The sequence below is a fragment of the Carassius auratus genome, chromosome 35 (assembly GCF_003368295.1).
Source record: "Carassius auratus strain Wakin chromosome 35, ASM336829v1, whole genome shotgun sequence".
Taxonomy (NCBI): domain Eukaryota; kingdom Metazoa; phylum Chordata; class Actinopteri; order Cypriniformes; family Cyprinidae; genus Carassius; species Carassius auratus.
The window spans coordinates 16,944,182-17,160,289 of NC_039277.1; the positions used below are offsets into that span (position 1 = coordinate 16,944,182).

The following is a 216,108-nucleotide window of genomic DNA, read 5'->3' on the forward strand; positions in this document are numbered from 1 at the left end:
AAGCCGACATAGAAGCCTCTGCGAACGCAAGGTTCACAAGAAAATAGTTGGTCACAGTCCTCATGCGCTTATGCGCTAAAATGATCCAAATAACAGTGATATTTCCAACAACTGACACCAGAACTATACAGCAGTACGCCATGGCCCACAGAACTATCTGCCACACCGGCTGAACGAACTGGTTCGACAACACGTCCGTGTCATTGACCAAAGAACCGTTAGTCCCGTGGCCGCTCGAGTTTTGCGAAGTGTTGTATAGAGGATCCATGATCAATAAATCATCAGAGAAAAAGCATTCCAGCGAACAAGCAAAATGTATTTGCTTTGTTGCTCTAAAGTTGAGTTTGAAAAAAAAAAAGAGGTCCAAATGAGCAAGCGAAATGCCAGGGTTCTTGTCTTAGGGTCTTCAGAATGCACGGCAGGGTGAATAGCGAGCGCGTACTTGGCGCGCTTCACCAAAATCGCGTGTGCGCGCACTTACGAACAAGGGTTGACACAGTGCGCTGCATCTTTCCAGTCACGCGCCTGTGAACACGCGCATCCTTCTTACTGGCACTTGTCATTGTTTGACTTTCAAACGTGTTTGAGAAGAAAAGGAGTTACTTGCATGTAATTATGCATAATTAATTGTTATAATAATAGTAAGTACATGGATCTTAAAATGAAGTCTTACCCAAAACTAAGGCATTCTTCAATTACATTGGATAAAATAATTAACATTTTGAAGATGGAGGGGAGTGAAATGTAATCTATGTGGATTGTAATTATTAAAAAATATATATTAAGAAATATTTCAAGTGTTTCTTCGTGGTTTCTTTCTCGTATTTGCATAATAAGCAAGACACTAAACTAAACTCGAGCTGATTTTTTGTTTATGTTTTTTTGACAGCAATTTCTCACTTTCTCTTTTTTTTTTTTTTTTTTTTTTTGTTGTTGTGGAAAGGTCATTAATCATCATCTGAAAAATGTTGACAAAAAAATTAGGACATAAATGAACGTTTTCTTCCAGACAAAAATGTAGGAGCACTACAAATGAATTAGTTTCAATTCATCACCATGCATAGCTGCTTTGCAAAGACAAAGTTCAATTAGTAAATGGCCTATTTTCAAGTGACCTCTGCACATGCCAATAAATATGCTTTTCACTGACCTATGCAAATTTAGAGGTCATTTAATTCTCCAAGAGGGTGAAGCATTCTTTTCTTTTGACTTTATTCATTGTTTTCCTACACTTAAACTTATCTTCGTAGGCTTCAGCACATTGCAAATGAAATATGCAGTCAAACACACAGGGTTTTCCTGAGGTTAAGATTTACTTGGCAGCAGAGGGAACATAGGGCTATTATATTACTGAGTGCAGAATAAAAGCAATTGGCCATAATTCCATGCTCTACTGTCAAACTATCTTTTTTGGTCTGAAACATATCGTTCCTTCATTCTGCTACCATAACTGCATTTCACTAAAGTAATGTTCTTTATAACAATTTTTGAGAGTCTAAATGGTTTTATTATTAAGAAAGTGGCCCAAAAGTATAACAGCAGAAGTGAAACCAATGTTGTCTATGACACAAATAGTTATATTACACTGGGACTGTTGTTGGTGGCACCCAGGATGATGCTTTACAGTTCTGTTATCAGATCAAAACAAGAACATATGCCGTGCTGTCAGAAGCGTTCAGGGATCTTTTGAAATGGTCAGATGGTGTTATGACTGGGTGAATGATCTTGACCAGATCAGCAGTGAGGTTTTAGCCATTGATTTGTTTTGTTTTGGTCCCACTCTGTGCACCTGTCCAGTCCCTCCCTGGTGGCGGCAAGTGTCCAGCCGAATGTGAGCGATCGGAATTGACAGCAGGGAAATGGAAATTCAATTTCACACGTCACCTGCTGCTCGCTAGAATGTAATCCACTAGAATGATGGAAGAGGATGAGAAGTATCTTAATTACCAAACGTGAGACACTTCTTCTTGCAGTATACAGTGTTTTTTGATAATGCTGTAGTCTTAGAATTAAAACCTGAATCTACAAGAATACATAAATATTTTGGTCTGGAAACTGCTTGGCCCTGACGTAAATGAAGGGTAATTGAGTTTCAAAGAGGCTGCTTTGGAGAAAACTCATTCACATGGTAGAATTTCCTCGAAGGCACGCAACGAATAGAAAAGCGATGCATGTTGAGGAATTGTTGTCCTTCAGAGAGAGAATGATAATCAATAAAGTCCATACCATCCTGTATCATTAAACTGTAGAATGCATTCATTTTCCTCTTAAAATTCAGTCATAAGTCTTGTTCCATGTGTAAAAACTTATTGCATGAAATTGAATTAAATGCTATTAATTAATCATATTTTATAATAAAAATCTGTCTTGTATTTTCTCTACAGATCTACTTCACGGAACTTACCACAGAAATATCAAGTCAAGTCACCTTTAATTTTATGGTGCTTTACTGTTTCAAAGCTGCTTCACAGAATTATACAAGAAAATAACAGAATCAATGATATTCACAAATGATACAAATCCATATTCTTCTTTAAGGAAGCTCTAAAAAGACCATGCTATCATTATTTAACTCCGAGTCAGTTCAGTGTCGATTCATTTGCAGTTGATGTTGCCAAATTGATCAATTATGAACAAAGTGAATTCACGCTATAAAGCAGAAGACAATATTGACATTATTCAGTTCAAGAACTGTTTTTATCTGATGGTGCCACTGCTTTCAAATCAAAACGACTAAATATTAATTATTTTTTAAACCCCAACCAAGCAAGCCAAAGGCAAAAGTGGCAAGGAACCATCAGGTGACAGTAATGGAGAGAGAAAAAGAGATGCTTGATCAAAGACGTGAGTTTCATAAAAACAATACCTAATATACATGCATACAAATCTTGTTTGGGTCGAGAAAGAAAGGATCCGAACATCATAAATTTCAATCACATGAATGGCCATGTCAAGAGCTCAGCTGCTGGATTTATTTAGCAAAATGATTTATTCATTCATTTTTAGGATGATCTCTGATGAGCCCATGACAAGCGAGGGCGACGTGTGACACAGCAGGACCAGGTGAGCGTTTAAAAGGATGCCATGCACACGTGATCTTCAGAAATGAAATGTCAATTCCAATTTCATTCAGAAATTGGATGTACATGCTCCATATGAGGGTTCACACCAATTCAATTGGATTTGAAGCGTGATCTCTTGGAGAGTGGAGCAATGCAATCATCTCTGTTTTCGGTGAGTGAACAAACCGATACAATTACCAGCATTCTTCCCATAAACAGTGCACACACAATAAATAATATAAAAAAGAGATCAGTGATAGGCTGTTCTCTGGGGTTTCTTTAACTTAGTTGCAGAAACATATAGTGTGTTTTATTTATTTATTTTGCCATGGTCTAAGCAAAAGTATTTTAATAGCGTCTTCATAATTGCCCGCTAAACAGCTGACAATCAGAGATTTGCCAGGAAATCATTAACAGCAACAAGTTGTCATTTGATTCCTAATTAAACGTTAATGAGTAAGTGCAGTGTACAAGCAGCTCTCAACACTTGCTAGGAGGAGAAGCAGGGAACTTTTATGATGAACGAGATGTAAATTAGACTCTGGTAATTATGGTGTTCAGTCAGCCATGGTTTTGTTGACTTATTCATTTCAGCAATCATTTCTAGAAATGTGGAAAGAGGAGCAAAACGGAACTGAAATGACTTTTTGATAGGCTTCAAAAGTATGATTATCATTTATGAAATGTTTAATTCTTTTAATTTTACACAAAAGCAAATATATTGCACTGTTTCTTGACACTTTTAGGGGATCTGAATCATTTCTATGAATGTTCCCTTGTTCTTTTAATGAAGCCACATTGAAAATCTGGAACTCAACAATCTGGTTTTAGGATTTTGAAAAGTTTAAAGCAAAGAAATTGTGTGATGTCAAAGAAAGAAGAGATACACTAGCATTTAAAATATTATGAATTAAATACTTTTGTTCAGCAAGGACTTGTGAAATGAAATGACAGTTTATAATTTACAAATGATTTTTTTTTTTCAAAAACAATACTGTTCTTTTGAACTTTCTATTAATCATAGAATCTTGAGAAAATGAATCACAGTTTCCACCAAAATATTAAAGCTGAAGTAGCAGGTAACTTTTGTAAAAATGTATTTGTTAAACCTGTCATTATGTCCTGACAGTAGAATATGAGACAGATAATCTGTGAAAAAATCAAGCTCCTCTGGCTCCTCCCAGTGTCCTATTGCCATTTGCAGAAATACATCCGCTCCAGGTAAGAAACAACCAATCAGAGCTGCGGTCCGTAACTTTGTTTGTGTTCAAGATTTACAAAATGTATATAATAAGCGAGTACACCATGAATCCATTTTCCAAACCGCGTTTTTAGCTTGTCCTGAATCACTAGGGTGCACCTATAATAAGTGTTTATATTCGGACTATTTTAGATTGCTTCGGGGGTACCGCGCGGCCTTTGTGATTCTTCATAGACATAAACAGAGTGAAGTAGTTCCGGCTACGATGTTCTTCCGCAAGACGCAAGCAGTTCTGTTTATTAACCGCTAGAGCGTCAAAAGTTCCCTACCGCAGCTTTAAGCAGCACTACTGTTTTTAAAATTGATAAATAATAAAAAAATGTTTCTTGAGTGGCAAATCTGCGTATTAGAATGATTTCTGAAGATCATGTGACTCTGAAGACTGGAGGAATGATGCTGAAAACTCAGCTGCGCAGCACAGAAATAAATTACATTTTAAAACATATTTGAATAGAAAATAATTATTTGAAATTATAATAATATTCAGACTACTTTTCAATTGCACTGTAGTATTTGAAGGTCAAAAGTAAATTAGTGACATTAATCATGTTGCTTTTTGTATACGTGCTCTTTGGAACATTCTCAAATATAATTTCTAATGAAAACATAATTGTATTAAATTTCAATGCAAATATGCAAAAAAGATGCATTTTGATTAGTGCTCTCAAACTTTTGGACCCCATAGATGTTGCACTTCCATCGAGGGTTCATTACAGAACCTCCTAAACAGATCCTGCTTTCTTTCAGTTCACTGATCGTGGATCAAATTAGAGGTCCAGAGACATAGAGATGGCTGATTTAATGTGCCAACAAGATTTCACAACAACTTTTCAACCTACCCTTGGCTTGCTGGTGAAAATGATAAGTATGCCATCCATCTCCTCAGTTTGACCTGCAGACAGCAGAGTTGTGAGCATGCATGTGTGTTGACAGAATAAGAATCCCCCCGAAGTATCTCTAGTGTGTTCACAGACGCCATTGAAAGAGCCAAACGCTCATTATCCCGTACTCATCATGCGGTGCATCTGACTCTGGCTTAAGTTCACCTCTAAATCCCTGATTATTATGTCTCAAGTGAGAGGATTTTATGGAGACTTCCTTCTCTGAAGAAGCGTAGAACTAGCCCACATCCATTTGGATGAGAAGTCTTATCCTCTGCTTATCCGCAAGGACATCGCAGGCTTACAAGTTTTTAATTTATTATGATCCGTCAGAGTGAAAAGTTTGTGTACAGCACAGCAAGAACACAAGCCTTCCATCTTCACCGAGCATGTCTGCTTCAATCTCCATCTTAATTATGCGAAGAACCATTGAAGATTATCATGCATCACTATTACTATCCCTCATACTTGAACAACAGTGATTTATTTTGCTAAAGTGACAACAGAGAAAACATTCAGAAATAACACATTTAAAACTTAATGGTGATGTTAGCAAAACATTCGTGGAGCATATTTTGTTAGCTGAGGAAGCATCACACTTTAGATCATTTTAAATCTAGTTATTTATATGTAAATATCTGCAGCATTAGGATGTCGATCATATGTCAAGTTTATATTATAGGGAACATATGCTCTAGAGTTTGCTTGTGGTTCATTAGTAATATTCATTCATTAAACTCCTTTCATCATATGAAATATTCATTAGTATATGGATTTTTTGCTGTTGTTGTAATGAAATGAAGCATTATGTTGATCATTATATTTGCATTTTACGCCCATTTAACAGATGTTTTTATTCAAAGTCATTTACACATGAAAAATGCAACATATTTTTAAATGAAAATTTTTTTTTTAGCCTACGTTTCAGAGCTGAAGTGTGATGTTTTCTACACAGCCTCACATCAGTTTACTACAAACACAACAGAGAACACGACCAGAAAACAATATCACGATACACGATCATCTGTCTGTGATATTATGATCTGAAGAAAAACTGGAATTGCAGTCAGGTGTGTTTGTGGTGCCATCTCGTGGATAATTTACACTCTCAGCTGTGCTCCTTGTTTAAAAATGTACTTGAAACATTATGCAAACAGCAAATTGCTACATAAAAAGTAATTTTATGACAGACCTTTTTTATATATATTTTTTAACCTATTTTAAATCTATTTCAAAATCTATTTATTGTCAAATCATTTGCAGTGGCCCCAAAAGGTTTACTTTTAAATATAATATAAATATATATATATTTATTTATCTTGTTTTTTGTTGTTGTTTTAATAATAACTCATGTATTTATTAAATATCGGTTTATTTCATTAATTTAGTTTTTTTTATCAAAGATCTCACTTGCGCAATCATCCTTTTCTAGCAAAACATTTTACAAAGAGAAGTTTTAAATGAATTTTAAGTGATAAAACATTAGGTATAATGTTCAGTATTAATGAGAAAAAGTATTGACATTTTATGGTTTTGACATTAGTGTAGTTCTATCCAGATGCCACTTGGTTTGACTATTACCATTTTGATTTGAATTTGCTTTCATTTTCGTATTTTTTCTAATTTTTGTTTAGTTAAATTGTTTATTTTATCTAATAGTCATATTTTATTTAACTTCAGCTTTATTTCAGTTAACAAAAGTGTTTTTAATAGTTTTAGTTTGAGTGGTTGTGAGCACTGTGCCAGACTGCTGCTTCTGAATGTAGGAATCGATCGATTCTGTGACATAAGAGAGCTGTGTGTGTGTGTGTGTGTGTGTGTGTGTAATTGGGTTTTCCTTTCACACCAGTGACAGAGACATTGATCTAATGAAGCTGAAGGTCCAGGTGCCACACCGCGCGGGGTTCTTTCAGGTCCTCTTACGGTCACTGATGCTGAGACACTGAGACGTATCCCAAGAGAATGCTGGAGGAATTAAAAACAATGCCAGCCATAACTATCAAAAACAAATAACTCATGAGCACTTATTAGTTGTGTTGATGTGATATAATCTGCAAAGTGCTTTTCTTACTTTAATTAAGCTAAAATAAAAATATGCAAAGCCTTCATTATGTTGATAGATATCCCCATGCATCCCCAGCTGAATAATCACGGTGTATAAATACATTTCTTCTGTATTACAAGTTTTCAAATTTAAATATGAAAATTATGCATTATGTAATTAAATATGCATGAATTTACCTATTATCTAGAACAGAAATCTGAACCTTGGGTAAAGTTTGGTTCAAGTTTTTTTGTCGAGATTTTTTGCTTTAGGGAATTTTTGGATTCCTTTTTTATCACTCCATAAACCATAACATATCATGTTTTTAGAAAAGGAATATCTTGTATAAATTAGATTAATTTAGGTATGCCACAATTCTCAATCTGGTGTCGAATTATTTGGTATGGCATCCACGGTTCACTACGTGCTTGTGTTTTTTCCTTTAGTGTCTTGCCTTAATAATAGTCTTTTATTCTGCCTTTTTTCCTGTCAGGATGGACCATGACTGGCAGCAGGAGAAGTGGTCACCGCAGCTGACACAATGAGGATGAGGATGGTAAGAGGATCTTGGCAGATGTACCTGACCTACAATACACTTTTTGATAAAGAAACGGGAGAGTATAAAGTGTCACACCACCATGGACTCTGTTTGTGTTTTGCTCTGTGTCCAGGTTCAGGTTTGTCTCGTTATCGTCACTATTTATGTTCTGTTCTCCTTGGTCTCATCTCTGTGTAGCTGTTTTTGGATTGCCTGTACCCCTGCTGGCTTTACCCTCTCTGGATTATTAAAGATTATGTTTATTGATCGTCTTCGTGGTTGTTTACACAGCTAGTCATGACATAAAAGGTTAATAATAAGCTAAAAAGTATTTCATTATTTACTGTTGGAATGTTTTTCCATGTACACTTATGTTAATAATATAATTTTTTTCCCCAATGTTAATATATCACAGGAACACATATAACAAAAAAGCATTTATATGTAACACGTATTACATGTAAATAAAAATAAAAGTATAATATACTTTAAATATATTTTTAAATCAGGGTTATTATAGGCGACTACAAACTAATTTCATCAAAAATGTCATTATCATAAAATAAAATATTATATAAAATTTCAGCACCATTTCTCAGTGTAACTTGATGTGCTAAAATACTTAAAAGTGAAATAAAATGAACAAATAAAAAAAACATTTAACAAAAACAATAATTGTATCTCAATTATATTAAAATAACACAAATTTAAATACAATTACTTATCTAAACTTTACTTGTTTATTTATACATGTATAACTTTAATTATCTCATAAACACTATAAAATTGAAACTCACCTATTTATATTCTTGTTTTTAGAGTCCGTCTATATAGATCTCAATAGATTAGTTACAAAATACAGTGATATTTAGTATCACTGAGATTCTGTTGGTTATTTTCTAACCCTTGTGTTGTACTGAACATCCTCTATTGGTGTTCTCATTTAAATGACTAACTTTTTGAAAAGTTTCTTGTGAATCTCTCCTTATGCTATATAATCATGTAATCGTGAATTTGATATTTTTGTCAACTTCTTTTCTTTCAAGTAGCACAGCAGGTTTTGTATTTCTCTCGTTGATATAAGCTTATGCATCTTTGGAGTTCTGGAGTGATCATTTTGGTAATGTTCACTCAAAAACTGAGGTGCATAACCTTGGATCAATGAGGCCTACGATCAGTTAGTTCCATAAAGAAATACAAAACCTGTGAAAGAAAACAAGCTGATAAACGGTTGAATCAAAGATTTGATCATTAATGTGATTCCAGTGCGTGAGCTATAAATAAACCGGTGCATTGTAACCTACTCTGCATTCTACAACCACACGTATTTGTGACCGTTACTTTAGGATTAAAAGGATTAGTATAGGGTCCAATTCACACCAATAACTTGTTGCTTATTGGCATGTCTATTATTTACATATTGGCTGTTTATTAGTGCTTATAAAGTACATATAATGCATGACATCAATAATCCTACATAATACCCTAAACTTAACAATTACCTTATAAAACTATTAATAAGCAGCAAATAAGGAGTTAATTGAGGCAAAAGTCATAGTTAATGGTTAGTTTATAGTGAGAATTGGACCCTAAAATAAAGTGTGACCAAAACCCACATGCTAACAATCATGAAGAAAAGAGTAATTCTTTGTAAGATGGTCATGAATGGACTCACAAGCACCGACCTGCGCCATTAAACATCAGAGTTCATGCACATGACATTAGATTGTGAACAGGTTTTACACTGGAGCTTCTGTAAATTGACTTTAGACTATAGTGTCAATGAATTTGATTAAAGCCCTACAGGTCTGCTGATGTTAGATGTTGATTCTGGCATCGTGCATCAGATTAGAATAAGCCACTGTCACATGGTTATTCTAAATTAATCTACCAAACAAATTCTTTTGAAACGTTTTGGGATATCAGCCTGCTTTACGAAGAGATTTATGCATATTTCAGCTAAGATATTTGTCTTCGAAAGAAGATTGTTAAGATAGCCTACTTATCTTTAAACAATAATGTTGATTTGAATCTGACTTCATATGTCACGTTATCGGCTGATGCATGAATCAAGCTGAATTCAGAGCATTCTCAGATCTGAAAGCTCTGGCTTTTGAGATCAGATTCTCGTTTTGATGAGATACATGAATGATGATAGGATAGTTGAAGGCGTCGGGATCCGTACATCTTAATGTCATATTCAGGTTTAATTTCAAGCCGGTCAGCACAGGGTCAGTTTAGCCTGAGCCTCAGGCAAAACATAACACCCAGACTTATACTGTACGTCATACAGTCTAATAGGCTTCTGTTTAAAATGCAGAGAATCAAACCCGTTTGCTCAGGAGGTGTTCAGCTACCGGCTACTATTATTGACCTCTTTTGCATGGACAGTTTTTATTTGCTTACTTTTTCATTCTTAATTGCTTGCAATGTTGCTTGTTGGATGAAAGCATCTGCAGTTTCTTTTCAAAGTTATATGGTTTTGCCATTGCAGTTTATACAACAGGTGAAAAACCTTTAATTTGTACAGTAAATATGAAATTCTAAATATGTATAGAACTATTATAATATCTTAATGATACTAAAATAGCACTGCAGCCTTGATGAGCATAACAGACTTCATTCAAAAACACCAAAATATCTTACCAACCCAAAACTGTAGAATGGTAGTTTACATAGATAACAAGGTCTCTTTTGAGTAAGCATGTATCTAGAAATGCCCTAGCAACTTTCAATTCAATTCAATTCAAGTTTATTTGTATAGCGCTTTTTACAAAACAAATCGTTACAAAGCAACTTTACAGAAAATTATGTTTCTACAATATTTAGTAGTAGCTAGTAGTTTGTGCACATTTGACAGGATTTTAGAAAAACTAAAAAATAATAATAATACAAGACGTAGTCAGCTAGACGATGAACTATCAATATTATTAATTAAGTTATTATATGATTAAGTCACACATTTAGGAATAATTGTTAGTTCTGTTTGTTCATTCAGGGTTAGCATCATCTGAGGTCCTCTGAGGGTCAGCATCATCTCTTCTCAGGTGTTCTGGATCCAGACTGGAGCTTGTGTAAATCCTAGTTACCACGGGATGTGAATCCCGTGGCAAAACATAGAAACAAAATACAGACATCATTAGCATAGCTGCTGATCCAACAAAGTAAAATTAGTTTAACCCAAGCTAATGAATAAAAATGCACCTTTGATCAGATGCAACTACACTCACAATTAAAAAGATACATTATTCGAATGCTTGGCGAAAGAGATGTGTTTTTAATCTAGATTTAAACAGAGAGAGTGTGTCTGAACCCCGAACATTATCAGGAAGGCTATTCCAGAGTTTGGGAGCCAAATGTGAGAAGGCTCTACCTCCTTTAGTGGACTTTGCTATCCTAGGAACTACCAAAAGTCCAGCGTTTTGTGACCTTAGGGTGCGTGATGGGTTGTAACATGGTAGAAGGCTAGTTAGGTACGCTGGAGCTAAACCATTTAGGGCCTTATAGGTAAGTAATGATAATTTGTAACTGATGCGGAACTTAATAGGTAGCCAGTGCAGAGACTGTAAAATTGGGGTAATATGATCATATTTTCTTGACCTCGTAAGGACTCTCGCTGCTGCATTTTGGACGACCTGTAGCTTGTTTATTGAAGAAGCAGGACAACCACCTAGAAGTGCATTACAATAGTCCAGTCTAGAGGTCATGAATGCATGAACTAGCTTTTCTGCATCAGAAACAGATAACATGTTTCGTAGCTTGGCAATGTTTCTAAGATGGAAGAATGCAATTTTTGTAACATTGGAAATATGATTTTCAAAAGACAAATTGCTGTCTAATATAACACCCAGATTTCTGACTGTAGAGGAAGTTACAGTACATCCGTCTAGTTGCAGATTGTAATCTACAAGATTCTGTGTAGTGTTTTTTGGTCCAATAATTAATATCTCCGTCTTATCCGAATTTAATTGGAGAAAATTCTTTGTCATCCAATCTTTTACATTTTTAACACAATCTGTTAGCTTAGATAATTGGGAAGTTTCATCTGGTCTCGTTGATATATATAGCTGAGTATCATCAGCATAACAGTGGAAGCTAATTCCGTATTTTCTAATAATATTACCAAGGGGCAACATGTATATTGAAAATAGAAGGGGACCTAGGACGGATCCTTGTGGCACTCCATATTTTACTGATGATAAATGAGATGACTCCCCATTTAAGTAAACAAAATGGTAGCGATCGGACAGGTAGGATCTAAACCATCTTAGAGCCTGCCCTTGAATACCTGTATAGTTTTGTAATCGATCTATGAGTATGTCATGATCTATGGTGTCGAACGCAGCACTAAGATCAAGTAAGACTAGAAATGAGATGCAGCCTTGGTCTGACGCAAGGAGCAGGTCATTTGTAATTTTAACAAGTGCAGTTTCTGTGCTATGGTGGGGCCTAAAACCTGACTGAAATTCTTCATACAGATCATTTTTATGCAGGAAGGTGCTCAATTGAGCAGACACAACTTTTTCTAAAATTTTAGACATAAATGGAAGATTTGAAATAGGCCTATAATTTGCCAGTACACTAGGATCTAGTTTTGGTTTCTTAATAAGAGGCTTGATAACCGCCAGCTTGAATGGTTTTGGGACGTGTCCTAAAGATAACGACGAGTTTATGATATTGAGAAGCGGTTCTTCGGCTACAGGTAACAGCTCTTTCAGTAATTTAGTGGGTACAGGATCTAATAAACATGTTGTTGGTTTAGATACAGTGATAAGTTTATTTAGCTCCTCCTGTCCTATGGTTGTAAAGCACTGCAGTTTATGTTTGGGTGCGATGGATGAAACTGAAGTGTTAGATGCTGTAGAATCTACATTCGCTATTGTATTTCTAATGTTATCTATTTTATCAGTGAAGAAATTCATAAAGTCATTACTATTTAACGTTGGTGGAATATTTGAATCAGGTGGCATCTGGTAATTTGTTAACTTAGCCACTGTGTTAAATAAAAACCTTGGATTGTTTTGGTTATTTTCAATGAGTTTGTGTATATGCTCTGCCCTAGCAGTTTTTAGAGCCTGTCTATAGCTGGACATACTGTTTTTCCATGCAATTCTAAAAACTTCTAAGTTAGTTTTTCTCCATTTGCGTTCAAGACTACGAGTTAATTTCTTGAGAGAGTGAGTATTACTGTTATACCATGGTACAGTACGTTTTTCTCTAACTTTTTTCAATTTGATTGGGGCAACAGCTTCTAATGTATTAGAGAAAATAGTGCCCATGTTGTCAGTAATTTTGTCTAATTCATGTGTATTTTTGGGTACAAATAGCAGTTGAGATAGATCAGGCAGGTTATTTGCGAATCTGTCTTTGGTGGCTGGAACAATAGTTCTGCCCAGACGGTATCGCTGCGACATATAGTTAATATCAGTTATACGCAGCATGCACGATACGAGGAAATGGTCTGTAATATCATCACTTTGAGGTACAATATCTATAGCAGTAAGATCGATTCCATGCGATATAATTAAATCTAGTGTATGATTAAAACGATGAGTGGGCCCGGTGACATTTTGCTTGACTCCAAAGGAGTTTATTAGGTCAGTAAACGCAAGTCCTAATGTATCATTTGTATTATCAACGTGAATATTAAAATCTCCCATGATTAGCGCCTTATCAACTGTAACTAGAAGGTCTGAGAGGAAATCTGCAAATTCTTTTAGGAATTCTGTATACGGCCCTGGTGGTCTATACACAGTAGCCAGAGCAAGAGATACATTAGATTTCTTTTGCATGTCTGACAGAGTAACATTTAGCATTAGTATTTCAAAAGAGTTAAACCTGTATCCTGTTTTCTGGGTAACATTGAGAATATCACTATATATTGTTGCAACACCCCCGCCACGACCAGTCTGACGGGGCTCATGCTTATAACAGTAGTTTGGTGGAGTAGACTCATTTAGACCAAAATAATCATTTGGTTTTAGCCAGGTTTCAGTCAAGCAGAGTAAATCAAAACTATTATCTGTGATCATTTCATTTACAATAACTGCTTTTGGTGTGAGTGATCTAATATTTATGAGCCCAAACTTTAAAAATTGTTTTTGTTCATTTACTTTACATTTTTCTGGTTTAATTACGATAAGATTTTTTCTAGATCCTACATTATATTTATATTTATATTTTGACCTCACTATTCTGGGAACAGACACAGTCTTAATAGGTTTTACAGCACAAGTACTTTTATCATTTAAGCGGGTGGAACAAAACTCATCATAATGGTTATTTGAGAATTGACAACCACACAGAACAGCCTAGCAACTGAATAGCAAGAGGTTAAGAAACATCCACATCAACCTAACCTTCTGACATCAAGTTTCTAAATTGAAAAATCTATTTTTTTATTCATAGTATAGTAAAGAGAATACATGAGATGATGTGGAAAATGAAGGAGAGGTCGAATCAGGAACACTTCCCTCACTGTAAACTTACTTCTGATGCTTGTTTTGTTTAGTTGCATTGCTCACATATTATATATATGTTACGAATATTACTCTTGCATTTTAAGGTAAATGTATGTATTTGTAGTAGCTTAAGTGTGTGTGTGTGTGTGTGTGTGTGTTTGTGTGGGTGTGGGTGTGTGTGTGTGTGGGTGTGTGTGTGACAGTGTCTCCTGCTGCAGAGAGACTACTCCACATCCTCAGAGAGGAAGATGAGCCCACACCCACCCTCTTCACCGAGATGGACACATCGCAGCACGAGGGTGGAGAGATGGAGTGGAAAGAGTCAGTCAGGTGAGACACACACAAACACACACACGCACACTGACGCTCTTGTGACATTATTTAACCCTCTGGAGTCTAATGGTATTTTTGGGGCCTGGAGAAGTTTTATGAACTTCTTTTTCTTAAGTTTCTACTTTGCTCTTTTGCCTGTCCTGCCATCTTGATCATGTCACATGTTCTCTGTGTCTGATCTCGGGTCTACCAAGCCCAAGTCCTCGCTCTGGGTCTAGTTTCCATCGCTCCACTGAGGACCTGCGAGCTTGCGGTGCCTTCTGTGTCTTCCCCCTTCCATAGATTTATCTTTTTTTTTTTTTTTTGTGCAGTACCTTTTAAAAAAACATGATTGCATAAAAATCCCTTTGTTAGCAAAATATGGACTTTTCCAAAACTTCTCAAGCACACGTGACATTTAGGAGTAAAATGTGCCACATTAATTTTATAATCATAAAATTATCATCTGAATATGATAATGAATATGATAATGAATATGACAGTGATTTGTGATTGATTTATTGTTATATTTAGCTTTGCCTTTGACAGTGAAATCACATCAACCAGAAATTACATCAATAAACTATTTTAATTGTGAATTATATTTAATTTTTTATAGTTTTCATTTTTATTTTCATTTTAGTTTTAAGTCATACTAATTGGGTAATGTGCTTTTTAGTATCTTTGAAGTATTTCTATTTTTCATTTCCATCTTAGTTTTAGTAATTTTAGTACTTCAGATTTAAGTTATTTTAAGCTATTTTAGTTTTAAGCATTTGTTTTTATCATCTACTTTATATTTTGTTGTTTTTATGCCTCTATTTCTATTGATTTACTTGTGTTAGTTTTAGTTAACAATAACAAAACTGATTAAACTGTTATCAGTTATTCATCTGTGCTTTTCAGATCTTTCTCAGTGCTGCAGTATGAATGATATTTCCGTCACGCTCGGCGCCGACCAGGTACGACATTTTCCATTAGCTTTCCTGACATTTTTTCAACATGAACATATTTAAATGCACTGAAAATTTATTTATTGATTAGCAAAGATTAAGCAAGATGATTTTAGAAACAAAAGCACTGGGGGTCTTATTTGTGTGTGTTATGTGACAAATTTATGCAGGGTAATATTTCATATAAGTCACTCGATTGCTGCCAGTAGTTGTTTGTGTCTGTAATGTTTTCTTTATTTTAATGTGAGGCAATAATGAAAAGCAAAATATGAAATACACAGTAAAGCACTTCGTTTTGCCAGAGTATTTTGAGGCCACTGTAGGACTTTATTGTTTGTGAAGGGTTGCTGGTGCCACAGCTCTCGGCTTGCTAGAGTTCAAAGTGAGCCAATTCTGAGTCCAATAAGTTTTTTCTGCTTAATGTTACAGCCTTGGCTCACTTTCATCTGTTCACTATCCTCGACAGGCTTCATTTATGCCTTACAGAAGCATGTGGCAAAATCAAGTGGCATTTGTTTTCATTTTTCATGCTAATCAATTCGAGTTCAGTTATTTATGAGGAATTGACTTCATGCATCCACTAAAAATCAGGTGCTCCGGGTAGTTAAGTTATTGCAAGAATGTGAAATTAGTTCTAAGCTTTTAAGTGAGAATTAAGTGTCCAAATAATTTTTTGTCATTTAGATTGATTTTGGACAGATTATTGTTCAAATATGTTTTTTGAAACTGCAGCAAATGTTTTAACAAGAGGCAAAACAGGGTCAGAACATAAGAAAAGAGCTTGTTTATTCATTGCAGAAAGTGAATTGACTCTGAAAGTGGCATTAAAAGATTAAAAGCTGATTTTGACCATAAGCACAGACCAGTCCATATGCACATGTTCTTTGAGGCCACCGTTGCCAAACAGCTGTTTTCATTGGATCACGTGGGTGCGTTTGCATGCTCAGTCTTTCTGCTGTGATTGCATAATTTTACTGATCTGCCATTAGAAAAAATGAGGTGCTTTCCATTTCCGTCACATGCAGGCACTTCAGACATTGAAAACATTGTAGACACTGAAAATGGATCTTATACTGATACTGGAACACAAACTCTTTCCAACATGGCATTTTCATGACCTACACATCTCAGCACTTCAGACCATGTGGACTAATTAAACCCATTCATGCATGATCCCTAAATGTATTGTTATTCCACCCACCGGCTGAAGAATAAGTTCATGAAGAAGATCCCCAGAGATGCCGAAGCGTCTAACTTCCTGATTGGAGAGGTGGATTTTCTAGAAAAAACGTTCGTGGCCTTCGTACGTCTGTCTCAAGCTGCAACACTAGGAGGTCTTACTGAAGTCCCTGTGCCTACAAGGTCATCATCCCAAAACAGTGCATATGTTTATTGGCTGTTTAAATAGTTTCAGGACACAGTCTGGCAAAACAACACTTGTTCGATTAATTCATTCACAGCAAATTTTGATTGCACAAGAAGTTATATTCTACATAAAAAAAAAATAATAATGGTTACACTTTATTTCGATAGTCCACTTTAGACATTGTACTGACTCTAAGTAGCCATTTTTTATTAATATCTTTGATTAATTTTACAGAAAAAGAAAGAATACATTTTAAATGTGCATTTGCATTTAAGTTTTAATCAAAGACTATGTGGGTTTTCCAGGTTTCTCTTTGTGCTGCTCAGTCCTGATGGCAAAACCAAATCCTACAATGAGATCGGTCGCGCCATGGCTACACTCATGGTTGACGATGTCAGAGAAAATCTCAGCAGTTCTGAATCTTGAAATTAAGTATCATCACAGATTTTGCAAATCTCTCTGTATCTGTCACCATATTTAGCTGTTCAGTGACGTGGCCTATAAAGCCAGAGTGTCACGCTGCCAGTCTTTGTTTTCCTGGGTGTTCCCTAGTGAGCTCACTTCCCCTTAGGCACTTCACCATAGGCACTTTAATTCCGCTAGTCTGGTTGTGTCTTCACAGTAATTGCACTCCAATTAGAATCGCACAGGTGTTGACAATACTCTGTAATTAGTTTCCCTATATAGAGCTGTCTTTCTCTGTTGTCATCATGGAGTCCTTACCCTATGTGTCTCATGCTCTCGTTCCCCCGAGACTTCCTCTACGTTCTCATTCTTCCGAGTTCCCCGTTTCATCCGGTTCCCTCTTTTGGTTACGTTTGTCTCTCATGACTGTTTATTTTTGTAGTTACCCCTCTGTTTAAATAAAAACCCTTACCTGCATTTGGATCTACCCTCTCTTTGTGTTTTCCCAAACCCAACCGTGACAGAAGGACTCCATCATGCCTAGATCCAGCGGTGTGAGATTTCGAATCGGTTCCCCAGCCACCATGGAGGAACGGAGGGGGAGATTCCGGAACTTAACCACCCTTCATCAAGAGGGAAGGGAGGTGGGTGGCCTGGCGCAATTGTTTTGGACTTTGGCAGTCGGGTTAGGTTACAATGATGCAGCACTAAAGGATTGGTTTAATAATTGCCTGGATGATCCTTTACCTCAATGGGAGATGAAGGGGTTAGAGATCCTGGACTTTTGGGGGTTTACCAATTACCTGCACCATCGTGCTCAGTGGGATGCAACAACCACACCAGAGTTTCCAGACAAGGCTGCCAGCTCAGCTCCACAACCCAAGATGGCCACCAGCCCAGCCCCACAGCCCAAGATGGCCGCCAGCCTAGCGCCACAGCGCAAGATGGCCGCCAGCCCAGCACCACAGCACAAGATGGCCGACTCAACGCCACCGACTCTCCATCGTAGAGGGCGGAGGAGGAGACAGGCAGCTACTGTTCCTCAGGACCCGGAGAACGTTCCCGAGCGGGCGGCTGCCGTCCATGAGGCCATTCCCGATGCGGTGCCCGCTAATGTTCCGGAGGCCGAGGCGGTGCCCGATGCAGTCTCCGAGGCGGTGCCCGATGCAGTCTCCGAGGCGGTGCCCGATGCAGTTCCCGAGGCGGTGCCCGATGCTGTTTCCGAGGCCGAGGCTGTTCCCGAGGCGGTGTCCGATGCAGTTCCCGAGGCGGTGCCCGATGCAGTTCCCGAGGCGGTGCCCGATGCAGTTCCCGAGGCGGTGCCCGATGCTGTTCCCGAGGCGGTGCTCGATACTGTTCCCGAGGCGGTGCCCGATGCTGTTCCCGAGGCGGTGCCCGATGCTGTTCCCGAGGCGGTGCCCGATGCTGTTTCCGAGGCCGAGGCTGTTCCCGAGAAGGTGCTCGATGCTGTTCGAGAGGCCGAGGCAATGCCCGATGCTGTTCCCGATGTGGTGCCCGCTGCGGTTCTGGAGGCCGAGGCGGTACCCGCTGCTGTTCCGGAGGCCGAGGCGGTGGCCGAGGCCGTTTCCGATGCGGTTCCCGTTGCTGTTCTGGAGGCCGAGGCGGTGCCCGCTGCTGTTCCGGAGGCCGAGGCGGTGGTCGAAGCCGTTCCCGATGCGGTCCCCGTTGCTGTTCCGGAGGCCGGGGCGGTGGCCGAGGTCGTTCCCGATGCGGTGCCCGCTGCTGCTCCGGAGGCCGAGGCTGTTCCCGAGGCGGTGCCTGATGCAGTTCCCGAGGCGGTGCCCGATGCAGTTCCCGAGGCGGTGCCCGATGCTGTTCCCGAGGCGGTGCCCGATGCAGTTTCCGAGGCGGTGCCCGAGGCAGTTCCCGAGGCGGTGCCCGAGGCAGTTCCCGAGGCGGTGCCCGATGCAGTTCCCGAGGCGGTGCCCGAGGCAGTTCCCGAGGCGGTGCCCGATGCAGTTCCCGAGGCGGTGCCCGATGCTGTTCCCGAGGCGGTGCTCGATGCAGTTCCCGAGGCGGTGCCCGATGCTGTTCCCGAGGCGGTGCCCGATGCAGTTCCCGAGGCGGTGCCCGATGCAGTTCCCGAGGCGGTGCCCGATACAGTTCCCGAGGCGGTGCCCGATGCTGTTCCCGAGGCGGTGCCCGATGCTGTTCCCGAGGCGGTGCTCGATGCTGTTCCCGAGGCGGTGCTCGATGCTGTTCCCGAGGCGGTGCTCGATGTTGTTCCCGAGGCGGTGCCCGATGCAGTTCCCGATGCGGTTCCCGATGCAGTTCCCGAGGCGGTGCCCGATGCAGTTCCCGAGGCGGTGCCCGATGCAGTTCCCGAGGCGGTGCTCGATGTTGTTCCCGAGGCGGTGCCCGATGCAGTTCCCGAGGCGGTGCCCGATGCAGTTCCCGAGGCGGTGCCCGATGCAGTTCCCGAGGCGGTGCCCGATGCAGTTCCCGAGGCGGTGCTCGAGGCTGTTCCCGAGGCGGTGCCCGAGGCTGTTCCCGAGGCGGTGCCCGATGCGGTGCCCGATGCAGTTCCCGAGGCGGTGCCCGATGCTGTTCCCGAGGCGGTGCCCGATACAGTTCCCGAGGCGGTGCCCGAGGCTGTTCCAGAGGCGGTGCCCGATACAGTTCCCGAGGCGGTGACCACAAGGCCGTGGTGGTCTTCTACTCCGCCCTGGGGGACTCTGGCGGTGACCACGAGGACGTGGTGGTCGTCCGCTCCACCCTGGGGGACTCGGGCGGTGACCACGAGGACGTGGTGGTCGTCCGCTCCGCTCTGGGGGACTCCGGCGGTGACCATGAGGACGTGGTGGTCTTCTGCTCCGCCCTGGTGGACTCCGGCCTCGACCACAAAGACGTGGTGTTCTTCCGCTCCGCCCTGGAGGGCTTTGACTTTGACCACAAGGCCGTGGTGGTCTTCCGCTCCGCCCTGGCGGACTCCGGCCTCGACCACAAAGATGTGGTGGTCATCTGCTCCGTCCTGGTGGACGCCTCAACATGCCCTTCATGGACTTATGTTTTGTGTTTTTTGAGTTCTGTTTCTGTCTGTTCCTTTTAGTTTAGTCTGGCCCTCCTTCCCTCCCCCTGAGCCTCCACCTGTCCGCCTCCCTCCTGGACTCCTTGTTTTGTGTTGCACCTTTCCATTCCTCCTGGTTGCTCCTGTCCCTGTTTTCTGTCCCTCCGTCCCTCCCCCTGGTCCGCCGCCGTTCCACCTCCCTCCTGCCTCTTTTTCTGTTGGGGTTTTCCTGGGTTTAGGTGGAGCATCTGGTAGCTGCTCCGTAGGGAGGGGTTAATGTCACGCTGCCAGTCTTTGTTTTCCTGGGTGTTCCCTAGTGAGCTCACTTCCCCTTAGGCACTTCACCATAGGCACTTTAATTCCGCTAGTCTGGTTGTGTCTTCACAGTAATTGCACTCCAATTAGAATCGCACAGGTGTTGACAATACTCTGTAATTAGTTTCCCTATATAGAGCTGTCTTTCTCTGTTGTCATCATGGAGTCCTTACCCTATGTGTCTCATGCTCTCGTTCCCCCGAGACTTCCTCTACGTTCTCATTCTTCCGAGTTCCCCGTTTCATCCGGTTCCCTCTTTTGGTTACGTTTGTCTCTCATGACTGTTTATTTTTGTAGTTACCCCTCTGTTTAAATAAAAACCCTTACCTGCATTTGGATCTACCCTCTCTTTGTGTTTTCCCAAACCCAACCGTGACACAGAGATCGTGAGGACTTGATTGCTGGGATTGATGAGTTTTTGGATGAGGTGATCGTTCTTCCTCCTGGAGAATGGGACCCCAAGATCCGCATCGAACCCCCGAAGAAACTGCCTTCCGCAGAGATGAGGTATTGGTATTGATTCAGTCATATTGAATATTGCCTTTCAAATGATGTAGCACATAGCACAAATTATTTCTGTTTTTTATTTAGTTTTTTTCTCGTGCAGGAAGTCTGTTTTCTCTCTGAATGAGCTGGGGCATCCGAATGGGAATGCAGGAGGAGGTGCAGCGTCTGCAGAAGAAGAGGACCTGCCAGCTCCTCATGAACTAGGAGAGGAGCTGAAATTCACTGGCTGGTAGCATCCACCAGACCTGCTCAACTTCTAGTTACAGAGTTGACACAATGTCTAATACTCTTTCTATTTGTGTAGATTTTGTGGAGGACTGTGGCTGAACATTAAACGTAAAGTGCCCTGGTTTCTCAGTGACTTCTATGAGGGCTTCCACATCCAGTCCATCTCTGCGGTGCTCTTCATTTACCTGGGCTGCATCACCAATGCAATCACCTTTGGAGGACTGCTGGGGGACGCAACCGACAACTACCAAGTAATTAACCTTAGAGCCACAAATGTTTTCCATGGGCGATGCTTACATCTACAGAGCTGATATAAGACCAATATTCTGTTATATTCTACATGATGCTCAAAACAGCCAAATATGAAGGAGTTAAATGGACTGGCCAAAACACTGTTCTATTATTATTTTATATCATTTCAGAGTAAAAATTTTAAAAGGTTATCATAACAAGTAATTTTATAAGATATAAAATTAAAAGGAATTATTTAGAAATAAAGTTGAAGTTGTGTGATATAAAAATCATGTTGTGATGCATAAAAGGTTTTTTGTTTTTCTCTCTGTCTGAGATGGAAACATATGGACAGTGTTGGGCAGTAACGCGTTATTAGTTACGCGTTACTGTAACGCAGTTCCATTTGACAGTAACTAATACTGTAACGCATTACTTTTTAAATAAATTAACTCCGTTACCTTGCCATATGGTGCATTGTCCATTACTTTTTTTTAAATTAATTAATTTTGACTGAAGTGCAACCTAACCTGTTTGCAGCAGCGATGCATTGTATGATAGGTGGATGTCAACCACTGTAAACACGAAGACGCACGGTGGGCATATTTCCGTTTATTCAAGTATGTGTGTCAGTCAATGCGAGAGCAACTGGAGTTTTTCAAAGTGGAAATATGCTCATTATTTCACTTAGTTGATCATAAAGACAAAAACCTTTTATGTTTTATGTAATGTAAGCTGTGTCTTTCTGGTTCAAATGTCCTATCCTAGCCCACGAATTTCCAATCCATGCGCTCAGATTTTGTAAACCGTACCCTCGGTTTTTGAATCTACTCGCGAATTCATAATCTGCACGCACACTTTCCCAATCTTTTCCCATGGATTTGTAAACTGTAGCCTACTTACGGATTCATGCAGCAAGCTTCGTGTTAACATACAGTTTTAATGAATATTATCATGTGGAATGGGTCTACAGCAGCGTGTCTTAAGTGATTCTCTGTATGTTTTTCTCACACAGGTGAAACATTGTTCTAACTGTAATGAGAAGGGAATAATTGGAATTAGGTGTTAATGCACACGCCCCTTAATTTGAATGAATTGTTGTGGCTTGATTAAATTAAAGTGTACAGCTGATGTAGGAGGAGATGAGGATTATTTAAGGATGGGTTGAGCACTAGTCGAGAGAGATTCCGCGAGCTCTCACTGATGGGGAAACGCTAGACGGCCGCTCGGGATAATTAGTATCTCCGGCGGTGAAGATAGGCAGTCAGTGGTGGGTAAATGTGTTAGACAGCTAGGGACATGACTTTGGGCTAGGAGAGCTCGTGACCGATGTAACTTTGAGATAATACCGAGATTCGAGAAGCTGATTAGGTGGACTCATAAACTGATAATTGAAGATTTCCTGTGTATCCTCCTCACTTGATGTGAGCTCGTCCGCTTTGTATGTGGGCCAATTTAGGCAAACAAGGGGTAATCTGTTTTATGAGCGAATGCTATATTTTAACAAGTAATAAAGAATCGTGTATAAACTGCCATCTGATTGTGCGGGTCTCTGCCTTCCTTGTCCTTTTGTGCGGTTGTTACACTGGTGGCAGCGGTGGGATTTAATCCCTAACGATAATAAAACAGCCGTACAATGGAGGGCAGAGATAGGCACAGGGATGTGTCAGTGGCTACCCCATCTACCTCAGCAATCGTAACGGAACCGTCGCCTTTAGCCCCAGCTGCATCATCAAACGTGTCTATGGCGCGTCCAGTGTTTATGCTGGAGACCTTTACCGGTACGGGTCGAGAATGGTCTGATTGGAAGGAACAGTTTGAGATGGCAGCTGTGGTAAATAATTGGAATGACGGAATCAAATTGAAGTTTATGTCACTCTTATTATCGGGGCGAGCTCGAGATATCTATAGTGGTCTTTCGGTGGAGGCCAAGCACAGTTATGTTTTATTGAAAGATGCTTTAGGTAAATGTTTTGAACCATGTGAAACCGCAGAATGGAATCGCGTTAGTTTTTCATCACGCAAGCGCATGCCGAACGAGACTTTACGTGAGTTTGGTAATGCGCTGCGGAGGTTGGTGACGAAGGCGTATTCTTCAGTAGGTGCAGATACACAGGATTTATTGGCTAGAGATCACTTTATTGCACATGTGGGAAATGGGGAGACTCGTATTCGATTACGTAGTATTAAACCTATTACTTTAGAAGAAGCCATTAATATTGCCAGTGAATTCGAACTTATTCAGGGATTAGAACAATGTACGATTACCCCTGATGCGCGAGTTCGTGGTCTTCATATTCCTGCAGCAGAAAGTAAGGTAGATTCTCTGACGGAGGTGGTGGATGCGCTTCGTAAGGAAGTTCAGACTTTGCAAAAATCTGTACAACAACTTTGTGAGGCAGTTCCCACACTTTTAAAGAATAGCACTGTTGAACCGTCAACTTTAAGTGCGGTTGGGAAACGACAGGTGCAACCTGTTGGAGGCGGTTGTTGGGAGTGTGGTTGTAATCGCCATATTAGGAGAGACTGCCCTTATCTGCAGGGAAACGAGAGGGGGCAGGCATCATAGGCCGAATGCCTGCCCCAAAGCAAGATCATTTTTTTCAGTTGGCCTCATCAGTTCAAGGCAATCCTGGGATTTACCTTGCTGCTAAATTAGGTGGGTGTGACGTTAAGCTTCTGGTCGATACAGGTGCTCAAGTCTCAGTAATACCGAAACAGAGGTGGCTTACTATTACGAATGGTGGGGCTCATCTTGAACATCATGAGGGCGTGGTTAGAGTGGCCAATGGGGGGAGGATGCCGATTTTGGGTCGCTGGCAAACCGTATGCCAATTTGATTCACTAACTGTCATCACAGAGTTTCTTGTGGCAGATTTGGAGCCTCAGGAGATTTTGTTGGGCTCTGATTTTTTGCTAAAATATGGCGTTATTATTAATCTTGATCAAAAGAGCTGTCGGTTAATGGGGAAACAGATTCCCCTCTTGTTTGGCAATAATAATGGTATGCAGCCCTGTGATGTGATTGTGCATGTTGATACACCTGTTCCACCTCGTAGTGAAGTCTTGATTACAGGGGCAGTGGAGGGGGTATCTGATAGTTTGCAGGGCATGTTAGAACCGTCTTCCTCCCTTTATAACCATTGTGACCTTTTGGTGGCAAGGGTAGTGTGTCGAGTAGAGCAGGGTATTCTGCCCATTCGTGTAATTAATGTCACTGATGACACCCATATTTTAAAGCGTGGGATGAAAGTGGGTAAGTTATTTTTTGATGTGGTGGTAGAGGGAGGAGACGTGGCTATGGGTAAGAGTCCTGCATTCTCTGTGGATACGCTTATGGATCAGTTGAAATTACACGAAAAAGGCTTTGGGAAGGCCGAAACGCGGGCAGTGCATGAGTTATTGTGCAAGAATTTGTCAGTTTTTAGTGTGAGTGATACAGATTTAGGGCGGACGCAATTAATAACGCATCAGATCGAGACGGGGGATGCCAAACCTATTAAATTGCCTCCGCGCCGTGTTCCCCTTCATCTGCAAGATGAGGTGATGGAACATATTAAGGGCATGCAGGCAAATGGAATTGTACAGCCGTCGTGTAGCCCGTGGGGCGCGCCTGTGGTCCCTGTACGAAAGAAAGACGGGACGGGATTTTGCGTGGATTATAGGCGGTTGAATGATGTGACCCGGAAGGATGCATATCCCCTACCGCGTATTGATGATGCATTGGACAGCCTTGCCCATGCACAGTGGTTTTCCACTCTTGACCTGGCCAGTGGATACTGGCAGGTCGAGGTGGACCCTATAGATAGGCATAAAACCGCTTTTGTAACACGACAGGGGCTATTTGAATTCAATGATTTAAGTTTCGGTTTGTGCAACGCACCGAGTACATTTCAGCGCCTTATGGACTTGGTGTTAGCGGATTTACAGTGGACTACTTGCCTTGTTTATTTAGATGATATTATTGTTTTTGGGAGAACATTTGGGGAACATCTGCAACGGCTGGATGAGGTCCTTGGTAAATTACGGCATGCGAATCTGAAGGTTAAACCCTCTAAATGTACATTGTTTGCCACTCAGGTTCGTTATTTGGGGCACGTCCATCTGCTGATGGAATCTGAGCAGACCCAGATAAAATAGATGCGGTGAGACAATGGCCTGTACCGAAAAATCAAACTGAAGTTCGGAGCTTTGTGGGGTTGGCATCTTATTATCGGCGATTTATAGAGGGGTTTGCTGAAATTGCGCGACCGTTACATCATCTCACAGAGAAAGGTCGGAAATTCAAATGGGATGGGGAGTGCCAGCAGGCGTTTTTACAGCTTAAAACAGCCCTTGTGACAACTCCAGTTCTCGCGTATCCCGACCCGCACAAGGCATTCATTTTAGACACTGATGCGAGTGACGTTGGCATCGGTGCAGTTTTGTCACAAGAGGTTGATGGCTTGGAGCGGGTTGTGGCGTATGCTAGTCGAGCTTTAACGAAACAGGAACGCAGGTATGCCACCACTAAAAAGGAGTTGCTCAGTTTGGTGGTATTTACTAAATATTTCAAGCATTATTTGCTTGGGAAAGAATTTATATTGCGTACTGACCATAGCTCCCTAAGGTGGCTTCATAATTTTCAGGGGCTTGAAGGACAACTGGCCAGATGGGTGGAACAGCTGGCCAGTTTTCAATATAAGATTGTGCACCGCCCCGGGAAAAAGCATGTTAATGCGGATGCGCTTTCACGCTTGCCATCATTTGGTGCCAAGTGTGAAAATTTTTCAGATCCACGTCAGGAGGTTACTGCTTCTGTGTGTGCTGTATGTGCAACGGTCCCTTCGGAGATTGAGGATGAGTTGGTGGAGGCGCAGAAGAAGGATGCTGTTTTACAGCTTGTAGAACAGCTGTGGTCGCGGGGGGAGGAGGGCCGTGCTGAAGCACAGACAAAGGTGGAAGTGAGAGGGTTTTTGCCCGTTTGGGATCAGTTGGAGTTTGAGCAAGGGCGATTAGTGCGTAAACCGCCGCTTAATACAGATGCTGCATTAAAAAGTCAGGTGGTCCTTCCGAAGGTGATGGTTCCAGAGGTTTTGAAAATGTTGCATAATTCTGCTACGAGTGGTCATCTAGGAGTGCAAAAATTACAGGCGAAAGTAAAGGATCGGTTCTATTGGCCTGGGTGGTTTGAAGATGTAAGGAAGTGGTGTAGGGAATGTACGGAATGTGCATCTCGTAAATTTGCAGCATTGAACGCTCGTGCCCCGTTGCAGCCCTCTTTTGTCTCTCAGCCTTTTGAACGTGTAGCGTTAGACATCTTGGGGCCTTTGCCTTTAACGGGAGAGAAGAATAAGTATATCCTAGTAATTGGGGATTATTTCTCAAAGTGGACCGAAGCGGTTGCACTTCCAAATCAAGAAGCAGCGTCCATAGCTAAAGTTTTGGTACAAGAGTGGGTGTGTAGATTTGGGGTCCCGCGCAGTATTCACTCGGATCAAGGTCGAAACTTTGAATCGAAGTTATTTACCGAGTTGTGTGGGTTGCTGCAGATGCATAAAACAAGAACTACAGCTTATCATCCACAGTCGAATGGGATGGTGGAGCGGTTTAACCGTACTTTACTTTCTATGCTGTCTTTGTTTGTGGATAGTAATCAGCAGAATTGGGACACGCTCCTGCCATACGTTATGATGGCTTATAGGAGCAGTATACATGCTACTACAGGGTTTTCACCATATAAGGTCTTGTTTGGACGAGAGATTATTTTGCCTGTGGACGTTGTGTTGGGAGTGGGGGAGACGGAACATTTTGATTCGGCAAATGATTATGTGGAGAAAGTAGCTGAAAGCTTGTCTACGGTAGTGGAGGCTGTGAAAGCGCATCAACTGAAAGCATCAGGAAGGCAGAAACGATGCTTTGATTTAAAAGTGTCCCATCAGTTTTATACAGAAGGGGAATTTGTGTGGGTGAAGAATAGGGTGCGTAAGCAGGGGTTGTGTCCAAAGTTGCAAAGGCATTTTGTGGGGCCGTTTGTTGTTATTGAGCGGGTGACGGACGTTTTGTATCGAATAGCTCCAAAAGAAAAAGGGCTTGAGCGAGTTGTGCATTTTAATCGTCTTAAGCCATATGTTTTTAATTCATTTGCAGGAAGGCCGGAATTGCAGAGTGTTGAGGGGGATCGAATGTTGGCTGGGGAAAGGAGTACGCTGCATCCTGACCCTGCTCTAGTGGCCGATTCTGCACTGCATCCTGACCCTGCTCTGCCACCTGATCCTGGGCTGGACGTTATGATGCCTTCTGTTCCTACTCCGTTACCTGTCCCTACATTGGATGTGGGTGCAGCCCTTTCTGGTGATAGCTCCTGTGCGGCTGTGCCTATAGCCTGTGAGTCGCGGTCTGGGATAAAGAACGGATTGGCTGAAAGACATTCATCGCGGGCCAGGAGGGTACCGGCCAGTTTGTTGGATTATGATTTATCTGCTTAACTCGAGGACGAGTACTTTTTGCCTGGTGGGGGGTAGTGTAATGAGAAGGGAATAATTGGAATTAGGTGTTAATGCACACGCCCCTTAATTTGAATGAATTGTTGTGGCTTGATTAAATTAAAGTGTACAGCTGATGTAGGAGGAGATGAGGATTATTTAAGGATGGGTTGAGCACTAGTCGAGAGAGATTCCGCGAGCTCTCACTGATGGGGAAACGCTAGACGGCCGCTCGGGATAATTAGTATCTCCGGCGGTGAAGATAGGCAGTCAGTGGTGGGTAAATGTGTTAGACAGCTAGGGACATGACTTTGGGCTAGGAGAGCTCGTGACCGATGTAACTTTGAGATAATACCGAGATTCGAGAAGCTGATTAGGTGGACTTATAAACTGATAATTGAAGATTTCCTGTGTATCCTCCTCACTTGATGTGAGCTCGTCCGTTTTGTATGTGGGCCAATTTAGGCAAACAAGGGGTAATCTGTTTTATGAGCGAATGCTATATTTTAACAAGTAATAAAGAATCGTGTATAAACTGCCATCTGATTGTGCGGGCCTCTGCCTTCCTTGTCCTTTTGTGCGGTTGTTACATAACAATGCAGCCTGTCTCTACTGACGCCGGCTTTCAGTCAGCTCCGTAGCATGATAACATAGATTTCATTTTTAAACAGCATATATATATATATATATATATATATATATATATATATATATATATATATATATATATATATATATATATATATATATATATATATATATATATAATGTATGTATGTGTGTATATATATATATATATATATATATATATATATATATATATATATATATATATATATATATATATATATATATATATATATATATATATATATGTATGTGTGTGTGTGTGTGTGTGTGTGTGTGTTTCTCGAAATTGATTCTGAATGATTCAGATTGCTTTTAACAGTAATGCATATTTCTGAGTAACTACCACAACACTGTTGTCGTCATAACGTTCACCTTGGAGATTGAAAATGTTTCTTTTTTGAGATCCCAGCAGCCCAAATTCAGACCCAGAACAATAAAACCCACAGAAGAGGTGGGAGTTCAAAGGAGGAATCTTTATATTACCAAACTGCAGGGAGAGGAAGAGTAGATATAAGTCATGATCTGCAAGATTAACCTCAATCTGATGTGATCTGACCACCTCAGAGAAAACCAGTGTTGAGCTGCTGCAAGAACTTTTGAAGCACAGCAGATGTGGTCAAAGAGTTCTTGTGTGTTCGGAGCGGGATCGCGAATCATTTTAGTCAGCGGCAGGGGTGGTTCTAGGGTGAGTGGAGATCCGGGGCTTAGCCCAGAAAAATCCATGTAAATCCAAATATTTACCTTATTTAAAATATACAAAAACAATAAAAACAAAACCAAATTTAAAACATTTTATTTAAAGTATTGAGGAAAATACATTTGCTTTTTGCAAACAAAAATTAAGAATTGCAAAACAAATGAAACAGCGCGAAAGCAATGATTTTCCAATACATATTTTCCATGGTCATATCTATTAATTTATTTGCAATGCTGCTTTTATTTTGAGTGTCAGTCTAGTTTGAGCTTGCAATACCATTTTTCCTTTGCGCTTCACTTTTCTGCACGTTAGCTACTCTTTGTGGCACCGTTTTTGACGTGGGGGCGGAGTCAATGGACGGGGCGTGTACAACATGCCTCCATGGAAGTGACGTCATCGGCCCGAGACGCAGCTCACTGATCCAGGTCCTGTCATGATGAGCAGAGACTTTCGACTGAATCGTTTATTTTTATTCAGTAGCATTAAAACATTCATTTTTTGTTTTATTTACTTTATTAACATGTATGTGTATTAGCAGCATTTGCTCAAGTTAAAGAAGTTGTTAACATGAACATCTGCTGTTTATTTCTCTCCATGTGCACACTTTTATAGCATTATGTGTATTGGGATCGCAAATCATTTGAGTCAGTTCGGGAGTTCATAGCGGGTTCGCGATTCATTTGAATAAGTTCGGGAGTTCGTAGCGGGATCGCGAATCATTTGAGTCAATTTGGGGATCGCGATTCATTTGAATAAGTTCGGGAGTTCGTAGCGGGATCGCGAATCATTTGAGTCAATTTGGGGATCGCGAATCATTTGAATAAGTTCGGGAGTTCGTAGCGGGAATCGCGAATCATTGAGTCAATTTAGGGATCGCGAATCATTTGAGTCAGTTTGGGGATCGCAAATTATTTGAAACAGTTCGGGAGTGCGTAGCGGGATCGCGAATCATTTGAGTCATCTGACTCCAGTTTGGGAGTTGGAGCGGGATCGCGAATCATTTGAGTCAGTTTGGGAGTTCATAGCGGGATCGCGAATCATTTGAGTCAGTTTGAGGATCACGAATCATTTGAGTCAGTTCGGGAGTTCGTAGCGGGATCGAGAATCATTTGAGTCAGTTTGGGTTCGTAAATCATAGCTGTATATGGATAGGCATTTGTAACTAATTTATTAGCTAGTTATAATTACATTTTCCACGCTTGTTTAGGTGTGAAATGTGAACTTGTATTTTTTGTTTTAATGATGTGCCTTTTAACAGTATCAAGTATATTCAAAAACTAAACAAATCGTACCTAAAAAGTGCATGCATCTAGGCTAATATAAAGTTACATGATGAAGTCATACTAGTGGTGTGCATTTTGAGTGCGTTCTTTCACTGCATTATACGGTGTATTCAAATTAATTTATAAATGCATCTGAATGATCACAAAATTCAAGATATGAACCCTTTGTGCCAAAATGGTTCTTTCTTGTCATTATAGAACCTTTTTAGCATGAAAGGTTCTTTGGAGTTGAGTAAAGAACCCTATGGTTCTATATAGAACCCCAATGATCCCTTTCTTTTAACAGTTTGTTGTCATAAGCAGGGTTGGTTCTAGGGTGAGTGGAGATCCATGTATGTGACTTTTTATTTTAATAAATCAGAAAGATTTACCTAGTTTAAAATATACAAAAACAATAAAAACAAATTTAAAACATTTTATTTAAAGTTTATCCCTTGTATCCTGACACATATGCTGATGTTGTGTCTCTATCTCACTTTTTTTTTAATTTTTTTTTTTGTCTCTGTCTCTGTTTTGTAAGAATTACAGAAACTTCAGACACTTTGATCTTCTGAGATATACTAAGGACACACAGTGCATTAACATACAGACATCTGTTCTCACATCTCACTGAGAGAAAATGCAGGAAATGCCTCTCTCACATATGCAACAGTTCCTACTCATTCCATTCCTTCCCTTCACATAGCTCACTCAGAATGGTCAATAGTAGAATATAATGGTATATATTAATGCAAGTGATATTTACAGTCATGTTTGGTGTCATTTGAATTGTCTCAGTGCAACTGGTACAATGGTGTCTGTCTTACAAAAGTAGATTTAAAGATAATTCATTTCCTAAGAATTAAGAGATATTCTGTATATCTGTAATGGGAGGGAGTGCCCCTTCCTAGGGTCCTCCATGTAAATTACCTCCTGTTCCCATTGAGGTGTAAACTACCCTGGTCTGGGACCTGACCTAATGCAAATTCCAATTGTTAGTTTCTGTCTTCATCTCGGGGGATGTTTGTGTGAGGTATTTAAACGATTGCAGCAAAAGGATCAGGGCCTTCTGTAGCTGGAATGAGCCCATAGCATGAAGTGTGTCCACACACTTCATACTATGTATTTTTCTAAGAGTCAGGTATGCATCTTTTACTATTAGATTCATCTTTGAGAATTTGGTGTCTAGTATTGATTTGATATCTATGAATTGGCTATGTAATTGGCATAATCCTTACCTGACTGATAATAAATTGTTACATTTGATTTACTCTGACTGACTCTGAAACTATTTTCTCAAGGAGATTAAGTGAAGGCTATGTTTCCGCAAATCTGCGTCCAGGGTTAAGTGCATACTAAAACTCAGACTAGATGGAGCATGGGGCGCATCAGGTGAGGTTTTAGATTTCTGGCTAAACCGCTTGACTTTAGTTAAGTTGTACTCAGTTGCATTAACTATGGGGGGCTAGTAACAGTACTGGTCATAACCGCTGGTTATTGTCTCAGCTTTAATTAAGTTGTACGAAGTTATATGACTGTCGGGGGGGCTAGACAGATAGTGCTAGCAGAACCGCTGATTATTGTTTTGAGCTTTAACTAAGTTGTACATGGGTAGCTGAGGGGGACTAAATGGATTAGACATAAACCTCTGACTACTGTTGAGACTGGCGAGTTTGTGATCGTGGGGCACACGTAGAAGAACGGCCGTCGTGGGGCACCCTGAGCGACATAGATTCCTAATGAACGAGTAAAATAAAGTAAAGAGTTAAATTAGAATAATCAAATCTCAGAAGAATAACAATAATAATTAGAGACCAACAAACAACCAATTTGCCTTTCAACCTAAATTCGAGGTCATACTAAAATGGAGTCAGATTAGATAAGAAAATGGAGTCAGATTAAATAATAAAATGGAGTCAGATTTGAGCTTAACCTAAACTGAATAATTTTACGCGCTGAAAGACAGAACACGCAGGAAGCCTTCATCCAGCACCGGATACCTTCCTTGGGCCGAGTGCCTGGACCTTACAGTTTTATTTTATTTTCCAATCCTTTTATTTTCCAATCCTGACTGGTTACACTCGTCATGGTAGAACAGGGATAAGAAGCAAACATGAAGCAGTGCACTGACATACTCTTACTCTATAAAGATATACCGGTCAAAGGACTTTATCTCTGTGTTTAAAGCCAAGTATAATTATAAACGCAGGGCTCTATACACTTATATTTTTGAAGGAGGACTTACACAGCACTTACAAATTGCATAAATAATCATAAGAAGGTTAATGTATCAAATATACAATTTGGAATAGGCTACAGAAATATGAAATTATGAAAAAAAATTAGAATGGTACTTTGCCACTAGGTGGCGGCATGCCACTGCCTTAATGAGTGAGTCGGTCAGTCATTTAATCAATGGATTCGTTAGAAACGGATGATTCATTCAGAAAAAAAAGTGTGTGTGTGTGTGTGTGTGTGTCCTACAGACTGTGCTGCGCAACCGTTAACTGTTCGATGTTCAAAATGTGACGTTAAATCAGACACAATTTAAAACCGAAAAATAAATATAAAAGTTACAGATACCTGAAGTAAGCTGTTGTATCTTGGCATTCAAGTGTTTTGGCTGGGGGGTTTTACTTCCTTTTTTTTAAGAAGAAGAAGATTAATTTTGAAATATCCATTTTAATTTTCGAATAAATTGATCTAGTAAAATACTACACGCCAACAAACCGCCTGCCTCCAAAAGATCTCACTTCATTGGCTGGATCGTACAGACGCTCATCGATGGTTGGCCAGTTTACATGTCAGTTAAAAGCACTAGACTCAGTGGGCGGTTTTCGTTGGGTGTGAATGACAACGTGTACTTACTTGGGTAAATTTACAGACACTGTGGACTTGAGTCAAGAGATATTTATTTATTTATTTAAATTATAATATAAATTACTTTATTGGGAATGAAAACTCATTGATGGCATGGTGGTAATAAAAACATTCGGGGCTTTACTGAAAACATTCGGGGCTCCAGCCCCCTTAGCCCACCCCTAACGCCGCCCCTGGTCAGCGGCATCGCGAATCATTTGATTTCGGGATTTCGGAGCGGGTTCGCGAATCATTTGAGTCAGTTTGGGATCGCGAATCATTTGTATCAGTTCGGGAGTTCGGAGTGGGTTCGCGAATCATTTGAACCAGTTCGGGAATTCGGAGCGGGTTCGCGAATCATTTGAGTAATTTTGGGAGTTCGGAGTGTGAATCATTTGAGTCAGTTCGCGGGTTCGTAGCTGGTTCGCGAATTATTTGAGTCAGTTTGGAAGTTTGGAGCAGGTTAGCGAATCATTTTAGTCAGTTTGTGGTTCGCGAATCATTTAAGTCAGTTCGGGAGTTCGTAGCGGGTTCGCGAATCATTTGAGTCAGTTCGGGAGTTCGGAGCGGGATCGCGAATCATTTGAGTCAGTTTGGGAGTTCGGAGTGTGAATCATTTGAGTCAGTTCGGGATTTCGGAGCGGGTTCGCGAATCATTTGAGTCAATTTGGGGATCGTGAATCATTTGAATCAGATCGTGAGTTCGTAGCGGGTTCGCGAATCATTTGAGTCAATTCGGGAGTTAGGAGCGGGATCACGAATCATTTGAGTCAGTTTGGGAGTTCGGAGTGTGAATCATTTGAGTCAGTTCGGGATTTCGGAGCGGGTTCGCGAAATCATTTGAGTCAGTTTGGGGATCGCAAATCATTTGAATCAGATCGTGAGTTCAGAGAGGGTTAGCGAATCACGACTATATATAGGCTATATAACATTTTTAAAAGTAGGTATGGTTTATAGTAATATTAATAATATAAATCTAAATATTTTAGTCAATAATAATAAGAAGAAGAAGAATATTTTAACATTTTCTTAAAAAATTATAATCATTCATAATACCACTATTTTATTTAAATAATAATAATAATAATAATAGGAATAAGAATAACTTTTGAATTAAAAATATTATTGATAATAATCATGTTTTGCTGAAAATATATTTTAAATCTAGCCAAAATTTTGTCATATTAATTAATTTGAATCGATATTACTGTTTCTATCTGAATTTTCTTTAAGTCCCAACTTCCCAAATTTGGTGAAATTAAATTTGTATTGTACCAGAGCAAAAACTATACTTTTTGATTTATGAAATTATTTAACCATTTTTATTAGGTAACACTATTATGCCATCATAATGTCAATAATAGAATTTAATTGCATTTGATAATGCATACTATTGTAAAATTATATATTACTGAATCATACAATTGTATCGGACATTTTCAATTGTAAGTGTTTCAAGGGCAGAAAATACAATGACAATTCATTAATAGATAAAAGTATTACATATTTATACTAAATACATGAAATATATATTCATTATTACTTAAAATATGAACATGAGATCATACAATATAACAATTACATTAAAATATTCATTTAAAAGAATTCCATCTGAAAACACAAATTGCATTTGAAAAATTACATTGTATTTATGACTTCTAAAAGTCATAAGAACGTCTCAGAAAGGCTTGAAGGCATTAAACATGTTATTTCTTCAAATCTAAACTTTTTCTCATGATCATATAATAACATGATCTCAGTGTCATCCGCTGGTCACTGCTGTGCTTCCATCAGTGTTGTTGTGTCTGTGTAGCCGACGCGGCCAGATCACGGATGGATCGTTATGCCTTTTGGGAAGAACCGGTGGTGGATGTGCCTGGCCAGTTTTATACCTGCTCTTCTGGTCACCATCCTCATCTTCATGGACAGCAGATCACAGCTGTCATCATCAGCTGAAAAGAGAACAAACTAAAGGTTTTAGTGTCACACTCTGCAGCAGCACTCATTCTCACACAAGACACCCTGGCAACTGCATATAAAAAAATTTTATGTTTGTGTTTTGAAGAAAAAAAAGATAAATTTTCATTCAAGTAATGCCGCACTGCAAAAATAAAAAAATTAAAATCAGAAAGATCTTAAATATGCTTTTTTAAAATAGATTTTAATAGAAAAGCCTTGAGGACCCTTCACAATACTGGAGAGCTTGAATAGGTTATATGCATGCTGTTCAGTGTAGCACTGTTACATTTCTTCTTCCCGTTTTACCTGAGCAGAAAGGTTGTGGTTATCATCTGAACCTGTTCTGGGTGGGCATCCTCATGGCCGTCTGCTCCTTCATGGGTTTGCCGTGGTATGTAGCAGCCACAGTTATTTCCATCGCCCACATCGACTCTCTGAAGATGGAGAGCGAGTCCAGCGCTCCAGGCGAGGGTGTGCGGTAAGTCAAAACCAGACTTTTGTGTAGGATTTAGCACAAGTATTTTGTCATGTCGTTGTGAGGAGCATTATGTTTGTGTTTAATGCAGGGAACAGAGACTCACAGGCATACTGGTGTTCGTCCTCACTGGAGTCTCTGTCTTCCTCGCACCAATACTGCAGGTAATCTGAACACTTTTACTGTATTGGAATCAAATCATGCTCATACTTTGCATTCCAGAAACTATTATGTTGTGTATTTCTGCACAGTACATCCCTTGTATGGTGTGTTCCTGTATATGGGCGTCGCTTCTCTCCATGGCATTCAGGTAAATCTGTAGTTCAGATTTAGATTTAGATTCAGATTTTCCAAAAATGCTGAAAATTACTCACCCTCAGGCCTTCCAAGATTTAGATGAGTTTGTTTCTTCATCAGATTTGGAGAAATGTAGCATTGCATCACTTGCTCATCAAATGGTTCCTTTGCAGTGAATGGGTGCCGTCAGAATGAGAGTCCAAACAGCTGATAAAAACACCACAATAAACCACACCACTCCAGTCCATCAAATTATGTCTTGTAAAGCTAAACAAATCCATCATTGGGATGTTTTTAATTTCATACCATTGCTTCTGGCTAAAATATTAGTTTACTGTCCATAATATTGCTTTCTCCGGTGAAAAAGGAGTGAAATATGCACCGCGAAACCAGTTCAAAACAGCCCTAAACATAAATGTGGGTGGATTTTGATGTGAGACATGGGCTTTCTCACTGGAGGAGGCATTATTATTGTTTATGAACTCATCTTTTGGCCAGAAGCAACAGTTTAAAGTAAAAAATGTCTTAATGATGAGTTTGTTTCTTAATCATATAAACATGCAGCTTTTCACTTCACAAGAAATTAACTGATGAATGATGGTGTGGGTTACGTTTGGGTTATTGTGATGTTTTTATTAGATGTTTGGACTCTCATTCTGACGGCACCCATTCACTGCAAAGGAACCACTGGTGAGCAAGAGATGCAGTGCTACATTTCTCCAAATCTGTTCTGATGAAGAAACAAACTCATCTATAGCTTAGATGACCCAAGGGTGAGGAAACGTTCAGCAAATTATAATTTTTACTTACAGTGGTTCTCTCAAAAATAAAAATAAAATCCATCATTTACTCACCTTCATGATTCTTTTTGAAGCATAAAATGAGAATATCTGAGTTGCTAATTTCCATACAACAAAGATGGATGATGATTTAACTTCTCAAGCTCCAAAAGGCCTTAAAAGTAGTTTTGCACTATATACCAACTCTTTTTGTGAGAGAAAGAAAATAATACATAGTTGGAACTATTATATAAATATATTTCCTTTGGTAGATTTCACCAGACTTTCCTGTTTTGTTCAGTTTTGGGAGAGGATGAAGCTGTTCCTCATGCCAGCCAAGCACCAGCCTGATTTGGTCTTCCTGTGGCACGTCCCCCTGCGGCACGTGCATCTCTTCACTCTGGTGCAGATCACCTGTTTGGCCGTCCTCTGGATCCTCAAGTCCACTGTGGTCGCCATCCTTTTCCCTGTCATGGTGCGAGTTCTGCTACTCTGGGCCAATCATTAGAAATGTGTTTCAAATCAAAACTGAAGGGGTATAGAAGTAAATCTAATTAAGAAATGGATAGGTCATATTCCAAAAACTAAAATAAATGTTTAAAATATGCTTAATTTTATGAACATTTCCAAAGTGCAAAGAAAAAATTATAAAAAAAAAAATAGTAAAGATCTTAAAATAGGCTTTATTGCAAATGCAAAATATAAAAATTTTATTCTGAAAAAATTATTATGAAGATAATGTCATATACTTTTAAAAAAGTCTAAAAGATCTTAAATTGGCCTTATTTTATTTAATATTCTTTTTATTGTATTTTACATCTTAACAGTTATAAAATATGCTTTATTTTCTTAATACATAATATTTTATTTTATTTAGAAAGTAAAAAAAAAAAAAAAGTTGAAATATGCTCTTCATGAAAGAAATACCATACTGCAAAAAAAGTTAAAGATCTTAAAATAGGCTATATTTTCTCTATGCCTAATATTTATTTTACATTTATTGTTGTTTTTGTTTTTTAATGTGGGCTAAAATATAACCTGGATTTTTTTTATCAGATCCACTCGTACAGTATGTGATTCTCAGACCATAATTTGTATTTGGATATACAAATTATATACCGTTTGTTTGCCCTATTGTCATGTGACCGTTTCCTCTGTCAGATTCTGGGCCTGATGGTTGTGAGGAAGACTCTGGACCTGATCTTCTCGCAGCATGATCTGGCCTGGCTGGATGACATCCTGCTCGACAAGGACAAGAAGAAAAAGGAAGAGAAGAAGAAAGCCAAGTCAGAGGAACACAACAACGGCGATGAAGAGGTAAGAACAACCATCATTAGATGTGTGAGATGACAGAACACTAATACGCTCTTGAAGACACAGAAAATCTTGTGATGTTTGAGTGTGTAGTGATTTAATCTTTGACACTTTCTCTTTTAATGCCACAGTGTTGCTGAAAAGCACTGTATAGCACTATTTAATATGTCCCTCCTGATAACTAGAGTTGTCAAGTTGGTTGTAATGTCTCTGTTTCCTCAGTGTGTAATTTGTGGTCATTTGTAGAGTTGAATATTGTTTTGCATGTAATATTTGCAACAAAGTGCATGATTTAAATCATAATATCTCTCATTATTCATCTGATGTAAGCACATTAAGTCAAAGTACCTTGGTTTTTGGTGAGAACCAACCAACCAAGTTCATTTTGGACTCTGGGAACTTGCCCTTAGAAACCATACACTACTGTTCAGAAGTGCCTTTTTTAAGTGAGTTTAGATTTATAATGTTTTTTATTTTAATTAAAAATTTTCTATTATATATTTTTATATTTTTATTATATAGTTTTAAATTATATATTCTGTATTCTATTATAAATGTTAATTTTTTTTAAATAAGTAAATATGTAAAATACATATTATATATTTTATTTTATTTATGTATGTGTGTGTGTGTGTGTGTGTGTGTGTGTGTGTATATATATATTGTTAACAAAAAATATAAACTCCAGTTAGTGTCACATGATCCTTCAGAAATCAGTCTAATATGATTTGCTGCTCAAGAAACATTTCCTATTATTATCGATGTTGAAAAAGGTGTGCTGCTTAATTTTTTTGTGGAAACCGTAATACAGTGTTTTTTTTTTCAGGATTCTTTAATGAATAGAAAGTTCAAAAGAACATGTATCTATACTTTCTCTTCTGATCAATTTAATTCAATGTGTCCTTGCTGATTAAAAGTATTAATTTAATAAATAAATAAATAACACTTTAGTGTACATGCATGCATATTATCTGTTGCATCTGTGTCATCTTCTCCCAGTCAAACTGTCCCAAAGCCTCCCTCGCGACACTGAAGATTCCTCTGAAGCCAGGGAGTCCGTCATGTTGTCCAAACCCTCCTAATTCTGACCCCTCGGCCTAACTGTGAGTACTGGGACGTAAGCAAATGACAGTTTTATGTGGTTTAAACTTTAAACTAATCTTTACACATATATATGTTCATTTTTCTTTCTTATTCATGTCTGAGTATCACCCTTATTTTTGGGATCTGGCGAACTGAACCTGGATCTGGACAGATTGACACCCCTTACATGAACCTGAAGCATCCGGCTGATCAAACACACAAAACATGCTTGTCCTCACGCTTACGATGAGATACAATCTGAGTCACAAGCACAGCATCACTGGCCCTTTCCCAAACACACGAGGCTCACAGATGTATGATATTTTTGTGTACTTTACCAACGCAGCCAGTGACGCACGATTCCAAACCCACATTGACCATATTGTGCCTGAGTCATTCAGACCTTGGATTTTACTCAAGATCCTTAATTTAGATCTAGCTGAGCTGTGCCAGTGTGAACGACTGAGCTCATACACACAAACACACAGCAAGTGTTAAGATCAGCACATGAGATTCATGAGAAGACCTAGAAAGACTGCAATAAGAAGCGGAAGAGGTTTAAACTAAGTTTATGATTTTATTATAGCATTGTATAAATATTGGAACTGTATGATATTATGTATGGATTTCATAAAATCTTATGCATTACAAACATTAAAATATTTGTTACTAACTGAAAACATTCAATCATGTTTTGATCTTTTATATATAAATATACTGGTACAAATTATAGGTGAAATAATTCAAATGTTTAGCGGGAAGATATTCTAAGTATAATAAGCAAATTGTATGTATAGATTATATAATAAATTATGTATTAAAAACGTATTTCCTAAATCTTACTCCATGAATGGCCTCTTGACGTCGCTCACACGTCCACGCGCGTGACGTCACGTCCATTCACACGCGCTGATTTGACGGGAATTACTCGACTTCCGGCCGAGGAGCAACACAAGATACTTCCCTGCGGCGGCGGAGAGACAATAACAAAGCTATGGGAGAAATGTCCGGCTTCGAGGACAGACTGCAGTCGTACTCGTCCACACAGCTGCACGAACTGCTGGAGGACGATGGCAAGCTCCGGGAAATGGTCAGAGAGATGGAGGAGGTGAGTGAGCGCAGACGCGACAGCCATTAAACGCTCATTAAATCCCGGAAAGAGTGAGTTTGTGCTGACAGTGAGTGCAGATGAGTGACAGCTGCTCGGGCTTTCATTGCCTTGCTGCTGTGGCGTTTTGTGTTATTGTGTTGTATTCTGGGACCGAGACCTTTCACCTTTGACTACATCAGTATTGTTTTATATTGGACAGTGTTGTTGACTGAAGGAGTGACTGGATAGTGCCAGACTTCAGAATGGAGGCAGTATATGAACTGCCCTTATAAAATAAAGACAAAAAACAACTGTGATATAAAGACTTTTTAGTACGAACGACCTGCTTCTGTCAACCTCCTCTCGACTGATCAAGTTCAGCAGTTTCTTTGCTATATATATAGCAATGCTGATGATAATCAATAATATGATTATTAGTTATTAGTGTTTCGTGTAATTTTTTAAAATCCTTTACCTTTTCCCACCTCTAAAAAAGTCAAAAATGCTTTTTAGATAAAACAAATTATTATACAATTAAATTTTATTTGTTTAATTGTAAATGATTATTATAATTATTTAAAAGTAAAAATTTACATATATATATATATATGTAATTCACTTCACAATAATTCACTTGGCCATTCTTGTAATCTCTTATTAAGCAATACATATCTTAAATTATATTGTAATTATAGGTCCTTTTAGATGGTTTGATTCCCCCCCAATGTGCATGTGCTGCCTAAGTAATCTTGCTTTCTATTATTAAATAGTTAAAAAGTTCCTGGAAATAAACACTAATCATTAACTGTAAGTTTTCCATGCATCAAGAATGCACGAGTTTCCAGTCATACTGTATAACAATTTTGGTCATGTGTTTTTAAGGGGGGAAATGTAGCATCATGATGATTTGAATATTGGGGTATTTTGGAAATAAATCATTTGATCCAGGTGGCTGGAGTTTTGGCTGTGCTTTTTCTGGTTTCTGACTTCGCTGTTGTTGTCACAGATGCAGGAAATGCAGCAGAATAAAGAGCTGACGATCGCCAGTAACCGCAGCCTGGCGGAGCAAAACCTCAACCTACAGCCTGAACTGGACCATCAGAAGATCCAGCTGACCAAACGCTACTGCTGTTTACAAGATCTGCACGAGTCCTACCAGCTCCGCGGGTCCACGCTAGGTCTGATATGAACTTACCACACTTCTCAAACCATTTAACAAATGTTTGTTGGGTTTCAAATGATAAATCAATAGATCAAGTGTTGTCCGGGTTTTGGCTTTGTTTTTCTATTGTGTTCATATTTGTTTAAGGATTACTGAAAAGTAGTTTGACAAATAGTGTCTAGGCATCGTACATAATCGACCAATCGTAGCATGTGAGAAGACAGGATTTACAGAGAACTGCACACGTCAGTGTTAAAAGATTGTATTTTGTTCTGTGTATTTATCCAGTTTTCTCCATGATTTATTTTAAGAATCTTGTGTTGTCAGAGTAAATTTAGCCGAGCAGAAGTTTTGAAAGTGAGTTTATCAGGGTCAGTAGGATACAGCAGAAAGACTAGAATTACACTGATACAAAGACTGCTTCAATATTTCCAAAAGAAACTCTACACTGATGTAAACTTATCCTCATTATGTAAAACACTCTTTCTATTATTAGACCGTTATGGGTCTGCTTGATCACTATCTGGTACAGTTTTTCTATGAAAGCAATGCAAAATGCTCACAACACTGTCTCAATTGGGTCCTCTGAAGTGAATGGGTCCCGTCAGAATGAGAGTCCAAACAGCTGATAAAAACTTCACAAGTAATTCATTGGTACTCTCATTCATTGGGACTCTATTTTGACTCTCATTCTGACGGCACCCATTCACTTCAGATGATCCTTTGATGAGCAAGTGATTTAGTGTTACATTTTTTCAAGTCTACAAACTCATGTTCTTCTTGAGTGGTCGGAGAGCACATTTTCAGCTAATTTAAATTTTTGGGTGAACTGTTCCTCCATGACCCATTATTATTTGAGCAGACTCATTAATCAAAATTGGCTTAAAATGCAAAATAACTATTTCTCAGACTACTGTCCAATTAAGAGATTGCAATATTAATGTGATGGTCTTTCTAACTGCTAATGTAGCACAACTGGATGCCACTGACGAAATATTGACGTAATTTTACATATATCCATCTTTTAAACTGGATCTTTTTATCAGGAAACAGATCACTAGACACATTGTTGGCTCTTTTGCAAACCGAGGGAGCCAAGATCGAAGAAGAAACAGAGGTGACAACACTGTCCATGTTTTCAGAAATTCATAACTGATTTTTACACGACGAACAGTGTCCTAAGATTCCCCCTATGATTCGTAGAACATGGCTGATTCATTCTTGGATGGATCCGTGCCTCTGGACTGCTTCATTGATGACTACCAGAGCAAGAGGAAGCTGGCACATCTGAGGCGTGTGAAGATCGATAAACTACAGGAGATGGTGCTGAAGGGGGTTCATCTTCCTCAGGGTTCCTCTAATGATCCCTCACAACCTCAGGAGACCCATAACTTCACCGCACCTATCCAAAGGCTAGCTAATGGTTCTCCAGCTCATGTAAGACCTGCACAGATATCTCAACCATCAGCCATGCCTTACAACCCTCAGAGCATCGGTGCTCCTCTGCCAAACACGGTGCCATATTCCTGTCCATACCCACAAGCACTCCCTCAGGGACCCGGCGCTGGTCTTCCCCCGCAGGCAGGTTTCATAATGCAATGATGTTCTTCTGCCTGAGCCTTTCCACTAGAACGTGAAACGTGACGTCTTCTTTTTCTTTAGATGCACTTTGATCCTAAACAGGTTTGGGTTTCTGCAGTTCCACAGAATTAATTTCAGTTTGTTTGCATAACATAAGATGCATTAAGACGATTATGATTCAGAATCAAAAGTTTTAAGCTGAAAAGTAGTGTGTCTTCTAAACAATGGGGGAATTGCCCTTCTCATGTAAATATCCTAATTTAACTGAAAATGATATTGAGATGGATATGAAAACAGGTCCTTATGCACACATAAGACAATTTTACTGTGTACTTTTTATTTTGTGAGGAAAATAGTCACTGTAACGATAACAGACAATATTGGAATTTTGGACTTCTGGTTTAAAAACTGACCAAAGATGCACTCCACCTGTTCCATGCGCGCTCTGTTAAGTGGTTTTGAATATAGTGGCTTTGTTGGACTTCAATTGATTTCATTCTAACATGAAATGTTAAAATACTCCTGTGGCATTAACAGACCGGCCTGACAGTAAGTCTGTTATAGAAAGACTTTCTTAGTGTGAATCAGACTTTAGTAAACAGTTTAATTATCCTAAACTGAAAAAAAAACTATCCTTAAATAGCTAATATACTTAATATAATATAAATATTATATACCAGTAATTAGAATGCTGTTTACAACATTTCCGATATGTAAAGTGATCTATTTTGCACTGCATTTCTGATGAAATCTTATCTTTGCAGAGAAGTGCAGGTACTTTGATCAAAGAACTGTCATGCTGGGTTGTGACAAGTCTTGTGCACGTTTTATATGAAGGATGTTATTATGCAAGTCTGTAAAGTTAGAGTAAAGTCACTTTCTGTACACTGATGTAAGTACAGGTAAAAGAAATCAAATGTGCCTTGCAACAGAACAAACGAGTGACGTTTAATGAAGAAAGCATTTATCCACACCGTCGCTGTGCTTTGATAAATCTTTGAAGCCATCTACAACTTAGTGTTTCTGAAGACGATTAATGGTGCAGAATCCTTTTGAACGGTTTTATCTGTAGTGTGGTAACCTGTAACACTCCTTATGTAAAGTACTGTACATTGTAGCTGTCTGATAAGTGGATATTGGTGACTAGATTTTTTTTAATGCTGAATAATAAATGCCTAAAGACTAACAAAAGTGCAATGTCAGTATTTATTATTATATTCAAAACTTTTATTTATTCTTCTCCCTCTTCACCTTCTCCTTTGGGGGCGTCGACTCCCACCTCTTCGTAATCTTTCTCGAGAGCGGCTAAATCTTCACGGGCCTCTGTAAACTCGCCCTCCTCCATACCTTCTCCAACGTACCAGTGCACGAAGGCTCTCTTTGCGTACATTAGATCGAACTTGTGATCTAGACGAGCCCAGGCCTCAGCGATGGCTGTGGTGTTGCTCAACATACAGACTGCCCTTTGAACTTTGGCCAGATCGCCTCCTGGAACCACAGCTGGCGGCTGGTAGTTTATACCAACCTGATAATGGTAAAAATGCAAGGAACACACATTTTCACACCTAACAAACATCAAGCTAATATTTACAAACATTACTATTGTATGCTGTGTTGTATCATTATTCCACTCGTAATAGTTTTGCATGATGCTTTGCTTCCAATGTACAATAGAATTTAGAATAAAAACATAGGCTGACCTTGAACCCTGTGGGACACCAGTCAACAAACTGAATGGTCCTCTTGGCCTTTATGCTTCTAATGGCAGCATTGATGTCCTTTGGAACCACATCTCCACGGTACAGCATACAGCAAGCCATGTACTTCCCGTGCCGAGGGTCGCACTTCACCATCTGATTGACTGGCTCAAAGCAGGAGTTGGTGATTTCCATGATGGACAGCTGCTCGTGGTATGCCTTCTCTGCGGAGATCACCGGGGCGTATGTGACCAGGGGGAAGTGGATGCGAGGGTACGGCACCAGGTTGGTTTGGAACTCTGTCAGATCGATGTTGAGAGCTCCGTCGAATCGCAGGGAGGCGGTGATCGATGACACAATCTGCCCAATGAGGCGGTTGAGGTTGGTGTACGTGGGCCGCTCTATGTCCAGGTTGTTTTGGCAGATATCATAGATGGCCTCGTTGTCCACCATGAAAGCACAGTCTGAGTGCTCCAGGGTGGTGTGTGTGGTCAGAATAGAATTGTAGGGCTCTACCACTGCGGTGGAAACCTCAAGAAAAATCCAAAAGGTCAACAGGTTTCAGGTCTTGAATTTCGGCACGGGATTGCGCATAATTCTACTGATTCATGCAGTTTCCACGCATGTAACGTTTGAAATTCATGCAAATATTTGAATGTGAAAGACACTTGCGACAGAATTTCGGAATGTACCATTTGCACGTGCTTTTGAGTCATACAATTTTAAACATTAAAGTGCTTAATTCCGTACTTGCGCACTCTGTGCACTCACGCACATAGAGATGCATCTGAGAGCCCACGCCTTTGCGTAAATGGCTTAATACATACAAAATGCCTGTCAAAGTGCCCGTCTTGATTAGTATTCATGTAAATAGTCGATTTATTCTAAACATTGTTGGTATACAGTCTTTTACGTAAATGTTGAGACAGTTAAGAAAAAAAATTATGTGTAACAGTTTGATCCGGGCATGAGGTCTTAAAGAGAAATCAACCTAAATAAACCTATTTTAAGGTTAAATAGATTATTCTGTAAGTTAAAATAAATTCAATTCAGTGTTTGGAAGTTTCTTTTAAGTATCTTCCTCACAATATAAATATGAATCAACAACATTATATATTGTAAAACACCAATACACTGGGTGACAAAACATTTAGGTTGGGTGATTGTAGTTTAAAAATGTCTAAAAAATAATAATCCTTGGATTTGTTTGCATTTTTGCTTTTTTGATCTTTAATCAAACTAATCATAATTTGATCTTCCAGTGAAACATCTTGACTGGTGAAAAAGGTACCTGAGGTGCAGGGTAAACTGCAAACTCGAGCTTAGCTTTCTTGCCATGATCAACAGACAGCCTCTCCATCAGCAGTGAAGCAAAACCCGAACCAGTTCCACCGCCAAAACTGTGGAAGATGAGGAATCCTTGTAGTCCAGTGCACTGGTCACACTAAAAACAAAAGACACTTACTATTAATTCATCTATAAAAATGTAATTGCAATAAATGTTGTATATCAAAATAGAGAAAAATATCTCACCAGTTTGCGAACACGGTCAATTACCACATCTACTATTTCCTTGCCAGTGGTATAATGGCCTCTGGCGTAATTATTGGCAGCGTCCTCTTTCCCAGTTATCAGCTGCTCTGGGTGAAACAGCTGTCTATATGTTCCAGTTCGAACCTCATCTGAATAGGAAAAAAAGAGTAAGGTAAGGGTGCATACAAATCACAGTCCAGGGGCACCTAGATCAGACCAAAGCACACTTTAGAGTCAAGGGCTAATACAAAAGTAACACTGGGATGGTGAAAGTGGAACCGGGGCGGACTTAACCAAAAAACAAGGTAAATGGCCGCTTGGGGCCAAGGGGAATTGGGGGTCCAATCTGATATTGATAAAACATATTTGGCAAACACTAGTGTGTATTTATGTTCTGGAGAGCATTAAATGCTTACAGATCAAAACCAGCACTTTTGTCAAGTGCTGAGTTCTGCAAGCTTGCGAATCGTTACGACAATGTGTAAATACATGTAATTAAGAGATTCATTGTACAGTGCTGTCAGCTTCATTGCTTAACAGAACGTCGTGAGATTGAGCAAACTCTCAGCAAACCCTACCATATGCCTTAAGAACACTTGGAATATGGAATGAGTTGCATAGGATAATTTCATGAAATTTGAATCATTTTTGTAAAAAGATTGAAAAAGGTAACAATTCATTAAATGGACAAGTGCAAACATTTGTTTAATGTCTTCTTTTGCAATTCGAAAAAACATAATAAGGAAGCCTAAGATGGCTTTAGAACAGTATTGAGTTGACCAATTATTTACTTGAGTTGTAAACCGGTAAATAAACTATAAACTACGAGAGAGAGAGAGAGAGAGAGCAAGCGAAATGAGGGTTAGGCGTGCAGAGCACATAGTTATTGTGTTGGGGGCCCATACCTGAAATTTGCTTAGGGCCCCAAGTCCGCCCCGAAGAGGAAGGTTTCAAAAAAATTAGAGGGCTGATGATGTCAGCAGAAAACTTGATGTTAGCAATAATTTATTAAAAAAGTTGTTACACTAGCGTTAACTGTAGTATGGTATTTCGACATTTTTATAAAAGAAGTGCAGTGTAAATGCATCCTGACCAACGACGGTGGGTTCGAGGTCCACGAACACAGTTCTGGGCACACTTTTCCCGGCGCCGGTCTCGTTGAAGAAAGTCCTGAAGGACTGATCTCCGCCGGAGGTGGTCTGGTCGGTGGGCATGCGCCCGTCCGGCTGCATTCCGTGCTCCAGACAGTACAGCTCCCAGCACGCGTTACCGATCTGAACTCCAGCCTGACCCACATGAATGGAGATACACTCGCGCTAAAAAATAAAAAATAAAAGAATAAATAATTAAGACCATTTGCAACGTCAAAACGTGTATTATTTTTAGCTGCTAGTTTATTTTTTTAATTAATAATCACGATATTTATAATATAAACCTCATACATTAAAAAAAAAAAAAAAACACCGACCGTTAGTCGGCCAACCACTCTGCTAGTTCAACTTTTTCAGATACTGACAAATTTACTTACCATTTTATAGATTTAATGTTAAGATATTTAATGTTAAGGCGAGATAGATACGTAAGCCTTCGAATTTACACTGGTAATTTGATTAATTTTACTTTATATTTTCTCCTGATTTCGCCGCATAGAAAGAAAACATTGTTTGTGCCGATGATATCGTTTTTTAAATTAATTCGAAGGCTTTTATATGTTAGTGGAATCTGACCCCGCCCACCTTATCGGTTATTGGCTTATCTTCTGAAACTAATTATAATATAAATGTCAGTCACTTGTTGAAGGATTATTATTGGTCCACATGTAAAATATTTAAAATGTAATCTTAATATAATGGGAATTTATTTAAGTTATGATAAATAGAAATATTTCCCTGGTGCTTTTTTTACCAGCGCTGCCGAATTGTAGATGTGTAATATATTTATCAATTAAATATCGTGCAAAAAAAAAAAAAAAAGTGGTATGTCACAGATGTAAACAACTATCCAAGTGAATGATTGCAGAACAATATCAAGGATTTGTTGTCATGCATCGTTTCAGAATGACGTGTTTTATTTATTACTTCAGCAAACGTGTACCTTGTCTCTTCATCAGTGAAGTGAAGTGACATTCAGCCAAGTATGGTGACCCATACTCAGAGTTTTGTGCTCTGCATTTAACCCATCCGAAATGCACACACACAGAGCAGTGAAAACACACACACACACACACTGTGAGCACACACCCGGAGCAGTGGGCAGCCATTTATGCTGCGGCGCCTGGGGAGCAGTTGGGGGTTAGATGCCTAGCTCAAGGGCACCTACGTCGTGGTATTGAAGGTGGAGAAAGAGCTGTTTTTGCACTACCCCCACCCACAATTCCGTCCGGCCTGAGACTAAAACTCACAACCCTTCGATTGGGAGTCCAACCCTCTAACCATTAGGCCACGACTTCCCCAAAAAGTGAGTGACCGGAACTGATGTTAAAAGTTATATTTGGTTAAAGAGTGTTTTAAATGTGCACATTTGTATTCACTAATCTGAGAATAAAGTGCATTTAAGAAAATACACTATGTTGATGAGTTAATGTTTATTTGTAACACTAGAGGACGCACTTGCATCATATTTGACCGAGGTCGAAATGCAGTGACGGTCAATAGACACAATGACATTGATTTTACACACTTCAGTTAACAACAAAGCCACTGATGAAAAAATTCCACTGATGTATTACATTATGGCAGTTTATTGCCGTTGATTAATTTACTTTTCATTACTATCACGATGATAGTATTTATTCTACTGCTTTTATTTTATACTGAAAATGAAAAATAATTTAACAAATTGTACTCATTATTTAAGTCTTAAAATAAAGGAATTGATGTTGAAAAATGCTTAATTGTCATTAAATTACTATTTTTAAAAATCATATTAATTATAATTAAATTCATTTTTATAATTGCATAGATATAATTATTTAAAACATTTAATTATATATATATATATATATATATATATATATATATATATATATATATATATATATATATATATATATATATATATATGTGTGTGTGTGTGTGTGTGTGTGTGTGTGTGTGTGTAAAACTTTTATTTTTTTAACCATTTAATTTTGTCATGAAATATAAGGGGACACGGGGCTCGTGCTATTACATAATTTACACAAAAACGCAAATGAAGAAAAAAAAATCATGTTTAATTGTAAACCTGTTAGATGCTTACATTTATTTAAACGTATTACCACAATTGATCATAAATTATTACTATCTTATAATACCATGAGACGTTTATCTTTAAAGCCCAAACATTATGTATTTTAAAAAAGAACTCGCACGCAACTAAGTGGGCGTTGCGCAATTTTGCATTATGCAAATAAGAGGGCGGGTTTGTGGCAGCGATGACGTGACGTAAGGTCCAGCCTAGCGGAGAGAGCGCAACAAACATGGCGACAGAGCGGAGTGGACAGGGGTGTCTTCTAACTTTCATCGTGTTCCTCTGGAGCTCTGTCGGCGGGCGGACGGAGACGTCAAGCCCCGACTCCAGCAGTCAGATCCTGGGCATGCGGCTAGAGAGGAGCGGCAAAGCGGCCAGCACGACGGAGGACGGGCTCATCCAGGTAACAGAGGAGAGCAACGTCGTGCTCAGGTTTTATGGGCTGCACCTGAGCCCGGACACAGCATCCCACATCAGGTTCACAGAGTATGTGGATACGGAGGACAGTGACGAGTTAAACAGGACTTGTGAGGATTTCACCAAAGACCTGAGCATCAGCACCTTCATGAACGTGAGCAACAGAGGGACGTCAGGTCTGGTGAGTGTGTATGTGAAGCCACTGCGTAAGAGTGAACGAGAAAAGATCTACAGCCTATGTGTCAGGCAGGGTTTGGGAGACAAATGGGTCCAGCTGGGTGAAAGCGATGGAAGATTGTTAGTCATAGAGGAGAAAGAATCTTTTCTACCTCTTTGGTTCCAAATCATCCTTATTATAGGTTTGCTGATGCTGTCCGGCATGTTCAGTGGGCTCAACCTGGGGCTCATGGCATTGGATCCAATGGAGCTTCGCATTGTACAAAGCTGTGGAACTAATAAGGAAAAGAAATATGCGCGAAAAATCGAACCCATTCGAAGCAAGGGCAACTATCTGCTTTGCTCTTTATTGTTGGGTAACGTGCTGGTCAACACAACTTTAACAATCCTGCTAGATGATTTGATTGGGTCGGGGTTGGGAGCCGTAGTGGCATCTACTGTTGGCATTGTCATATTTGGTGAAATTGTGCCACAAGCTCTGTGCTCGCGCCACGGTTTGGCTGTAGGTGCCAACACCATCATGTTGACCAAATTTTTCATGCTCCTGACCTTCCCATTATCATTCCCCGTCAGTAAGCTCTTGGATTGCGTTCTTGGGCAGGAAATCGGCACCGTCTACAACCGCGAGAAGTTGTTGGAGATGCTGAGGGTCACCGAACCCTACAACGACCTGGTCAAAGAAGAACTGAACATCATACAAGGTGCACTGGAACTCCGAACCAAGACGGTTGAGAATGTGATGACGCCTCTGAGCAACTGCTTCATGATTCACATTGACACCGTGCTCGACTTTAATACCATGTCTGAGATCATGGAAAGCGGCTACACGCGGATTCCCGTGTATGATACCGAGCTCTCCAACATCGTGGATGTCCTGTACGTCAAAGACCTGGCCTTCGTTGACCCCGACGACTGCACGACGCTTAAAACGGTCACTAAGTTCTACAATCACCCGGTGCATTTCGTCTTCCACGACACTAAGCTGGATGCCATGTTGGAGGAGTTTAAGAAAGGTTAGTGGATTTGAAAATTTAAAAACAACCTGCTGTGCTCACAGGAAGCAAAGGCTGTGGCTCGTGCGGTTGTTTTCATCCTCATATTGATTCTGATGGGTGCTCAGACTCCCCCTGAGAGCCGAATCAATAACCATATGCTCCCTGTATCAACCTCCAATCAATATGAAGCTCTTCTAGAAAAGACAGAGGTATCCCATGCTGACAAAAGCACCTGATGCTCTTAAAAAATACACACCATCATCGGTCCATCGGAGTTTGCACAATTACTCTGATGTTCGACCATTTTTACCTTCAGATTTGGGGCCGTAACACCATAGAAATTTAGGGAGACGTGTTTCCCTCGATATTCAGATTAGTACTCGTTAATGTTCATCCATTAGAGATGTTTGATTGTAGATGAGTTATATGGGTGGTGTTTTAAAATGAATGGTGGTTTGAAGTTCATCCCACTGTATTGTTCCTCTCTCAATCTCTGCAGCACTACAGAGGGACAAAAGCAATGTGACAGGCACTGTATTGTCCAGAATGTCAACTCAGGACATTGCTTTTGCTGCATTTGATGATACATTTGTAGAAACTATTTAAATCCTATTCGAATTTATTTGCTTAAAACGAGCTCAACTGAGATATGAATGTATGGAAAATGAGCTTATGAGAATGCAAATAATTAAATGTGGGTGGTTTGCTAAATGCTGATCCCTCAGGAACACTGGAGTGTATTTCAGCGAGAAAATATTAGCTCTTTTCTTAAGCAGACTGCTTGTCTGATTCTTTTTGCATTATTAAATATGACTTGATCTTGCTCTAAATCCCTGTATTTAATGGGGAAAAAATGCATGATATCATTTTAGTCATTCAAAAATGTGAACATTGTGAATGTTTTTTTTTTTTAGAAGTCTAAAATTGGGCAATTTTGAAAATACACATTTTAATGCCTGACTTTGACTTGTATTTTAAATATAGTTCAAAGCTTTAGTGGGGGAAAACATGCATTAGCATATAACAAAAGAATAATAATAATTGGTTTTCGGTGTTGATCAGAACTTCTGCATTAGTCCTTCCATTTATTTTGGTTCAGATTCTAGCATTAAGTGTCGTACGATTCAATATATTATAGTTTTTGTCCTGCGGTATTGATTGTGCGGTGTTTCCAGATTCCCTTTGATTGACGTCAAAGTGTCTTTACTCCATCCTTCCCTTTTTCTTTTCTTTTTCTAATCCCAGACTGTAATTTCGCTCTCCTAAGCTCTTTGAGCTCTAAGTTTAGTAGCACTTCTGATCTGATCTGATTGACTCTTTTGGCTTTAAACATGAAGCCCTATGGTCCAGTATTGCTTAATTGGTTATGATTGATCTGGCCCCTCAGATAAAACAAGATGATGAATAATTCATGGGGTTTTCAGACTGCAGTGATTAATACAGCTCATTAATATTCATGTCCATGCAGTGCTTCCATAGGAATATGGTTTGAATTATTACCCACTCAGTGGGTTTCCTAGCCTGGTGTGAACTAAAACTTAATAACCATTAAACTGCCATTCAGTTTGCAATTACAACACTTAGAACATTTAATTCCCTTTTTTCCCAGTGTTCAATATGTTTAGTCTGAGATCTTTGGCTCTGTCCACAGGTAAATCCCACCTGGCCATCGTTCAGAAGGTGAATAATGAGGGCGAAGGAGATCCGTTCTACGAGGTCCTGGGTCTGGTCACGCTGGAGGACGTCATCGAGGAGATCATCAAATCTGAGATCCTGGACGAGTCTGATCTTTACAGTACATTTGTGATAGTTATTTTCTTGCTTGTTTTATTAGTCTAGACATGAGATTACCCATGGAAATGTAATTGATGTATTAATTGGTTCGGTTTATTGATCTAGGCTTTCCCAAAAGCATCATGATCTTAAGTAGATCTTTGAGATTATTGGTGCCAATTAGGGATGTAACGATGCATGCCGAGACAGTTGAAAATCGATAAAAAAACGGTTGAGTCGGTGGAGATGTTAAATGAATTGCGACAAGTTCTCTTAGGAGAACTTTCTTCAGAAAAGTTTAGATGGTATTTTCTTGTCATATTACCTCTGTAAATTGCATATTGAAGTATTTTCTTTGTTTACAACAGCACTGCTTTTCCATAAGCGCCATCTACTGGCAGAGAGTGAATTTGTGTTCTCATTCACCCATCTGCTGTTTTTGTTTTGTGCTAATATAATTTATACAGTGTAGCTTCACAAAGCTGAAGTCACACCATTCTGTTTCTGCTTCAATTTCATTTTGAAATATTTCATTAGTTTAAATCAACAGCTGCTCATTGGGAATGTATGCAGCATCGAATTGCCTCTAATTTCAATTGGAATGAGCAGAGGCAACGCCTTAGTTTGTTTATATGAAGTGATTTCTTTTATCTGTATTTTTGTTTATTTGATTTGAGATTTTCATTTATATGACACCTATTATATTATATGACACCTTTTCATTTATAATTTGTATTTAAAAAAAAATAGTGAGAAAATCGTATCGTGAATTGTAACGCATCACGAGTTGAATGATTCCTTATATGTCTAGTGAAACCTGACCTTATGATGCTTTTGGGAAACAAGCTGAGCATTGGTTGAGAGATGAAGAATTTTTTTTGCCTTCTAGCTGACAATAGTAACAGAAAGAAAGTGGATCCCAACAAGAACAAGAGGGACTTTTCTGCTTTCAAACATGAGAGTGAATCCAAATCCAAGATATCGCCTCAACTAATGCTAGCAGCGCATCGTTTCCTCGCTACTGGTGAGTTCATTATCACCTCTCTCTCTCTATGAGCATTTGTCATTGCAGATAACAGCTGATTTTTGTTGTTGCCCATCTTTCCACAGAGGTGAGCCTTTTCTGTCCACTCCAGATTTCGGACAAGGTCTTACTGCGAATCCTCAAGCACCCGGATGTCATTCAGGAGATTAAGTTCAATGAGAACGACAAGCGCTCGCAACAGCACTATTTATATCAGCGTGGAAAACCTGCCGACTTTTTCATCCTTATCCTTCAGGTGAGTAAATCTGACTGGTTGGCCTGCGTGGAGAATACAGCTTTGAACATCTCTCCTGCATGTGTGTGTTATTAAATATTTCGATGGGTTTGAGAATGCTGTCAGGTGCCAGTAAAAGTGCCTTTAAGTCAAAACAGAAAGTGGGCTAATTCCTTCAGCAATCAGTCACATGTTAATTGAGCTTGCTAAGGCAAACATCACTATCACGATTGCTTAAATTACTATTCCTTCTCGAGGATGTCTGTGCTAATACTTATAATAGATTCAAAAATAAATGTGTATATATCAAAGTATAAGAGAACTAAAACATGCTGTTTAAAAATAGGATGATTTATAGTTAACATTAATCGGTTATCAGTGGACAATGGATTTTTACAGCATTTATTAATCTAGGTTAATTTATACTATTATTAATTTGTTTGATCATAATACATTATCTAATGCTAATTTATACAACTAGAAATCTATTTATAAATGTATGCATTTATAAATATATAAAAAATGTTTTCGTGTATATATAGAAATTATCTTAAACCTAGATTATTAAAAAAATATTGAAGGAATGATCTGCAGTGCTGCTAGTTTGGGGATTTTGTCACCAAACTTGTGACACTGCACCACAAAACCATCTTAAGTGTCAGTTTTTCGACATTGAGATTTATACATCATCTGAAAGCTGAATAAATAATCTTTCCATTTATGTATGGTTTTGGTACAATATTTGGCCAAGATAAAATTTGAAAATCTGGAATCTGAGGGTGCAAAATAAATAAAATACTGAGAAAATCGCCTTTCAAGTTGTCCAAATGAACCTTTAGCAATGCATATTACTAATCAAAAATTAAGTTTTTATATATATACGGTAGGAAATTTACCAAACATCTTCATGGAACATGATCTTTACTCAGTATCCTAATTATTTTTGGCATAAAAGAACGATTTATAATTTATGGCTATTGCTAAATATTAACCCCAGCAACTTAAAACTGGCTTTGTGATCCGGGGTCACATTTATCAACTTTCTTATTACTGCTGTGACTTTTAATGATGATTCGTGACAAGCTATTATGGATTTATTGTTTTATTAAAAAAAACACTGCGTATCAACACCCTGATAACCATTCAGAAATCCCTGTTACTCTTGTAGTGATTTTCATTTAAAACAAACATGTCTTATTATAAAAATATAACCTTTTTAATAATGAACTGTCTGGTACTGTTTTACTGCATGCGAGAGCTTGGATGAGTTGAGAGAAGGAGAAAAGGTCAGAGCAGTTTCCTGTTTCCCAGGGCTGGTTACCCCTCACCATACATCTATCCACAAATATCTCTGTCTGCCTGGCTGTAATTGGTCAGAATTTTGAGTAGAGGATTAGATCAGTCCAAAAATAGACCAGATTTTTCTGAAGAAAACATGTTGTTTTCCTGTGAAAAACTCACAGCCATGATGACGGTGTTGTGAATGTTTTCCAGGACATTGCGATGTAGTTACTCGGTTGTTTTAAGTGGATTCTATTTATGCACATTCATTGATTTATGTTATTATGTCTTTGTTTTTGTCAAACAGTAGGGTAACTGCGAAATGTCTTTCCAGCAATGATTTTGTTAACAACGTTATTTTTTTTACAATTAGTGATTTGAACATCAGTTAAATTAATAATGAATTAAACATACGCATTACTTCTGGAAACTAATGCTAAAATACCATAGAATTTGCGCCATCTTGAGGAGTCTGAAATAGATATTGCTCCCTCAGGACAGATACTTTTTTTCAATCACGCATCCGAAACTTTCGTTATAAAAGAAATTCGGATCCTGTTCCATCTTTGCATCCGTAGCAAGCATTTTGAGAGGTTGAGAGATGTCTGACAAGTTGATCGGCTGCTTCCTGCAGCACAAAGCACTGTATTGGTCCTTGCACACTGAGGTCACGGAAATTGGTGTTCTTCTTTTTAATATGTGGCTCAAATATCGCTAGCAAAGCATCAAACAGAGCCACTGACATCCCGAGTTTAACTTTGAATTGCCCGGGACAATCTCGCAGCACCTTCACACGGAGTTGAAACTCTCCTTAGATTAGATGATGGATCCAGTATTTCTTCTTTCTTTCTTCTCTTTTTAAGGAGAGCGAGACCAACAAAATCATCCTCACTGCTCGAAGACTCCATTTTGTACGGTTTTGCTAATTTTTTAGCAACAGATTATATGCATCAGACTCAGTGTGCAAGGAAATTTTAGGATAATTAACATGAAAAAACACTTAAGGACCAGAGGGTAAAGTGGTTATCAAAGTATTGGAATACGGTTGCTAAGTGCTTTCTTACTGCCCCTCTGTAGTCATCTTTAGATGTGACTTGGGTCCATTCTTAAATTTTATTAAAATATATATTTTTTTGTGTGTGTGTGCTATCAAATCAATTAATCGCATACAAAGAAAAAGTACACACACATATTTAAGAAATATTTACGTATGTGTGAATATATATAATTTTTTTTTTTTTTTTTTTTTTTTTTTTTTTTTTATATATACACACATGTATGTACATATGTATCTATGTACATCACAATTAATCGATTTGACAGCCCTACTATTTTTTTTTTTTTTTTTTTTTTGTCTGTTTTATTGTTTGCCAAGCAAAAATTATATGTCTGATCACTTGAAGTAACAGTGCACCTCTCTGCACAGTTTGAGGCATCGTTCATATTCTTACACTGTCAGGAAAAAAAAAGGTACAAAAGCTTTAGGAGGTACCTTTACAAAAATATGTACCATTTAGATGCTAATATGCATCCTTTAGGAATAAATAGGTGACCGTTTGGCTCTTTTTCTGAGAATGCAGCATAGAATAAAATATGCAGAGGTTTAATGCTTAGTAATTTGAATGGTTGAGCATTAGTAATGCTTGCCTTAGCAAGTACCACTGGTTGCTGGTTAGCATTTTCAACCTTTTTGTAGTGGCGTATTTTGAGATTGGCAGCTCGTTGGTGCCCGTCAGCCAGACGTTTAGCTCGAAGAGGCCCTGCATCAGACAGGCCTGCCCTTCACTAATTGATCCCTCTTACATAAGAAAGGGATCCTGATCATAGCAGCTCTAATCCCACCCCCTTTCTGCCAGAAACACACACACACACACACACACACACACACAATTGAATGCACAACCAATCAAAGCTGTGCTCTGTCCATGCCCTCTTTTTCTGAAACCGTCCAATCAGAGGCGAGATTGATGGAAAGACTCTTGGATGTCTGTGCTACAGAAAGCTGATAATGCATATATAGATATTGACTCATATTTGAACTCGAAGTAGGATCAACACAATAGCGTGACCTTTAACTATAGAACTATATTTAACTATTATACTTTCCAGTCATCTGATTTGAATATTTGTGCGGCAGCTTACTAAGCATCAAGGTCAAGGTAGAACGAGCTGTGATAGGTCACCGGGCCGATGTGGCGCACAGGCCCCCGGGGATCAGTAAATCAGATTTGCTGTGTGCTCGGCGCGGGGTCAGCCAGGAGAAGGCTAACACTTTCAGAACCTCGGTGTGAGAGAGTTTATCACAGTCGTAATCATCCCCGCGGCACAATGTCATACGGAGCACAAACAGCATGTGTCAGGGAACGTTACATCACACTGGACATCAAACCGCATGTCTGCTTAAATAAATCAAACTCCTGCGGCTTATTTACAAATGCTCATTTTGCGGAATACATCTGCCTTTATTTTAAGTTTCAAAATGAGTTCAAATGTAATAGATAATCTATTATATTTATGAAATTATTAAACTGCATTTTCAAAAAGAAAAAATACCAAATTAATTATAGTATCTATAATATACAACATATATGTATTAAAAAACAACAATAATTGTGTGTTGTTTTGATTGGTTTATTTGAAAATTTCTTATGCCCTCTATTTAAATAAAAACATTAAAAAGTAAAAAGATTTTACTTATATAGAAATGGTATTAATATTTTTTTTATATTAGTGTAATCAAATTACAATTTGTTAACATCTGTTAAATAGCAAAGGACTTATCTTATCTAATTAAGATAAATATGTTTTATATTTAAATAGTTATAATTTATAAATATAATTTCTTATATTTTTTTTAACTGTTTCACTTTTATTTTACTTTTATTATTTACTTATTTATTTTTTCAGATGGTTGCAGTTATTGTTTTCAATAGCCAAAAGCCAGTTTGGCAAATTAAATACCAAATAAACATCTTGTTTATGCACACTTTCCTTCTTTCTTGTTGTTGCTTAAAGATAAAAAAATATTGGAAATCGGTATCGGAATCGGCCAGTTTGCTTGTAAAAAGTCGGTATCGGAATCGGCCATGAAAAATCATGATCGTGCATCCCTAATACATACACACACATACTTAAAAATATTTTAGATGTAATATTTTAGGACATGCATGATTATGTTGCGTCTTCTGGTTTTAGTAAATTTAGTTTTAGCTATTGATGTGTGATGATCTGTTTGAAGTACTTTTCTTATTATTATCAATGTTAAAAATAGTTTTTGCTGCTTAATATTTTTGTTGAACTGATGTATTTTTTTTTCAAGATTCTTTGATGAATATTAAGTTCGAAAGAACGTCATTTATTTGAAATGGAAATCTTTGGTAACCTTATAAATGCCTTTACTGTCACTTTGGATCAATTGAATCCATCCTTGCTATATAAAAGTATAATTTCTTTAACAAAATAGTAATTCTGAAACCAAACTTCTGACTGGTACTGTATGTAATTGTGGAGATTTGTTTAGTACTACTAGAAATAATAGTATTTCTGTCAATAATTAGTTTGGCTCTGGTTTGCTGTCGTAACAAAAAGCAGCAAAGTTGGCGAGCTTTGTTTGTGTTTGGAGTGTCTACCTGAATATAGACACCAGAGCAGAGGAGACTCCGATAGAGTGACAGGATCCGTGTGTCATGCAATCCGAGCACCGCGGATCCGGTTACCGTTTTCTGAAAATGAGAGGAAAGGTTGACTCTCTATTGGGATGGAAAACGGGGCAAATATGATGCCTGAGACCTTGGAAAATGTATGTGTATGCTCGAATGTGGTTTCAAACTACTGAAGTCCTGACCTCACAGTTTCGGTTGTGGTTTTGTGTCATTCGTCTTTAATTATGGAGACGCAACAGGTTGTTCTTCAAGGAAACCGGTTAAGATTTCAAAATAAGATGTTTTGTTTTTAAAGTTATTTAAGAACAAACCAGTGGGGGTTCTTGAGGTCTCTTGAAGGACAACACGTAAAAGCTACGTAGGTTTTATTAGCAATGTATTTATTTGATTACATTTGCATTTTATTAGGAGTTGGCAGCTCTCATTTATTCGTTTGCAAATTATTCTTGAAATATATATACAACAGTATGTTTAAGACTGGCTTTTCTAACAAATGAAACTAATTAACTCACACCTGTCTTTCAGGGTCGGGTGGAAGTTGAGGCTGGAAATGAGAATATGATGTTTGAAACGGGGCCTTTCTCTTATTATGGAGTCATGGCACTGTCTACACCATGCCTGGGTGAGTATTTTACCTCGCTTCTTTATCATAAAAGTGTGAAACAATCCCAACTAAAGAAATTGTTCATTTAAAGGGACAGTCCATCCAAAAAAAATAATTTCTGTTATTATTTACTCACCCATGTGTCAAAAACCGTATCTTTTAATGGAGGCTTGAAAGCTTCTCAGTCATTGTAACTCCATGGAAAAGAGCGACCAGCACAGTTTCAGATGAGTGAATGCTGACAGAATTTTGTAATATGTAATCGTTTTCTGAATAAGACAATGGTAACAATGACTGTTGATATGTTTGGTGCCCAGCCTTAGTTTAACTAATGGATCTTGTCAGCGCCTCTCAGTGCACTTTGTCATGATCTGTCAATGTAAGTTTAGTCTTTTGTATTGTATAATCACAATTTGGCTGCAGGACGTCTGCTGGACGAGTGTCACTAATAATGCAGTCTGATTCTGTTCTTCACCTCCAGCTGCAGTCCATTCATGTGCCAAACATCACATTTATGTGCTTAGCATGTGTCTAAATGTGTGGCTGTGTGTGCTTTGAGAAACACTGCGTAAGAGACGAGGGCATGTACTCACCATCATGTCCTTCCAAAGCTCGGATTTTCTTTCAACCTTGAAAGCTAAAAGGAGATGTTTTGCAGAATGTCCAAGCTGATTTTTCCCTACACATTGCGAATGGATGGGGATTAATTTAGTCCAAAGTCTCTTTCAAGGAAAGTCTGTTCACCCGGTGGCCATATTTGTAATGCCTCCAGATCGCTAAAACAAGACCAAGTCCTATCTAAATGTATGTGGGAATCCTGAAAACGGTCTAATGAACTCACAAATAAATTACATATTTGAAAACCGTGACATAATCTGAAATGGACTGCCCCATGAATGGTGTTTCTAATGCTTAAATAGCATTAAAAAAGCTTCTCAGGCTAGACCAGCCAATGCGTATGCACAGTTATAATGCGCTGATAACTACATATGAGCATTGGCTCAGTGGCTTGTCTAGTCTCAGGTTTTGGGAACCGGAGCTTCTAACAGCTGCTGCAGTGACGCAATTACTTTATCAATCAGTGATTGGCTCTTTCATTTAGAAGGCGGGACCATTCCACCATATTGCGCCTTGCAGTTGTTCTCATTCATAAATTATAGGAGTGAACAATCGTTGTATTTCTATAGTCTTTGTTTTATACTTGCCAAAAAAAAACACCTTAAAACTGCTTCCAGGGGCTAATTTATTTATATATTTATAAAATTATCTTCCAAATCAAATTTATGCTTGCATTCAATCAAAACATTCAAATTTGATGCACTTAGCCAAACACGAACTAACTAAATTTACATTTTTGACAAAAAACTAGCCACAACTAGTCTTGAGGCACAAAGTTAAAATGTTTGCACGTGTAATAGTTATTTGAGAGCTATGACAGAGAATCTTTCTTTGAGTAATTGAGTATTATTCCATTGAATAATATTGATTGATACAATTAAGCGCCTATAAACTAATATTTGATGTTTTTGACTTAAAACTTAGAACAACGGCTGCACGATTAATCAAATACGATTTGCCATTTGTATTTCATCAGTAAAGCTGGTTCTGTGATTAGTATTAAATCTCCATCACGTGCTTTCAGATGGAGCAGCATTTACTACACATGCTTATTGCATTATTATATACTTTATTAGACAAACTCAAAGATAAGCCATATATTGTCATAGTTGTGTGTTTTATTAGTCTCGTCGAATTAATGAAAGCAGTTAAATCTTCTGTTTGTTCAGCTGCAGCGATGCATATGTGAGTCATATTTGAAGTTTCAGCATGAGAGTGCCCTCTGGCCTTCGGATGGAGATTTACTGGTAGTGTAAGACTCTGTAGGTCTGAATTCTTCATTAATAATTACTTAATTTTTGCTGTGTTACTCAAAATTATGGTTTGGATTTAAAAGAGATATTTAGACCAAGTATATAAACCACTTTTATGGTGTTTTGATTCTTTTTGAAGCCTATTGGCAATGTGAAGACCATTTTACTTGTATGGAAAAGAGCAGCTTAGACATTCTGCAAAACGTCTATATTTGGGTTTCACTAAAGGAGGAAAGTCATACAGGTTTGGAGCGATAGCGGCAAGTTTTGGGTGAAATATAGCCTACCTTTTAACACCACCAGAATGTGTTGTACTTTCAAAGGCAAAGTTAATAGCAAAGTATTACCCCTTCAAAGAAAATATGATATCCCGTAGTGTTTTATAATGAGGGATTTGTGCTGGTGCTGAAGCAGCTCTCGGCAGGATGTTGATGCGTGGCGTGTTTAAAGAGCTTCTCTGTCTCTCCTCTCCCCCCGTCCTCCTCAGCTGTCACCCCCCCTCTTTCTCTTTCCGTGGTGTCGCCTCGTCCGCGCCGCCTTTCGCTTAAGAGGTTTTCTCTGTTCTCGCGTTTCCCAGGTAAATGCCCTGCATGCTGGGTGCTAACTCAGGGATGTAGGGGTAGCTAACAGGGGGTCAGTGTGGGACAGGAGCTAGTTTAAAATGAAAAAATAACCTTTATCATGCTATGACCTGTTGTCCAGCAAGTTCACATTTTATGTATTTATTTACAGTAATGCAAAGCCATTGTATGTAATGTAATAAAAATACATTTAAGTTCTGCATAGAATATTAATAGAAATTAGTTCCAGTCGATTAAAAATGCACATGCAAAAAAAAAAAAATAGTAGGAAATATTCAGTATTTTCCAGTTACATAGTGCTCGCGTTCATTTCAAAACAATCAAACTTGACTTAAATTAGCCACAAGAATTGCAAATATAAAATTTGACAATTGATTTCAAACTTATCACAACTTTATATGGCAGGTTTGAGTAAGTGTGAGCAAGAGATTCAAGAGCTACAGCAGACAATTTTCAGTAAATAATGCCATGCATTTATTTTATTTATTTTTTCTTCTCACACAGAATGATTGTTTGCATTCAGAGGAGCTGAAATAAAGCATATGGATATAGCACTTAACTTTTATGGTATATTCATGGTTCTTTTTAGTCCTTTCAAGTTACAAAAATCACTATAAAAGTAAAAAAACTGGCTGAAATTTTATTTGATTATATTTTATTTTAATTAGTGATTCAAAGCTCTGTTTCAAAACCTAGACACAATTTTAGGCACCGTCTTGTATTATAATCAAATACATTTTATTACTGTGTAAAATATTGATAGAAAATAGTTCCATCTTTCATCCAGTATTTGGGTGCATAAAGTATTTATTTGTTTTAGTTTTGAGTTGTTAGCTTTGTTGTGAGCGTTAGCTCAAATGCATGATGTGGCATGTGACATATGAACATTGATTTAAATGAGTGTTATTAAAATGAAAGCTTGCTGGACTGGGTGCCTCTTGAGCTCAGTCTTTGAAGAGCTCTTCTGCTCTAATACTAACACACTCACCCTGCTGCCTGTCCATCACACCTGACCCCCTGCAACTGACATACACCAACCTGAAGATTCAGTCCTGCTCCATTCTGAGTTGCCTTAGTATCAGAATATACTAGAAAACGTGCCATGAGCTCTGTGAGGACGAATGAAGACTTGTTTGTGACATCATGATGAAACGGGAGCATTATAGTTTATATTATTTTATTCACGTTATCAATCAATAAGTGTTAAATACTTGTAGTGTTATCAGCTAAACCTAAACCAATAACCTGAAAAAAAAAAAAAATATATATATATATATATATATATATATATATATATATATATATATATATATATATATATATATAAAATAGAACTTATTTTATTTACAATTTCAGATTTTTGTCTAATTCAATTTATTTTAGTAAAATTACTAAAACTGAACTAAAGTAAATTGACATTTTAAAAATTAAAACAACAAAATAACTAAGACAATTGTTTCAGAAACGCCAATATAGTCTTTTTTTTATATCTAAACTAATATATTTTAAAAAAACTTTTTTTTGTACAGTGCAACTTTTGTTTTCTATTTATTTTCAGTCCGCCATTTGCACGGTTTACCTCATGAATATTAATTATGTAAAGTAACGTGTTATACAATTTGCGACCATTTTAAGATTAAGATTATTTTGTAAGATATTTTCAACCACCTGTCCATTTTTTTTGGACAAGTGCAATGTAGTATAGTCAAATACTAAGGCAATTTTCCGATATCATCGAAATTCTATGATATCGGTATGATGATTGGTTTTGTCAGCAACTCGTCATGAATTTTAATCATGTTCACTTTGGTTACCGTTACAGACCAAACTACTCTTGAGAGGACACGAGCTACACTATAATACTCAGTCTCTTCCGTTATCAATATCAAACTTTGCATGTTTTGCGGTGCAAATTACTTCATTGATTATAACCGGAGAGGAACTGCAGGGAGTTTGTGTTCAATGAAAAGCTAGTAATTCATTTAATCGTAAAAAATGTAAAAAGAAATACTTTTAAAATAGCATCAATTAAAAACACCTACTAACAAAATGAAATATTTTATTTGTTTACCTGCATGTCAGGTGACCATTAAGCAACCTCAGAGAAACGGAAGCATTCAAATGTGATTTAATTATTCAAATATATATATTTTTTTTAATCTCTGGGGTACTTCAAGAAAATATCAGTTGAAAGAGGTTCAGATGACCAAAAAAAAAGTTTGGGAATTCCTCATGTAACGAATAAAAAAAAGTAACCTGTCTGATTACGAATATTTAAAAATGTAAGTTAATTAATTACAATTACTTAACTTTTGGAATCTGATTATGAATCCAGATTAAATTTAATTAAATACTACCCAGTTCTGCCAGTAACCATTCTCAGTTGTGCATTTTTGTTCTTGTTTTCTTGTTAATGTCGCAGTTAAACCGGTCTAATCCTAGTAAATGTTGCAGATAGTTCATTAAAGCATCTATAGAGGGCGCTAGTGTATCAACATTACATTGCTGATCCCACGTGGTTTTGGGTAATCGAGGGTTTCATGTACATCCTCTGTTCTTTATAGACACATACTAATATTATAGTATTGATTAGCACACACTAATCTATGCTTCTCCAGCATAACCAAATGAATGCTGCTCCTACACAAATGCACATCTGAAATGACCATCCAATCATTTGCAATAATCTTTCCGTTCATTTCAAATGTGATATGAGTTGTGTGTGGCTCCTTGTTTATTGTTGTTCTGTCCCTCTCATCGACGACATCATTTTATTAATTTGATTTTTTAAGATTTGCCACATTTGTGTGTGTATTTTGTGTCGTCTTGACTTTTTCATATGTGTGTGAGTGTTTGTAAGCAGGCGTGCCGAGACATGAACTGAGGGGTTTTCCTGTTTGTTCCAGAGTTTCGCTCCCCGTCTCACTTGAGTGGTTTGAACCGCTCGGCCTCTCTGAGCCACACAGAAAGAGTCGACTCTGTGTCCGTCATCGGCAGTAACAGTCAGCTCAATAACAGCCCTGTGGCACAGTACATCCCTGATTTTAACGTGCGGGCCCTCACTGACCTGCAGTATGTGAAGGTATGTTACGTCTATAAACAGCTGATAACAGCAAGGTTTCAGTCTGGTCTTCACACAAATGTATGTATGACTTCAGAAAAGGCGATGGGACTTTTCAATCATTTAATCGAAAATACAATAATACTTTGAAATATTTCAGTTTAAAAGTAAGTGTTTTATATTTGAATATATTTGAAAAAGTAATTTATTTCTGTGATGGAATACTGAATTTTCAGTATCATTAAGTCTTCAGGTTCGCATAATATATATATATATATATATATATATATATATATATATATATATATACACTATTAATATAATTTAAATATAAAAAACTACATTAACAAAAATGACCACAATTTATATATATATATATATATATATATATATATATATATATATATATATATATTTATAATATTAATTGTGGTCATTTTTGTTAATGTTGTTTTTTTATATTTAAATTATATTAATAGTTAATTACATTTTATTATTACATAATTACATCAAAATATTTGTGAATTTTGTATTATTAATCATTTTGAAAACAGTTTTGCTGCTTAATATTTTTGTGGAAACTGTGATACTTTTTTTGATGAATAGAAAGTTCGAACGACAGCATTTATATTATTGTATCTTTTGTAAAATAATTTTATTTACCCTCACGTTTGATCAATTTAAGTTCTTACTGAGAAAAAGTATTCATTTCTTTCCAAAAAGAAAAAATTGAGCATCAGTGTAAATAAGTTTCTATTTGTATTTTTCAGGTCACTCGTTCGCAGTACCAAACCGGCCTCCTGGCTTCAAAACTGGACAGCATGCCCCAGTCTCCTGAGAGCAGCCATATCTGCCTGAACCCCTCCCCTCTTCCGCCTCTGACCCCCCCCATGTCCTCCACCGTGAACCACACCACAGCGCCGCCAGCACTCAGAGAGAACGGGCCGGATGAGACCACCTCGCTGCTCAACGACAAGAACAGTCTGTCCAAACAGCGTCCGAGCCACATCCTCCCTCAGAACCAGTCGCACCTGAACACCAACACTAGCCCGATGCCCCTCCCCAACCCTCTCGCGCATCACATGCACACGTTCACGCACACGCACACAGAGAGCACCATTTGACAACACTAATCTGGGGCTCAGAGAGCTCCAGAGCTGACCGAAGGCGATCACACAAACACACCGGACGATGTAGCGTACTTTCTCTCGATTCGAGATGATAAAGTGTGTCCAAAAACTCCCAAAAAGTGCATCGTCTTCAACATTCCCACTGTGATTTTAGGGGCTGCGGGTTCAGCCCGACATTGAGGTGTTCAGTTAAGCAGACTGTTATGCCTGCTATTGCATGTTAATCATGTAGAGACTCTATCAAAGCTTTCAGCATATAAGTGTGTTCGGTATGCAACAGATACCGTTTAAAGGCATTATAAAATTACATCATTATCTAATCGAACTATTGAACAATATGCACTTTTTATAATGTCTCTGACCCAGCAGCATACATTCATGTGCTGTAGTTTTCTGAGACTTTGACCATAAGAGCACTTTGAGTCTCATAAGCTATCATTGGACTGAACTATCCTTTTAGCACAAACGAAGACTGATCTGGTCTAGTTTTCTTGCTATGATTTTGACCGCTTTCTTTCAAAGTCGAAAGCATCAAGCTTAGGTGAATTTTTTTTTTGTAGCTATTTGATGTAGCTGTATGTGGCGCAATCGTAGCTCTACGTGACAAGCGTGAAGGGAAACTTTGTAAATTTAGTTTGGAGACGTGAAATTTGCTGACGCAGATGTGGTTTGGAGAACCAGACATGGTCAGTTAGTGCTCAAAACAGACTGCAAACTGCAAATTCAGATCTGTGATACGTGATTAAAAACATGATCTAATAATTTATTTAAATATGAATATATTTATTTTATTTTTGTCTAAATTAGTATGTATATTTGAAACGTGTTTTTTTTTTTTTTTTTTTTTTTTTTTTTTTGAGACACAATTATGACATCCTCCGGGACAAACCTTTGTTATATTTCACAACAAAATATTATATTTGATAAAATAAAGCCTCTTTGCACCATTAAGATTTTTTTGCATCGTATTATGAATTATTTTCATGAGAATTAATCACACTTCCGTCACAATTTTTTTATATTACTGGAATACAATTATTTGTTCATTTACATTTTATTTTTATTTTTTTTTTACTTTAAATGCATACAAATGCACCATAATGTATAAATGCTTAACAATATACTTTTTTCACGTTATACTAATGAAACTGATAACAAAAAAATCTTAATGGTCCTAATTATGTTAATTTTTAATTTGGGGTGAAATATGACCTTAGATTTTGTAAGATTTAACCAGTTCTTGATCTCGAAGGACTGTCCATCAAACAACACATGCTGTTTTCCACCGACATTCCCATCCTCAGAAACAATAATTGATTCTCATGTATTTTTGTATGCTACTGAATCTTCAGCTTTTCTTCCTGAATTATAAAGTCAGGTTCGTTAAAGGAATAGGTCACCCAAAAAAACTTAACATTTACTGATCCTTAGCCAATCCAAGATGTTGATGAGTTTCTTCATCAGAACAGATTTGGATTAATGTAACATTGCATCACTTGCTCACCAGTGGATCTTCTGCAGTGAATGGGTGCCGTCAGAATAAGAGTCCAAACAGCTGAGAAAAACATCACAATAATCCACCAAGACATTTTCCATCGTTCCTTTCAGCTAAATTATGAGTCCTTTCTCCATTATATTGCTTTCTTCAGTGAAAAAAATTGTCTCTTCTGAATCCGGAGAGAAATCTGCACAGATCAAGCACTCTTGAAACTAATATGTGAGTGGGTTTGTTTCTTACAAACAGCTTTTTGCTTCACAATACATTAATTGATGGACTGGACTGAGATGGATTATTGTGATGTTTTTAGCACCTGTTTGGACTCTCATTCTGACGGCACCCATTCACTGCAGAGGAACCATTGGTGAGCAGTTTGTCATTTTATTTTCCAATGAAGAACTTTCAACAAATTTGTATTTTTATTTAATGAACTATTTCAAACTAAAGCCTCTTTCCTTGTGCTAGTTTTAAGAGCCTCTACATCTTACCGTGACCATAAAGCGGTTCTGTCCAGAGATCACGTTTCGGAGGTCACTCAGTGATTTTTCAGTTGTGTTCCTCTTATGCTGAGTTGACATTAGAAACCATTTTTAAACCTTATTCTGATGTATTCATAATGTAACTACGCTATGCAGTGCATGCATAAAGCTTCCAGTGTTAAAGTGTTCTTTTATTTCATAAATTGTAATTAGAGTATTAGAAATAATCATGGAGAAGAATGGCACTGGATGGATTATTTATTTTTTCTCATTGAAGCGTATAAAATTGACTTTGTCCAACTAGTGTACGATGATTTATAAGTTATTTATAAATGTTTTGTTGCCTTTACGAGAGATTTAAATCTGAAGCAATAAATAGGTCTGTTTCTTTTTAAGATGTTTAATGTACAATTGCACAGTGAAAGAATTAAGTTTGCATTTTACCTCAAATTATATTTGTTGTATGTGAAATTTGAGTAGTATTTACTTAAACTGAAACCAAAACGTGGGCATTGCGCTCAAACTCTGTACTGAGGCGTAATATGTTTTATCATGACCAAAGCTGCAACACTACATGGAATTAAATTTATAAATGACAACATTAACCAAAGCCTTTTGCACTCTGATTTGTCCATATGCTCATTATTTCTCTCTTTTTGCACAGTGACTCTGTGCTTGTGGAAACTAATGAAATTCTTTTGAGTGTGATGCTGGGATTTAAATTCAGCTCTGTAATCTGCTTTTAATGTTCATGGTAGTTTCTCATAGATGTTGTGCTTGTTCCCATTTGATAATTAGACCACAGTAGATTCCAAAAGTGTGTTTTCAGGAAGCGTATGCATTTTCCACTCTGCATTTATTTACTTTTCAGGGTCATGACCTATATTGACCTTTCAAACTGTTCAGGGTATTGTATTGCATACTAAGCAAACTTTGTTGTGGGTTCACTATTGACCTACATAAAGAGTGAAAACGCAGATATCCTTTAAAAAGCTATGTGAAATACAGAAAAATAATTTCTTCATTTATTTTAGATTGTGGTTAGTTTATTTGTGTCTTTTTTTACTTTTAAAATCATCACAACAAACCATAATTATGATGTTTGTCTTTCTTTTATGTTGCTCTCTTCAAAGGGAAATGGAAAACGCAGATGTGTAGGCCTTCTTTAATTCCCATTAACACGATCGTATTTAAATCAATCTGTATATAGCCTAATATTTTGTATTTCTGTTGAGTTCTGATGATATAAATGCTAAATCTAAATAACTGTATATTAAGAATCAAGACTCCTCTTTTGCTCAGTCTCGATAATGATGTTGCTTTAATTCCAATGGCAAACCATAAGGTAAAACTTTTGCAATGTGCAAAACATTACGGTAAGTTTTTAACTTGCTAACTCTCTCTTTGTAAACTAACTGCTAAATTCGAATAAATATTAAATGTGAATATAAAAAACTGTTCTAACCAGATAATGCCGTTTGTTTTCAAAATAGCGTTGTGAAGATGCGGATCTCATCTCTCACTCTGAAGTTCTTCAGTGCCGCTGTGGGCGTGGTTTACCAAAACAGACCGTTCTCCTATTGGTCAAGTTACTCACTTGCTCTTCTGACATTGGACCATTGTGAACACGACGTAGCGGTAGTGCAAAAAAGAAAAGAAAAAGAAACCGCGTTCATTGTGGCTCCAGAATTCAGGGGCAAGTGCCTGTTTCTCAAGAAACACGGAGCCAACATGGCGACCGGGCCGAGTCAGTTTCCCTCACCGTTTTATATGAAAACAGCTGAAAAAGTAGGAGGGTAGTGTAGCGGCAACAACATCGGAGTCACATGATTCAAAAAGCCAGGCTGCCCTGTTCCAATATGGTGGTCAGCTTGGCAGAGCTGCGTCTCCCGTTGATCATATCGTTCCTGTGCGGGTTCGGAGCCTGCAGCCTTCAAGAAACGCAGGTTTACGGACTGCGCCTGGAGGACTTAAACGAGCGGGTGTACATGCGCGAACGGGTCCTCGTAGCTCCGCACGGGACCATCTTCAAGCTCAGATTGTTTGGGTCCTACCTGTCCAATGAGACCTGGCCGTGGGTCGCGTTCGCCGCGGTTGGAGGCGGTTCAGTTGACCCGTGCGAGCTGGAGGAACGCCGCAACTCCTCTGCGTTCCAGGTACGCGGAGCGTTCAAGTCGGATGACGAGAACAGCGGGATTATAGAAGTCCAGACCGAAGCTGCAGCATCCGATCCGGGGAATAAAGATGCAGAGCCCGAGTTCCATCATGTTTGCGTCTTAAAGGGCCAGACATGGGGGTCTTTTGGGTCGGACAAGTTGATTATTAAGAACCCGGCTGTGCCGTCAGATTACATTCCATTATGGGGTCTGATTTTAGTGGTTGTGCTTCTGGTTTTGGTTTGCTGTGTGGTTAGATGTGTGAATCTGAGTTTGCTATGGCTGGACCCACTGGAGCTGTATGTTCTGCACAGCTGTGGTTCGGAGGATGAAAAGCGGGCAGCCAAGCGCCTCAAGCCTATTCGAAGGAGAGGAAATGTTCTGGTTTGTTCGCTCTTGTTTATTTGTGCTCTGGGTCACTCTGTGCTCGGCGTCCTGTTGTACCGCCTCTATGGGTCCATCGTGCCTGCTGTGTTCACTAGTGGCTTCCTCATATTCCTTCTGGCTGAGCTGGTTCCTCATATTGTATGTTCAGGTTATGGGTTCCAGATGGCACCGGGTTTGACATGGCTGGCCCAGATCTGTCTCATCCTGACGTGTCCGCTTTCTTGTCCTCTCGGCCTCCTGCTGGACTTGATCCTGCACCGGGATGTGAGCACAGTCGGCATCCGTGAGAAAACCATGGAAATGATTCGGACTAGTGTGAACGATCCGTATAATGAGTTCGTCAAGGTGGAGTTCAGTAAAGGCGCTCTCAGGACCAAAACCGTGGAGGACATCCTGACGCCTCTGAAAGACTGCTTCATGCTGCCCTCGACGGCCGTCCTGGACTTCAACACCATGTCTGAGATCATGCAGAGCGGTTACACTCGCGTCCCGGTGTATGAAGAGGAGAAGTCCAATATCATCGAAATCCTGTACGTCAAAGACCTGGCGCTGGTTGACCCGGAGGACCACACTCCCATGACCACCATCACCAAGTTCTACAACCATCCTCTGCATTATGTTTTTAATGACACCAAACTGGATGCAATGCTGGAAGAATTCAAAAAAGGCATGTCAAATCTAAAGCACATGCCTTCAAACTATAAGTATCGGTCTCTGACTGATATTTTACCCATTATGTGCAGTTATTGCTATTGACCTGACTAAGCCAATACTGAATGCCTGTAATATTTGTTTTATATTATCATTATTAGTATTGATCTGTGTTTGAAGTGTTTTCATAACTAGATCATTTTAAGAAGATGCCTTCAAACTACTTGTATCTGTATATGATGTCGTGATTTTCATATTCTTATGTTTCAGTATTTAAACATTTATCATTGTATTATTAGCAGCTACTGCTGTTGGCCTGATTAGGCTTATACTGAATGTGTGTAAAAAAAAAAAAATATATATATATATATATATATATTATTTATCAAATATTAGCATATATTAATGTTAACTTTTAAAATGATTAAATATTTAGCAATAAGTATTATAATTCTAATTACGGTATTTACCGGACTATAAGTCACACTTTTTTCATAGTTAGGCAGGTCCTGCGACTTGTAGTCAGGTGTGACTTATCTTAATTAATTTGACATGAACCAATAGAAAACATTACCGTCTCCAGCCGCGAGAGGGCGCTCTATACTGCTCAGTGCTCCTGTAGTCTACACTGAAGACATAGAGAGTCGCGGCTGGAGACGGTAATGTTTTTTCTTGGTTCTTAATAAATGGGACTTATAGTCCAGTGCGACTTATACATGTTTTTTTCCCCTCGTCATTTTTGGACTGATGCGACTTATACTTAGGTGCGACTTATAGTCTGAAAAATACGGTATCATTATTTTGAGTGTTATTTGCATTTTGATAACATGATAATCCTAAACAAATGTTTTTTTTTTTTTCAATGTTAGCCAACATTTTACTTATAATCACTGATTTTGAATGCATAATATATAAATATATGGTTTTTATTTTTCCTTTTATATTTTAATAACTCCTACTTTTTCAAGATTGGTTAATCGCTGCATTTTTGTTTTGTCATATTTTTTGAAGATGAATATTTATTGTATAATAAGAAATCTATTTTTTGTTTTAATCATGATGATTTATAGAATGCAGTTATTGAAACTTCTCCTAAAGCATGTGTTTTCTCTCTGTGTCCTCGTAGGGAACTCCCACCTGGCCATCGTTCAGAAGGTGAATAATGAGGGCGAAGGAGACCCCTTCTACGAGGTCCTGGGTCTGGTCACGCTGGAGGACGTCATCGAGGAGATCATCAAATCTGAGATCCTGGACGAGTCTGATGGCTACAGTGAGCAGCCGCTTGATGTGTTTTTGAGCTGAACCCAACATTTAAACTCGTTTACAATGCGTTTGTGTTTTTCCACAGTGGACGTGAAGGTGAAGCGTCCGATGGCCCCGGTGGAGATCCCTCTGGAGACACGCGGCGTTCACGACGAGTTCTCCATCTTCAAACCTCCAGAGGGTGAACCAAAGATCCGCACCTCTCCCCAACTATTGCTGGCCACCCACCGATTCCTGTCCCGAGGTCTGTCTGCTTTCATATCAACCGAGAGGCTTCAAGAGTCTGTGTGTTACAGTGATTTGTACGGTCTTGGGAAAATCCGGCATGTTTTGTTTAGTCAGTAATTCGTTATAAATAAATCAGTTCAACGTGGTCATCCTTTACTATAACGAGGGAACAAAATATTAATTTGTTGCCGTGATAAATCAGTTTTTGTCTGCATGTCGTGTACAGGGCTCTGTAGCTATATCATAAAAAAAACAACGGTAAAAAATGCATTTATTAATGATAGCAATAATATTAATAACCACAAAACAATATCTCATTATCGTGAATTAAGACCATTCACGCAACTTGTCATATTCCTATACAGTTAGTTTTTGTTTATATACAGTGTACACTTTTATTCAAACATATTTGGCAAGAACACATTTGATTGATCAAAACAAGTGAAAGTAAAGACATTTATAATGCTCCAAAAGATTCCTGAAAAAAAAATATGAAGCAGCACAACTCTTCTGAGCACTGAAGATGATAATAATAACAAATGTTTCTTAAGCGGCAAATCAGTATATTAGAATGATTTCTGAAGGATCACGTGACGCTGAAGACTGAAGAAGTCAAATTTAGCTTTGCATCACAGGAATAAATGACATTTTTAAAATATATTCATTCTTATAAAAACATGAAGAAAGTGGTGCATGTCTGTTTGGCTGACAAGAATAAAGAAGTTGGTCTCAGCAAGCCTCAATCTTTAAAGGACATTCCCGTCTCTGGGATCAATGGCAGGACAATGTTATGTGCTGGTTAATGTGATTTCATACTCCTCTGTTTCAGAGGTGGAACACTTCAGCCCACAGCGTGTGTCAGAGAGAGTCCTGTTTCATCTGCTGCGGCACCCCAGCGTCAACCAAGAAGTGAAGTTTGACCCCGCGGTCCGGCTCAGTCCTGATCACTACCTGTACACCCGAAACCATCCGGTGGATTACTTCATTCTGCTGCTGCAGGTGCGCTGCGGTGTCCCACTGATGTGTGCATGTCACACGCTTCATCAGCAGTGGTGTGAATAATAGTGCTGATAAATATACAATATCTAAATATAATATTATTACTAGATGTTGTAGTAAAAAATAATATTTGATCATTTAATAATGAGAGATCAATAATAATAATAATAACTAATAAATGCATTGTTTATAATTATTGATCTATCAGAACGTTTAAAGTGTTTTGATAAATATGACATTAGTAGTTGATTTAATTTAAAAATAAGTTTTTTCACAATTAAATGTGATATTAGCAGTACTAGTAGAAGTAGTTTTTTTATTATTAAAAGAATCATAATAAATATTTTATTAACATTTTTAAACAGATTTCATTAATATTGCAAATGTAATATTTACTTATTATTATAATTGTAATAAATTATTTGTAAAACATAAATATTTAAACATTGCTAATTATTTGTTAATATTTTGGTAATTTTGATATTAGCAGTTCTACTAGTAGCATTGCTAGTAGTAGTATTTTATTATTATTAAAACAATCATAATATAATAATATTTTATTAACACTTAAACGGATTTCAATATTTAATCTATATTGTTATAATGCTATTATTTTAATATTGCAAATCTAATATTAACTATTATTATTATAATTGTAATACAATTATTTTTAAAACATTCATATATAAAAAATATATTATAAATATTTGTTAGTTGTGTTTTTGAAATGTGATAGTAGTACTAGTACTGTAGTATTAGTATTATTGGTAGTATTAAATATGATCATTTAAAATATTTTTAAACATGTCAATATTTGATGAGTCAACATTGATAATTTAATAATAAATGTTGTTATTATTATAAAAATTGAAGTTATATTTATATATATATGTGTGTATATATATATGTGTGTATATGTATGTATGTATATATGTGTGTGTGTGTATATATATATATATATATATATATATATGTGTGTGTGTGTGTATATATAAATATATATGTATGTATATGTATGTGTGTGTGTGTGTATATATATATATATATATATATATATATATATGTATGTATATGTTTTTCACATTAATTGGAATATATATATATTTTGAATTCTAAAATAAAATGTGTGTATTTCTTAGAATTGTCTGTGATGTTTGGATCAAATGTTTGTGTGCAGGGCCGTGTGGAGGTGGAGATCGGGAAAGAGGGTTTGAAGTTTGAGAACGGCGCGTTCACCTACTACGGCGTTTCAGCGCTCACAGCTCCCTCCTCAGGTGTGTCCCGGTGAATAAGTGAATTTATGGTAATCCCAGATCCAATCCAAATTCACCATTCTAATCCAAGGTTGACTCATGAATGTTGGCATAAAAATGCACGCTAGTCAAAGACATTCCTGTCAGTTTTGGTTGTAAACTGTCGAGCAACAAAACAAAACCCAGCTGGTGTGATTCTGCAAGCCTGCTGTGTTTTGAAAGCAGAAGGACTATATGGGACTATTGTTTAGATGTTGATGTTCAGCTGACCACTCACCATGACCTCTTGAGTTTTCTGACCTGACTGAAAGTCAAATGCTGCATGAAGTGATAAGTTTGCATCCAGTGAGAACACCCAATCCAAACATGTGCATGGGATCATTTTATGCAGTAGCAGGAAACTCGGATAAACATCTGAGGAAGAGATAAGATTTATCACTTGTTGTTTTATTGCGTACCGTCTGATTGGGATCAGAGTGTTATTGCTGTGAATATGTTCTGGTGTATGGCCTGTGTGTGATGATTGTTTGTGTGATCAGTCCATCAGTCTCCGGTGTCCACGCAGCATCAGTCCCCCAGAGACCCCTTTGATTTGGGAGACGCCACCAGCCCGTCCAGCTACTGTCCCGACTACACTGTCCGAGCCCTCACAGACCTGCAGTTCATCAAGGTGAGCGCAGAACAACACGCTCAGCTCTCGGCGCACTTTGCTTGAGGTTATTCTTTTTGACTTGACTGTTCCAATAAGTATTTATTAATATTTGATCATGGATTGTTGCTTATGAATCAAAACTGACTTTCTTTCTGCTATTATTGTCCATGATTCCTCAATGCATGTTGCAATACAAGTTGTTGTTGTTTTTAAATAAAACTTAAATAAAATTTCACTTAGTTAAACATTTAAAAAGATACATTAAATATTATTATTCGTATTAGTATACATTAAATATTTTTATTTGTTTTAGCATTCTATATATTTTATTATTATTATTATTCAACATTATTCCAAATAGATTTAAATTTTTATTTTTTATTATTGTAGCATTTCAATTTTTTTTTATGTAAATGTATTTTTAATATCTTTAAATATTTATTATTACTATTATTATTATTTCAACAGTTTAAACTATTTTAAATGATAAAATATTTATTAAAATTGTAAAATATACTTAAAACATATATTAATGTTTTAAATATATTTTATTATTATTATTATATTATTATTATTATTATTAATATCTTAGCATTTAAAATTCTATTTAAACTACTGAAAAAAACATATATGAATTGATTTTTAAGCAAAGAGTATTTATTTTTTTAATAGATAAAAAGGCTAGTTTTTCGAGACCTATAATCAGATTCAACCATTTTGTATTGTACTGTTATTTTTATATTTGATTTATGCAATTGTAGTTAGCTTCCCTCATGAAAGATGCATAGTGTTGAACATTTGTCTTTTTTTTGTGTCAATTTGTTTGTTGTGTACATCTTTATTCTGGAACTTATAGAAGATTTCCTTAGAAAAATGCTAGACTTCTTCATCAATAATGTACTTGTCGGAAAAGGTCAGTTTAGTGTCTTCAGCTGTTAAAATGGGCCCGTGTCCCACAGGTGACCCGTCTGCAGTACCTCAACGCTGTGATGGCGTCGCGGGTAGCACAGAGCCCCGACCCGCCTGAAATCAAGATCCTGCCCAACAGTCAAACCAAACTCCTGAACGAGAAAAACACCACTCAAGGTACGTGGCATGATCACACCGGCACACATGCATGACTCTGAGTACAGAACAGAACTCCTTGTGCTTCTGATTTAGCGCCGTGTTCTCCCCGTGTTTCTGTGTAACTGGCTTGCGTCGGAATGTTGTGGAGTCTAAACATGCAAGAACAGGTCGACCGGAAATGTCTATGATTCTGCATCGCTCTCTTCTGCTGAACTAAGACTGTGATCTCTTTCTGTGTCTTTTTCTCTCCTTCCCTTCATTTTCTCCCTCTTTTTATCTCCTTTAGACTTTCAGCTCCACTTTTCATTCTTTGAAGCAATTGACAACTACTGTTAGTGTGCTTTGCATGAGGTAAATGCAAGTGATTAGCATGGTGTGTTACGTTTGAAACATGTCTCCCATCAACACATCGGAGCATCACCAGGTGGTTGGTATGACACGTCAGTGCATGTCACCGCTTTCATTTGAATGCAGCACAGAAGTGAGCTTAAGTCAGTGTTTTTCACTCCTAATTTCTTTTTAATGCCACTGTTTTGCAAAGTAACCCTCTTCTATATTAATGCTGTCTGTTGGCACCTCCACATTAAACTCTCAGACAGGAGATAAATGTCCAGGTGGGTCTGCCAAATGTTATATTTAATTTAATTTTGAATTCATTTATTTGTTTGATAAATTCTATCAAATAATATATATATATATATATATATGTGTGTGTGTGTGTGTATGTGTGTATATATATATATATATGTATATGTGTATATATGTATGTATGTATATATATATATATATATATATATATATATATATATATATATATGTGTGTTTATATGTGTGTATATATATACACACACACACACACACACACACACACACACACACACACACACACACACACACACACATATATATATATATATATATATATATATATATATATATATATATATATATATATATATATATATACATACATAATATACAATAATATAATGGTCTGATATTCCAATATATATTTCCACAATATCATCAGTATTTATTTGTTTGTTTATTTAATTTCATTCAAATAGTAAATGGGTGAATCTCACAAAAGGAGGTCATATTTCACCCGAAATCAAAAGATATAAATGAGAAATAATATTATGTGCATTATATTCTCATTCCCATTACTGTAAAAACCAATTATATACGTATTTAAATACGTAAAAAAATACTTTACTGCACTTTTGTTTTTACCTTAAAGCAGTAATTTGACTTCATTACATGAAAGAGAATAAGTATGTATATTATAAAAATATGTATGTATATTCAAAAGGAAAAAATAATGGACTAATTACAATTGACTTAATTGTCAAGTAAAATAATGTAAAAATACATTGTATGTGTGAACTTTACGTGACTTTTTACCCCACGTCAACTAATAAGCTACTACTACTACTAATTCTCTGAGGAAGTTTTAGTGATTCATTTGCCTTTAAATGGAAGGTGTCTTAATCCATCTACCATTTGAGTTTTAAATGGTCAACTGAAGTATTTCTGGTCATTTTGGACACTGTCCACAGAATGATGTCAGAATATGTCAGCAGGAAATCAGTGTTTTTGACGGAGGGTTTCATTCTGGTTCCCCGTGCTCTGCAGGTGCGAGCAAGAGCCAGGAATCTAGTCCAGACGAGGAGCTTCACAGCCAGAGAGGAGCGTTTTGACCTTCCACCTAACCCTCCTGCAGAACTCACAAGGATCTTATTGTGACAGCTAATTTGTTTTTGTCATCTTAAGTGAACCTTTTACTCCTGGAGTGCAGCGATTGAGCCAGATGCAGGACTGCTGAAAACAAAAGACTTGTTCATTCTGGTCAAACCGGATCCGTTCTCACTCTTCTCCTTATTAAGCCATTCCCTCTGATGTCACTTCCTCTGTTTGAGCTCACTTATTTCTACAAGATGTGTGCGTGTACATATGTGCTAATAAATTAAATGGTGTGCCAAGATTTTGCTATCCCTGTCGTATCATATAAACGGTATATACAGCCCTGAATTGTTAAGCCCTTATGTGCCAAAATAGTCATCCTCATGTCATTCCATACACATAATCTTGTCTTTTCTGTTTAATAATGACTGCAGCTTCATTGAAGCACTCAAATGTCATTCTCCATATGTATTTGAACTGTCAAACCCAAGAAACAAATCTGAACACAAATACAATTTTAGAGCTTTTGGGGGAAGTACACGCTTAAAAACAAAGGTTTTGTATAGTGGTTCCACAGGTGCCAGTAAAGAAAATAAAGTTCTTTATTGTTAACATCCATAGAATCTTTCCATTCCACAAAAAGTTTAGGCTTTAGATTATTCAAAATGTTCTTCTCACACTCTTAAAAATAAAGGTTCCAAAAGGAATCATTGTGTTCGTTAAAGAACCTTTCAGTGAACAGTTCTAAAAGGAACCATCGAACAATTTTTTTTAAAGCTTTCCCATGCTGGAATAACCTGAGCATTCCATTGGTTTAACATGGAATTGATCTTAGCAGTAATAAAAATCCCATGTTTTAGAGGTGGTATCTAATTTGAAATATAGAAACCTTGTTTAGATGCTTGTTAATGAGTCTAGAAGCTTTTCTGATGTTCCGTTGTAATGAATCCGTTATCCGCTCCATCCGCTTGTCCTATTATAAGATGCTTGGTTAAACATTCTTAGTAGCTTATTTTACATTTTTACAACATTCCACTTCCAGCTTAGACTTATTCAAATGTTTGGAATAATTGTTTGTTTGTTGTTTTTTTTCAACCATTTTTCTTATGCTCACCAAGTGAAATATGGTGAAAATATTATTAGTTTTCTGTTTGAATATATTTTAAATTGTAATTTATTCCTGTAATTCAGTGCTGAATTTTCAACATCATTCCTCCAGTCTTCAGTGTCACATGATCTTCAGAAATCATTCTGATATGCTGATTTGCTGCTCAAGAAAAATCTTTCTTATTATCAATGTTGAATACGGTTGTGCTGCTTCATATTTTTGTGTAAACCATGATACAGTTTTCCATTATTTACTGATGAATAAAAGTGCAAAAGAACAGCATTTATTTGAAATAAAAATCATAAATGTCTTTACTGTCACTTTTGATTAATTTAGTGCAATCTTTATGAATAGAAATATGCATTTCTTAAAAAAGGTTTTGATGTGTAAAGCAACAATATTATTTGAGTAACTTTCAGGAAGGACTTTATGTTCAAGAAATTCAAGCCTTCATCTGTTCCATTATTCTGATGCAAAATAGTCATGTAACCTTTTTTTAAGCAGTTATTTACAAGAGTGCTCATTTCTGTTGCTGTCATAATAACCCATCCGCTGAAAATCTTTTTCTTTATAAGAAGCAAGTCTAAGTGAGACATTATGGTTATTCTGCTCTGTGTTCTTGTTTTGTCAGACATAAAGGTCGATGGGTTTTAATGTCCGGTCGCTTTCCCCGTGTGTGTGTGTGTGTGTGTGTGTAAGCTTTATTATGTTTTTTTTACTGGGTATTTAATTGGTAACCTGTTGATGAGACATATTTTCAGTAGTAGCGAAGCTGTGTATCCTTGAGTAGCACCTGGGTGTGTGGTATTTCCTTGGGTGCAAGTTCTAGTGTGGCATACGTCTCTCTATTATGTCTGTTGCACGTCGGGTCTACATTTGGTATAAAGCAGAGACGTGACTCCCATTTATTTCTTTTTTATTTTGTGATGTTAATTGGTGTTTGTTTGACTTCGAAACAACAGCTAGCGCGTCAGTGTACTGTTTGTACTTTCCTCTGCATCTTTTCTATTTTGACGGTCACCTTGGAGGATGAGATGAAGTGATTGTGAGACCTGGTGTTCCCGCTTAAAGCTGATAATGAACGTCTGAGTCAAGAATGATCTGAGTTCAGGCAAGTTCTAGTGTCGTACCATCCGAACTTAATGATGGGGGGCGGGGTTAGACACGGGCCCATGCTCTTCCTCTAATGCTAATTTGGTAGTGATGCAATTCCTTTTGTCTAACTGGTTAGAAGACGTAAGAACCAGTACTGTATGCTTATTCACCACTTCCCCTTTGGGCAAGCCTTTCATATGATCCTTTTGAAGGGGAAGAGAGGAAATAACATTTAGGCCTGGGGAAGATCCCGAGTGTTAAATACTCCTGGGACTGTTTGGTGTCCTTTCCAATGTGACTGTTGGCTTGAGGTTTGGTGAGCGGGTACAAAATTCTGTGAAAGGAACGGATTGCTTTACACAGCAAAAATTTGTAAGTGACTTAATTGTCCAAAAGATCTCATGCGGTTACTGGTTATATTCAAAGCACTTTCAGTTTCCTTGTGTGTTTTCCAGAGGTGGAAGTAAGTCACACATGTGCAAGTCACAAGTAAGTCTCAAGGAAGTAAATTTTTGTGAGAATCAAGCATTTCAAGTCAAGTCACTGCTTTTGTCAAGGTCCAGCGAGTCACTGTCAAGTCATACAAATGTTTAATGATTTAACTGAATGTATATATTAAAGTAACTTAAAACTACAGTAGCTATGTGCTATGGGAGTTTTATTTGCAACAAAATAAAATTGCAATATGCATTTCTACTCAAAAAGTGTCCACATGCAGCTTAATAGGATAAAAATCTTAAATAAATAAATTCAAATTTAAACTACATAGCTTAGAGGTAAATGTAACTGAAATTAGTCCAACATAAAAAGCATGAAAAATATTTAGGTACAGCTGTTTCAATATGCCTCAAGCACTGAAGAATACAATGAAAAAGTATTAAACAATTCAGGTAAAATGGTTCTATGCCACCAAATGGCATTCTTCAAACAGGCATCACCTTTATGAGACATGAACACATCATTAAAGGGATACACCACCCCAAAATGAACATTTTGCCATTAATCATTTACCTCCATGTCATTCCAAACCCGTAAAAGCTTTGTACATCTTTGGCACACAATTTAAGATATTTTGGATGAAAACGGAGGCTTGAGACAAATAAAATACACTTTCAAGGTCTAGAAAAGTATGAAAAGCATCGTCACGTCAGCGTAGTCCATCTGCCATCAGTGGTTCAACTGTAACATTATGAAGCAACGTGAGTACTTTTTGTACACCTAGAAATAATGACTTTATTCAGCAAGTCGTCTCCTCTGTGTCTCTCTGTATAACAGCGATATATCAGCGTTGTACAATTTTGGAGAATATGAGCTGAACTCAAACTGCGTATGCTGTTCTGTGTGGGGGTAAGGGATCGATGCATTTTCATTTTGTGGTGGAGTATCCCTTTAAGTTAAAATATTTATTTTTTAACAAAAGAATAACACCAACCAGAAAAAAATATTAATAATTGAATCACACAGTCCTTGCACCTGTTTATAATTTATATTATTAGTGTGTGTGTGTGTGTGTGTGAGTAAATGAGTAAATGTGGTTTATTAATATTTGTGAGTGAATGTGGGTGGCTGTGCTTGCAAGTTTTTTTTTTTTTTTTTTTTTGTCCTCATTGAAACTATATATGTGTCATTACTCATTGTGGTTAACATCATTTTTCTGTTGAGTTCTATTTTTGTGTGTATATATATATATATGTATGTGTGTATATACAGTATATATATATATATATATATATATATATATATATATATATATAATATATATATATATATATATATATATATATATGTATGTACACTGTAAAAAATTTCCTGTAGAAATTACAGTAACTTACTGGCAGCAGTTTGCCAGTAACTTACTGTAAATTAAACTTACAGTAAAAATACTGTATTCATATTTACAGTACCATTTAACTTGCTGTAAATGTATTTGCAGTAATATATTTTTTTACTGTAAAACACAATTATGTTTTTTTTTCTCCTTTTATATATTTTAATACAATAAAATATTACTTTACACTGTTAAATGTACTGTAATTGGTTCACTTTTATTATGTATTGTAAAACTTTACAAATTATTGTATTTCAACAGGTCTCATGTCTCAGTAGTAAAAACTATAAAAAGAAACAAAAGACTGTTTAACTTCTTTTATTGGTTTAATAGTTAAATTGTAATACTTGAAATAACATTTTAATATTCTTGCAGATTGTACTTTCAGTTTTCCAAAAACTTGAATACATTTCATTTATACATAAAAGTTTCATATTAAGAGCATTTTAAAACAACAGACATGAACAGATTCAGTCATAAGAACAATCTTAAAAATTTACTAATTCAGAAAACTCCTGTGTAGAATGTATTTGCTCTTAGTAGCTTAATAGTTTTGCCAGCTGAAATCAAGAAACTCCTTAAAGGGATAGTTCACCCAAAAATCTGAATTAGGTCATTAATAACTTACCCTCATGTCGTTCCAAACCCGTGAGACTTCCGTTTATCTTCAGAACACAGTTTAAGATATTTTAGATTTAGTCCGAGAGCTCTCAGTCCCTCCATTGAAGCTGTGTGTATGGTCTACTGTCCATGTCCAGAAAGGTAAGAAAAACATCATCAAAGTAGTCCATGTGACATCAGAGGGTCCATTGGAATTTTTTGAAGCGTCGAAAATACATTTTGGTCCAAAAATAGCAAAAACTACGACTTTATTCAGCATTGTCTTCTCTTCCGGGTCTGTTGTGAGACAGTTCAAAACAAAGCAGTTTGTGATATCCAGTTCATGAATCATTCGATGTAACCGGATCTTTTTGAACCAGTTCACCAAATCAAACTGAATCGTTTTATACTGTTCGCGTCTCCAATACGCATTAATTCACAAATTACTTAAGCTGTTAACTTTTTTAATGTGGCTGACTCGTGAACTAGTCAGTATTTTGTTCGTTATCTGGCTCAGCTCGGTGTTCATCTTCAGTTCTCTTCTCACAGCAGTTCACCGGGATATTGGTTTGTTTGAACTCAGAAGTGTCAGCCACATTAAAAAAAGTTAACAGTTTAAGTAATTTGTGGATTAATGCGTATTGGAGATGCGAACCGTTTAAAATGATTCAGTTCGATTTGGTGAACTGGTTCAAAAGGATCCAATTACATGGAGTGATTCGTTCGCGAACCGGATATCACAAACTGCTTTGTTTTGAACTCTCTCTCACAACAGACACGGAAGAGAAGACAATGCTGAATAAAGTCGTAGTTTTTGCTATTTTTGTACCAAAACGTATTTTCGATGCTTCAAAAAATTCTAACTGACCCTCTGATGTCACATGTACTACTTTGATGATGTTTTTCTTACCTTTCTGGACATGGACAGCAGACCGAACACACAGCTTCAATGGAGGGACAGAGGAGATAAATGGAGGTCTCACGGGTTTGGAACGACATGAGGGTGAGTTATTAATGGGTGAATTAATTTTTTGGGTGAACTATCCCTTTAATGAAGGAGGATACATGAGGGTTCAGACCAGAGTTCTTCCTTTGCACCATCTTCCCACTTCTTTTGATGACGTGGAACTTTGAGGAGCACTTGCTGTTGTCAGGGTTAACATTTAACCTTTACATAACAGAAAAAAAAGTTAGATCATTTGATGTGAAAAATGTCTAACAAAACAACCAAATACTCACAACACAACCAAATACAGAAATGCACTGCAAATGGCACAGAACACAACGGAAATATTTCCAGGGGACCCAATATGTGACGAACCCGGATGGAGCATGTTTAGTACTCAATGTCTACTTTTGTTTTCTTGCAAAAAATACAGAGATTACATATTTATGACATACAACTTTATATACAATATAAAAAATGTAAAAAGAACATGAGGGTGAGATATTAATCTATACATTAGTAACATTGTAAAAAAAAATGTAATGTTATGTTTAAATAAGTTTCATAGGTAAGAAATGTAAGGTAATGTAGGGTCCAAAGATGAAACAGCTAATTTTAAAGTTAAGACACACACAGATAAATAAAGCATATTACGAAAACTTTTTTTGTATAAAATGTATTTATTTGCAACAGTTATGTTAACAGCAATAATAAGACAGTTATGTCCTAAGTACAGCTATTAAGCTGATAGACACCATGCTGCTTTGTCACGAGAACATCCCAGGTTAAAATAATGAGGAAATTACGTTGGCTAAATCCGAAATCGCCCCCTTAACACTCATTTACTCATTTCTACATTAGTCCACTAATACGGTTCACTTGAAGCTGTGAGTGAATTCGGACAGCCGTTGATCACGCATTGGATGTACACAGTCGGGTTCGTCACTTACTGGGGTCCCCTGAAAACATTTCCATTGTGTTCTGTGCCATTTGCGGCGCATTTTCGCGAACGAGATTATGTTTTTCTCCCGATGCTGATGTACAGAACAAATGTTACATTTGAAGTAGACATATTTTTCTCTTGGTTGTTTAGTTTCCTTAACTTTATGTGTTTGCGGTAACGTTAAATGTGAGACTGAGGGGCGGAGAGGCTTTGGAAAGTGTATGAGCATTCAGGAACTGCACACGAAAACCTTAAGTTCGCCGTGTTTTTATGCCCTTTGGCATGATTAATAAAGGCGTATAATGTCTCCACAGAGACGCCAGTGTTTGCACACGACACGAACATTGCGGGTTTTACTCTAGCACTACAAGCATGACGTGCATTTATATGGGGTAATCAGTTAACAGCAAGCGATAATAGCGGGAAAAAATCCGACTGACTTTAAGCTAAATCCACGAAAGCTTTGTTGTTCGGCTAACAGTTCACATGAACACTCACCAGCTCATGGAGTGGTCAAACCCAAGGCAGAGACCCGTTAATGTCCATATTTTGACGGTGAAACGTTCAGAAAAGGGAAAGAAAGGAAAGAAATATGAATGTTTGCACAGTGTCACCACAACTCTCTCTAGCTCTCTTCACAGCATAAATGTGAGGTGACTGCGCGCCATACAGTGGCAGCGTTTTTTTTATTTATATTTTTGTTTTAGTTAAACCAAAGATATAATATATTTAAAGTAAAAGAAGTAATATTTGTACCCACCTTTGCATCTGACTGGTTCTTTTCGCATCTGTGTGTCTTGTTTTCTTCTTTCTCCAAGTGGGATATAAAACTTGATCTGTGATTGGTCAGGTTTCGCGCTCATTTTTTCTTTACTGTATTTAAATTTACAGTAAATTAAAAATACTGTAATTTAGTGTCGCCAAGAGGGTATTCCCCAAAATGTTACTTTAAAATACAGTAATATGCTGTATAACTGTCCTACAGTAAAATACAGTTCATTTTACAGTTAAATACTGTTAAATTTACAGACATTTCTAACAGTGTATGTATGTATATATATGTGTGTGTGTGTGTGTGTGTGTATATATATATATATATATGCATGTATGTGTGTGTGTGTGTGTGTGTGTGTGTATATATATGTATGTATGTATGTATATATGTATATATGTGTGTGTGTGTGTGTGTGTGTGTGTGTGTATATATATATATATATATATATATATATATATATATATAGATATATAGAGATATAGAGAGATATAGAGATATAGAAATAGATATATAGTGTGGGTTCTTAAATCTATAAACTTTAAATACTCTTTAATTTACCCAAGAGTATAAAGTACCTCATGACCAATTTTGTTTTACACACATGGAAGTGATGGCAGACCATATTTGGAAGTACAAACAAGGTTACATCATACGCATGTACAAGCATACAACACCGTTCAAATGTTTAATCATTTATGTGATTAAAAATACACTAAAACTATTAATATTGTGCAATGTTATTACAGTTTAAAATGTAGTTTCATTCCTGTGATACAAAGCTGAATTTTCAGCAGTCATGATCCTTCAGAAATCATTCTAGCATGCTGATGTGCTGCTCAACATACATTTCTGAATATTATCATCAACAATGAAAGCAGTTTTGCTGTTTCATGGTTTTTTTGTAGAATAATTTCATTTATTTGAAATAGAGAACTTTTGTAACAATACAAATGTCTTTACTGACATGTGTGATCAATTTAATGCATTGGTACTGAGTATAAAGTAATAATTAAAAAAAGTTTTTATTTAAATATTCCTTATATATTTTTCTTAAATATTCCTGACCCCAAACTTTTGAACGGTAGGGTATATCACTATATCATCAAGACTCAATTGATTTAAACAGTTGCTCCTAGTAATATTTATATAAAATATTATAACTTACAATAATATTAGCTTATAATATTTTATCTGTCTTTCTTCCTTCACACACCCTTTCAGATTTCTGTAATACTGGACACGACAACAGGAAACAAGAATCTGAGGCTATGATGTAACTAGTATGTGTCATTTTGAGATCATATATCTAATGATGCTACACATCCTTTAGTAACACACCTAGAAAAACCGAGTCACAGGATGTCAGGATAAAGTCCAGGCCAAACTAGTTTTACAAGGGCAGAGACACTGCTGTTATTGTGGTTTATGACGCAATTTCCTGTTATTTACTAGAACGTTAACAAATCCTGATTGTCTGTTGTACGACAGAAACTTCATAGAAATACAGTAAAATTAAGAAGTTAAATTGGCAAATCCTCAGCTGTTCTTATGAACTGGCTTTCATGTCATGTTTTCTCATAATGTAAAGTTGCAGTGCTGCTGAGGTTAACATGTTATGCCAGCCTTTTGCAGAAGCTAAATGAGGAAGTTTCATAAACACAGAAATTCTGCCGGACATTCTTGCCCCAATATATTTTAAAAGCGAGTGAATGGGGATTGCATCACTAGACCACACCCCCCAAAACCCTCTCTGCTAAGGCATTTCTTTTCATAATAACACAATTTAAAAATAAAGAAAAAGAAACAAATCTAAGATCAAAAAATAAAGTTCATTAATTTAGGTTTCTTAAAGTCTGAATCAGCAAAGTAATTCAGCACTTATGCTTTAATAATATTTCTTTGTCATAGTTTCATTTAAACAGGCAGTTATTAAGGCAGTGTTTAAATTACTAAAAATGAAATATAATTTTAAAGGTGCTGTATGTTATATTTTTGAATGTTCTAAAACATAAAAATAGCATAATATGTTTGCCGATATTTAGGAAGCAAGTTAACATACTTCTTTTTCCAAAAAAAAAAACAATGCTACAGCTAGTTATTCTACTTTGAAATAGAATAACTAGCTTTAGTTTTGGTCTGTGTGAATCAGCCCGCTGATTAAATTACCTATTAGTATTACAACACCCCAGGTGGGAAAACACAGCATACATCAGCCATAGAAGCCAGCAAATGAACCCAATCTGAGATCACAGATGTAAGCTGACATCAAAAGCCTCAGCAATTCAAAAAAGACGAATTAAAACGTGGATAAATATCCTTTCATTGTAAATTGCGACTGTTCCTGTTATGTATTCTCAACCTGGCAAGTAGTGACATTTTGGTCACAAATTTGTGACACTGATCATGTTATCTACATTTATAAAGATTCAAGATTTTATTTGTCACGTACAAGTTATATGACATACAACAAGCAGTGAAATATAGGTCTGGTATACTCTTTTAGACTGTGCAAAAAAAAAAAAAAGGAAAAAAAGAACATTTAATACAAATAATGAAATATCCGGAAAAAAAGAAGAATTAAATACAAATAATGAAATATACAGAAATAATAAAAAGATAATTAAATACATACAATATATTAAGCTACTACTACACCAATGCTGTGTAGAAATGCTACAAAGAAACTGCTACACAGATGATGCGCAGAGATGTAAACAATATGCAGTGCAGATGAGATGCAGAGTTAGGATGTCTTAAAAAAAGTGCAGTGTGCAGAGAGTTATAGGGTAGCCCTACACTACCAGGGTCTCTAAAGTGCAGTGTGTTTAATGTTCAGGTTTAGTAGTCTGATCGAGGGAAGAAATTCCTACTGAGCCTCTCCGTTTTATCCCATCAGATTAACCAATGGGTTTTCAGTGTGGGTGGAGTCTGAGGACCTTCACATCCCTAGATTTCCTGGGGTGCATGTCTTTGGGAGATCAGATCTGGAGATGCACTCATTAGAGTGCACTACTCTTTGCAGAGCTGTTTCCATACCACAATGACATGCACTGAGTCAATATGTTTTCTATAGCCCCAATCAGATGGTACAGTCATTGTCTGGCTTTTTTAACTTGAACTTGAATGTGGTTAGTCCAGGTCAGGTCCTCGGAGATGAGTACACCAAGGTATCTGAAGCTGCTAACTCTCTCCACCGGGGTCTCGTTAATGATGAGTGGGGTGTGGATCCGATGCTGCCTCTTCCTGAAGTCCACAACCAGCCCTTGGTTTTGCTGAGATCCAGAAAGAGACAGTTTGTTTGGCACCATGATGTCAGACTCTGTACCTCATCAAGGTAGGCAGCCTCACTGTTGTTGGAAATCACCATCACCACTGCATCATCCGCAAACTTGATGACAGAAGCGGAGGTGCGAGTGGACACACAGTCATATGTGTAGAACAAGTAGAGCAGCGGGCCCAAAACACATCCTTGTGGGACTCCTGTACTCCCTTTTCAGGTATCACGTCTAAAGTAAGTCTTAAATTTCTTTCAAGTACAAGTAGATCTCAATAAGTGTGAACAAGTTTTTGCTAATTTTGCCACAGATTGGTGTCAGTTGTGACCAGGGCTAGTTGTCACATGGGTTATATTTAACTTATTATGTTTTCAGTTTCATAAATAATTGTTTTCTTCTGTTAATCTCATGTGTAGTTCAAAACTGTTGCAAATTAGGATACTAATGGTGAATCATAGTATTTCGAAAGCAGACAGGAAAACAAGTGACCACAAAAAAAGCAACTGTGTAATTACAATTGTTGCTGAGCAAAACAATAGGCTCATATCATTGTATTTAACCTCTTACATTTTTGTTTAATACTTTGTTTCATTATTATTTTGAAACGCCTGTAATAAGATGTTTAATGGCAACTTTGCATTATGACATGCCATATAACATTTTAGTAGAAATATTCAAAAAAAAAATTTTTTTGCTTTTACAATATCTGACTGTACTTTAGGACAGTCAAAACACTTCAAACTGACTTTTAAGTAAGTGAGAACAGATTCATTGTCATCAAAGGGTTGAATCTATGTATGATTAGCATTATTATTTTTTCAATTAAAAAAATTATCTTAGAGTCATAGCGAACAGAAGAAACTGATAGTTTATTTACACTTTAAAGGATTACTTTAAAAACCTGTTTATGGTTATGATGAAATCTTGACTTGTCTTCCTTTGTTACGCTATTCTCTAAGGGGAAAATCCCGCTGCTCTGTATAAAAGCTCACTTCCACTGTCACAACTCATTCAGCCAAACACTCTCACAAGAGAAACAACGATTTAACCAGCTCAGTGACTCTAAGAGGGAACTGAACTAAACGACAGGTATGCAACGTAATGCACTTTCACATGTATCTTAATTGAAAGTCATTTCATTTTCTCACTGTTTAGTTTTATGCTTTATGTTAGAACGATGCCATGCCAATGCGACATACAAGAGGACTTCAAACTGGAGATGTCTTCGCATCCTCACAGCATGAGACAAGTGGTGAACATCATCATTGCTGTGGAAAGACTGAAGCACATCAAAGAAATCGCTCCTGGCAAGATTTGTGAAGATGCGCTGCTCAGCTTCTTCTTGGAGAATGTGATCGAAGGTACCATTAGCAAACTTTTATGCAACTGAAACTGGCTTCTGGTGGTTTGATAGCTGGTCAAGATGGTTAGAGCTGGAAGGACCACCTTAACCATAATGTTATGTTGCTTGTCAGTTTGACCCAGATTGTCAGAAATACTGGTTAACCTATTTTTTTTATATATATATATTGTGACTTTTTATGTTTATGGGTCAATTTGATGGCAAATTCTATGGTTAAAATAATATTCTTTATGCATTTTGAGGTTCTCAACTACTCTCTTAGGAGGGTGACATTTACATTTATGCATCTGACAGATGCTCATATCTGAAGTAATTGAAAGAAAACAAACAAGAATTTCAAATCCAAGATCTGGTTATAATATTGCGGAATGAGAGATTCACAAGCAGTTTTTAAAAGGCCAGTCATTTTTGACTGAGAACACCAAATTATGTAAAGATTTACTCATACTACCTGATTTTTGATTGTATCATGTCAAATCTAATTTGGGTTAATTTGACAGTAAGATTGTACTCAGATTTTTAACACAGTACACAGGGGTCAAGCTGGTTTGTCCAGTGTTTTTTTGACTTCCAAACATTTACGCATTTGTTCTTTTTGTAATTGATGTTCTTTCTATTTCCACAGAGCGTATGGTTAATGTAGCACCCACTTACAATAAGACCAGGCAGACCTTGCAGTGCACCGTTTGTGATAAATACAAAAAGACTCTGGTACAGAGCAACAAACAAAGCGATCCTCTTCATTTGAAGGCTGTGACGCTGAGTGCTGGAACAATGCAATACAAAGGTAAATCTTTAAAACACAAGCTTTTGCATCTTAATGCATGACTTCTGAAATGTCCTTTTGACGGTTCCCCCTACACATTTTATGTTTCTTTCAGTTCAGTTCAGTATGTCAACGTACATCTCGAGTGCAACACCAAAAGACGCCCAGCCTGTGTGTCTGGAAATTTCCAACAGCAACCTCTACCTTGCTTGTACCCAGTCAGACGGTTCTTCCCCCGCTCTGATCTTGAAGGTTTGTGCAGCACAAACACATTAAACTTCCCTAAAAAAATGTTTTCCACATCCTAAAATGAGGATTTAAACATTTTTCTTATTGTTTTAGGAGGTCAAAGGCCCTCTGAACACCATTAAAACTGATGACCCGAATGGAAACGACAGCCTCCTCTTCTTCAGGAAAGAGACGGGTACAGCTTACAACACTTTTGAATCTGTTAAATTTCCTGGATGGTTTATTACCACCGCTTTTGACGACTGGGAGAAGGTGGAAATGTACCAGAGGCCAACTGAACGAATCCTAGACTTCACACTTGAGGATCAAAAACTAATCCGGACTTGATCCAGAAACACATTTTCAGAGAGTATGTACCAAGTACAGTTTATAGTCTGGATTTATTCAGGGTTGCAAAAATGCCTGAGCTGATGTACTGATGTATTGATCAGTTTTTGTTGTTTTTGTTGTTGTTGTTGTTGTCTTTTTCTATGCTCTAAATGTGTTGGGATTGGTAAATTCATTTTGAACAGCTTTATTTATTTCTAGGGCTCAAGCCCAAAGGGTGAGAGCTCTATATTTATTATTATTATTATTATTATTGTTATTGTTATTATTATTATTATTTTCCAACGTCTCTGGGACTTTTGTGGAACCCTTAACCTACTCAAAAACTCTTGGAATCTGCTGCCATAATGTTTGATATATATTATAATTTATTTTAAAATGAGAATTGTTTTACATTGCACTGATTTGTATTTTTGAATAAACAAGACATGGATGTTACTTGGTGTTGTGTAGTTAATTAAAACAACAACTTCTTCACTGTGCTTTTTTCGAACAAGATTCTGCACTGAAAAGTTGTATTTTACTTAAGACTATCATATAATTATAACAGAATACCAAAGTGCACTAACAAATAAGTCACATGTGCACAAAAGGGAAAAAGTTAAATCTTGTGCTTAGCTCTTAACAGCATAAATCAACTGCATTTATACATTTTAATGCACTAGTTGGATAAACCCAATTAACAGAACACTTATTCTTTGTTATAGAATGTCATTTACATTCATCTCACCCATAATTGCATATTGCGTTGGCTGAATCGCCCCCAAATAATCGATTAAATGGCATATTAAACAATGACAATTTATTAAGAAATACGAGGTTGGGAAATAAACTGAAACTTTACAAATGTATAATAGCTTGTATTTCAAATTTATGCTTCATAAAATAACTCTTTATATAATTATATAAAAAAACAGGTCACAGCGCCCTCTGCTGTAGCTACTCTCTCTGGTCTTGATACAGAATTAGAAAACTAGACATGAGCGCCTCCATGTGGTAAAAAAAAAAAAAAACATTTTACTGCATACAGACAGTTCATTGAAATACAGGTCCTTCTCAAAAAATTAACATATTGTGAAAAAGTTCATTATTTTCCATAAGGTAATGATAAAAATTAAACTTTCATATATTTTAGATTCATTGCACACCAATTGAAATATTTCAGGTCTTTTATTGTTTTAATACTGATGATTTTGGCATACAGCTCATGAAAACCCAAAATTCCTTTTTACTTTTTTAAATAAATTTTTAATTCACACAATGAAGATATCCAACATGAAAGATACTTTATGGTATATTACTATACCGTTTTTAAAGAACCTTTGAGTACCATCTAAATGAATACAAATATGGAGGATGATATTACATGAACATATATAAGTGTATTTATTGTCTTCTGATACAGACAGTGGCTGTACTTCAGCAGTGACTGCTCTTTGTAAGGGAGCCACCAGATGGCATTTGCTGGGCTCTTAATAGCAAAGGTTTTTCCCAGTTGGTTGCTCATGTCCCTAAACAGATACATGATTGCTGATTTGAAATCAAAGCCATGAATGATAGACACCAGTGCTGCAGATGTTTCATATGGACTGCTTGACACGTGAGATTCATTACATTTTATTAAAGGAATAGTTCACCCAAAAATAAAAAATACCTGAACATTTATTCACCCTCAGTTTTTCCAAGATGTAGATGAGTTTGTTTCATCATGGGAACAGATTTGGATAAATGTAGCATTGCATCACTTGCTCACTAATGCAACCTCAGCTGTTCTTATGAACTGGTTTTCATGTCATGTGTTCTCATAATGTAAAGTGGCATGTTATACCAGCATTTTCCAGAAGCTATATGAGGAAGTTTCATAAACGCAGAAATTCTGCTGGACAATTGTATGCCCAATGTTTTTTAAAAGAGGGAATTTATTTTAAAGCGAGTGAATGGGGATTGCATAACTAGACCCCAAAAACCCTCTCTGCTGAAGCATTTATTTTCATAATAACCCAATTGTGGACATTCTCAAACTTTCTCGTCACAAGAGGTCATTAATTCATCCAGAACGTTTGATTCGTGACCTGTTTTTAAAAAAAGTTCATTAGGTTAGGTTTCTTAAAGTCTGAATCAGCAAATTAATTCAGCACTTATGCTATAATAATATTTCTTTGTCATAGTTTCATTTAAACAGGCAATTATTAAAGGTCCTATGACATGAAAATGTCACTTTCTGAGGTTTTTTAACATTAATATGAGTTCCCCTGGCCTGTATATGCTCCCCAAGTTTCTAGAAATTTGAATCGGTGTAAATTGAGATTTTTCTATCTTTCTCTGCCTTTGAGAAAATGGAAACTCAAACGGGCTGAATCTCCTCGTTGTGACGTTGTAACGAGATTTGTTACCTCCCCTTTCTCTGCTTTGCCCGCCCAAATATTTACATATAATTCAGTCGCAATGTCAGCACAGGCGTTACAAACAGACTTTTATGATATGGATTCGATGGCACCGGCACAAACAGTGAGTGACAGTGTTCATTAATGCCTGATCTGTGATCAGTGATTTCTGATGTGTAGCTAATCATTCAAGTTCACACAGACTTTCTTTCTAAATCGTTTAATACTGTTTATGCATCAGTGAATCAAGCCAGTGACTAAACGATCAACTTCACGTTGTTTCTCTTAGTAGCATGAAACAAATCTGTTATTTAAATTGTGATTTAACTACAGAGAGCGATCAAAGAAGGCTTGCTTTTTTCCGGAGCTGTTACACATCGCGAGTATATATGTGCACACTTGCCCAAACTGCCGTTACAATGAACGGAGCTCTTACTGTATTCATGTGTTTGCTGTTAGCTGTGGTGAAAGCATTTAGTGAGAGAAAACGTGTTGCAATTATGACGAGATCACTGCATTCACGTGATAAACAGACTCTGTCTACTCAATGCTCATCACTGCAGCCTTTCATGTGATGGGGAAAAGATCGAAAAAATAATTATATAATCAACACTTCCAGGATTCGTTAATCTCGACAGCTGTAATAGTAATGTGTGTGTGTATGTATATATATATATATATATATATATATATATATATATATATATATATGAGAGGGGTTTCACATGTAATATGCATTTCGAATGCAAAGATGTCAGCCAATCACAACAGTTGTGGTTTACTCTGAGTCTTGCAGCAAACACGCCCCTTCAAACAGAGCATTCAAGCCAGAGGGCTAATATCAGGATCTAAAAATGCTTTTTATTTCTAAATTTTAAATGTAAAAATCATACTAACAATATAAATACACCTAAGGAAACATTAAAAAGCATTTAAAGAAAAGGAAATAATCCATGTCATTGGGACCTTTAAGGCAGTTTAAATGACTAAAAATGAAAAAAAAATATATAATATAATTTTAAAGGTGCTGTATGTTATATTTTTGAATGTTCTAAAACATAAAAATAGCATAATATGTTTGACGATATTTAGGAAGCAAGTTAACATACTTCTTTTTCCACAAAAAAAAACAATGTTACAGCTAGTTATTCTACATTGAAATGTGCCTTTTGTGTTGTGTTTTTGTTTTGGTCTGTGTGAATCAGCCCACTGATTAAATTACCTATTAGTATTACAACACCCCAGGTGGGAAAACACAGCGTACTTCAGCCATAGAAGCCAGCAAATGAACCCAATCAGAGATCACAGATGTAAGCTGACCTAAAAATCCTCAGTAACCTATGTGTAGAGCGAGTAGAGAAGCGGGCTCAAAACACACCCTTGTGGGACTCCTGTGCTCGGTGTGATGTTGTTGGAGGTGATCTGACCCACACTCACTACCTGAAGTCTGCATAATAGAAAATTAATTCATTGAGTCCGAGGTTTCTTGGCCACTGCTGATGTGATGTGATTTTATGGGCTGTTATCTGATTCTTGCAGTGGGGCTTGAGTAAGTCGCTGTCTTTTCAGGGATCACTCAACAAAATAACACTGCAGGTATTGTAAGTCTTAAATTTCTTTCAAGTACAAGTAAATCTTAATAAGTGTGTAGAAGTTTTTTCTGCACAGATTGGTGTCAGTTGTGACCGGGGCTAGTTGTCACATGGGTAATATTTAACTCACTATGTTTTCAATTTCATAAATAATTGTTTTCTTATGTTAATCCCATGTGTAGTTCAAAACTGTTGCAAATTCGGATACTTTTTGAAAACTTTAGTTACATCACAGTATTGCAAAAGCGGTGACCACAAAAAACCAACTGCATAATTAGGGCTCAAGCCCAAAGGGCGAGAGGCCTATTGTTTTCCTTAGGATTATTTTTTATTATTATTATTATTATTATTATTATTATTATTATTTTTTTCCAACGTCTCGGGGGCTTTTGGGGCCCTTAACGTGCTTAAAAAGTCTTGAAAATTGGCACACAGATTGGAACCTGCGGCCATTAGGGCCGGGCAGAGACTGATACACGGGCGTGGCACAGGGGCTCTACAGCGCCCCCTGGAATATGGAGGGCCATATATCATACATTCTTGCTCGTAGACGTATGAAACTCGGTACACATATAAATCTCATCAATCCAAACAACTTTTGTATTGCATATCATAGGCTCCGCCCAACAGGAAGTTGGCTATTTAGGGTTTAGTATTCAAATTTTTCGTCAAAGTTGTGGGGGCTTTTGGGGTCCTTAACATACTCAAAAACTCTTGAAAATTCGCGCAAACTTTGGAATCTGTGGCCTTTAGGAGCCTGCAGAGGCTGGGACCCGGGCGTGGCACAGGGGCTCTACGGCGCCCCCTGGAACACAGTCAGAAATGTTGATGTATAGCTCACACATACTTGCACATATTCATATGAAACTCAGTACACATATAGATCTCATCGTGCCGAACAACTTTCGTATTGCATGTCATAGGCTCCACCCAACAGGAAGTCAGCTATTTAGAGTTATGTAAAAAGCGCATGCTCTGGAATTTGAAATACTTGTCATAGGTTTTTTTCTCGATTGCCGCCAAACTCGGTCAACATGATCTCAAGACACTGGGGATGAAAAATTGCCAGGGGATTTTTGATATCTCGAACGGTTTGCTCGTGGCGAGGCGTTGAAATTATGGCAAGAAATTAGAAACAGGAAGTGTCTAATACCATCCACATACATTTCCTGATTTTAATCAAACTTCATCAGATTATTCGTTGTATGATGTCGATCGCATATATGTGACTATTAGGAGTCAAAGTTATAGCGCCACCAACTGGCAGAAGGAAGTGTGTCATTTTCAAAATGATTTGAATTCAGCATCTTATTATTACTCGATTTGCTTCAAACTTCATCAGAATAATGTTAAAACACAGCCGATATAAATCTGCAAGGGGGATATTGATATCTAAAAAATTGTTGCCGTGGCAACATGTCAAACTGGAATACTTCTCAGGTGATTTTGAGGCAAATAACATACTTAGAATTTCACAAAACTCTGAACACACATCAGTATTTCTGATAGGAACTTAAATTGTGAATGGATTTTGGATAGCTTGAATGGTTTTGCCGTGGTGATTGTTTTAAATGACCTTACAAAGGGAATCATTATTGTATTTTTAAATTGCAGCTTCCAAACACGTCAAAGAATTTTTTCATACAGATGAAAAAGTCATTCTGAGGAAATATGCATAGTTTCACGACTTTACAACACTGTATGGATAACAGAAAATTAAAAAACTGTCAGACATCTCATCTCACTCTGTCCCTCTGTTTGAGTATATGTGCTTCAGACTTCCATTGTCTGAAAGAAATAGCGCCCCTACAGGTTCAATTCCCGAACTTTTACTTTCACTTTTAAATCGGTTAAAAATACAAACAAATACTTAGATTTAATTCACACTGACAAGCTAAACCAACATATCTGATTATTACCGGTTCAGGGCTCATGGATAAATTATTTCTGGCCAGAGATACGTGAGAAATAGGAGAGATGAATCACCGCTGTGACCACGAGCGTCTGGAGTAAAGAGCTCAGAGAAAACGAATTTATTCCTGTTTTAAAGCTTTTAAAAATAAATTATTACAGCGATATCACACAATCAACCAATTAGAACACACCAAGAGCTACATTTAGATGTTTTTGAACTGTTTGTGTGAAAATGAAATATTCGCGGCTGCCTATCTGAAATCACGCCTCCGATCAGCGCGTACAGTGTCCAGCTCAAAACAAACGAATTTATTCTTGTTTAAGAGCTTTTTTAAATAAAATATTACCACAAATGCACACAATAAACCCACTGTAACACAACAAGAGGTAAATGCAGGTGTTTGTGACCAGTTTAAGTGTGCAAGACTATTTGAAAGCGCGACTGGCAGAATAACATATCTCTCGAGCTGCAGGATTCTGTCTTTCGTCGTACGAACGAACACATCACGGACAAGATTATTTCAAAATACATAATAGCTTGGCGAATATAAACGAAAACAGCCACGTGAACATAAACTGGATCTACTGGATTTGAATATTAAAGTGACCACATTTACCACTTGTTTCTGTCTTCAATTTTAATCTATATAAAAAAGGAAACTCATTCGACTTGGCTGCTTTTTTAATGTGTGCGTATTTATTTATTTATCTTTTTATACATTTTGTATAATTTCATAGTTTGTGTATTACAATTATAAAAACAAAAATAAAATTAGCCACTCACATAGAAATAGCTTAGGCCTTAACCTTTTTCTGACAGTTTTAGGGATTTTTAAAAATCCTAAAAAAACCTTATTTGTGCTGCAAATAATAATTTCAAACTCATTTGATACTGACCTATGACATCCTGTGACATTATATTTATTTTAATTTACATAATCTCATGGATGTAACAGTAAATCTGTTCAGCTCACAGATCAATACTAAGCTGTAATGCAAGCAGAACTTTCACAAATGCTTATGAGTCATTTAAGGATTTGATAACACTGTAAAATAATGTCTAATTTGTTAACATTAGCAAATTCATTGATAACACTTTATAATAACTGCACTCATTATTAAATAGTCAGTTCATGCTTTATAAAGCCTTGTCCCAATATCAATAGTCAGTAGTAAGCAGTTTATAAATACAGCTATAAATAGCTTGTCCTTGGTTTATAAGCACATTTATTAAAAATGAGAGTAAGTTATCTTCCTATGAAAAATAAAACACAAAAATAAACAAACAACAACACAGATTGATACAGAACTCAGAAATTTTATTGTGGATTTATGATAAAGCCTGCAAATGAATTCATACTCCTACTCATACTACTCCATACTCCTTTTTCAACATTATGCCTACATACTGAGATGTTAAATTGTGAATGGGTTTAGGATAGCTTAAATGGTGTTGCCATAGAGATTTATTAAAGTAACATAAAAAAATACAATAGATATTTTACTATATCTTTACAATTTTTCATTCTAAATCTTCATAATTTTTTATATAAGTAGAAGTCCTCATTTGAAGGAAGCACAGTAAGTTTCATAGCTTTATCACTTTCAAGAGCCAGCATAAAATTTAAACTATCATAACTTATAAATCAAGCTTGCAATTCTTAGTACCTATAATGGCCACCAGAGGGAGCTATAGGATTACTTTTAAATAATTATTGTAGAAACGAGTATGATTTAAATCATTTATAGAAATCTTTCAAAGAAAAATAATATGTATTTTATGTATTTTACTGATAAAATGACCCTCACTTAATTAGAATAACAAGCTGAAGTATTGTGAACTGTATATTAAGAATAATTCTTTATAGGCTTTATGGACAGATAACGTTTTGAGTGACTCTTGAAGGTTCAGCACCACATCCTCTTTTACCACTGTTTAAAGAATTAATCTTACAGAATAGGTGTGAATGAATTTTGGATAGCTTGAATGGTTTTGCCGTGATGATTTTTTGAAATAATAGTAAAAAAGGAACCAGTAAATGTCTTTTTATTTTTTTAAAGTGCAGCTTCTAAACACTTAAAAAAAAAAAATGTACACATAGAAGACCAGTCATTCTGAGGCATATTTCCTCAGAATGACTGGTCTCATGACCATAGTTTCATGACTATACAACACTGTATGGATGATAGAAAATTAAAAAAAACTATCATACATCTGATGTCACTCAGTCCCACTGTCACTGTGGGTAATGTGTGTGTGTGTGTGTGTGTGTTAAATGAATTAGGTGTGAAACTATCAGGGAGCATTTAGTCTCCAGCGCCAACATTTTACAGAACTGCCACTTTCCTGGAGTCTCCAGAATTACTCGGTGTCAGGCTCTGAGAGACTTAAGATTCCAAAAAATGATTTAATTAGAATACCATGAAGTATTGTGAAATACTATATATTAAGTCTTTATATAGGCTTTATGCACAGATTAGAGTGACTCGTGAAGGACCAGCACCACCTCCTCTTGTTCGATGGTTTGAGGAATATATCTTCCAGAATCCAGGATTAAGATTTAGGAGCTCATTTTTATTCCACCTCCTTTCCTGAAAAGTCTGTCTTGCAGAATTGACTAAAAATTAATCTTCACATTAATTCCTAATTATTTTGCAATTCTTTTTGTCAGTTCTTCTTGACCTGTTTTTTTCTTCTTCTTTTTTGACCTCATGACCCAGTCAGTATTTTTTGTACAATGGTCAAGTCTTAACTTATCCATTTCTGTATTGCATTTGTGTTTGATATTTCTCATGGGTATTTCATAATTTTCGACCTTACAGTTTGAGTTAAAAGTCTATTTTAGCGCATTTCATCTGTAAAAGAAAACATGCCTAATAATTCTGCACACATGAATATAAGGAGTTTTTCTCTTCCAGCTTTCCCGGACTATTGTATAGCACTCATAAATGATTAAATAAAAAATAATGGTAGTTATTAAGATTTATATGGTTAGGAATTGGTAAAATGTGCTTGGAAAAAAATCACAATAAAACAATGTTTTAATGTTTAAGTTTTGAATATTAACTGACGTGAATGAATGCTATATAAATATTGTTCATGTTAACATAATGTTTATGAATGGAATCTTATTGTAAAGTGTTACTAAAGTTATACATATATATTGTTCTGTGAATGTGATTTTAAAGTCTAGATGATTCGGATTAACCCTTTAACTGCCATATCCTTTAAAACTTCACTGCCAGAGGGATATTGTGAATGCATGTGCCTGCTGGGCACAGTTTACCTGATGCCACCGGGGTGGCGATGGCACTGGTGGCTTGAGCCCGCCATCGCTGCTTGCAGCTATATTTACAATTGTTGCTGAACAAAACAAAAGGCTCATATTCTTGTATTTAACCTTCTACATTTTTGTTTAATACTTTGTTTTATTATTATTTTGAAAAGCCTGTAATAAGCTGTTTAATGGCATCCTTGCATTATGACAAGCCATATAAAATTTGAGTAGTCAAGACCTTAAGAAATATTCAGAAATACCAAGATCAAAAATTAATCATTCATTATCAAAATTAATCATAAACATTTTTGTTATTGCATGCCTAATCATTCAAACATGCTAATACTATAATAAAATGTTGTCATGCTTTTTTTAATTTCATAAATAAATAAATAAATATAAAAATAGTTTTCTTGTTTTCTTGTTCAAGTATCACTTGTTTATTTATATTTTTATGAATGCATTATTAAATAGTTCTTGACCTGATGATGTGTATAAAGTCAAATCTGTAATTGAAGCAGAATATTTCTATTCCTTTAACTAGCTTTGAATCTACTCTAATGATGCATTTTGTTTGTTTCCTAAACAGAGCATTCGAGACAGACTCTGACAGTGCTGACTCTGATGAAATGGACTGCCCAGATTTTCTCGGCATGGTGAGTTGCTGTTAAATATACTCATGGTTATGGCAGATCAATATCAAGTCTTCTAAAACATATTTATTTTTCTCCAGAGATGCCAATGCGACATACAAGAAGACATCAAACTGGAGATGTCTTCACATCCTCACAGCATGAGACAAGTGGTGAACATCATCATTGCTGTGGAAAGACTGAAGCACATCAAAGAAATCTCTCCTGGCAAGATTTGTGAAGATTCGCTGCTCAGCTTCTTCTTGGAGAATGTGATCGAAGGTACCATTAGCAAACTTTTATGCAACTGAAACTGGCTTCTGGTGGTTTGATAGCTGGTCAAGATGGTTAGAGCTGGAAGGACCACCTTAACCATAATGTTATGTTGCTGGTCAGTTTGACCCAGATTGTCAGAAATACTGGTTAACCTATGCTTTTTTCATATTTAGTGACTTTTTATGTTTATGGGTCAATTTGATGGCAAATTCTATGGTTAAAATAATATTCTTTATGCATTTTGAGGTTCTCAACTACTCTCTTAGGAGGGTGACATTTACATTTATGCATCTGACAGATGCTCATATCTGAAGTAATTGAAAAAAAAAAAACAAGAATCTCGAATCCAAGACCTGGTTATAATATTGCGGAATGAGAGATTCACAAGCAGTTTTTAAAAGGCCAGTCATTTTTGACTGAGAACAGCAAATTAGGTAAAGATTTACTCATACTACCTGATTTTTGATTGTATCATATCAAATCTAATTTGGGTTAATTTGACAGTAAGATTGTACTCAGATTTTTAACACAGTACACAGGGGTCAAGCTGGGTTGTCCAGTGTTTTTTTGACTTCCAAACATTTACGCAGTTGACAACAAAGCGATTTTCTCCGAGCCTCTTTCTGCATTTGCATTCCCAGCTATGACAGATATTCAGCATTCAATCCCTGATGGAGCTGAGAACTATCACATGATTTCCTCATCGTTTCCCGAAGTTAGGTCAGTAAAACTGTTTTCGAGTACAAAAAGTAAATTATTGAAGCTGTAATTTTTTTAATGAGTGGTGTTGTTTTTCTTGTTTCAAGTGTAAAGATCAATCTACAGGTTATTTAGTGCTTTAAAACATCCTAAAGTTTAAATTTCAGATTTTTTCTGTATAAAATTAAATAAAGTTTAAATGTCCGGAGTTACAGTGACAAAAAGTATTTATTTTGTTCCAGTGCATGCTATACTGTGAATTTCTGTGTCTTGCGTCATTTCTTACAAATGTTTATGTCATATTATACCAAAAGAATATGTCTGAGTGAGGTTCAGAAAGACAAACAGAGGTCTGGTTTTATCCAGATGTTTTTGAGAGGGACAAAATATGTTTGCAGTTACATATTAACAAGGTCACAATCAGGTATACCTAAGAAAAATAAGACTAACAGAAAAAAATCTAGCTTAAATTGTTGTGTTACTTTCGTCCCAAACGATGGGGTTGAAAGTAACAATGTGCATTTTATGTTCAAAGTGAAATTATACTGAAGTCTTTCTACATTTCTACAAAATACCACCTAGTATTGTTAGACCACTCTTCTGAGTTACTTGCCACAGCAGAAATATATCTCTGTCTACAACATTATCTTTAATAATGATGTTTTACTTTCACCTCTGCTCTCCCTATACCCAGCAAACAGGGGACGTTCCAAACATCTGTTTAGGTCCGGGGTAAGTCCATAAGTAAATATTTTGACACATATACATATTTAAAATATGAGACACAAATGTTTCAGGAATTGAGGACCCAGATTAGGACACATGCTCATTCCTTGACGGTTTTATTATTATTATTATTATAATTAACCTCAAAAAGATTGCAAAGTAAAAAGAGCTGCTAAAGTCGTATTTTGAGGTGGTTTTACTTTACAATTAAATTAGTATAATCTCAATTCAAGTGAAGAAGGATTCTGAAAGTCTGACAGTAATCAGTGTTGAGTTACATTTCCAAAGTAACCTTCCCAACACTGGACCTGACACCTTACAACTCAGACAAAGAGAGTTGACAAAATTAAACTTAAATATAAACCCATATCAGATTTTTAAAGGGTATCATTCCTTAAAACAAATTAGTTTTTTAACTGCGATAATAATAGAATGCATTAAAAAATATATTTTTTTGATTTGCAATTGATATTATTATTATTTTTGTAAAGTAATAGATTTGAATACATTGTAAAATTAAGTTAATATTAAATTAATAATTTTCATTTCTTGACATGCTGTACTCTCTCTGGTCTTGATACAGAATTAGAAAACTAGACATGAGCGCCTCCATGTGGTAAAAAAACATTTACTGCATACAGACAGTTCATCGAAATACGTGAGAAACACAAGCCTTAGCCTAGTTTTCCTCTCGGTTCATAATGTGACAATGATCTTTAAATTCTTGATATCAGACGATTTGTAAGTCTTTTAAATAGAGTACATAAAATGTCAAGATGTCATTATATGAAATAATATATAGTTTACTTTTTTCATATATTATGTCATATGCAGCGCTACAGCTTTACCTGTTCACAATAAAATTAATAAGAAGAATTTCAACAATATTTTATTTTACCAAGAAAAAATAAATAAGTAAATGTAATCGGTTAAATCATTTTAATTAGTTGCATGAGTTACTGATTATATCATTATTTACAGTTTTTAGTTCACACAATGAAGATATCCAACATGAAAGATACTAACAAAAAGTACTATGCTATATTACTATCATATACCATCTTTAAAGAACCTTTGAGTACCATCTAAATGAATACAAATATGGAGGATGATATTACATGAACATATATAAGTGTATTTATTGTCTTCTGATACAGACAGTGGCTGTACTTCAGCAGTGACTGCTCTTTGTAAGGGAGCCACCAGATGGCATTTGCTGGGCTCTTAATAGCAAAGGTTTTTCCCAGTTGGTTGCACATGTCCCTAAACAGATACATGATTGCCGATTTAAAATCAAAGCCATGAATGATAGACACCAGTGCTGCAGATGTTTCATATGGACTGCTTGACACGTGAGATTCATTACATTTGATTAAAGGAATAGTTCACCCAAAAATACAAAATACCTGAACATTTATTCACCCTCAGTTTTTCCAAGATGTAGACGAGTTTGTTTCATCATGGGAACATATTTGGATAAATGTAGCATTGCATCACTTGTTCGCCAGTGGATCCTCTGCAGAGTGAATGGGTGCCGTCAGAATGAAAGTCCAAACAGCTGATAAAAACATCACAATAATCCACACCACTCCAGTCTATTTACTGATGGACTGGAGTAGTGTGGATTATTTGTGGATCATTGTGATGTTTTTATCAGCTGTTTGGACTCTCATTCTGACGGCACCCATTCACTCTGCAGAGGATCCACTGGTGAGCAAGCGATGTAATAATACATTTCCAAATCTATTCTGATAAAGAAACAAACGCATCTACATCTTGGATAAACTGAGGGTGAATAAATGATCAGGTATTTTTTATTTGGGGGTGAACTATGCCTTTAAAAGCAATCAACTTGTCAACTGCTATTTATGGCTCAGGTGATTGCATCAAAAGGTTCTGAGGTTTCATGAACAAAGATTTAAATCACATGCCAAACAGGGTGTTTATCCTTAATGTCAAAGGATTCCTCCCACAAACCGCCCTCCATTGTAAGTGCCTGGAGAAACACTGAATTGTTCTATTACAGGTCCCACTGCAGCAACCTGATTCCCTTTTCACACAGTGGCTGCATTGAACTGCACGAGCTGAACCCATGCATACAAAAAACAGAGTGTCCTAAAAGATATTTCAGGTCATTCTGTGCTCTCTGCATTAAAACAAGAGTGCATATGTGCAATTTTATTTAGCATTAAAATTTTCAAAGGATTGAAATCCATAATATGGCTCCTTCCATATGAGAGGCATTAATTTAAAATTATGTGAAAAGTGTAATAATTTTTTTTTCAGGGACTCTTCTCTTCCTCCCCCAGGCCCTTTGCATGCTCACATGTGCACGCTGCAGAATGTATGTCTCGCATTCCAGGCACATGGCAACACCAGCTAAATATAGCCTGCCAGCCCAGCAGCATGCTGGGATCAGGGTTTCTTCCTGCGAACACAGAATCCCCATCACGTAACGCCCCCTCCCTCCTCCTCTTTACACTGTCCTCTCATCTGCTCGTGTGTTCATTTCTCACCGGGGAACTCGAGCTGGTTGCCAGAGGCAGCAGTTCATTTACCGAGTCAAACGGTGTGTGCTGCTCTCCAAGGACATCATCTCAAAGTGAAGTCAACAGCATTATGTGCAGCAGGTTCATAGTCACTAACTAAAAATAAAGAATAAAAAAAAAAAATCATTACTTGAAATTGAAAAACTGAAATAAAATAAAGCAAAAAATCATTTTTAGCTAGCTGCCACTATTAACAATCCAAAACAATTTAAAAACACATTTTTATTACTTGCTATAAAAAAGCATATATATATATATTCAGTTAATGTTGACTTTATTTAAAGAAATATTTTATAAGGTTTTCCTTGATTGCAATCAGCAATGAAATTATAATGAATAATAAACTTAATCATAAGTCAAACCCATTCATAATCTTGAACAAGACATTTAAAATGATGCACCATCATGAAGTCTGACCAACGTGACATATCTGCATTTCATTAATTCAGAGAAAAACCTAAGCCCAAGCATTTCAACATTACGGCTTTTTGCTCATGATATCATATGACCCCACCCTCCATGACCTAAATCAGAATGATGACGGACCGTCCAGTTCTGTGTCCAAATCTGTTCCACATTTAATGCTTAGAGACAGTGCCGACTCTTCGTAACCAATGAATGCTCATGTGATCACAGCAGGAGTAATCCGGGCCTGATCTGACCTAGACCTCAGCATTGCGTCGCGTCCTGGTCTGCAGGGCCACCCTGTCTAATTCCACGGGTGAGGCCGGGGCACTTTCTAAGGGTCAGCCGGGACACAGAGCATATTCCTACCTGGCATCCGCTCCAGTCTTTAAACGGGGTGACTTGCATTCCTGTGAGCTCCTGTGCAAATAACTGTCGTGCCAATGACGTTCACCAAATGGGCCGCAGGCATCTGTGTGGCTGGAGATGCAGCAATGTCCGTATATTACATACTGACACACTGGAATTTTTACATCACCATTACAGCATGTCTTACACACGCACTTTTTAGGTTATGTAAGTCAGGCTTTTACTTAACGTTCAAAAATATGGGGTCAGTTTTAATACTTTTATTAAGGAAGGACATCTGTCAGTTTCATTTGTTTGCTATTCTTTTGAAGAATCTGGAGCAAAAACAGATCACTGTTTCTACATAATATGCAGCACATCTGTTTTCAACATTGATAGTAATAAGAAATGTGCCTTGAGCAGTAAATCAGCAGATTGAGTAATGATGCTGAAAATTCAGCTTTACATCACAGAAATAAATTACATTTTAAAATATATTCAAGTAGAAAAGTGTTGGTAATGGTAATATTATTTAACATTATTACGGTTATTACTCTATTTTTGAGAGTTGCGACACCAAAAGTTTGAACAGTTGTATAGATTATGTGACATACTAACAAAAAATAAATAAAATGAAAAATATATTTAACTTTAAAAAAAGAATGGTTTTGGTGATTGAAGGTCAATTTAACTTTCAAAAGCATGAATGTAACCCACAATCTAGTTAATTGCTTTTTTGCAGTAACTTTTATTATTCAATTAACTGACATCACATTGCAGTTAATTACTGAATTAACTAACTAATTATCTATAGTTCCTGCTAATGTGCGAACATTAACCCAAAGTCTGTGTGGCAATTAATCAAGGAAAGTCATTTCAGAAATAAAGCTTTTTTTTTTTTTCCTTTAAAAAAAATGAATTGCATAAAATAAGCACAAACTTACATGACTTGATTTTAGAATTGGAATAGTGTTTGCAACCTATTTTAGTCCCTTAAATGGAAATCCATTTTAGAGTTTAATATTTATTTAGAAAAATCAGCAACTGATATCATGAAAAGTGGACCTTACATACCAGAAAGGAGGAGTTTGTAGAGGAGCAGCTGAAAAATAATTAGGAGTCATTTCAGAGTGGCGTGACTCTGAAACAAGTCATTAAATCTTGAATAAAGTTTATTATTAGAAGACAATTTTTTTAAATTAATGATTTACTTTAAAAAAAATAGGTTTGATTTTTATATTATGTAGACTAAATGGTTATCATTGTTAACTAAACCATTAAAAATATTTTGACAAAGCTGAAATAAAACTACAAATATTAGATAAAAAAATCTAAAATGATGCCTATGCAATTAATAACTAAAAATAAATTCAACCTATATAGTAATACTTAAAGTGATCAATAATCATATTTTTTAAAATAAAAGCACATAATACACTTACTAAAATATTAAAACTAAAAATATAAAAACAAAATACAAATAAAATCTATAAATACTAAAAATCAACACTTAAACTGGTGAACACAACCGATGTACATAATCAAAACATCGCCAGGCCAGCAGTTTGCTTTCCATCATTTATAATTTCCTTTATTTCTGTTACAAACAAACATAGCATCTTCTAAATATAGACTTGTAAATCTCCAAAGAAAAAAAAAAAAGGTTTAACCATGGGGAAAATGGAGGGCTGCCCGCTCTGATAGAGGCAGTCTATGGGACAGGGCTTTGATGGGATGGGTGAAGATACTTTGAGTATCTGAGACCTGAGCTCTTGACAGTGTCCTGCAGTAAACATGAACTCGCTCCGTAACTTCAGTATCAAGTAACAGATAGAAAATTAATCGAGCAAATATATATATATATATATATATACTGAGAATGCCAAGAACCTGAGTTTAAACCAGACGAGGGCATTCAGATGTTAAAATCTCTGCTGAACATATAAGATACTGGAAAAAATAGCTACCTTTCGATAAAGATTGTTCTATGAATTGCTGCTCTTGTGCGTATGTTCAGGTAAAGCGTGGTTGACACATGGATGCTGTTAAGAGCTCGGGTGAGTTACCTGGAATAACAGAACATTCAATCAGAAGTTTCCCAAACTTTCATACAGTTGTACAGAGGTATTGTTCATTCGAAAAGTGTGCGGATGCCCCACAGAACTGCACAAATCCCAACCTCAGAAAACAGGAAGACAAATCGGCCGATTGTGAGAGTGGGCGACGAGCCCGACAGGAAATTAACTTCTGGATGAGTATTGCTTCCTGTCCCTGACGTGTTTTTTTTTTAAGTGACATTAAGGCGGAAACCAAAACTTTTACAGCACATATTCTCACAAATATATTTATATATATATATATATATATATATATATATATATATATATATATATTTAATACATCTGAAATAAACACAGCCAAGTTCAGTCGAAAGAAAATACATTTCTGGTGTTCTGCAAGAGATTTGTGCCCAATTTCATATTTTAAATGGACAGGTTAAACGAAAAAAAAAAAAAAAGTGCTGCGATATATTAAACTCCACTTTGAAATTTAGCAGCCTAGAGTGTTTTAATGCATCTATACCCCTTCAAAGTGAAGAAAACGGCTTTGAAATGGCTTTTTGAGTTCTTCAACATGACTCATTCACTAATAGTACTGATGGGTCTAAATGACAATCTAAATGAATGCACACGTGATCTACAAATGCTGCTGATTTAGACGCGTCAGCGTAACCACAAAGTGCTAAACACATGACAGGTCTCCTTCCTAAAGCGAGCTTGAACAGCGAGTCGTGTTGTAAAGCCAACTCAGCCCCGTCGAGTCCCAATTGGTGCCTCCCGTCTACAAATGCTCAGTTTAAAGGAGCAACCCGAAACAGCAGCTGAGGAAGGAGGGGAAACGCAAGAATGTCCTGCCAACAGCTGCTGTGTCACGCTTTCTATTGCCGTTCAGGCACAGCTGCCAAATCAAAGGCCCGTTTTAGTTTTAAGGTAACGCAGAAAACGCTGTATGCTACACGTTACAATACCAAATGACGGCTTCTACGGCCCACCGTCACGTGTAGCGAATGCAGTCTGCTGATGTAATAACATTTGCAGGAGCATGCAATCGGCTCAACAATCGGGCCCTTGTGCCTCGCCACACTACAGAGCAAATGGCACAGCTGAATCCACGGCCGCCAGGGCAGGAATGTTCACCCTCTTCATGCTTCTAGCATTAAATAACAGGCCTGCTAAGTCAGCTAAACAGCTGCTGCAATCGTGGAAGTACAGAAAACGAGTCCAGAGACTGGCATCCGTTAACAATTCTGCAGCCAACAGATAAGAATGTGTGAAAATATTTCATGACAGAGGATGCAATTCGTCTGTCTTGCATTTTAGGAAAGATCACAGCAGAACACACGACTTCAACAGCTGCCATTTAACACAAAACAGGTCAAAGGAGGCTTTACAAATCACTGTTGCACCCAAAAAATTAAAAAAAATCTTAAATTCTTCGCCGTGGATGCAAGCGTATCGGATTTTGTGTTTTTAGTAAAGTGCATGGATGAAATGTGTTTAAAGTTAACAATCTTTCTCCATCATAACCTACTGGTCTACTTGGTTAATTTAGTAACATTTTTGGTGAAAGGCTAAACAAAAAATATTGCATTAATATAGCTGCAGATACTACGCAAGAGAAAGCAATAAGTTAAATAAAAAGGCAAATGAGAGACGGGCATGCACAGAAATGGAGACCACCGAAAAGACTTTTGATATTAATCGCGTAGAAAGAACGTAACATAACGGAGTGCATGCTGTAAACTCAAAAAGGATGTGGGAGGAGCTTGGGAGGGTGACGTTTTTCGCGAGGCTAATCTCATATACGTTCTAGTCTTCCACAAAAAAAATACACTGGACAGTCTTCCAATCCCAGCTAATTTATCTTTTTTACAAAATTAGCTTCTTGAGCTTAAATAATTCTTTCATTTATATATAATTTTTTACTTTGTGTATTCAAAAATATGCTGGTTTGTTTACGTATTCTCTGATAAAGAACAATCTCACATTAAAGTTAAAGAAAACGCAAAAGGGGATGGGGTGAAAATACACTCGCCCATTTAGCTCGTTTCTTATTATATTAACTAATATCACATCACATGTCTGTTGATTTAAGCGATCTATCCTTAAATATTCAGAGGGCACTTGGACCCAAGTCTGAAAAAACTAAGCTTTCTGTATGTTGACCCCGAAACCAAAATATCCCACCGGTCCATAGTGTCAAGATAGAACACCATAAAGCAATCATTTCCATCAATTATGCCTGTAAAGAAGTCAGATTATGACTTTAAAAAGTCTCGCCATGAGCAGCGGAGACACACAAACACAAAATCAGGGGTCAAGCTGCTCCAAATCTTAATTTAAAATATTTCGACGCTCAATCAAGTTGGCCAAATAAAACTCATGTTGATGCGAGAACAAAAAAAAAGCCTAAAATAATAACTTAGGGAACATCGGTCTATAAAAGGGGAAAAAAATCATCTGAGAACACAACTTCTGATGTAGGTTTAGAAAGACTCATGCTGCGTCTATAGGAAACACACCATGGCCAGTGACGGTTATATCTATACTGTATATATATAAATGTATCTCCTCTAAAAATATGTTGGACAGTATGCACCCTTATAGCCTGGTTTTATCATAATTCAGCAGCCTTAGCGCTGATGTAACAAAGGTTTAATTGCTAACCAAGAGAATTAAACCCGCTGGTTTCACAGGACAGGGCAGCATCAGAAATAAATCAAAACCCACGAGACATCCTTGGCCCCATGGCTTCAATAATAGACGACCCCCCCCCCCCCACCCAAAACCTCACCACATTGAAACTTCACAGATCTATTTTTCTCTCGGATGAATATTTTAGTAGGCTATTTTGAGTTCAGTTCATGCACTTGTTCCACACATCTCCTGGGGTCAGTCGTCGTCCACGTCCTCGCCCTCGGACTCTTCTCTCCTCTCGTTCACCTTATCCTGGTGCTTCTCCTGGATCTCCTTCATCTCCTCGGCGTAGCGGCTGAAGGCTCCTCCGAACTTCCCCCAGGCCTTGAAGGGGATTGTGATGGAGTTCCTGTAACTGGGCTTGACCTCGCTGACCCTCAGGAACACGCCGTACTTGTTGGAGCCGACGTCGAAAAAGAACCTCTTGGAGTCCACCATGATGGATGTGCCCTCTGGGAGCTCGCCGTAGGCCACCGCTGCCCCGGGCCCCCCGCTGAGCTCCTCGTCCTCCCCGCCGTAGTCGTCGATGAGCTTTGCCAGAGCGTCTCGGAACTCGATCAAGCCCTGCGCCGGCAGCGCGATGGTTTGGCCGGCCTGCACGCTGCCTCCGGGACCGCCCCCTCCCCCGACGCCGAAGCCGGGACCTCGGTTGAGGGTCTGGCGGATGCGCAGGAACCTTCCGCGCTGGTTCTCCTTCAAGTCGAGGTAGTATTTGCGGTTCTCACGCACTAAGTACTCGCTCTTCAGAGCCCGCCGCGGGACGCCGTCATCGCCGCCGGACGACTGCGCAATCTGCTCCGGGCTGCTCGGCCCCAGCTGGGCGTAATGCTCGATGAAATCCCCGAGATAGTCGCGGAACTCGGCCGCCACGGACATGGAAAGAGTCAGGCGGCTCTTGGAGCCCCCGGCGCCCACCTCCGCTATCTTAATGAAGCGGCCCTTCGCGTTTTGCTTGACATCCAAGTAGAAGCGCTTGTTCTGGATGTCCAGGCGCTTGGACGCCAGCTCCTGGGTCTCCTGCTCCCGCTGGACGTTTTGGAGGCCCCCGCGCTCGCTCCCGCTGTCTCCATCCGCCATCTTCAGCACCTCCATCAAACTTCTCCCTCAGAGAAACGCTCCTCTCCGTCCTTCTCCTGCATGCACGACGCACTGCTCTCAGCACCACAGCATTGGCCTCATATCTGCCAATAACAGGCGGCGTGCGCGCGCGGGGTCATTAATAGGTCTGCGCGCTTGTCATTCTGGGCGTGAGGGAGGTGCGCTCGGGCTCCATTGGTCAGAGACATTTCCTCCTCCTGTGCAGGCATTTCCTGTCCTTCTGGAGCTCAGCTAAAGCTTTGAAGGAGAACGCAAAAACATTATATTTTTTTATATCATAAAAGTAATTGGCTGCTTTGTACTGCCAGCGCAACACTGCAATACAAGTGATACAAATATGACGTGCATTTGATGTTTATATCGTAACAATATAAAATAATATAAAATTAACAAGACAGTAAGCTATTGGACTATTAATATTTAAAAAACGAATACTTTAAATTTTATGAAATTCTATCTCCTATACAAATACATACGCCACGATGTTATCAACAACAATTTGCATAGGCTGAGAGTTGTATGAAGTGCTAAGTATTTCTGCGTATTTTATTTTAAAATCTGACCCAGGATCAGCCGGTTTCCCACTTTTGAAAGACGAGCTTTGACGTATACGCTGACTGTAGATCAGCTGAATTTCGACTTTATGTGAGGGATGACGTAAAACGTGACGTAGGTCTTTAATTCCCGAGTTCAGTGTGATGCATGCAAGTGATTGTCAAATAATTATCCCTCGTGAATCGTTTTTAATTGTAGATGACGATACACAAGTAACCAGCATGTAATTGTTTGAATACTACGTTTTTTTCTTTGTTTGTGTTTATATGTGTGTGTGTGTTCAAATGATTGCAAATTATTTTTAATTATCGCTCTGTCCAGCACGTTTCGCAATTCTTCATTCCAATAAAAAGTGAAAGTTAGAATTAACTATAATAACATAGCATGATTATAATAATATACAATTTAATGAATATGAAATCATATTTCATTGATATCTCATTGCCTACTTCTAAGTAAAAGAGACAACTCGCTATAATAATTCACCTATTACGATTGCTCATCCTTGCATACAGTGTCTTCAATCCCCAGAAATATTAGCACAAGTTTTTTTCTACTTTAAGCTTCACAATTACATCACAACTAATGTCATATTCCCTGCTCACTGGTCACAGCAAACAACTCTTGATTCTTAATGAAAAGTCCAATGATCTGAGATAAAATATTAATAACAAATTATGAAAAGTTTAATTAGTGAAAAAATTTAGCATATATGTTTTATCATTAATATATTTTTAATAAATATCCTTCAAGTATCTGTTAATATATGACCCTTGATGCCTTTTGTGTTTCACGGTCTGTCCATTAGTCTAAAGCAGTGGATCTCAAACCTCTCCATGAAGTACCCCCAGCACTGCACATATGTATGTCTCCCTATATCTGACACACCCAGTTTAAGTCTTGCAGTCTCCACTAATGAGATGATGAGTTGAATCAGGTGTGATAGATGAGGGAGATTGGGGGCTGGGGGTACTCCAGGTCAGGTTTGAGAACCACTGGTCCATAGCCTACATTGTTACCTTTTTTGTTCTCCTTTTGACTATTTGGGGGAAACATTGTAAACATAAAAAAAGAAAATCTAGACCTACATAAACATTGACAGGCATCATAATTAACACACAAAAGAATTCAGAAACTGTTTACTTTTATATTTTTTTGGTGTATTTTTGCTGTCGTTTATGACAGAAAACGACAATGGAATCATTTTCTTTTGATGAAATATGTTTATTAATATATAGCCTATACTGAACAACCCTGTAAAATAATAAATCAAATTGAAAACAATAAATGTGGACTATAACGCCCTCCACTGTCCACAAATAAAAAGAAAAGAGAGATGGATCAAAAAGACCATCCTGTGCCAGAATAACTGACCCTTTTTTATCTTATGTGACCCTGGACCACAAAACCAGTCTTAAGTGTAATTTTACATTTTTTATCATCTGAAAGCTGAATAAATATTAGGATATCAGGATCAGACAATATTTGACAGAGATACAACTATTTGAAAATCTGTAATCTAAGGTAGTCAAAAAATTTAAATACTGAGAAAATCACCTTTAAAGTTGTCCAAATTAATTATTAGCAATACAAATTACTAATCAAAAATTAAGTTTAATATAATTATGGTAGTAAATTTACAAAATATCCATTGATTGAACAAAAGAAGAAGAAAGAAGCATGCACGTTTCCATAGTGACTCGTCCATTCGTCTCTCTGTTGAGAATGTCTTGAGGACATTCTGTGTTGAATGAACTAACTCCTGGACAAATGTTTGGAATCACATACCTCAGGTAAGCAAGGTTTGAGGTTAATCAACTGAGAGCTCAGGGTTTAACAGATGGTTAGTTAATTGTGCTTTCTGGAATACACCCCGGGGGTATATATTAATGTAGCAATAGGAGCACATAGGACGCATATGTACGGATGTTGTTTGTTGACTTTAGCTCAGCATTTAATACTGTCATTCTCTCCAATCTGACGACAAAACTTGGAGACCTGGACATTAACACCTCCCTCTGCAGCTGGATTATGGACTTTCTGACCAACAGACCTCAGCATGTTCGGTCAGGCCAGACCTGCTCCACCACCATCACACTCAACACCGGCGTACCACAGGGCTCTGTGCTGAGCCCATTCCTGTACTCCCTCTACACTCACGACTGTAAGCCTTTGCATGGATCAAACTCCATCATTAAGTTTGCTGATGACACCACAATGATTGGCCTCCTCAGAGACAAGGATGAGACTGTCTACAGGGAAGAGGTACAGCACCTGGCTGCATGGTGTGCTGACAACAACCTGCTCCTTAACACCAGTAAGACTCATTGTGGACTTCAGGAAGAAGAAAGAAGGCATGTATGAGTCTATCCAGGTTAACAGGATGGTTGTTGAATGTGTCTCCAGCTTCAAGTTCCTGGGAACCACCATCTCGGAGGACATGTCCTGGACCGCAAACACCTCCAGCAGATCCAGCAGACTCAGTAACAGCTTTTTCCCTATAGCTGTTTCCTTACTGTATTCTGCCCTCTGATACCCCCCCCCCCCCCCCCCCGGATTTTATTACCTTGTACCTCACATATCCAATGACAATAAAGTTGAATCTAATATAACAGAATATTCAAGAAAGCAAGGTTAACTTATCATAACATATACTCTGAACTCTTGGTTGATTAACGTCAACCCTGTATAAAAACACGAGTCACCATGGAAACCACACCATGCTGCTTCTTTCTTCACCCTTTATTCAGTGATCATTTACTGGATATCGCCACCTAAAATATGGTTGTGCCAATCATTTTTCTTTTTTTTTCTCTTTTTTAATCTTTTAATCGCTGAGAAAAAGAATGATATTGTTTGTTTGATGTTAATTATATTATAAGAAATATCTTATTATATAATAATATGTGTGAGATGACAGTAAAATAATATAAACATATAAAAATGAAATGAACATTTCCTTGTTACGGGGCGGATTAAGGTTATGGCCAATTAGAAAATTTACAATATCGCTCTGAACTCCCAAACTGACTCAAATGATTCGCGAACCCGCTCCGAACTCCCGAACTGATTCAAATGATTTGCGATCCCCAAACTGACTCAAATGATTCGTGATCGCGCTCCGAACTCTCAAACTGACTCAAATGATTCGCGATCCCGCTCCGAACTCCCGAACTGATTCAAATTATTTGCGATCCCCAAACTGACTCAAATGATTTGCGAACCCACTTTGAACTCCCGAACTGACTCAAATGATTTTCGAACCAGCTACGAACTCCCGAACTGATTCAAATGATTTACGATCCCGCTCCGAACTCCCGAACTGACTCAAATGATTCGCGAACCCGCTCCGAACTCTCGAATTGATTCAAATGATCCGCGAAGCCGCTCCGAACTCCCGAACTGATTCAAATGATTTGCGATCCCTAAACTGACTCAAATGATTCGCGAACCCGCTCCGAACTCCCGAACTGACTCAAATGATTCGCGATCCCGCTCTGAACTCCCAAACTGACACAAATGATTCGCGATCCCCATAACTGACTCAAATGATTCGCGATCCCGCTCTGAACTCCCAAACTGACACAAATGATTCGCGATCCCCATAACTGACTCAAATGATTCGCTATCCCCCAACGAACTCCCGAACGGACTCAATCTGCCTAGGCCAATGTCCCAGTTGCTCCAAAAAAAAAAAAAAAAACTTCCTCCATTCTCCCATCCGCGCTCGCGACAGCTCGCATGTTTGCGGCTGAATGTTTATAATTGATGGATGAATCCAATCCAGCGAAGAGAAAAGAAAACTAAAAGTAAAAAAAAAAAAAAAACAGACATAAAGTTGGCTTGACGTTGGACGTTGGACGAGTCTCAAATTTAGGGACCGTCTCTAAAGTTACATGCGATATTGGTATACACTTTTCTAACGTCAGTAGCATTTGATGGGAATGACTTATAGTCATAAAAACAACTGTAATTGTTCATGTAGGTGTCAGCTATAATGCACAAATGAATTAAATGTTTGATATTTATTAAAATAATCTGTAAATCATATGTAAATTATGCTACTCTTTCACATGGGCTCAAACGCAGATTTAAAGCTCAATAATGTTGTCATTTAGGTGTCAGCTACAATGCACACCTTATACATTTTTTAATATATATTAAAATAAAGTATAAATTTAGGTAAAAATTAGGCCCGTTTATCACTTTCAGGAACATAACTTTGAAAGTTTTTTTTTTTTTTAGGTTTCCTTACGACAATTTCCCATGGTTTTAACAATAGCACCACAAATCTTTTTTTTTTTGTAGCCATGGTAACTGCAAATTAACCATGTTTTGTTACTTCAAATAATAATTTACAAAGTATTTATATACTGTAATATTTTGTTGTTGTTGTTGTTGCTATAAAAACAGACCTAAGCCGTCAATAGCCTGTAAAATGACTTAAAATGCATTATATAAAAAAATAATGAGGCAATAACAATTGGTTAATATAACACTGTTACAATACAAAATGTAGGCAAATACAAAATAAACAATTTATGGTAACACTTTAGTATAGGGTCCAATTCACACTGATAACTAGCTGCTTATTAGCATGTCTATTATTAACATATTGGCTGTTTATTGGTGCTTATAAAGTACATATAATGCATGACATCCCTAATCCTAACCAATACCCTAAACTTAACAACTACCTTATAAACTATTAATAAGCAGCAAATAAGGAGTTAATTGAGGCAAAAGTCATAGTTAATGGTTAGTTAATAATGAGAATTGGACCCTAAAATAAAGTGTGACCCAATTTATGTATACGTTATTACAAATGCCATGTAATTGCTGCTGTTACACTTACAGGACGATCAAATCCTTGTTTAGGCTACTGACCAAACATTTCATTCAAATATTCACTTAATCTTTCATTTTTGGCCACCTTTTTGATATAGATGACACAGCCTTTATAATTTCTTCAACAACAAAAAAAAACGTGCATATCACAACCCTTACAAAAATAAACCATGCCTTTATCATAGTAAAACTGCTTAATTTCCTTTTGCATAATTTCTGAATGCTTGAGACTATATATATATATATATGTATGTATGTATGTATGTATGTATGTATGTATATATATATATATGTGTGTGTGTGTGTGTGTGTGTGTGTGTGTGTGTGTATATATATACATATATGTATAGTTTATCCGCATACTTACCCTTAAACATAACCTGCTTTCTGGAACACTCCCTAGGAGGCAAAATTACATATTTATTTGTTTGTTTGTTTGTTTCTTCATTATTTATTTGTTAATTACTGTATATTTAAATAATTTTAAATGCGGCCAGGTGAAAGAAATGCTCTTTATGAGCAATTAACTGCTGTTAAACACATAAATCTGAAAAGAACTGAGAGAAATAGGATGAAGAACAACTATTGATATGAGCCTTAAATGTAGAAATAAGGAAATAAGATTAAAACTGTGCATGCTTTCCAGTTTTCAGAATCCTGTTTGTTTTATTTCAGATCCTCTTTTGTTCTCCATTAGTCAAACATTACCCTGGCCATCAGTCATAAAACAGTGATAAGCTTGCACAACAAAAAGGGCACTTTTACAATTTTAGTGTTGAAAAGAGGAAGCTGAACAGAGACAAAACGTGCTCAATGATACTATTTATATGCTTTGCATTGTAGCTTTTACAACGGAATACGATGCACAATAACATGCAAATTACTATTCTATAGAAATTATTTTGATCGGAATATTGCCAATCTCATCACCGTATTAAAAAATACTTATGTTTTTCTAATCGGTTTTAATGTACTGAATGATGACGCCAGCACGCATGCGCACAAGACTAGTGCGCGCTGGTGGTCCGAGAAAAAAAAAACCGTATAGACAAGTCCTGTGATTGGACAGAACCTACGTTTCAAACCAAGACGCAGCTCGCTGATTGGTTATCGCTCTGGAACGTACCGCGCTAACGCCGAAGTGGGCATCATTGTGTTTTCCCTCCGTTTCGTGCGAAAAGAGAAGAAGCTCATCTGGCGACATGGTAAAGAAAGCTTTTATTTTCTAATTACTAAAATAAAGCTTAGCTCGTACGGCTGTGTTTTGTGTTAATTGTAATAGTGCCTTGGTTTAATTTTGTGCACGTGATTGTTTTATAATAAGCTCGCGGTGTTTGTAGGTTTGCAGTGTTTTGGTAAAAGAGCGCTAATCATGGATTAAAGTGAATTTGATGCATTATTTTGAAAAACGAATCATAGAGACCGAAAAGTAATGCGTGCAATTAATAATTCGAATGCAGCGCTGGTGGAATATGGCAATATTTTAAATTAACGCAACGTTTATGTTTATAAATAAGTGCCAACTCTCGTCGAAGCATTTTGCTAAATTTTGTTTGGACACGCCAAAAAAAATGAATCTACTTTGCTTTATTAGTACTTTTGTTTAAATACTTATATTATTAATGAATCCAAGCATCAGTGTATAATTTACAGGTTCGCTTTTTTTCGATTTGATAAAAAAAAGCAATGTTTACACTGGCAACAACTTCGATCAGGCTTTTAACTAGTAAGTCCCTTTTGTTGTGCTTCTGCAGGCAGGAGGAAAAGCTGGAAAGGACAGTGGAAAGGCCAAGACAAAAGCAGTCTCCAGATCACAAAGAGCTGGTCTGCAGGTACAAATTCCTCTGCCAGATAAAATAAATAAACAACTCCTGCTGATTTTAACAGAGTGATATTGAGTATGTGATTGGTTTTTCTGTGTCAGTTCCCTGTAGGTCGTATCCACCGGCACCTGAAGACCCGAACCACCAGCCACGGTCGCGTCGGAGCTACAGCAGCCGTGTACAGCGCCGCTATCTTGGAGTACCTGACTGCTGAGGTGATGAGTTTATTTTGGCAGAGTTTGTTAAACAAGCCTGTTGGATGTCATCGTGGCAGATTGTTGGCTGGTTTAGTCTTTAATGCTTCTATAAAGGAAATGTCACCTCTTTCAAACCCATTCCTCGTCATATCCACAGGTTTTGGAGTTGGCTGGTAATGCCTCCAAGGATCTGAAGGTGAAGCGTATCACTCCGAGGCATTTACAGCTGGCCATCCGTGGTGATGAGGAGTTGGACTCACTTATCAAAGCTACTATTGCTGGTGGAGGTCAGTTTCGTTTAAATCCAGATTATTTTTTTGAGTGCATGGTGTTATAAAATGTAGCTTTGATTATTTTAATGGCATGTCTTTGTGTCTTTCTTTGCAGGTGTGATTCCACACATCCACAAGTCACTGATTGGAAAGAAGGGCCAGCAGAAAACCGTATAAAATGCATTGATATTCGATTCTGTCTTTGTATAGAAAACGGCAATCAGCATTGGGAGAGCAGTTGCTTTTGTTACGTTTCTCCATTTGTTTGGTCATGTTTGGTAATCGTAGTTTAACATAACAATGATTAGAGTTTGACCTACTATATTCATGATAGTTAATGGGGGAGGGGGTGTTAAATGTTGTGGGATAAGGAAATGTAATCATGGTTTTTGTTTTAAGCTGGGTTACGGATGGTTTTGTGAGGTTTGGGCTTCATTATTGGCTTTTTAAAATCTGTTTTATACATTAAAAGATGTTTGTTTTTTTTAAATCTAAATATTTTGCCTTTTGTGATTTTCATTCAACACGTATTCCTTAACTCCTATTAGATGAAGATCTATTAAAATTAGTCCTGATAGTCATTCTTGGATCTGACATAAGAGATTGTGAATAAAATTTATAGAAAACATTCCTAGCTACATTTCGATTGTACAAATCTTTTAAAAAGTACTGAAATGTATAGATTAAAACGCTCGAGTAAAAGTACTTAAGGACATTTTTCTCAAAGTTTACCCAGGCGATCTTATTTAACAAATCGCTTTCTGTGGATCTTAAAAAGTCTTAATTTAACTTTCCACAAATTAGAGCATTAAAATATCTTAAATCAGAGCAGAATGTCTTGAATTGTCTTTTTTCAAGTACAAATATCTAAAACATGCACAGGTCACATAACATTTTCTTAAGATGTAAAATGAAGATTTTTTGAGAAATCTTTTTTTTTTATGAGATTGAAATTTTTCATAAATCAGGATATCTTATATGACTGTGCATCTGGATTTAAGAATCTTTAGGCATTTGCACTGGAAAACAAAAAGTACTAATGAACAGCATTTTTGCAGTGTGATCAGAAGTTACAGTAAAAGTTATGTCTATAATCTCGTGGTTAGGAGCTGAGGAATTCAAGCCATATGCTAATAGTTTTTGTAAAATGAAAGAAGAATTGGAGTTATGTTTTAATTTGTGTTTTCAAATCTTAAATTTACCTTCATAAAACCTTTAGAAACCCCAAAACTAAATGATTCCATACTAAAATACACATAACTCTGTTCATGCAAATGTGGTCCTATGCATATTTGAATGCTGACAGGCTAAATTAAAATTGTTAGCAATAAATAATAGCATGCTGAAAATATAAGATTAAATGGGTTTAGTTTTAGTTTAGCATATTTGTTGGAGAAAAAGAAAATCCCCCAAATGATGAAGTACGCTGCTGTTTTTAAGTGCTAGGGTCTGTTAAACTTTTTAATGTTTTTTGAAAAAGTCCAAGACTACATCTAGTATATTTAAAATGGTAATAATACAAAATATCATTGCAGTTTCAAATAATTGTTTTCTATTTGAATAGTTTAAAATAAAATGTAATTCCCGAGATGGCAAATCTGTATTTTCAGCATCATCCTCCAGTTTTCAGTGTCACATGATCCTTCAGAAATTTCTGATTATCAGTGTTAAAAACAGTTTGATAAACAGAAAGTTCAAGTGAACAGAATTGATTTGCAATATAAATCTTGCATAGAATTCACTTTTTACATTCACTTTTGAACAATTTAATTCATTTTGGATTAATTAAAATCATAAAGATAAACTTTTTAACAATAGTCTGTAATGACGCACTTCACCTTTCAGTGTAGTCAAATAGAAAATGATTTATTTATACACTCCTTTTGTACACATAGACATGAACGAAATATAACTTTTCAATCATATTTAAATAAACAAAAAGAAAAAAAATATATATATATGACACATTTTTATTGCACTTCACCCTGTATTCACAAATGCAATTCTCGTCTCGTGTCACTGAGTGTTGTAGTACTGTGAGTGACAGGGCTGGTATGGACTCATCATGGACGGGTTGCTGGGATGGACAGGAAGGCTCTGTAGGGTGCTGTACCGATACAGGGCCTCCACAGGAAGGGTCGGCAAGCCCCCGGAAGCAGCAGGGCTGTAGATGAATCCCGGGCCGTAAGATGGGCTCTCCTGAACCGCCGGGTAGTAGCTGGGATACGGAGCGGCACGGAAACTGTGCAGATCGGAGTAATGCATCATATGCGATGCCACCTTGACCTGGCAGGCGTGAGCCAGACTGTCCTGAACGGTCCGTTTCAGCTTCATGCGTCGGTTCTGGAACCAGTTTCTGATCTGATGGAGAGAAACATAAGATAAGTTCACATTTAACACACAAATAAAAGTCAAATCACTAGTTTTGGGACTTAAAGGCCCCCTACAGTTATGTGAGTGGAATTACAGCGAATAGTTGTACGCGTGCATTTGTTTCTGCCGTCGCTTTTTGCAAAATTTTGTACACCCATTACAAAAGTTATTTTAAGTCAGTGTACCATTTAAATGATCTTTAAGTTGAAATTTAAAGTTTGCAAAGGAAGACACGAATGTATTTTAATCTTTAAATCAACTGAATTGCTTTGCAAAAAGATTCACTGTATCGAATCGCTCGAAACGCAACAAGTTAGTGACGTCTGCTGGTCAAAACTGTGTAAATGCAACAAAACTCAGGCCAATAGTTTAAGTTTTTCATAGTTTAATATGAAATGCTGTAAACAACTCATATTGCAGTTTAATGTGTTTTTTTATATATATTAAATTACTTTGTTTGTTTTATGGCTAAACTGGCCAAAACTAATGTTCTTAATTTTTATTATACGAAATAAATTATTATAAATGAATAATACTAAACATTTACAAAAACTGATTCGAATCAAATGATTCGTAAATATTTTGAATCCTCACAAAGCTGTGTTTCGAAAGCACTCATCGACATTGCAAGGTAAAAAAAAAGAATTCACAGACACTTTAAATCTAATTTTTAAAACCACAGTGAATCGACCTCTCACCTGTTTGTCAGACAGATTTAGCCTTTTGCAGAGCTCAGCTTTGTCCTGGGCTCCCAGATAAGCGTTCCTCTTAAAGGCTTTCTCCAGACTGTTGATCTGGTCCGCGGTGAAGGCGGTTCGGGGTCTGCGGCCACTAGAGGGAGACACTGATGGGGCCGGTGCTTTAGGGGCCCCGGGTGAGAGAGAGGGGCCCCCCTCGCTCTCATACCCTGATGTCTCCTCCTCCTCCGTGCTGCTGCTGAAGCCTGGCTCTGAGGCTGTCAGGAAACAGATAGACATAAAGAGTTAAATATGAGGTAAGGAAACACAAATACATAAAATAATAAAAATAAACACAAGGGAGCAAGAGAAAATAAACATTTGGTAAATTTTCATTTAAATGGAAAATACTCAGCTGAAAATAAGTAAATCGTTTTTAAAATTTAGGAAAAATACGACAAAAATAAAGTATGCTGTAACTGTAAATTTGCTAGCATTACATTTTAAAATGAGATCCAAACTACATGAAATAGCTTTATACTTAATAATTCATTAGTTTGTTATTTTAATAAAAATATTTTAGTGTTATTTATTATTTTAACAGTATTGTAATAGTTATTTTAACTATAGCTGTGTTATTATTATTTAGACTTATTTTTAATTTTACTTAACCATTAAAAGTAACAAAAGTATTTTAGGTGAATATTTTACATTAAATGAATTTAAATGTAAAATAATAACCTTTCTATTTTAATTTATTTTGGCAGTTTAGTTTTACTTTTAACTGTTAAAGTCATTGATCCTATATAAATAACTGTTGATAAACAAAAAAATAACAAGTATTTTTATATCGGTATTTTACATTTTTTAAAATCTTTTATAAATGTTTTCTTTTTTTCCTATCATTTTTTATTTAGTTTATTCCAGTGTTGGCAAAGCTTCTGTATTTTATTAGAATTATTTAAATTATTAAAAAATAAAATAAAATAACAACAGTATATTTAAATCAGTATTTTCCATTAAAACATTAAAAATTGCATAAAGATTACTCAACAGTATTAACATGTATTATGAGAACAGTTTTTTTACCGTAAGTGTGTTGCTGGACGATATTCTCATTTGACCCAGTCTCTTGCGTAGATGTACACAACAAACTGTTTCCGGACTGTGCTGGCTCCATACGTTTCTCCTGATTCTCCATGTTTTCAGGTTTCTGTCTGCTGTAGAAGCCAGGAAGGCTCTCAGATGCAGTGCCAGAGGTGTTCGGGACGTCCCGGCCGGGAGAGACCCAAGAGTTTGAGGGAAGTGTGGATGCCAAGGTCTGGCTGCTTTGAGAAAGCCACTCGATGGAAAAATGCCCCTTCATCTTAGCGAACAAACTGTGTCCAAATCCAGATATCCGGTTTGACACAAGGCAGTTGTGCAGTTCTTCTTCCTAAAGATGAGTTTCCAGCAGAAGTCCTGTGACTGAGTGAGTCAGATGTGTGTTTGTGTTCTGGCAAGCGTTGCTTTGAGTTCACTGATCAACACCTCCAGTGTAGGGCTTAAGTATTTATAGGGCTAATCCCAGCTCATTTACAATTCACTTCGCCCCGGATCAAAGGAAACGTCCTGATCTCCACCCCTTCAGTTTTCACAAGTGTGGTAATGAAGACGTCTCAATCGGCCTCCAGTGAACCCATTAACTCCTGGCACCAGTAAGTCTGGAGATGTGATCCCCTCCCTAAAACCATCTCTGATCCCATCTCCTCTCTGAGGTGTGCATGTGTGTTATTTCATGTGTCCACATTAGAACAGTGTGGTGCAGGAAGTTCAAGGTTAAACACAGTGGCTTGGAATTCATTATCAACCACAATATTTGGTAATCCCAAAAGGTAAATAGTTTTAGTTATTTGACTAAAATGTTACCGCATAAAGTCCACAGAACTAAATCCACTTTCTTTCTTTCTGCAGATTAAAAAATAAAAGATTTAAATTTTTTATAGTCCTTTTATCATAAAATTTCTTAGAACAGAAATGTTAATGTAAAACTACAATATGAAAAATGAGATTAATATCTGATTCATTCATTTATTGATTTATGCACAAAAAAAAAAAAATTGAAAGTCCCTTATCCAAAGAGCAAGAACTTGGAAAAAGTATTTGTTTGTTCGTTCATTTATTCATTAATTTAATTAGTTCCAGCATTAGGCTCAAGCATTTTGTAGGATAAATTGACAAAATTATTAATTCATTTCAGAACAATACAATAAAGTTTTCCAAATTTTTTTAGTCCTTTATTATAATCTCTTTAGAACAGAAATGCCAAACAACTTGAAAGAGGACATCTAAATATATATATATTTTTATTTAACATTTTTATTTATTTAATAAGAGTCAGTTGCAGCTCAACAAAATGAAGCTGAAACATTTCATAGTGTCAATGAGAAATGCTTTCCTATTTAATCATTCATTCAAAGTTATTTTTACTGATTACTAAAATCAGTAAAAAAAAATAATTTAGAAAATAAACCATGAATGTTTCCTGGTCTTTTTTCCAAAGTGTCTTTAGATTTTTTTTTTTTTTTTAAATACTGTTTATCCATTTTTTTATGAAAAATCTTGTCAGTTTCTCTGATTCCAGTAGAACAAAGCTGCAGATCTGTCCTTTTGTGAAAATGTCTCTCTCATAGACACATAACGTTCCCGTGAGTGGCTGCAAACGTGGGTAATTGAGCTCTTGTTTATGCCTCTTTCAGCCAGCATCGTATCAAAGCAGGCGGCTCTTTTAAAGTGACAGGTAGAGGTTAATGGGCTGTTTTAGAAACACTACACAAGTATGGAGACAGTAGTCTGCAGAGACCCAACTACTGACAGAGATAACTGCTGGCCCTTGGATCTGTTGCCCCCCCTCAAACGGCATTATTACACATAAAGCTGATCTGGTTTATCAACGGCTTGCTTGAGATTAACTTGATCAGTCCCACTATTGAAGAATACATGATTTCAAAGCCTGCCAGACACTTTTGATTATCACACAAGCAAATAAAACAGCCTCAGATTGTCTCATTATTGTTTCTAAAGGATCTGAAGGGTTTGATCCCATTTGGGTGCATTGAAGAGAAACAACAGAAAGAAGGCGCCAAGGGAGGACTTACACATACATTTATCACCTGTAAACTAGATAGATTTAATGTCTTCTTATTCTGTCTATCAATCTATCTGTCTGTCTGTCTATCTGTCTATCTATCTATCTATCTATCTATCTATCTGTCTGTCTGTCTGTCTGTCTGTCTGTCTGTCAGTCAATTATTTATTGTTTTGTTGGATAGTTTTTTTGCTTCCTTTTTTATTTGTGTAGTTCTTGGGTTGTTTGCTTTTTTCATACACTCGTTTTTCTTAAATGACAAAATAAAGTGTTTTTGTTCTTAGGATGGCCAATAATGACTTTTAAACATGAGATCACAACCATATTAAATATGAAAAATCATCATAATCAATATTATACATAGCGTAATTCACTTTTTTTTAAATATGCATAATGTTGTCAAAAAAATCCATTTTTATATGTATACTGTAACATTTATTTATTTATTTTATTTTATTATTATTTATTTTATTACACAGATTGATCGGAAGAAGCTCATTTTCAGTTACTTTCAAAGTATTAATCATGGGGGGTGGTGTTATATAATTAGTTTATTCGTCTTCTCAAACAATCAAATAATGAGAGTAAAATCATTCAGACAGCTGAATCTGCATATATTCTTCCCTCTTCGGCCCATTTAAAGGTTCAAAGAGCAGATCATTTGTTTACACTCTCTCACCGTATCTTATTTTCTATCTGTCTCTCTCTTTCAGTGAAAGGCCGATCTCATTCATCTCTTATCTGTCACTGATCTGTCTGTAATTGCATTGCAGGTTTCTATATTCCAATAAGGTTTGGTGTTAGAGGACCGTCCCCGTCTCGTTTCCGCTGTCCCCGGGCCCTGATATGTGATAAACCGGGGCCTGACTTTGATGTGCGTGTCAGCGGAGAGGAATCAGACAGGAGCCTGTTTTTATGGATGACAGACGGGAGGGGTTGGAGACGGCAGGTCCACTTCTCATCTCACTCACACTATCATTAAAGCACAGATTACAGTAAGAGAGAGAGAGACTCTTCTGTAATAACGTTCCTGACATGAGAGCAGCATTCAGCATATAGATGTTTTTTTTTTTTTTTTTAATAGAAAATCATCAATATAACTGTGAACTTTAAAGAACCCAGAATCAAAACACTCATCTGAGGAGCATTTAATGTAGCAGCAAGAACGTTTTTTAAAAGTCACGTGTCACATTAAGTTATGTATAACATAGTGGTAAACGTTTGATTGTTTGTTGGTTTATTATTCATAGGCTTTTAATTGTTTAAAAGATAGCAATGTAGATGATTTCAGCATAAAACTGAAATTTCTTTAAAACTAATAAGATACCAAGATGCTAACAGATGATTTCAGCAGCCCATCCCCTTATAGTAAAACACTGACATTCATTTCATGTAAAAGTAATCAAATATAAAATAAAGCAGTTGTTATTGACTATTATTTATTTATTTCTAATTGTTTAAAAATGGTTGGTTTTGATGGTTTTAGCAGTGCAACTTGCCTAAATAATCATTTAAATTATTATGCAAAATTTAAAATCAGATATAATACAGAATAAATGTACTGTTATTTATTCATTTAGGGGCTTTTCGTTGTTTAAAAATATCAGTATAAATAATTTCTTTAAAACTTATGTCAAACTAAGAAAATATAAATAAAAGTTTTATTTTTTTAATTAGAGGCTTTTATTTGTTTACAAGATATAGCAATGCAGGTGATTTCTGCGACCCATCCTTTAATAATATAGATATAAAACATCAGATATATTGATTTATTTACTTATAAGTTTGTATCAGTCTGATTTTGGAAGCAGAATCTTTGAGAGTTTATTTTTATTGCTTGAAATGTTTCGATCATTAGAAACAGATGAAATGATTTTGTTGTCTTGTTATGTGTGATCATGAGTCCAGTGAAGCATATCTGTCCTCATCAGTGTGATACGGGCTGATGCTGGTGGGTTTGAGATGTCTGTTTATGCTGAGCCGCTGCTACAGACGGCAGTCTCTCAGAGTAATGGCCCCCAGCAGAGACGGCCTTTGATTGTTCTTATTGAGCCTCTTTCATCTCTAATAGGGCTGTTTGCTGCTCTGTATTGATTGCTCATGTTTCTCTCTCATTGTCTCTCTCTCAGTGCTGCAGAGGCTGAACACACACAGCCAGCTGAGCGAAACCAGCATCACACCAACACAAAATAAACACAACATCAACATACTGATATTCAAACAAAATGTATATTTAAAGGTTTTTATTTAATTTATTTAGTTTTTTTATATTTTATTGTATTTGAAGTTCTATTATTATATTTCATTTCAAGCAATGATTATGATTTTAGTTTTGTGTGTGTGTGTATATATATATATAAATATATATACATACACATGTGTGTGTGTTTGTATGTTATTCTCATATATTAATATATACATTTAAAAAACTATAATTTGAATTAAAATTAAAATGTCCTTAAAATCTAACATTAAATCAGTTTTTATAATTTTTTTTTTAAATATTTTAAATATTTTTTATTATTTTAGTACTTCAAATTTACTATATTTTACTAAATTATTTTAAGCTAATGTTTATTTTATTTCAAGCAACATAAATTATTTTTAATTCTTTAGTTTCAACTTTATGCTGGTAAAATAAAATGAAAAGTTAAATATATGATATTTTCTCATTTTAAATCAAAAGTGTTTTTGGTTTACAAACTTAAATACAAAATATTATTATATGTTTAAAAATGAAATCAAAATGTAAAATCTGAAATTAAAATTGCATATTGCAACTGTATAGCCCAAAACGACCTGCGACCCATTATGTACTCCTTAGTACCTTGCTATTCTTTTTTGTGTGCACAGATTGTGTTAATTTCTACATTTGAGGTGTCAATTGTTGCATTAGCACTTAAATTATAATACAGCCTCTGGTAAATCTTCCTGCGTGTTCTTGTCTTTTGTTATTTTTATGCAGGGAATGTCCATGAAAGTCACTAATCTGGTTAATCCCATCAATTTGATTGCAACACATCCAGTAATCCCTCATTTATTCCAATCAGAGGAATCAAGCTCAAAGAACAACCCGAGGAACCGGCCCGGACGGAAAAACCAGTCTGCTATCACGGTGGGAACTCGAGCCCTGGAGCCCTGTCTCTAGAGCTGAGGCCAGAGGTGTCCCGGGACGATCCAGAGTACTTTTGTTTCACACCTGGAACTGGGGAGGGGAAGTGTGAAGGGGGCATTAATCCCCATTGAGCATAACTGCCGAAACCCACCCACCCCGTCTCTTACGACGCTCATCATTAAGGAGCCGGGGCCAGATCAGCATGTTTGTGAATGCTTTCAGATCATGGACACTTGACTAAAAGAAGTGTCCTTGTGGAGAAAGATGAGGGAGGAGGGAACACTGCATTTGGGCCTTTCCTTTTCCTGTTAAGAGTACTGTAAAGGCTGACATGAGGTGTGAACATAGACGTGCTCTTTGAAGTTAAAATGACATTTAGAGGTCAATTATGTTGTTAGCAGAAGGTGTCTGGGTTCAAACTGCATCAAAATACAATTTAAAGGTAGATCAAATGAGATGCCACCATTGATGTCCTGTCAAAACTAAAGACATGGTTTTTAAAAAGGCTGCAAACTGGAGATAAAACAATATAATGTTTCACACTGTCCATTAGTGAATGACTGACTTCTGTGGCAGAATATCATAAAAAGACTATGAGAGAAGACTCAAAATATTGTTAGTATTTTTGAATTAATTAAAAATACTTTCTGTGGTACTTTGGCCATTTCAAATAGTAATGTATCTGAACGATTGTCATATTCATGAAATATAATATTTACTCTGTGCTCTAGGGTCTGATAAAGAATGTACACAGTTGTAAATAAAACATTTAAGACGTTATTGTAGTGTTAAAAAATCTAACTTTGAGGTTTAATTCATTAAATGTTATTTTTATTTTAATTGTTTTTATATGGTATTACCATATTAGTGCCCTGACTAAAAAGTCATACTGCATACTTTAATTCTTCATTCTTTAGCAAAAAGTGGTAATAACAAAGAACTTGTATTAATAAAGAAATAAATACAGGTCAGAAAACTTAACTTCATCACCAGTTGCAATAAAAACTATAAACTGACTCAAAACCAAGTAATCTTTATATTGTTATTTGTTGTTTTAAATAAGCAAATTATTCATTTGAATTTACTCTATGTGCTACCTTTTTGGGGATTTTTTTGCACCCTCATTTTCCAGATTTTCACATCGTTGTAACCTAACAAACCATACACCAATTACTAATGGAAAGCTTTCAAATGATGTTTAAATCTCAATTTGAAGAAACTGACCCTTATGACTGGTTTTGTGGTCCATTGTAACATATATAACTGCATCATACACAGGCAAAATCACAGAATTATTGTATAACGGCACAGTCGATTATTTTGTAAAGGCTATATAAACAGTGCTGCCGTTAACACTGAATGAAAGGAGAGAGACAGAGGTGAAATCATACTTGAATGATCTCCTGCAGAGACAGAGACGTCTGTTTAGATACTGGAGACAGTCTCACAACTTGCTTCAAAACAACTACATTTCCTCTCTCAAAAATGTAAGTCAAATCAATATGTGCCAGTGAAATATATGGAGCAGATTTGACATGGAAGCCACCCGTGGTCATTTATCCAAAGACAAAGTCTTATTACTGCAGCACTATCATGAAATGAAAGAAACACATTTTGAGTTTTAATTAAGTTTATCTCTAAATATAATTATAAAATAAAACTTTCAAAGTTTCAAAGAGACAAACAACTTAAGAACATCTAGAAGTATCTGATAAAAGACAATCACTGTTTCTTATTATTATACACATCATTTACAGAGAACCACATATTAAAACCTGGAACTGCATATAAATATAAAGCGGAAACTGATCAAATACTGACAACAAAAGTAGCCGATATCTGATGTTAGCAAAACAATTGAAGTCTCTTTTACATCATATCCTATAAATATTTACATATGAAATATGATAATAACTGGGCACTAAAATATAAGGCTCGGTGATGGACATTTGTATTTTAAAACATTTTTATATATAATAAGCTGAATTGCCAGTAAGTAACCAATGGAAAAAAAAACAATTATGTATTTTTTAATGTATATAAAATGATTTAACACACACACACACACACACATACACACATTAAATGATGAATCAGTTAGTTTTTTTTTTATGAATATAAATACAAATAACTAAATAACAATTTTCAACGCTGAAATGCAGTACCTGCTTGCTGGGCACAGTTCGACTGAAGATATTATTTTATACTTCACAAACTAAAGCTGACAAATCAGCTTTTTCATATCATTTACACTGCCTTCTGAGTTATTTACCTTCATGGCCTGATATTACTGATTGTCGTGTTGACTCTACTTCTCTTGATGATCCATCTTCTAAAATCTTCTAAAAAGGTGAAATAACCTTCTTAACAGATATATCTAGATAACTTGTATTCTTGAGAAGATAACAGAGCTTGAGCATCACTTTTATAACCCTCTGCGTTTGGTCACCCAGTCAGGGACAAATGGTCAGAACTGGAGGCGTCTCGTCCAGTTTGGTTGTCAAACCAGGCCTGGAATTCATCTTCACTTTGGGTTTCTGACAGAACGTGTGATGGAGGAACTGTAAGAGAAAAACAAACAGAAATAGTCCATAATTTGTACCCCTACAAAAAAAGCACTGTGGTAAATACCATAGTAAAGTGATGATGGTTTGTACCTGTAGGTTTCTTTAATAAGAGATCCTGTCCTAATCATGTAAGAAATGCTCTTCTAGATGTTTCCATCTTGCTCTCCAAGATGAATATAGAAACATTAAGAAATGTACAGGTGTCATTCTGTTGGTTTACAGGCAGAGAGGCTTTCCAGTGTTTTAATGGGATCATAGTCTAGAATAAACCCTTCTCGATCCTCCGCCTGCCATAAATCACATAACCTTCATCACCCCACCACAGAGTAGATCCTAAATCCCTTCGCCTTTAGTCCTTGGTAGATCAGATCAGACCCCTCGTGTTATTTTCTGCACTTGCACGCAGGTTTGCCAGGTTTTTAAAGGAGTCACATGATGCGATTTCAAGTTTTCCTTTCTCTTTGCAGTGTTACAAGCTAATTGTGCATAGATAAGATCCCTGAAGTTGCGAAGACTAAAGTCTCAAAACCAAAGATATTTTCTTAATCAAAGAATCTGCCACGCCCCCCACATGTCTACATCACTATGTGGAAATATTTGTGTAATGTCGCCCAAATGTTCATGCAAAGAAAGAAGGCGTGGTTTCAGTAACGCAGTTAGTGTTGAAGCAGTCATGTCAGGGAGATAGTGTGTGTATCTAGGTGAAGGCAAAAGGCCTTCTGTAAGTAGAAATTTAGAAATCTTTAAGATTACTTACAACAGAACAGCAACGCATTTTATGGACAACTGTTTCGTGAACCTAGAAGAGGAGGTAATTCTGACTTTGTTACAACAATCTGGAGTTTCCGAATCAGCTATTGTAAGAATGTTTTGTTATTAGTTTAAGTATTTGCTATTGACTGTTCAAATGCGCAGTTTTCTGGTGTTGCAACGCGATTGCATAGCATCTGTGCTAGGAAATTTGCATAAGGCGATCTGATTGGAGGACACCTGCATTGGCGCTTGAAAAGTTGAAAAGTTTTCAACTTCTGCCGTGATCAATGGACCCAACATGACGTGACGGACAGACAATTCATATCACCAACGCTTGAAGTTACTCCATTCAAAGTAAATAAGAGGCATTGACCCCGACGCCCGTGTGATTGGGCTTTTAACCGACAGTGGCTTGTGTACTGCAAACACATACAAGCTTCATCGCTGTGTCTGTCACGCACATTTATTCCCCTTTTGGGCTTGAAGGAGTGCTTGCGGTGTTCAGTCAATCACAATGCACGGGTTCAGCTGTCAAATCAGAACAGACTGCGCTTGTTGGAAGGAGGGACTTTGTAGAAAACGAGAGGTGGGGCATAGAGGACCTACAATAATGTACAGTATTTTAAAAATAATGTGTTTTTTGAACATTAAATCATGTCAACAAATTCTGTTACACCAAATACACAAAATAAAAAAAACATCAAAGCATCATATGACCCCTTTAAGTCAAAACTAGGCCAAACCTAGCCCAATCACGTTCCGGAGGTAAAATACATTGTTTTGTCTGGGTTCCTCTAGTAAAAATTAAAATTCCATGGACTAAATATTGCTTTATTGAAGTCACTTTTTCAACTCTTGACTACAAGTAGCCCAATTTCTTAGCAACTTGGCAACACTTCTTCCACCAGACCATAGACTGTCACGTGTGTGTCACAGAAATAAAATACGTAAATAGAACATCAATTATTGTGGAACACAAGTTGTCTCTTAGCAGTCATCGTGGGTAATAGATAATAAGTATTCAGTTTTAACTCTTAACTTCGTGTTTTTAATGGAAAAATAACCATAAATAAATTAAGCTTATCAGTATAATTATTAAATTAAAGTATAAGGAAAGTTTAATGAATATATTTAAACGTTAATGGCGTAGTAAACAAACGTCTGCGAAAACGTAAGGCATCTTCATATATGAATGTGACTAAAACGAGAGTCCAGTTTTTTGGGCCACAGGCGCCGCCTATCGACAGACAGGCCTATTATCTCATCTGATTGTACCCAGGGGGATCTATTTTGAGCATAGACAGTAAAAGAAATGGACACAGCGACCCCATTGGAACTCAATTGAGACAAATGAAGCCCAGTTTTAGCGTTTTTTAGCACTTCCGTTTCTGACGCGCAGACTCAAACGAAGCTTGACGACGTCAGCAACCTGTCTGACAGATGTAAATCTTCTAAGTGGCTGTGCGTGAAAACTGCCATCGTTAATCTTGCAGAGACAGTGAGCTTGAGGCGGGAGTTCTTTGTCGTGAGTGAGCAGGAGTAAGTATTCTGATTAATTATTTTGTATAGTATTTTAAAATGTAACGCCAGTACGCCATATTAAGTTAATTGCCTGCGTGCTTCTCCACCTGTCTGTACGGTAATGCGACAGAGAGCCGAGTGGTTATGACGCAATCGTTAGCCTATTTTTTACAAAAACTGTTTATACGGGGCCATAATGTAACATAGAAGGTAATGGAGCCCTTTATACATTGTCGTGTATCTTTAGAAATAAATAATGGACAAACAGAGTCTTTAAACGCCTCAGATGTAAAGTTATTCGCTGTCAAAGTGACGCCAAAATGAATGGGAGTCAATGGGAATGCTAACGCAAGTGAAGTTCTGCTAAAAGATGGCAGCCCCCACCCGACTTCAACTTCCGGTCGAGTTCCTTGCCCCTTGATTTTGAGTGATGCACATGTTGAGAAAGCTTTGGTGCACCCTTAAAGTGTTCCGACTAGGTGCAGACGTGCTGCATTTCTTTTACTGTCTAGGCTATATTAACTTAATTATATATCGTAACAGTAGTTATATAATAAAATAAATAAAATAAAAAGAGAGAAAGGGAAGATTTTTTTGATCTTCAAATGCATTTACAATAGCATAAAGCCATATGTGATTGTAAAACAATAACACACAGTGGGAGGGGATGTGACTTTGCACATGGTCATGTTTGTTAAACTTTTATTTTGTTCATTTGAGATGTCATTTTTGTTCTATATGTCTCTTGAATTTTAAGTACATACGTGAATAAATGAAAATGATAGAAATATATGTAATTTTGTACAGCATATAAATCATACTTTAATTCATATTTTAAAAATATTATATATATATATATATATATATATATAAAGAAGATGTATTGTGGAAGATTTTTATTGTCAGAGCTATAAACAGTAATTTAACATTTTAAAACAGTAAAAACTACACAGAACATGTTGTAAAAAGTAAAAAGAGCAAACTTTTTTTTTATGTTATTACTTCATAATGAACTGTGACTCTGTGAACGCATCAGGTGTTAGATCAGGCTGCAGTCATATGACACACTCAGTGTCTCACTTCCTTAAACTTTCTCAGTTCATCTCATCGTGTGCGCTGCAGTTCTCCACCATCGGCTGCTTGACTCTGTGTTCCCAGGCTTCCAGACCTCGGGTTCGGTCTGGTGTTGGTCTCATGGCGAGCGCGCGGGTCGGTCAGTGGAGGTCCAGCGCGCGGATCGTGTCCTGTGTACTCGCCGCGCTCCTCACCTGTACGCTCAGGTGTTCAGAAGGCGTCAAACTGAGCAACATCATCCTCATTCTCACCGACGACCAGGATGTGGAGATGGGGGGAATGGTAAGTGTACAAAGTTAGACTACAAATACTTTTTTATTTTCTTGCACCAGTATCACGTTTGCACAACTTAATACAGTGGTTTCAGATGGTTTTAGATACTAAAATGTATGCACCATAATGTTGATATTTTATTGTCCATACACAAACACACACACACACACACTAGTACTATGTATGTATATATTTTCACCTCTAATTCAAACAGAACATATTTATGAAATTATATAGTTGATGCAAGGCTATGAAGGCTATTATAGGATTTCTTGTTTACATTTTATCCTGAAAATCAAGCACATTTAATTTCCTAATTCTCATTCTGATGCAAAAATCTAGTAAATTATGTTAAATATGTATCATGCTGACACTAGCATTCTCTATTCTTTTTCTATTCTATCTTCGTTTTTCTTTATTTATAAAAAAAAAAAAAAAACTACATTGCTATGTACTGCATCAGGCTAACTGTTGCTTTTTCACAGCACTTTCATATTATTGCTCTTTTGTTGGTTTTGATTGCTTCTGTTTTCCTCATTTGTAAGGCACTTTGGATAAAAGCGTGTCCTAAATGTAAATGTAAATTTATAAAAATGTATTATTCTAATTCAAAAGTATTTACACATTGCAGCATTTGTTGTACTAGGTGATTTTGCATACATTTTCTGCATGTGTGTGTGTGTGTGTATTTAAATTCAAAACAAAAGTATTTATACATGGAAGCATTTATTGTACGGTTTAATTTTTTTGAAGCAGCTGTTGTTTTAAGAATCAATTTCAGGAACAAGTCATTAGACAAAAATCAGTGTGTGAAATCATACATCCTGATGACTTTGTAGTCGTTACAGATGACAAACAGATGACTATATCCATCACATTATTGTTTTTCTTTTCTTTTGTTTTGTTTTGTTTTTTCCACAGACGCCCATGAAGAAGACCAAAGAACTGATCGGTGATGCTGGTGTAACTTTCTCCAATGCTGTGAGTGTTCAACCATAAATCAAAGACCTGAATGATTCTGACCAAATATCACAAGTTTCTCCTTTCCTGTTGTGTTTAGTTCACTGCCACCCCTCTGTGCTGTCCCAGTCGCAGCAGCATCCTCACTGGTAAATATCCACACAATCATTTGGTCCGAAATAACTCAATTTCTGGAAACTGCAGCAGCACGGCGTGGCAGAAGGAGGCCGAGCCCTTTGCCTTTCCGGTTTACCTCAATAAGTTGCGCTACCAAACCTTCTATGGCGGGAAATACCTGAATCAGGTCAGCAGGTCATGCATTATCACTGACCTATTTGCATGGTGTTCATTTTTTTAATTTGCGTACAATGTTTAAATATTTGCAATCTTTCAAATGTCTGAAGTGTTCTAAGCCAACAACATTCCAACAGGTTTGAGAAGTTTGAAATAGTGCTAATGTTTATGTTCCTTTTCAGTTACTTTCCGGTTCTGTTTACTTCAAATTCAAGAATACAACAGAACAGAATAGAATAGAATTTTGTGTGTGTTTTCTGATTACCATGACAGTAGTACAACAAATGCAATCATATATAAATACTTCACTATTTAAATATAATATATATTTTATATATTCATTTGCATTAAAGAAATGACAACTAGTTGATGAAAATGTGCTTAATTGTCATTTAAAAAATAATGTTGCAATGCATCTTTTCATATACATTTAATCCCCTAAATTCTGATTATTATGAGAAATGTACTATAATACAATCATTTATTTCCTAATTTTATTTCAATCAGCAGCAGTAGTACAACAAATACTACCATGTATAAATATTTTGCAATCTAAATAATATATATATTTGTGTAATTTCTGTAATTTTTTTGCATTATTTGAATGAAAATTGGGAGATTAAAGGTACTTTTTTTTTAAATGTCTAAAAATAGCATTAATTTCATCAACAAAATATAGTTTCTTTATATATATATATATATAATGTATATGTGTGTATATATATATAATTGCATTTTTGAAGTAGATGGGAAATATGACTGGCATGTTCTTGACTGGTTTTAATGAGATCCTCCCAGTCACTGTTTCCCTCTCACAGCTCTCATGAATCCCTCTCTGTGTTCTCAGTATGGAAGTAAAGATGCAGGCGGTGTGGCTCATGTGCCTCCTGGCTGGGACCAATGGCATGCACTGGTAAGTCATGAACAGATGCAGCATTCCCTTTTACCTTCAGATCACCAGGGATAAGCTGTATGTGCTGCAATATATCCTTTACTTCCCTTATCCGATGATGTCAGTCGCCTATAGACAGGCTTTTTTGCAGAATGCATGGTTTAGTAGGGTCATGTGATGTGGTCTCATTACAACCTGCACTGCAAAAGCAGATCTGGTTTTTAACCATTTTAATTTATCTTTTACTGATGGTTTCAGGCGAAATATTTAATTTTGTAGTATGATCTAACAGTGTTTTGGTTTTGTTTGTCTCCACAGGTGGGAAACTCTAAATATTACAATTACACACTGTCTGTAAATGGAAAAGAGGAAAAGCATGGAGACAACTATGAGAAGGACTATCTCACAGACCTGGTTGTAAGTTTTTGATGCTTTTAAAGTGTAGAATCAACATTGAAAAAAAATTTTTTTAACCAATTTTACTTCCATAATGTGATGCACAAATTGTACAAAAAAATGTACAAATCTCATAAACGGATATTTTATTCACAATAGAATATAGATAACATATCACATGTTGAAAGTGAGACATTTTGAAATGTCATACCAAATATTGGCTCATTTTGGATTTCATGAGAGTTACACAGTCCAAAAAAGTTGGGACAGGTAGCAGTAAGAGGCCGGAAAAGTTCAATGTAAATATAAGGAACAGCTGGAGGACCAATTTGCAACTTTTTAGGTCATTGGGCTAGTTGCATATCTCTGCCATCTTGGATTTCCAGTGTTGTGCCCAATTTGGACCCCCTGCTGAATTATTACCCTCCTAGTATTGGTAGGTTTAGGAGTAGGTGTGGGGGAGGGGTTAGGATTAGGCAATCAGTTAGCGATTTAAACAAGGGGGGTAATAATTCGGCAGGGGGTCGAAATTGGGCACAACAGCTTTATTTTTCTCTTGATTACACCGGAAGTAAGTATGCATACACTTGCATCGCTGAAGCTCACCAGCGCCATCTTGTGCATCGAGCCCATTGGCAACATGATTGGGTATAAAAAGAGCCTCTCAGAGTGGCAGTGTCTCTTAGACGTCAAGATGGGCAGAGGATCACCTATTCCCCAAATACTCCGTTGAAAAATAGTGGAGTTTGAAGTTATCATCATCTACAGTGCATAATATCATCCAAAGATTAAAAGAATCTGGAACAATCTCTGTGTGTAAGGGTCAAGACCGGAAAACCATACTGGATGCCCGTGATCTTCGGGCCCTTAGACAACACTGCAGCACACACAGGAATGATACTGTAACGGAAATCACAACATAGGCTCAGGAATACTTCCAGAAAACATTGTCGGTGAACACAATCCACCGTGCCATTCGCCGTTGCCAGCTAAAACTCTATAGAAAAAAAAGAAGCCATATCTAAACATGATCCAGAAGCACAGGCGTTTTCTCTGGGCCAATGCTCATTTAAAATGGACTGTGGCAAAGTGGAAAACTGTTCTGTGGTCAGACGAATCAAAACTTGAAGTTCTTTTGGGATAACTGTGACGCCATGTCATCCTGACTAAAGGGGACAAGGACAACCCAAGTTGTTATCAGCGCTCAGTTCAGATACCTGCATCTCTGATGGTATGGGGTTGTCTGAGTGCGTGTGGCATGGGCAGCTTACACTTCTGGAAAGGCACCATCAATGCTGAACGCCGTCTCTTTAAGAGAAGACCTTGCCTTTTCCAACATGACAATGACAGACCACATACTGCATCAGTTACAACATCATGGCTGTGTAGAAGAAGGATCCGGGTACTGAAATGGCCAGTCTGCAGTCCAGATCTTTCACCCATAGAAAACATTTGGTGCATCATAGAGGGAGATGTGACAAAGAAGACTTAAGACAGTTGAGCAACTAGAAGCCTGTATTAGACAAGAATGGGACAACATTCCTGTTCCTAAACTTGAGCAACTTGTCTCCTCAGTCCCCAGATGTTTGCAGACTGTTATAAAAAGAAGAGGGGATGCCACACAGTGGTAAACATGGCCTTGTCCCAACTTTTTTTGAGATGTGTTGATGCCATGAAAATCAACTTATTTTTCCCTTAAAATGATACATTTACTCAGTTTAAACATTTGATATGTCATCTATGTTGTATTCTGAATAAAATATTGAAATATTAAACTTCCACATCATTGCATTCTGTTTTTATTTTATTTTGAATAAGTAGCCCTGATTAATACTTCGGGAATGTGTATTAGGATAGTAAATAAAGAAATTTGACTTTACGTTGGAGCATGTCATGTCACATTAAATCAATCATTCATTTTTAGGGGCGTCAACTGTCACTCAGTTTTTGCAAGCATTTACTTCATGCTAAGTGCGACAGTCAATGAATTTGCTACATCACCTGCTAAACTTGTTTTACATTGGAAATTCATCAGTTAACAAAATGTGGTTATAATCTCTGTTTTAGAACAAGAAACAATCTGTTTGCCTCATGACTAACTGAGAAGCCACTGTGTAACTCTGAATGTCAGAATGTGCCTCCACACGTCAGCCTGTCCACTCAGCAGTGTGTAATGCAGTTTCTGTGGGACGCATGACTGGACTGCTTGATATCTGAAACCTTGGAAGCAATCTTGCGTCACCAAACCGCTGCTCTGTTATTATTTAAGTGAGGGCAGGTGTTCCGGAAACAGATTAACACTAGTCCTAAATTAAACCCCACTCGCAATGGTTGTTTTTCCATTGATAAGCCCTTTAAATCTGGAGCTGTGTGAATGCTGTTTGGTTGCCTGAAGGTTTAAAAAAATATTTTACATGTATGTCGATTCTCTAGTTAAACCAGTCGCTGCATTTCCTGGAGGAGCGGAGCCCCAATCACCCGTTTTTCATGATGTTGTGTCCGCCGTCTCCTCACTCGCCGTGGACGGCCGCCCCTCAGTATCAGCAGTCCTTCAGCGACGTCAAAGCACCACGTGACGGCAGCTTCAACATGCCTGGAAAGGTTCAGCTCTCGGTTTCATCCTTAATGACATCTGACAGATTATGAGGAAGTACTGCAGGTGTAAACCATGAGTTTGGTTGGCTTTCCACAAGATTTGAAACTTCAAGAAACCAAATCTAAAATAATTAGATTAAAATTATTTTTTTATCTAATAAAAAAAGAAAAAAATAATATATATATAAATAAATAGCCAAAATACCAGTCAGTGAGTTTTTCTATATATATATATATATATATATATATATATATATATATATATATATATATATATATATATATATATATATATATATATATATATATATATATATAATTTTACATATTATTATTATTATATATGTTGTCAATACCCACCACATTTGCATGGTTGCCAATGGTCTCTGCCAGTGTTTCGAGAATCAAAGCAAAAAGACTGAGGACAACCCTGTCTAGTTCCACCGTTCAGATTAAAGGAAAGAGAACGCATGCCATTTGTCAAAATAGAAGCTCGTCTTCCAGACTAAATCACCATAAAACCTCAAATAGGTACGTCCACTGTACGCAATCAAATGCTTTCGCATTTCATGTAAGCGAACGATTGATCACGAACAAAATCAGTCTGGTCTTCATTGATTAAAGAGAGCAAGGATGTCTCTAAGTGTCTAGTTAAAACCTTAGAATTTTTCTATCTGTGCTAAAGGGGTCATCGGATGCCCATTTTCCACAAGTTGATATGATTTTTTTGAGTCTTAATGAAAAGTCTGTAACATAGTTTTATCAATGGTAGTGTAAAAAACACCTTTTTACAGTCAAAAACAGCTCTTTTCAGAGCAAGCCATTTTGTAGTATTTTCCTTTAAATGTTAATGAGCTCTGCTGACCCCGCCCCTCTCTTCCCAGCCGCTTTCTGGGGGACTGTTTACTTTAACTGCATTCAATGTGAAACTTGCTAATTAGAACATTATTAGGAAAGGCGATTTGCAAAGATTCATTAAAAAACCTTATTATACTCACTTTTTCTGTTGGTGAAGCTGGATCTCGAATAATCTGTGAGAACATGGATGCATTTATTTAGATCGTTACCCCTTTCTCAAATCAAGCCAATCTCAAGTCACACAGACTTGGCTTGATTTGAGATAGGGGTAAAGATTTTAGTAGATTAATTAATAAATAATTTTTTTTAATCAACTTTATTAAAAACTTTATGGTGGATTTTTATTATTATAGGGTGGTTTATTAGATCCTGTTTCTCTGATTTTAGGATAAACATTGGTTACTACGGCAGCCTGCAAATCCAATGCCAAACAGCTCCATTGAGTACCTTGATAACGCTTACCGCAGGAGGTACACAAATACAGATTTCATACAACTTTCTATCAAATAAATCTTTCTATTGAGATATGTGTGTTTAATATCTCTGATAGATGGCAGACGCTTCTGTCAGTGGACGACATGGTGGAGCAGCTGATTAATAAACTGGATTCAATAAAGGAGTTGAACAACACATACATCTTCTACACGTCTGATCATGGCTATCACACCGGTGTGTCCTCTGTCTCCACAGTTTGATTGACCTGTTGTCGCCTAAATTGATAACAGCTTATTTTTCGTTCAATTTCAGGCCAGTTCTCATTGCCTATTGACAAGAGACAGCTTTATGAGTTTGATATTCGCATCCCTCTCTTGGTTCGGGGTCCAGGAATCAAACCTAAACAAACACTTCAGGTTAGAGGACTGATTTAGTGAACATGTCTAAATATATTGTTCTATGACTGTAAATAATCGCTAACATCTGTTTGTCTGTCTTCTAGTCTCCAGTGCTGAATATAGATCTTTCTATGACTATCCTGGACATCGCAGGAGTAAATCTCTCCACCGTCAACATGGACGGACAGTCTTTCCTGCCACAGATGGTGAGTGTGTCATGATTCAAGATTTTTTTTTCATGCCGTTTTACATGTTTGGATGTATTTTTCTACCTCAGTGTAGTATTAATGTATGCATTGTAGCAAAGTGGCAAAACAGTCCATTCTACTCTTCAGTACATTTGAAAGACATAAATACTTTTTAAAGCAGGAATGCATTACATTGATTGAAAGTGACAGAAAATACATTTATAATGTACAGAAAAGATTTAAATTTTTTAACACATGCTGTTGTTTTGAATTGTCTATTTATCAAAAAAAAAAAAAACCTGAATTAAACAAAGTATCCCAATTTCTTCAAAAAAATATAAAGCAGAACAACTGCTTTTCCAACTTGTGATGATTATCAGAAATGTCAGCAAATCAGCATATTAGAATGATTTCTGAAGGTACTATTTTCTGCATTTTAGTTTTCATGCTAATTTTCATTTTGGAGAAAAATTGTGTCCTTCTCTTTTTTGCATTACAGCAATGAGAATAATGAAGATTGCATGAATGAGAATTCTACCAATCAATGAGTTTTGTCTGATGTCACAATGAAAGAAAGTCTTCTCTCTGTCTTTTCTCTTCTAATATTCTCATGAAGGCACCATCGTTGCGTAACGGCACCGAACGGCCCTTCTTTCTGATTGAATACACCGGGGAGGGTAATTCCTCTGAAGATCCCAGCTGCCCTAAACTTGGCCCTGGACTAGCTGTAAGTGTTTCAGGAATCATTTACTATACTCTATACTTTCCATTGATGGTTACATGAAGAGCCTTTTACATCCATGAAATCTTTCAATTGTGCAAAAGGTTCTTTATAGTGTAAAAAAGTTATTTTGATTATCAAAATGTTCCTCACACTAAGAAAACTGATCACTGAAAGATTCTTTTGGAACCAAAAAATTTTTCTATGGCATTGATGCATTTGCATTTTTAGGAATGCTTCCCAGACTGCGTATGTGAAGACGCCTTCAACAACACATACGCCTGCGTCAGGACTCTGAAGGATGCAAACCTGCAGTACTGCGAGTTCGCAGACAACGAGGTGAGCACATGTCAGTCCGGCGTGCAGTTGTGGAGCAGACTTTATGATGAACCTCTATGAATTTCCCCTGTGATCCCCTTCAGTCGTTCGTAGAGGTGTACAACCTGACGTCGGATCCCCATCAGCTGGAGAATATCGTGAAGAAGGTCGATCCTGCGCTTCTGCAGATCATGAACCAAAGGCTGATCAAGCTGGAGTCCTGCACAGGCGACAGCTGTCGAAACGTCAAATAAAACTGTGCCAGAGGGCGGGCCGGACCCCAGCTCCAGCAGTGAACGCTAAGTTTAGTAATATGAAGATTTATCAGGGTGTTGACTTGCACACATCTCTCCACCGAAATTCTTAAAGAGATAGTTCTTTCCTATCAGTATTTACTCACTCTTATTACTACTATACAATGAAACTGATGACATTAAGGTGAGTAAATATTTACAGAAATGTTATATTTGGCACGAACTCTCCCTTGAATTCTTATCTGGGAAGTCACACACACTTCCCTCCTTAAGATGTGAATGTATCTACCGCGTGATTCTAGTTCATATGCTGTCATACAGCTACATGAACAGTTTCTAAGGGCTTGAACTAGTTCGACTGAAGGATACTTGTCGTCAGTCTTGCCTTACTTCCTACTCCTTATTTGTTTCAGCACTTTTATGATGAATGAATGTTTAATTCAAGTCTTGTCATGATTTGCGAAATATACTAGCATCAAAACATTCACCCCTAGCATTTTAAGAGTCGTTTTTCTGTTTGACCTTTATTCTCAGTTATGCATGGTTGTTTTATTTCGATTTTTCATACTGTGAATTGAACCTTATGTATCCATAACTGCAAATGCTCACGTGCCTCAGTGGAAATCCTGTTTTGATCTTATTGTTTTTAATTTAAAGGGAAAGGTCTGATATTTAAGGGAAATTTGCCAATTTTGATTGTTGTGCTTTTATATGATAAAAATGTTTCATTTTGAAGAATCAATAAATTTATGGGGAAAAAAAAGACTTTGCAGTGTCCACTTAATGCAAATTCTGTTCATTCTTAAGGATTCTAGTATTTATTTTAATGTATGGTTCTGATTGAAAGTCATCTAGACTGATTAAATTAAGAAACTGAGCATAATGAACTTTTTATGAACCATTATTGATGACTGAATTAAATAAAGTGATTTTAATCCTCAGGTCAATTTCTAACATACATAATGTCAAATAAATTTAAAATAAAAATGCAGTATACATAATTTACTGCTTTTTGAGGGAACCAAAACATTTTTTATTAACAACAAAAACCTAATGCATGAAGTAGGATCATACATTTACTTTTCCATTAAGGAGCAATATTAACCCCCTGGGATTTATTTCCGGGGCATTCTCCCTTTTGTAATTAGAATTACCTTATTGTATTTTTTATTATAAATAATTAATTCAATCAATCACCTATTTTCTTCTTTATAGCCGGTGACTAATCCAAGCACCACATTCATATTTGCATCAAACCTCTATTAATTTCCAATCATGGCATGAAGTAATAAAGAAATATTTTTATCTTTACAAACACACACAGTCTAAGACCCCTTCACGTCACCATTGTGTGGATATTTTTTTACTAATGATTACCCAAATAAATAAATAAAAAATTTCTTAAGCTTCTCCCTTTAATAGCAGTTTTCTAAACACAGAACACATGGCCTCAGAGATATTTATAGACGACTTTTTCTTCTACCGTCTGCATCTCGATTTTAACCGGACATTTGTAGAAATGTGAGAGCAGTTCCTCTGTGTAACCAATGAGAAAGTAGAATTTCGACGGTAAGAGTTTCTGTATCATCACTGCACAGATGACCAGGAGGTTTCCTCTGCGTTTGATCACCACCTCATCCGCTAAACAGCCATGAAACGTGCCGTACATGAAGCGTCTGATGAAGACGTCCTCTACTACACGCTCCGCCGCTCCATCTTCACCCTGAAGATTACCTGCGGGACGAGGAAGTGTATTAAGGAATGGTATTTGGGTGTTAACAGATACTTCAGGTAACTGGATCACCAGCCCTTATAGTGTCAGTAATCAGTAATGTTGGGAATCCAACCGGATCTTTATACAAAGATTGTGACTTACTGGTGTGTTGTGAGAGCCAGCCTTTCCTGTGGCCGATGTGATGAGGGTGATACGCCTGCTCATACGTCACTGACTTGTCTCCTTTACCCACTCGAATACGAGCTGCACGGTTCTGTTAGAGAGGAGACAGATCGTCTGGGTTAAAAATGCAGATGAAAAATACTGATTCTGCTGATACTGTAAGCATTCGAATAAGTTTCTGGCCTTCCATCATATGGTATTCAATTTGTCCAGGCACTGTTTTAATAGGATTTTGTCTACTACTATGACATATTGCAATGAATGTTGATGGTCCGATGTGGAATTAATTTTGAAAACTACAAATTCAAGTAAAATTTTTGACCAACAGATCTTGCGGTGTTCCTGAAATTTAAAGCGTAAAATTTAACGTAAACTCTTCAAACTTATAAATAATAGCTTTGCAATCCTGTACGCAGATTTAACTGTAATATTGATATTTTTTGAACAGTTTGTGCTATACATGTAGAAATGTGCTTTTATTTATTCTGGGGTTTTGACATTTTTTTTTTCATTTTGTTTGTTGGTTTTCAGTGTTTTGGTTAAATGGCGCTAATATGCTGCATTATTTTGCAAAACGAATCAAAGAGACAGAAAATGCATGCGTGCAATTAATATTTCGAATACAGCGCTGGTGGAATATGACAATATTTTAAACTAATAGAGTAAAACGAACGTAACGTTAATGTTTATAAATAAGATCTAAACTGATTGAAACACTGAATTTCACATACCTTCAAACAAGCTGCAGAGCAGTGAATGTTCCTGAAACATGCAGCAGAATTCAACTGGCTGCTCACAATCTAGGAAACAGAGAATATTTGATCAGTGACATTTACTTAAATCCTGATTTCCATACCACGTTATATTCAGGGCCAATAGCTATCTATATATCTATAAGACCGCTTCTACGTCAGTAACATAAAACATGCAAGAAGCTCTCGATTAGAAACGTGTTATTAGTTAGAATAGCAAAAAAATCTAAGTAAATCTTACCGACAGCAATTTTGTCTGTCTGACCAAGGACGTCGCCATGTTTTTGTTCATTAACTGCACACGGCCCTCAGCCGTCAAGAGCGCATTACTGCCAACTGCTGCACAGGAGAGACATTGCCGTGTTACCCGAGTACCCTGATCTGCAGAGACCTATACTCACAGGCCGGTTGGTGGCGGTAGTGCACCAAAAGTTGTCTCGCGAAGCGCCATAAAACTCCATTAGAAGAAGAAAAAGGAAGTGCAGCTGCTCTTAAAGGATCAGTTGTTGCACTGCTGTTGCTTTACGTTTGTTTTCAAACAACAAGCCTCAAATTAAACCGCTTTTTACTCAGATTTGATCCCGCTGACCTGCTCAGCCATGTCTTCACCGGTGGAAATGACCGAGCTGTATGATAACGCGCTGTTAGGGATCCTGCAGCATGTTGGAAACATTCAGAATTTCCTGCAGGTTTATTTCGGGTTCCTCTACAGAAAGACGGACTTCTACCGCCTCCTCAGCGGCCCACAGGACCGCATGGGCTTCCCGCCCGGAGTGGCTGAACAAATGGTGTTCAAGGTAACGTACTGACTGACTTTAGCTTTAATCTGTTAAACTCACTGGATAGAAAGAAGTATCATCAGCTGAGACAAACATGGGGGAAAGTGACGTCACGTGACAGCTGCAATTTGTGCTCTGCATTTATCCCATCCGATTACACACACACACACACACATACAGCTACTGAATGATTATTATATTCATGTAACGCTACTGTGATATTTGCATATTTCAAATAGTACCATGGTACTACTGTCTTGGTACTAGTTCAAAATAATTAATTAAATTATTATTATAAGTAATTTAAATAATTGATATTATTAATTCTATACCACTTTATAATTGCTGTGACAGTGTCTTATTAATTAAAAAAATGAAATTAAAATATTTAAGTTATATATATGTGCATATGTGTATGTATATGTGTATATATATATATATATATATATATATACACACACATACATGCATACAGGTGCTGGTCATATAATTAGAATATCATCAAAAAGTTGATTTATTTAATTCCATTCAAAAAGTGAAACGTGTATATTCATTCATTACACACATACTGATATATTTCAAATGTTTATTACAAATGTATATATGAATATTGTGAAAAGGTTCAATATTAGAGACATCTGGTGCCACACTCTAATAAGCTAATTAACTAAAAACTCCAGCAAAGGCCTTTAAATGATCTCTCAGTCTAGTTCTGTTGGCTACACAATCATGGGGAAGACTGCTGACTTGACAGTTGTCCAAAAGATGAACATTGACACCTTGCACAAGGAGGGCTGAGTACCTGTGTGTGTGTGTGTGTATGTATATATATATATATATATATATATATATATATATATGTATATGTGTGTGTGTGTGTGTGTGTATATTTTATTACGCAACTTTATAGTTGCTGTTATAAGAATCTATTGAATTTACTGTAAGTGTATTTTCTGTCATTTTCTTCCATCAGACGTTTAAGTTATTTGAGAATCTTGCAGCAGAGGACAGAGAGAGAACAGCAAGGCTGGCAGAGGAGAAGAAAGCCACTCCTCCTGCAGTACAGGAGCTGGAGGTTCGATCAGAACAGGAGGCTGAAGCTCCTGTGGAGGAGAAGAGGAGCACAGAAGAGCCCACAGCTGTCCTCGCTCCATCAGCACAGAGCACAGAGACACACGGAGAGACTCTGAGCAGCACCGCTGAACCAGCAGGAGCCGCAGCGCCATCAAACTCTGATTCTAACAAAGCCAACATGTATGCATGACTTTTAGAGCATTTGCTCAAAAAAACATGAATGTGGAAAGACACTACTGTTCAAAAGTTTGGGGTCAGTACGATCAAAAATGACAATTATAAAAATTACAAAAGATTTCTGTTTTAAAGAACAACAAAGCATAGTTTTGACAAAAATATGAGTCAGCACAGCTGTTTTTAACATTGATAATAGTACGAAATGTTTCATCAGCAGCAAATCAGAATGATCACGGATCATGTGACACTGAAGACTGGAGTAATGATGCTGAAAATTCTGCTTTGTATCACAGAAATAAATATTTTAAAATATATTCAAATAGAAAACGGTAATCATTTTTGACTTTCAGTTTTTGTTGTATTTTTGATCAAAGAAATGCATCCTTTGTGAGGGAGTTATTTCGAAAACATTTTAAAATCTTACCAACCTCAAACTTTTGTGCTATGTTTGGACCTAATAATGAGTTTGTTTTCACATTTCCAGCGGACAAGACTGCTTTCAGTCGAACGCAGACAGTTACAATGGTGCTGTTAGAGAAAAATACACCTGGTCGCAGGATTACACGGATGTGGAAGTTCGAGTGCATGTGCAGCCTAATATCGTTAAAGGCCGACAGGTGCGTGTATAACCTGCTGCCATATGATTTGATCAGTGTTGCTTTCTTACAGTTTGGCAGAATCTTCACTTCATTTCTGTTAAGTATTACTGCAATGCTAATTTGATAACAGTCTGCTTTCCGTTCCATCTTTGCGTGCAGGTGTCTGTGGATCTGCAGTCGGGGAGGGTCCGCGTGGCCTTGAACGAGGAAGGATCGCAGAGAGTCCTGATGGAGGGAGAATTCACACACAAAATTAACACAGAAAATTCCCTGTGGAGTCTGGAGCCTGGCCGCTGCGTTCTGGTACACATTATTATTGGATGGTGCATCCGAAATGATATATCTGCCTAATATTAGCTATTTTGAGTCATAATTTGCCCCTACTGTATACACAAATCGAAGCCTTAAAAAGGGCATAATGTTCATTGCATTACATGTCCAAGTACAGTAAGTAAACATCCTAAAATCAAGAAATATTTTATATGAAAAAAAAAACTTTTCTGAGATATTGAACAATATTAATTGAGTTTTTCAAATAATAAAAAATCTGTCACAGGGGTATAATAGTTTTCCTTGTGCGGTTTATTTTTAATACCCCTTAGGGCAAATATTTGATCAAATTCTCAGAAAAGACTTCTTATCTCATGTCATTTTGCAGCTTGGGTAAATGCATCTTGATTTATTAATCTTGAGACATTTGCACTGTAAAGCAAGACATCGCTTTATATTTCATATTAAGTGATCTTAAAAATGTGTTAAATTTGGCTTCTTAACACCTGCAGAAACCCAATAGCAACCCTGTTTTGTTTACATCTTATTTGCTGTCATTAAATAGTTTCCTGTATACACTGTATTCTGTCTTTAGATACTGGAATGTTATTATTATTTGAATAATTTGAGGCAGTGTAAGCTGGATACAGGAGTTGTAGACGGTCATGATGGTCATTTGGACTTTTCCTCCAGCTGTCTCTCAGTAAAATCGGGGAGGTTTGGTGGAGCGCCGTGTTGAAGGGCGAGACTGAGATCGATGTGAACCAGATCAACCGGGAACGCTCTATGGCAACTGTAGATGAAGAGGAGCATGCTGTTCTGGACCGTCTGTCATTTGATTACCACCAGAAACTCCAGGGGAAACCACAGAGCCATGAGATCGTGAGCAAACCGTGGAAATTGTTATTTTCTATGTTGCTTCATTACTGCTCTGGAATAGTTAGAATAGTTCATACAGAAATGAAAACTGCTAAAAATGTACTCACCCTTAGGCTTTCCGAGAAATGGATGAGTTTATTTCTTCATCAGATCAGATTTGGAGAAATGTAGCATTACATCCCTCGCTCACCAATGGATGCTCTGCAGTGAATGGGTGCCGTCAGAACAAAAGTCCAAACAGCTGAGCACAATTAATCCACTCCATCAGTTAATATCTTGTGAAGCAAAAAGATGCAAGTTTGTAAGAAACAAGTCCATCAAGATATTTTTACCTTAAAACCATTGCTTCTGGTTTTCACTTGTCTTCAACACATTATATTGATTTCTCATGTAAAAACATTTACTCGTCTGAATCAGGAGAGAAATATGCACAGATCAAGCATGGTTTACAAAAAAACAGACCTGGATTTTGATATACATTTTTTTTTAAACTGGAGGAAGCATCATTATGGATAATTAACCATGTAAAGTTAATTAACCATGTCTTAATAAGTTGTAATGATTGAATCCTTTTTTTACAAACTGCAGTTTTTCACTTCACAAGACATTAATTGATGGACTGGATTCATGTGGATTATTGTGATGTTTTTATCAGCTGTTTGGACTCTCATTCAACGGCACCCATTCACTGCAAATGATCCATTGCTGAGCAAGTGATGCAATGCATTTCTCATACATTTCTCCAAGTCTGTTCTGATGAAGAAACAAACTCATCTACATCTTGGATGGCCTGAAGGTGAATACTCTCATCGAATTTTCATTTTGTGTGAATAATTCCTTTTAAAGCTGTGGCACTTGTTTGCGTGAGAAACTATCTGGATATTGTGTTGAAAAATGTTTTCCTTGGTTTTTTTTAGAAAGTCCATGAGATGCTGAAGACGGGCTGGAATGCTGAAGGATCTCCATTTAAAGGCCAAGAGTTTGACCCCTCCATGTTCAACATCCCACCCAGCGCTGTCCAGTTTTGAGGTCACATGTCCGTGCCAGATGTAGAGTCAGCACTGTTACACACACACACACACACACACACACACATTGAAGTACAGTAATGGTGTCGGTTTCTTGCGGTTCTACAAAATGAACATCAACAGTGTTTGCTCTGCACATCTCATGCCAATATAACTGATTCGCTGACACCGATTGTTGTCTCATGTTTAATTATTGCTTGGCATGCAAAATATGCTGATGATCATTTATAATTTTAAATGTTTTATGAGTTGACTGAGGTTTTCTTTGGCCTCGTGTCTGTGATCTTACATTTGCTCAGTTACTGACTGTATTCAGGACTTACTGTTTGTTAGTATTCATTCTGTCTCAGTGATCTGCAATAGCAACGGTGAAACAAGGTTCCATCAGATATTTATTTAAGCAGATTGCTGGAGTTCACACAGGAGAAAAAAATCCTCTTTCACTTGTCTCAATCATTTACATCAGATTTTTGTGCCTGAATCAAATAAAAACCTTTTGCAAATGTATTTTTTTTTTTATTGATTTTTTTTATATTGCTGTCACACTGTATTGGATAACAAAATACTGGTGCAAACACACTTTTCAGGCTAACCCTTTCGTAAAAAATAAGTTTATTAAAATAATTAAACCCCAAAATGTTGGTCTGCTCTTTAGTTCACTCCACAAATTTTCTATAGGGATCAGGTCAGAACTTTCATTTTGTGCTCATTGACCTATTTTTGTGTTGATTTTGATGATCGTTTTGGATGATATATATACAGTACATACCAAAGGTTTGGAAACACCTTCTCATTTAAAGAGTTTTCTTTATTTTCATGACTATGAAAATTGTAGATTCACACTGAAGGCATCAAAACTATGAATTAGCACATGTGGAATTATATACATAACAAAAAAGTGTGAAACAACTGAAAATGTCATATTCTAGGTAATTATTTTGCTTTGATTCCTGCTTTGCACACTCTTGTCATTCTCTTGATGAGCTTCAAGAGGTAGTCACCTGAAATGGTCTTCCAACAGTCTTGAAGGAGTTCCCCGAGAGATGCTTAGCACTTATTGGGCCTTTTGCCTCCTGTCTGCGGTCCAGCTCACCCTAAACCATCTCAATTGGGTTCAGGTCCGTGACTGTGGAGGCCAGGTCATCTGGAGCATCACCCCATTACTCTCCTTCTTGCTCAAATAGCCCTTGATGCCTTCAGTGTGACTCTACAATTTTCATAGTCATGAAAATAAAGAAAACTCTTTGAATGAGAAGGTGAGTCCAAACTTTTGGTCTGTACTATATATATATATATATATATATATATATATATATATATATATATATATATATATATATATATATTAATCTGCTGGTATATGCTGTATTGGTTAGAATCCGTGATGCCATTTATCCCAGCAAGATGTTCAGGACCTTTGGCAGAAAAATAGGTTCACAAGATTAAAGATCTAGCAGTATTTTTAACTGTGGGTACCTATCTCTTGTGTGCCAAAAAGCTCTCTTTTTTAACTTCACTTGACCATAAAACCCAGTATGAAGTTCCAGTAGTGTCTGGAAACTGAACATGTTATAGTTAATTTTTGGATGAGAGCAGAGGATTTTTCTTCAAAAACTCCCAAACATCTTGTGGTGATGCTTTTTTGTTTTTATTTTTCATGTTTCTAGTCACCCTGGTGCACTAAATCTGTAAATATGAATGGGATATACTTTGGATAATTATTCATAAGAAATGTTAGATTTTTGTAATGAAAGATCAAAAGGATTAACCATACAGATTTATTTTCAGAGTCTTCTTTGCTCATATTTACCAAGAGTGCCAGGCATAGACTTGTGTCCTCTGTAGAGGATTTTATATTTGAGTGAATTTCTCTGAAACCACATATTCAGGGCTTTTTAAAGATATCAAATGTTTGGAGGTTTGATCATAAACAATGCCTCCCCTTGGTCTTTAAATATGACTGATAATGACAGAATGATCAAATGTTGTACTCAAATGGAAATATGATAATGTTTTGTAATTATCATTTAAATTTGGCTAATTTTCCAATTGTTTGTCATAAATATATCAGAAAAATGTTACAGGTTTAAATTATGACTATGATTATGACTTTTTGTTACAAAGCAGGGCATAATTTTCTTACAGGTCTTCTGAAGAGGACACCAGGACATATAAATGGCCTGATGAAAAATTAATGTTATTGTAGGTATTCATTTATATAAGTTTTCACTTTTGTGTGTGTTTGTGTGTCACACATAATAGGCAATTTAATAAAATATTTGGTCAGTTAAATTGAACAAAGTTGATTTCTTATGTGTTTGTAGGTTCACGATGAGTTCACCTCGCTTTACACCTGTGAAACGGAAAGATGTTGCAGGTGTAACCAACATTAACAGAAGCTCCATGGCGCCCTCCAGCGGTGACTCAGCGTGCGTCTCTCGCGCAGCGGAAAACAAGTGCACTGCAGCTGAACGCGGTGCATTCGGTGAGAGGTCGGTAAAGCAGTCGTGTCAGCTCGTCGGCAAACCTCTCCCTCGCTTTAATCTGGACTCAGTTTTAAATTTTGTCCTAAAAAATCCCGCAAATCGAAGGCACAGCAGAATAATCGTGGTGCTGGACACACAGCTCGGATATTGCCGCGAACGCTGAAGGCTGAGAAATGGCAACGACAACTTGCACGCGCTTCACCGACGAGTTCCAGCTGTATGAAGAACTTGGAAAGTAAGATTTGCTTTCTCTGCTGGGGTTTGTTTGTGCGTAACCCGAGTGTCTTGTGTCGATATCAAACATTTCTTGAATGTTAATTCATATGCAAACGCCCAGAGCAGTTGTCAGGAAACATTGGAGGGAGTTGTGTTCGAATACTCCGACTACTATTTAAGTGTATGCTGAACAGCAATCTGGTGATCATTTTGAGAATGCTGCTTTTTGGCTTCAGAAATGCATTGAGTATCTGTGGGGAATCCTTAAGGCGTGTTGCATTTAAATTCTGTGTTGTCATGCATGTTAAAGTAAATGTTTACATATTTACTATATGCATATGCTTTTGGCACGTTTGAACTCGTTGCATCTCGCGCAAGATGCACTAAATAGCTGTCAGGACACATCCGAGGGAGTTGCATTCAAATACTCCCACTACTGTTTATTTTTATTTTAGCTGTCGTGTGTGTTCATAAATATAAGTCGTCAGGGGTTAATTTTGAGGATCTTGCATGTTTCGTGGCCCCTCTGATGCATTTCATGCAGAAAGCTCAGAGGAGCTGTCAGGAAACATTAGAGGACAGTTGCATTTAAATACACCCACCACTGTGCATATTACAGTGAATATTTATGTGCATACAGTCGCTTATAAAAATGAGCATGCAGGTGTTAAATCTGAGGCTGTTGCATGCTTTTTATATGCTGTTTGGCAGAATAGTGGGTGGCTGCATTGAAATGCTTTTATCAATGAGCTGTTATAGTGACTATTGAATTAAAGATTAAAATATGAACACTTATTCATATATTTAAATTATATTGCATGTTGATCTGGAGATATTGCATATTTAGAATGCGTATGGGAGCCCCATTAATATGCATGGAAGTATTTAACATAATCAGGATATTTCATGATGCATTTCATGCAGAAAGCTAAGAAGAGCTGTCAAGAAACCTTAGAGCGACAGTGAGTATATTTCATATGTCTGATCATAATTATCACTTACTTGGAGGTTATGTCCAGGGTGGGATTTGAGAGTTTAATCAGGCCAATATATTGCCACATTGTATCTATACGCTCTGGGATCCAAAGTAAAAAATCTAAAAAGTACAGTATTTTATAAGTGCAACATGTTAGTACTTTAAAAGTACATATTAGAATCTAAAGTGTACTGTACATATTAGTACATTTGACAGTTTTGTACCTTTTTTTTCTGAGAGTCTGTGTGAAGGGTTGGTACAATGTGTCAAGAGTTCTAAAATTGAACGGATGCTACAATGTATCATAAACTCTGGGCAACTGTGAAGGGTCGCTACATTGTGTTGTTCTGTCCTGTGACATTTGGAGCTGTGTGAGCTTTCCCAGGCGGCTGTTTGCTGTCTGTAATCTGACTGTGTGTGTGACATGCCTGCTGCCTGACGTTATGAAATGATTTTACTCTCTCAGCCCCTCTTCTCCTCCAGTCAGTCAGTATTACGTTTCTTTAGCACATTTTTCTACTGAATTATTAAATGAGCTCCGTGTGTATCACTCACAGTCATAAAAGCACACAGTAGTAGTCGACAGACTTCTCTTAGAAGCTGTTTCATAGCTTTTTTAACTTCTCGTTTTAATAAATACTCTCTGGGTTTCATTTTCAGTTAATTCTCAGAGTAGTGTATCATTCCCGCTCACTGAGAAGAACTATACATTTACAACTTTTTTAACTTTTTTTTATTTTTTTTTTATGTGTGACATTTCAGCAGATCTTCACCATACAGAACTGAATATTTGACCACATCCTCAAGTTTGTGGTGGAGACATGCATTTTAGCCTTTTCTTAACAGCAGTTTTTTTAGTTAGCTGTACACATAATGCATACTGTTCCTGTAGCTTAAGTAGTAGCACATTGCATTAGCAAGCGCAAGGTTGGGGGGTTTGAATCCCAGGGTCCACATGTTAGGAGAAATTGTTAGCCTGAATACAATGTAAGTCGCTCTGGATAAAAGCGTCTGCTAAATGCATAAACTTTAACTTGCTGTAAGTAAATACACGCACACTAAAAAAAAAAAAAAAAAAAAAAAAATTATATATATATATATGTATATATGTATATATATATATATGTATATATGTATATATATATATACACAAACATAAACATAAAAATGTTAATTTCCTCAAACTTTTAAGAAATATTTATTGATTACCAAATCAGATTATTACAATGATTATACCATTTGCTTTGCCATCACAGGAATAAATTACATAATAAAAATAACTTTAATAGGTGTTGTTTTGAATTGTAGTAATGTTTCACATTAATACTATTTTACCTGTTTTTTATTACATTATGAATTAAGTAAGATTTTATAATTGAACATGGTTTTACGAGGGGTTTTGACTTTGTGGTTGTGAGTGTGTTTTCTGCTGCTGTGTGCGAGACAGTTTCTCCTGAACACCTCAGCAGCTCGCAGCTCGTGGTTTGGTGGGTCGCTCTTCCTGACAGCAGTAAATCAGCTCAGTGTCTCGGCTGAGACGCTCAGGCTGCTTCCAGCTCTAATGAAACGCCACGGTTACTACCAGAGGCTCTTAGTGGTTGACTGAGTTTATTGGCTGATGTTTGGCATTGTTTAATTATGGCGCTGGGTGAAAATCGTTCATTTTTTGGTTATTAGATGTCACAAGCAGGACTTTTATTTGAACAGCTCTGAGATCTTTTACACGGTGCGCATGAGGTGACATGTTCGGTTCACTTAATTTTGCTGTGGCTATGAAATAATAACTCGTGGGAACGTGGTAGTATGTCACGGCCACGAGATATTAATCTGAGGGAACATCATATTAACTCGTGGGAAGGTGATATTATGTCATCATTTTGATCATTTTGTCGAGGTAACAACATCCTTATGTCGTGGTCTCTAGATGCTGTGTTAAGGGAACCACATCTATTTCTCGTGGCCACGACTTCTTATGTTTAAGGAATGACACATTTTTCTCATGGCCATCAGTTTAAAACTTGTGTGACCTTAGAAACCCAGGATTATCAGAGATGGATTCATTAATATTTTATTTTGAATTAAGAAATTATTATATTATTTATTATAGAATTTTTATATTTAGTATATAGGCCTTTGCTACCGCACTGTATTACGTGTGCTTGTCAGAATTCAAATGAAGTTGATCATGAACAAATGTTACAAAAAAGTGCATAATATAAAATAGGCCTGCAAGAAAACATTTTAATTAATTATAAGTCCATTAACTGATCGTCTTTTTCCTGTAATATTTTTATATTATTATTATTATTATTATTAATGGTTATATTTTTATATTAGTTTATTTTCCTTTATTTCAATGTCTTAATGTTCTGAAGCGATACACAAATTGAAAGTGGAAATAAGCATATATAACAATAAATATAAAAATAGCCCTAAATTACTACTAATAATAATAATATACAAATATTAAACGATCCCATGATTTAAAATGATTTTCCCTCAAATTAATATCTGGTGGCAACGACATATTATCACGTTCCCACGAGTTATTTCGTGGCCACAACAAAACTAAGAGAACCAAACATGTCCCCTTACAGGCACCGTACTTTTACTTTAGTAAATACCAAAAAGATTATTCTTAGCAAATATTACACGAAATCAATTTGATCGCAGCAGTTGTTATGCTTGTGTTTGTGCTGTCTTTAAATCGAATAGTGTGATATCATCATATATACTGTCTTAATTTCAGCCATCATAAAACATATATAATGTAGTGGTTGACTATATATGTTAATGTGTTGATGTGCTGACTTTACTACAATCTGCAGTGGCACCATGGTACAGTAAAGATATATATGCAGTGCCAGTGCAACATATATTTATAAATGCAATATATATTTGTATAATATTGTATATATAGGCTAGGGCTGCACAATTAATCGAATTTGTAATCGCAATTACAATTACAGATGACACAATTATGTAATCGTTTAAAGGCACAATTACACAAAAAAAAAAGTTCACTTACATCATTCTGTGTGCATAAGATATGTTGCTGTTCTCTCTACAGATTATCTTAAGTTTTTTTTCCCAATTGTTTGAATTTCTTTGTTTTAATATAACATAATACCATGCATATATTTACTTTGGTTTGGTTTCTCAGAAAAAAAAATAAAAAATAAAATAAGTATAATTATATATATATATATATATATATATATATATATATATATATATATATATATATATATATATATATATATATATATATATATATATGATATTTGAGGCTTAAAAAAAAAGATGTTTTTCAGGAAGAGTGTTTTCCGCTGGTTTATTTTGATATAACAATATGGCATGCAGTGGCTTCAAACAATGGCATAAAGCTATTAAAAAAATTATTCAATCTAAATTGTGCTGATCGTAATATATAATCGCAATTACAATTTCAAGGGAATAATCGACAATTATGATTTTTGTCATAATCGTGCAGCCCTAATATAGGCCAATATTTAATCATTAAAATCTTGATAGGTAAATACTGATAGCCTGAATGCACTGTAAGTCGCTTTGGATAAAAGTGTCTGCTAAATGTATAAATTTACATTTTAATTTAAATTTTTAAATTTTGAATAGTTTAGTAGCCATTAAAATGAATATCAATTTTACCTACTATAATTTAGTGTTTTGATGCCTAAATTAACTAAAGTGATTGATTTAGTTGTTTAGTGCTTTTTTTGTCATTTATTTAGACACAATATTATGGAATTTTAATATCTTAATTTTTTTTAATCGGTTATCGGCAGTATTATACTTCAGATTGTTATAGTTTCCATAACGATTTTGAATCAGTTTTTTAGTTTTATTATTTCTGTTTTCATTTTGAGTAATTTTGTTGTCTTTTGATCCTTTTGAGTATTTTTATCTATATTTCTATATAGTTTTTATTCAATTTTATTTTAGTTTTAATTACAGTTTACATTAAGTTAACAAAATTAAAATGAGAAATGTTGCCTTGGCAAATAGCGTGTAATTTTTTTTCAGTTATAGTTAACTCTATTAACCCTGGTTATTATGCATTGGCATTAGCTAGAATTTTAGTATTCGTCACTAAGTAACATGGTACTACCTAACTTAGTACTACCATGTTATCATATCCAAAAATGCATGATTGACATTTATATGATGTTGCATGCTGTTTTGAATGATGATCTGTATCTAATGATGCCCATGATCTCCTGGGCTTCGTTTCTTCTAGTCCGCTTGCCAAGCGTATCGTGCACAGGTGATTTGCCTGAGGTTACAGAGGGGCATATGCTCTGTGTACCATCACATGGGTGTTTCTAAGACCATCTGAGCCTGTCAGAGAGGGGCGGGAAGTCACGGATCCAGAGCGGCTGCTTGAGACATGCCGAGTGTATTGTGTAACTGTAACAAGGTGGGCTAAAATTAGCCAGTACGGAATGACATCAGACCGTTTTCATGACTGTCTCAAGTGATTTTCATGACGCAGGTCTTGCTGAAAATAGACTCAAGGAGGCTTTTGAAAGACCGAGCGTGTTCTACATTTTGTTCCCATGTGAATATCATGAATATTTGCATTAAACACCTGCGTGTTGTTTTTGTTTGGCTCTGCTTCTGGTTAAGAGCTAGATGTGCATAACAGTCTTTCTTCTTAACCGTTCACCCCAAAATAAAACATTTGCTTACAAATACAGAACAGAAGTGTCCCTTTAAGGCACTTCTGAAGGGTTTGAACCGATTTTTTGGGTTCCACCACGTTGAGTTCAATGGTGTGTTTTCTTCCCTGTCTGTTTCTTCAGGGGGGCCTTCTCCATCGTGAGACGTTGTGTCAAGCTGTGCACGGGCCAAGAGTATGCTGCCAAAATCATCAACACCAAAAAGCTCTCGGCAAGAGGTAAATCATGACTGCTGGAAAATGTTCTTGGACTGGGAAAAGAGGACTGGTTTGAACTTTAAGATGGATGTTATGGCTAAAAAACCTGTGGATATTTTGGCTCTTTTACAGATATTTGATGCATACCTTAGTATTTATGTACAGTGGTCTGAAATGGCTGAAAATAATGGCTTTGTTTCAAGCAAACGAATTGAAATGTTTTAAAATGACATCCTTTTTTTGTTTCTTATTTAAAAAAAAGACATAATTTTATATTTATATATTTAAAGTACACTACAATTGAAAACTTTGCTCATGGTAAGATTTTTTGATGTTTTTGAAAGGTTGTCACCAAGGCTTCATTTAGTTGATCAAAAATACATAAAAAACGCTAATGTTGTGAAATATTATTGCAGTCGAAAATAACTGGTTTCAATTTTAATATATTTAAAAATTTAATTTATTCCTGTGAAGAAAAGCTGAATTTTCAGCATCATTCCTCCAATCTTCAGTGTCTCATGGTCTTTCAGAAATCATTATTATATGCTGATGTACTGCTCAAGAAACATTTCTGATTATTTTCAGTGTTGAAAACAATTGTGCTGTTTCATATTTTTGTGAAAACCATGATACATTTTTTCAGTGAATAGAAAGAATGGCATTCATTTGAAATACTGAGCCCAGACTTTCGAAAGGTTGTGTATTCTAAAAAAGCATAAATAAGAAAATTACAGTAGTAAACCTAGTTTCTGACAAAAAAGAATGCAATAATTCTGATAGGACTTTCTTAGTTCTGCTGAATTTTGAAGACTGTTTGTGTATTTTTTAAATACTATGGAAGAAAATGGATACCAGCAAATGTTTGCTTACCCATATTCTTCAAAATATCTTATTTTGTGAATTATCCCTTGATAATGATAATTCTAGCAGATCCCAAAAATGAAATTATGAAATTAGCATATTATGGTCACTTTAAATGACTTGGTGAAAATAAAGATGTCAGGGCTTGTAATTAACATGTCTGTTGTGGTGCTCTGTGATATTTTGGGTGAACGTGTGTCTGTGTGTGTGTGTGTGTGTGTGTGTGTGTGTGTGTGTGGTTTGGGAAGTGTTGGCACACTTGGGCCAATCATACAGTCTGCAGGTCATCACGGGCAGCCTGACCATTTGGCACACTGCTGACAGCGTGTCAGTCCCTTGTACTCAAACACCAGGGCTTTCGTTTGATTCTGCACTTCTGAAACAAAGCCAGGCCACACTTCAAGTGGAAAAAGTTCAGATTGGCGCTTCGTCATCGCTGCTGTTGTTTTGACTCAGCTAGTGACCACATCTGACACCGAGCTGTCCTGTGACGCCCATGCCAAGATTCACTTTTACTCAGACATCAGGGTACATTCATATTATTGCGGTTTTGCTACAGAAAAGGAGTTTCGATGTCATGTGAAGGCAGATGCTAAAGCTGAAAGAGTTAATGTGGCAAGTGGAAACTGGAACAAATGTGAGAGGGCGGGGCCTGTGTGGAGTGATTGACACTGAGTGTAGCCAATGACGACGCAGCCCCTTCCTCAGCAAGGACTCTTGTATTATACAACAAGAGCTGCTTTGGGGAAGTTGTGATTTGCTGTGAATACTTTATATGCATAATCGCAGCACCTGCAATGCAGCATGGAGTTGACCTGGATTTACCCAAAGTGCCACAAACATACATGCAGAACAGGAGCGAAACCAATAGATTGATCGGGGCAAACGACTCGGTGATTGTTTCCAATTATAACGGCTTACCGCTGGGATAAATAGCATTAAACGCAATTGTTTGAGCTGGAATTATTCCTGCCAGTCCTATTATCCTGCCATGCAGACATGAGCACAGTTGCATTTGATTGCATACAGTTGGTCTCAAATAAGCGGCGTCCTCTGTGTGAATCACTGATTATCTTTAGTTTACCTCCTGGCAGATTTGTTTGCATTAAAATTGCCTGTGTTTATTTGCCTTGGGCCTTTTGTTGGAATATATATTCTTTGCCTATGATGAATTGATTGTCGCTTTGGATAACAGCATCTGCTAAATGTGCAATGAATTAATTTCCAATAGAAAAACTTAAATCCTGTCCTATGTTTTTTATGGTTGAATATCCTGTTTTAGGACAGCACTATTAAAGTAAATTTGGATGCATAATTTGGGTAAAGATGTTTGAGATTAAATATTAATAACTATCAAATAATTTGAACAGTAATAAAAAAAACGTCATAAGTTTTCCTTTTAATTGCAATTTTACACACTCCGTATGATTTTTAAAAGTTGATTGGGGTTTTGATACAAGCTATTTTTGCAGCTTGCTGAAGTATTTGTTTCTGACTAAATAAAAGCTTGATAGTGTAATGTTTGAAATTATGACAACCATAAAAGTTACTATTGTAATTTTACAGATTTGCTGTAAAATATGTATTTTTTTTATTTTACAGTAAAGTATTACAATAGTAACATTTCTAATTTTTCTGCATAAAAGTTTGAAGAGAACAATAAATGATAGTATTTGAATTTTACAGTTTTACTGTCAATTTCTTTTTTCATAAAAGGTTTATTTTACAGAAAAATATTACAGAAGTAATCTTTCCTTTTTCTGCCAAAATGAAAGTTTGATAGTTTAACATTTGAAAATTTAGAAATTACGACAACAATAAATGTTGTCATATTGTAATTTTGCAGTTTTATTATTGCTGCATGGTTTTTTTTTTTTTCATAAAAATGTTTAGCAGTAATATTTCTTATTTTTCAGACAAAATAAAAGCTTGATTTAGTGTTTGGAAATTAAGATTACCATTAAGGCGAGACAAAAATGTTATGTTTAAATATGCAAATGAGGCATTATTTAATGAAATATGTGCTAATTTGCATAAATGTCTAGTACAAAAATCTGAACACTAGATGAAGTCAGTTTCAAAATTTTTGTTAATTTTTTTTTTTTTACATATTAGAGTCAAATGTTTTCACAGAGGGAATTCTGGTTATCTTTTTTTGTCACTCCATAATTCAGAAAATACTTTGAACAGCCAGAAAACAATATATTTTCACAATTTTGGGGGGAATAAAATGTTGTATAGAATCAAGGAAAATATATATGAACAAATCCCTCTGTAAAAACCTTCAGAATATAGACAATAAAAATGTCAAGTTTGATGTGTGTAAGTGCTACTGAAGTGGAGATTTATGGGTCAGTGTTGAAGAAAAAACTCATTTTGAGAAAACGGCCTTTAAAAATATGTATTGTAATCTATTGACACAAACAGATAAAGTGCTATAAAAGAAACACTTAACAGTGTCTTTTGGATCTTTTCCTTCTACTAGTTTGAAAAAGCACTTTATGAAAAACCAAAAAGCCCAAAATCTCAAAATTGACAGGTGCTTGAAAAAACTGTGTTTTTGCCTGCAGTGTCTCACCTTAATCATTAGTACTGTAATTGTACAGTTTTATCGTAATATATATAAAATCCTTCAATTTTTTGTTACTGTAAAATATTACAATAGTAATATTTGTAACATTTAATAGGAATTTTGTTTGATATTTTAATAAAGTTAATAATAATAATACTAATTATGTTAAAGTGATAATCTTTTTTTTTCATTAAAATCTGGAGGTTTTATTATTTATTTTTTCAATTTAATTGGCATTTTTTTGCAAAAAAAATAAAAATAAATCACAATGAGTTTTCCCCCAAATTGTGCCACCTTTGAAATATGTCGCATTTTGGTAAATGGGTTGGGAATGCCATTTTATGGTGTAATTTAAATATTGATGGGATTTTGAGAGAGTTTACAAATGTCTTCGAGGTGCAGTAACATTCATTTAATTTGAAAAGTGTTTTTGATTGTAAGTGAACTTCAGAGAAATAATTGAAATGCTTGATGGTTGTAGAAAGTGACTGTAATGTGTGTGATGTACACCGGTGCTTCATTAAGACTGTCTGGTGATGAGATGGGATCAGATGAGTCTTTCTCTCTCGTCTCGGCAGGGTCTGATGCTCTTTGCTGCAGAGGCGTTTTGTAGTGTTTGGGTGTCAGCGTTCTCACAGCTTCACACCAGTCCCACTGCTCGATGTGACAACTTCTCAAGCTGGTGTGTGTGTGCATTTGAGAGGGTTGCAATGGGGCCACAGTGATGTCAGCAGTAATTTAAATGAGTGATATCATGCATTTTTTTATTTACTTTTATATATTCCCTGAGGTCTACTTATATACTAGCATTCAAAAGAATTTTTTTTGTTGTTGTTGAAATTAATACGTTTAATTAAGAGTGTGCGATTATATATCGTTCTATGATAATATCGTATATATTATTGAGTATATTGCAAAAGCCAATAAAAAAAAACTCATCCAGAGAATCCAAAATTGCTGAGAATCTCATTTTAAATTTAAAATGCTTAATTTCAGTTAGGGTGAAAAAAAGCTTTTGGCTTCTCTCCTAAGGCCACAAGAGGGCACATTGAGCAAAATATTACTAACGCACGTTTATTCAAAGCATAAGATAACATGACTATTTAACCCGAGTTGCAGTGGGATAGGGAAAAATCTGCCATAAAGTTTCAAGATATGTTTTTTCAAAGTTGAACTTGCATTAATTTACATGGTTTTCTAAACATGTGGTTCTCTTGTGAGACGTGAGTGCAACGGTGATAAATGTCCCTGTAGAAAATCCGCATCAGTTTTGACGTAAAATAGATCTTCTGCGCATTGATGTTATATTTTCCTGCAATTTTGTAATTCACAATGCAGCAGCGCCGCATCGGCTAACAAAAACATTAAAATTAAATGACACTTACATTGTCATCGAGTTTCTCAATGTGACACTGATAAGGCTGCCTTTTTAATACACATCCAACATTTGTAATGCAACATTTTTGCATTCGAATGTGGATTTTCTTTAAAATTCACTGCATAATTTTGTCTTTTAAAATACATTTAGAATTCCTCCAAAAACTCAAGATATGACCTCTTGTCTTTTATTGCAAATGTGATATTGATTTTATAAAACAGTTCAGTAAACAAGAAGTGAATATTAATTGACTTAAATTTTAGACACAAGTTCCTGTTTTTGCTGCATTTCATCAACCAAAATGGTTCCAAACAAACAGCAGAACTGTTTTGCGCCTCGGAGCTGCTCACAATGGTGTTTTCTTACTGAACCAATCAGCTTTGTGAACGAATCGGTTGAATGAATAACTCTACGACTCATTCATGCAGTGATTTGCCGCTGCTTACTTGCTATCTTAGGTTTATATTTAAAGTATATTTTCCTTTTTGTTTTGTAAAAAAATCTGTATTCAAAGGAATCTGTATTCAAAGGTTAATTATGCATTTGTAACTGCATGCATTAAACAGTCTGTGAATGCATCCAAATGCAAATGCAAATTTTGTTGATACTGATTTAATTTTAGTGGTAACAGCCCTATACAGTAGTATCTTACTATTTGAATTTATTGATATAAATGTAAGAATTTGACACACAAGATTATGCATACATTTAATAAGGTTATAAATAATGGGCCTTATGAAGGTAAAATGCCCATAAAAGGTTGAAATCAATTTAAACTTAATTTGATATCTCAGTTCATGACCCCTTTAATCGTCCACAATCAAAAATAGTGAAACCGCATATTAATCAGAAATGTTTCTTGAGCAGTGAATCAGCATACTAGAATGATTTCTTGACTGATCATGTGACACTGAAGACTGGAGGAATGATGCTGAAAATACAGCTTTGATCACAGGATTTAAATACATTTTAAAATATATATAAATAGAAAATGGTTCTTTTAAGCTGAAATAATATTGAAAATGAATTTTATTTAAAGTTTTAGTAATTTTGTGTTTTTGTAATTTATATTCTTTTTTATTTCAATTTCAGTTTTAGTAAAAGGTTACTTAATGTTTTAAAAACTTTTTTTTTTTTTTGCTTAATTTTAGGTAATGACAATAACCGTGCACAATATTAGTATTTGTGCTATATTTGTGATCAATTAAATACAGCTTCAGTTAAAGAAAAATCATTAAAAAATCTTCCCAACCTCAAACTTTTGAGTGATGTTTTTGTACCAAAACACTCCTAATTTAATTTAACCATTTTACACCCTCTATCATACAATCAGGTTTTAAATGTATGTTTTTATAGTAAATCATGTTAAACATCAACCAGTCAGATTTTTAATGATAGCTGCAATCCATACTAGTGGGAACACTCAATGATGATGGACAGCTAGCCGTGTGTTTTATCAGGCCTCTGAATCGTGAAGTGCTGTAGATGATCTGTGGCCTCTTTCCCGTATGACTCATGCATGGCAGACAGCAGGCTTCCTCTGTGGGGTGTGCCGGAGCAGTCCAGGCCTCTCGGCTGCGCTCATCTGTCTCTCTCTATCATGCAGATTCGTTTGAGTCGTGCTTGTTATCCACACTCAAGTGCAAGCCAATGGTTGGCCGATTTGTTTACAGTAGACCCTGTGGTCTGCGTGATGCTAAGTCTGACCTCCGCTGCCGTGTTTAAAGTGATGTGGAGACCGCTTTAGATGTGCATGTTTAAAAAGATCTGATCTGAGATCAATGTGAATTGAGAAGGAACTGTTTGACTGGAGAAAAAAACTAAAATCACACTCCTTCAGAATTGAAAAAAAAAGCTTGTACGTTTTGTTCAAAAGATGTTAAATTAATTATGAAGGTTTATCTATTTTTAAACACCAGCATTATAAATCTCATCCTGTGATGAAAAGTTAAATGCAAGCCTTTTTCAGGATATTGGCAGAAAAAATCTTTATGCACACGTGTAACACAAAAATCCACACAAGATCAGATTTTTTCCCCATCCGATCTGAGCTGTTTCCAAATGTGGTTTTAAATCAGATACATATCCGATATCTGGACATCCGGCCTGTGTCTAAACACACATATCTGATTCCCCGCAGAACTCCCAATGCGAGGGTGACACATTTGTCCATAAAGATAGCATTTTAATGCCGGTGTGCTGTATGCGCTCGCATTTTATTGAGATGGAAACTTAAAAAAATTGCACATTCAGGAGCTGTTTTTTAAGCTCTGCCCCGTGAATTTTTAAATACAATAGTTTCTCTACTAAAAGCTACATTTATATTTCTTAGCAATGAGGTGATAACTTTCAGTGTAAATGCAGCCTTGGTGTCATTTTTGAACAATCCATCTCCAAAAAAGGCATAAAGGTAAGATTGATTGATTAATGGATTTTTAAAGAAAGAAATACTTCAGTTCATCAAGGATGTATTAAATTGCTCAAAAGTGACAATAAAGACATTTATAATGTTATAAATATTTGTTGTAAATAAATGCTAATAAATGATTTGATAGTAATTATTTTCTATTCATCAAAGGATCCTGAAAAAAAGTGTAATGGTTTCCACAAAAAAATGAAGCAGCACAGCTATTTTCAACATTGATAAAATCAGCTTTCTCAGTTTCTTGAGCAGTAAATTGGTATATTAGAATGATTTCTGAAGATCATGTGACACTGAAGACTGGAGGAATTAGATTTTACGATATATTCAAATAGAAAACGGTTATATAAATTGTAATTGTATTTAAGAATTTTACTATTCATTTTACTTTATTTCTTTGAACATTTAAATGATGGTGGGCATACAAGACTTATTTCAAATACAGAACTTTTAATGTCACTTTTCACAGTGTGAATGCAAACCTGACCCCCTTTACTGTCTTTATAAATATTCATGGTCTTATTGTGCATGGTTGATTGGTTTTCATAATCTTTCTTCATAATGCAGTGGCTCTCTCCACCTCTGCTGATGAAAGAAGGATGTGTGGGTGGGGAAAAACAATGATGATAATCAATTGTCCCGATCGAACCAAACCCCTGTGGATTAAATAGTGCCAACTTACTATTTCATGTTTTAGTCTCACACATGATTTCAGTGTAGTGTATCTGCATCAGCGTGGTTTTCCAACAGTCTGAATCTACTGCAGTGGTGCTATTATTTATATATCAGATTAGATTATATTTTTATATTTTCTGATTGATTTTTATTTGAAAGTTTTAGTAATTTAGTAAAGTCATGGTCTGTATTGTTTTAATTTGTTTTAGTATTTAGTTGGAGTTAAACTAAATGAAAATGAGATGTTTTATTTCAGTAAATTTGTAGATTTTTTTTTTAATGGTTAAAATTAACGGTAATAACCCTGATTTGCTGTAATATTTGAGAATCTGGCATATGATGATTAGTTAACTTGCAGTTCACTAAAATTAATGTTAAACTGAAAGAGCATGGTTTTCTAGTAGCTAAAGTTAATGAAATTGCAGAAAATAAAAAGATTTCTGCAAACTGTTAATTGGTTAAAAAAGCGTTTTTAACATTTAATTGTCCCATGTGCAGTTCCTCCATTACATGATGCTTAACACAGACCCAATTGTTTCCCCAGATCACCAGAAGCTGGAACGAGAAGCCCGTATCTGCCGTCTGCTCAAACATCCTAATATCGGTGAGTCTGTTAAAGTCAGCTTCACAAACTTCTCCGTTTATGACGAAATCAGTGTGAAATTAAGGATGCAGGTGCCACACGTTCTGATTTGAATGAGCTAAAGTGATCTCGAAAGCATATCTTTTCAGCCCATGAAACCGCTCCTTGAATTGTGCTGTTTGAGTTTGAGTGAATTGCAAATGAAATTCTTTCTCTTTAATGCAGTGCGGCTCCATGACAGTATATCAGAGGAAGGCTTCCATTACCTCTTATTTGACCTGTAAGTGCTTCCATATAACATGGTGCATCCTATCTCTATCTCTCTGCTTTGTTTGTGCACAGTGCGCTTCAGCAGACGCCCACTCACTCTACCTTCCCCTCGCATCTCTCTTTATCTCTCACTCTCTCTCTCCTCCGCTCGCTCGAGAGCCAGTTTCCATAGCAACAGAGGAATCCTGCAGCAGGGGTTTCCCCCCCGAAGCCCCAGTGTTCTCTCTTCTAGAGGATTCCCCCATCCATACTGCGCTCCTCTCTCTCTCTCTCTCTCTCTCTTCTTGTCATGCACAACCACACTAGATCAATACAGCTGTCTTTAGTTTATCTTCCTTAACTGTACTTGTTTAATAAATGCTGCTTTATTTATTTATACTTGTGTATAACGTACTTCACTCACATTATACATACATTTATACGCTACTTTTGATACGAAAATGTGCACTTTAGTTTACTTGCGAATTGAAGAATGCCTTCTCTGCAGTAGAACTAAATACTGCGCCATTGCTTGAGCTAGTGTTGCTGTGTCAATCTGTTCTCATGCTGTTTTCACTTTTGGGGAATCAACCAAACAAGACCTAACCAAATTATAACACAAATCATCTTTCATTTATTTAATTTATTCTTTTTGGTCAAATTGTTACTTCATTGATTCTTATTTTATTATTATTATTATTTATTATTATTTTATTAATATTTATGTGACCAAAAATATTTAATTAAAAATGTTGATTTGATCATTAATTTAATCATTATAATGTATTTGTTTTTATAATCATATTATTAGTTTCAATAGTAGTTATGTTTTACATTTATTAATTTATTACTTTATTTCAATAATCATTTATTTTTATATATAATATTTAATTTATATTACAATTATTTATTATTTATTTATTAGATGTCTTAGTTTTATTTGTTATTATTAGGTTATTTAATTTAAAATATTTAATTTAACAGCATTTTCATTTATTTAATTAATATTTGTATTTTATTTTATAATGTTGCTTGCATAATTTAACAATATAAACATATTAATAACTTATTTTATTATATTTAATGTGTTTATTTAGTATTAGTTTATTTTATTATTATATTAGTAGTTCATTTGTAAATTAGAGAGAGAGATGATTTTACATTTTATTTTATTAACTTGTAATTTTATATTTAATTATTTTATTTATTTTAAATGTATTTATTTTTATTTTTTAAAGTTTTGTTTCATTTTGTTTGCATTCTTATTTTATTTTTTATTTAACTCGTTATTTGTCTATCATTTTGCTCCATTTCGTTGAACCCAGTCATGCTGTGAATGCTTTTGTAATATGAACAGATGTTGCTCTGTCGGTGTAAAGCACCACAAACTGAAGTTGAAGAATGACAGAATAAATGTGAACATGGTGACTGTGGTAGTGATATCTTCTCTCTGTCCTGTAGTGTGACGGGTGGAGAGCTGTTTGAAGACATCGTAGCCAGAGAATATTACAGTGAAGCTGATGCCAGGTAAAACAGCATCTCCATTTCGTCCTGTTGTCCTGTCCAGACCCTCACCTCAGCCATTTCCTCTCTATCCTCCCCATCCACACTTCTTTGTTCTTTTCTTTTTACATGCATTTTAACCAGATAAACGTGTGTGTTTTGCACATATTCTAGTATAATATGTGAGTAACAGTTTTGTCCAAATGATGTGAGTGATGAGTTTTGTTTCAGAGGCTTGTTAAATGTTTGAGGCAGTGTCTCGCTGAGGCGGCAAGCGTGGGCTGCATCTCTCTCTCTCTCTGTGTGTCTTCTTCTACAGCTCCCTTTACTCCAGTTTCCCCATCGGCTTCTTTTTTTCCATTCCATCTTTTCCTGTTTTCCTCTCTGCATCAGATCTTCTCACGGACACACACACACACACACACACACACACACACTGCAGTCACCCTCAGGAGAAAAGCTTTAATCAATTTGACTGTGTGGGTATGCATGTGGGAGTGCGATATACAGCGCTGAGACAGAACAAGAGATACTTACAGAGGGAGGAAACACAAGAGCGGGCGAGCAGTGAAACTACTGGGATGCATGAGCTCATCAGCCATATTCGTGGGTAGAAATGTGTCACGATGCCGCCAATGTATCCGTCCCCGAGGGCCGTAGCCCCTCCACCTGCCTCCACTAGAGCAATGGCTGAAAGTAGGTCTCTGATTAACACACATAATGACAGTGTCAGCTCTTATTCAGTGCAGCACGTGCTGCAAACCTGCACACTCGCTTTAAATCAGTTTGAGCCGTTTCCATAGCACTGGAAATCCCTGACAGAAAATTACTGTTTCTTCACAGTTAGTTGATTGCCTACATAAAAAGTCTCTGCCGTTTGATTGTTTACAAGTCTGATTGATTGCTTTAAGGACACATCAATAAAAATTTTTATCAATGTTTATTTATAGCTATATTTAAATACATTATTAAAGTTTCTAATGCTCACCATGGCTGCATTTATTTAATTAAAAATGCCGTAAAAATAGAAAAATTGTGAAATGTTTTTACAAATTAAAAGAGCTATTTTCTATTTGTATATAAATTGTAAATTGTAATTTATTCCTGTGATGCAAAGCTGAATTGTCAGCATCATTCCTCCAGTCTTCAGTGTCACATGATCTTCAGAAATCATTCTAATATGCTGATATACTGCTCAAGAAACATTTCTGATTATCAATGTTGAAAACAGTTCAAAACAACAGTGTTTATTTGAAAATATAAATCTTTTGTAAGATTTTAATGTCTTTATTAAAAATGTCTTTAGTGTCACTTTTGATCAATTTAATGCATTCTTGCTGATTTAATTAAAGTATAAAAAAAAACTTAAAAAAAAAAAAAAACTTATTGACCCCAAACTTGTATTGTGTATTTTTTTTAATTAAATGTAAATTAATATAATAATGAAATAATGAAAACATTTAATTAAAACTAGGAATTATAATTTGAATATGTATTTAATGTTTGCTTTTTTTTTTCCTTTTTCTTTTTTCTGAAGATGAAAATGTTCACCTGTAATGTAACTCATAAATTCATAAGCACATTACTGATAGGTTTGTAATTTTAAATACCACCTTAATTCCTTTTCTTTTCTTTTTTTAGTCATCATAAAGTCTGTATAATCGGTTTCATATTTTAGTGACGGTTCAACAGATTCGGCAACAGAGATGTAGAAAACATGACAGAAAACCAAATGTTTCAGCTTAAAGAAAACTGAATACAAAATTAACAGATGTTTTTCTGTGGCAGTGTAACACCTAAATGTAAAGTGACTTTTCCCCCAATTTGCCCAAAATGCTCTCACACTGTTTCCGGGTCAACGGGTCATCTTTACAGTTGAGCCTGTATTAGATATGTGTGTTAAAAACACTGTTATCATCTCAGAAACCAGCCTCTCAAACTCCCAGACACACACATACATGGATCATTTCCATATCTCCAGCTCTACTCCGTTTGATTCATCCACCCTTCCTCTATTTCTCGATCCCACGTGTGATCGGCAGCTTCATAGTGCCCGCACAGGAAGTGATGCGTCCGGCTGCGCTGCTATTGTTCTGCGTTGTGTAACATCAGGGCTTTCACTTTATCACTCGTCCCATTTCATCACTCTTATCAAACATTCACTCTTATCGATGTTCCTTTTGGGCATTCACCTCCTCCGTCACTGCTCTTGTCCCTCATCCTTTCTTTGTCTTTTTCTTCCCCTTCTGTCCTCTCCTCTCCTGTCTTTGCTTGTCTTTGCAGTCATTGTATCCATCAGATTCTAGAGAGTGTCGATCACATTCACCATCATGACATAGTGCACAGGGACCTGAAGGTCAGTATGGGAAGTGCACTGGCCCACTGCATGTGTCATGTGACTCTTACCTGTTTCCAGCCGCCCATGTGTCTGTCTTGAATTGTACTTCTGGGATTTTTGGTGTGTTTCTGCATTGGCTGGCTGTTTTCACACTCTGTTTGATTGTTTGGTTTGAACCCCAGTTCGATTCCCTTCTTGTTGACACTGCAGGTCTCTTTTTACATTGTGTTATTTGGCTACAATTTGCAGTGGATTTGCGTACTTAACTCTATAAAGCCTGCTTTATCATAATTGATACAACAATTTCTACAAGATCTTAACTAAATATTTAAATATCATCTTACTAAGAGATAGAGAGTAGCAAGTATCTGCTATACTGTTACACTGATCTCATTGATTTACATTGCAAGCTATCAGAATTTAATCTTATTTTTTGGCCTCATGAATATCAGCAACTGTACCATATTTCATATTTTTGCTCATGTTGGGCCTTTGAATAAAATGTAGATGTTTTTTTTATGATCTCCATATTTTGGGTATAATTAACTAAATAGTGCTGCAAAACGATTAATCGCATCCAAAAATAAAAAATGTAGTTCATATAATATTTGTGTATACTATGTATATTTATTGTGTATATATAAATACACACATACAGTATGTCTTTTTAAAATATTTACATGCATTTACATGTATATATTTATATTAATATAATTGATATTATAAATAAATCTATTTAATATATAAACAATATATTTTTCTCAATTATATACATGCATGTCTATGTATTTATATATGCATAATATATATACGCAGAACACACATTATGTAAGCAAAAACTTTTATTTAGGATGTGATTAATCGCGATTAATCGTTTGGCAGCACTAATACTAGATGCACCATAAAATCCTGATGTGTCAAACTTAGTAATATGGTAAACACAAACTTTTGGGGTTTATTAATTTTTTTATTATTTTATTTTAGTAAAGATTTTGTCTAAAGGTTAAATATACTCTTTTACATTTTTTCTGATCATTATTACACATGTCAAGATTTACAGGGTTAATGTGAAGACAAAATTCTGAGTACTTGCAGATTTTTTTTTTTGTAACCATTATAGCTAGAAAACAGTGTAGGAGATGGCCTAAAATTGAAAACATGTTTTGTACTATCAAAGTTTAAAAAGCACTGGGCATTGTTTGGTCTGAATTCCTCCACAGGTCAGTTTTCGGCTCTGATTCATGGAGCTGTTTTGTTGTAAAGAGATGTGTACAGAAAAGCATCTGTGAATTACCTGTAAAAAGAAAGACCGAAAATAAAGAAATTAGGCTTTATTGCTTTCACCTTAAGGTAGTATTTTAACCAAAAATAATGCAGTCTTAATTTATTTACCCACCTTTTGGGGTTTAAAAAACTGCACTTTTCTGTTATTGTTCATATTGTGAAAGTAAAGGGAATCTATTGTTGTTTTGACCCAAACTAGTGTTATTTTAGAATTATTTATATACAGTATTTATAACATTTTGAATTAGGCTTTATTTTTATTTGTTCAGTTTTTATTTTCATTTTATCTTAAGTTATTTTTGTGGTTTTGTTACTGTATTATTATAATTTTTTTTAATTATATTTATTTATTGTATATTATTTAATTTTATTATAATTATTATAATATAGCTCAATTAACTTTTATTTCAGTTTTAGTATTTGTCGTTTTGTTTCATCTTATTCATTTCAGTTAATTGCCAAGGCAACATTTCTCATTTTCATTTACAAGTTTCATCTAATATTTATATTTCATTTCAGCCTGCTGAATATTTTATTTGAATTTAGCTTTCAGCTTGCTGAAAAAGGTCAGGTATTGCGTTTTTTTTTTTTTTTTTCTCACAGGAGATTTAATTGAGCTCTCATTTAACCATCAACACTGTCTCAGGTTGTTCTCTTAAAATTCCAGTAGGAGTATAAAATAATACAAATAATATAGATAGCATCAGATCATGTGGTCTTGTGAATATTTGGTGTTTGAGTTCATATTGAGACTTGCATACTCAGTCGGTTTGCTCTCAATTTATTTTTTTCAGCTTTCTTTCAATTACAGAAAGTTTTTATATTTAATTATACCAACCCACTGACCCAAACATTCTTCAAATTATCTTAATTCACGTTCCACCGATGAAAAAAGGTCAGGTTTGGAATGACATGACGTTGAGTAGAGTTTTGGGTGAAGTATCCCTTTTAGGTACTAAGATTCACTAATATTTAGGAGTAGATAAGGTAGGTTTAGTGGTTCTGACCAAACCAGCTCGGGTCAGCACCAGACGATATATTGTGAAAACAGTCGAATCTGCTCTTGATGCACTGAGAGCGTCTTCTGCTCTCTCTCTGTTTCTCGTCTCATTGTCTTACTTTCTCTCTGTTGCTCTCTGTTGTTTCAAAACAGTGTCATTTATCTTTGCAATTGGGTAATTCTCAGGCGCGTGTAATGCATTGTTTCAGTCAAGCCTCGCTCGGAGGATGACAGAGTGCCGCTGTTTTGTTTAATAGTCTCTTGAGTGAAGGGCTCTTTCAGAGTCTCGCAGCTTGTTGTGGTCTTGATTCAGAGGCGCAAATAAAGCTGCTGACAGGATCTGCTCCGTTCGGCCACACGTTAGACAAACCTCCACTCGTATTAAGGGAGGAATCATGGTACACGTAAGGTTACTGTTGATGCATTTCATATTGCCTCTTGATTTGCTGATGGTCAGAATTTGTTCTCTTCTTTATTCACATACACAGTAAAGTTTCAGGAGTGACATTGCATTTAAATAAAGGAGTGAATCCCCTAAATTATAGTTTTGTTTGTGTATGGAACAGAACTCGTTCTTGAAATTGTGATGACTGACACAGTTGGAACCATAGCACTGTTTTGTCATACTGCGTGACTGATATTTTTTTTTTTTGACCAAGTAATATTACAGCAACCAAAGTCTCGTTATGTTCAGTGATTTTAACTATGGAAGGCTGCATTGCAGAGCACGCTCTTGAAGGGTTGCCATGTCCACTTATTATAAGTGACTTATTAAGCATTTTTGGGCTTGTTGTTTGGGCTCTGCTCATAAAGCGATCCATTTTATGGAGATAATAAAGTAGGCAGGTGCAGGCTAGGTTGTGATATTTTGGTACGTGGCTTATTTTCAGCATTACATGGTTTGATTTAAGTTGGTTATGGGCTTGTTATTTATTGCTGTATTTTATAGCATGATATGGCAACACTGAGTCAAGATTTACTTCGTTCCCTGTTATTTATTCCAATGCAACTACAACACGTTTTTTTAATATGCCATTAAAAACAGGTTCTGTTGATATTGCATAGAATTTCTGCAAATGCGATTGTTACTACCTGAGTCAATTCAGTTCGGTTGTCACTTCTGTAAATTACTGAACAGGATTAATCACTAAAAGGTGAATCGAGTTTAGTTACAGTGTGTATGTGGCTAGGGCTGGGCGATATATCGAATATTAGCGATAGTATCGGAATAATTTTGACGACGATGTAAAATTTTAATATATCGGGAATATCGAATATTTGAAATTCAAGCATACTTTCCCAAAAGAACGCGCCGCATGTCCAAAAAAGTAACCTATAACTGCTGACTGCTCTACCCCCCTCTACTACGAGAGCTTAATGATAGCGGTTGCCAGATAACAAGAGTTTAAATCTCCGAATCAGAGCTCCACTGTTACAAGGATACATTTTCTACCCGGTGTTTGCTTATTTTAAGCAATCTGGCAACCATGCGCACGTGCTCACTCCTCATTGCGGAAGAACCGCCGACGATAATCTGAAAACACTAACAAGCTGGAATTAAGCGATCTAATAAAAGATTTGTTGAGCTGGTCTGTGTTCTGTCGTAAGATCTCAACTGTATTGTTTGCTTTTGTGATCGCAAAATAAATGCACTTACTCGACCGCTGATGTTTAAATAGAGAAACATCGGCTATGGCCAATTGTAATTACTATTGGGGAATTTCACTGATATGTTTACCAGTTTCCATAATATAGACAGAGAGAATGCAAAAGTCTTTGGTATTCATTTATATATATTTATATATAAGAAATAGCTATGTGCTTCAGCAACTAGCTCCCCATCTAAGAGGGTTTTTAATGTCAGTAGGAACATAGTTTAATGCCACAGAGCTTCTCTTAAAACCGCAGACAGTTGACAGACTTGTGTTCTTAGCTTAAAAACTTGTTAAAAAAATTAAAATAAAATACTTATCCCAGTTGCATAGTATAAATTGTGAATTGCATGCACTAAAAATCTTGGTCTAGATTTTTTTAACTGCTTAAATAAGCTGTTTAATCTAAATTGTTTTTTTGTTTTGTTTTTATGGGCAAAAGAAAATCATGTTTTTTTTATTATTTAAATGCAAATGCAAACATATCGAGATATATATATCGAATATCGTAAAATTTTTGACCATATCGAGATATCATTTTTTTTTATATATCGCCCAGCCCTATGTGGCCATTGTTTAGGAGGCTTAATTGAGTTTTATTGATTTCATTTAACCAACTTTTTTCTCTGGTTGTAATCCTAAAATACCAGTAAGAATATAGAGCTATAAAATTAATAATAATATTAGCGTAGCTCAAATCATTTGATATTTGGTATTCATATCAAGAATCAAAATCTTAATTTGGTCTCAAGGATAAAAAACTGGGGTCATATGCTCAGAAAAACATTATATTGTAATATTGTATGTTTTAGATGGAGTTGTTTGAAGTGTAAATTTGGTGGTCGTATGTTAATGATTTGTTAGGATTTCAGAATTATTCATTTCTGCAGCTTGGCTCCAATAAATTCTAAAAGTTTGAGCTCTGGAAGTTACTCTGTTTTCATAGTCAAACTTTTCTATCTCAAAAGATCAAGACACATTTGATTCCTTGCTATAACTACTTTGATGAGGTCCCATCTGATTTTTCTGTCTTGGAGAATCTTTTTACATTATATTAGTGAACCAAACCGTGTTAGTTTAGGGGATCTTCAGTTGGTCGCTTGTGGGCCAAATCAGCTATCAATCATTTTTATTGCCCTTCAATTGATATTGATGAAATTGCTGTACGGCCAGAGACGAGTTCAGCACTCAGTGGTTGTATTTGGAGCAGAGCTGGAGGTTCAGTCTATGGTTCAGACAGGTGCATCATTTTTGATTTGCGTCCGTTACAGGAAATGTGTCATATTAGTTAGAGATGACAAATGATGATCAAAACTAAACCTTTAAAGAAAAAATGACAGCAACAGATGTGCCTAATTTCATCATTAGATGAAGTTATAATGTAATGAAATGACATTATCTGTTGAAATATCTAAGAATTGCTTGAAAGTTTATTTTTTGTTAATTTTTTAAAGATTAGAAACATGCTTAAAGATGTTATTAATCATGTCAAATCAAGTTAGCAACATGTTAATTCATGTTATTACACGGCTCTGTGGAATACGGGATTCTGATTGGTCAGTTGCGACATTCGGAGGTTTGTTTTTCCTCGAAAACACCTGGTAAAAGCTGATAACACAGGTTCATCTGGGCAAATGAAGCCTGTGCTATATGCTTGCTAGGAACAGTTTTTCTTCCTGGAAGCTTTGCATTTGGTTAGCTAATAAAATAAAAAAACTTGATTCAATATTAAGTTTTTAATTAACTATTTAATGATGTCGTCCTGGTGTCAGAGACTTGCTCTCTCTTTTCATTCAAACGCAGCTGCTGCAATTTTGCAACAGTTGTTTTTCTAAATTGTAATGGATTATAAAATAACTAACCTATTTTAAAACCGTTTTGTCTTAACTAAATACTTTATCACCATAAGTAATTATGTGGTTAAATGTTGTGTAATAAATTATATAACTGCACCGTATGCTTTAAATGCATGAAAGTTTTGCATTCAAATATTTAAAAAAATCATATTTTAATATTTATTTATATGGCAAGTAGCAATGTAATAAGGGGGATAATGTACATCCAGCTGGTGGTTAATGAAGAATAACCCCCTACAGTGTGATCAAGACCCCAGCGCAAAGCTGGTTACAAAATGTTAGCATGTTTATTCGTGTTAGCTACATGTTAAAATATGTTAGTGATTTGTTAAATAATGCTAGGAACATGCTAATGCATGTAAAATATGCTAAAATATGCTAATAGTGTTCTAAATCATGTTAGAAATGTGCTAGCAACTTGTTAAACCATCGTAGAAAAATGTTAAAACATGCTAACAATGTGCTAAATCATGTAAAAGCATGTTAGTGACATTTTATTTACATTCTCTGGAATTTCAAAGTAGCTTTAAACTTTCAGAACCTGATTTCCCTGTTGAAAAAAACCCCAGCATATGCTGTTAGGTAAGTTTTGATGCAGGTTTAATATGGTCCTTTTGCTGGTTTATGCTGGTTTAAAATGGTCCTATGCTGAATTATGCTGTTCTTTGCTAGTTTATGATGGTCTTTGCTAGTTTTTGATGGTTATGATGGTCCTTTGCTGGTTTATGCTGTTTATGATGGTCCTTTGCTGGTTTGTGCTGGTCTTTGCTGGTTTATGATGGTCTTTGCTGGTTTATGATGGTTATGATGGTCCTTTGCTGGTTTATGCTGTTTATGATGGTCCTTTGCTGGTTTGTGCTGGTCTTTGCTGGTTTATGATGGTCTTTGCTGGTTTATGCTGTTTATGATGGTCCTTTGCTGGTTTGTGCTGGTCTTTGCTGGTTTATGATGGTCTTTGCTGGTTTATGATGGTTATGATGGTCCTTTTCTGGTTTATGCTGGTTCTTTGCCAGCACATGACCAGCATAAACCAGCAAAAGACCATCTTAAACCAGCATCTCAGCATCAAAACATACCCATCCAGCATTAGTTGTTTTTTTTTCAACAGGGTTTGTCAAACCAACATCAAAGTGTCATGTCAGGTTTTTTTTAAGCACAACAGTGTTTTAGATTTTTAAATCCAACTACTTTAATGTAAGTAAACTCATTATTAAGCGTGTTTAGATTAGTTTTTTTAATGTCAAGATCTATATAGTAATGATTCTGAAAAGTTTTTTTCCACCTTTAATTTGGCCCCCAAAACAGAGGAGTTGAATAGTCTTAGTGTGGAAGAACTAGAAAACAGCATTGTATATTCCAGTTTTACAACACACACACACACACGTTCTCTCTCAGTAAATCAGCAGCACACGCCTACACAGGCTGACTCACGCTGTCCACCTCCCTCTCCTCAAACACCGGTACATTTCCTCCAGCCTGTCTCACCACACAACTGCCAAAAAACACACTCCAGTCTGCTGCAGCGCCACCTGCCAGTCTTACCTCTGTTCTTTCTCTTTCACCTTCTCTCTGTCTCTCCTGATGCTCGCTCTCGTCGTGGGTGGCGAGATCGTCTCACCCTTGAGTGTGTAGTGTTAGCTAGAGCTTCCTGTGTCAGTAACACAGGGTTTTGGCTTTGCAGGAAGAGCATTGTGTATGCTGTTTCAAAAGATGTTGATGCATGTGGCCACTTCTGTGGACTGAACAGAGTTTATGGCATAGTAGGCTTTATTTTATCCATTAGTGTGTCTCTTTTTACCTGTCAAGAGTCTTTGTTTTGGGTAACAGTGGTAGTCTTTCTCAAGTCCCAAGTAACTTTTAGTCTTCTAGTTTGAATGCTAATCCTTCAGTTTTCTTTGCAGATAAGATAAATCCAAGGGTGAATCTCATGAAATTGAAATCTCAAATCAAAAGAGAGAATTAATTAGCTGGACTTTGACCCCTTGATAATAACCCCTTTTTAAATGCTAAGAATTATTTTTCTTTCGTGACAATATTTATATTTTTTATAATGAAAAAATCTCAATTAAAATTAATTTATAAAATGAATAATTTTTTTCATTTGATTTGGGAGGTAAAATACGCTAAACGGTCACAAAAATGCATATGTTTTTTATTTTGTGGGGGGGGGGGGTGAAATTTGACGTGGACATGACGTAGGGAGATTCATTCTATAGACAAAACTGCCACACTTTAATGAAAATTTACTAGACTTCTTTGGACTTCTCTTCTTTGAAAGATTTAGTCATTTAAAATATATTATTATGCTTGGCATCAGCCTTTGACATCAATTCTAGAGGAAGATTATGTTTGTTTGTACTGTTATATTTTATTATCCCTGTGATCGCCCTGCATTTCTTGCCTGTGCCTGTGCATGAGAAAATGGCATTGCTCAGACTAACCTGGTGTTTGCATGCAGTCACTGCATCCAGCAGATCCTGGAGGCGGTGCTTCATTGCCATCAAATGGGCGTGGTGCACCGAGATCTCAAGGTGAGTGATAGGAGATTTGTTCATCGGTGTTTGTCCTGCATGCTTTTATGTACAAATATGCCACGTGTGATGTGCGGTGTGCAGTTATGATGAGATTCGATTAATACTCAGGAGAACGAATGGCTTAAAGGGACAGTCCAACCAAAAATTAATATTCCGTCATCTACACACCTTCATGTGTAGGGTTGTTAAAAACCCTCTTGCCATTCAAAACCTGTAAGGATTTCTTTCTTCTGCTGAACGAAAGAAGAGATGTTTTGAAGAATGTAACCAACTCAGTTTCTGGTATCCATTGACTTTTTTTCATGTGATTAACGTCAGTTGGGACCAACATCTGTTTGGTTACATTTATGCATTTAGCAGACGCTTTTATCCAAAGCCAATTTCCTCTTATACATTTTTTTTTTTAACCAGTTTGTGTGTTTTCCTTGGGAATTGAACTCACAATCTTTTGCGCTGCTAACACAATGCTCTACCACTGAGCCACAGGAACACATTCTTCAAAACATATTTTCTTAAAAAACTCATACATGATGAACAAGGGTTAGGGTGAGTAAATGATGTCCGAATTGTAATTTTTGTGCGGACTGACCCTTAAATACTCGCGATCCGATTTAGCATGACGTTTTGCATGCATGGATGTCTATGTCTGGGATAAAACTCTATAATTCTGTAGTCATTTTAGATTACGATTTTTTTTATAGTTGATTTTATGTCAAGTCATATGTTATTTTATTGGTTTTGAAGACTTCTCACACAGGTTGAATCTGAACTATAATGGAATAACTCGCCAATAAATCGTAGAAATAAAGTAAATAGGTTCAATTTTGATTCCATGTTGCTTTCTTTTCTAATCCTGCTTCAGTTCAGAACTTGGTCTTTTTATATACAAATCTCCGTCTGGATGCATTTCCAGCGTCGTTTTCCCCGGATGCGGCTCAAGGTCATTGAGCATTTCACACCATCCTACAGATTCCCAATCAGAACACTTTTCAAATCATGAGCCTGAAACGTCGAGATGCCATCTGAGCTCCACGAATAGCTCCAGCAGATGGCAACGGCGGCTGAGCGTCAGAACACAGAGACCGTTCGTCTCTTTTCAGAGCGGCATCTGTAGCACGAGATCAGAGATTTGAGACTGAATAAGCTTCCCATGATTGTTTGTTCCTCTGGACCCAGTTTCCCACCTGGATCAACTTTGACCAGAGCAGAGGGAACATAACCTACTTAATAACAGCACACACTCACACTAAACACTATGTGGAAGTGTGAATGTGGGTGTTAAGTGGGATGATATATTATAACCCATATGTCTAAATGAGTGACAGTATGTTACGTGACAAAATGAAATCAAAATTGCATTCCTTGATACCTTTGGTCAATGTTCTGTGTTAATATTTACACAGTTTCTGTACAAAGGTTTGGGGTCTATAAGATTTTTATTTATTTTATGTTTTTGAAAGACTTTTTATGTTCACCAAGACTGCATTTATTTGATAAAAAATAGTTATTAACAATTTCACATAACTGTTTTCTGTTCGAGTCAAAGTATATTTTTAAAAATAATTTATTTCTGTGATACAAAGCTGAATTTTCAGATCTTCAGAGTCACATGATCTTCAGAAATCATTCTAATATACTGATTTGCTGCTTGCATATTTTTGTGGAAACCACAATATTATTTTCAAAGTTCAAAAGGGCAGCATTTATTTGAAATATTCTTTTATAAAATCTAGTTTTTTTCTGTCACTTCTGGTCAATTTAATGCTTGCTTGCTGAATTAAAAAGAAAAAAAATCTTAATGTCCCCAGATTTTTCAGTGTTTGTTTAGTGTGGTCACTTTTTTTTTTTTTTTTATCAACATGAAATCAAAATTGACCCTAGTGCCCGTTGTTAATGTTGTCAGCGTTCTGTGTAAATATCTGTGGTGGTAAATTGTGTTGTGTGAATGCTGTTTCATGTTGACTTGAAAGAAGAAAACAAAGCTATTTTCTGGAACTTTTTATCAAACTTCAGTGGGATCATTGAGAGCACGTCCTGTCAATCAAATCCACAGTGTTAAACTAAAGATAATTCAGTCTGCTCTCAGAGGAAGCTGCTCTAAGGGACTTTCAAGAATAACATTACTACATCCTGTATTATTAACTCAATAGCAAGCTAATGAAGATAACGTTACCTAGAGCTAATTTAGCAAATGTTTGCACACTCAGGTGTGTAAAATCAGTTCAATCAACCTTTTTAGCTTCAAGGATTCCTATTGTCCAAAAAGTATTCGAAGGTCTTGTTTATAGGTGGAGATATTTCTGGTTTATTATTCTGCTGTATTACAAAGCTGCTTGTTTTGAAATGGTTTTTATGTTTTTGGCTTTTTTTTTTATTTACCCAATCTAGGAGAGTTATTTTCTTAAAAATGGTTAAATAAGTAATTAAAATCGTCCACTTAAAATAACTTTTCCAGTTGTTTGTAATTACAGGATTTTTTTTTTTTACTTTAATATTTATTGTTAAAATTTAAAAATGTATATATTTTTATGTTTTCTCAGCAGTTTTTACACACAAAATCATTTTAGGTCTTGACATAACTATATTTAAATATTAATATATTATTCCAATATTTCCAAGAATTTTCCAGATCCAGAAATCACATTTTTATAACCCTCATATACACAGGAATTTAGGAGCCGTGGTTCTTTTAACATTTAAATTATAGTGGTAACTTTTGAAGGAACAAATTCAAATAAGAAATAAGATTTTATCTGTTTTAGTTCATTTCAGAGATGGATTTTGTCTTGTTTTAAATTATTTTAAGCCATTTTGCTGCCCACTTTAGAGTGTGCTGAAGCTCCCCAGATGGTTCCACCCAGGGTTATCATTAAAAATTAAGTTATTATAAATTTTTGTTAATTTAAATACATTAATTTTAGATTTAAAAAAAATATATATAATTTTCATTTAGTTAAAGAACAAAAATTTCAAATTGGAAATAAATAACAACCAAAACTGAGTTAAAAAATAATAGCAGAAACAAAAACAAACAAAATAGTAATATTTTAATTTTTTTTTAAATAAATATATACAAATACAAAATTAAAATAATTAAAAAAATTATAAATTAGATATTAATAAAAACTATAAAACCATATATAATATTAAAACAAGACTGGTCCCACTACCAGCTTCACTACTGGTCAAAAGTTTGGGATCAGAATGATTTTTAATGTTTTTTACAGGAGATTCATATGAATTTTAAGAAATATATTTCTGTGATGCAAAGAATTTTCAGCAGCATTACTTCAGTCTTCAGTGTCACATGATCCTACAGAAATCATTTTAATATGCTGATTTATCATCAGTGCTGGTTTTGCTGCTTAATTTTTTTTTTTTTTTTTTTGAATTGGTGATACTTTTTTCAGGATTCTTTGAATAAAAAGTTCAAAAGAAGAGCATTTGTTTAAAATAGAAATCTTTTCTAACAATTTACACTATCGTTCAAAAGTTCGGGGTGAGTTAATTTATATTCTTTTATTCGGCAAGGGTCTATTAAATTGTTAAGAAGTGATAGCAAATATTTATATTGTTAGAAAAGATTTATATTTTTAATAAATGCCATTCATTTTAACTTTTTATTATCAAAAAATCCTAAAAAAAGTATTGCAGTTTCTAAAATAATATTTGGCAGCACAACTGTTTCCAACATTGATAATTCTAATAATAAATCAGCATATTAGAATGATTTCTTAAGGATCATGCTACACTTTATACTGGAGTAATGGCTGATGGAATTTCAGCTTTGCATCACAGAAATACATTTTATTTGAAAGGATATTAAAATAAAAAACATTTTTTTATATTGTAAATACATTTTGCAAGATTACGTTTTTTTTTCCTCTGTATTTTTAATTAAATAAATGCAGCTTTGATGAGCAGAAGAGATGTATTTAAGAAATATAAGTCTTACCGTTTCCAAACTTTTGACCGGTAATGTACCTGGTTGTGAAACAATGCCTTCGCATCATTTATCACCTGTGTTTTGGTTGTTATTAGCCATTTTTCTTGACAATTGAACACCTGCAATGCTAACCATCATAATTTTGTTTCCGGACCATTATGGATGACCTAAAGTCATAGATATCAAGCTAACATGTGATTTTAAATGGAAAGCAGTAGTACATCACAGGAAGTTGTGAATTAGACATGTTTTAGAGTTGAAATCAAACAGAACATGGCGCTGGTCAGCACCGCTCATATTTCGGGAGCTGATTCTGTTTGTGTGCAGCTGTGATTGTATGTTATTTGTTAAGTGTTTAAAGGTAACATGCATCAGATTTTGGTTCAGCAGTAATATGAGTGCACCCCTGATCTCCCCTTCAGCCGGAGAACCTGCTCTTGGCCAGTAAATGCAAGAACGCTGCCGTCAAGTTGGCCGACTTTGGCCTGGCCATTGAAGTGCAGGGAGAACAGCAGGCCTGGTTTGGTACGTGGTCACTTCAAACTCTTCAGAAGCTTTATTTGTTTAGTTTAGCTGTTTCCAAGCACATAATCTGGCAACCAAATGGTTTTCTCTGACATACAAACACTGATGTGTTGGAAAGAGCCTGGATTTTGAGTTTTTGGATGTGTATTTTTGCATTCCCATGCAGGGTTCGCTGGGACGCCAGGTTACCTCTCCCCAGAAGTGCTACGAAAGGAGGCTTATGGGAAACCTGTGGACATTTGGGCCTGTGGTGAGTCACACGCTCCCTCCCAATAGAGTCTTTGCATCTATTTGGATCTTCTTTCTCTCTCGCTATCTCTTGCACATATTCAGACACATCAGCTCTCAGATGTGGAGAGCTCTTCTGTTTCAAGAGGCTGTTACCTAACAGCGCTTTCACCGGTTCAGCCACCACCGTCGTGTTTCACATCCACTTTCTCTAGACTATCACTAGTTGAGCGGTTTAATTACTTTGCAGGTCAATAGGTGGGATGGGTTTTTTTTTATCTGGGGTTGGAAATTCTGATTAATTTTGACGCTTCATCAGGGTTGTTTGTTTATCAGTCAACCAGTTCATGGATTCTTATGAGTCATTCTCAAAATGCAACACTCAAATTGTTTGCCATTTTACGTTTGTTGTCACAAAATAAATGTTTAGTTAATTTAAACTTTAGTTACTTTAAGTAACGATCTTGAACCCACCTGGCAGTTTTAATCTCCAAACTAATTTCTGTTTTGAAGTCAGATGATTCACAAATGCTGAGTTATTACAAAGAATTTACATTTATAGTATTAGTTTTTTTTTAAAGATTAATTAACATACTCCTTTAATGTATATACTATAATATATATATATATATATATATATATATATATATATATATATATATATATATATATATATATATATATATATATATATTAGGGGTGTAACGGTTCACAAAATTCATGGTTCGGTTCGATACGATTCACTGGTGTCACGGTACGGTTCGGTACGTTTTAGATACAGCAAAAAGAAAAAATTGGCAGATAAATTTCCTTGATTTTTAAAAAATGTTTTATTTATTAAAACTAACAAAGTATGTTTTTTTTATTTTTTACATTGAACAATGATGGAGCTATTCTTTACCCATCTTCTATGGTGTTTTCTTAGCAGCATACTGTATAAACAAAAACAGCTACAGCTTATAAAAAAAAAAATGTTATATTGTTGTAGTAGTTATGAACAAATACAAAGATTTAACTTTTTATATGGAACTCTATAACTCTTTATATTGAGTGTTTTTACTCAATTGGTTCTGTTTTTTGGAACAAAGCAGGAATTACGGTCTGGCTGAAATGGGCTCGTGAAGGAATATTGTAACGGGGCTCAATTACATTAATATATAGGATTTTCTATTTCTGGTCTTTTAAACGCATTAGCAATTTTTGAAACGAGCCTTCAGCATGTGCTGAGTGAGCGAGCGCCTGACTGAGTAGCCTAACATCAACATATAAGCTGGTGTTTTTTTTTCTTCTTTGGGGGTGTCAGGGGCGTTGCTTGTTACGTCGTTTGGGTTATTTGGCTACCTTGTTGAACGCATATTATATTTCACAATTTTTTTTTTCCAAATATAATTAATTAGTCCAACGAACCGTTCGGTACATAGTGCGTACCGCGTACCGAACCGAAAGCCTCGTACCGAACGGTTCAATACGAATACGCGTATCGTTACACCCCATATATATATATATATATATATATATATATATATATATATATATATATATATATATATATATATATATATATATATATATATATATATTTATATATAATATGCATTAATATTGTCAAATATTATTGCCTTATAAACTAAACATAAAACTTTTATTTAAATTTTTTTAATATTATTTATTCCTGTGATGCAAAGCTGAATTTTCAGCATCATTACTCAATGAATAAATGCCTTTATTGTCATTGTACAAGTGCAACGAAATTGAGTGCGATCCTTTGGGTGCATAAAAATCTATAATCTAATAAATACACAGATTACTGGATCTGTGGCACAACATTACACACAGAAGACGTCTCACATTCTCAAGTCTTCAGTGTCACATGAGCCTTCAGAAATCATTCTAATATGCTGATTAATTCTCAATGTTGGAAACAATGTTGCTGCTTAATATTTTTTTGAAACTTGTAAAAAATTCATTTAAAATCAAAGTCTTTTCTAACAATATAAGTCTTTACTGTCACTTTTAGCAATTTAACAAATCAAGAAAGAAAGAGGAAAAAAATGCACCGACCCCAGACTTTTGAACGGCTGTGTATTTTGTGTATAAGTTATTACAAAAAAAACGCTCAAAACAATGATTTATTTACAAATTAGAGTTCAATTCAAGTGTTAATCAATTTCAGCTGTTTTGATAACTTTTGCCATTTTAGTTCATATTAATATTATGTTTCTCTACAAAATTAAACGATACAATTGATATTTGTTTATATATATATATATATATTTATATTATTTTTATGTTGTTTATTAAAATAAATGTATATTATATTATGAATTATAAAATGTGGGAATTATATTAGATAAAGTCTATAAAGGAATAAACTTGGACATTATTGAAATTGTAGCTGTTTGATAACATTGGTTAAGTTACAAAAAGTTATATAATAGCATTTTGTGTTTGTGTATGCATATGCTTCTTTATAGAATGCATACAGTCTGTTTCTTATTACATTTAAGGATGATTTAATGTGTGACTAAATGTCTGCTTTAGACACACAAAGATCAGCATAGAGTCTGTTAGAAGTGAGACGTCTATGATGTGATTGCAGGAGTCATCCTGTATATTCTGCTGGTGGGATATCCTCCGTTTTGGGATGAAGACCAACACAAACTCTACCAGCAGATCAAAGCCGGGGCTTATGACGTGAGTCCCCTTGTCATTTCACTCATACAGTACAACTGGAATCAAAATATAACCCTGTTCCCATGTTCCCCTGTAGTTCCCTTCGCCAGAGTGGGACACGGTCACCCCTGAGGCCAAAAACCTGATCAATCAGATGCTGACCATCAATCCAGCCAAGAGAATCACTGCCCAGGAGGCTCTGAAACACCCATGGGTCTGCGTGAGTATTACCAGCCCAAAATACCAACATACACCTGATTACACACACTTCGGATTCAGATTCATATTGACTTTAAGACACAACTACACTATACTATTAATAATTTGATTGCTCTCTTTCCTGCAGCAACGCTCCACTGTGGCGTCCATGATGCACAGACAGGAAACAGTCGAGTGCCTGAAGAAGTTCAACGCGAGAAGGAAACTCAAGGTCTGAGAAGTTTCATCTGTATATGTCTGAAACCCACCGCTTGATGCCTCTGTTCACGTTACCATCTTTTTCTTGCGTATAGGGTGCGATATTGACCACCATGCTGGTGTCGCGCAATTTCTCTGGTAAGTTCACATCTCTTTGCATAGACACTGTCTTGAAAGAAAAACTGAAGATATGCTGAACTGATTGACTTCTAGAGTAATCAAAACCACCAATCATTAAATGAATCTTTTATTCTAAAAGCATCAACACAAACTCTTAACAGTGATATTTTAGTATTATTTATATACTATTAAAATATTATAGCATTTATTTTTATGTTCTTAATTTTAGATTATATTTTAATCATTTTTAATATTGTTTTATAATTTAGCAATTTTGTGCTTTTGTCATATTTATAGATTTTTGTTTTTATTTCTATTATTATATTTAAGCTTTTTTTTTATTTCAGTTATTTGACAAGGCACTATAATTAAAATTTTCAAGTTTAAGTTTTAAGATTTTTTTTTTGTCTGATATTTGCCTCTTTTTTTTTTTTTAGTTTTATTTTAATTACTGATTTTTTTTATATATATAGTTTTAGTCAACAACACTGACTCCGAGTTCACCCAAAAATTAAAATTTAGATCATTTGCTCACTATCATGTCATACCGAACCAGTATGATTCTTTTTCTTCCATATATTGATGCAATTTCCATAAAATGCAAGTGAATGGTTACTGATTACAAAACTCCATTAAATTAGTCCATACAACTTTTAAAGCCAAACAATAGCTTTATGTGACAGTAAAAGCTTTTTTTTCCTATTATATGAATTCAAAAGACTTGGAATATAGTGCATAACTCAAATGCACTGCTGTTGTGGTGCTTTTATTGTCCTGTTACTGGGCCTTGACAGATGGTCACCGTTCACTTTTGTAAAAAAGAGCAGCTTCAGCATCCTGCTTCACATCTTTTGTGTTTGACGATAGGAAAGAAAATCATATGGTTTGGAACAACATGAAGCTGAGCAAATGCTGACCGGGTTGTCATTTTTGGGTGAACTCTCCCTCTAAGTGATCTCAAAGCTAAATATTCATTCTATTAATAAATTCAGCTTTTTGCTTTGAAGCATCAGACAAGAAATCTCACAGCTAAGGGATCTATACGCTATTTCTTATCCGAAGGTTTGTTTTTTAGAGCAGCTGGACTTTCAAAGTGTCCTGACAGACTGATTCAGACACGAGCGGTTCTGTAGGAAGTGTGTGGTGTTTGTGAGCAGCGGGTCACACACGGCTTGTCTGGAGGGAAAGAATTCTGGATGCTTGCACCTGTGTCAAACACCACGTGAAAGAACTGGTGTTTATAATAATATGTGATGTATTTCTGCTGTGATGAAGCATCTGCTCTCTCACACACACACACACACACACGCTCTCACTCGCTCGCACTTCTACAGCAGGCTGGTGGGTGGAAGCAACAGTGTTCCTGTTTGAGGAGTGTTTTAGATGCTCTCTCTGCTCTCATTACTGTAATTACCTCGTCCCGCGGGTGACTCAGTGGTAGAGGAGGCGTGGGAGTGTCTGAGCGTCACTCCACACACTTGCCCTCGGATGTCATTCCCTTATTCTTTAAAAGGGACATTTTCTTTGTTCTTTTTGAAGTTCTGTTCAATTTAATCAAGATTTATTGCACTTTAAACAGTAATTACATTTTCCATGACTAATACCCTCTTCTACACTGCCCCATTCAAGTTAAAAGAATTGACATTTAAAATTTCTCAATGTAATAATTTCTTCATTTCTGCATATTTATTATTTTGAACACACTGCCTTGACTATTTCATGGTAGAAAACATTTAGGATAGGAACTGACTATGGTTAAAAAAAACAGAACAATATATTTGTATTGGCTTTTTAAATAGAAATCATTTGAATTAAATTATTTAAAAAAAATTCCTTTCAAATTCAATATATATTTTCTATTATTTTTATATTTGTATAATATAAAAATAATAGAGTTTTATACTATAATATACATAAAACATATTTTGATATATTTATAAAAAATTAAATATATTATAAAGATATATATAATATAATTTTATATTTATTATTTATAAATCATATATAAATATAGTTTCAAATATATTAGATTATATTCTTTAACTTAAAATATTAATTAAAGGTGATTAATAAACATGTTTTCTTTTTTTCTTTTACTATGAAATTGCCACGTTCTATTATTAAGGCAGTTATAGTCAACAAATATACCTCGGTACAGTTTTGAACATCTTTAACTACACATAATATAAACATCTATTTAGTAAGATACTTTTGTTATTTTAGTAATGGCTCTGATGAATACAGCTCGTTAGACTGATTCAAACCTATATTTTAATGAGACATTTATTCATGAATCTGAGTATATTGTTTGTGCTGTATATGAATAGAGTAAATGCAGGTGAATGTTTTTGCAGATTGACCTTTTTTTTTTAATTTAAGAGGAACAAGTAAAGGAATATAGCCCTTTAATGTGTGATAAGTGTTTTTTTTTTCTGTTTGTCCTCTCGATAACCTATTCTATCATTTTTCTTTCCCTTCTGTATTTCTACTGCCTCCTCACAACATCAAAACCCCAACCCCCAAATAAATGCTTTGCTCTGTTTTGCAATAGTGTAGATTGGTGCTAGCGAAAGTGGTGTGTTTCCTGCTGATAGGAGAGAGTGGCTCCCCGAGGAGAGCTCGACAAGAAAATGAGCCTTTTCTTTATTCCAGAGTGACAGGAGAAACCTTATTATATGATTACACCACCTACTGTAATGGACTCTCAAGATCCCTCTCTGGTTGCAGACAGCGGCTTGTGTTTCCGGCTAACTCTCTCCATGCTAACAGACTGCTCTGTCCTTTGGTTTCTCTCTCAATGTCTGCAGCAGTGGTTCTCAACTGGTGGTCCGTGACCTAAAATGTAATGTCATGTAAAAAGGTTTGCGCTATTTTGGTTAAAAATTCATGTCACTTGGAAGAGGGTAATATCGGACAGGTTGACAAATTAGTCAACATGACCGGTTGTGTATCAGTTTAGCAGGTTCACCAAAAATATTCTTTGTCAACGAAGAGGTTAATTCAGAGTTCATGATTAACTCTAGAGCTTGTGCACATTAAAGTGTGACATCAGCGGTGGGCAGCCAATCACACGAAATGTGGAGAGCCTTAGTTTCTATTCATTTCTCATGAGAGAGTCAGCACATTTCATTCCTCTGCTGAAGATTAAAGAGATCCTTGAAAAATATGATAAAGTTAAACACATTTAGAAGGCAGGGTTAACATCACAGCTGCTAAAAGGTATGAGAAGACAGTGGAAAGAAAATGTGTGTGTGTGTGTGTGTGTGTGTGTGTGGTTAAAAAAAATCCATGTTTCAAGACTGATTCATATACATCAGCAGGATTGTAATCGATGCATCAAGAAATCAAGTGGCTTCATCTCTCTGCAAGTGCACTGCTCTCACGGTGAAATGGATACAATAAATTTATAAATATTAACATCTAGCATCATTAAAAATTGATACTGAGTGACTGATACAGTGTTTGCCATGGAAAACACTTGTTGGTTTACTTTGAGTTCACAGGTTTAATTTTCTTTGTTCGTTAATTTATTGTCAAGATCTGAGGTAAATTACCATTGTTGCTTTTAGTATGGCTTTAAAGATCATGCAAAATGATATTCAAAATCACACTTTTAATATTAAATAAAGCACATAATCAGTACCTGAGATAATTATCGTCATAGTTTGTGTGTGCTGTTGTTCCAGCGCCTGGGTAGGACAAAAACATGGAAAAGATGGCTTTTATCATTAATCGCGGTGTCATGTCGTGTCTGGTTAGGTCACGGTGTGAAACCGGCTGGATGAAATAGGCCATAGATGTTTTCTGGACATTTTTGTGCTCTAAACAATTTTGATGTTGTGTTGGCAAAACCAGTTGAGAACCAGTAGTCTGTGGCATGATGGGCATATGTGTGTGTGTGTGTGTGTGTGTGTCTGGCAGTGGGCAGGCAGACCACGGCACCCGCCAGCGTCTCTGCAGCCGGTACCACCACCAGTCTGGTGGAACAAGGTAGCCCTCTTCCCTGACGTCTCAACCCATCCTCCATCTATCCATCCATCCATCCTCTCTGCTTCATTTTCTGCTTATCATGATTCATATTCAGCATGGAGCTTGGAGCATGACACGGTTACAGCGGTCTCGTGTTCAGCACTGCAGACGCCGCTGGCTGACTTTAGGAATGGCCGTTAGATCTCTCTTTCCTCTTTATTTCTAGCTCTCTTTTTCCTCTTGATCTCTCTCTCTCTCTTGTTGTTTTCATTAAGCTCTGTCACACTGGCTGTGATATGCATCTCTGCTCGTAACCTTGTGTATCCGTATTGTTGATTGTGGAGCCATTCGAACTGCCTAGGGCTGTGTAACCAGCTGTAGTTTGTTATTATCTGATCATAAATGGATCAGGTTTTATTTCCTGTGCATGCTGAAAATTTGAATTCTGGATAGGAAAGTGTTGTAATTGCAGAAGTGCATAATCCAAGAACAAAGTCAATGATTATTAATGCATTAAACAAACTGATTTAAAATGCAGTTTTTTGATGCTTTGTATTAGAACAGCTGTGCATGGGTTTAATTTCTAGGGTTGATAAAAAGCATGCCTTGGATATATGCTACCATATTTTGTATAATATTTTTGTAATACTTTTATTCAATCTAGGATGCTTTAAATAGATCAAACATAAATACATTTATAATGTTACAGAAGATTTCTTTCAAATAAATACTGTTCTTTTGAACTTAATAATCACCAAAGAATCCTGAAAAAGAACTGTGTTGTGGTTTCCACAAAAATGTGAAGCAGAACAACAGCTCATTCTGATTCAGTTTTCAACATTGTTAATAATATGACATGTTTCTTGAGCAGCAAATCAGTATATCAGAATGATTTCTGAAGATAATGTGACACTGAAGACTGGAGGAATGATGCTGAAAATTCAGCTTTGATCACAGAAATAAATTGCATTTAACAATATATTAAAAAAGAAACGGGTAATTTAAACTGTAAAAAGTATTTCACAATATTACTGTATCATAAATGGTGGAATTACTCACTTCTATTGGAAGTTGTTACTCTTATTTGCATTAAGTAAAAATTGCTTTTTCATCACTAAACATGGGCAGATCACATCGCAAGTAGTTTCTACTGAAACCGGCAAATCTAAAAATAAATAAATGACTTCTCGTCAGTTTGTTGATGCAAATCATGATCAGTGTGAAAACACCCCACAGAATCATCTCTCCTGCTGAAAATACAGGTCATATCATTTTAAGGCAGTCAAGCTGGGGGATTTCAGATGTGGTCACTGGCATCCTGCCGTTCTAAAGCGGTTACCAGCTCTAACCAGCTTGACCATAATCATCTACCAGATCAGAACCAGGCCTCACCAAACATATAAACAAGCAGATGTCATTTAATGTCAAGCCTAGGTCAATATAGTCTCTCTATGATGATTATCTGCAGAAGTCTTTCAGCGTTTCTCGACTCGCGTGGATATAAATAGAAGTGAATGGAGCACAAAGTCATGTGTGACCACAGATTTAGATCGAAAAACACCATCTGCAGCAGTTCAGTTTGTTGTAATGTGATGTTCATGTCCAGGTAAATCTAAAATCGATGCTTCCTGAACATAAATAGCACAGCACACGGCCCATCAGATTCAAAGCAGCTGGTTTTAGGTGGATTTTCCAACAGGGTCCCTTTATTCTCTCTCTCCTTCTATCTCTTCTTCTTTCTATTTGCACTCACTTTCTCTCTCCTCTACATCTCCGCTTGCTCCATCCATCCATCCATCCTTCAGTGTTCTGCCTCTTTCTTCTTCTTTTGTGTCCGATCTCTTAATTGTAGGTTTCTCTCTCTTTCTCTTGCGTGCCTGCTGATGACTGAACATTGCACGAGAGCGCACGCATGTCTCCTGACGCAGGAGAAGCCTGATGTTTTCCGAGCCGATCCGAGTGCATGTCTTAAACCTGTGTGTTCAGGAAAGGGGGTTCAATGTCCTTTCAGCACTAAATTCTAGGATTGTTTGCAGAGATCTGGTATTTTAACTCTTGGCTGATTCCAGCATCCATGCAGCAGGTTTTCAGTGATGATTAAAGGAATATTATTAGCAGATTATTTTCTAAGTAGTCCATTCAAAAATGAAATTCTGTCATCCTTTACTCACTCCCATGTCGTTCCAAAACTGTATGACTCTTGCTTCTGTGGAGCATAAAAGTTTTGTATCCCATTGACCTCCATAGTATTTTTTTGTCCATACAATGGAAGTCAATGGGACCTGAACCTGTTTCGGGACTGAATCCAGTCACCAACATTCTTCAAAATATCATCTTTTGTGTTAAACAGAATAAGGAAATGCTTACAGGTTTGGAACAACATGAGGGCGATTTTGGGGTGAACTACACCTTTATTTTCTGTAACCACATTTTGTAACCAATTCTTTACATTGAGGGTCAACAATCAACAGCATGCTTTAAGCATGATCCACGGACATTAAAATAAATATAGCTTCCAATATTTCAATATTTCATTTCAAAACTAGTCTAGTCTATTTATACTTGTGTAGGATTTAGTTTGATAATGATTATAACACACCAATGTTTACCCATAGTGCACTGCTTCACAATTTTAAATGAATTCCTAGCGGTCAGAATTTTTCAGAAAGTTTTGTAGATACTTTATTTTTATTATTCCCCACAGATGACTTCCTCTGCACCTTTGCAGTGTTTTGTGTACGTGTCTCAGGTGTTTTAGGTGACCTCTAGGTGTCACTACAATTGTGTCATGGAGCAAAGGGCTTGAAAACGGCACAAGATGAGGATTTGAAAAATAAAACCAAAGAGGGAACATAAACCTTTTGTTATACATCAGTTAAGAAGCCCACATTTGAACCCCCTGCCCTCATCCAGACAAACACGCTCCAGATGAACCTGTGTTGATCTCTCTCTCTCTCTCTCTCTCTCTCTCTCTCTCTCTCTCTCTCTCTTAATCTATTCTTTCTTAATCTCTCCTTCTCTCCATTCTTCTCTGCCTCTAACCTTTGTGTCAAGGTAAGATTCTGTCTCTTTCTCTCTTTCTCAACCCTCCCTTCACACAGCACCTTCCCCTTATCTGCACGGATTAATAAAGTCAGGGTACTTTAGAGTCATAGAAATGCTAAGAAAATGTATTTCTGTGTTGGCATGGCAGAGAAGATTTAAAGTTCATATAGGATTTGCAGGCTTCATTTCATTCGATGTCATTTTAGTGATGAGAAATTGTCTTTATTCACTTTGACAAACATTAACATTTTATTTTGTGGCAAGGAACTTGCAGGTCCTTGTCGCCCCATGAACCAAATATCTGAACGTATCATGCTTTAACTGCAGCGTGCGTGTGTTTGTGGCTTTATTTAGCTGTACTTTAGGATAGAAGTTAACTAAATCTGACACAGCCTGCCTTTGGGAGGTAATACAAATTATTTATAGATAGCCGTAAAAATGTTTGTGGTCCGTTTTTTTTTTAATAATACTTTAAACAAGGATGCATTAAATTAAGTTAAAATAAACATTTATTGTAAATATTGTATTATATATTTTGATCTTAATTTGAGCATAGAGCCCAGGTCATTTTGCTAGGTTTATGCTTAAAAACAAAGGAAAGAAATCAAATTGTTTAACTAATGCAATTTGACTTTTTAAGTAAATTTATTTGTTTTATGGATATTTACTAGTTATGAATTAGCTTTATATAAAGATAATAGAAGTCTGTTCTATCTTAATCATTGAAATAATTTAAAAACTTATTAAAATATATTTTCAAATAAAATAGTATACTGCAATAATTGTGTAAATGTTTTTTAATCCAAAAAATGGGGAGGGGGGAGTTTATTTTAAGGACAAAATTAGGGTTACGGTTAGTTTAACACTAGTTTTAAATGTATAAAAAAGTATCATTATTTTTGTCTTGAAAATAAAATAAAAGAAACTTAAATATTCTATAACTATTATATACATGAATACCTGTTTCCATACATTTACATTTTTATTTTGTTTATTATAGCATAAAACACATGTAATTTTGTTTGATTAATGCTTAAAACAAAGAAAAAACTAAATGATCTTATATCTAAATTGACCTTGTTTTATGGATATTTATTAGCTATTAATTTGCATTCTATAAAAACAACAGAAGTCTATGCTATATCTTAATTTAGCTAAGTAACTGTGTGTGTGTGTGTGTGTGTGTGTGTGTGTGTTTGCACTCTTCTGCATGTGCACCAGCATCGCGTGTGCATGACAGTCTCTAACCCCTCACTCCTGGACGGGAAGTTTCGATCAAAGTTTGTGATTAATTCTAGCAGATTTCTGTGTGGGCCGCACCGTGCATACACCAAAACACGGCACGCTCCTGTGGTGATGCGTGTGCGGACATACACTCCGCATGTAGTGTTTTAGATGGATGTAATCCTCTAGATGTGGGGCGGGAGGGATGTCCCCAGCTGGCTCGGACGGTTATGTGACATGTTTGGCCGAGCACCATTAGTGCTTCATTAATGTTGACTGTTGCTCCTGTCAAAGCATGCTGATGTTTGCGTTTTCTCTCTCCCCGTCTACAGCAGCCAAGAGCCTGCTCAACAGGAAGGCCGATGTCAAGGTAAGACTTTCTCATTCCTTTTTCTTCTTCCCTTTCTCATACCTTTTTCTCTTTCTGTTCACATTCGCAAAGCCAATAGAGGAGTTTCCAATAGAGGAGGGATTCCTGAATGTTTCTTGTCCTTTAATTGTTGGAAGTTCTGGCGTCCACTGTGTCTGATCTGCAGCAGATTTGTGTGTTTGTGTTATTTGTCTCCATGTTCTGTCCTTTCTAGCAGTGTGTCTATTCTGTGAGATTAGATTCATTGGGTGTTCACTAAGTAAGCTGGTGGTGTGTGGTATATTAATCTTATTTCATAATATGACATATCACAGTATAGCCATTTTTCTCCGAAATTCAATCCAAAAATGTTTTATGTATTATATTACTACATACTAAAACCTATTTTTGGAGTATTCCGTGAATAAAATGGTGTACAAGGAATCTCATTTAGTTTTTTGCAACTCAATGTAGTTTTTTTTTAAAGATTATGAAACCGTTTAAACCAGTAATGCATGTAAATATGATTGGATGAGCCATACATGGTGTAAAATAACCTTTATAGGAGCAACTGTGACTATTTGTGATGCTGCAACCAGTGTTATTTTATTTTAATTTATAGTCTATCATTGCATTTATAAATGTTGAATTACATTTTATATTTATTTTAAATGTATAAACTATCATAGTATTTATTTTAATTTATAATTTTTATATTTTAGTTAGAATTTTTGTAATTTTATGTGCTTTTGTCATTCATTTGTTTTTGTCTTTTCTAAATATTTATATTTAGCATTTTTTACACTTTAGTACTTTCACTTATTTTTAATTTTCAAATTGTCATTTAATAGTTTTCTGATGTTTCAGTTATGTTTAGTTTATTTTTTTGTTTTAGTTTTAGAAATTTACAATTACGTTTAATTTCTAATTTTTATTCAATATTACTTTTTCTTAAAAAAATATTTTTGCTTCTATTTTAGTTTTATTTCAGTTTACGTTTTAGTAACTTCAGCACTTCATGTTTTTCATGCCAAGGCATTTGTTTTTCACATTCAAAACTGAAACTAGCTTGAAACAATAAAATCTCTGGTTGCAACCTTTAACAACTACACACGTCAGATTTTTAACAAATTGCACCACAGTTTAGCAAAATCTTTACTAGTTCACCCATACTGCGTCATACCGGCCAGCCCTACTTCTGCGCTCAACCTTGATCTTTCTTTAATTTCTGATCTGCATCTTTATCTGATTATTATCTCTATATAGTTTACCCATAGTGCCTCAGTCATTGCATTCAGAGCATTCCAGTCAGTTTCGCCCGGTGTGCACCACGCAGCATCAGGTGAAAGCGCACAGATGTTGACCTCCGACCCGTAATGAGCTGTTAGAGAGAGTGCACTTGCAGGTTCATTTGTTCTGATAACGCATAATCCTCTCAGACAGAGTAAAAAGGTCGGCTTTCACCTCTGTTGCACCGCAGAGTTAGAAATGAAACTGTGACTGCTCTCTATTAGGGATTGGATATGGAGTCTAATCTAGAGAATAATCCCCTCCACTCTGAGTATTAATCATACGTTAAGTAATCTTTTAGCGTGCAGGTTTTTCATGAGATCGACGCTAAAAAGCACTCCAAGGAAAATCCTGCGACTGATGTTGCGTTTCTAACATTAACTCCTGAATAAATGAGGATGTTTTCAAGTCAAAGACAATGCTTTAAATTTGTACATAGAGTGCTCTCGCTTCACACCCTTTTCTTTCTAGCTGTCTATTAAAATGTTTAGGTGCACTGTCTCTTTAGACTAGATGTCAGAAATGAACACGTTATATGTAGAGTAGAAGTTTTAGTACTTTTGTACCATCATAGAAATATTGAACAAATCTGATATATTATGCTTCCAGTATAGAACTGCACAAAAACACTGATATTGGCATATACACTAATTTTCAGAAGTTTGGGGTGTTTGATGTTTAATGTTTTTGAAAAACATCTCCTATGAATATGTTAAGTACCATTGAGATACTATTATAGTTTTTTATTAATATTTTGAATTATGTTTTTATTTTCCGTTTTAATTTTTGTGAAAATTGTTGTAATTTTGTTGCATTTTTGTAATTTTTTGTTTTATATATATATATATATATATATATATATATATATATATACATGCACACACAAACACACCCACATAATTTTTATTTATTAATAATAATTGTTCCAGTTTATTTTAATACATCAATTTAAACTGAATTCAAATTTAAAATGTTGCCTTGGCCACTAACTGAAATAATTTATTTGAAATATAAATATTTTGTAACATTATAAATGCATTACTGTCACTTTTGATCAGTTTAGTGCCTTTCTGCTGAGTAGAAGTATGTATTTCTTTAAAAAAAGAAAAAAATGTTTTATTGACCCCAGAGTTTTGACCAGTAGTGTAGTGACCAATATGCATTCATATTGTCTCTTCTCTCCGTATCTGACTGCGGTTGAGTCTGAATCAGCATGCACGCCGCCCACATCAGCATTTCAGTCAGACTGTGTTCTCTTCCTCAGCTGAGTTCACTTCCTGTTAGCCGCTGAGAGGATCTCCTCCACAAGTTCACTCAGAACTGCACCTGTGGTGGGAATCGTTCATTTTTTCTGCCACTCTCATTAGCCGCTCGGGCAGGTGTGATGTTTCATCGGCCCTGTGATTGTCAGCCGCACTAATGAGACACTTTCTGTCTCTCATCGCCAATCATTCCATGATTCCTCCACCCACGCCTCGCTCCTGGATCTACTACATCATCCCGATCCCGAGTGTGAGTGCAGCGGCGGGAGAGAATGTAGCTCTCGCTCCAAAAATAGCTGGCGGTTTGAACCCAGGGAGCCAAGAGACGGAAATAGACACTTCCACTGTGCCTCACTCATTGCTTAGCAACTGGCTCGCCACACTCCTTCATTCTGATGTTTCCCGCTTTTTTCCACAATCTGGTATTCTCTCTCTCCTGCCTTTCGTGCTGGAGTGTGATGAAGAGCATCACAGCAGGAGGAATTGTGAGGGGATGCCTGGATAAGTGTGATTTAACTCTTACAGACACATACAAACACATGCTCAGGGCGAAAGAAACAACAGATGAATAAAGGGACAGGAAGTAGAAATGGAATGACAGGAAGAGGATTTACTGAATTGTAATTTAAAGAAATTAATCTAGCATCTATTTATCTATCTATCTGTCAGGACTTAAGGACTGTTCTGGAAATTAAACCACATCAAAACTCCTTTATCCTCCAGACGAACTCACTTTCTTGCCAAAAACCCACACGCGCTCCTTCTCTCAACCTTCCTGCCTCTCATACATCTGTGCCATTCTGTGTTTAATGTTCATCATAACATGTATTGTAACTCTCTCATCCCATCCCTCCATCGCCCCCTTTCCACCCAGAAACGGAAGTCCAGCTCCACCGTTCAGTACATGGTGAGAATGATATTCATTTCTAATCTCTTTATCCCTCCGTCCCCTTCTCATCGCACTCTTGTTTATCCATTCGTGCATTTGCTCACCCTGTTGGGCTTTTATGTCCTTTAATGCATAAATCCAGTCTTCCTCTGTAATGATCTGTATTGATTCTTCTCTTGCTCAAATGTCGAGCGGTTGATTTAAAGGGTCAGATGGCACTAAATGACTCCTCAGACGCAGGCGAGGGTCGGAGTGTTTTTGGGTTGACGTTATTGTAGGGTTGTAGCGAGTCAGTGTTGACTGTTGTTGTGTTGGTTTTAGACTGTGGTGCAGAAGTCTTTAGTGTGGGTCTTTTCGTTGTTGCTTCCTTGTGTCTGTGTGTCTGTCTGCTGTTGTCTGTGAATGAACTCAATTCTAGATCCAGAAGGACTCTCCTCTAGTTGTGCTTTCCTACTGCAACATTCTCTAAAAAAAAAAAAACAGGTTTTCTGAACTGTTTGGTTACTTCTGTTTGCATTTTTATTTTGTTTCCTTTTATTCTGCCTGCTGGGGGGGAAACAGCATTTTAAGATGGAAATGCTGGTTTTATTTGCAGGTCCAGGCTGATCTACTAGCTTTATGAACACAGTTTGCCAAGTCAACTTTGTTGTAAGCATTTGGATGAGCAAATGAGCAGCTTGGACCACTTAGAAACCATGTGAAACCAGCTTTCAGACACTTGGTTTAAGTGGATTTTCCAGCAGTGCAATGCAATAAATAATTATTTTATGTTAAAAGAGTGAACTTCACACAGTTTGTTAAAATATTGTCGGGGCCACACACACACACACACACACACACACACACAAAAAGTTATATTGTCTTAAGAAATTTAAAAACAATTTATCAATACTGTAATGCAGTGCAATATAAATAAAGTATCTGTACACATTAGTAATTATTTTTTTTACATCATATCATTTTTGATGATAATCTAATGATAATCACAAAATGAAATTGAAATTGAATTGAAAATTATGGGAAAGTACAAAAACAGAAACTAAGGTATCCTGTTGGTCTGTCGTTCCATCTATTGTTCTATCGGTTTATTATTCAAATTAATAATGAATGAATCAGTTTCTTAACCATATTTAAAATTATATTAATTATAAATTATTTTTAAAAAGTCTATATATTGTTTAATCTATCTTTTGGTCTGTCTTCTAATCTTTCTAATCTGTTAATTGATTATTAAATTAATACATAAATTATTTAAAAAATTGCAAATATTAAAATGGAAAACATCCAGATGCATCATGTTAATCAGAAATTTTCGGGGATAGTTGCTAAATTGTCATGAAATATTTGGCAAAATGGCAAATAATTTGAACGCTCCCAACTAGAAGCCTTATTTTGTTAAAATGTCTTATTTATTGTTTTATTGCTTCATAATTTTGAACTGTTGTGTGTTCAGATGAGAAATGGTGCTCTCTCACTGCCAAACACGTTGTCAGCTGCTCTCTCTCTGTATTTCTCTCTTCTCTCGCCCTGAAACACCCGCTGACATCCTTTAACACTGTTTTGTGTTCTGCACAGCCACAGTCAAACAGTGTGAAAAACAGCATAGTCACCAGTCCCAAAGGAAACGTCCCTTCTCCTGCTCTGGTATTTACCTCCTTGTTCCTCTCTGTTCTCTCTCGCTCAGTCTTCTCGTCCGACTCGTCTGTCGCTTTGGCTTCCTTCTCCTGTCTCACACATGTCTGTCTGTGTCAGCGTCTGCCTCGTCTCAGGCCACCTGTCCTAGACGCTGTGTGTCTGTCAGTGACTAGAATCCAATCGCATCTTCATCTGTCATCGAAACAATGTCAGTGTTACGGTGGATCATTTTTATAATCCAGATTTGAAGAATTCTGATGGTTTGAGCTTCAGTTAGTTTCATGTTTTCACGCAGATGTGTGCTGAGTGTGTGCATGAACATTGTGTTTGTCATTGTTTGGATCAACGTTAGACCAACCAGACTTAGATGTTGGCTCTATGTGTTTAAACTATTTTTGAATCTCATTATGACCGTCATAATGTTTCATTAAATGTATGTTTTTGTGTGTACGTCTCTCTTCATTACTGCTTTTTTTTAATAACCTAATGGTGTAAAACCTGATGTACAGACATTTATTTATTTTATTATTTATGTAATTTATCTTGTCTGATGTAAACCAGTACAATATCATCTAATAAAACCCAGATTTCTTATAGTTAGTTAAAATTAGTTTGAAATAACTATTTTGATAGATACAGTGATCCAAAAAGCATTTTGGAGTCACATTTAAATGACATGTCATTGCATTAGATTGAAAAAATGAAATTTAATTTAATTTAATTTAATTTAATTTAATTTAATTTAATTTAATTTAATTTAATTTAATTTAATTTAATTTAATTTAATTTAATTTAATTTAGGGATTCCCAAACTATTTGTCAGCGGATCTAAAATATTAAGTTGATATATAAACTGAGAATAAAGTTAATATTTCTATAATTAAACAAAACTATAAAAAGTTCACAGTTCTCTGAAATAAGTTAATAGTCACATGATGATTTTATATCTTTTTTTTAGTATGTTTTATTTTGATTTAGAATTATTTACATTTTAACTCAAAAAGTTCCTTTATGATTCCCATTTTTGGACCATTTTGGATGGTTCAGCTGCAGGTTTTCAACATTTTATGTAATTTAAAGATCAAAACTTCTCTTGAACATTGTTGTGTTAACACATCTTAACACAGAACTATTTTAATATTTTGATAGAGATAATCATATTTTGTTGCGCACATTTCACACTCCTTTAAGCTTATCTTACCCTCAGACAATATCTTTGTGATTTCTATGCATTTTGTTTTTAAATGAAAGTACCTAATATTCAGAAGTTCTTTAAGAAGTTGTAGATTTGCAGTGTTTATGCTAGGTTTAGATGCGTTCACATCTCAGGACTGGCTTTAGATGTTGGGCTTTGACCTTCGGCTGTCCTCTGCTTTTAACCAGAGTGACTTCCTCTCTTTCTCTCTCTCTCTCGAGCTGCCTGCTCTCTATCCATCCTTTGTCTTTTTTTTGCTAACTCTTGTTTTATTCTTGCCACCTCTCACCTTCATCTCATTTTGCTCCTGTTTTTTCCTCTCTATCTTGCTGTCTTCTCCTCTTCTCTCTCTTTCTCTTTAGGAGCCTCAGACCACTGTAATCCATAACCCAGTGGATGGGATCAAGGTACATCCTTCTGCACCTCTCTCCGCATCCTCTTCGCTTTCATCCTTCACTTTTCTCTCCTCCTCTCTGTGCCTCTGTCGTCTGCTGCCAGTGTCTTGATTCTGTGGTGCGAGCGAGGATGTTGTTTTGGGATCGTGAGAGAGCGTGAAGTCGCATTAGGATGGGAAAGTGTGTGATGTACAGTGTTCAGTGTTAATTGTTTCAGGGAGAATAATGACACAGTGCTCTTTTGACCCTTGTTAGCCAATACACACATGCAGAAATTAGTTGGATTTCAACATGAGAGCATTTTACATTTTACAAGAAATTAAACCGTTTAGTCAACAAGAAAAAAATTGCGCTGCTTTTGAAAGGTTTTGGGTTGGTAAGAGTTTTTTTTTTTTTTAAAGTATCATGCTTAATAAAGCTGTGGTAAAAATATAAAAACACACACTAAAAAATACAGTAAAAATGGTATAATTATGAAATATTTTTACAATTTAAAATAACTTTTTTCTATTTCAGTATGTTTTAAAATAAAATTTATTTCTGTAATGCGTAGCCTAATTTTCAGCATCATTACTCTAATCTCCAGTGTCACATGATCCTTCAGAAATCATTATGATATGCTGATTTGCTTATTATTGTCAATGTTGAAAACAGTTGCAATGCATAATATTTTTGTGGAATCTGAGACACTTTTTTTTTCTTCCTCCTGACCTCAAACTTTTAAACAGTAGTGTAAAATAGGACTTTTATTCATTCAGCGAGTAGTCAAGGCAATGCTTCTCATTTTAATTTAGTTTAACCTGATAAATATCAATCACTAAAACTGAAAAAGCCTGTTAAAATGATAGGAACGCTCCTAAATTTCTAAAACTTGAACTGAAATGAAGACATTTTTAAACATATATTTCATACTGTTATTTATTTCTGCATTATTAAAGACCACTGTTTGAAATCATCCAATCTGACTTTCTCACTTTTACCAAAAATTTTCCTATCCTGCCTCCATAATGCTCCTCTCCCTCTCTGGCCGTATGCATGGCCACAGCTGGCTGATGTCTGACAGTCCGTTTGTCTGCGGCTCAGACCCTTGAGGTGCCTGTGGTGGGCTGATAACTCGCCCACGGGAACCTGTAGAGAGAAACACGAGCAGACGGGGGCTCAGTCATTTGCATTTGTAATACTTCAAAAGCAAAATGCAAGCTATTAAGTTCCTCTGTGTGTGTGTGTGTGGGGGTGGTTACATGCATATGCAGAGGGGAGGGTGCAGACGGCTGTGTTCTCATTGCTGCCATCTGGGAAAGAGAGGTGGAGATGCTGGGTTTCATTGAATGGCTGTGTTCTAGCCTCACCAGGTGGCTGAGCCCGAGATTAAACCTTCTCGTACTGTCAGGATTGATCTAGAGCCCACGAGTGTCTACACTACTGTTTTAAGTGTCAGTCACGAGAAGTGGAGAATGTATGACTTCATTTGTGGAGATGATTATCCCATCTGTCTCAGTGGTAGTACTGGTCGTGCTTTATTGGAGTTAGTCGCTGTTTGTTGAATAAATGTTTTTTTGGTGTGTGTGTGTGTGTGTGTGTGTTAGTGAAGGTGTGAGGTCAGACAATGATTGCTTTTGTCCGTCTTGCAGGAATCTTCAGACAGCAGCAACACCACCATTGAAGATGAAGATGTCAAAGGTGAGCGGCCTTTTTTATTCATTTATTTTTAAACCATGATCTGTGGTGATTTTACCAAGGACTTTCCAGTTCTGAAGACATCACCCAAAGCCCTATAAGGACACTTTTCACAATCCTGTCAATTTCTGATAGATAAAATCAAGTGCATTTTTCTTCTTCAACGTATTGTGTCACTCAGAAATACAGTGTTAGATTTAAAAAATAATAATAATTGTTTATTTAGCAAGGAGGCATTAAATTGATCTATCAGTTTTTGAAGCCTAAACTATACATGTACAAAAAAAATCTAATGCATTTCATTGAACTGAAATGTAATTTGTGTGTGCTACTTTTGTGACATTGGTGTGGCATTTTGACTTAAGAAGTGTTGGTTTCATTGTGCGCTCTTCTGGGACGCGTGTTTCAGGACACCTTCAGTGTATTTTTATCTGTAGGAACACTAGAAATGTAAGAGAAGTGGGCTCTGCTTGTGTGTGTTTTATTCACACGGTTAAATGTAGGTTCAACTTGCAGTTTTTTGACTGTGTGGAAGTGTCGTGCTCTGAAGTGACAGAAGTGGGCGGGACGATTTGCCACCCTTCCATGTAAATCTCTCAGCCTCAATAATAGGTTAAATACTGTGCCATGTTCCATCTTTGCATGTCCTCCTTTCTCAGTCTCATCTTTCCAGTCTCTTCCCATCTTTTCCTTCCCACTCAATAGGGAAAAGCCTAAATAGCAGTTCAGTTAAAGCCCCCTCTGAAGTCAGCCAATCACCTCCGGGCTCCGTCCCTGCCATCTTCTGTAAGTCTGGTCTGCACTCGTTTGGTTTGGCCTGGCTGGTTTGAACTGCATTGTTTAGCCCTAAATCCATAAACAAATAACCAGCTTCCCTTGAGTTGTACTTTTCTTGAGGTGACTTGTAGATGTGAAAATATGGGTTGATTTGGCTACTCTCCAATATTTAGATTTTGGACTGCAATACCTATATCAAATGTGTGCTGTCAATATTACTTAATGGATAGTTCACCCCAAAATGAAAATTCAGTCATTTGCTGAATGTCATTCCAAACCATTATGATTTTCTTTCTTCTGTGGAAGATGAAGAATATTTTGAAGAATGTGGGTAACCATTCAATATTTTTGGTTCAGATTTACTTTTTGTACTGGGTTAAATTCCATCTCATAATCTCATAAAATAACACTGGGATATGAGAAATTAACCTTTTTGTATGACGCAAAAGAAGATATTTTGAAGAATGCTGGTGACCACACAGTTTTGGTTCATTTTCTGAACAAAAAATACAGTGGAAGTCGATGGGAACCGAAACAGCAGAAAAGAATTGACTCCGAGAATGACATGACGGTGTGTAAATGAAGAATTTTTACTTTTGGGTGAACTTGCTCTTTAACCACTAATAAGTGTGGATAAATTACTGAAGTATTTCTTTAACTGAGAAGTCAATTAAAGTGCAATGAAAGCATGGTTTTCCAGAAGCCTAGCAGGAAATGGTCTTGGCTAATCAAAGAAAAAAGACCTTCAATGAACCCTACTTTCTCTTACTGATTAACTCTCTGCTGCTGTTGTTGTGTGCGCTGGTCACCTAGGCATGCACACATCACTCTGAGATGCATAAGTTTAGATGAATCTCTGTCATCTTGCACACATCATCAGTCATCATTACCCCCCTCATCCTCATCCTCACCCTCGTGTGTAAACAGCCACCAAGCTGACTGACATCCTGGGCTGCGCCCGTAGGGGTTCGGGACCCCCGGCATTGCCTGATAGTGAAGCAGAAGCCCACTCAGCACAATCCCCTCCACAGACCCCCATCATGCAGAGTGAGTATAGCGCCCCCTGCAGACCTAAGCACAGACCCTCATGCACTGGGGCTGTGAATGTTTTTGGCTAGCACATTCTGTAATGTTATTGTTTTTGTCATTTAAAGTAACTCCTTTTTGAAAATGAATTATTAATTTCAGTCATTTATTTATTAATAATAATATTAATGATCCATTTTAATTAAATGAGTTATACATTTTAATAACATTATATTTTAATTATTAACTTAATACTAAAGTATCTAAGTAACTATTAAATAATGACTTAAAATTATTTGTTGAAATGTTTTTGTAGTAAGTTTGTAAAAATTGTTAATGTTAATAATATATTAATGATATGTTTTAATTGAATTATTTCAAATTTGTAAAATTGTTTTTTTTTTGTATTTATTTTAAAATGTTAAAGTTAACTTAATTTAACAATACTGATATTTATAATATATTTTAATTGATTTTATAACTAATTTAATATTTTATTTTTTTTATTTAATGTTAATCATTTAGTTTATTCTAATAAACTATTAATTTGATAATTATTAACAAATTAGCTTAATAATTTAGCATAATAATTTAGTTTCATATTTAATAATATTAACTATTAATTTATTAATGTTATATTAAATTGTATTATGCTGTCTACTTAGCTTCCAGTAACAGGGGAGTTATTAAGACATAGTGAGTAGTATTCAGGTAGTCATGTGATGTATTAAGCTGTATGATATTAATATGTCAGGCCCCATGAGCCGACCCCCTCCATGTCTATTAAAACCGTTTTTTCTAGGCCACTGATAAAATTATAAAGTGAATCTACATGATGTACAGCACTCCATTTTAAATGTAGGACCCTGTTTATGTACCGTCTGTTGGCCCAAGTGTTGAATGTTGATCCTTGTTATTGATGTATATCCTGTTCTATCAGACACCACTGCCCCATGCATCTTGTTATTTGTCTGCTGTAGCTGCGTTTTCATCTCTTCACATGTTGTCCATCTCTGTCTCTCATGGTGGGTTAATAGATAGTGTGTGTGCTTTTAGCATACGGTCAAGTCCATAGTTCATCCACTCTTTCCTAGTATCAGAAAGAATGCAATGCACAACTTGGCACTGCACAGCGTCTAGTTTTCTTCAGAGCCATCTTAAATCGTTTGGGTTCCGTGTAGACCTGTGTTTTTCTCTTGTGCTATTAACCAACTACATATGCAAATCAGTGGGCGGAGCTTAACATGCAGTGATGTAGAAGCAGGTGTTGAACTACTACTGCGGAGGCGGGGTTTAGTCACTTCATGTTATAAAGTGTCACAAAAGCTGTAAGTTTTAAGTTCTGAAACGTACAGGATGTTTATATAGTACAATGACCTCTTGTATGTCACAAGATCAAGGGGATTTTGATTTCTCGGTTCATGACCTCTTTAATGGTAAGAATGAAAAATAACATCCCCATGAGTATAACGTGCCTTAACAGTCTGCAGCTGCATTCCTATTAGGCCTATATGACATACGGAAGTAGCAGGAGGCAGTTTTCCCTAAACAAAACAAAAAAACAGGATTTATGCATCTGAAATAATATTTACAGCATCTGGTTTGTGACAGAACTGTGATGCACTTCCATACATATCCGCTTAGAGGAAGTGGGACGTTTATCAAAGCTGAAGCCACAGTCAGAGACTTTAGATCAGACCTGAGGTGTCAGATTGACAAGGAGAAACCGAAGGACGTGTCGGGGCCACTAAGCTCCTCTAAAGTGGAGCAGGAAGCTGTGAAGGGAGGGAGAGAGCGAGAGAGAGAGAGAGAGAGAGAGGAAACGAGAAGTAAGCCGTATCTAAGGATCCAGGAATAGCTCAACTAGCTCCATGCAGTTAACAAGGAAGAGACAGAAGATGATGAGGAGGAGGAAACTGGAGATGTTGATTAGATGAAGGCAGAGTGTTTTTGGGGGTCTGTGCTTGTGTGAGCGTGCAAACTTCATCAGAAGAGAGAGTTCAGTCAGAGTATTGAGGAGGAATGGATGAGAGTCTAGACTGAAGATCATGACTGAGAAACTAGGTAAGTCCACAGCAGATCTGGTGTGTGTGTGTGTGTGTGTTAAACCTCTCTCAGCCTTGCAGGTCTGGAGTCAGGAGGACGTGAGGTTTCTGACCTCTGCCTGTGTTTCAGAGCGTTACCTCTGGGTTAAGGTAGAAATTTGTCTGTTCGTGTCACGTACAACAAACAGGAACAGTTAGCTGTGGCTTCATCAGTTTATAGTTTAAAAAAATCAGTGAATGTACGAATTTCTATCCTGTGCTGATATATTTCCTGTAGAGACAGGAAGTTGGGGTGGAACATGCACTTGTACTAAAAGGTTTATGGTAAGGAATTGTTTTTAAGAAATTCATCCTTTTATTCAGCAAGGATGCTGAATCCTGAAAAAATTATTGTATCATGTTTCCACAAATATATGAAGCAGCACAACATTTTTCAACATTGATAAAAAAGAGAAATGTTTCTTGAGCAGCAAATCAGTATATCAGAATGATTTCTGAAGGGTCATGTGACACTGAAGACTGGAGTAATGCTGCTGAAAACTCCGCTTTGATCACTGGGAAAAATTGCTTTTTTAAATGCATTAAAATAGAAAACAGTTATTTCAAATTGTAATATTTCAAAATATTACAGTTTTACTGTATTTTTGATCAAATAAATGTAGCATAAAATATTTTTTTTTAGCTAACAAAACACACAAAGACTATTAGTTATGGTAGTTATGCTTATTTTATTTTTATTTATTTTAGTTTTTGTTTATTTTTAGGACCATTTTAAGCCACTATTAGACACAATAGTTACATTCAGATTTTATGTGGTATTTTATGTATTTTATTTCATGGGGTACATATGTCTTTTAACAAAGATTACAATATTACAATATCTTTTTTAATCATAATTCTTTTGTGGAAAAAAAAGAACAAAGTTTTAACTAATGTGGGACTACTTAGCATAAACTGTATGTGTGTATTCACCTATGTCCATGTTTTCTCTTACAGCACGCAAACAGGAAATCATTAAGATCACGGAGCAGCTGATAGAAGCCATCAATAATGGGGACTTTGACGCCTATGCGTATGTTACCTTATGCTTTCTTGCAAACACAAACCACTTTGGCCCTAAACACACTATATTGTACAGATACAAGAACTAGTGTAAACTGTCTTCTACAGTCAGCTCTATTCTCATGGCAGAGATTAAGATGAAAATAGTTAATTGTCCATGTTTATAGCAGCTACCTGAATAGTAATATACAATGGGATCACTGTAACAGGAAAATCTGTGATCCTGGACTGACATCCTTTGAACCCGAGGCTTTGGGGAACCTGGTTGAAGGAATGGACTTCCATAGATTCTACTTTGAGAACTGTAAGTGTGTTGAAGCAGAAAGACTACCATGGTTTAAATCATACATGTGTCTTATAAATCACAGGAAGTATCAGTGGCACCATCCACAGGATCTTTCTCCATGTGTTTGTGTTTCTCCTCAGTGCTTTCTAAGAACAGCAAGCCGATCCACACCACCATCCTGAACCCTCACGTGCACCTGATCGGAGAAGAAGCCGCCTGCATCGCCTACATCCGCCTCACTCAGTTTGTGGACGGGCAAGGCCTGCCGCGCAGCAGCCAGTCAGAGGAGACCCGCGTGTGGCACCGTCGGGACTCCAAATGGCAGAACGTTCATTTCCACTGCTCCGGTGCACCGGCTGCCCCTCTCCAGTGAAGGTGACGCTTTGGATTTGTCCATTTTCTGCACCTTCTGGCTTTTGTTTTCACACTAGAGCTTTTGGTGTGGATTCAAATCTGTTTTACAGTAGAGTTTTGGTTTGTGTCAAAATGCATTCTGGGTGATTACAGTTAACTGAAATGAAAACCATAAAAGAAATTTTGTTATCTGAAATAAAATGCACATTAACTGAAATAAAATATGAAACTTATTTTATCTCTGCTTATTGTCATGGCAACATTTCTCATTTTCATTTAGGTTAACTTGATGTACTAAAATAACTAAAACTTTAATAAAAAAACATAATTTTGTAGACATATAAAAAAAAACTTAAAATAAATAAAAAACTTAAATTAAAATAAAACAGAAAATATTAAATAAAAATTAATTAAAAATATTAATAAAAACCATACTACTAAGAAGGTCTCTCGAAAACATAAAAAATAATTACTGTCCTCAAAGTTTTGAACAATATTATAATTTTACAGTTTTATTTAATTTTATAAAATTTAAAATTGTATATAACTTTATACAATTTAAAAATGTATACAATTTAAAATACAATTTAAAATTGCATATAATTTTATACAATTTAAAATTTTATATTTTGTAAAACAAATTCCTTGTTTAAGGTAATTTATATTCATTAAAATAAATAATTTTAATACATTCATATTAATTATATTATAATTGTTAATTTAATCAATACAAATTGATAAAAAGTTGATATTTAAATAGTTAAGTTTGTTTTAAAATATATATTTATGTATTTTTAGAACACTCACTCCAGTGTGAGCTGATTAAACACAGCATTTCTGTTTTTATGTATTTCAGAGTGGCCCTTCAACAGATACATTAGGTGCGAGTGACAAGGAGGACTGATAGAATGGCTCCAAACCCTCCAGCCTTCCAACGCTGGACACAGCCGTCCTCTCCTGCATGCAAACCCACAGTTATCTGTCCACCTGCTGGGCATCCAGAACCCCCCTCACCTCCGACTCCACCCAGCACGCTACCGAACGTCTTTATGCCAAGACTTCCTCCCAACACAAGAGCAGCACTGCATATATTAATCATCGAGAGCAATCATAGACTCCAGATTCCCTTCTAGAGTTATAATAACCCGCACGATTGCCTTTGCGCTCATCTTCACTGGCCTTATGCCCCCTGTGCCCAGGTACTCCCAAATACAGTAGATCATGTTTTAATAAAAATATCATTATTATTGCTGTATTTATTGTTATTGTTACTACTATTGATTATATATGATTATTACTTCCGTCAGGTTTCTAAGTATTACTGTTGTTCTTGAGATTGTATATTTGATGGTAAAATTACTGATGTTTTTTTTTAAACACTTTTTTTTTTTTTAAGCATGGATTTTAAGTATTTTTTTGGTGTTCAAATAATCTGAAGTCACTCTAAAAGCAGCAGCACACAAATATGGTGGCGAGCGGTTTTTCTCTCACCGTGATCAGTGTTCATATCATCAGGTCACCTATCAGATCTCTTAGAGGCAGCTGACATCATCACATCATTGAGATTCACCTCGTATATCTGCAGGTTGCCAAGTTGAATTCCTTCAAAAGGAGCTGTCTGTCTCTTAATCAGAGCATAATCTGTATCTGTATTGGCCCTTGATGACCAGCAGCTGATGTGTCCTTCTTATTGACAGTCAGTGCTGATCTGGTTTTATTTGAGTTTTGGTGGTCTGTGAGACTAGGAACGTCTGCTGAAGCTAGTCTTCTTTTTCTCTAGGAATCTAGTAGGATGTTTCGAGAGGGTACAGCATGTTGTTTTTAAGGGCTTTTATTGTAAAGCAGCAGGAAGTTTACAGCTGTTCGCTGGCCAGGTGTTTATTTAAAAAGCCATTCTGGATCCCACGGTCATCATAAACCTATGAGTTTTAACATGTCACAGAACATTGTGATTCACCTCGACTCGGGCACCTACAGTTATCATTCTTTGTTTTGTTTTTTTTTGTTCTGTACATGCAGGAACTTTTTATATATAATTTATGTGGTGTAATTATGGCAGTATTGGCCATAGTTTTTTTTTTTTAGCTTGTACGCGTGTACGTGTGTGGTTTTACAATACAATGGCACTGATATCCTGAATGTGAAAGCATAGTCACTATATTAAAGTGTTGAAAGCCATAACACAGTGTGTGAATTTTTGGTGGATCTGTATGGATGTTTTTGTTAGTGTTGTGTTTCTGTCTAGCAGAACCGGAAGACAGTGTTATGTGGATTGACTAGGGGACTTCCTGACATCTGGTATTGTTTGTTTTTGACGTCCTGTCAAAAGATTTCTGTAGTCACACAACCTTTGTTGAGGCTACTCGTTGTGTTTTATGTTGCTTTCAAAGGAATAGATCACCCAAAATGAAGATTTCAGGAAAATGTACTCACCCTCAGGTCATCCAAGATGTAGATGAGTTTCTTCATCAGAACAGATTTGGAGAAATGTAACATTACAGCAATTGCTCACCAATTGATCCTCTGCAGTGAATGGGTGCCGTCAGATTGAGAGTCCAAACAGATAATAAAAACATCACAATAATCCACAAGTCATCCATGTCGATGGACTGAAGTGGTGTGGATTATTGTGATGTTTTTGGACTCTCATTCTGACGGCACCCATTCACTGCAGAGCCTCTATTAATGAGCAAGTGATGTAAAGCCAATCCTTTCTAAATCTGTTCTGATGAAAAAACTCATCTACATCTTGGAAGGCCTGAGCAAGAGACAGTTTTCAACAAAATGTAATTTATAGGTGAACTGTTCCTTTAATTTCAATCTGAAATGTGACTTGTATTTTTGTAGTACACTTTAATGAGAGTTTCAAACACTTTGTAAATGATGGCAAATACAACATCCGCCGCAAACGGCAGTCCACATGTCGACAAACCGGTGTTATTCCTTTGTGTTTAGAATTGCAGACAATAATTGAAAATTAAACCGCTCGACATATAGATATCTTGTAAAAACTACCGCTGCATAGTGTTAACTTATCTTAACGGTGAAAGCTATTTGCATGAACTACACCTTCACAATAATACATTTTGGTGACTTTTTTTTTTGTTTCATTCTGTGTATTTTATACTGAATGCTGGTGATTCTATTTTTAAGCTTTGTAAGTGCATATAACTATTTTTGTCTAATGATGATGATGACTGTCATGGTAAAACAGCTATTCTGATTGTATGGCATGCTTTTGTATAGCATTTGTTGTTGTTTGAGCAGTGTTGGTTGAATCCACCGAAAATGTGAAATAATGAACAATGTGTTTATTAGTGTGGGTCAATCGCAGTGTTTGCCGATGTCACACTAGGTCACATTATGCATGTGTTTTATTACGGAATGGATCGTGCTTTGGCTGCCAGTCTACAAAAGGGACCTCGAATTATGTCTGTGTTCAATGACGTTTAATCAACAACCTTCAGTGTGCTTCGCTCAAATGCTGTCTTCTCCTTTAGGGGGGCGCTCTATACCACACTGTTCTAGATAAAAATGCATAATTTTAAGATTTCCAAGAATTTACTCACTTTTCTGCTTATACACAGAAACACAATCTTAATGCACTAACAAATTGTGTTAATGAAACGTAAATGTTTTTTTTTTTTTTTAAGATAATAACCACCAAAAGAGTGACCTTGAAACAGTTGAAGTGATGAGTGATATTGTTTGATCAGGCCACTAATGGGAAGCTGGTGTGTGTCTGAGTGTCTTTAAGTGTGTGTTTAAGTGAATCAGTGCTGTGTTCTCTAGTGTTGACGCGTTGCTGCTCTTACAAAATCACACCAATTACTATTTGTAGTATTCACATTTTTTCCCATTGTCTTTTCTAATCTTTTGCTTAAATCTGACAACATTTCTCTGAACATTAGCCTTCCAACTTTGCAAGTTTTTTTTGTATATAATCTAAAATGAGATGAAGTGGATTTTATTCAGTTCTGAAAAAAAAAAAATATTATTTAGAAATTTGTTTATCCTCATTCTTCTTATTGATATTCACATCTGTTCTTCCAATGTGCTCTCCCTCTTTTTCTCTCTCTGTGTGCTATAGGAAATATATTAAGATGTTATCAGTATTATCAATAAAAAGACTGTCAAACCAGATGGTGTGGTTTTTATATCTGCTGTATACTAAACAAAATGCTCTTCTGCTGACGTGGAGATGTTGCTAACAAATGTTGGGGGTTTATTTGAATGACCAGCTGCCTCTGAAAGCTGATGAGAAAGCAGCATGTGAATTTATTTCACAGCTGTGAGATACTTTTGAGTGCAGAGTCACTAAAAATGGTTTGTGTGTAGTGAAAACTGGTGTAAATTCATATTACAGACAGTTCTTTGCACAGTACTGTTATACACAAAGGCATGTACTAAATATAAGGGCAAAATAATTATTTTTAAGAGTTTAAAGGTAAAACAAACAAAAAATTATGTCCTGATCCATGATTTTACCTGAAGACTAACAGAAGCTGAAATATTAATCTTTAATTTGTCTGTAT

The 216,108-nt window shown here is 36.3% G+C and overlaps 15 protein-coding genes and 2 long non-coding RNA genes across 41 annotated transcripts in view; 12 read left to right on the plus strand and 5 right to left on the minus strand.

Moving 5' to 3' along the window:
- LOC113054679 (substance-P receptor-like) overlaps positions 1-392 on the minus strand; it is a 5,094-nt gene extending 4,702 nt beyond the window's left edge. For both annotated transcript variants that reach the window (XM_026220374.1, XM_026220373.1), the window contains exon 1: positions 1-392. This exon is cut by the window's left edge and continues 139 nt beyond it. In XM_026220374.1, coding sequence (XP_026076159.1) covers positions 1-268 — 268 coding nt within the window. In that variant the 5' untranslated portion in view covers positions 269-392.
- Positions 393-6,212: 5,820 nt separating this feature from the next.
- LOC113054686 (uncharacterized) lies at positions 6,213-7,967 on the plus strand. Its single transcript, XR_003277419.1, has 3 exons — positions 6,213-6,274; positions 7,742-7,804; positions 7,920-7,967. It is a non-coding gene; the product is annotated as an uncharacterized LOC113054686 (long non-coding RNA).
- An 8,725-nt stretch (positions 7,968-16,692) lies between these two features.
- Positions 16,693-35,517, plus strand: LOC113053940 (electrogenic sodium bicarbonate cotransporter 4-like). Its single transcript, XM_026219098.1, has 7 exons — positions 16,693-16,874; positions 17,184-17,271; positions 17,360-17,391; positions 21,008-21,133; positions 21,234-21,358; positions 21,449-21,612; positions 35,318-35,517. The coding sequence occupies exons 1-7, from the start codon at positions 16,693-16,695 to the stop codon at positions 35,474-35,476; spliced, it is 876 nt and encodes a 291-aa protein (XP_026074883.1). The 3' UTR covers positions 35,477-35,517.
- A 253-nt stretch (positions 35,518-35,770) lies between these two features.
- LOC113054685 (electrogenic sodium bicarbonate cotransporter 4-like) lies at positions 35,771-36,314 on the plus strand. The gene is made up of 3 exons (XM_026220384.1): positions 35,771-35,941; positions 36,030-36,102; positions 36,190-36,314. Exons 1-3 carry the CDS (start codon positions 35,823-35,825, stop codon positions 36,250-36,252), a joined length of 255 nt encoding a protein of 84 aa, XP_026076169.1. The 5' UTR covers positions 35,771-35,822; the 3' UTR covers positions 36,253-36,314.
- An 861-nt stretch (positions 36,315-37,175) lies between these two features.
- LOC113054682 (tubulin alpha chain, testis-specific-like) lies at positions 37,176-48,143 on the minus strand. Of its 2 annotated transcripts, none has more exons than XM_026220382.1 (8): positions 47,568-47,739; positions 47,380-47,441; positions 46,475-46,623; positions 46,233-46,385; positions 44,945-45,472; positions 44,496-44,769; positions 38,134-38,253; positions 37,176-37,506 (listed from the first exon to the last, which is right to left on the minus strand). In XM_026220382.1, exons 4-8 carry the CDS (start codon positions 46,299-46,301, stop codon positions 37,502-37,504), a joined length of 996 nt encoding a protein of 331 aa, XP_026076167.1. In that variant the 5' UTR covers positions 46,302-46,385; positions 46,475-46,623; positions 47,380-47,441; positions 47,568-47,739; the 3' UTR covers positions 37,176-37,501. The 2 variants fall into 2 exon arrangements, with proteins under 2 accessions (XP_026076167.1, XP_026076166.1); XM_026220381.1 differs by lacking the exon at positions 47,380-47,441 and adding an exon at positions 48,003-48,143 and having other exon boundaries at positions 37,185-37,506; positions 47,568-47,790.
- On the plus strand, positions 40,271-44,439 carry LOC113054683 (vacuolar protein sorting-associated protein 37B-like). Its single transcript, XM_026220383.1, has 4 exons — positions 40,271-40,519; positions 41,508-41,679; positions 42,710-42,780; positions 42,867-44,439. Exons 1-4 carry the CDS (start codon positions 40,406-40,408, stop codon positions 43,263-43,265), a joined length of 756 nt encoding a protein of 251 aa, XP_026076168.1. The 5' UTR covers positions 40,271-40,405; the 3' UTR covers positions 43,266-44,439.
- A 1,775-nt stretch (positions 48,144-49,918) lies between the features above and the next one.
- On the plus strand, positions 49,919-69,095 carry LOC113054680 (metal transporter CNNM4). 2 transcript variants are annotated; one of them, XM_026220376.1, is made up of 8 exons: positions 49,919-51,309; positions 52,943-53,086; positions 53,954-54,088; positions 54,175-54,344; positions 59,792-59,888; positions 62,229-62,318; positions 65,229-65,404; positions 66,154-69,095. In XM_026220376.1, exons 1-8 carry the CDS (start codon positions 49,932-49,934, stop codon positions 66,505-66,507), a joined length of 2,544 nt encoding a protein of 847 aa, XP_026076161.1. In that variant the 5' UTR covers positions 49,919-49,931; the 3' UTR covers positions 66,508-69,095. The 2 variants fall into 2 exon arrangements, with proteins under 2 accessions (XP_026076161.1, XP_026076160.1); XM_026220375.1 differs by lacking the exon at positions 62,229-62,318.
- A 126-nt stretch (positions 69,096-69,221) lies between these two features.
- Positions 69,222-80,248, plus strand: LOC113054681 (metal transporter CNNM3-like). 4 transcript variants are annotated; one of them, XM_026220379.1, is made up of 10 exons: positions 69,222-71,700; positions 72,811-72,954; positions 73,033-73,191; positions 74,005-74,174; positions 75,352-75,448; positions 75,967-76,097; positions 77,039-77,165; positions 77,434-77,498; positions 77,743-77,761; positions 78,783-78,844. In XM_026220379.1, exons 1-8 carry the CDS (start codon positions 70,317-70,319, stop codon positions 77,481-77,483), a joined length of 2,262 nt encoding a protein of 753 aa, XP_026076164.1. In that variant the 5' UTR covers positions 69,222-70,316; the 3' UTR covers positions 77,484-77,498; positions 77,743-77,761; positions 78,783-78,844. The 4 variants fall into 4 exon arrangements, with proteins under 4 accessions (XP_026076164.1, XP_026076163.1, XP_026076165.1 ...); XM_026220378.1 differs by lacking the exon at positions 77,743-77,761 and having other exon boundaries at positions 78,783-78,860; XM_026220380.1 differs by lacking the exon at positions 77,434-77,498 and having other exon boundaries at positions 78,783-78,860.
- A 10,138-nt stretch (positions 80,249-90,386) lies between these two features.
- Positions 90,387-92,534, plus strand: LOC113054687 (interleukin-1 beta-like). The gene is made up of 5 exons (XM_026220385.1): positions 90,387-90,489; positions 90,574-90,761; positions 91,389-91,550; positions 91,645-91,781; positions 91,872-92,534. The coding sequence occupies exons 2-5, from the start codon at positions 90,578-90,580 to the stop codon at positions 92,103-92,105; spliced, it is 717 nt and encodes a 238-aa protein (XP_026076170.1). The 5' UTR covers positions 90,387-90,489; positions 90,574-90,577; the 3' UTR covers positions 92,106-92,534.
- A 3,412-nt stretch (positions 92,535-95,946) lies between these two features.
- LOC113054864 (uncharacterized) lies at positions 95,947-102,320 on the plus strand. Its single transcript, XR_003277449.1, has 3 exons — positions 95,947-96,085; positions 101,863-101,929; positions 102,007-102,320. It is a non-coding gene; the product is annotated as an uncharacterized LOC113054864 (long non-coding RNA).
- An 8,482-nt stretch (positions 102,321-110,802) lies between these two features.
- On the minus strand, positions 110,803-113,014 carry LOC113054688 (transcriptional activator protein Pur-beta-like). The gene has a single exon (XM_026220387.1). It carries the CDS (start codon positions 112,755-112,757, stop codon positions 111,861-111,863), a length of 897 nt encoding a protein of 298 aa, XP_026076172.1. The 5' UTR covers positions 112,758-113,014; the 3' UTR covers positions 110,803-111,860.
- Positions 113,015-119,220: 6,206 nt separating this feature from the next.
- Positions 119,221-120,954, plus strand: LOC113054690 (histone H2A.Z). Its single transcript, XM_026220389.1, has 5 exons — positions 119,221-119,371; positions 119,921-119,998; positions 120,091-120,204; positions 120,344-120,473; positions 120,574-120,954. Exons 1-5 carry the CDS (start codon positions 119,369-119,371, stop codon positions 120,633-120,635), a joined length of 387 nt encoding a protein of 128 aa, XP_026076174.1. The 5' UTR covers positions 119,221-119,368; the 3' UTR covers positions 120,636-120,954.
- A 1,349-nt stretch (positions 120,955-122,303) lies between these two features.
- On the minus strand, positions 122,304-125,013 carry LOC113054689 (homeobox protein vex1-like). The gene is made up of 3 exons (XM_026220388.1): positions 124,598-125,013; positions 123,530-123,786; positions 122,304-122,819 (listed from the first exon to the last, which is right to left on the minus strand). The coding sequence occupies exons 1-3, from the start codon at positions 124,872-124,874 to the stop codon at positions 122,475-122,477; spliced, it is 879 nt and encodes a 292-aa protein (XP_026076173.1). The 5' UTR covers positions 124,875-125,013; the 3' UTR covers positions 122,304-122,474.
- A 10,625-nt stretch (positions 125,014-135,638) lies between these two features.
- LOC113054691 (N-acetylglucosamine-6-sulfatase-like) lies at positions 135,639-144,826 on the plus strand. The gene is made up of 13 exons (XM_026220390.1): positions 135,639-135,947; positions 136,860-136,919; positions 136,999-137,202; positions 138,040-138,105; positions 138,403-138,501; positions 140,914-141,081; positions 142,321-142,403; positions 142,484-142,602; positions 142,681-142,784; positions 142,871-142,972; positions 143,571-143,681; positions 143,907-144,014; positions 144,098-144,826. The coding sequence occupies exons 1-13, from the start codon at positions 135,651-135,653 to the stop codon at positions 144,245-144,247; spliced, it is 1,671 nt and encodes a 556-aa protein (XP_026076175.1). The 5' UTR covers positions 135,639-135,650; the 3' UTR covers positions 144,248-144,826.
- A 574-nt stretch (positions 144,827-145,400) lies between these two features.
- On the minus strand, positions 145,401-147,418 carry LOC113054693 (28S ribosomal protein S24, mitochondrial-like). Its single transcript, XM_026220392.1, has 4 exons — positions 147,138-147,418; positions 146,876-146,944; positions 146,124-146,235; positions 145,401-145,981 (listed from the first exon to the last, which is right to left on the minus strand). The coding sequence occupies exons 1-4, from the start codon at positions 147,186-147,188 to the stop codon at positions 145,698-145,700; spliced, it is 516 nt and encodes a 171-aa protein (XP_026076177.1). The 5' UTR covers positions 147,189-147,418; the 3' UTR covers positions 145,401-145,697.
- A 33-nt stretch (positions 147,419-147,451) lies between these two features.
- Positions 147,452-151,869, plus strand: LOC113054692 (nudC domain-containing protein 3-like). Its single transcript, XM_026220391.1, has 6 exons — positions 147,452-147,693; positions 148,649-148,929; positions 149,411-149,543; positions 149,685-149,828; positions 150,489-150,677; positions 151,592-151,869. The coding sequence occupies exons 1-6, from the start codon at positions 147,496-147,498 to the stop codon at positions 151,700-151,702; spliced, it is 1,056 nt and encodes a 351-aa protein (XP_026076176.1). The 5' UTR covers positions 147,452-147,495; the 3' UTR covers positions 151,703-151,869.
- Positions 151,870-154,135: 2,266 nt separating this feature from the next.
- On the plus strand, positions 154,136-213,673 carry LOC113054696 (calcium/calmodulin-dependent protein kinase type II subunit beta-like). Of its 19 annotated transcripts, XM_026220395.1 has the most exons (24): positions 154,136-154,423; positions 160,204-160,298; positions 168,730-168,789; positions 168,994-169,048; positions 170,479-170,544; positions 181,109-181,181; positions 185,553-185,655; positions 185,822-185,905; positions 188,483-188,577; positions 188,654-188,776; positions 188,903-188,986; positions 189,069-189,111; positions 193,015-193,083; positions 197,664-197,701; positions 201,107-201,139; positions 202,697-202,765; positions 204,314-204,358; positions 205,978-206,026; positions 206,729-206,809; positions 207,728-207,847; positions 210,868-210,943; positions 211,143-211,237; positions 211,360-211,594; positions 212,430-213,673. In XM_026220395.1, the coding sequence occupies exons 1-23, from the start codon at positions 154,362-154,364 to the stop codon at positions 211,590-211,592; spliced, it is 1,851 nt and encodes a 616-aa protein (XP_026076180.1). In that variant the 5' UTR covers positions 154,136-154,361; the 3' UTR covers positions 211,593-211,594; positions 212,430-213,673. The 19 variants fall into 19 exon arrangements, with proteins under 19 accessions (XP_026076180.1, XP_026076200.1, XP_026076186.1 ...); XM_026220396.1 differs by lacking the exon at positions 193,015-193,083 and having other exon boundaries at positions 154,139-154,423; XM_026220397.1 differs by lacking the exon at positions 193,015-193,083 and having other exon boundaries at positions 154,139-154,423; positions 197,667-197,701.
- The last annotated feature ends 2,435 nt before the right edge of the window (positions 213,674-216,108 follow it).

Coding starts and splice junctions, on each gene's coding strand:
- LOC113053940 (XM_026219098.1), top strand. CDS start 16,693: ATGTATTGTTATTCCACCCACCGGCTGAAGAATAAGTTCATGAAGAAG. Junction 16,875..17,183: donor GAAGTCCCTGTGCCTACAAG/GTCATCATCCCA, acceptor TGGGTTTTCCAG/GTTTCTCTTTGTGCTGCTCA. Junction 17,272..17,359: donor CTACACTCATGGTTGACGAT/GTCAGAGAAAAT, acceptor CACCATATTTAG/CTGTTCAGTGACGTGGCCTA.
- LOC113054685 (XM_026220384.1), top strand. CDS start 35,823: ATGGCCGTCTGCTCCTTCATGGGTTTGCCGTGGTATGTAGCAGCCACA. Junction 35,942..36,029: donor GCTCCAGGCGAGGGTGTGCG/GTAAGTCAAAAC, acceptor TGTTTAATGCAG/GGAACAGAGACTCACAGGCA. Junction 36,103..36,189: donor TCCTCGCACCAATACTGCAG/GTAATCTGAACA, acceptor ATTTCTGCACAG/TACATCCCTTGTATGGTGTG.
- LOC113054683 (XM_026220383.1), top strand. CDS start 40,406: ATGGGAGAAATGTCCGGCTTCGAGGACAGACTGCAGTCGTACTCGTCC. Junction 41,680..42,709: donor GCTCCGCGGGTCCACGCTAG/GTCTGATATGAA, acceptor TCTTTTTATCAG/GAAACAGATCACTAGACACA. Junction 42,781..42,866: donor AGATCGAAGAAGAAACAGAG/GTGACAACACTG, acceptor TATGATTCGTAG/AACATGGCTGATTCATTCTT.
- LOC113054682 (XM_026220381.1), bottom strand. Junction 46,624..47,567: donor CCTCGAACCCACCGTCGTTG/GTCAGGATGCAT, acceptor TTTCCTATTCAG/ATGAGGTTCGAACTGGAACA. Junction 38,254..44,495: donor CGACGCCCCCAAAGGAGAAG/GTGAAGAGGGAG, acceptor CTTGTCGAGCAG/GATGTCATCCAGCCAGGCCA.
- LOC113054680 (XM_026220376.1), top strand. CDS start 49,932: ATGGCGACAGAGCGGAGTGGACAGGGGTGTCTTCTAACTTTCATCGTG. Junction 54,089..54,174: donor GCATCGTTTCCTCGCTACTG/GTGAGTTCATTA, acceptor ATCTTTCCACAG/AGGTGAGCCTTTTCTGTCCA. Junction 54,345..59,791: donor TTTTCATCCTTATCCTTCAG/GTGAGTAAATCT, acceptor CCTGTCTTTCAG/GGTCGGGTGGAAGTTGAGGC.
- LOC113054681 (XM_026220377.1), top strand. CDS start 70,317: ATGATTCAAAAAGCCAGGCTGCCCTGTTCCAATATGGTGGTCAGCTTG. Junction 71,701..72,810: donor GCTGGAAGAATTCAAAAAAG/GCATGTCAAATC, acceptor GTGTCCTCGTAG/GGAACTCCCACCTGGCCATC. Junction 77,166..78,782: donor CGAGAAAAACACCACTCAAG/GTACGTGGCATG, acceptor CGTGCTCTGCAG/GTGCGAGCAAGAGCCAGGAA.
- LOC113054687 (XM_026220385.1), top strand. CDS start 90,578: ATGCCATGCCAATGCGACATACAAGAGGACTTCAAACTGGAGATGTCT. Junction 90,762..91,388: donor CTTGGAGAATGTGATCGAAG/GTACCATTAGCA, acceptor CTATTTCCACAG/AGCGTATGGTTAATGTAGCA. Junction 91,782..91,871: donor CCCCCGCTCTGATCTTGAAG/GTTTGTGCAGCA, acceptor TTATTGTTTTAG/GAGGTCAAAGGCCCTCTGAA.
- LOC113054688 (XM_026220387.1), bottom strand. CDS start 112,757: ATGGAGGTGCTGAAGATGGCGGATGGAGACAGCGGGAGCGAGCGCGGG.
- LOC113054690 (XM_026220389.1), top strand. Junction 119,999..120,090: donor CACAAAGAGCTGGTCTGCAG/GTACAAATTCCT, acceptor TTTCTGTGTCAG/TTCCCTGTAGGTCGTATCCA. Junction 120,205..120,343: donor TGGAGTACCTGACTGCTGAG/GTGATGAGTTTA, acceptor TCATATCCACAG/GTTTTGGAGTTGGCTGGTAA.
- LOC113054689 (XM_026220388.1), bottom strand. CDS start 124,874: ATGAAGGGGCATTTTTCCATCGAGTGGCTTTCTCAAAGCAGCCAGACC. Junction 123,787..124,597: donor CGTCCAGCAACACACTTACG/GTAAAAAAACTG, acceptor GTTTCCTGACAG/CCTCAGAGCCAGGCTTCAGC. Junction 122,820..123,529: donor TAAATCTGTCTGACAAACAG/GTGAGAGGTCGA, acceptor TCTCTCCATCAG/ATCAGAAACTGGTTCCAGAA.
- LOC113054691 (XM_026220390.1), top strand. CDS start 135,651: ATGACACACTCAGTGTCTCACTTCCTTAAACTTTCTCAGTTCATCTCA. Junction 142,404..142,483: donor GATAACGCTTACCGCAGGAG/GTACACAAATAC, acceptor TATCTCTGATAG/ATGGCAGACGCTTCTGTCAG. Junction 142,603..142,680: donor TGATCATGGCTATCACACCG/GTGTGTCCTCTG, acceptor GTTCAATTTCAG/GCCAGTTCTCATTGCCTATT.
- LOC113054693 (XM_026220392.1), bottom strand. CDS start 147,188: ATGAACAAAAACATGGCGACGTCCTTGGTCAGACAGACAAAATTGCTG. Junction 146,945..147,137: donor GACAGACAAAATTGCTGTCG/GTAAGATTTACT, acceptor TCTGTTTCCTAG/ATTGTGAGCAGCCAGTTGAA. Junction 146,236..146,875: donor GCTCTGCAGCTTGTTTGAAG/GTATGTGAAATT, acceptor CCTCTCTAACAG/AACCGTGCAGCTCGTATTCG.
- LOC113054692 (XM_026220391.1), top strand. CDS start 147,496: ATGTCTTCACCGGTGGAAATGACCGAGCTGTATGATAACGCGCTGTTA. Junction 148,930..149,410: donor GATTCTAACAAAGCCAACAT/GTATGCATGACT, acceptor TCACATTTCCAG/CGGACAAGACTGCTTTCAGT. Junction 149,544..149,684: donor ATATCGTTAAAGGCCGACAG/GTGCGTGTATAA, acceptor CTTTGCGTGCAG/GTGTCTGTGGATCTGCAGTC.
- LOC113054696 (XM_026220395.1), top strand. CDS start 154,362: ATGGCAACGACAACTTGCACGCGCTTCACCGACGAGTTCCAGCTGTAT. Junction 154,424..160,203: donor CTGTATGAAGAACTTGGAAA/GTAAGATTTGCT, acceptor CTGTTTCTTCAG/GGGGGCCTTCTCCATCGTGA. Junction 170,545..181,108: donor TACAGTGAAGCTGATGCCAG/GTAAAACAGCAT, acceptor GTTTGCATGCAG/TCACTGCATCCAGCAGATCC.